General features: G+C 41.7%; 9 protein-coding genes and 2 long non-coding RNA genes across 30 annotated transcripts; 7 read left to right on the forward strand and 4 right to left on the reverse strand.

Moving 5' to 3' along the window:
- Window positions 1–329: 329 nt before the first annotated feature.
- On the forward strand, window positions 330–45,546 carry si:dkey-100n23.5 (cyclic AMP receptor-like protein A). 4 transcript variants are annotated; one of them, XM_031291939.2, is made up of 13 exons: window positions 331–519; window positions 3,786–3,838; window positions 6,056–6,110; window positions 8,360–8,416; window positions 8,517–8,577; window positions 10,944–11,031; window positions 13,869–13,958; window positions 14,431–14,469; window positions 20,033–20,111; window positions 23,114–23,161; window positions 26,771–26,853; window positions 37,686–37,833; window positions 44,343–45,546. In XM_031291939.2, exons 1-13 carry the CDS (start codon window positions 439–441, stop codon window positions 44,508–44,510), a joined length of 1,050 nt encoding a protein of 349 aa, XP_031147799.1. In that variant the 5' UTR covers window positions 331–438; the 3' UTR covers window positions 44,511–45,546. The 4 variants fall into 4 exon arrangements, with proteins under 4 accessions (XP_031147929.1, XP_031148000.1, XP_031147799.1 ...); XM_031292069.2 differs by lacking the exon at window positions 13,869–13,958 and having other exon boundaries at window positions 330–519; XM_031292224.2 differs by lacking the exon at window positions 3,786–3,838 and having other exon boundaries at window positions 362–519.
- On the reverse strand, window positions 42,894–61,166 carry LOC118495609. Its single transcript, XR_004898095.1, has 3 exons — window positions 61,156–61,166; window positions 47,718–47,722; window positions 42,894–42,956 (listed from the first exon to the last, which is right to left on the reverse strand). It is a non-coding gene; the product is annotated as an uncharacterized LOC118495609 (long non-coding RNA).
- Window positions 50,273–88,976, forward strand: bcor (BCL6 corepressor). Of its 3 annotated transcripts, none has more exons than XM_031291820.2 (14): window positions 50,273–50,344; window positions 64,641–64,722; window positions 64,985–68,155; window positions 69,641–69,697; window positions 70,169–70,328; window positions 71,360–71,701; window positions 72,810–73,094; window positions 74,539–74,852; window positions 76,067–76,351; window positions 82,882–83,048; window positions 83,529–83,674; window positions 87,191–87,268; window positions 87,410–87,563; window positions 88,592–88,922. In XM_031291820.2, exons 2-14 carry the CDS (start codon window positions 64,720–64,722, stop codon window positions 88,920–88,922), a joined length of 5,493 nt encoding a protein of 1,830 aa, XP_031147680.2. In that variant the 5' UTR covers window positions 50,273–50,344; window positions 64,641–64,719. The 3 variants fall into 3 exon arrangements, with proteins under 3 accessions (XP_031147680.2, XP_035860313.1, XP_035860314.1); XM_036004420.1 differs by lacking the exon at window positions 50,273–50,344 and adding an exon at window positions 53,945–54,818 and having other exon boundaries at window positions 88,592–88,976; XM_036004421.1 differs by lacking the exons at window positions 50,273–50,344; window positions 69,641–69,697 and adding an exon at window positions 53,945–54,818 and having other exon boundaries at window positions 88,592–88,976.
- A 4,145-nt stretch (window positions 88,977–93,121) lies between these two features.
- atp6ap2 (ATPase H+ transporting accessory protein 2) lies at window positions 93,122–99,742 on the forward strand. Its single transcript, XM_031292588.1, has 9 exons — window positions 93,122–93,265; window positions 95,342–95,472; window positions 96,044–96,172; window positions 96,288–96,383; window positions 96,496–96,633; window positions 96,972–97,025; window positions 97,119–97,268; window positions 97,366–97,485; window positions 98,851–99,742. Exons 1-9 carry the CDS (start codon window positions 93,190–93,192, stop codon window positions 99,043–99,045), a joined length of 1,089 nt encoding a protein of 362 aa, XP_031148448.1. The 5' UTR covers window positions 93,122–93,189; the 3' UTR covers window positions 99,046–99,742.
- Window positions 99,743–100,775: 1,033 nt separating this feature from the next.
- On the forward strand, window positions 100,776–103,023 carry LOC116045125. Its single transcript, XR_004103861.1, has 3 exons — window positions 100,776–100,902; window positions 101,691–101,780; window positions 102,295–103,023. It is a non-coding gene; the product is annotated as an uncharacterized LOC116045125 (long non-coding RNA).
- Window positions 103,024–107,868: 4,845 nt separating this feature from the next.
- On the forward strand, window positions 107,869–128,844 carry senp7 (SUMO specific peptidase 7). 5 transcript variants are annotated; one of them, XM_031292810.2, is made up of 24 exons: window positions 107,874–108,067; window positions 108,186–108,276; window positions 109,537–109,625; window positions 110,406–110,471; window positions 110,551–110,657; window positions 113,125–113,364; window positions 114,639–114,763; window positions 115,203–115,321; window positions 115,592–115,916; window positions 117,963–118,123; window positions 120,374–120,496; window positions 120,591–120,624; window positions 122,546–122,773; window positions 123,212–123,660; window positions 124,017–124,144; window positions 124,909–125,025; window positions 125,137–125,253; window positions 125,941–126,036; window positions 126,423–126,643; window positions 126,809–126,855; window positions 126,944–126,987; window positions 127,913–127,981; window positions 128,067–128,217; window positions 128,372–128,844. In XM_031292810.2, the coding sequence occupies exons 3-24, from the start codon at window positions 109,569–109,571 to the stop codon at window positions 128,507–128,509; spliced, it is 3,162 nt and encodes a 1,053-aa protein (XP_031148670.1). In that variant the 5' UTR covers window positions 107,874–108,067; window positions 108,186–108,276; window positions 109,537–109,568; the 3' UTR covers window positions 128,510–128,844. The 5 variants fall into 5 exon arrangements, with proteins under 5 accessions (XP_031148601.1, XP_031148834.1, XP_031148670.1 ...); XM_031292741.2 differs by lacking the exon at window positions 108,186–108,276 and having other exon boundaries at window positions 107,869–108,067; XM_036004335.1 differs by lacking the exon at window positions 110,406–110,471.
- A 3,171-nt stretch (window positions 128,845–132,015) lies between these two features.
- On the forward strand, window positions 132,016–158,643 carry impg2a (interphotoreceptor matrix proteoglycan 2a). Its single transcript, XM_031293146.2, has 22 exons — window positions 132,016–132,325; window positions 132,427–132,657; window positions 134,518–134,684; window positions 134,771–134,796; window positions 134,905–134,937; window positions 135,751–135,797; window positions 136,145–136,209; window positions 136,304–136,459; window positions 137,286–137,344; window positions 137,460–137,480; window positions 140,714–140,922; window positions 142,113–142,156; window positions 144,768–144,963; window positions 145,292–146,544; window positions 147,337–147,624; window positions 147,925–148,144; window positions 149,625–149,835; window positions 151,047–151,235; window positions 152,494–152,695; window positions 153,952–154,031; window positions 154,560–154,623; window positions 156,541–158,643. Exons 1-21 carry the CDS (start codon window positions 132,247–132,249, stop codon window positions 154,600–154,602), a joined length of 3,819 nt encoding a protein of 1,272 aa, XP_031149006.2. The 5' UTR covers window positions 132,016–132,246; the 3' UTR covers window positions 154,603–154,623; window positions 156,541–158,643.
- Window positions 158,644–195,416: 36,773 nt separating this feature from the next.
- Window positions 195,417–227,389, forward strand: LOC116045536 (target of Nesh-SH3). Of its 8 annotated transcripts, XM_036004341.1 has the most exons (25): window positions 195,417–195,795; window positions 205,475–205,654; window positions 205,748–205,816; window positions 205,929–206,061; window positions 206,646–206,833; window positions 207,527–207,570; window positions 208,419–208,467; window positions 209,896–209,961; window positions 210,144–210,221; window positions 212,021–212,278; window positions 212,315–212,483; window positions 212,526–213,454; window positions 214,006–214,083; window positions 214,480–214,668; window positions 215,478–215,542; window positions 218,364–218,436; window positions 219,398–219,523; window positions 219,905–219,994; window positions 220,148–220,357; window positions 220,939–221,044; window positions 222,226–222,305; window positions 222,909–222,938; window positions 223,060–223,218; window positions 226,042–226,164; window positions 226,251–227,389. In XM_036004341.1, exons 1-25 carry the CDS (start codon window positions 195,687–195,689, stop codon window positions 226,364–226,366), a joined length of 3,717 nt encoding a protein of 1,238 aa, XP_035860234.1. In that variant the 5' UTR covers window positions 195,417–195,686; the 3' UTR covers window positions 226,367–227,389. The 8 variants fall into 8 exon arrangements, with proteins under 8 accessions (XP_035860234.1, XP_035860233.1, XP_035860235.1 ...); XM_036004340.1 differs by having other exon boundaries at window positions 212,315–213,454; XM_036004342.1 differs by lacking the exon at window positions 218,364–218,436 and having other exon boundaries at window positions 212,315–213,454; window positions 215,478–215,543.
- Window positions 227,390–228,386: 997 nt separating this feature from the next.
- tfg (trafficking from ER to golgi regulator) lies at window positions 228,387–246,339 on the reverse strand. 4 transcript variants are annotated; one of them, XM_031293577.2, is made up of 8 exons: window positions 246,173–246,339; window positions 243,850–244,063; window positions 243,645–243,728; window positions 239,048–239,194; window positions 237,541–237,705; window positions 237,279–237,425; window positions 229,800–229,895; window positions 228,387–229,675 (listed from the first exon to the last, which is right to left on the reverse strand). In XM_031293577.2, the coding sequence occupies exons 2-8, from the start codon at window positions 244,031–244,033 to the stop codon at window positions 229,266–229,268; spliced, it is 1,233 nt and encodes a 410-aa protein (XP_031149437.1). In that variant the 5' UTR covers window positions 244,034–244,063; window positions 246,173–246,339; the 3' UTR covers window positions 228,387–229,265. The 4 variants fall into 4 exon arrangements, with proteins under 4 accessions (XP_031149437.1, XP_031149357.1, XP_035860096.1 ...); XM_031293497.2 differs by having other exon boundaries at window positions 237,541–237,708; XM_036004203.1 differs by lacking the exon at window positions 237,279–237,425.
- Window positions 246,340–246,422: 83 nt separating this feature from the next.
- On the reverse strand, window positions 246,423–248,717 carry jagn1a (jagunal homolog 1a). Its single transcript, XM_031293641.2, has 3 exons — window positions 248,609–248,717; window positions 247,693–247,793; window positions 246,423–247,604 (listed from the first exon to the last, which is right to left on the reverse strand). Exons 2-3 carry the CDS (start codon window positions 247,779–247,781, stop codon window positions 247,142–247,144), a joined length of 552 nt encoding a protein of 183 aa, XP_031149501.1. The 5' UTR covers window positions 247,782–247,793; window positions 248,609–248,717; the 3' UTR covers window positions 246,423–247,141.
- Window positions 248,718–249,450: 733 nt separating this feature from the next.
- Window positions 249,451–262,851, reverse strand: col8a1a (collagen, type VIII, alpha 1a). Its single transcript, XM_031293371.2, has 3 exons — window positions 262,724–262,851; window positions 253,531–253,828; window positions 249,451–253,307 (listed from the first exon to the last, which is right to left on the reverse strand). The coding sequence occupies exons 2-3, from the start codon at window positions 253,817–253,819 to the stop codon at window positions 251,380–251,382; spliced, it is 2,217 nt and encodes a 738-aa protein (XP_031149231.1). The 5' UTR covers window positions 253,820–253,828; window positions 262,724–262,851; the 3' UTR covers window positions 249,451–251,379.
- Window positions 262,852–269,255: the final 6,404 nt, after the last annotated feature.

The raw sequence follows: 269,255 nt of genomic DNA on the forward strand, positions 1-269,255 counted from the left end.
CAAACAAAACGAACAAAGAGATCCTCAAACATCTTTAAAAAAAATATTTTTCTCAGGTTCAGTCAATGAAATAATCTTATCATTAATCTTAGGTGAATACCAGAGGCTATCATTGAATGTCTTCCTGAGGCTTTCTGTTACTGTTTCTAATAATGAGATCCTAATTAAGTTGTAAACACAGTGATTTTTTGTGGGGTTTGACCAGCATTTCACAGGAAAGTTAGCTGATATCAGTGGTGGAAAAGGTATTCATATCCCTTACATCTAGCAAAAAACGTCCTAAACTTGTCCGTTCGATGACACTTGACTCAGCACTGTCATTGGTGCTGTATGTCCCTTTGTGCGCACGGTAGAAACCGGAAGTAGGCTACAAGCAAAAGCTCCAGCAAAACAAAAACACATTGAAGCAAAATTATCAAAAGTCATAGTGACTCAAAAATGAACAGTCAAAACCCAAAGGCAATGAGTAACGATTCACGCTGTGTATTTTTTAATACAGATTCAGAAGACTATCGATGCGTAAGTAACGTTAGGTAACGTAAGTGTAAACTCAGTATTTAGCTAAGTTTTGTTAGCTAATTAGCTAACGATAGTTGGCTACATAACGTTTCACTGTTAGCTTGCTTTTCGTTGGTAATAATGTATTCGACCTGATTGATTGATCGGTTGATAAGTTGATGTATGGAGGCCTGACACCTGCATGACTCCCAATGCTAAACTGTAACCGTAAAAGCCGTCAGTAATCTAACATTGCTAACTAGCTGCATTAATTGGCCCCATCGAATATTAACGTTATAGTGCAACTAATTAAAACAGACCGTTAAACTAATAGCTTTACTGGCTCACCTGCTAATGGAGAGCTAACATTACTCACATGGTAACAAGCTAACTAAAGCTAATAAACATTAACAGTTTTATGTATTTAGCTGTTACTCCTACTTAGCTAATGAAACAATGTTTACCACCATTGTTTTAGATTTGCGCCTCAGACATGCATGCAGAAAGAGTCTGTTTGTTATGGATAATATGAATAAAGATAAGCAGAGGGTTTCTTATCTTGAAATGATAAGTGAACCTGCTTCACCAGTTTGCTCAGTGATAGAGTAGTACATTTACTCATTTTCTTACCGAAGTGCTTGTACTTGAGTATTTCAATTGTACTGTATGCTATTTTATACCTTTATTACAATAAATGTCTGAGTGAAATGTACATATAGCATATATATATATATATATATATATATATATATATATATATATATATATATATATATATATATCTCAAAGCACATGTGCTGTAGCACTGAACAGTTTGAATGCATTTATTGTAAGTTTCTTTGGACAAAGGCATCAGCCAAATTAATATAATGTAATTGTTTGTAATGTTGTTGTATTTGATTGGGTTTTACTGTAAGCTGTTCCTATTATTTTGTTCAGACCAACAGGAGCACTGTACAACGTGCAATCCAATACAACAACACCAACCGTAGACTGGAAACTACCCAGAGGTTGACTCAACATCTCTCTGGCAAAGTTTCAAGCACAACAATTGCACATCATAACCTTCACAAATAGATTCATATTATATTGCACTGAATTTACATGTGGTTGGGGTAGTCAGTCCAAACCCTGAGGATATTGTGTAAGATGATGATAAACCTGTCAATAGGTTCCTTATATTCAGAATAACCTTGTTAGGAAGTACCCGGCTTGGATCAGTTGTAGCTTGTCGCTGAATCAAGGCTGACATATGGACAGATTAGTTTAGAAACAGTGTTGTTTCTGGTGCAGTGAATGTGTTAATGTGAGTAGGTGTAACTTTGCATGCCAGCAGCTTTTGGCTTCAGGTTATCATCCACTCTCTTGGCCTAACTAAGAATGCCGCAGTAATGCTGACTTGCCTTGAGCCCAAATCTCTCCTTTTACGACAAGCAATCGCTCATGTCTGCAAGCGATCTATCACAGGGTCACATATACTGTCTGACTAACCCAGATACAGATGGCCCGCATTGACTAAGCCAGCATCAGTTTGAGTTGGTATCACACTTTCAATGAAAACTAAGTATTCATACATTCATCCATTCCCCATAATTCTCCCATTCTGCACTATTCATGCATTCTTGTAGTCAGTTTTGTTCCCCACATCATCCTCTTTTCTTTGTCAGTTGAACAACAGATTGTCACAGATTTAAGTAATAATTTAGTGGTTTTTTTTTTTGGTCGGATAGGGAAGTATATCATGTCTATAAATCTGCGCTGTCCAAGATTAATACTATAATCTTGTGCTATTTGGGATTTTATCTTGGGATATTCAAGTCTGCTCAATGCTATTGAGTGAGTGGGCCTTAATGGGTTGTGTTATTACAGTTCTATAGTGTTTTTTAAGGCTATGTTTAGTCTATTACATAGACTAAAGTGATTAGTCGATTGTCAATCAACAGAAAAATAATCAGCAATATTTTAATAATCGATTTATCATTCAAGTAATTTTTCGAGCAAAAACAAACATTTCCTAGTTACAGCTTTTTAATTGTGAGGATTTGCTGCTTTTCTTTGTCTTATGTGATCATAAACTGAATATTTCTTAGATTTTGAGTGTCATTGACATAGGGTCATTTATCCTGACAACTGTTTGACATTTTATGGACCAGATGATTTCTCGAGAAAATAATTGGCAGATTAATCAATACTAAATAATTAGTTGCAGCTCTAATTACTTTAATCATTTGAAGTCAACAGTCACTTCTTTGTTCTTGACTTCAAGTTTATTGCTCATCCTTTTTCGGTATTACGTTGGGATATCATTCCAAGGGTAACTCATGATAATGTATTTGCCCATGAAAACCATGATACAGATGTTTGTATGACTTGCAAATCATGAGGAGGAAAATCCACACCCAAAAATAGCATAATAAACGTTTCAAAAAACAAGATCACTCATGCACTATTTAGTGCAGTTACTGCAAAAATTATTATATAAAACTTCAAACCCACTTCTATATATTTAATAAAAACAGTCATGTTTCCTGGCTTTTTTTAATAGAAATCCCTGTTTTCTGCATAGGGACACGTGACGTGATTGCAGATTGTCAGACTGATCGAAGGTAGTCGTTTGTTGTTGTGACTGCACCGAGGAAAAAGGTGTATCACGGCAGAAGTGTTGTACAGCTGATAGTGTGGACGTGTCCATCTCTATTTTGCATGCAAGACTGCTACCGGGCCCCTTCATTTTCCCTGAAGCTTTTAGGACTGACTCACACATTTCTCATTTTTTTCATTCCTTTGCTCTTGTTCTTTCCTCTCTTGTTTCTCTCAGAGTAGCTCTTCGATCAGCTTCAGCTTGAATGTTTTTCATTTCACTTAGCTGTCATTTAGCAGCCCTCTGTGTTTTATAGCATGTTTAAATGTGTCTAATGCATGTGGAGGTGATGTCCATAAACACCTTAGATGTCTAAGGTGTCAGTACATTGCAAATACTCACATTTCTAATGCGTTGGTTGCCTGAAGTGTATGCAAACTCCTTTTCATTATACTTCCTTTAATTGCACACATGCTTGCACAAAAACACACAAAAGACATGCTTGAACAAACAGCAGTCTTGTCAACCCAGTAATTTCTAAGCTTATGATTATAAAGATGGCAGTACTGTATTTGTATTGCACCTCTCAGGAGGTTTGCACAGTGCTTTACTCAAAACAAAAATATTACACAATGTAAGTAATGCATATGTCAACTATACACTTTAATACATATTTGTATAGTAATGAATTGTTTCTGATTTACAGGTGGTGATTTTAACAGTAAAACGAGCCACAGGAACATTCTCCTTAGTAGGATGGTAAATATTTCCTCAAATAATTTCTTTCTCAAATGATAAGCCTTGACCTTTATTTCACACCAGATACTGTAGTTTAACTGCTCATAGCTATAGGGATACACTGATATATATTTGAGTTATATCTACAATTGTATATGATATCGGAGTGGTGGAAGAGTTAACTGTAATATTACAGATTCCCTGTAGAGGTTTAGATCTCTAGTAGCCCTATGGAGCTGTTTTTCGATGAGTGGGTCCCCGTTTTGTTTGTGGTGGATTTAAAATACATAAAAATTGGCTTCGCAAATGTTTTATGGGGAAGGAAATGCACTTGACACGTTTGTTAGACCTCAAGGACACACTGAATGGCAACATAACTTTTGTTTGTTTACAAGAAAAGAACTGCAGGGTCCCTTTAACCTGTGCAAACTGTGACCACTGCAGTAACCCTGTAATAAATACAATCATTGGAAAGCTTGTAAAATTCACCTTTTGTTGAGGCTGTGTTGAGATATGTGGCTTTAACTTTGTGTTAATTTTAGAAGCTGTGATTTGCAGTGTTGTTCTATTGGCCACACCCTGTATGTCAGAAATGTATGTCAAATAAATGAAATATAATTCAAGTCTATATTGTACTATACTAACATTTTGTTTTATAGTACAACTAAATGATTTATTTCAAAGTTTCTCAAAGCCAGTTCCAGGGTTATGGTCTAAAGAATGACATAGCATGTACTACTAATAACTAGAGTGTTTAATAGAAACAAACAAGGGAAATTAATATGTTGGGACCCTAATCTCTTCTGGAAAAAAGCACATTTATAATTTTAAAGAAGTCATTGGAAGTTTCCCATTTGTTTCAATAGTCAGTTGTGATTTTGCCGGTGGCATCTAGTGGCATAATGATGAACTGTATCCTAACTAGGGTTGGGTACCGAAACGCGGTGCCAATAGGGTACCGGTTCCGACGTAAACGGTAGTAACGAGACCGAATAAGAACGAAAATATTGGTGCCCGACTTTTTTTTTTCAGAAGCATCGCTGCACAGGATGCTAAGTTACCGTTAGCTAGTAGCTGGATTAAACACAATGGTTAAAATGCTGACAGCTTACATTAAGCGGTGTAAAGTATGACTGTATTTCCCTGTAGAGGATTCCAACACCGGGACGTAACAAAAAAAAACAAAAAACAACACAGACGGTGCGTTTACTTGAAACTCGCCAGCCTTGTGGTGCATTTTAAGTTATTTTAAAATACCCTTTTCCCATCTTGTGCTTGTTTTTGTCGTTTACTGGTGAAATAAGTAATTTTTATAAGTTATTGTTATTACATTATTAATCAATCATTTAATTTTGACCATATGGCCTTAGCAATAAACAAGCCGATCTTTAATGTCGCCAACTGTCGTTTTGTGCTCCTTTTTTATATTTTATATTATATACATTATAAATATATAAATTTCGGTTCAGGCACTGGCACCATTTTAAAAGTATAATTTTAGCACCGGTATCGGAAAAACCCCAAACGATTGCCCAACCCTAATCCTAACATTTTAGCTTCAACTCTTAGCTGCAGTGGTTACTTTTTGGCTGGGGACTTTGCTTCTTCAAATGCTGCTAAGCAGGTCTTTAGCAGGTTTTCTGCAGGTTTCATTAGTTCAGTCGAAACAGACATTGCTTTTATGGTCAGTAATCATAGTATAAGCTAAAGAATGCATTGGCCTAGTAGTTAGAGTAAAGGTTACATTAGAGTAGGGCTGAAACTAACAATAATTTTCATAATCGATTAATCTGTCGATTATTTTCTCGATTAATCGATTAGTTGTTTGGTCTATAAAATGTCAAAAAAATGCTGAAAAATATCCCAAGATATTGTCCTCAAATGTCTTGTTTTGTCCACAACTCAAATATATTCAGTTTACTGTCACAGAGGAGTAAAGAAAATATTCACTATTAAGAAGCTGGAATCAGAGAATTTTTATAAAAAAAGGACTCAAACCGATTAATCAATTATTAAAAAAGGGCGATTAATTTAATAGTTGACAACTAATTGATTAATCAGTTAATTTTTGCAGCTCTACAATAGAGCCTGCAGGGACAAGTGTTGGAGTTGCCATGATGTATTTATGTGCAGTAAGACATATCATCGTCAGAACAGCAAATTACTGGTCCTCTTCAAATTGTTGCCCTTGCAGTTTGCAAGAAACATCTCACTGTTGTCTTTCTTCTCTCTCCACAGCATTTTCATGCTGTTTGTGATCTGGCTGCTTCGCAGGTATCACTCTTTGGCTCAGGTAAATTTCCACTACAATGTACAGTATATTTTTTATTCTTTTTTCCAATTTCTGTGTCTGCTTCGTTGCCACCAGAAATATGTTTAATTAGCCATAGCAAATCTTGGCATAATTGAACCCAATTAAAATGCAAAGATTAATCAGTTGTGGAGTTAATTGACTCGTGGTTGTTCTTTAATAATGGCGGCTGTCGTTTCTCTCTCCAAATGAGGATGTTGGCATTATACTTTATTATACTACGGTCTGACAATACACTGGATAATATTAGATGATGCTCTTTTTCTTCTACATGAATACTTTTTCTTTTATCCAAAATAATTCCAAATGTCTAAAGCAAGTCAGTGTTTGTTCATGGTGTTTGTTTGAGTGTGCAGGCTGTGTGGTGTTTTTGAAGCCAGTCCAGCAGGTCTGTCAGGTTTAGCAGCGCTCCATGTTATGCTCCTAATCTGAAGTAAATGACAGCTTAACGTGGGATATGATGGATCCTCTTACCTCTGGAACAGGTCGCGCAGAGTGGCTTCAACTCCTCCTGCTCTTCCTGCTCCTTCTTCTCTGTTCTTCTCACACCACATAAACCCTCTCCTTACCTCCATCCCCTCACAAAGGTTATCTGACAGTCAATAGTTTTTAGTGCTCTCTCTTTAGGGCTTTTTCCTGTCTCCACCTTCTCCCCCTCCTCTTTCTCTGTAGCCTTGGCAGGGTCATTGCTGGCACCAAATTAATAACGTGCGTGCCTGCCTGCCTGCGTGCATGCCCGCGTGCCTGCGTGTGCCTGCATGTTATGCCGTTATATATGTGTCACATTCCTGAGCGAGTAATTGTATGTTTTGAGCACAGAGAACTATATTTTGCAAGTGCATTACATTGCATTTTGAACAGAAATGAACACTCGCAAAACATAATTCAGTTTGAGTAAACAAAAACCTATTTCGTGCACAATAAATGTATTTGCTTGTCTTTCTCTGCTCGCAGGTAGACGCTGCTGCGCTCCGGTCATGTCTCCCTCGCTCTCAACCTCTTCTCTCTACGCGCTCAACTCTAGACACGCTCGCTCAGATTTTCACAGCGTTACAAGTGTGCCACAAAACCAACCAATCGCAGAATCAAAAGGTCAATTCTGATTGGCTTTTTGTCTCCAATTAGATCGCAAGTAGCAGGAAACGAAAATCTAGGAGGAACAGTTGTTACATTTTCATGCAATTGAACTGTAAACATTTAGGTTGGTTTGGTCAGAAATTCTACTAGCTAGCTAGGCCTTTTACTTGAAGTGTGGTTAATGTTTCAAAATTCATCCATTACTTTTAGCTAATCATTTCAACTGTTAGTTAAGTCAGTAGGCCACTGTTAGCTGTTTATTTCTACCATTGATTACTTCGCTATATGTTTAAACATATGTGTTGAGCTGTTTTAGCTGATATATTGTTTTAAATCAATCATAATTCAATTATTATTTTAATTAGTTAAGCTGCTCCACAATCTTTCCAAGTACCCACTGACTACAGCAGAGATACACCTTGCTGGGGTATCGGCAGGTGTTGCGTCAAAGACTGTTTCCCTGTAGATGTCTTTCCTGCTACTTGCAATCTAATTGTAGACGAACAGCCAATCAGAATTGACCTTTTGATTCTGCGATTGGTTGGTTTTGTGGCACACTTGTAACGCTGTGAAAATCTGAGCGAGCGTGTCTAGAGTTGAGCGCGTAGAGAGAAGAGGTTGAGAGCGAGGGAGACATGACCGGAGCGCAGCAGCGTCTACCTGCGAGCAGAGAAAGACATGCAAATACATTTATTGTGCACGAAATAGGTTTTTGTTTACTCAAACCGAATTATATTTTGCGAGTGTACATTTCTGTTCAAAATGCAATGTAATGCGCTTGCAAAATATAGTTCTCTGTGCTCAAAACATACAATTACTCGCTCAGGAATGTGACACATATATAACGCCATAACATGTGTCTGCGTCCTACCACTGCCACAGTTTGTAACCACCTCTATAGACAGTGGGCATGCATAACAACTACCCTCTACCCATTATTGTTTTGTTTCAGATAAAATACAATGAGCTCAGTTTGTGTAGAAGGAATTAAGGAGACTCTCTTCTCCATTCTGTGATATTTTCACAGGGTTGTCACCAGGGAAGTCGTTTGCCAAGCTGTCATTCACATCAGTCATCATTTGAATTTGCCCTAAATAAATATAAATGCCCTGGCAAATCCCTCTTCATGTCTTCCTCTGATTTTTACTGTACAGAAGATGATTCTCAGCCTGACTGTAGCTGCCTTCTTTGATAGCGTAGGATATGTTATGGTGAGTTACTCAAGTGCGTTTCACTAAACACCCACATAGCAGAGTTTTTTTTAGGTGCTTTGTGAAAATGTTTCCCTGTGTTGTTCTTTCTTCCACCCAGGGTGATTCACATCCAGAGGGATCGCTTTGTGACTTCCAGGCCTGCTGGCTAACTTATTTTGGTAAGACAAAACATAATTAATTATTCACTGGCGCAATTTCAAAAGAAACTTAAGAAAGCCAGCAAAGAAATGAGCAAAGGTTCAACAAAAACATCTGTTGAAGAGGTCATATATCACAGTGGAAAATAATATTACATTGTCATTTCATTTTTTTGGCATAAGAACAAAATGTGCCTTGACACTGATTTCTCCAGCTTATACACTATTATTATACACTATTTTTCACCCAGAGAATGTTAGAAATGCAACGTGGGGAGTTGTTTCTGGAGGATATATGGGCTGGAAAGTGAGATAGACGAATGCTTTTAAATAAGAAATTGTTAAACCACTGCTACTGGTCAAAAGACCACCAAACTCTTGCAGATGTATATTTAAAAAAATGCACATTGGTGTCCCCAAATCACTAGACTTCAGTATTCAGAAATGCTGATGAGTCCAGCTTTATTTAAAGCTTTATCCTTTTTTTCTTATCATATCTTACTGTATCTTCTGTTCTATTTAACAGTGGGTTATAATCATTCTTTCTTATGGGTTGACATAATGTTAATGTAGGGACTGTTTTATATGTGTAAAAGCCTATCCTCTTGTCTTTCGCCTGTGCATCCTGTCCCGGAGTTCTGGAAAAGAAAAGGGAAGGATATTTACTTGCCATTTGGATAAACACCAGTTGTCAAGGGTGGTAACGCATTGGTAAAACTTGTACATCACGTTTAGTAGTATTCACACACCCATACAATGGTGTAATACTTGGGACTCAAGCACCATGCTTGTAGTTATTGGCCCATTGCAGCAGCCATTCAGTATACCGCCCTCAAACCAGACGCCTCAGTGTTTGATCACCTTCCTCTGTACGAGGAGGTGATTTTCCTCCAATGACAGTGCAGGACTGCAGTATTTCCTTTGGGTGAATTAGGCACATCTGCAGGTTCTCAATTTGGGGGGTCGTGGGGAGGTTTCTTTGTGATTCGGACTGATGAGGAAGGATTGTGTTTACATTCAAAATCTTGGTTGCATTTGTTGCAATTATAGCTCCTTTAGCCTTGATTAGCATACGGATTCTTAGTTAGGACTGGCTGTTAATACAACACTCCACCAATCTTCATTTCCATTGGTCTCGCAGGCAGACGCACACACACACACACACACACACACACACACACACACACACACACACACTCACATACACACTCGGATACAGGGTAATGGGCAGTGAGTTAGTGCTGCAGGGTTGTTGCCTGTCATCTCGCTTTATCATTAGGATCCTTACTCTTAGGACAAACAGCTGTACATAAAGCGGGCTGACGGAGCAGGCACTTTGTTCTGTTGCGAAGCGCCGGGTCTAGTGGGAGCCTCATATCACAGCTCTGCTTTGAACTCCAACCAATAAAATTTTATGAAATGTGTTTGAAATGGAGGAAGATGGTTGAAGGGGCAGCATCAGGACAGGTAGTGAAGCTGAGCTGTGTGTGTCGAGTTAAAGCGAAGCATCGGCTGCTGTCTGGTTATGTAAGACACGTTGTGACAGTGATTTATTGAGATCATGACATAAACAGCCAGCTTCCTTCTTTCTAAGTCACTGCACACTATTCCTAAACATTGCTTGATGGTAAAAGGAGTGTGCGTTTTGTATATTTGTGTGTGCATGTGTGCAGGGTTTGTTGTGTGAAACTGAGTAAGCTGAGTGTGTGGCTGTGAGAATCCATCATTGTGACGACCGACACAGCCTGTCCTGTCAACAGAAACACACACACACACACACACACACACACACACACACACACACACACACACACACACACACACACACACACACACACACACACACACACACACACACACACACACACAAGGAAAAGGGCTGAATACGAGGGCAGAAAAGGGGAAGTGAGCTTTCTAGACTATCTTCCTTGTCTCTGTAAAGTATATACATTTTTTCCCCTCTGCTGATTTCACCTTCCTTTCCCTTTCTTCATTTCTTCTTTTCTTTTCAGTTTCTTTAGACTCGCTCTAGTCCACTCCGTTTGACACCCCCCTCCCCCCCTTCGTTTCTTCCTCTCTCGCCCCCACTCCTGCTTATCTCCCTCTGCTTTTCCACAGTTCATCATTATCTGTCTCTGAGCTCCCCCCTCTCATCCATCACCCTAATCCACAGGTTTCCCTCATATTACTGCAGAATGGGCCTTCATTTATCAAAAAGTGGAACACACTCATATGCGCGCGCGCACACACACACACACACACACACACACACACACCCACTATGATACATACGTGTGTGTTTGGACACAATTGCAGGTGCATGCTGTGTGATGGGGGAAGCTGTGTTGTAATTTGACCTTGTTGTTTATCCATGTGTGTCTCTGCAGACTGGAGTGCCTTGGCCTGGGTTTGCCTCATCACAGTGAACCTGTATCTCAACCTGGTCCGAGAAATCAGCACCAACAGATATGAGATGTGAGTCAAGGACTTAGAGCTGCAGCTAACAATTATTTCCATTATCGATTGGTTGATTTACTGATTATTTTTGTCAATATATTTTCTTTTTTCTTTTTGTCCGAAACCCTGTTATTTAATTTACAATATTTTATATCTGAGAGTAAGTAAGTCCTCACACGGAGAAGCTGGAACCAGAGAATTATAGGCGTTTAAATGACCTAAATTTTAAGTGATTTACGATCCACTAATCGATTTATTGACACATTATTTCAACTCTTCGTCCCTCGTGTGCGAGACAAACGTCTTTTTTTCTTTCTCTATGCCCGCCTCTGTATCTTCCTTTAAATGTATATTTGTCTCTTGTTTTTTGTTGTTGTGGTCATTTCCCTCTGCGTGTGTGTTTATGTGTGTGTATGTGCATGTGTTTGGTCTGCCAGAGCATGTGTCTCCCCACAGAGCATTGACAGCCCCCTCCTCCCCCTTCTTTTCTGTTCCAGCCGACACTCTAATTGAAAAGGGAGTGAGTGTCAGCCGTTAAGTGTGTGTGTGTTTCTGTGTGTGTGTGTGTGTGTGTGTGTGTGCACCCATCTTCACGCTTTGTGGCTCTGTGTTTCTGTCGCTCAAACTCCCATGTGCACTCTCCACAGTGCGAGTGTGAATTTGCGTGTGTGTTGGTGAGATCTTTTCTCATTTTCCATGACACAAATATACATTCCAAAATAAAGTATGCACTCTGTGGGTGGAAAAAAAAAAGCTTTAACAAGCAGCAGCACCTCTGTAAGTCTCTCTTGCAAGTAGATTGTTCATGGTTGTATCCTCTTAATGTGCTTAGGTGTGCACACCCCTCCTACCCATCTGTGTGTGAGGGGTTGGGCTGGTAAAGGGAGGTGCCCCCCTCCCCATGGGAGTTTCCCTGCATTGATTAGCAATAAGCCAGACGATATAATGGTGTTATAACTCAGAAGGAGACGGCTTTATGGGCGCAGGGAACGGGGCAGGCTAGGGGGCCAAAATCGGCTCGCTTCAGAGCCTTGTCAGCTGCATACCTCTCATGGGTCCAGAGGGACTAGGTGGGAGGAGTATGTGTCTGTATTTTTGCGTGGGGCTGGTCACACAGAAAAAAAAACCTGGGACTTAATAGGTTAGAGCAAAGTGAAGACAGGGCATCAGGGGGGTTGTGTATTGACTGTGCATAGATAAACTCTATGTGTTTCGGCAGGCGGGTATGGGGCTTTGCATGCATGCACAATTACCCCTCAGCCCCTTAACCCAACCTCCCACCCTCTCTCTCACACACACAGGCAGACAGACGGCACAGTGTGATGGTTTATGAATGAACAAATCGCCAGAGGAGACAGAGAACGGAGGCTAGATGATCTAAGAGTGATTGAAGTGGATGCAAGAGAGGATGGGAAGTGTGTTTGTGTGTGTGCATGTGTGTTTATGTGTGTTTGAAGGACGGATTCAGGCAAAGGGGAGAAAAAGGAGAAGTGGTGTGAGGCGGTGAGAAATGAGATTGAGCCTCGAGAGAGATTTCTATATGAGCTTGCATGTGTGTTTGTGTCTGCACGTGTGTGTGTGTGTGTGTGTGCGTGCAGGTGTGTGAAATACAGAGTGCATAGCAGTCCTGCTGTGCCTCATTAAGCCCATGTTGTGCGCAGCTCCGGACCTCGTCATCTTCCTCTCAAAGCGCTGCGAGTGTGTGGTGTATGTGCTGCAGCATGTCTGTGTGTGTGTGTGTGTGTGTGTCTGCGGGTCTGCAAGCTCTCGACATTGATTTCCTGACAAGGCGCCCCCCACCCCCCCCCCGCCTCCGTACCAATCGTCACGCCACAGACTGGCAGCTCTGATTTCACTATTTATATCTCTCCTCCCACCACCACACAGACACAGGGTAGATCTCTCTCTCTCTCTCTCTCTCTCTCTCTCTCTCTCGCGCTCTCACACTACCTCCCTTGCCTCAGTTGCTAGATTTCTTTCTCTTTTTTAGCGCATCCACCATTTCCTTTTTCTCCCTGTCTCTCTTGTTTTCTCTTTCTCTCACGCTCCCTCTTGTGTTTGATCTAAACTATCTCTCTCTCTCTCTCTCTCTCTCTCTCTCTTTCTCTGTCTCTCTCTCTCTCTCCCTCTCTCTCTGGATCCATACATTTCCTATGTCTCTTTCCCACACACTCGCACACTGCTGTTTATCAGATGAGGGTAGAGAGGGTAGATACAGTGTGCCCCAGTGAAATCAGAGTGAGAAAGTGTGTACAAGTTGAGAGGGATTAAGTCTGTGTCAGCTGTGTCGCCACCGCTCGATTGACCACACTTGAAACAAGTCAGGGCAGGACACTATTGACCGAGCGACACTGTACGCTCTATAAAGTATTGACACCCACACCGGTGCCCAAGACATGGACGCACGCACGCACACACACACACACACACACACACACACACACACACACACACACAAAGTAGTATTAGCCCCTGCAGGTTTCCTTACCACTTTCCTTTAAAAATAGACTATACGTGCAATAAATTTCAGTTAAGCCAGCTTTGACTGCAAATTTTGTCACTAGCACCTGTCGTGTGAGAATCTGCATCCTGTTTGTGTTTTCGATGCAGACATATCATCTGTAAATCATCTTTGCCATAACTAATAATAGTAATTATTATTTATATTACCATGAGTAATTGGCACTCTGGCTGTATAGGCATTTGTCTGCACCTGAAAAATGACCCCGATGTAAGTGCCAACAAAGGGATGAACTGAAGATGAAAAGAATTGATTTAGTCATAAGTTTTTTTTCTCAGGGGAAAGCTCCCTGGCCTCTGTGCTTATAATGAAATAAATGCCTGCCTTTTATCAGGTCGTACCATCTGATGGCGTGGGGGGTGCCTCTGGTCATGGCCTCTTTGCCACTGCTAAAGGGTTACTATGGACCCGCTGGAGCCTGGTGGTGAGTACTGTATAGCCAACTGTCCTGCTACAGCATAGTATGTTTGGTCAGCAAGCCACTGCAGATTTTCTGTTAAATGTATTTCCTTTTAAGGAGGGCCACAGCACTGGCCTCATTCCAGTTCCAGACAGGCTCCTTCCCTCATAAGATTTTATGTGATCAAAATTGGCAATTATCAGCAAATCTTTAAGCAGTAAAAGGCCCCTTCAGCTTCTCCAGTTCTTGTGGTGAAAGGCATTATTTGTTTGGAGGGTAGTTAAAAGGTGAGGAAGAGGCCGAGGCGAGGAGGCGGTGGAATGAGAATTGGGACAGAGCCCTAATCTCCAGGCTCGGCTCTCTCTTTCCACTCTCGGCTTATTAATAGCTACAGCTGCACAGCTTTTCCCCTACGCAGTCACACAAGTCTCTCTTCCGCTCACGCTCTCCCTTTCCTTTGTAATTCCCTCATCGCTCTCTCTCTCTCTCCCCCCAGCTGGATCACAGACGATCACGTAGCCTGGAGATTTGGGATGTAAGTAGACCCTTTCAGCGCCGGCATCAAAGCTTCCCCCACTGGGGGTGATGAGGAGGAGGAAGGGGGAAGAAAGCTGTCTCTGCGGGGAAATGTGAAGGGTTACTTGTCAGGGGAGCCTGCAGGGTTTTTTACCCCTCTTGGTGTAAGGCCAAGGTGTGTGTGTGTCTGTGTGTGTGTGTGTGTGTGTGTGTGTGTGTGTGTGTGTGTGTGTGTGTGTGTGTGTGTGTGTGTGTGTGTGGGTATGTGTGCGCACATGACGTGTGTGTGCGCACATGTGGGTGTGCCTGTGTCTGCCTCTGCCTTGTCAGATTTAGGGGAGTTGCTACACTGTGTATTTAAGTGTTTAGGACGGCTATGAAGGATTATGCCTGTCTACTGCTTTCTGCAACTGGCCCTAAGTCTGCAAGGGCTCTGCCAATCCCCCAGCACAGACGCCTAGCCACACACACACACACACACACGCGCAAATGCACACAACAACACTTTGCAATGAGCCAAGGTAATCGCGTTGCTGCTCGCAGCATCAGCAGGGAATCAATCTTTCTAAACAAATAAGCATGCACACACACAGACAGACTCACGCACACATGCAGAACAACACATAGCTATCAGCTGCGCTAAACAAGCCTGTGCCTCTTTTATCAGTGCTCCTCTGCTCCCCGGCTCTTTCTAGTTTTCCACGCTGCCGTGGCCCAGGGGGACGAGTTGCTCAGAGGATCAGGGAATCTTCATTAGCTCTAATTACATCAAACCAGACGAGAGATTAGAGGCCAAGGCAGCACCCGTCAAGGAAAAAACACATACACTCAAACACACACACCAGGCTTACAGCGTTCTGGGAAAGACGCGGGAGAGGTTTTAGTATTTAAGGTAAAAAGTGGAAAAGGTCGGAGGGGAGACATACGGGGTACAGTTAGAGAGATGGGGAATTACTCAGCAAGAGAAGAGGGGTAGCATAGCAGGACAGGAAGGAGAGAGGAGAGTGAGAGAAATAAATTGCCCTCGTCTCTGCCCACGCCCCATAGTGTGTCTTCATCAGAGTTCAGCGAAGCGGCGCAGACAGGACAGAGCAGGCGGGGGAGGCTCGGAGGAGGAGGACAGTGTGAAAGGGGATGAAAGAGGAAGGAGAATGAAAAGCAGAGGACAGCGTTTTGTGATGGAGGTGCAGAATTTCAGGGGTTGAGTCAGCAATTGGAAGCAGTCGAGCTTAGCTGAGTCACCGCTCTTAGAGATCCCCATTGGTGTGTATCATGGGCCGCAGTCAGACATGGCACAGAAAAACAGAGAAAATGCCATTCACAAATGAAAGCTTATAATTACAAAGGTGGCTCTAGGGAGGGTAAAGCCGTTCGGTTGGTCCGTCCACCACTTTAATACAGATTGAAATATCTCAACATTGATTGTATTGATTGTCATGGATTTTTGTACATACATCCATGGTCCCTGGAGAATGAATGCTAATGACTTTGTTGATCCACATTTTTGGTTTTTATTGGCATGTCTTGGCCACTATTGGATGGATTGCCACGGCATTTATTACAGATATTTATGGTGTCCAGGGGATGAATTTTAATGACTTAGTATTCAACTGACTTTTCATTTAGCGCCACCAGCAGGTCAAAATTTTCACTTATTCAGTGAAATATCTACTAAATGGATTGACACAAAATTTTGTTTAGACATTCATGGTTCCCAGAAGATGAACGACCTTTTCGGATTTATGTTTGTTTTTTCAAAGTAGAGAGATGCCAGAAAATGAGTGGAGAGAGAGAGATGGGGAATGACAATGAATTGGGGTCACACATTCATGTTCCCCACAGGGTGAATTGTAATAACTTTTTTGACTAAATACCTGCAGACCTAATGATATCAATCAGTCTCAGCTACATTGTGTTTAGTGATAATTAGCAATTTTTAGCATGCTAACACACAACTAAGACAATGAACATTGTAAACATTATACCTGCTAAACATCATTATTTCAAAATCGTCATTGTGAGCATGTTGACGTTTGTAGCATTTAGCTCAGAAGTACAGCCTCACAGAGCCACTGGCATGACTGTAGAATCTTAGTCTTGTTTCCTTTTAACTTTAACATTAGTGCATCTGGTGAGACGCACCCTACACACCCTGCTCTTCCTAGTCTTTGTGTCTCCTCCTCCCTTTCTGTGTCTCGCAGTGTCCTGTCACTGTCTGAGTGGTTAAACAGGTAGATCGTGATCTTTCACCCAGCAGTAGGATCTTGTTTGTCAAAGTTGAGCACTAACCCGCACTGCCAGTTCCCTACAGTACTCTCATCTCCTACCAAGCACATAAACTAAGGATTCTTACATCCAAGCCTCATTCTTCACTTCAGAGTGGTACTGGAGGGAGGGCCCGGCTGAGGCTGAGAGACTGAATCTTGGGCGTCTGTGATAACCTTTTTTTTCTACCAGTTTCAGGCTTCCATCCTGGCTCACTGTTGTCCTCTCAAAACCCCTCTGTGGTTATCTGTCTTTCTATCCATCCTTTCCTAGTCGATCTATATTGGCTGCAGCCTCTTTCTGCTATTCCTTTCATTCTCATTATGACCTTATCCCTCTCCCTGTCTTTTAGTCACCTAATGTTTCTTTCTTATTTCTGCTCCTTCTGGTCCTGACCCACAATCTGACGTCATCCATCCACCTTTCCATCCTCACCTCTAATCTTATCTTCACTTTTATCGTCCCCTGCCCACTCAGTCTTCTCTCTCTCTCTCGATGCCTCTATTTCATTCTCTCTCTCTCTCATTCTTTCCCTCCCGTCTCCCTCTTGCTCTCGCTCTCTCTCCGGGTAGTGCTCAGCTGTAGAGCAGAGCGGACTCTAATGGCAGATCATTATCATGCTAATTAGAGCACTTTGTAGCTGCCGCCCGTCATTCTCTCCCCCTCGCAGCCCCCCACGCTATCGTTAAAAAGCCGCCCCCCACCCCCCCTCGTTTCCCCTCTCCAACAGTCCACCCACCCCCCACCTCGTCTCTCCATCATTACCGGGACGTGCGCTGGCGTAATTGGACGCTGTTTATTCCAGAGAGCAGGTTATTAAATCACACGAGGTGACGCTTGCGCAGGTCTCCCCTGAAACGCTTTCATCATTGTCCCATGCCATTTTTTAACCTGCGTGGATGCGCAAATACAAATGCACTCACACACAGGGTATTCTTTGTATATTGATGTTCCCTACAAGGCGTGAAGTAACACGATGTGTAAAGCAGCCTTTCCCTCCCCCTGTTTCCTGCTACGCCTACCATCTCGGATTCCCCTGCCAATAAAAAGTTTAATTTGATAATGCTCAGTGAGTTATTTTTTCCACCTGCAGGCTTGGAAGACAAGTGTGGACAAAGTTAAATTAGGCCAAGGACCTACTATTTGCCTTATAGATGCTGCTAAAAGTTCAGTTTTTAGCACACATGTCAATTAATTTTCAGGCACAGTGTTGGACATTTATTCCCAATCCATTTTCTTTTGAAATCATGTGGGTCCCTGTATTTATGGGTCAGAGACAAGATTCAGTCTCTCTGTTTTGAATGTCAGTTGAACTTTTTTTTCTTCTGTGGATCACGATTAGGCCTGTGATTTCCCTTGATGTTCTTCCTCTGCTCTACCTAATATGTTTATCACGTAGGGGTATTTGGCCGGCGTCTTCCTGCCTGTGCCAGGTGCTCAGGAGGACTTGGGTGTCGCACAGCACAGTCTCGACTACTCAAGAGTTACTGAGGCTGAACAGAGACGTAGTGGCCAGGAACCTGTCTATCAAAGCAAGACAAAGGCCCGTTTCATGATTACAGGGAGAGGTTGAAACTCCTCTGAGCTTACATCACCTCCCAAGAGGTTGCATAACACAAGGCTTGCCATTCCAACGAATCCATCACCCCCGTTTTCTTTGCTTGTCTCGCTCTCTTTCATCCGCTCAGAAATACCTGACGTGTTATTCTCGCCCGAACCTCCCTTGATTGTCAACCCTTCATTCCATAGGAATGCCATGCATTTCCAGAGTTGTGACTTTGCTGGCGTTATATTTTGTTCTTTGCCTACCTCTCTCTCTACTCACATAAACTGTCTACCTCTCTCTCTACTCCCTTAAACTATGTGCAGTATGGTCCAGAGGCGCAGAGTCAGGCCTGTTCCACTCTGTGCTTTGTATGTAGAACTGTTGGGTCCTCTATGCATCAGCTATGTAGAATAATGCCGTCCAGTGTCCACCAGCGTAACAGTCTTACCTAAACATAAACACTCTTAAATGTGTGGTAGTAAGATTTTTTTTTTTAGGGAGGACATGAAATTACGAATGTTTCATGGTTAAAATAGTAGGGCTGGTCCGAATACCATTTTTTGAGCTTCGAAGCTTCGGTAGTAATGAGCATCGAATATTTGAAGCTTCGGAGAGAGGGGACTGAACATATTATTATCTCTAATAAAGGTAGGAATCTCTATCTGTCATTAACTGCCGTAGCCTATTCACAAGTCACGTTATTTTCCATGAAAATTAAGTGCACATTTTTATCACGTGTAAATGGCGGATAAAAGCAACTCGTTCTACTTACAGAACTCTCAAGCTTGATGTGCTGTTGTGGTAGGCCAGTTTCAAATTGCATATTTGACACTGCCTTTGTCTTGTCCTCACTTAATTTAAAGTTCTCCCACACAGATGAAGTCTTCGGCATTTTTGTCTTCTTTTCGCTGAATCGTGACGGTAATGACGTTCAACTCATGGGCGTTTTAACTGGGGCATGTGACGTGACAAGTCTCCTATATTTCGCAGTAGATTAATTTAGATTGATAATAACAGGTAAAAAGGATAATACATTTTGCAAACTGCGCTGTTCTGCGCTCTAGCCAGAGAATACTCCCGTTGCAGGAACACTTTAGTAGTCCAAGAAGAAGCAAATATATTTATTAAGTATAACGAGGTTGGGTTGTCCATCCTATTAAAATGGCTAGGCTATATAAGAAAATTGTAAAAGAGAGTATTATATTTCGAACATATTCAAGCATGAATGAGAACCGTTTGGAGGGGGATGCCAGGTTGTGCAAAAAAAAAAGTCATTTTCAAATCGAATACCAACCCACCGAACGAATATTCGGGTCCAGCCCTATAAAATAGAGCAGCAGGATAATTTACAGGCTGAATTACAATGATTTTCAAATCAGAACAAGCTTTTGTCCAGATACCAAATCATTTCTAACGATGGTCTTCTCAGATTGCAGTACTGCAGAAGAAATCTTGTTAGATGAGTTTCTCTCTAATCAAATTTAGACAGCCATAATATCTCAACATTGGACACCTAGTATGTTATTACGTCCTGTCAAGGTATAAATTCCATTAGGATATATGACACTCTACTTGTGAATTAGAAATTAATTAAATCCTGGGTGTTTTTCTTTTTCATTTGACATTTTCTTTTGGCCTAAAGAGTATTCCAAACCTCCTGTTGCTGCTCCTAAAACAGGACTACAAGAAGGCCAAAGAAAAACAAACAGGAATGATTTTTTAATAGCATTTGGCATTTTCTTACGACCTGCTCTTGTTTGTTCTTTTGCAGATGGTACGTGCCTCTGTTCAGCCTCATCTTCCTGATGATCTGCTGCTACGCCAGGATCATCTGCGTGGCCAATGCGAGGGTGAGTGCTCAACATGCGTGCAGTCAGCCGCGGCAGCAGCCCAACGACTAGCAATTTAGCTGAATCCAAGTGCATTGTGACCTTTTAGAAAAGTGACATTAGTGAAAGCTGACGTCTCTCAGAAAATAAGACAGGATTGCCGTTTGTGTGTCTCATATTTCTCTACATGGGAGCACTACTGTAAAGATTCTCACAAAAATAGAGGCACGAAAAATTACCCCGAAAGAACTTTCTGTGTGATATATTATTTTAGGGTTAGGAGTGGGTCTAAGGTTAAAATAGAATTAGATTTTGTGTTTTCAATCATTTAGTTTGTCATAGTTGTAGTACAGTTGCTCATTTAAAGGATACATCTGGTTTATTACAACTTGGGTCTTATTTTCATACTTTTGGGGAACAAAACACAATTGTTCAGACAATCGGACAGGTCGTAAACAAGCCAACAGTTTAGCCAGGTTGCAAGTTATTTGATTGGGAGGTAAATCTGAAAGCAAGCAGGTGAATAAATGATGAATGAATTTGAAGAAATCATCATGGCCTCTTAGCACTTGTATTTTTCACTATTTTTCAACATTTCTACAAGCTGTAATGAGCCAGAATTATTCTATAAGGCTACTAATTATTCAGATCACATAACTATTTGTGTGTAGAAAGGACATGTGCATGCATTTGTTTTAGGGGTCTTTTTTCATATACAGGGAGGCAGTAAAAAGTCAGAAACTCTTATTCAAGTATTATGCGTAGTGGCTTCAATTTATTTTGTTAAGCAAAAATGTCCACCGGTCACTTGTTCCAGCTACTCAGAAAAGTCCAATTTTTTTGTAGGTGATTTATTGGTTTACCACTTATTTGATCTCTTCTCCATGTTGGCTCGTAGCTCTGTGTGATTTTCCATTGTAAGGGTGCAGTTGGAGCCCAGAGGCAGCATTCCACACAGTTCACATAGCTTTAATTCCCCTGATCTGACAACACCACACTATGTGGCTGTACTGCCAGTGGAAAGGTGCTGGCAGTAATGTGTTACAACAACAGGTTTGTGGGTTTCGGATGTTTTTCATCAATGGAGAATCAGATTAAAGCCACATCAGACTCACAATAAATTGCCATCGTTAATGTTAGTAGCATTCTTTGTTTGGGTGGCAGAGTGAGTGATGGGGCGGTGAGACAGATTTAAAGATAGTTGGGCTGCAGACGGACGGACAGCAGGTAGCTAAAGGGAAGGGAAAGGAAAAGAGACTACACAGCTCTTTATCATGAATGTGATAAAGAGAATAAATTGAATGTAGCTGGTTTGCAACCTGCATCTCATAACTCATTCAGCTCACAGTATTCAGCTGTCCCTCCCTCAACCTCCGGTCTCGCTCTGTTTCTCTATTTTCCACCTTTCTTGTTTTCCCTCTCCCTCTCTTTTCCTTTTTCACATCTGTCTGTCTCCTTCACTCTTTCTGTGTCTCTATTTCCCCTCATTTTCCCTTTCCCCTCTTTTTCTTTCCTGTCTCTTTCCTCCTTCACTCTGCCGTTTTTCTTTCTCTATCATATTTATGAAGAGCTCAAGCCTTATCTCTTTTCAGCTGCAGGCTGTCTCACTTGAAAGAATTTTAAAAGCTTTGAAAGCAGGGTAGGTGGCGACGCATCGAGGAAAGGGATAAAGAAGAGGAGGCTGAGTGAAGAGAGGTGGGATGTTAGCTGGACAGAGAAGTTTCTCCGCTTTTCAGAGACAGACGGGGGAGAGAGAGGGAGGATTGTGCGTAAAAACGACTTCGTAGCTCATTAGTTTACCAAGTCCAAGCCAGAGTGACTGTGAGCTCATACTAACTAGAGGGATTTGGAAGCTAATGAGTCATTATCAGGCCAGACAGAGAGTTCTGAGAGTGTGGTGGTGTTTGTTTTATTGTTGTGATTTGTACATGCCCACTCCTTCCCTCTTAAGACTCGCGCCGCAACACTTAACTGTCTGAATTGCTCGACTTTCGGTGGCACGGCTTAAAAGAGATTGCAACAAAAGCTGGATACGCACACTAGAGACCTGGCCGAAGCCTAATGATATTCCATTTATTATCAGTGTTTGTTGATGTTGATGAATAGTGGTGCTCTGGAACAAGTTCAGTCTAATGACCAAATGGCTGTTTTTTTCTTTCACTGCACAAACACACCACAGTCACACAGATTTACAATGACAATCACGTCAGCGCAGAGAAACCATGGCAACATTGAGTTAATAAATTGCAGAACAGAAGAGCTGTTAGTGCATATCGTTCATGCCGCCTCTTTGTACGTGCATGTGAAGCTCACACTGGGCCTCCAGAGATTTGTCTATGATGTCTTGGGTTACATAAACCTTCTGGTTTCCTACTGCCCCCCGCCCTATCCCACCATTACTAATCCCAGTCTTCTGCATGGGTGTGTGCGTGCATGTGAGTGTGTGTGTGTGTGTGTGTGTGTTTTCCTGCGTGTGTTTTCCTGCGTGTGTCTGTTGACATTTTCCCTGCATTCCCCCGGGAGAGGAGACAGAGGAAGAGCGAAACGTATTCCCACAGTCTCTCTGGAGATCTGAGATCTGCCATGTTGCTCCACTTTTTTCTTTTTCTTCAACACTTCTTCAAAAAATGCCTTCCCTTTCTCTACAGCCTTTGCCTTTTCTTCTTCTTCTTCCTCATGTCATATATTTTGTGCACTGAAGCTGATCAGTTGTCAGTTTTTTTAGTGAGATGCTGGGAGTGGTCTTAAGTGTCTGTGGCTGTCTTCTGCCTCTAAGCTCTACCCTCTGCTGTGAATTAGGCAATTTTGCAGGGGTGAGAAAGTGGAGGGATTTTGCATTGGTGTGATAGCCAATATGATATTTTTTTCAGGTGGTCACTGCAGGCACTCACCTCTAAACTTCAGGCCACTCCTTTCTAGGAAAAAAAACAACTGATTTAAATGATCATACCACTATTCTGCTTTTATTTGGTCAAAGTAACTGCCCTGACCTTTTCTTTCTGTTTTGTGTCTTTTCTGCACAGATGCAATCATGGTTGGGAACCTTCAACCCAGAGAGAGAGAGACGAAAGGTAATGGCCTGTCTGACCATCACATTTCTCAACACACACACACACACACACACACACACACACACGTACACGCATACACACACAACGTGAGGCTTAGTGTGTGTGCAGGATTAGCTTTTGTGTTAAGGTTATGTAGATGCTGCCCCTAAGTGGCAGATGTAATTACTGCACACTGAACTGGTGTAACCCTGACGAGTGATGTGTGTGCATGAATGTGCAGTGCACACACACACACACACACACACACACACACACTGTTCATGTGGGCTAATTGCTATGTGTAGCACAGAGTGTAAATAAGTCAGCAGTGGTTTTTATCACTCTCTTCGTTTTCTCATATTCCTCTTTCCCAGTGGCTCTCCTCGTTTCCATCTGTTTTTCTGTATGCCTTTCACTTTGCGCTCTCTCTCTTTTTCTTTCCCTCTCTCTTTCATTTTCTCTCTTTTTCTTCCTCCCTCCCTCGTTCTCTCTTACTCTTGTACACCCAGCATGAATAAAGCAGCAAGCCAGGTTCATGGACATGAATATTTATGAGAGTTTATGCACGCGCTGCGATGCTTTAAAACAACAACAGCAGCCTCCCCGATTGTGCTTGCCAAGCCAGCGAGCTCTGGCTCGTGTGTGTGTGTGTGTGTGTGTGTGTGTGTGTGTGTGTGTGTGTATGTGTGTGTGGCAGGTGTAAACTAGAGAAAGCGATTCATGCTGGGTGTCTGAAGACCGCTGGCTCTGGTTATTTCCATTCACTTCTCCACATCTCCCTCCTACTGCGCCTCACATGTTCTCTGTTAGTCAGTGTGTGTGTGTGTGTGTGTGTGTGTGTGTGTGTGTGTGTGTGTGTGTGTGTGTGTGTGTGTGTGTGTGTGCCTGTGTGTGTGCCTGTGTGTGTGCCTGTGTGTGTGCCTCTGTAAGTGTGTATCTGGCTGGAGTGATGACGTACATAACTACTGTTGGCAGTTATCAGGGCCGTCAGTCACCTGGTTGTGACACATCTCTGTGTGTCTCGAGCAATATGGTCTGGTTTGTGGTCATGCACCAGTACACACACACACACACACACACACACACACACACACACACACACACACACACATATACACACACACACACACACACACACACAAAAGCACCACAAGGTCTTGCAGCAGCACAGGTCAGCGGGAGGATATTCAGAAGAGGGTGTTTAAGTCAGGCCGCGCACACACATTTGCACAACTGCACTCACAGCAGCTCAGTCCCATCGGGTAGCAACAAAGCTGGCTGAGCAAACAGTGTGCTGCTTGTTCGTTATCTTCCCAGGATGTTTGTTGACTGATCCACACAAGCTTTGCCTTGAGTCACAATGCCATGTGTCTCTGCTCGTGTTTCTGTATACGTGTGTGTGTGTGTGTGTGTGTGTGTGTGTGTGTGTGTGTGTGTGTGTGTGTGTGTGTGTGTGTGTGTGTGTGTGTGTGTGTGTGTGTGCCCGCATGCGCAACCTTGTTTCTTGGTGAGTGTTACCTTTGCATGTGTGTATCCTCATTTATGTGCCAGTGTTTACTTTTTACATGTCGCCAACATCCTTAGAAACATCCTTAGTATAAGTAAGCTATAAGGACAGTTGGGTTTGTCTCTCAAGCATGACACGGGGCTTTGTCAAAACACATATACCTCCTTTTGTAGGGATCGACTCCCCAGCTGCCAGATAGTGAGTTGCTTTGAGCCCTCAGCATTACTTCTGGCTTCTTGATAGGATGCAATTGGGTTTCAACTGTCCCTAAAAATCTTTGTTTTTGGATTTAAGAAAAACAAATTAGGCAATCAAAGTATTTGAAGGAAGAATTAAGGAAAATAATTAAAATATGGCATTTTAGTTGTCAATAATATATACATAACATAAGAATTTACTAATACGCTCTGAACCTTTTTCCTTAAAAGAATTGATACCTCACATGAGCTCATCATGGTCCCTATGATGGATATTTGTGTTAATACTGCAGCGGATGATTATAGTGTCTCATGGGAAAACATTTCTTTGGAAATTGTATTACATTTTAAATACGTTTTAGTGCTTAATGTTCACCGCAAAAAGACCTTTTTGAAAAGTCCTTGAATTGCATGTACAAGTCTGTTTGGGGAACCTGATGCTATTATTTTATGAGTAGGTTTTTCTCTGCAAGTGAGGGTGAGTGCAGTGGGTGGTGAAGGGGACGGGTTGCTCCTGATAACCATCTGTAATCTAGCGTGCGTCATTAACGTTGGGACCACTGCGTCCGCCGCACATAATTACGGTTTCATTCCCCTCTGCTTCCCGAGCAGCGAAGGGGCCTCTGACACGGGAGGACTGTGATTAAAAACACCAGGCTCCTTAGCCGCGCTCCTCCTCCTTCTTCCACTCCTCCTATTCCACATCCTGTCTCTTGCGCATTGAAATTCCTCAAATGCCTGCCTCTACACCTCACCTAAATTTTTATCTGAGATTACTGGCTCATACACCCGCAAATCTCCTTTTCCACTTAGCATCCTTCAGGCTCCCGGCTTGCCCTTTTCCTCTAACAATGACACATTCATCCCAGCACGCACACACGCGCACGCACGCACACAGACACACACACACACACACACACACACACACACACACACACACAGATGACAATAGGCAGAGCTTGACATGGCCAGTGATGTCAGAGCTTCCCATCATGATAGACATTAATAAGGCTAAGCTTAATGGTTGCCTTTGAGTTTATGCTGTAATAGACTGTTCAGTTGATCACATACAGCCAGCATACGTTACACGGTGGAAACTTGGCTCCTATATTCAATATATTCAACTTGCACGCACACACGCGCACACACACACACACACACACACACACATACATAAGATGAAATACCACCGGGGGGTTCTCGTGATTTTCATTTGAATTGTTTAAAATGCCTGCGTTAGAGCTTGCACGCCTCGGGGTCTTTCTGGTGAGTAATTAATTTCCAGCATGTGGGGGTAGAGACCAGAGCTTGTGGGCCTGCCTGCTGGCTCCAACTATGTGTGTGTTTTAGAGAGAAAGAGAGGTTTTGCGCTGCTACTGTGTCCTAGCCTAAGGGGGGAGGAGAAGAAGGAGGAGGAGGAGGAGGAGGAGGAGGGGGGGGAAAAACAGCACAGCGCAGAAAATCGATCCAGGGGCCGCGCTTCTCAGCCTCTTCCGGGCGCAGGAGTCCTTTTCTCCGGGGAATTAGATAACAGCTTGTAAAAGCTCTCCACCGCCTGGCTCTCCCCCTCCTCGACTTCTAGCTGCTGCCGCATCTCTCTGTCTTCTTGCCTTCCTGCTTTTCTGCTTGTCCACGAGATATTGAATTCATCCTGTTAACATTACGGCATAAGTATTGGCTTCCAGTTTAATTGGAATCCCCTTTTCTTCTCGTAACTGTGTATGAATATTGCGTATTATCAGCAGGTTAATATTTTATTAGGGTTTAATTGGCCTTTGTTGTTTGCCTCAGTGCACTGATCTTTCTTCCAGTTAAGACACGCGCGCGCGCGCGCACACACACACACACACACACACACACACAAGACTGTTAATGTGAGCATTCAGTCTCTCTACATGGGTCAGTAGCCAGTTTTCTCTCCTCCAGGTTTCCTTGGCTGAGGAGATCAAGCCGTTGAAGTGGTATCCTTCTGTTTACCTGCTGGTGTCCATCTTTCCCCTCATCAACAGGTAACACACACACACACACACCTGTATAGCACATAAACTCTGCGCTCCGTTGTTTTATTTGCATGTTGGCTTCACTCTGCTATCTTATCTCTTCTCAACCCGTCACCCCCTCCCTCCCTCACCCTCCTCCCCACTTTGCCTTTCCTGTCCTCCTCCCTTGCTCTCTCTTATCTGAACTCTCAGAAAGCTTCGCTCTCTCTGTAGCATCCCGAACACTAAAGGAGATTGTGTGTGTGTGTGTGTGTGTGTGTGCGTGTGTGTTAGAGGCATAGAGCTTTTTATTGGCTTTTTTAAAACCAGGGCTTCGTCGGCTGAGGGTTGGTGGAACGAGGCGGGTGGTCCAGTAAATGATAACCCCGGTGCTGTTATTACTCCTTCACTCCCTTCCTTCCTCCCTCGCTCTCTCTCTCCCTCTTTCTTTTATTTGCTACCGCTCCCTCCCTCCCCCCCCCTCCACTCGAACCCGGTGTGATTGACAGGTCAGGGTTACTAAGTGATTAGCTGCAGCGGCTCTGCTTGTCGCCACGGCAATGTAGGCGGAGACACAGGTCAATTACAGGGTCAACGTTTCAAAGGCTCCGCTTAAACACTGCCCCCCCCCCCCCCCCACCCCCCTCACCTCACCCTCTCCTCCTCCCTTCACCTCTCTATCCATTCTAGTCCCCTCCTCCTCCCTCCCGTGCCCTAACTGTCGGCTGATGAAGATGACAAACTGCATCCTGTGCAAACCCCAAATCACCCTCCTCTCCTTTCCTCCCTCTCCTCACTTCCCCCTTCCCTCCCTTAATGTCACTTTCTCTTCCTCTTTTTATGCTCAAAACATCTTTGTTATAGCCCCCTTTCATTTCCACACTCTGTCTTTCTACTTCTGTGTTTTGATGTCACCTCCCCACCACCACCTCCTTTTCCTCCACTTTTCCTCCCCTATGCCACACAAAGCCCTCTCTCTCCCCCCTTCTTTTGAGCAAACACGCTCTCGTTCGCTCAGCTCCGCTCCGCCTTTTTCCAGAGAGCGAACGAGGAGAAAACGGGAATGAATTGGTCTCTCGTCGTCGTCCTCCACCACCACCTCCTCCTCCTCCCCCGTTCAGCGGCGCTGGCTGTGTATATCTTCGGCTCCTATTAATTTGTTAGCCTCCCCTCCCTCTTCCCCCCCTTCCCCTACTCACTCACCTCCCTCCCCCTGGCTCATATCCTCCTCCGCCTCCTCCCCTCTTTCTCCATCTCTCCCTCCTTTCTTCCCTCCCCTCTGCTGAGTGCTGGAGTGTGTAAAGTGTTTGTCACGGTGCCGTGCTGATGTCGCTGTGCTCTGTCGTGCGGAAGCAGCGCACGGCAGACAGCCTCGGTGTGTGTGTGTGTGTTTCTCCACGCACGTGTGTGTGTGTAGGCGGCTGGTTTGTTTCGTGTCATGGCGAATGTGCTGTCGCTGCTTGTTGCCGCGTGTGTGCGCACTTGTTTGTCCGCCTCGACTTCAGTGTGTCTTTTTGTGCGCATTCCCGTGTGTTTGTGTATATGTGTGCGTTTTTATTTTGTGTGTACATGCCTAGCGTGTGTGTGTGTGTGTGTGTGTCTGAGTGGGGGATTATTTCTATCTGAGCTCCAAAGCCTCCTAAACAGGGCTTAGAGAGACGGCCCAGGGCAGCAGCTAAAGCCTTCGGGTAGAGCTCTTTCTCTCGCTGTCTCTCTCTCTTTTTCTCCCCCCTTTGCTCGCTCACTCTACATCCAACCCTGCTGCTCTCTCGCTCTCTCTCTGCCTTTTCTCTCTGCCCTGATCCATTGCGTTAATACACAGACACTCCCACACACAAACACACTCTTGTTTTTGGCCCTCATCTGCTACCACACACACAAACACGCACGCACTCATACACACACACACACACACACACACACACACACACACACACACAGACAGACAGTCACACGCCACACACAATTTTAATCTGTTCCAAATGCACACTGGTAAATGTGTTAATTCGACACCAGCTGTTGCGAATTGAAATGGGAAAGCGTTCCTACTTTTTCCTCGCCCGCGCTCTCACACACATGCATGAACGAGTCATTATACATAATTTTACCGCAAGTCTCTCTCTCTCTCTCTCTCTCTCCCCAATTCACTTGCCCTCATTTGGCAACACAAAAGTAGCACCAGACACTCACACCTTCGCACTTATCCCTCCTCCTTCTCCTCCTCTCTCTTTGTCCTTCTTTTCCCTCCCTCTCCGCCACTTCAGTCTCTCTCTCTCAGCTCGTTGTATGTGTGTATGTGCGTGTGGAAGCACTGCCCGGGCACGACTAGAGTTTTCACAGTCTGCTTCTCACATCGCCTCCCCTGTGTGCTTTATGGTGTGGGTGTGTGTTTGTTTACAAGGCTTGTCTAGATTCCTACTGTGCGCGCTTGTATGCCTGTTTGCATAAATAAGCCCTCTCCTCGGAACCTAGCTGCCGATTTCTGTGGCGCATCACAGCTTGATGTGCAAGTGCTCCTCTTGGACAGCCTGCTCCTTGTCTTTTACGATAACTTTTCGCTCTATTTAAACACTTCCCGTCTTTTCCCCTTTTGACACCAGGCGGTCTTTTTTCTCCTCTTCTCTAGAAGCCCTAACCTCCAAAGCAAGGCACGTGACAAAAGAGCTAGTTGCCTTCGAGCAATCAGGGTTACGTGCCCTGCAGAGGGGTGCTTTAGTATGGATGGATTGGCCCTAGCAGCGGGGCTTGAACCGGTGATGTGTCTTTAACCTTGAGTTTACCCTGTCGCTCCAGGAGGCAGCTTGCATCCTCCTAGTTATTTTTGGTTTCCCTCGATGCTGCGTGTGGGTTTTGTGGTGTGTATAGGCCTATACGTGCTTGCAGGGGATTTTTGTATGGGCTCCCTACAGCGCCTAAGTCCCCCCGCCTTTCTCTCGAGGAGATCTGATTTCCCTGCTCCAGGCAAGCAGCGAGAACAAGACGGTGTGTGCGTGCGTCTGTGTGTGCTTCAGTGCGTGTCTGTGCTTTTGTGTGTGTCTGCACTCGCCTGCACACACAACCCGGGCCAGGCAGACCTTCCCCATCTCCGTTCTGCGCTTTGAAAAACGAGGGAGGAAATCTCAGAGCAGCAGTTATTATTCATCCCTCAAAGCAAACGGGGCGGAGGAGGAGGAGGAGGGAGGGAGAGATGGAGGGAGGGAGAAAGAGAGAGCCAAACGGGAGGGATGAAGAGGGGGTAGGGGGGATACATTAACTCTTATCTCACTGTATTCGGCATTCTGCATCCCAGGATGCGCTCTTTCTCTCTCTCTCTCTCTCTCTCTCCCTCTCTCACACTCCTGCTTTCTTTTTCCTTTCTGCACTCCCTTCCTTCCGTTCCTCGCCTCTACGCCTTGCATTCAGCACTAAGGGATGTGTGTTTGTGCCTTAGTGTGTGTAGGCTGATGTGTGGTTTGTACTGTATACCCTAATATCTTTTGTGGTGTATTTTGTTTACTTGAACCATAGAGCTCCTCAGATGCTGAAATGCAGAATGCAATGTTCCAACTCTCATCTTTATTTGTCTCCAAGCCTTTTTTATTTATCTATCTCCTCACATTCAATTTACTGTGTTTACTAAAATAAGTTTTGAGCTTGATATAGCTTGCAGGTATGTGATGTTTTATATATATATATTCGGAGGCAAAACTATCATGATGATCTCTGATCTTTGCAGGAGTGATTTTCCAGGTTTCCATTATTGGGCTCCAGGGGGTCAGGATTAGCTAAATTTGAGTATAATTTTATACACTAGAATTTAGCACATTAAGAGAGCACATAGAATGACTGCTCTAATTGTGTCCTCATTACTCTGATGTTTTCTTGACTGTTATTCACACGCAGATAACAAAAATCCCTGTAAATCAAAGATGTCTGTGGTGTCAGATGTCATGCCCTTTTAACACCCTGATTGCCTGTGTGATAGCTTAGCCACACCAGGCTGTGTGGCCTAGATAATATTTGGGTGGATATTTGACCATGCCTACTGTATGTGCCCATGTGTGTGTGTACTTTTGCGTCTCAGGCAGTGATCGGTGTGTTACTGGAGATGGAGAGCCCCGTAGCCATTTGTCTCCTGTTGAGCAGCAGCAACGCGCTGCTATTCATCCCCATTTAGCGAGACAGAGAGCTGGCCTACAGGGCTGTGTGAAGTGCAAACACACACACAGGGCAGGCATCCACGCCAAGGCTGGACACACGCACACACACACACACACACGCACACACACAGAGGCTCTGGATTTAATATTGTAGTGGACACACACATGTGTGTGTATATATATATATATATATATATATATATATATATATATATATATATATATATATATATATACAAAAATATACATTTGCATGCATGTAAATCACTATGCAGACAAAAAAAATGCTCATATTTAAACACACATAGAATACAGGCACATGTACATCCCCATAAACGTGCAAACATTAACACACATGTACAGGCAAATAAAATATACAAGTCCCTATATACCTACCTATAAGCTATATAGATACATATAGTCTTATATAGACATACAAACTACATACAGGCACATACATTCATAAACATGCATATAGTATACACAAGCACATGCAAAAGCTAAAGGAGAAACTAGATAACCTGCCTCATGCATGCATGTGCACACATTCACAGGCGCATGCAAACACAAACACATACATGCATACACGCATGCACACACACACACACACACACACACACACACACACACACACACACACGCACCCTGCTCCCCCTCCCTCTGCTCTTTCAGGCACGTCTTTAAATATTCATCACTCTGGCTGCTCTGAGAGTGCCGTAAACGCTGCCTCACACTCCAGGGAATCGCTAAAGCCTACTCTATCATCTGCTCTCCCTCCCTCTCTCTCTCTTTCTCTCTTACACACACACACACACACAAGACACACACACTTCTGGCCACAGCCTCTCACAAGCATGAACTCACGTGCAACAACACTCTAAGTCACAGCCAGTGGCATCGCTGGACACACAGACACACAGCGGTACATGAATCGGGGCGCAAGGAAACACATGTCCGGCATTGGACAATGAACTGATTTTGTGCATGTGTGTGTGTATATATATGTGTGTGTGTGTTTACTGGCTGCTCCCAGCACAGAGGGTTGAGTGGTGTTGTGTTCCAGGAAACAGGATGTCTCTTTGTTTGGGTTTTATTCTGTTGGTGAATGTTAGCCGCTTCAGTCCCCAAGGTCTGTGTGTGCCTCTTTGCCTGTTACTGTATGTTTGTGTGTGTACATGCACTTACATGTTTGTATGTGTTTTTGTTTCTGCACAACATGCCTGCCTATTTGTATGTGTGCGTGTGTTTCAGAGTGTTGACAAGTAGTGTGTGCGTGTGCGTGTGTGCATGTGCATCTGTGGGTGGGTGTGAATAATGGGGAGTCATACCCATAAGTGTGACAGTAATCCCCATGTTGACCTGATGATCAAAGTAAATCATTCACATGTCCATATCCATAGAGTACACCATATTCCTGCAGATAGTTCACAAGTATTACAGCTTTATGCACATTTGAGTGGCTGATCACATGTTGTCACTGGACAATGAAAGGCCTGTCCTCTGTCTCTGCTGTCCTAAAGGCTGCCACACATGCCCAATAGACAAGTAAACAACCAACAGAACCTTGTAACCCAGTCAGTGTATCCACAGGTCAGGTTTTCTCCGGATTGAACGTCAATCATTGGGTTTAAGTTCTTTTAAAAAATGTTTAGCTATTTATAACTTTGTTCCTTAAAGTTGTTGCGAGTTAAAACTGCACACATCTGATCATGCTTTGAAGGATTTGGATTCAATAAGTGGGTTCTATTTGGTTTAAATTCGATAAAGGGTTATCGTGCCCTAAAGTATCATAAAGCATAATTAGACTTTAATGAACTCTGGCAATTTCTAGTTATTGTTTCCTAGTGTCTCTTTGTGGAAAATATTTATCTTTTTTTATTTTGGTGTTAAAATTGATATCTCTAATTGGACCTAAATTTAATTTTAGGTGCATTAAAATTGTCGTAATAACCCTAAAAGCTGGTAAGCTGTACAGTGAGTATCACCACAGGTGGTCATACTTTTTTAAATTCTACTATACTACTACTACTATATAAATCCTCCCAATACAGTGCACCATAGTAGCAGTGATTTATTCTCAGAAATGAATTATCCCTTTTAGTCAGAGCACTAGGGCCTTGTTATGGCACTGCAAAGCATGTGATTCGTCTGGAGGAAAAATAAACAAAAAAGAAGTCAGGCAGAGGAAGAAGTGCGGTCAGGATCAGGATGACTTCTCTGTCTGGCTGCCCTCCACTCTTGGAAGGGAGTTTCTGTCCAAGCAGGTCACAGTACGCTTCTCTCACAGCTCTGAGGATGTTCGGCACAACAATTAAGAGGCAGACAAAAAGGTGAACTCTGATGGAAGGAGGAGGGAAATTGATGGTTGGAAAGTGGTATAGACTGGCAGGGTGGGATATTGGAAGAGATAGGGAGAGGCAGCGGTTGAAGGCTTTTGCACAGAATCTGGAGGGTGAGAGAGAGAGAGAGAGAGACAGGTTCAAAGAGTGACTGACAGTATGATAGATGGAAGGTCTGAATAAGTGAGCAGGGCTCGGAGACGCTGTGCGAGTACTAATGATTGACTTCATGCTTACAGGTGGCAGCAGGCTTCCACTGAAAGCTAGATATGTCTACTTCTGTGTGTATTAGCGTGTAAGTGTGTTTATTGTTGTTGACCATTTGCTCCTGAGTCATACAGTATACACAATATCATCCCTGTTGTCCAACACCAGTCAGCCAACTGTGAGACTCGCTCGACTGCGCCGCACACACAAACCCCGACAAACACACACACAGCAGCTCAGCCAGGCATCGCCCGCAGCCACACTCTCCTTCCCACCACTGCCTCCCTCATTCATCTTTCATTAGCCCAGCTCACACAGGAGAAACAGCCCCCCTCATCCCCCTCATCCTCCACGCGCCTCCATCCGTCTCTTCATCTCTCCCTTCTCTCTCTATCTAACCTCCTCGCCTTTTTTCCCCCTCTCGTCTTATCTTGGTTTCTCTCGCACGTAATCTCTTTTGTTTGTCTCGCTTATGTCTTGCAATCTGTCTTTTTGAATGTCTCTCCACCACCTCTTCCTCGCTCTCTGCCTCCTCTGCTTTTTGGTCTTTTCCATTTAGCCTCACGCCTTCAGCCCTTTTCCCTCCTCTTCCTCCTCCATTGCTCTCGGCCTTCGTTCCCCTTCGCAGCCTCACTCTTGCACATTCTCACCTCTTTATCGTGTTCTCCTTTCCTCTTCCACTCTCCCTCTCTCCTTCCTGTGTGGTGCTGTTTCTCTGACACTCGTCTCGCCCCCTCCCCTCTTCCTGTCTCTCTCTCTCTTGCCTGCTCTTTCTTTCGTCCTTTCATTTCGCTCTCCGTCTCTCCCTCGATGGAGAGGAAAGGCTCTTGCCTCTAATTGCGGCTGTTCCGTTGCCATGGCGCGTGTTGCTCGGCACTGCGAGGTGCTCTCTGTGTGTGTGTGTGTGTGTGTGTGTGTGTGTGTGTGTGTGTGTGTGTGTGTGTGTGTGTGTGGTGTGTGTGTGGCAGGCAGATGATTGCTTGCTGCCAGCTCTCGTTTCCCGGACGCCGATCGCATTTCTTTGCGGCTGCAGGAAGAAAAAAAAATGAGACGCCAGGAATAGCCCCCCTTCACGCAGACCCACTCACTCTCACCGCTGCGCTGTCAGAGAAACACACAGAAACACACACAGGCAGACGCTCACACAAACACACATCGATTGCATTTCCTCTCCACCTGACATCCTCAATGCATATGACCTAAGTTATACTGTATGTACACACCTCTACGCACATGCACAGGCAGTGTTGTGTGTTTATGCATGGCCATTTGTGTCCGACTTTCTCGTGTGCATGTATGTGTGTGTGTGTGTGTGTGTGTGTGTGTGTGTGTGTGTGTGTTTCCTGTGTCTCTAAGGAGGTTGTGTGGGGACTCCTGATTTATTTCACCTTTAATGGGAAGTGAAATGAATGTGAGCAGCAGCTGGTCTGGTCCTCAGAGATACAGCAGTAGGCTAACCCAGAAAATAGGCAGCGTCGCTCTGAAATGGTCCTTACTCCGACAAGTGCCAGGACACGCCACTCTACGCTCCACTAGCTGCACTCTTTGCTTTATTTTAGGCTGCATTTAGGCATTTAGTTGACACCATTACCCAAAAAGACCAACAGCAGTTCTCATTACAGGTTGATCCGCAACCTTCACCAACCCAACTTGTGGTTTCTTCCCTGTCACAACTTTGTAAAGGGTAGTTGGAAGGTAAATGGAGACAGATTAGTAGCAAATAAACCTTGCAACCTTGTGCTGCAAAAGAGGATCAGAGAGGATTATAACCAGATTTGTGGACGAATCTCCATAATCATCTTCTGTGCTGTTCACCTGCAGTTCTCACTGGGTTTTAAAGGGGAAAAGAAATGATCATAATGATGTGCTTGCTTAGTTTGACAACGTAAAAGTGCCTCTAACCTGTAATTTCAAGGTGCAACATTTTTGACATTCACAGAAAACTTGGGCAAAAAAAACAAACATTTACCAAAACTGAAGTCATCCAAAGTCATGTCGGAATGTTTGGTCAATTCAACTATGTCGCGCGATCTGAGGGTGCACCTCATTCAGTGCAAGATTATGCATCACTTCTATTGGACTCCCTCCAGATTGTTTAGAATTGGTCTGAAAGACACACCGACTTGTTGGAAATGTAAGAGAGTGAACGGCCAATTACTTCATGTCCTATGGTCCTGTGATAAGGTCCAGGAATTTTGGTCCGGGATACATGATAACCTATGTCAGATTGCAGAGACCCAGGTTCCATTCAGCCCAAGATTATTTGTTCTGGGAGATGGGTCAGTCCTAAACAGAATAGATAAGCACCATTTTGACCTGTATGACTAACGTTACTGCCAGCCAAAGAAGAGAAGAAATCCTATACCAAAGCACAATTTCCTAAAAAAAAATGCTGTTCCAAGAGTGGAGAGCTGCAGACAGAGCGATGATAAGCTAATGCTATTAGCTTAAGTTACTCTGACACTAGACACTAGTCTATATCCACGACGTTCCACTTCCGGGATTGGGACTCTTTTCAGCCGGGTGTCCGATACCTTCCACTTTCTTTGTGTTGGAATTTCAAACTCCGATGTATTTGTGAGGACTATGGTTAACGGCTCCTCAGATCTCTGCATGGTAAATCGAGACAGCTAGCTAGACTAGCTGTTGAATCTGAGTTTTCTGTTGCACGACTGAAGCAACCGTTGAACATACACGTTCCACCAAAACAAGTTCCTTCCCGAGGCTATTTTGCAGCGGCACCGTGGCTCTGTCCGGCACTTAGCGCCGCCCATGGCGATTGTGATTGGTTTAAAGAAATGCCAATAAACCAGAGCATGTTTTTCTCCCATCACGGAATGCTGTGTGGACTCGCCAGACCTTCCTCTGCAGCGCTGTGGAAAGAGAGTGTAAGAGATAAGCATGGTGCACAATGATGTCACACTATTGGCAACACTGTTGTGAAATGAATATGGGGAGAAAAGTTCAAAACAACAGTTGTGCTGTTACCAATGATTTCAACAAAATCATTATAATTTTAGTAACTGGAGATTCTCATCCTCTGACTGTCAGTCATGAAGAGATGAGTGACTGTGGTGTCTTATGTAACTCCTTGTAACCACAATACCACAGTGTTTTTTTCTTTTCCTCAAATGGTTGGTTTTGTATCTTCCTTCCCTACGGGGCACAAGTAGCTTGGGGATGAATTTTCCGACCCCGAGGTCAACCAACACCGCTACTTAGTTCACTCTGCACACCCAACCCAGGACCACCGCACACAGGGAAAACGCTGTGAGCTGTGTGTGGTTTGATTCTCTCGCTAATAGATCAATAAAAGACATTAGCGGCAGGCTAACCCGACGAGCAGCGCTAATACAGGGTTAATCCAGGGTTAATGGCTGAGCGGCATTGTTCTCGGAGGCACCCATTAGTTTGCAGCCACACCACACAATATCAGGTTCTCCTTCTAGTCATGCCCCAGGCTCCCAGAGAGATAGGCACAGGGAGGGGAATTGAAAAGAATCGAGGATCACCCTCATGAGTCAAGATGAAAGTGAGTAACCCAGACAGATGAAACCGAATGCAAAGAAATGGGAGAGATATCGTAAGGGGGGAGGCAATGTGTAGGAAACGTGCATGGAATGAAAAAGAAGGAGAAGATTGGATGGTGAAATTGTGGTCAGGAGAAGCAGGAAACTGAGAAGAGAGAAAGGGGAGAGATGCAGAGGAAGGGAGTTGAGCACTACACTTCTCCCTGTCCTTGTAAAGTGCTGCGTGCTGTCGAGGCGGCAGCCAAGAATGTGTCAGCCCAGCCGTCTCACGCTGCCTAATGGGCTCTTAAACGCTGATATAAAGCTCACTCGCTCTTTCGCCCTCCCCTTTTCCTCTCTCTCCCCCTTTCTTTTTCTGCCTCTGCTGCTCGCTCTCATTACCTCTTGTTCTCACCCTGTCCCTCAGTCTGTCACTCACTTGTCCTCTCCCTCTCTTTCTCCCTCTTTCTGTCTATCAACCATCTCATTCTCTGTCTTTCCCCTTTTTTCCTGTTGCTGCCTCTCTACTCCTTCTGACTTCTCCTTCAGTCACTCCACCCTCACCCCTGAAGCTCTAATGCAGGTTGTCTCTATATTTACAACTTTTTTATGGATGAACTCAGTACTTCTGTTTCTCTCTCATTTTTCCCCCCCCTCTTCTCCAACAGGCTCCATAATGCCTTCTACCCACAGGATCCATCCTTCTCGCTCACTCTGTTGCACGTCCTGTCAGCACCACTCCACGGCTTGGCCAATGCCTTTGTTTTTGGTCTGGATAGGGATTGGTGGAGCCTACTGAACCCTACTGGCATGCAGGTACAGCAGCTGCACATACACATCTATAGCCCCATTCAGACATGCAAATCAGTATGTAAATGTGTTTGGAAAATAACTTATTGATCATGTCTGAATACGTCATTTTACCAAGTCATTTTTATGTAAAAGTTGCTTTGCCAATCTGACTAGGTCAGACCTGGTAACATTTCCGTAACACTTCCATTTACACTATGGAGATATTTGTTTGACAACAACACTAATAGCAAATTCACACCAAGAATATTTGCGTCGCGTCATTCACGCCTTCCCTCTTTTTGCATCTTTGCATTGATTTTGTATGTCATCGCGCTGCTGAAAACGCCTCGGTGGGAAGGCACCATAAGAGTCTACAGCCACGATTGACAGAAAATGAATTGACAACAAACTTGATAAGTAGTAATTTGTCAAGTAAAAATGCCACCCGTGTGAATATTGCTAATTTTCTAGTTTTATACGATCCGATTTATATGATCTGATTCACTATTTTCTGACAGTTTATAGAATAAGCGATTAATCGAGAATAAAGAGTTTATTGATAATAAAAAGAACTGTTAGTTGTAGCCCTAAAAATATTTCTAATGCATCTGTATTATGTAATCACTATGTAAGAAGAAAAAGGTTAAGCAACCCTAATACTTCTTATAAGTTTAAGTTAACTTTTTTATTTATTTGTTCATGTTTTTAGCCTTCTTCCGAGTACCTTGCTTCAGAATTTGTAATTAGACTACTTAACTTTCCAAATCGACTGGTTCCATCTGTCACAGGTGTTCATGAAGCACCTACTCAGGAAATATTTGTTGGGTCTGATGCCAAAAGTGTATAAAAAGTGTGTAAAAGAGTGAAATTACAAATCAACAAGACTTTCATTTTTTTTATATATATATCTTTAGCAAATCGAGCTTTTAGGGAAATGTAATGAAGACAAAATTGATGTTGATGACGTTTTTACATTTGAACCGCAAACCTCATTGGTTGCATTTCAATAAAGACCACAATCAATACAGTTTTCCACACGTTTGTCTCAATCTACAAACACACGCATGCACGCACGCACACACATATTGTCACCTACTCAGTGTCACCAACCACACTGATAACGGGTCATGAGCACAATGTGGAAGACTGGAATGTGTGGTATGACCTTCAACCCAAATGTCAATGTAGCACTGTGGTGAGTCAGGAGAGAGAGAGAGAGAGAGAGAGCGAGAGAGAGAGAGAGAGGAGTGAAATGGAATCTCAATGTGTTCGTAAATCACAGAGAAAATGCTGTTTGTGTGTGTCAGAGAGAGAAAGACAGAGAGAGAAGGTGAGAGAGAGAGAGAGAGCGAGAGAGGCGGCGGCGTGTGTGTTCATGCTCTATCGTGACTAACAGCCGGTTGTTATTCATCTTGGCATGCAGCTCCCAGCAGCCCCCACACATCAGGTGTGAGATTGGCGCGGGAGAGGAGGGGTAAGGGAGAGAAGGAGGTGAAGGGGGGGAGGGGGGGGGGCATTCCTCCCTCAACGCAACAAATCTGCACTTTCGTACCAGACACCCCCACCCCTCCTAACCATGCCTCTTCTACCTTACTCACTGGCGCTGGCGCTCTCTTTCTGTTCCTCTCGCTGTTTGCCTGTGGTGCATTTGCATGCATTTAAAGGGATTGGCTCTGATGTTTTCAAGTCTGTCTTAAAACACTTCTAATATGCCATGTGTACATTGAAGGTGTTTTCGATCCCTTCTCACCGTACTCTCCATTAAAGGATCCCACTCCTGATGTGACAACAGTGTAACAAATAGGAGACAAAATCCACAGTCCTTGTTTCTTTGAGTGTAAGAAAAATTAGTTAACATATGAATCAGTAACCTTATCATCTACGATTCTCATTCTAATTCTTACTTTTACACGTTGTTAATAACGTGTTTCTTCCCACTATATTGGCATAATGAAAAAAGGTGAAACTGTAAATTTAAGGCATCTTGAATGCAGGCAAGCACTTTAATACCTAAATAACTAATTTTGCAAGATGAAGGTGACGTATTTTATAAATAAATTGTACACCATCACTCAGAAACTAAAGTTATGCCGAATATCCACCGGCGCAACTTGAGTCGCGTTTGGTACCAAGTACTCTTCTCGATTTAGTTTTTCAGTACAGATAGTACCCCCTCAATTTAGGCGGGATTCTTAGCTTATTGTCATAGAGACGCCGCCTGAAAACTGCCGTGACATTATCTTCAACGTAACACAAATACAGTGTGTTCTCTTGCTGGATGCTTTCATCTGCAGCCAAACAGAGGATCGTCTGTACTTCTTCAATAGACCATGGCATGGTTTTTTTTGTGCTGCCATGTTTTTTTAAGTCGAGTGAAAGAAAAAAAATGTAGTCACTATTGACGGATAGCTTGGCCAGAGAATTTCTAATAAGGGGAGAAGTTCCACTCTCGTGATACTTCTGGCTTCTGAACTGGTTGCAGTTCCACTCTGGTTCCATTAGGTCACCATCCAGGTCGAGGCATCGACAACACAGCTGACAGGTTAGGCTCTCCCTGTCAATACACGTGCTAGAGAGAGGTTTGCTAATGTTTTAAAGACCACGCCGAAATATTCACTCTGACATTCTGGTTCCGCTTCGGATGCCATCAAGTGGGATCTCTGGTCGTAATCAGTCCTTCACTGACCAATCAGCATTTATTAGCAGAATGCTAGCGTGTTATGGGCAACAGTGACTCAACCTGTAAGAAATCGAAAGGACATAAGTACTCCTTCATTCAACTTTCGACCTATAATCCATGTTGAACTTGCAAAAACTGCAATCATGCGAAAGAGACAAATTTAGCCGTCTAGCTCCATAGAGTCCCATTCATTTTGCACTGAACTGCGATCACCCCCAGTGGAACTCTGGTGGAACTGCAACCAAATTTGGTACAATGGGGCTAAATACGGAGTGAACAGGCTCTCTGTAGACGGGCTCTGGCTTGGCTATTTAAAACAGCCGGTTTGTGCAGGATGTCCCGTGTTATGAAAGTAACAATTCTTTCTGACCAACCAGTGCTCTGCAGTGTTTTAACTCCACCTTTTATGGCATTTTTCCATTACATGGTACCTGTTTGCCTCGACTCTACTCGCCTTTTTTGGTTCTCCATTATGAAAAGAAGTCCCTGGTACCTGCCAACAGGTACTTTTTTTAGTGTCACCTCCGTCGAGGTTCCAAGCGAGCTGAGGCGATACCAAAAGGTGACGTGAAAACCTGCAGACTACTGATTAGTCGGAGAGAATCGTCACTAATCACTGCGTCATCATTGCTAGTCACAAACGGGGGTGTCCTGTAAAACCCGCCATTTTTAAATAGTTTAGCCAGCTGCGTTTTTTTGCTGCCTCCAGCTTCTTTTGAAACTAAATGTGTCTTCTGGCTGTGGCAACGGCCACATGCAGAGAGTCAAAAACAACACACCTTCAACGTTCTGTGTGTGTGTGTCGCGTTAGGTCACGGCAGTTTCCTGCGGCGTCGCTATGACGACCAGCCACGCTAACTGCCAGTTATGTTTCATGTTTTTTTTTGTGTGCATGTAAACTGTCTCTCTGCCTCGTATCTCTTGCTTGATCCATTCCTCTGTTGTCTTTTTCCTCTTTTCCTTGCGGTCTTTGACTCCTCCGTCTCTCTTCCTATCTCTATCTCTCTGGATGTGTGTCTGTTCCCATGCCTCCTCTGTTCCCTGTACCCTGTTACAGCATCTCTGGCATTTATCTCTTACATTATTTCTGCCGCTCTCCTTTGTGTTGCATCTCCCTCCCACCTGTGTACTCTCCCTCTCGCTCCCTCTCTCCCCCCTCTTCCACTCTTTCCTTCCCTGATATTGATCTGCATTCTAGCCACACAGCTGAACTGCCTCTGGCTCTGCAATGAGCTCACCTCTTACTTTTTCTGTGTGTATGCAGTGTGCATGCAGGAAAAAACATGTGTCTCGGTATCGCTGCAATCTTAAAGTACGTCCACACTAAGCCAGCTACTTTTGAAAATGCTGTTTATGTGAAAACAATTTGTGTCTACGTTTTACGGTTACTCTGCTGAGTCTCAGCTTTACTTTAAACATGCTGCGCTCTCTGTGATCACCTATACTGTGTTTTAAAATGGCTGAAATTCACTATTTTGTTATTTTCTTTTAGATATTTTCTGTTTCTGTAAGACAACTGAATGAGCATGAAATATGGATTTGATTGCAGGTCATAAATGTCACCTGTTAACCAGTTGGATGGCAGTTCCAAAGTCTTCTGACAAAATCAGCATTAATACAGGTTGATCACACCTTTATTGCATACTCAACTAGTTTGACATTTGAAATAAGTGACCAGAAAAAGTTAGAGGTGACAAAGAGTTGTCTTCCTAACTTAGCTGCTGTACAGTTCATGATCAGGCTTAGATCATTGTTTCACACTAAAGGTGTCCAGTATGCTCCACTCGGCTCTACTGCCCTGTTTATACATACACAAACTCAAAGTAGCAGACTCTCTGGCCCCGTTCTGACCTGGTTTTAACATCCATCCTGAGTGATCCGATCACAAGTGGACAGCTCTAGGTACAAGTGTTTTCACCTGTCAGTAGAATGTGTCTCCAAATGCGTCCTGAGTGACCACTTGTGATCGGATCTCACTTCCCCGCTCTATATGCAAATAAACACGGACATCATTTCCATTTGCATAGGCTGGTTGTGTGTGTTTATAAGTGTCAGTTGTAAAATGAAAAAAGTGCTGCCCACAGTCTGTCTGTGTGCCGACCATAGACTGTACAAGGGTGCCAACATAGGGATGTCTACTGGCGGGCGGCGGGACCTGTGCAGTAGAAAAAAGTTGTTTTTTTTTAAAAGTCTCTGTGTTCAGCTCTCAGTACTTTTGTAGCTTCTAACTGTATCTCTGTGGTTTGAAGTTTAGTTTATATTATTTTATTTTACGTTTCATGTTCGCTTAGGAGTCATCAGCAACACACGCGTTACATTTCACAGTCGCTGCATTGACCGCTCAGTTCGCCGACAGCGCTGCATACCTCTGGCAATGCTAGACAATAAATGAAGTTTTGTAGTAATATCCTACATATTCGTGAATTCAGGGACATTTTATGAAACTAAAAATAACGTTATTGTATACCTTTTCAAGGCAGCAGAGCTGCAGACAGCCAAGAGCAGGCAGCACAGAAACAATAACATCCAAAACACACGATTCACTCAGTGGTTTCTGTGACATGAGAAATATTTTGAATGAGTAGGCTACGTAGTTCCGCTCACAGCTGAGTAGGCGGTCTTTAATGTGGACACTGGACACATTCCCGTTTTCACTGCTATTAGAATGTGGACACATGCGTCTCAAACCACCTCCAAATGTGGTTTTTGAGTTTTTGGATCACTCAGGACGGATGTTAAAACAGGTTGGAACAGGGTGTCTCTTGCATGACTCAACTATTGAGTTATGCTACCCAAAACTACTTTGTAAGATGTGTTGTCCGACCATGCCAGAAGACAAAAGTTAATATTTATATTACATTCATAGTGTTGCACTAGGTTGTTTGCATGGAAAGTGACAGAAATAGATGTGTAAAGAATAAAGAATGAAAAAAGAGAGCTAGAGGTTGAAGTTCAAACCCTGGCTCCTTTCTCACCTCAGCTGACATATCATGTCGTGAAGTGGGTGTGACTGTCGGTTTCAGAAAGTGGCAGAAATGGTCGGACACAACAGCCCCCAATTTAACATCAGAAAGGTGTGGGGTCCCTTAACGGACTGAACGTAGCAGGCTCTCTCTTGATTCTCAACACCCTGGGGCTTGCAAGCGTTTTAAGCATTAAGCATGTAAATTACACTTAAAGTAGCTCTGGACAGATATTTTATCCTTTGTCTACTGTACTGGTGCACCACAAAGCTGTTCATGTTCAAGTTTTTCTTAATAAAATGCTGATAGTTTAAGTTATATGATATTGAGTGCCATTGACTGTGACAAAATGCCTTTCCTCCATTTTATTTAATTATGGTACTTTTATGTAGTTTAGTGGAGTAAAAAATGAAAGCAACTGTGCTTCAGTTTCCAGAGGGAATCAAGACAAGCATTGTCGCTCCCGCGTGTTAGAGTATATTAGCATGAAGTTGGACATTTCTTAACTTCTCCAGGTTGGCACTCCAATTTTTGCGACTTAAATGGCAGCACCAGGTTGCCATTTGGGGTAAGACGAAGGGGTAGGGGTAAGGGGAAGGGGTAAGACAGAGAAATGAGATTCAGCCTTAGTTCACAATCAGTTCAGCCTGTCTTGCCTCTGGCGTTTATGCCATTCTGTTTGAATGGTCAGCGTTTTGTGTGTGTGTGTGTGTGTGTGTGTGTGTGTGTGTGTGTAAAACAGCAATCATAGTGTGAATGGATGGCCAGAACAATGAGAAAAACATCTTCAAATTCTTGTTTTTCATCAAAACGGTTTAATGTGGACATACTCTTTACACCAGTACACACGTGTGTGTTAATTTCAAACTGTGCGTGTGTCTGTTTTCTAGCTGGCTCTGCAGTCACGGCTGTGTGACAGGACAAGGATCGGAGAGTACCACCCTGGGGCGGTGCGCTACACACAGGCTGACCTGGTCGACCTCAGCGATGACGACGACGATGACACCAACGTGCTCTTCTACTCTCCTGACATGACCCTGAAAGACCGAGGGCCCTGAGAGAGAGTTGGGGAGAGAGAGAAAGAGAGAGGGAGAAGAGCTGGAGGTCACAGCCAGAAAGAGACGCAGCGGATTAGAAACTGAGAGGGAGGAACAAGAGGTAGGGAGGGAATGGAAGGGAAGATTGGGGGGGACAGTCAGGCAGATAGAAGGCGGAGATGAGCTGTCAGGTTCCATTATTAATCCCCATCCTTTACTATTTAATATCCTAAAGACACACACACACAGACACGTACACGCACGTACACACACACACACACACACACTAGGCAGAGCTGCAGCTCCCTGCAATACTACCACGAGAGTGGAGGAAGAAAGGAGCGGCTCAAAAGATCCTCCTAATGTTAAAGGCATCTGCTGCATCCCAAAGGTCTTAAAACGATTTCCCCTCTCTGCGCTGCCTGCTTGACTCCTGCATTCTGCAGCACTTTGGCATACCACCAAAATGAAAGGGGGAAAAATACCCATAAAGAACGGCTGAAAGGCAATCATAACAAGGTGTTAGTTTAGCATTCAGAGCAATTACCTTTTCACTTCTCTACAGGGGAGGAGGTGAAAAGCAGGCCTTTTTAAAAAGCACCTTGTGTGTCAGACGTGAAAGCATCTACGCTGAGATTGATCCCAATTCTGAACAATTTTCTTCGCGATAGGGGTGAGGGGAGGTGAGGTATTGTGGAAATATAGGAGGGGTTTTTTTAAAACAGTGAAGATGACTTGGTAGGGCAAATAAGTCCTAAAGGAGTTTTTCCTTCCTCAGACAGTATTTGTTTTCTGTTTTTCTGTTTTTCCTTTTTATATGGCATTACTGTTGTTGCAATTGTCGCACAAATATTACTTTGAAAGGTTGTTTTTGTATTTTTATGAAATGCCACATTTGTTTGTTATACTGTATTTATCAATGCACTGTATATATTTAAGTGTATACTCTATTTTTGTACGTGCCTCAGACTTGAATGTGCAGTTCGGTCCAAACCTGCTGCTCTCACGTGACAGTCGAGCAGATTCAATACAAATAGCCTTATGAACAACTAAAAAACATGTAATCGGTTAACACGTGCTTTCTCTAATGGCTCTGACACACCAACCCAACGGCCGACTGTTGGCAGAAAAGGCAGTCGGACTGATCAGTCGGCTCCCCGAGGTCCAAAAAGTGCCTCGGAGCACTTGAGCATACGTTCTGCGCGTGCGAGACGTAATCCGTCTCCACAACAGCAGACGGCGCTAAAATGAAAACCGGAAATGACAAACGTGCCACGTGGGACTGGCTTCTCCAGCCGGCCATAATGGCGGCTCGTTCGGAATACGATCTCGTATTTTACGAAAATAGTTCACTGAAACGTGTTTCTGAAAACATTTTAAGTGAGAAATAGGCCATACAGTTGCTGAATCTGTCTTCATTTCAGATCGACAAAAGTCAGTTTAAAAGATTTTCATCAGATTTTGAGAGGCGTTCGTCCCGCTCATCCTGCTCGTCATGTCCGGGTTAGCACTCCACCAATCAGATTGGTCATTGAGTCCGACTGCCCGCCCTCCGATTCAACATGTCAAATCGGCCAAAATGAAGGCAGACGGCCCCCTCCGATGGACGACAGCATGGAACACGCCGAACAGACTCGAGTCACTGACCTCGCCAGACTGTCCGATGGCTGATTATTGGGTTGGTGTGTCAGGACCTTAAGGTGCCTGTCAAAACAGGTTGAAAACGAGGACACACACATGGCATAGCAACAGCCTTTGAGGGTTCATCACCTCATGGCCCTTGTCAGTCATGCTTTGAGGGGACAAAGCTATGGTGTGATCGGCAGGATAATGGAGTCGCTTTATATCCAACCTCAGCCCATTTGGTTTTTCCACACATCAAGGTGGTTTCGTCAGCTGCCTCTTTGACAAGTTGAACTAATGAACTGACACTTGACCCATTTTACCCTTGAGTAGTTGAACTTTTCTGCTGGGCGTCAATGACATTAGAGTGCAACTTTAGTTTGTAGTTCACAGAGCCCCACCACTGGATTACACACACTTGCACTGTGCCCCTCTACCCCTCTTTTGGCACTGTTACTGGTTTTACTTGACTGTGCACTCCATCAAATAAATGAGCAGGAGAGACATTTCATAACAAAGCTGAGACTGGGTGTGTTTATTTCATTTTCACATTGATGCAATCCCTCATTCCCTGGTGTCACGTCCCTGCATCCTGTGAAGTGTCCGTTGATGGTTTGTGTGCATGTGTGTGCGTTAAGACCTGGGCTGCTTACATAATGGATATTAATTATTGGTCGGACACTGCTGGCCCCTGCCGTGTCTCCAAATCTGGTTAACTGGATTTTGATTAATAAAATATGTGCGCCATGTCCTCCAGAAAACCAGACTTTTCCTACACGCACCTACACAGCTCTCCTGCAGACCCTTGAACGTATCGAGCCCCGCACCCCCTCCATATAAAGAGCCCGGGAAATAAGCGAATCTCCCTGTCACGCAAGAAGAATTATTATTCCCCCCTCATATCGTTGCATGCGCCGTAATTGGATACAATTTAACACCCGCGGCCCACGGGCATGTCGACAGGCGCACTGCCTACTATTAGCTCGCCTCGCCACCCTATCATTTGTGTGTGTGTGTGTGTGTGTGTGTGTGTGTGTGTGTGTGTGTGTGTGTGTGTCTCGCGCTTGTGCGTCTGTGTGTCTGTGTGGGGGGTTTGTGTGCGCGCGTGTGTGTGTGTGGCGCTTGTGAGTCTGTGTGGGGCATTTGTGCATGTGGCTCGAGAAACCGGAGCCATTGTTGGAGTCCGGCCATGACCTAGCTGTGACGCACAGAGAGAGGAAGAAGGAGGGAGGGAGGGAGGGAGGGAGGCGACAGCAGCAGCAGCCCAGACGCTGAAAAACAAGCTGGAGCTCTGTCACTTCGGAGCGACAGCTAGGCAGGCCCGATGGGTGTTTGCTCCTCTGCGCGGCTTCCACCGGGAGCCTCATCTGCTGTTTATTAGAGCCCCAGCTGTATTTACAGGCAGGGATGTGGTGGAGGGTATAGCCCCTCCTAAACTCTGCTCACCCGCCGCTTACAGTAAATATAAGGCTGGAGAAGGTTAATGGGGAGATTACAGCCTGCATGACTGATGTCTTAAAAGTATAAGCAATTGACTGGAAGTTCTTGTGTAGCCCTTTACATCAAATGTTTTAATTAGATAGCTCTAGGCTGTTTGTATTGAACTGGAGCTTTACAGGCCTGCAAGAATGTGTCAAATTACCCTCTTTTTTTGCCGATATGCAGACATAAAAGAGTGGCATTTGAGCAGATGCAAAACTTGAAATATTAAAGTTAATTTTATGTTCAAAACGTAAACGTAAACCTTAATATATACAGAGATCTAAGATTTAGCCCATGTGCTTCAGCCTTAAAAGTGTTATTCTATACTGTTCCTATTGTCAACAAATCCTGGGAAAGACTAAAACCATCTTCCAACTTCCCTTCTCTGTCTGTGGCACTCAGCCCATTTGTTCCTACTGAAGAAATGAATGTTTAATAACAGCTCCCAAATACAGTATATGTAGGGCCTAGTTTTATTTTTTCAAAGCTCAGTAATTTTCCAAAAAAAAAAAATGGCACTGTATAGTTAGCAAACATACTTAAACAGGAGTTATGCAGCATTAGTTGGAGACTATTTTCAGTTGTGGATTAATACACATTTGGTGCCCTATTGTATTTACGGCAGCAGGCTGGTGTATGTGCGATTGCCTCAAAATAAACTACAGTGGTCATGTTCATTGTAATGAAAAAACATCATCTTGTGTGGCTCATTGATGAGTTTTTAACATAGCATATTAGTAATAATCAGAGATGCAGCCGTTTACAGCCATACACTCTTGATTCTATTGAATGCATTTGCCATGCTCTGTGCACAAAAAAACAGATTTAGCTACTATTTTCCAAAGGACTAAACAAACACTACAAAATACAATAAACTAACTGGAATGTACAATAAATCCCATCAACCATACAAACACCGCATTTCAAATGATCAGGTAGTTTCTTCTATTGCACTGTGGCCATAAATGTAAAGACAGGTTGTAGGTGCTTCTCAGGATTTCTCACTCACCTCTTGACACTGAACTTGAATCTGTGGTTTTTTTTCTCAGAGCAGAGCTAAACAAAGCTCCTCAATGGTGCAGGAGCAGTATGTTTTTGTACATTGTACAAGTAGGTAATGTGGTTTCCAAAGACCTTTAAAGGCTTGTGATGTGAAGAAATTCCAATGGTTCCAAGGCTATAGCTTACTTGCCTGCGACCAACGTGATATGCAGTAGATTAAATGAGAAATTTCTTTTGGATATATCTTAGATGCTTCAACTGTGAGTTTCTAATATGTCTAAAAGTGGCAATATTATACTTGAGTATATGTCCCAGCTTGACAAAATCTAAATAATATCAATTTGACCATGTTTAGATGAAAATGTCACTCAGACGTCTTTTCACTAAATATTGGCTCCTGGACAGATTTTTGCCTTTTTATAAGGTAGATTCAGCCATTGCCCTACATTCAGGGTTGTAGGCAAAATTTTAGAAATATTGAACACATGGGTCCAAATTTCCCTGGCAGAACCCCCCACCCACTGAAGAGATTTTTTAACTTATCACCAACTAAACTCAGTGCAAGAGTATTAAATAAAAACACACGTTCCATATTCTGCTTATCCCAAACATGAATGTACAACATGTTTCTGCATATGAGAGCATTTCAGTAGTGTGTGAGAGCATTTCACTTGTATGTGTGTGAGGTTTCAGTATAGTATGTGAGCGTATAATTTTTCAGTAGTGTATATTAAAGCATTTCAGTAGTGTGTGAGAGCATTTCACTTGTATGTGTGTGAGGTTTCAGTATAGTATGTGAGCGTATAATTTTTCAGTAGTGTATATTAAAGCATTTCAGTAGTGTGTGTGAGAGCATTTCACTTGTATGTGTGTGAGGTAATTGTGAATAATGTCCTAGATGGCCCCTCATAGTAATTAACATTTTTTGTATTAAATTAACATTACATTTGTATTTCTTGATAATCGTCTGTTTAATGTCCTTCTTTCTCCTGCGTCCTGTCTAATAACAGCTCGGCTGCTGCCTGAGCGGTGTGCAGCAGCGAGCGGAGCTTCAAGCGCTGCGATCCGGCCCCGAAAGAGTTAAATTAATCTCTCTCTCTCTCTCTCTCTCTCTCTCTCTCTCTCTCTCTCTCTCTCTCGCTCGCTCGCTCGCTCTCTCTCTCTCTCTCGCTCGCTCTCTCTCTCGCTCTCTCTCTCTCTCGCTCGCTCTCTCTCGCTCTCTCTCTCTCTCTCTCTCTCTCTCTCTCTCTCTCTCTCTCTCTCTCTCTCTCTCTCTCTCAACACACACAGGCTGCCACCGCCCCAGATAACAGAGGGGCGCCTCTCCCCAGCCAGCCAGCCTCCGCTAATCGCAGTGGCAGGAGGGGGGAGTTGAGTGCCGGCGGCCTCTCACAGCGCTGGGCTTTTTATTGACGCTGCCTGCCTCTGTGTGTGTGTGTGTGTGTGTGTGTGTGTGTGTGTGTGGTGTGTGCAAGGCTGTGCATGCTTGTGTGTGCGTGTCAGAGCGAGAGAGCTATAAAGAGGTGGGTGTGTGTCTGTCTCCCTCGCTCTGTGTGTAAAAGTGTATGTGTGTGCGCTCCCCGCCAGCAGCGGAAAGCAGGGAGAGGCGGGTAACTGGGAGGGTGGGTGGAGAGGTTATGAGCGGAACTCGACAGAGGCCGACAGACGAGAGAGAGAGGAGGGGGGGGGGGGGGTATTTCTTGTGCTGCGCTGAGAGCCGCCACCGCTTCTCCTTCCTCTCAGATAAGGTTCGTTTGAAGGTTTTAATCTTTATTCTCTAAAAAAAAAAATAAAAGAAAAAGAAAAAACGACTGTTCAACGTTTTTGTCCGCGCGTTTGGAGGGGGGGGGTTGCCGCTTGTGATCCCCAAGGTCGGAATGAAGTGTGATTGATCGTGTTGGTTATTTTATGTCACGGGCCCACTGATTAATTGCATCGATGAATTTAGCAGCCTATTGATTAGGGTTTAATCTATATGTCCATGTCTCTCACTGCTCCAATAATCTCTCTCTCTCTCTCTCTCTCTCTCTCTCTCTCTCTCTCTCGTGAGCAGCAGTGTTTGGCTCGAAGCCACGCTCGCCCTGCCGCGCCAGGCTGTAATTATCCCCGGTGAGGCCGCGCTACGCAGCGTGGCGCGCCTGTGGGGAACCGGTTAGCCACAACACCGGTGGGGGTGCATAAATGCGCGTGCGCGCGGGGAGAAAATGGTGCTGTGCTGAAATTTCAGTAGCCGTATCAAGGCATTTTCAACCTTTAGAGCTTTGGAGATGAATTTTAGATTAGAAAATTGATTTTAAACAATGAATACGCTCACTATAAAGTCACCATTGACTATCGTGAATAGCCTACACAGTGAGTTCCCATAAACATTTTATTTGAACATTGGGTGATTTTCAGACTACCATGAACAATGCGTGGGCTAATCAGCATCATGAGTGTTTTTAAAAGTGTGTGTTCATGATTGTACGTGCGCACGTGTCTGAGCCTGTGCATGCTGATTGTTCAGGAAAGTTTGCGTGCGCGCGCGCGTGTGTGCGTGTGCGCGTGTGCGTGTGTGTGTGTTTGTGGCTGTGTGAGTTGCAGTAAGCGATCCATAACGATCTGCAGGTGGATTGTGCTGATTAGTACCGGCTGCTGTGGACTGAGCTGCGTGCAAAGAGCTTCCTGAAATCTGAGCCTGCCGACTGTGTGTGTGTGTGTGTGTGTGTGTGTGTGTGTGTGTGTGCGTGTGCGTGCGTGCGTTGGCAGTCAGCCCCTTCAAAATGTGTGTCTGTTTTGAGGACATCACGTGTATATTTGGTTAATGTGTGTGGAAGGTGTGTATGTTTGTGTGCTTATGTGAACTTGTCATGAATACTTTGTGTGTGTGTGTGTTTGTCAGGCTACCCCTTCAGTGTCTGATTGCAACAGCAGATGGTTGGATCACTGTGACCTCCCAGAGTGTGGCTCCCTCTACACCTGGGTGCACGCACGTGTGTATTTACGCTGTTTTGGTTTATACAAGACACTCACACCTATGCATGATATAGAATGACAGTTAGAGGATGGGATCACAGATTTTAAGCACGTTTTTTGTCACCATTATCTTACATGAGTGTTTTCAAAGGCACATGCTGTTCTCGGGCTGGCTTTTCAAACCACAAAGTTCACACGCAGTCGTAAAAGTGCAACCATAAAAAGGCCTGTGCTCGCTCTCCAGACCTGTGTTTTTGTGTCTCCCTTAGACTCAGCATAGGTGTTTTTTCTGTACCTACAACTGTGTGTTTTTGTGTTTGAGTGTCAGAAACTTGGTTCGCCCTGCGGTTCCTCAGAGCAATATTCATCCTAATCCAGTTTTCCAGTGAGTGATGGAGAGAGCTGTTTGCCTCTGAGTCAGAGCAGAAGGGAGAGGAAGACCCGGTGTCTTGTGTTGTGATTTCGCCGTCTTTCCAACACATATTTGACCTTTCAATGTGATTATTAGTTGTGTGTGACGTCAGTAAGAGTCAGTTTTTAACTGCTTAGGACCTGAGTATTATAGGAGTTTTCAGCATTTAGAAAGAATCATCCTGACTGACTTCTTGGTGATTTGGTAGTTTATAACGAATTAAATTGTGGCTTACAACAGAGCAGCTTCTCAGACTGCTTGGAGACAATCAGGTTGCATCTGAAAACCTCCATGCTGACAGTTCTGAAAGGGGCACATCAAATGTCTTTATGACCCATTATTTATACTAACAATCCACATCCAAAGCACTGTCACCATCCTGAAACCTGTTATGTTCTGTAACCTATTCTGTAACCTGAATCCTGTTACACTGTGCCTATACATACTGTCAGCCCCTGACAAGGTACTTGAATCAGTAAAATTAAGATCCCTAATTTAAAATATAAACCCAGCCGATAACATAGCACAGGTGTTGCCATCAACCTGCATTCAGGATTATTTTGTCAGGCAGTGCAATCATAAATAAAATAATGATTTGATTGATATCTTGGTGCAGCAGCACAGGAGTTAACACTGGCACTTGTTTGATTGGCCACCGCAGCGCCTTGTCAGGTGATTTCACTTTGCAGTCCAGCAAAATTTAAGCCGGGTTCAACTTTATGTACTTTATGTGATCATAAAGAGCAGGCAGGAGAACTGAACAGAGCTTTAACCAGCTGAGACTCAGCAGAGTAACCAGCCTGCTGTCCCACTGCTCGTTGGCTGTGACTCACAATTTTGTAGCCTTGGTTGCCTTGTGGTTTAGTGACTATGGTCATAGTGGGCTCTCCCAGTTATGAGAGGTACAGTAGAGGGTGGGGCTGATTAGAACAAACATGCCCAGCAATTCACCCTGATTTTATTCAAGTTTGAAGAAAAGCTTTAGAATCCGTTTGTCACAGAAAGTCATATGCATGATTCAGTTTTGTCCAGAGATAGCAAGTGGCGTTTTCGCTTCATCTCACAGACCCTCTTCTTCTTCTCACTTTTTTAGTGCCGGTCTCCAAACTTTTGGATGATTTGCTCTTTAAGATGAGATTTGCTTTTTAATGTGCTCATATGTGAGTGCTTTGTGTTTGTTTGTGTATGACAGTCTGGTCTAACTCCTACTTTCAACAGCTGTGGCGAACGCAGCCAGATCTTCCATTTCCAAGTCCCCCTCTCTTTTCCTACTCCTACTCTGCTTCTGTCTGTCTGCTGGCTTTTCTCTCTTCTCTCTCTCTCTCTCTCATACACACACACACACACACACACACACACACACACACACACACCTCAGGCTTGATATTCATAGCCTCCCTCCTCCTCCTTCACTTGACATGGGAGCCTTAACAGATGTGCCCCAGCCTTGAGCTGCCTCTCCCTCTCCCCCCTCTCTCCCCCTCTCTATTGCCTCGTGCTTCACAGATTTACCTTGTTGGTTTGGAAAAAAACAGAAGTGACATTTAATTTGTATTTGTACTCACGGTCTATTTTTTATACAAAAAATGAACAACAAACAATACTAAAAATTGGGAAGCTAAGGTACAAAACCAACACCAGTGATTGTACCATTATAAATAAGACCAACACCCAGTTGGTTACAGTGTACATTCTGTCGTCCACCATCACCTACACTCAATGTATAGCAAACTGTATGTCTTATATGGTAATATATATGTGTGTCTCTCTATCAACATACCTTTTGGATTTGTGCACTTTTCCTTCAAATATCTAGGCTAATTGTTTCCTTATTTTGAAAAACGTTTAAAATATTATTATTATCATATTTTGTACTTTATTTACTGCCTTATTTCTGTTGTTAAAACATCGCTTATTCCTGTTTTGGAGTTTCAGCGGAGCTTGTGTGTGTGTGCGTGCGTGTGTTTTTCTGTGTGTCTCTGTGTGTGCGTGCGCGCGCAGCCAGTGCCGTGCGCTGGAGGCTTATGGTAATTGCGGTCTCCCGACTGGCCTTCTGGGTAGAGTCTGCGCGAGTGGGAGTGGAGCGAGTCTCTCGGTCTCGGCAGCCTTCATCCATTCTGTGCGGCACTCCCCGTACAGCTCCGTGCGTCCTCGGTGCGAATCGGGGTGTTCTCTACGCTTCTCGAACAAGACGCGGGACGAAAAGCTACACGGAATAACCTTCAGCAAACCTTACGAGACACAGAATCCGTTATCGGAGAGGACATGGAGTGACGGAGAGCGGGAGAAAGGGGCTTTTTCCGAGGACGGCGTGCTCCGCTGAAACCCAACATGGCGCTGCTGCGAGGTACGGCAGAGCTGAATTAATTTCTCCGCGAGTCCGCCGACCTCGCCACCTGTATCCTGTGGCGGCCCGGGCCGCACGGCGCATTGGCTCTCCGAATGAAAGGACCTTAACGGATTTTCTTTTGTGGATTTCTCTACATCCTGACGTTTATTTTTTCTCCGCGCAGGATCTTTTTGGTGCTTTCTGGCAACACAACTGACATTTGCAGCAGCAAAAAAGTCAGCTTGAAATATAGGGTAATGGATGAGAGTTGCCTGTAGACAATAGAATAAGGACCGAGAGCTTTATATGTAAGACTTGTTTTGTTTCTTGACAAGTGGATAACCTGTTTGACACTTTTAGTAGTTTTTCTCTTTGGCCGGGATTGTGTGTCTCCAGCAGACAGGATCGTAACCGGGCTAGTCTACGTACGCACGGATCGCTGTCCCTCTAGTTAACTTGGAAAAACAGGAAAAAGGCGTGAGTTGGGGCGCACGGACGACGGCTGGAACTAGCACCAATTAACCAGGTGAGGCAATCAATGACAAATCGAAATGTATTTTATTTCACGAGTCTGGCGATGTGAAATTTCCTGCACAAGGACACAAAACGCATAGTGCTTTGTTTTTTTTCTTCTTCTAAACTGTAGTCTGCTTTCTATGCTTTTAAAAGATCCAGTGTTTTCAAAATGTGTTTTTAAATCAAAGGCTGTCTTCATAGGGTTGAATGTAAACGCGATAACCCGGTGTTGTGCGCAGAGACTGGGAGAGGATCGGCCACTTCTAAGAATAGCGCATAGGGTGGTCTTTGTGCGTTTCGGCGGGGCAGTGGCATGTGGTTGATAAATAACACACACACACACACACACTGATCACACACACACACTGATCCGACCCTGAGCTTGGCCTTTTTACAACTGTCCTGTCAACCGGAGGGAGGTGAGAAGGACGTCCCAGAGATTAGCGGACTTGAAAGTGGCGCCGTCCTTGATGGTGAATATTCAGGCTTTTCGCACTCCGTTTAGTGACGAAGTGTGTGAGAGCCTCTGGGGCGAGGGTGGGAGCGTGTGTATGTACGCGTGTGCGTGCGCGCACACGGACCTTCTGCGCTAAACAAGGTTACGGAATCCAGCCTCGCCCTGCCAAAGGAAAGCGAGCGGTGCTGCTCCGTTTATACACGGTTCAGTTGGAGGGCATCCCCTGTGTGTGTGTGTGTGTGTGTGTGTGTGTGTGTTTTGGTGTGGCAGCTGAGTGTGGGGAGGTGGGGGGGGCTTTGTTTGGACAGAGTGGACGTTGATCAGTCGCTTATCAGCCCCAGTGTTGGGGGGGGGGGAGAAGGGGCTGTGCACCGCTCACCTTTCTGTCTAGTTGATGGAAACCGCTCTGGCATCCTGCCAACACACACACACACACACACACACACACACGCGTCATGTCTTGCAGGTGTTCTCCGATATGACTTTGCGCTGCAGTACGTTGTCTTCCACTCTTGCACGCAGTCTTGCTGTGTCTAGTCTTTGCATTGCCGGGGGAATAACCTTTGCGCACGGAGCATTGATGTAGCGATAGTTAGGACTCTCTTCCCCCACAGCTACCATACGCGCTCCTCTTGTAGGGAGAACGTGTCACTCCAGACTCTAAATAGGCTATTCAAATAGTTAAAAAAGTGCATGGCACTTATTCCTGTCACTATAATTTCTTAATTGCAATTCGCATTTTAATCCACTCCACTAATTTATATGCTCTGCCATTAAATAATTCATTTTTACTTCTTCCACCGTCATCTTTCCCCTGCACCAGTTTGTGGGCGGCAGCGATCAGTAGGCTATGAACAACATCTTATAAAGTTGCTGTTTAATTGAAATTAGTGCTGCAGGGCGTGTTGGATTTGTTCCAAACTAAACCGTCTTTCCAAACAGTTCTTTAAAGCTCCTCGGTGGGCTGCGTAGCCGGTATTTCACGAACAGCAAAGCCGCATTTGTCTTAAAATGACTGTCAGTGCCACACTCCATCGCAGGAGAACGGCTCATATCGCGGGAGTTTTCCTCGTTCCGCTACGCCTGCTGCCTGTCCTGGAGCCACACAGACACTAATTAGGGGACGCTCTCTTAGCAGGATCGATGAGCCTCATATTGGCTGGCTCCAGCTCATTGACGAGCTTAGTGAGGGAAGCAGCTACTAAAAGACCACTTCAGCCCCGGCAGCCAATCCGCGCACGATATACTGTAAAGTAGAAAGTCGCTCATAACGCAGTCGGCTGACGCTCGAGCAGGTTGGGAGAGCAGGACCTCGTGTTTGGACCTTTCGAGGGAACAGAACAGGGGGATTAATTGGTAGAGGCTACTTCAGGGGGATTTGATGCAAAATAAAAGATTCATTATATTTAAATGCAACCTCAGCCCCCATAGGTACTTTGAGGTATGACTCTTGTCACTGCTTTAAGTTACATTGGATCTTGTCGTTTTTAAAGGATAAAAAACAAATAAAACCAGTGGAGATCTTGAAAAGTTGGACCACTGTTCCTAATTTGAGGATTATTAACAGTGATCCATAAAACTATATGGCTAATTATTTACCAAATTGTCAAAATAACATGTTATGCTGCCTCCACTTGTTACCTTGAGCTTAGTTTGTGTGTTCTCATGTGTATTAAGGCATGGCTTCAGGTTTGGATGGGCCTTTTTGTGCCACAATAGTGGGTTTTAATCTTGATTGGTCTTGGGACTTTCTCACAAAAAAATACAATTATGCAGCTATACCATAAGAATTATAATATTTTCTTGCCTACAGATACCTCCCCACCTTTCTTCAGCCTCTTTCTCAATAACCCATAAACTGTAAAGCAAAGAGAGCTTTGTTCATGGCTGGCTTTTTTTTTAACTGATCTTTTGGTAATAAAGCATGTTCCCCAAGAAGTGCGTTGTGGAAACGTAAAACAAATACTTCACATTTTGTGTGGGCCGAGTTTATTTATAGTGTACCCTGTCGACTGTTTTGCGCATCATTTTTCCACTGTGCGCTAAAGTCAGTGTGGGGCTGATCTGTTTTCCAGGTGTTGAAACATAGAGGGGGAGGGCTGCTTACCAGAGATTGATATGATTTCTCTCTCTCTCTCTCTCTCTCTCTCTCTCTCTCTCTCTCTTTTCATGCGAGATGATTTCACACTTCTTCCAAAAACAGTGTTTTATTGCTCAGGCCCGTTAGCTATCAAAGTGGGGGTCCAGGGTGGCCACCCAAACAAAATAGGGTTTTCATTTGGCGCTCGGCTTGTTTCCCTTTCACCTCTGTCAGCCTCGTCTCTCCACGTAAGTAACACACAATCCATATATGAATAGGTGTTTGTAACATTAAAACATCAGAGGAGCCCAGCATTTTGTGACGAAAATCCAGAGTTATTAAGAGTTTAAAAGGATCTGCATGTTGAGGGGGAAGGCGCACCTGAAGCTATCACCTGCCTCGTGCCTGCTGGGCCATATTGTCATGCTGAGTGATCTATAACAGTGGATGTGCCAGCGTGGTTTCTCCGTGGGGGGTCTGCTGCTGTGTATAGGGACAATCACACCACCTCCATTTTAAACCCATTAACTTGCTGTTTGTCCGCTTTTCTTATCTGGAATCAATAAGGAGCACGCAGGGAATATTACGCACAGAGAGCGTGTCAATAAAATCACAGGAGGAGCACTTTTGCATATTAAACCTATTCTAACGTGTTGGACAATAGACAGGGGGTAACTGTAAAAACATCAAGAGAAATGCCCGTGTTCTGTTTTATATCCAGTCGGAGACACGAGCTCTGTCTTATTGTTTTCCCTCCCTCTCTCACGCCTGGATATAAAACAACAGTCTCGTCGCTGCCGGCGCTGCACTCGCTGCTGAGGCGAGGTGCGTGTGAACAAAAGCGGAGGCACGGCAGAGAGCCGAGGAGAGATCAGTTTTCCAGGCGCTGCGCAGCTCCCGGAGGAGACGTCACGGTTTGATTGAAGCTATGCTCCGTGCTGGCCTCCCGGGACCTCGCGATGAAACGGGAGAGCTGTCTCCTCCCCCTCCCTCCCTCCCTCCCTCCCTCCCTCCCTTCCTCTCTCTCTCTCTCAGCGCTCCACAAAGCTTTTTGTTTCGACTAGGTCTGGAGCGCACGGATCACTTCCCCGCAGAGATGTGTCGGCCCCCAGTACTGTTTCGCCGGCGCAGAAGCGGTCTTTACGGAGAACCACATCTCACATTATTATCTACTCTAACAACTGTCTTGCATATTAACACTGATATTTCTGCAGCCGATTAGGCACATATATGTTAGTTTAAGCCCAGTTTTTAGAGTTCCTCTCTCGTAATGTTTGTCAATCACGTCTCCAAAAGTTGACTTGAATGGTTTTGCTGATATATGTGAGATGCAGTGACTTCATGTGATATGGATACAGGGACTGTTATTAAAATCGAAAACTCACTGATTGTATTCTAGTTTACTGACCTCGCTCTGGCCTATCGGAAGATTGATATAGCAGTGAGGCCACACCTCACCTCCCTCCTCGGAGTCTCTGCAGGCTCAGTCTTGATCAGGCCTCCTCGTCTGTTTTCGGATGTCGGTGCCTCAGGCATCTATCTATCTGACGAAATCCCACAGACGCTTGGCAGTGCAGCAGGGTGATGGCGATAGGAGTTTTTATTACAGCAACCAAAGCAAGAATGTATTATCTGCTGTCTGCATGGCACATCACTGAGTTCATGTTGGTTATGAAGCTCTTGACCTCGAGTTGGGGATCGTCACCAGGCTCCAACCACCAAATAAACACCTACAGTTATTTTAAGTAGAGAATCAATTATGTAGGCTATTTTTAAGTTATGGGATCTAGGCCTTTCCGTATCATTTTCTCATGTCACCTTAACGTGTGTCCTTTTTAAAAAAAAAATAAATAAAAAAAAAAAAAGCCAGAAATTTAGGCCATGTCAGAGGTGTGGAAGCTCGGCTTACCTGACACTGATTGGGAAACTGTTAAATCTGACACTCATTTAGCCTAATTTACGTCTTTACACACCACCAATAATTAAGCTTCCTATTTAAGCAGACTATTCATCCTATTTATAGGAGGGGGTCATATGTAGGGGGATCAGTCCTTCAGCGTCATGTGCTTTCATTAGGAACACATGAAAGCAACGGCAGCATTTCAAAGAAAAGTCAAGAAACCTCCAGTAAACGCGGGTCGACACATGCATGCGCATCCCTATTACAATCGGGTCCTTTGCTGGCATAAAGGGCCATTTAGTCCCCATTTGGCCCGGGATGAATAGAGAGTTCAGCAGCCGCCGCCTGGGCCTTAGTGACAGCGCTGGGGGGGGCGGGGGGGGGGCTCACAATGTCGCAGTTGTTGACGCCCGTGCTGCCGAGGGGGGGTTGAACCGTGAACCGACTTGCATGCGGCTGTGCAGCGCCCGGGAGGACGCAGGGGCCCCTTGTTTACAGCTCGGTCGCTAATAATGTGACAGCTGAGGAGACGCCGCTGGCTTCCTCCAGCTCTGCCCTCCAGCAGCGCGCTCTCCGCGCCTCTCTACAGCATTTATCTCCTATCTCTGTTCAAGCTACACACTTCTGTTATACCAGAAACTACACTGAGAAGCAGTAGGCTATGTCTACCTTCCATACATTGAGATGATCAATTGGACCATTTGGCACACGTCAGCCTGATTATCAATAACAATTAAAATTGGGCACGCGTTGTCTTCCGCACGCTCTCTTTAAAACACAATAATGCTGGTTGTTGATGCTGGTGAGAGTGCGAGGCCCTGAGGCTGTGTACTTAGTAGTCAGGCTGTAGTTTTGGTACGCTCTCTTGTGTTTTTTTTTTTTCCCCCAGATTTGTTCCCGCTGATTTCTATTTTGTTCACCGGCAGTGTGCACAGAATTCCTTTCGTTTTGGACGCGCGCACACACACACACACACGCACACACACAGCATCGCGGTGGTGTGTGTGTGTGTGTGTGTGTGTGTGTGTGTGTGCGTGCGCGCGCGCGGTCGCATTTAATCCCTGTTTATGCCCACCCCACCCCCGTCGCTGCGGAGATTATCCTGCGTCACACTGCATTTTTTCAGAGCTGAACGGAGCTCTGCGCTTCAGAAAGCCTGGCAAAGCTCCAGGGACAAAGAGCAAGAGGGTGCCTGCACTCGCGTTGTACAGCAAGACCCACATTCCCGGTTTCTCGTTAACACTACCAAACACAGGGGGTGTTTATGAATGATTGATGGCCCTGGGTTCTTTTTAAATGTGGATCTGCGTTTCTAGTTGGGCATTTATCAATTTGTAAAGAGAGGGGAAAAAAAAGCTGCTAGTGGTAATACAACCACATTCCCAATATCGTCCTCAGTCTCTTCCACACACACACACACACACACACACACACACACACACACACACACACACACACAATATAACTGTGTGCATGCAACCACTACGCTGCACGGGGAATAGAATAGAGAGGCCTCAGCCCTGGAGGAAATGATGAGCAGTGCCGGCGCGTATACCGTGGGTCGCAGGAAGTTCAAATAGTTGTCGTCAGAAACTGGAAACAAGAGAAAAGGGGGAGAAGCGAGTTTGTTTCGCTCCTGTCCTTGTTTGCTCTTCCTTCCAAAAAAAAAAAAAAAGCTGAAATACAGAGCTATATAAGGTTCCGCTAAAAACACCCGATGGTTTTCCGTTTAATGGTGCGAGTCGGGGCTCCGCTCCAGCAGTCTGGTGTATACATGCAGCTCCGACCGCTGCGCTCCCCCATCCCCCTGCCTGCCTGCTGCTGCTGCCGACCACTGTGATGGATTGGACGGCCGTCGGGAGTTGTTTGTTGCGCAAACTATTCTTAGCAGCGGGGATGAACGTCAACACGCTGCCTTTTCCTCCTTTCCTATCTCTCTCCTTCCCCATCTTTTCACTCATGTGACATTTTGGAAGGATTTCATCCCAGAATATTCTCAAAGCATCCGGTTTCTAGGCTACTACTATCAGACAGCACACAGGCAACACTGAAATTATAAACATGATATTTAAAATATAGGCTTAATGTCCCCTCTTTCATAGACTTCAGGGTGTGTTGTTGATGTGAATGTTACATGAACACTATTTCCAGCATCTAAAATGTGTCTATTCAAGCCTACTTTATTTAACTATAAGGCTTGTCCCCAGGTGGGGACCACCTCTCAACCTCCCAAAATTAACTTTCAGGTAAAAAAGAAACAAATGAGACTCATTAACAAATGATGCGTCCACTGCAATGTGAAAAATCATTGAGTATTGTGGAAAGTTTTCACTGAACACTGTTGATTGATGCGCCATGCACTTTAAGAAACAACTGGTCGTGAGATTACACACAGACAAGGTGCTGCAGCAACCCCCCCCCACCCCATTAACCCCCACGTGTGAGATATATTGCATTGCGTGTTTTTTTTTCCTGTCACGTTACTCCCGACCTCTTCTAGTCCCTGTTACCTTTTTGTTTTAATTATTGCGAGCAACCTCTTTCCAGAATTGTTTCCTATAATATTAAGTGTCCTGCAGTAATTTGATGTTTGTGGCAGGAAGCTTTGGGAAGGACAAATATAGTTCAGATGCAGCTTTTAACCAACAAAAGTGACTCTGTGCTGTCAGTGTAGTTATACTGATGACTAAAGAAGCCTATTTCTTTGAAGATTTTCTCATGTTTTCATATTGTTTCGCTGACAAAACCTAAATCGCTGATGTGATTTACAATGTTGTAAGGGCATTTTGAAAGTCCTGTACAAAAGTGTAACTAAGTCTAACTGTAATAATGTGGTTTTATTTGCTAAATCCTTTTAAACTCTTAATAACTACTCGGGACTGTAACAACAGTATTGTGCACCCATTTCCCTCCTTAAAGTACGCACAGAATTTATCAAAAGTATTTCCAGGCTGGTGATAGTACAGTAACCGATGGAGCACTTTCAGCCATTGTGTTTAGGCACAATTTTAACGAGTTTTTGAGTGTGTGTAGTAGTTTAGAACCTACAGAGGTCCAGGCATCCTAAGGCTGAGTTGTATTCCCGGCGGTGCATACAGGGTGCCGTCAAGTGCTTGATCCTGACCTTGAGGCCCGGTGCAGCCTCTCATCTTTTCTGGACTACCATTAATTTCATGGAAATGAGAGGTACCGTGGTTGTGCACACTACTCGGTCATCAGCACAGTGTGTGCACCTTGTGAAGTAATAATGCCAGATTGTGTCTGTGTTGTACTGATCTGTACAAAAACAAATCATTTCCTCTCTCCGTTTTCTCCCAGCTTTGTTTGTTTCCCCGTAAAAGGAACACATACAGTATGTGGGCTATGTTTATGCCAAGGACAGATATTCCATTATATTGGCAATGAAGGTTGCGTTTAGGTTAAATGGAAATGTCCATAAAGGCAGCATGTCATAGAATATCTGCGGTTGTATTAGAGGCTTATTTTGTTCATTATCATATTCGGTCTCATGGAGTGCAGACTTTTCAAAGCGTGTGAGAGAGTGAGAGTGAGTGAGAGAGAGTGAAAGAGTGAGTGAAAGAGTGAGTGAGAGAGGTGCATGTGTCACTCAAGGAAATACAGGAAATGGGACTGATGTGATTTCTCAATGGTGTGTGTAATTTGTAGAAACGCATATGCATGGCTGTACGCACACTATCAGTTTTACCCACGCACTCACATGATTTCAGTTTTGTCAGATGCGGATGTTGTTGAGGCAGGACTAGCCTCGCGGAGCCGGGGAAAGGGGAGCTGTTGGGGGATGGGAGCACTGGGGCAGGGAGGAGCCGTGCCGAGGGGCCCGCAACAGGCTGATTAATGGGCCCCAGGTCACGGCAATAAAAGTGGCGAGCCAGCGGTGAGGCTCAGAGGCATTTCTCTGCGATGATCGAGGAGCTGAGGCTCTGCCGAGCACGGCAAGGCTTTACTTTTACTATTTAAAGGCACTTTTCTCCCACCTCATTTCTGCACTAGCTCCCCTAACCTTGCCCCACTGTCTTGCAGAAATGCCGTTAAGAGTACACAAGTCAAATATATTCAAACTTAAGTATTTCCAAATCTGCAAAGTGGAAGCAATAGTTTTCACCTTTTCCCATTGTTGTTACACCTGTTTGAGGATTTTGAAATAGCCTCTTGAAATTACAGACCCCCTGTTAGTATTAAGATGCCACTTGACTCACTTTTGGAACGCTTAAGTGTTCAGTGATATCTCAATTTTGTCATTTGTACAAAATGATTTTATAAATACCAAATTTGTGCGGTTTTTCAGGAACTTTTTCTCACTGGATTGTGGTATCCTTCACTCAGTAACACAGAAGAAAAGTATTGTCCCACTTCTTAAAAAGTAGATTCCACTAAAGTGACACCAGAACATACACACAGATTGGAATGAATTGCTGTAAATTAGCTGTTTATTATTAAATTTGCCATCTCCTAAAACTTTGCGCTAATGAATAAATGATAACCATCTTCTTGTGACTTATTCTATATATCCTTAACATCAAATAACAACTGTTATGCTCCAGTGCTTTAAAGAAATTCTTAAATTTAAATGTATACAAAACATTTGCATATTAAAGAACATTTTTAGACACAAAGGGATCTTGATGTTTTTGCTTATTGTAATTTCTTTTGTGATTTAAAAAAAAAAATAAAAAATACCCCAAAGAGAACCATTTTCACTTCATTGGTCATGTTGTTCTTTTATCTTTGTACCTGTCCTCTTATGTTATTCCTTCTCAAACTGAATCTATGGTTTATTGTAAATTTTACATAGTACATAGTCTCTTTCTCGCTTCCATACTATACTATTGGCTGTGTTCGAGGGTGTGAGTGTTTGTTGATCTGTGGCTCTGTGTTGGCGGGCGGTAAATGTTCTCCCACCGAAGTGGTCTCTGATGTATAATCTTCCCTCGCTCCGCTGGCTGAGGCAGCCGAGAGAGCAGGTCAAAGAGGGCACAGAAAAACCTGTGTGTGTGTGTGTGTAACGTGACTGAATAGACACAGCCCTACAATGCAAGTCTAGCCCACAGGGTGGGGGTCAGGGGAGGAGGATTGGAGAATGGGGAGTTTCAGGGGGGTGTTGACGGATGGGAGGAGGGGAGCCCACACAGCACTTCCATCTCCACTCAGTGGAGATGTGGGTGCATGTGTGAGAGTGAAAGGAAGGCTGACTATAGCTTACAATGCTGTTATCTTTCTTTTCTTTGTACCTATGCCCTACGCCGTTTATATTTATGTTGATATATTAATTTCATTTACATGACCCAGAAATTGTGTTTTGTAACACAAAACGTGTGTGTGTGTGTGTGTGTGTGTGTGTGTGCACTGACTGCTAACTGTTTGCTCATCTCCACAGGGCAACATCTGTTCGTGATGTCGATGCTGAGACACAAACCAACCTGGAACTGAGACAAGGGAACCACATCACACAAAACATGGCAAGTCCCCTTTATCTTCCTAAGAACCGTTTACATTCATTCTTTACGTTAGTCACTATTACCTGGAAACAAAACATTTGGTCTGTTTCACTAAGGGCATGCGTGAAACTAACCAAGAACATTAAGAAATCTTTTTGTGCTTTGTTTGGCAGTAATTGTTTTTTTAGTTCATGCCTTCAATGTCATATTTTCCAATTTGTTTAAGGGATCTGATTGCTGTGATAGTCATATTTAATTCTCTGCCATCCCTTTTTTGCTTCAGGTGGATGCAAGGTTGACGCCCCTGGCAGCGATGGGGCTGGACCGAGGCACTCTGATGCATGATGGTCTTCGTCTCCATGGTGGGGTTGTATACCCAGGCATCAGGGCACTACCAGTGGATAAGAGCCGAGAGATGCCCTCCCTCACTTATAACAGGGATGGTCTCCCAGAGCTCATCTATAAGCCTGATGGCCCTCTGGACAGCCGTAAGCCTACGAATGGATACCTGGGCCTCTACAAGAGCACTCCTCCAGGTCTCCACAAGCCTGTGCTGGTTCCTGGAGCTGAAGGTCTAGGCTTGGAACGCAGAGTCGGGCCTGGAGAAAAGGCATCTGAACTGGGCTTGGCAGGTGCTGGTGGCAGCTACCTCCGCCTGCCGTGGCTCAGCCCCTACCCTGAAGCGAGCATGTATTCCTTCATGGACACATCCAAGTATGCGGCTCTAAACATGTACAAAGCCTCCTTGCTCAGCCAACCCAACCCATATCTTCCGCAGCACCTGGCCTACCCTTCTCTGTGTGCAGCCCAGGGGAGCAATGTTAACCCTGCTGCTGCTTCTGCTGCTGAGAGGCTCTACTATATGCCCCCCTATCCTCCTCCTCCTCCCATCTCTTCTCCCCTGGTTGCGCCCCCTATGAGGATTCCTGCAGTCACAGTGGCCCCCACAGCACTGGTACACTGCCAGGACAAGGGGCTTGGTGTTGCGCCTCAGTTTGCACAGCAGCTTCACCAACCTTCCCCTCATTCTCAGCACCATCAGGCTGCTATAGACAGGGACCGGTCCCCGAACAGGAGCAGCAGACCAAGCAGACCTCCCTCTAGGAAGGGCTCTAGCAGCAGCAACAACAACAACAATACCAGTAGCAATAGCACTAGTGGCACCAGCACTGGGAATAATAATAATCTGCCTACTGATTCTTCACCTCATGCATCTTCTCGCCTCCCCCAACCCCCCCCTCCTCCTGCTAACATTGAAAATTTACTTGATTTACAAAGGCCAGTTGCTAGGATAGGACACCCACCCACTTCCTCCTCCTCCACTTCTTCAATATCTTCCTCATCCTCATCCACGCAGTCCATTTCTCATCCATTCTCTGTAAGCAGCATGGCATCAGAGCAGCCCTCTCCAGCCCGGCCCAGCCCCCACAAATCTAGGCCAAGAGATGGGGCACTTGAGCACAGAAGCGTAGGGGTTGAAAGGAGACCTAGCAGGTCACCCTCCAAACCCAATTTTGAAAGACCAGCTCACCAACCCCAAGCAACCAAAGACTCAGCAGAGAAGCCCTTGGATTTGTCTGGAAGAATGCTGGAATTTGGGTTGCCCCCTAATGGATTCCCAGTTAAGATGGACACTATAGCATCAGGCCCACGTTATGGACTGCCCTCTAGCCGAGAGCTACTAAAGGAAAACCTGCCCCACTCTCCATCCTCCCACTTGCACTCTGTGGTCAGCAGCACTTCTTCAAAGGTCCCAGAGAGGCCGGAAATGATCAGCACTTTACACTCCTCCTGGGTTGTACCTAGCCCGTCTCCTTCCCGTACACAGCACACACCAGGCTTGCCCCCCTCCCCAAGGCCTAACACAGACCTGGGCCTTTCACAAGCCAAAGGCTCCTCACCCTCTGTCATCAAACATAAAGGTCTGGAGAGAGTACTCCCTCAGCAACGTAGCTCATCGTGTCCAAGGATAGGGGAGCCCAACCATAATGTTTCCTCAACTCAGCACCCCTCTCTGGTCAGCTCCAGGGCTCTTTCTCCCAAACCCAATGGGGAGTGGGTCAAACACAGCCCTAGCCATTCAGAACATCCGGGCCACCACAGAGAGGGAACAGAGAAATCCTCCCAGACCACTAAGAGAGGTGAAACGACTCCAGAGGTGTCCTCATACAAGAGGCCATGTTTAGAGAATGGTCACCCTCCTGGCCACCTTTACCTTCCTCAAAGTGACGCTTACCTGAACCACAGTTTGGCCTATGCCAATAGATACCTGCACTACCCTATCCCTGATGGCATGGCGCTACACTCCCTGCCAATTGCAGGGAAAGGCCCAGTCTACCCTCACCCAGTATTACTGGGCAGCAACAGCCTTTACCCAACCCACTTGGCAGCAAAACACCCTTTACCCTACCATAACTTGCCAGCTGGTCCAGGAGGGGAATACCTCACTTATAACTCACAGGAGATGGCCCATCCCCTGATGCAGACTCACTCAGACAAGCTGGCAGAAAGAGGAGATGCTACTTTGAAGCCCCGGGGACAGGAGAAATCCCGGGGAACTGTTGAAGAATGTGGTGGCCACAGAGATCACAACATTGGGAAAGAGATAGGCGAAGGAAGCCAAATTAAGTCTGATAGGGAAGCAGGAGCACAAGGACAAGGTGGCAATCAAAGCAGAACTCCTTCTTCCTCTGTAGCGTCCAGAGAAAAGATTGTCTGCATTGACCTTGTACACTCAGACACAGATATTGAGTCTACCCCAACAGTCCACAAACCCGCTGCTGAGGCCAGCAGCAAGGTTAACCAAAATGAATGTTGTCATAGGAACCAAAATCTGACAAAGACTGACTACGAGCCAAAACACCAACACCACCTTTCCCATCCTTATCCGATCCACTCCGGACACAGCCCCGCCCTGAAGCCCAATCACACTGATAGAAAGCCAGAAGCTCCCTTTGGGAAACCAAAGGTTCTCCAGGACAAGGGCTGTCCTGGGGTGACATCTAGCACATCCCCAACATCTCTAGGGAAGTTCGCCCAAGCAGAGGAAAGCCTGGAGGAACAGAGCCCCAACCCAGACCCTGAAGATCAAGACCAGAGCACCTTGCGCTGTGCCCGCACATCTGGGGAACGCAGCTCTGGCAAGGACAAAGGGGACAGAGACTGCAGAGCTCTTCACTTCTCTCAGCACTGCACAGATGTGGTGAAGGAGGAGAGAGTGTGTGAGGGAGAGACTGAAAAGGAAGACAGTATTGTTGACCTAGGGGAGTCTCAAGGAGAAGGGGATGAGGATGATGAAGAGGATGGCCTGACTTCATCTAAAGGCTGTCGTAGATCCAGTCTGGCCAAGAGGATCGCTAACTCCTCAGGCTACGTTGGCGACCGCTTTAAATGTGTCACCACTGAGCTGTATGCTGACTCCAGCAAGCTGAGCCGTGAACAGAGAGCCCTGCAGGTAAGGCCATTACCCCTAGTGTGTGTGTGTGTGTGTGTGTGTGTGTGTATGTATATATATATATATATATATATATATACAGTACAGGATATATTGGTGATGGGCTGAAGAAAGGGTCATTATGACCAATGTTTCTTACGTGCAGACATTTCAAACATACTTATAGTTCTAACATCCACGCAGAAATAAACCCCCAGGGGCAACTGTCTTTATTCCCTTGCTGCAATATTAAGAACTGCCTGTAGAATAAACCCTGCATGAAATTGGCATACTCCGCATTTACAACACAGTACAGAATAATATAAATGCTGTCATGCTACTGTCATGGCCATAGGCTTGACCTTCCCCTTAGTCATAGTGAGCTGGTGCAAGGCCAGTTGAGGCCTTCTATCAGGGAGGGCAGTTCAAAGGTTAACCAGGGCTGCCATCTCTGTATGTTGATTAGTGAGCAGTCAATGTAAAGGTTATTTCTGTTCGTGCGTGTTTGTGTGTCCGTACGTGCTTGTCCTTGTGTGACTGCCTTGGGGCTAAAGCATGTGTTAGTGCTGACTGTGCTATAGAGCCATATACTGTAGTTTCAGAGCATGACTGTGGCAGCCTCACAGTTCACACTGCCTTTGGCTATGCTTAACCTGAAGGTTAGGGGCAGTAAAGGGCTTGCAGTGTGGTTAAAAACCAGCAGCTACCCTTTTTGGGGTTCCTCTTAGGCTTTTTGCATGCCCCCACTTGCCAGTCGCTATCCTCCCCTAACCCTCCTCCACTTGATGGCCTATGCTGCCCTGCCTGCTTACTGTCCAAGGTCATAATTCTCCTCACCCCATTGGCTAAAAGTCCCTTTCTCCTAACCCACATCACATTCTATGAATGCACAATTACAGCGGCGTGCCTTACACTTGGCCATTATCCCCTGTCACTCAAATACACACATTGAGCTATTCATTTTAGACGTTTACCTCTGGTTCCTTTATGTGCTCAATGTTAAGCATAGAAACACGAACAAACCCGCTAATACGCTATATTATCCACTGACTCAGAGGCAGATATCTTTATACGTTGCACATGTCTGTGTATGTTGTGAACACGCCCTAGAAAACTGTGGTTTTGTCTGTGTCATGCTTGTCAATGCACAGCTGCAACACAAAGCTATCAAACGCTCTATTTCTGGACATGTAAAAAATTAGATGTCTGTTTGGAAAAAAACACAAGACCGCTAAAACTGAATTAGCTTTATCAATCATGCTTAAAATTAACATACTGTTTTGATTCTCTTTTTCAAATTTGTCATTCATGCAGTTCAGAAAGTATTTGATAGTTTTGATGCAGTGTTAATTGACCTGTTGAGTCACTTTAATTTGATTGTGTTATTTTGTGGGATTGTGGCTGCCTATTGTGTGTAAACAAACTTGGAGAAACATAACATAAATTCATTTAAAAAAAGATGAAATGATGGACAGATATATTGAGCCCCCCATTCTAATTGCTTAGATGGAAGTCATATCACGAGAGGGGAGTAATATAAGTCAACCTGCAGCTAACTGGGAGGTCAGTTCTTTACATTTCTTATCACATCTGCCTCTGATGGGCTCTGTCTCCTTTGTACTCTGTATCGCTGCACACTCCTTTTTCTCCCCACTCCCTTCTTTCCTCTCTTTCATCTCCTCTCTCTGCCTCAGGGCTTAGATGTATATGTTTCCTAGCCATGTTTATGTTTCAGGAAGGGATTTAAGCCCCAGAGCGCATGGACTCACAGTGGCTGCAGTAGTCTAATCTGTGTCTTGATGCCATGCTTGTGATTTATCTGTCTACCCTTTTGTCCTGTGTGCGTTTTGTGTGTGGGTTTAATTTCTTTGGCATTTTTCTTTGATTTTAAGATGTGATTTCTGACGCAATTTTTGCTTCTGTAGCTGTTGAGGCCAGATTGAGGCTTAGAGAGGTGTGTGTGCGACGTGGGCAGACGATGAGTGGGTTTCATGGGTTTTCTCTGCATTTGTGTGTGTGTGTGTGTGCGCACAGCGGGCAATGATGCGGTTCTCGGAGCTGGAGCTGAAGGAGAAGGAGGGCGGCGGTGTGTGTGTGTCTGCCTCGGCAGCAGGACGGGAGCTGGCAGACGGCCAGCGCAGAGAGCGAGTGCTGGAACACTGCCAACACACCACCAGGCAGGGAGAGAGGGAGGGTGAGTAACCCAGCACCACACACACACACACACACACACACACACACACACACACTCATAATACACACGCATACGCACACAGGCATCCACTCTGCAAATGAACACTCAGAAAGGAACACACAAACAATAGGTGTGCTTGCACACTCACATGCACTTGCAGCAAATGCTGAGGCAAGACCGGGTCACTCTAAAAAAAGACACACGCTTTTCCACACAAACACACGCACGCACACACACACACACACGCGCGTGTGCACTTTTACACAAGCTAGGCAGCGCAAGTGAACGAGCCAGCAGGAGAGACGGAGAGGGGGATTTTCATTTTCAAGAAGTCTTTTGTGCTTATCTGCGCATATAGACGATCGAGAGGGAGGGCAAGAGAAGGAGGGGCAGAGATTGCCTGAGTGAGAGAGTGAAAGCGGGGGGAGAGTTGGTGGGTGAAAGCGGATGGGAGAGCGCAACGGAAAGGGGGGGGGGGGTTAGTTACGTTGGCTGGGAGCCCAGCTGTGTGTTGGAGCGAGGCCGCGGCTGACGTGTGAGCCTAATTATGGCATGGAGAGAGACAGAGAGGGCGAGGGAGTCGAGGAGAGGGGGGAAGAGTCACGCTCAGTGTGAGAAGGGCGTGGTGCGGTCATGCCGTGGGGGAGGACAGAGAAGGGGGAGGGGGGCTGTCTCCATGTGCAGCGAGTGCGCAGGATGTTTTCTTGCCTCTCCTTGCTGGAAGTGCGAGCGGCTGCACTGAACCGTCAGCCCGTTGGCTCGGCTCACATCAGATTAAAAAGTCTTTACCCCATCAAAGTTTTACTGCCTGTCTTTAAAGCAGAATAAAAGCTGGCTGGTGTTTAACTGGCATTCTCCCTCTGTCAATCCCCCACCCTGTCTTACCCCCGCCCCTTGTTTTCTTGCTCTCTTTCTGTTTGTCTGTCTGGTTTGCGGTCTGTCTGTCTGCATTCTCTCTCTGTGTGTCTGCCCCCACCCCCCCACCCCCCTCCCTACCCATGTTTCCATCTGTCTGTCTTTGCTTTGCTCAGGTGTCCGGCCAGTGTACGCAAACAACAGAGTTCCAGTCCTTCAGAGGTGTGGGGGCCTGAATGAGCCTTTGTCCCCAGGGCACGGGGCTCGAGAGGGGGCCATAGGTGCCAGCCAAGGAGGGCTAAATGACGGAGCCAGGAAGGTGAAGAGGGAGTCAGAAGGAGGTCATTGTCTACCCCCCACTTTGACAGCGGCAAAAGGATACCTTGAGGAGAAGGCCAGCTCTGGCTTTGGACCCACCAGGAAACGCCAGCTCAGCCTCAAGGCTGAAAAGCAGAACACAGAGTGGGAGGAAGGAGAGAGGCTGTCCCACCCAGAGAAAAGAGCAAAGATTTCTACAGGTAAGAATTTCTTAAACATGCATCGTCACCCACAGCCACTTCCATGTTGTTCAAATCCTCTCCCACCTTCATCAGCTTTTCGTTCATCTCTCTAATTCTTCACATTCTTTCCCCTTCATCCTGTGTTATGCTGAGCACCGTCTCATCCCTTGTTCTTTAAAAATAAGTCTTTCTATTGCTTTTGTCGCTTCCTCCTTCCCAATCAATTCCACCTTAAACCCGTTCCATCACAACCCCCGCTCTTTCCCCCTTACCACTCTCTGTCCCGTCTTTCGCTCTGTGTGGCAGCCAGCTCAGAGAAGTGTTTAATCCTGCCTTTGAGCGGAGTATGAGAGAGAAGCGAGGAAGAGGGACAGCCATTCTCTCTCTCTTCTTTCAGCTCTGACGTTCCTCCGCTGCGCTTACCCACCCTCTTCAAAGCTGCTCTTTTCTTCTCTTTTCATCTCCTTTCTTTTTTCCCTCATCTGTTTGGGTTTCCTTTTTTTTTTCTGGCATGCGGGATCGCGCTTGCTCTCCCCGGCACTGGAAGACGAGTCAAATACCCGTCCCCAGTGAATTTCAAGGGGGAGAACTCTCCCTCAGCTTCTCTAGTCTTTATTGCTTTGTCTCTCCGCCCGATTCTTGACTCCTCTTTCCCTTTTACTCCTCAATCTCTGTTTCGCATCCAGCTCCCTGCCTCTCTGCATTTGTGTTAAATGTAAGGCTTAGATCGTTTTACAAGCCATAAGAATGTAGTGATTAATGGCCTTAGTTCTTTGTGCTCAGTTGTCTGCAGGTCGGTAAGTATGTACATACAATAGTGTTTTGTGCTACAGAAGATGAGAGTAGTGTCTTTTGAAAGAGTGAAAACCTTTATGTCCAAAATGTCAACTCATAGACACTTTGAATAAAAACTGTAGTTCTTTAAGCTTGCCCACAATGCATTGCTGAGTTTATCTATTGTGGTTTTCATAAACTTTGTAAGTGAGGGATGAATTTTCTTTTATCTAATCTTAATTAAAACTTGAAAACATTTCAAGGTTTTCACAGGACAATGCTTTTCTAGGCAATATACTGTAGTTGTATATTAGATATGGCAAACAATGCAAAGTCTGTTTGTTATCTGCAGATGAGCGTGAGCAGGCCAGTCCTGATGAAGATGACGACGACGAGGTTCGGAAGCTCAAGGTCTGCATCGAGCTGAAGGGACTGCGACTCAGCAAGCCCGCTGCCGGCGCAGCTTCCCCTGACGGGTCCCTAATCAAACAGGAGAGAGCATGGCCCCAGCCCCGATTAGTAGCCCCGGTCCAGAGCCTACGGGAACGCAAGATTAGGCCTGGTGAGCCAGAGGACCGAGCCGCAGCGCATAGAGCCGAGATCAACAGGAAATGGGGCTGTGAGAAGCTTCTTAATGGTAAGAATGAACCGCCAGCCGTGCAAACCGCTGCTGTAACTCAGAGTTCAGCTAGGGTAACGGAAATCTATCTTTGGCTCACGTTTCACTTTCTTGTTGAGCGGTCTGACTTTTGGGGGATTTCCCGTGATCCTTTTGGGAGGGGGCAGAGGAAATGAGGTAGAGAATACTTCCTCCTACCAGAGGAAAGGCAAGGGAATCAGAAATGGGACATGGGGACTAAAAGCTAAAGTACTTCTCCCCCCTGTGGTTTTGGGCTTTTTGTTGAGCTGGTCAACAGCAGGCTCTGTAAGAACGATGAAAGTATGAATGAGGGAAGTGGCTGGTGGAGATATGCGTGGGCAGGTGTAGTGTGACTAATGTGTGATCAATGATTTTTCTTTCTTTTTTCCCCTAAAGACCAGTCACAGGAAAAGGTGTGTGTGTGTGTGTGTGTGTGTGTGTGTGTGTGTGTGTGTGTGTGCGCGCGCGCGCGCGCGCGTGTGCGTACCAGGGCTTTCCCTTATTCAAGTGCCCAAACTGAGACAGAGGGAGTTCCAGCTGAAGAGAGAATTAAAGCGCAGGAGAGAGATTAAAGGAAGTGAATAAAGTGAGAGATTTTGGTTTCATGTTTTCTGCAGAAACCACAGGCCTTGATTGGCCACTGAATTCTTTTTATTTTTTGCTTTCACCTTTTTAGATAACATCACCCTGGCAACAGTTGTGATTTACAATGAATGTTATTCCACTGTGTGTCTGTCAGGGCTGTGGTCTTTCTTTTTTTCTTCCTTTTTTTCAGGACTCCACTAATTGGATAAAACACATTCGTCTTTGTTAGTCTCATATTCTAAAAGGTTTCCTCTGCAACAGGGATAACATTGACAGTGGCTGTATATATAGCATCAGCAAAATATATAATTTCACCTTCCTCCTCATTGGTTCTCAGCCTAGTACTGATTTAATGGACTGTTTATTTTAAAGGTTCTATTGTCACACAAATCAGACCTAGACCACATTCCTAAGTAGTTAGATATGCTTTGCAATGATCCTTAGGAGGAAATGTATTTCCATTTAGCTATTAAACAGCTTTTGATATTTTGCCTTTATAGGCATGTTTTTATTTTTTGTGTAATTATGTACCATAAGAGGCTAAAACCAGACAGTGCCACATTTGTTAAAGGATTTAACTCATAGCAGAGTCCTTGCTGCAGTAAATGAGTGGGGCACAAGAATATTGTGTGTGTGTGTGTGTGTGTGTGTGTCTGTGTAAAAAAAAAAAACAACAAAAAAAAAACATCCTGAGCGAGCAGGCATGCTGCGCTCCCAGACAGCTCTGTGCGCTCATTAATAAACCAACAGAGGGTGAGAGATGGCCTTGCAATACCTTCCCATCCTCCCCTTCCTCTGAGCTCTCACACTATCAGCCGCTCACTCTGCCTCCCTTTTCTCTCTCCTCCTTTTCCAGGAGTAGCTGCTTCTCCCCTTCCCCCCGGCCAACTGAAGGACAGAGCGCTACCGTCGGGCCCCTTCTCAGGTGACCGTGGCCTCAAGGAGCCCAGAAGGGCCCCCCCATCTCTGGCCCCAGAGCCGTCCATGGGAGCCCCCCCTCCCATCAAGCCCCGTCGCCATAGTGACACAGACAAACCCAAGGGCAAGCGGCCGTGCAAGACCAAACACACCAGTCAGAGGGAGCGAGAGCGGGAGAAAAGGAAAGAGGCCGCAGCTAACAGCCCAGGCCAGCGTTGTGTGGCTGATCAGGGAGCAGCTGAAGATGACAAGGTGAGTGCTTATAGGGTGTCTGGCCATGATACGGGAGTCTGGATGTTTGCAGCAGCGGATTCTGTTTCAGTATGCCTGTCGGCGCCTCTGATTATGCAGCTGGGAGAGGGAGGGAAGGAGAGAGGAAGAAACTATGTTTAAAATGTTTAGAGGGCTGCTCGAGCTTTGACCTCCTCGTTCCCTTATCGACTCCCTGCGGAGCGCCTGCATGCATGTGTGTTTGTCTCTGGCCTTAATTGTCGAACGTGTGTCATCGACGCTGTTTTGTGTGTAAGTGCGTGCTAAGGATGTGAGTGTCTGTGTTTGTGAGCATTCCTGACATAACAACAAAACCCTGGAGCAATTATACATCGCACTCAGTGCCGAACACAAGGCTACATATACACACACTCCCTCACTTACTCACACACGGTGAGGAATGTGGCAGCCATGGTCGAGCATATGAAGCGCCTAAGTTCAAAAGAGGGGGGAAAAAAATGAGCATGGGGAAAAATTGAGGGGGAAAAAAGGCTAGTTGTTTTCCGCCCGCACTGCTCTCCTCCCCTGCTCCTCCTCAGCCTGACAGCTGCTTCGACATGGAATTCCACTGAGAGGGCACGCACTTCACGCACACGCACACACACACACACACACACAGGCACGCGCGCACACACAGAGAGAGACAGGCAACTCCCTCTCTTGTGTGTTGCCTTCCGATGGCTCTGTTGGTTAGCGGTTTAAAAAAAAGTGGCGTGCCAACCTGCAGTGTGGGGCGTGAACAGTTGGTGTGAAAGCTGTATGCGTGTGTTTTTCTGTGATGCATATTGTGTCTTCCATACACAGTAATCATACATAAACATTAATATTGTAAATGAAGTATCCATCTATATTTTAAGCTGTATGTGGGTAGAATGGAAAGAGTTGGTGTTAAAAATAAATAAATAAGAAGAAATTGCTTTTTGAGGAGAAATTCTATCTGAAAATATGATTATTCTTTCTGGATGGATTTTGCTCTATAGTGACCACTGATGTATACTTTTACCAGTTTTGTGTTTGTGTGAGTGTGCATGCAAATTCACACAACAGCATCTGTGTGTGTGTGTGTGTGTGTGTGTGTGTGTGTGTGTGTGTGTGTGTGTCTCTGTAATCTTATCCATGTGTGCCTGTGAACGTGTGTCCCGTCTGCTATGTGACAGTGGCTGTAACACTTTCTCCCTCTTTCCCTCTCTCTTCAGCTGAGTGAGCAGCGTGGCGCTCCGAGGAAGGGAGCCGCCTCTCCTAATCATTATCCCTACTCTCCAGTCAAGCCCTGCTCCCCCGCCACACTCTGTCCGCCCTCCCTGCAGCCCCAGGCTAACAGCAGAGCTGGCAGTGTGCCACCAGAGCTGGCGGGGGTGCACAGGACCCCCCCTGCTGAGCCCCCCGCTGTTCGTCCGATCCCGCCAGAGGCTCGTCGGCTGATCGTGAACAAGAACGCCGGAGAGACTCTGCTCCAGAGAGCTGCACGGCTGGGCTACGAGGTAATAGGCTTCGCTCAAAGTCATCCTCCCTCCTTATCTCTTTCTCTCTTTACATTTTACACTTCATCCTTCCTGTCTGTGACAGCTCTTTTTTTCAAAATTGTCTTTCTCTATCTGATTCTTCTCCTGCATCTGTCCTATTCTTTCTCTTTCTAGCTTACTCTTTTGCTTTTTGCATCATTTCCTTCTATTTCACCCTTACTCACGCTTTGTTCTCGCCATACTCCATATATTTTGCTCCTCTTGCCCGCTACTCTCTTTCTCTCTCAGGTTTCCGTTCTCTCCCTCCCCCCTCTTTCCTCTCAGCACTCTTTCTCTTCCTCTCTTTGTGACTCAGATTGTCGTTGGCACCCCTCCTCCTCCTCCTCCCCGCGAGCGTGCACACTCACACGCACACTCCCCTTGCCTCCCCTCCTCTTGCCTCGCTTCGCTCTCACATCTCATTAATTTTCTGTGGGGCGAAGTGTGACACACGCAGGCGCGCACACACACACACACACACACACACACACACACACACACACACACACAAGTATGTGCGTGCGCGGACAGCATGAGGGATCGGTGGGATCATTATACGGAGACTGATGCTTGCTGCTTCTCTCTAGCATCGGGAGGTTTTTTTTCTTTCTTTGTGTGTAGCTGCCGATCGTTCGCTCCTAAAGCAGATCCTCTCATTCTCTGCACATACAAGAAAGAATGAGACTGGTATATATTTTACTGAATCTCTCAACTTCTATTGCTTTGAAAGCTTTTAATTAAAGTTGGATGGCCTGCTGTCTCGCTCTCCGTCATCCCTTGTGTTTCTATTTTGGAGCCTGAATGTTATCTCCACCCCTCTCCCCTTGTTGACAGATTTTACAAATTGATTTATTGATCCAAGTGGTTTTTATACCACTTGAGCTGAAGATTGTGCTGTTTATGTCCACCCTGTCGTGTGTGTGTGTGTGTGTGTGTGTGTGTGTGTGTGTGTGTGTGTGTGTGTGTGTGTTTTTATCACCAGCAGAGGTATCTTCACAGAACTGTAAATAGGTGTGGGTATCTTTTGTTGCTCATTAACCGGTTGCTTTATGGTTGTGTGTGTTTGTTGTACACGTTTATGATGATGAGGTGTGTGTGTGTGTGTCCTTAAATATGTGTGAGTGAGAGAGAGCAAGAGTGTGAATGAGAGGTAAGCACTGGGAGTATAATCGCGTTCTAATGGCCCTCTAATGTGCCGTGGTGACTGTGGTTAGCAGTGGCGGCGGCTGTTTTTCTCCCTCGCTCACACACACACACACACACACACACACACACACACACACACACACACACACACACGTACGTACGTACGTACGTACATGCACGTACGTACATGCACAGGGTGCAGCGCAGCAGCAGCAGGGTTCAGTCAGCCGTGCTGGAGAGAAGCTGGCTCGTCTCTCTGATTTATGCATCTCTCTCGAACGTTTTTTTCCCTCCCTCTCCTTTTTTTCGTAGCCCCTTCGCATTTTTCCCTTCCTGCGCTGTGGAGAGGGGAGGAGGGAGGAGAAAACCTGAGACTACACAAACAAGGCACTGACCGCTGCGCAAACAACACCCCCGCTTTCCCCCCTCCCTCCCCCTCCCTCTCTCTCTCTCTCTCTCTCTCTCTCTCTCTCTCTCTCTCTCTCTCTCTCTCTCTCTCAGGAAGCTCGTCTCTCACTGCCTGTGTGTGATAAGCCTGGGGCAGACCCCTGGGGCTCTCACACACACACACACACACACACACAAGGACGTGCGCAGAGAGACACATCAATTTATGCATACCTCCCCACACACACTTGCATACAAGCCTGTAGATGCGAAGAGCGCTTGTCTCACACTGGTGTTTTAGCGCTGCAAGCTCTGGGCTTATCGCACACAGGCAGAGAGATATGAGGGCCTGAGAGACGGAGGCACGCACACACACAACTCACATCCTGATCACCAGCACATACACACACGCACAGAGAAACACCAGTTATGACCCAATAAGCACATGCACAGGCATCCTGACGTGTTCTTCCAACATATGCTGCACACACCGACAACTCTCCACACTCGCTGCTGTCGCCCACACACACAGATCGGCACATGCAAATTCAGAATCACCTCACGCACGCACACACGCGCGCACACACACACACACACACACACACACACACACACACACACACACACACACACACAGCCTACATCGCCTACATCCTCACTACAAACACACACATACAGAGAAACAGCGGTTGTTACCCTGTAAACTCATACACTGGCATTCTTTTCCGTGTACAGACCTGCACATGCAGAATCACCTCATGCCCACATGTATGTAATTTAAAACACACACGCACTATTCTGTTCCCGATGCCCGGCCGACACTGTGCATATTTCATGTTCGTTTAGTTTTGCGATCCGTGCCTCTGCACATGAAAGCCCACTCTCTTTCTTCCTCCCCTCCCTCACTCCCCTTTTATTCTCTCTCTCTTCCTCCTCTGCCTCGCTCTCTGAGCATTTGAAATGGTAATGAGGAGAGATTCTGCGGATGTCTTCATCCCTCTTCCCCTCGTGCCGGGGCCCCTCAGCTCTGCCCATTGAAAGCTCAGATAAAGGTGCAATCTGTCATTAATTCTGCTCAGAAGAATCGCTTCTGATTTTCTTCTCAAATCCATGTATGATCCAAGCAAAGAGAAAAACTAGATTGCATTTAAAGTGCCCAGTCAGACCAGACATGATAGCAAAATTCTGGACCCAAAATGAAGCAGTTAGTGGATTTGCATGTAAAGTAAATCCACACTGACTTTTCAAGTTCAACTTTGGTGAACTTTGACTCGCTTCGCTGTCGCTTTGACAGTACCGAACTTTGAGGGAACAACAAATATAGGAAGTAAGCTATCATATTAGCTGTATTAACCCATTCAAAATGTTCACGTAACTCTGCTCTACCGGAGTTTTAACGACTCCACACAATAGAAATGCGTCGTGGTCTGCAGCTAGTCGAGAACAGTGGAGGAAACAAAAACATTCACTTGAATTAAACATTTTAACAGTTAGCGACCGAGCTAGCTAGCTTTCTAACTCCTTGGCGTGGTTGCAAGCCAGCTAGCTTGGCGAGCTATTTTGGCTAGCTGGAGCCATCACAGTAGTAAGCAAGCTACTGTAGTGTGTAACATGTTAGTGGTCCGTGTTGGGGAGTAACGGAATACATGTACCGGCGGTTACGTATCCAGAATACAAATTATGAGTAACTGTATTCCGTTACAATTACAGTTTAAATAGTTGGTATTTAGAATACAGTTACATTGTTGAAATCAATGGATTACATGATGATACTTCTCTGTTTCACGTGTTTATTCACTCTCTGAATAAATTAAGGTAACTCTGTGCATTTCTCAGAAGCCCCAATGTGAAAACAAAAAAATTTGCTATTTGTGTGATCACTAATAGAGGTAGAGATGGAGCCGGAACCGGCACAACAGAGCCAGGGCAGGAATGCGTTTCTATCTTGGAAATTCAAACAGAATTTCACATTAAATAATATAAACTGAAATATAACTGTGCAGTGCAACCGCTGCTTGCCAGCAACCAACCTCCTTTCAGCATCCAAATTACTCCACCTCCAAGCTGAAGAAGCATCTTAAAGTAAGTTTTATTAGTCGTCTGCTGTAGTTTTACTGGTCATCTTGCTATTTTATAGTTGACGTGCGACTTTACATTCTCCTATGTGCTGATTTATTAGCCCCAGAGCCGTTGAAAGACTGACTAGCCCCGTTTGACATGCTAGCTAACGTTAGCTAAAATTAGCTAAAATTTTTGTAGTATGCAGTCCGGGACTACAAATACAAAAATCTATCTGCTTGTTCAGGTACACATTCAGCCAGTTGGAACAGAAGAACACACCAGAATAGGCCTGTTTAGTAAGCTGTATGTGATGGCCACATTCCTACACTTATAAAATGCAATTCAATGTGGAAGTAATTCAAGTATTCAGAATACATTACTCAGATTGAGTAACGTAACGGAATACGTTACAAATTACATTTTTGGGCATGTATTCTGTAACGGAATACGTTCTGAAAGTATCCTTCCCAACACTGTTAGCGGTTAGCTTGCCAACCACAGCCCCATGAGTACGTCCCCAAGCTTTCAGCAACTTGTATTCGCGAATACATTTGAGTTAATTTTGCGATACAACGTTCTGGTATGACAACACACTTAAACAGTCAGCAACTGTTGTACCCACCCAAATTAAATGATGCTGGTTAGATCATTTGGTTTGTATGTATCTGATGAGCATTAATATGCAGAGCAGGTTATTGATTGAGACTGAGGCATTTATAGTGACCGAATATTATATATAAAAACTGGTGATTATTTTCTTTTTTGGCAGTGTGAGATTAATTTACTCTGAGATCATCGGAGGCTACATTCTCGGGCTTGCTCTGTTACCACAGCAGTCATTCAACAGCAGGCTGGCTCTTATACACACACTCTCACATCCACACAAACATCCACACACTTCACTTGTCTAGGCACGCATCGACTTTACTGCTTAAACTTTTGGTTCTTTATCGCACAGGAAAAGCCAGTCATGCATCGCCTGCATGTTATATGCATTTATACACACACACACACACACACACACACACACACACATCTGTTGTGTTTTAGGAACATACAAGGCAGTGCTGCAAGGGGTTAAATGTCTGAGTGATGCATTGATTGCAGGCGAGCGCAGGGAAGCATTCTAGAGGGGGAGATTAGAGGACGCAGGGAAAGAGCGAGAGAGAGGAGGGGGGAGTGGTGTCTAATTTTAGTGTGTGTGTGTGTGTGTGTGTGTGTGTGTGTGTGTGTGTGTGTGTGTGTGTGTGTGTGTGTGTGTGTGTATAGCCGGGGCTCTCGTGCTAAGCTCCTCGCTCTCTCCCAGCGATATTAAACATGGCTTCGGAGGTTTAGCGCTACGCCTCCTCCACAGCCACACACGCACATACTCGTCAGGGGCACAAAAATACACGTGCGAACACACACACACTTAGGCAAGCTGCATATCAACTCTCTCTACCCGTCAGTCTCTCCAACACTTGCTCTCATTCACTCACACAGACAGACACACTCATGCAGACACAAACGCACACAGAGCGAGTGGAATCCCCCAGAGGGGAGCTTCGGCACAGCGCTCCTGAATCTCTCTCCAGCAGGCAAACAGAGTGTTGGCAGCGAGCGAAAACCAGTTGGAGCGCTGTCCCGCTCCCCCACGTTTCTCTTTCTCTTTCTCACTTTTTCTTGCTCACACTTGCTCATTTCTTTTCTCTCGATCCCGCTTTTCACTTCTCCCCCTTTTCCTCATTGTCTCTCCTACACACACTTCGCACTACCACCGACTACACCCCACCCTTTCATCTCTTGTTATTATCAGCTGCAGCCCAGAGGACAGCTCTGGCAGATTTCATCAACGGATAAATTAATCTGTCATCTGTTAGGGTGTTGCCTCTCTCTTCGCCCGTTCTTCCGCCCTCTCTAGCCCTCTTCTTATCCCTCTGTCAGCCTGTTTTCTCTCTGTTGCCTGCCTTTTCCTTCCCTCTTCCTCCCTCTATGTGGAGAGAGACTGAGAGACTCTTGGACTAGACGGCAGGCTAGAATTAGCATAGAAATGGAAGTTTGGAGTCATTCCCCAGGTTCAGATGAGCAGCTTTCCTCCCCTCGGCACAGGACTGTTAGCAGGACGGAGTATGAATGTGTCTAGGTGTATAAGTCTTGCATATATATATATATATATATATATATATATATGAGATATTCAAATAGTTTGTTTATTTTTCCAATGGTCTGCAAATACTTAGCCAGTCCCACACTAAGTTGCATATCCACACATATACAAACACATACCCGCAGTGTTGAAACACAGACTTGTTTGACTCGGACAAGCCCCATATCAACACACTGCTGGACTGCTCCCTATCTCTCTATCTCCTCTCTGTTTGGTTGCAGCAGACGCTGGTCCTGTCCAATAAAAAACAGTCTGACTACTTAGTGCTGGATGCCCAACTGTCACAGCCCTAGACCAGAGGAAACGCTTCCAGCTCTTGAGCGCCTCTATCAAATCTCTTTGTTCCGCTTCCATTATGCTGTTTTCAGAGCCCAACCATCGTAACTGGCTGCCACAGTGGCGTCCCAGCCCAACCATGGCATACAGACACACATTTACACACACACTCATACGTGCACGAGCAGAATCTGGCAGGCTAAATGCAGTTGAGTCACACTTAGTTTCCTCAATGTGTTTTGGCGCCAGCTCTAGTATTATCGAGCATTTGTGTGTGAGTGTGTCTTTGTCCAGCACAGGAACACACTCAGTTCCTCCTTTCCCTAATTTCTCTCCCACAGGAACTGTAAAGGGAAGGACTGTTTGCGTATGTGTCTGCTTCGTCTCACTTGTGTGTTTGGTCTTGTATTGCTTGGGTTGTTGCCAAACATAAATTCATACACACACAATCTCACACACTAAACCCTACTCTCTCTGTGTTGGCTCTCTTTAGGAGGTGGTACTGTACTGTCTGGAGAACAGAGTATGTGAGGTGAATCACAGAGACTATGCCGGTTACTGTGCTCTCCACGAGGCATGCGCACGTGGCTGGCTCAGCATAGTCCAACACCTGCTGGATTATGGGGCCGACATCAACTGCAGTGCACAGGACGGCACCAGGTAAACAAACGCATTCAATCATATGCACACAAAATCACCAAACTTCTGCTTGTGTGAACGCGTCTTGTCCACAATGCAAACACTGATTGTGGCTTTTTTCGGCATGTTCTAATAGGGAAAGCCAGGGCTTAGTCATCAGTTAAGTCACTTGAGTTTGCGCATAGCAACATTTCTGGCATTGAGTTTATATTTGCTTGGCAAGAGCAATGATTTGAGATATTAGCTGCAGTTTTAAATGGGGAAGGCTAGGGCTTTCATCGCTGTTATTAAAATGTACAGTAGGGGGTCTGTTTTAGGAAACTGTGCACGGGTCTTAAAGCTATAGTGCGTAGTTTCTGCCGCCCCCATGAGGAATTCTAAGTAATGACAACAAAATTGTCGCCGCGTCCACATGATGCAAGCCTTCCGTGACCGTGCCCCATACAAATGTCAGTGCTGTTCCTGGTTATTGTTAAAATGAATGTACATTTGTGTGTCTAGACCGATTCACGATGCTGTGGAGAATGACCACCTGGACGTTGTGCGAGTCCTGCTGTCTTATGGTGCTGACCCCACCCTGGCCACATATTCTGGCCGTGGCCTGCTCAAGATGACCCACAGCGACAGCATGGAGCGCTTCCTCACTGGTAAGATCCCTGCTGTCTTTTCAATCTAGTCAGACACTGTTTAGTCAGGAATTTAGAAATACTGATGTCACAGTCTGTATGCTCACCCTGCCCCCCTATGGACATTTTCTAGAGAATAAATCTGTACAATTTGAGAGCACACATAACTACTGAGGACCGTTTTCCCCAATTTCAGTCATCAGGCTCATTCAGAATATGAGACTGATTTGATCAAATGAATCAAATATAATTTCCTGGTACAAAAAAGCAAGGACTGGGGGATTTAAGGACTTATTTTTAAGTCATAAATAATGTTGGTCATTAATTATCAGAGAGAGAGATGCAAAATGATTTGCCTCGAAGCTTCGTTTAATCAACGTTACCAACGTTGTATCGCTCACGGTGTTTCCGCACGGATGATTATTACTGTCGCACACCGGGCTGACGCTGCTGGCGACACATGCCATGAAGACTGACGGCGCACATTACAAAGTGAAGAAAGTGAGCATAAATAGTGAGGGACTAAGAGAAGAGACAGGCTGGAGAAAACGACAAAGTGTCCAAAGTTTGGAATCGGTTCAAACGTAATTAAAACGAAAACTCTGTACAGTGTGTCTACTGTGAAATCAAACTAGCTTACCACAATAATAGCACGACGTCAATGCTTCAGCATCTCAACAGAAAACATTGAGTCTAACTTTATCATCCATTCCACGAAGCGGACCCGACAAAAGTAAATCACAGAGTCGTATGAACGATGAAACTACACCAAACACAACCACTACCAAAAACAAAGACAAGAAAATGCGTAGTGGCGACCACAATTTGATCTAAAGAGCCGACTTGTTGACTATCCCTTCGGAAAAACAGCTGATTGTTGCGCACCACTGTGCAACTGTGTGACATTGTAGTCAAATATATAAATAAAAATAGGTTGAGTATAACTAATATTTACATATAGGCCTATATACAGAGCAGTCTCAGGTTGAAACTTGTAGTTCTGAAAGTTAAGTTGCACAATTTAAGGTAATGTATGTTTAATGTATGCCTTAGTTTGAGGTTGTTATTGCATTTCAGAAAAAGTTTTCTTTAAAAACAATGTAATATGGCACTTAACTGCACTAAATAGGTTTAGTTTTTTGAGAAATGATATTGTAAGCAATATAGGCAATAAAAATGTAGCTTTTTCCGAAAATTAAACCAAACTATTGTATATTATTGCTCTTCAATTAAACAAAAGTATTTCTTATCAAATTACTCGATTAATCAATGGAATAATCGGTAGAATACTCGATTACTAAAATAATCGATAGCTGCAGCCCTACTTGACGGTTAACGGTAAAGTAGGGGATTTGATTCGTGGGGGTATATTGGCGACGGTAATGTTATTAGTGTTGTAAGTTAGCAGTAGACTTAATTAACCCGACCCAGCTTGAGCCTGATGAAAACTGCTGTGTCTGCCCGGTTCAGCTCTGAGATTTTCTCGCATTGCAAAGCGCGGTGAAGGAATAATCTCAGAGATTACGTTATGTTCTGCCTCTGTTTAGAAGTGGCGAATGTAGGCTACAGCTCACAGCAACTTAATACTATACAGTGTCTGGCTTTTAATAATAGACACTGAAAAGCGTAGGGCCTTTTTTTCCGCCAACCTTATTCCACACAACCGTCGCGATGTTCCTTTCAGCTATCCGCTCGTGCTCCAGGAAAGTGAAGAAAAGTTAGTTTGGTATATCCAGCAATCATGTAGCTAACGTTGGAAGCAGGAGAAGAGTCAACGGTTGTAAAGTGTTCTGCATGTGGCGTCTGCGTGTGACGTGCAGGTTACCTCCCCCCTCAAACACTGACACACATACATACTTACTGATACGTCTTGCTTTATTAGATAGATGCACTAATGTTGCAGTAACTGTTTTGCAATGAGTGCAGTTGTTGAAGGTTTCCTCCCTTGTGCAGACAAAGTGGAATGCAAAAGCCAGGACATTTAAATATTAATGTGTATGTTTGACCACAAATTATAAAATCACAAATGCTAGAAAAAAGTGAATTAAAGTGAGATGAAAGGGTTTTTGGACAACAGGTACACCAAAGAGTGGATATCAAGCTGGGGCAAGATTAAATTGTTGAAAAGATCGTTACGCAACGGAGTTCCAAAATGCCCAAATCTTGACTTATTCACTGTTTGCTGTTCTTTCAATGCTCTGACCTCTGTGCAAACCTGTTGGTATGAGTCCCTCTCTGTAAATCCTCATCCTCCACCTCCTAACCGTCGCTACGAGACATGTCTGTCTCTGTCATCCCATTTCCCCTCCGGCACCCTCCCCCCTGCTCCTCTCCTCCTCCCTCGACCACCTGTTAGACAGGGAGTCTCAGCCCGCCGGGGTGCGTGCGGCTGCCTCTGAGCTCCTCTATCTGGTTACTTAGCAACGCCAACTGTGTTTGCTCAGTGTACGTGCGGAAATGGGCTTCACTCTGGCTGGAGACTCTGCTTTTGTATTCGTGCGTGTGAGCGCCTGAGTGTCTTTTCACAAGGCTGCCACGCTACGGTCTGACGTCGTCTGTATTTGGGCCGTGAAGGTTGAGAGGGCTTGTCTGAATGTTTGCAGTTAAGTCGAGACAACACGAGTTTGTGTACAGGAGGAGGAAATAAAAAGCACACACAGGCACACGCTTCCTCTGTAGCCAGCTGCTTAATATTACATGAACATCTAGCTAGTTAAAACCGATTTATCTGAGACGCACCAGAGGCTAAAAGAGACAAGACACAGGAGAAAAGATGGTAGATCAGGGTGAAAATGAACAGGTGTAAGTTCACGGTCGACAGAAGGGTGAACAGGTTTAGTGCAAAAGGGAGATTTTATATGTAGACAGCTGGAAAGATGGTGTTGAATTTTGAAAAGACCCTGGATTGATAGATCGATAGCTGCTAGATTGACAGAGCAGGGAGCGCGGGAGATCGAGCACCGTAGAAAATGAGTGGAGCGAGCGATTTCTGCCCTCCCTCCACCTGGTCCCACTCATCTGGAGGCCGTTAATCCCTCCAAACACACGCCAGACGCCTCAGCACTGGCACAAAGCCCAGCTCTGTGTGTGTGTGTGTGTGTGTGTGTGTGTGTGTGTGTGTGTGTGTGTGTGTCCAGCTCCCTCTGCTTGTTTGTTTCTCTCTGTGTGTGTGTGTGTGTGTGTGTGTGTGTGTGTGTGTGTGTGTGTGCACAGCAACTGCGTGTGGTTCTTGTTTGATTCCTGGCAGCCCTGCTCTGAACTGAGCCAGCTCAACCCAGCGGAGACAGTCACTCTCCTCCCCCGTGGTACAGCCGCTGGCCCCTGACCATCAGCACCCCCACCCCTGCTTCCACAAAACATTTGCTCTGTTTGTTTCTCTTTTCTCTCTTGACACCGCCCCTCCTCCTCTATTATTTTACTGTGCTCTTTATCCATTTTTCTGCTGTAGTTTTAAAGGGCAATTGTATTTGCCTCGTTGCCTGTCCCGGAGGCTCTAGCTCTTGAATAACAGACTTCGCTTCTTTCTTCTCTCCATAGATTATTTTGCTGACCTTCAGGGCCGCTCAGATGACGACCCGGGGCTTTATTGGGAATTCTATGGCAGCGCTGTGTGTGGTGAGTGCTCTGTGTGTTTGTTTTAGTGCTTACACAGTCTTTTTACACATCTTCAATGCCATCTAGCTTTGAGTGATACACGTCTTTTATGATAATAGAGATGCTCACTAATATTTATTCTTGTTTTTTTGTGTGTGTCAGAGTTGAGCGAGGAGGGCGGTGTCTATGACATCCTGGCCAACCCTCCGGGCCCAGAGGATGAGGATGAGGATGATAAAAGGGAGGTGTTTGAGTTTGAGTTCTCTGACCGCCCTCTGCTGCCTTGCTACAACATCCAGGTGTCCCTCTCCCAGGGGTGAGCTTTTATCTCGAGAGCAAAAGAAATGTGCCTCTCTGTCTGCCCTCATACCCAGTGATGGGAATAACAGCGTTATAAATAACGGCGTTACTTTTTTCAGTAACGGCTAATCTAATTGATTACTCTTCCCATCTTAATAACGCCGTTACCGTTACTGCCAAAAAATGCGGCGCGTTACTATAATTGAAGCTGTTTTTCAGATCAGACCAACTAGATCTCTGAGCCGAGAGGCAAAGACTTTTTTAACTGTTCTTCCTTGGTTAGTGGGCAGTGCACGAGACAAGCGCATAAATGCTGACGATTGGCTGAGGTTGAGTAAAATCTCAATTTCATAATAAGCCAATCAGAGGTAGAGTTGGGCGGGTGTTCGAAAGCATGCATAGTCAGACACACAACGAACAACACAAGCGAGTCAGTCAACAAGAGACAGGTATGGCAAGCCCAAATAATCCAAAAGTAGCCTTCTCTAAATGGAAGTATAGCCATTACTTTTCCCTCCAAGAAATTAAAGGAACGAATGTAATCGTGAAATGCACATTATGCCCTGGGCAAAAGTGCCTATCCACGTCGGTGTTAAGTAATTCAAACATCTATTGTGTTATTTGTATCAATCCACTATATAAACATAATATCTACATACATGGCATTTGATTGGAGGCTAGTCTCACTTTGTCCTACAGCAACATTAAAATAGTTTAGATTTGTGTACATTGTTTCTGTTAATAATGTATTGTATTAAGTGTCCATTTCATTATAATATTCAGATTTATCATAAATAATTGAACATGCACATGTATTTTAAGTTCCGTTAAAGAGGGGTGAAGGTGGGGTCACATTTGAGCATTTAAAAATGTACTTGAAAGTAACGCAATAGTTACTTTCTGAAGTAACTAGTTACTTTTATAATTTGTAACTAATGTAGTTACTTTTTGGAAGAAGTAACTAGTAACTGTAACTAATTACATTTTAAAAGTAACTTGCCCAACTCTGCTCATACATAAACATTGCTTGATTTCCTCTTTTAGGCCAAGAAACTGGCTGCTACTGTCCGACGTGCTTCGTCGCCTGCGGATGTCTGGTCGCGGTTTCCGACAGGCTTTCCCCCACATGGAGGTGGTGACAGTGGCAGAGGCAGAGTTTTACCGGCAGGCCTCTCTGTCGCAGCTCTTCTCCTGCCCAGAGGAGCTGGAAGGCTTCCATGCAGACAGTAAGGACCTGTTGGACCTGGTGGAAGACAGCGCTGAGCTGGCTGCTCTTCTGGGCTCCACACTGGAGTGTCTTGACGACCGCTGGGACCACCCAGGGGACAAACTGAAGGACAAAATCAAGGCTATTGGGAAGTTGGGCTCATCCTGACCCTTGTAGCCCCTAAACCCAGACCTTGATCCTTTACGACTGCAGTTTGCTTAAGAACCAACCAGGGGTTATGATGATATGCCTTAGCCTGACTCTTAGTTTGCACGCTTCGACCCTGCTCTGGACCAGCACTGTACAGATGGACTGACCTGCTGGCTGATCGGGCCGCTGAAAGTTTCCCTCCGTTAACTGAGAATCAATACATTTGTGACTCAATAGACTTAATAATGGTCTTATTTTTATAAATTAATATATGTATAAATAAATAAATATATTATATATATATATATATATATATATATATATATATATATATATATATATATATATATATATATATATATAAAATATCAAGAGATTTTTTTTTCTTTTGGATGTTGCTCACGACTCCTCTGAAAGATTTTGTATGGCAACAGAGTGTAGCCGTGTTGTCAGCGATTGGATGGAGTGTGTGAGCGCGCAGCACATTGTGCATGTGTGTAGCTGTACAGGATAGTACTGAGACTGTGCTATTGAATGTGGTATTTGTTTATAGGAAGCACATGATGTCCTGTTTTAGTCTTTTTTTCTCTTCTGACTTTAGCGCTCGCTTGAGCCTCAGGCTATTTTGTTGTATCTTTTTTTTTAATGTTCAAATTTTGCTTCCTGTTTAGTCTGTAATTTAACATGCAAAACTACAAAACAGTTTGTATAATAAAGTTTTAAGATAATGTTGATATTTACCCTTCGGCACAGAGCTTGTATATAACAGGGAGGCTACTGCAGTAAAGTAATTTTGGTGTGTTCTTTTTTGTTTTAACTTTGTAAGTAAAATATCTCATTTGTATTTATATTTTACAAAAGAAGTTGCTTTAAAATAAATATACAAACTGCAAGATGAAACATGTATTCTGCGCCTCTTTTGTCAGTTTTGAATTATTGGGCAGTGAGAACTAAAGTTTTGGCAGCTGCTCTGTCAAACTGAATCTTCTAGCCTAATTATTGTATGTAACTCCTGTATGTTGCCAAGGTGTGAACAATAACACAATACTACATTGCCATCTCTTGGAATATTTTTGTATTGTTGGTGTCGTGCAATGTATTGCTACAGCCATGAGTGAACAAATCCCCAACTCCCATTTGCTGCCCTTCTATGTTGAAAAGCTTGTGGCTTGCAGTGTCCTCTAGTGTGCAAAAGCTGTAACTGGATGGTGAACTTAATGAGTGCTCAATCATTTGTGTAGGGCATGATTTTATTTTTAAATGATACCTATTTAGTACTAAATATTTGGCACGATCACTAAAATGTTAAAATACCTACATTATTATTTAATATGACTGACCAAAAGAATAAGTTTTCGCAAGGTGGGATTAGCAGCAGGGCAAAGTGAGCCTCATGTTCACTTTGTTTCAGTATTTTGGTCAAGTACAAATTAAGTGTTGCAGTTTCCCAAACCAATCACATTTAACCCCTTTAAGTTGGTGATTATTACTGGATCTTTTGGCCCTGTGTCAAAATATAGTTTTAAAAGCATATGTCTAATGAAAGACCAAAACCCAGAATTGATCCAACTAACAAGTTCTGTCTGTGTAACCAAAGTCTGATTATATACAAAATAACTTTTTACTCTAGTTTAAGTAACATTTATTTTAAAAGATTGTCTGTGGAGGAACAAATAGGTTTTGGTTCTGAGAGCCACATACAGGGTAGGGAATCAGGAATGCATTTTTGGTTTTCTTCTTTCATGGGATAAAAAATATAGACTATCAACAGGTTTATTCAAAACCACAAACATAATTTAATACAGGAAAAACCTGGGGCCAGGTAGTATAGTCCAGTTAGGAGTACTAGTTCATATAAAGAGTGTGACTGGGTACATTCACAAAGTACAGAGAGTGGGAGGAACGTAAAGTTAGAGAGGGGCACAAGACCGGCCCAAGGCCCCTCAGTAGGCTTATCCGGCAATGTCTGCATAACATCCTGAATATGCTTTCAGTGTCTATAGATCAACGTTGTTGTTCAATCAAGCATTCAAGATCTGGACTTCAGTGGCTGTAAGGACTGTAGAGAAAAACACATGAGTCTGGGAGGCTCTGCAGAATGCATTAAATGAGTAGCTAATTGTCACCATGACGGTATGGCTGAGCTTCAACAAAACTGAAGTAAAGGAGAGCCACACAAGGCAGATATCCATAAGTATAATATAACTAAATTCCCAACTGCTTTATCTCTGCAGAGTGGATGCAAAGAGATCCCTGGCAGGCTGCCAAGAGCCAGGCCAAAATGTAGGGGGGGAGGGGGGGGGGTTAGCTAATCCACAAGTTGACAATGGAGCTTTAGAAAGGGACATGGGCAATCCAGCCCCTCGGGCCACAAATAAACCCCTGGAGAAATCCTCTGAGGTAAAGCAGACTAAAATCATCATTAGGCTCTGGGGTGATCTTAAGATTTTTTAAATGTTGAAAACAACTAAGAATGCTTGTTTTAAAGGTTTTTTTTCAGCTGATGCTATGTAAGGGCGGAGAGACGGGGAATGACATGCAGCAAAGGGCAACAGGGTGGAATTGAACCCTGGGCAGCTGCAGTAAGGACTGATCCTTTGTACATGGGGCACACACTCAACCAGGTGAGCTATCAGGGTGCCCCAATAATTTTTGTTTTATTTAGCAGCAAAGTTCAGAGAGGTTTAGGGAGTGAAGTCTAAACTGAGTTGGCCCATTTTACATATCCAGGTAAAGGTTATGGAGTGACAAGAGGCTGTCACACAGCTAATTGAGATGCTGAAAATAGTTCAGCCTGGCAGACATTAGTTTCTCAGTCCAAACACAAAAAACAATATACTAAGGCAGAAGGTGCAGGAGGGCCACACTTAACCTCAATAGTGCCTCTCTGACTAACCTCACTCTTTATTGAACAGCAGGATGTTCAGAACACAAGCCCTTTATAACCACCTATTATGGTTTTCTAAATGGATATCATATAGGTGAGGTATTGTGAGGATTACATTTCATGGTCATCATCACCTACCCTCTATTGTGAAATTTCTTTTCTCCTATAATAGTCAGTAAAATGCACCAGAATGGGAGCAAGTAGACCTAAAAATGGTTGTTTATGTGCAGCTTCATGTGGTTGTTAGTGTATGGTATGTAGATTTCTCTGCATTATTAACTTGCTGCAGACAAAACCTTTGGTGAATTAACTGATGTATGAGATTTAAAGATTTGTAGTCAATAACTACGTATTATAATATATACTAGTCTGTAAAAATGTTGATAAATCTGTGCTACTCCAGTCCACATAAACACACTATTTTCAGTCATACAGACAAAACAAAGTTTTTGTTATCAGTTGGGGATTTCTTTGTGATTGAAATGATCCGAACTAGTTTGGACTATTTCAGGGCACCAACCGAGCCGGTGCTTTTTTCTTGTAACTTTTTCCTTGTCAAAGTAGCCTACATTTGAACTGCTCCTTGACATCCTATCAGAGGAATACAAATACATAAATTTGAGAACCCTGCACTATACCATAGCAAGGGTGGTGGTCTTACAGTACAGTATTTATCTTCTCCTGTGGTTATAGTTCATTTGTATGTCTATTGTTAAGTCATAGGTCTTTTCTCTCTCATACATTTCTTTTTGGTTTGGATGTTGTATTTTTGCCATAAAAATAAGCTTATTTTGTCTGATAAGGATGGTAAATTAAAAATATTTGAGTTAAAAGATTCTGATAAAGAATGTTAATGTACTTAACTACTAAGTTACAGAGAAAAATAAAAAATGATAGTTAGTACCCTGGATGTGTAGTACTATCCATTTTTATTTTATTGACAAAATGCAATATAGGCAACAAAGATACTGGTAAACAACATTAGCACACATAGATCAAAAATAATGTATCCAAAAATATATCATGAACATAAAGTGAGAATTCTAAGGACAAATTACGTAGAGTACATATATACACAAATAAAATCATATTGAGTCAGAGGATTTGAGGAAAAAAGTTGTATAGTTTTCAAAAGCTTAATATGTTTGTGTAGTATTATAGAGTATTATCTGTTTAGAATTAGTTGGTATATTTAGTATTATCCACAGTACGTATTAGTACTGTCAAAGACTAAATATTTTATAAAGAATCAGTACCAAAGCGCTTATCTGTGAATCTGTGGTACTGTGTGTTGTGACCATAGACTGAATATAAGAAGGTTGTGACAAATATTCTCCCATCGTGCTTTGTGGTATTGTGACATCAGGTCAGCTGATCTCTGCTGCACCAAGGAGAAAGATGTCGCTGACAAGCTGGCGAAGGATGGAGGCTGTTTTCTCCGCGGCGTTTTCCCTCTGCTTCCTTGTCACAACCGGTAAGAAATGTACAACGATGGGTGGTTATGATTAACGGTTTGGGATGTGTTTTCTCACATAGCTACATATAACATAAACCGAGTCATGTAATGTTATCCACTCTGTTTGCAAATGATAACCTAGCTTGGAACATCGTTAGCATCGCCGTTTAGCTTACTGATAAAACCTTATGCTAGGTAACGTTATAATACTGCCTTACGTAAATTAATGGGAATGTGTGAGATACTATTACTATACTTGTAGTATTGGACCATTGGTTAGGCTTGAGCTTTCAACAAGCCGTTAAAAGCTGAAGATAGTACTCTTAGCTTATTGCTAACACTTAACGCATTAGCAAACTGCTTTTCCCAGGATGGCGAAGGCATGTCCCGCCCTACTCTGCCTCTGATTGGCTTACCCTGACATTCTTACCCTAACCAATCCCACTTCTCTTGCCTAAACCTAACCAACCCATCTAGAGCAGGCAATGAGTACCAGCCAATCACAACGAGAATAGAGATGGTCATGTCTTCCCAATACCTTCGCTATCCTAGGAAAAAAAAGAAATTGGCAAACTGTGAACGCTAGCAGTAAAGATGAAAATATGTAACGTTACTTTCTTGCTCGGACTGTTCACAAATTGTTCGTGGTCATGTAAAAAATGAAAGAAAATGAACATTTATTTGCTACCTCGGTACTGGTTAGTGGTTACTAATTCACGAAAGCCTGTGCTGTCATGTGAGAGGCTGTAAACTGGTAGTTCCTCTTTAACAGTCATCAGCTCTCTGTCACGAGTTTATGCCTCAATTCACGTCGCTTTAAAGTTAGTGTTTTCTTTAGTCTGGCCCGTAAAATCCAGTCAGGCTGTGACTGGTGCTTGCTGTAATGTAAAATTAACATTTTATTCATAACACTACACTGACATAAGTGACAGCTTCTCATTTAAGAGGGCCTACTTCTATTATTGCAAACAGCATATGAGGATAAAGGGGAAGAGCATTATCAGAATCAGGGTTATTGCCAAGCAGGTTTTTACATACAAGGAATTGGCCTTGGTGTTCTGGTGCATAACAATAAACAAAGTAAGAGACAGTAAAATAAAAAGCAATACTGCAAAAGTCAAGAAACAGAAAAATTATTAGAAAAATAAACAATAAAATATGGAACAATACCCAGGCCATGTCATTATAATTAATGGATATCTCTCAGTGGATGATGTTTCCCAGTGTTATTGATAAAGTTGAGTTGTCAAAAGGGTAAATAAAAATATCTTTTGTCATATGATTTCATTATGGGTATGTTAAGCTGGTTCAAGTCCCCATATGGACCAAAGTATGGTGGTGGACTGGTAGCTGGAGAGGTGCCAGTTCACCTCCTGGGCACTGCCAAGGTGCTCTTGAGCAAGGCACCGAACCCCCAACTGCTTGGGGCGCCATGGGCAGCCCCCTCACCCTGACATCTCTTCATTAGTGCATGTATAGGTACTGAGCATGTGTGTGTACAGTAATTCAGGCCTGTGTGTAATGTGTATAATAATAATAATAATAATAATAATAACAACAACACAGAGTGAAAACATTGTAATTTCCCTTGCGGGATTAATAAAGTATAAGTTGTTGTTGTTGTTGTTGTTGTTGTTGTTGTTGTTATTATTACTTTAAACCTTGAATAGCCAAAGTTCTGGGAAAATAATAGATATTAACAAAGTTTCCACAAAAGCAACGCTGTGTTCACCTCCTCTTTCAGTCATTCATTATTCCCTACATAATAAATAGTTCACTCTATGGTGAGGAGGACACAGAGGTTTCGGACACTTAATGGGTCACCATTGTATTGCGCCATCGATGGCAGGTGACGTGCTGTAATATTCACATCTATCAATGGTAAAGCTTTGCAAGTGGGATTGAAAGCAAAAAGTATTGTTCATGCCATGGACACTACTTTTTATTCCTTTCGTGAGAATTTTTGAGGGCAATATTTTACACTGAGAAATTGTGAACTTGCAATATTTTTTAGGTTGTGAAGTATTTGTACTGTTGGTTAATTCTTAATTTTCCACGTTTTACTGGGATTGACAGTTTTAATTTTTGTTACAGGTGTACATGGAGACAGTTTAACGGTGCTGCAGTCTCCAGAGTTTGTGTCCTTCCAGAAAGGAGACTGGCCTGTCTCTGGAGAGAAGATCCCTGACCTGGTGGCTTTAACCATGGGATTTTCTGTTCAAGAGGTGCTTCTTTATTTATTGAATGCTTAACAATTTTAGTACATTCTGCAAATAGGCAGCTCCCCTCAGCTTTACCAAGCTTTGAAATACCTTTTAAGCTTGTTGTTTAGCTCTCCGACCCGCAACTTTACAGTTATGGTTCACTCTCATGGCATCTGTTTTTTTTTTTTTTAGCTAAATAGCTCTAAAAAGCCCACTGTACACTACCTGCTCAGCACCAAACGGTAGACATACACAGTGAGCAACTAGCTGGTGAACATAGTGGAGCATTTAGAGCAGCTAAAGAGCCAGATGTTTCCTTCAGGAGTTGATAGAGACCTAAATCGAAGCTAAAAGAGAGTTAATGGTGGACTTTGCCAGTTAGCCAGAAACACAACTCCAAATGAATGATAATGTTTTTCCGTAACTGTAAATAAGCAACTGTTTGCTTACAAGTTCACCATATCAACTTAAAAGATGATATGTCAGTGTTGTTTTGACAACTTGCTTAAGGCGGCCAAAATAAATAGTTATAACAGGTGTAAGCTCATGATTATGTTGGCCTAGCCTTTACAACATGTGTTCATTTGTACAGGATCTGTCCTGGCCAGGCCTTCAGGCTGGTCCATTGTTCCAGCGTCCCCGGGCTAACGTACTGGTGGTGGTGAGAGGAGTTGATAGCCTGGCCCTGCCTCAGAGTGTGGCCTCCTACCCCTTGGAGAATGTGAGTTAGACTGCACTGTGGCATTATGATGTTTTGTACATCAAATAGAATATATTACTGAAGTATGCAATGTAATTTGGCTTAGTTAGTCATTGGATCTTGTTCTTCCTTGCAGCCGGTACCCTTCAACTTGGATAGTGTTGCAGAGACAGTACACTCTCTGTTTGCTGAGGACACCCCTGTAGTGCTGCAGCTGGCCCCCAGTGAAGAGGTAATGCAAATATACTGAGACTGAACAGGGCATACTCACCATCTGCGACATCACTCTTAAGAGGCTCATCTGGTTGTTTAAAAAAAGAAAATCTGTTTGTTGTCTCTCTCAGAGGTTGTATATGCTCGGCAAGGCCAATGCTGTGTTTGAGGACCTACCAGTCACCTTGCAGCAGATCCGTGCCCGTCTGTCCCAGGATGGCTCTGTGCTGGCTTCCCTGCCGCTCAACTCCCTCAGCAGAAATGCAGAGGTCAGTTTCAAACAGCAACATCGTACCCACACAAGGCTGTACTGACTTTTTAGACACAACTGCCATGTACTTTTCAAAGACAAACTACCACTCTACCTGCTACATAGGGTGTTAAAATGCATTTTCTCATGCAGTTAGCACACAGTATTCACCATATGTTGCTAGTATACTTAATCAAATATATTGCACCATCATACCTAGGATTCCTGGGAGTTGTGGAAATAAAGTGACCAGATTTACCTGATTGTTTTAGTCAACCTGAGTCCTTGAAATGTATCAAGTAGCCCACTGGAAGTCTGTTTTACCTTTCTTACCTCTTTACTGTTTCTGCTTTCTAGGCTGATTTGCTCTTCCTGTCTGAGGTCCAAGTGCTGCATGATATCACAGCTCTGGTAAGTCGTCAGGGTTTGCTGAAATCAGGCTGAAAATGAAAAAAAGTTCATGCATTGTGGCTGCAGTGTCTTTGTCTTCTTCCCTTCTTGTAGCTGCAGAGACACAGACATTTGGCGAAGGACCACTCCCCTGACCTGTACTCCTTGGAGTTGTCTGGTCTGGAGGAGCTCAGCAGGCTCTATGGCCAAGACTCTCCCCAGTACCGTGATGCCACTGCCATTCTCGCCTCTGTTCTGCAAAAAGTAAGGAGAAGGTCTTTCTAGGCCTTATTTACAGAATCTTATCAGTTTTTTTTATTTAACTTCTGTATATAATAATACTTGTCTTTTTTTATTGTAGTTTGGAGAGGATGTGTATGGTCTCTATGGCAACAGCGCTGTGGTGGAGGTTGTTACAGTTAAGACCTTTGAGGCTCCTTTGACCAGGAAGTCCCGTTCGATCCTGGAATCCAAACAGATTGTAAGCCACTTAACTGTTTGCTGAACTTCATTAAATGACATTAGATAAAAACTACAATCATTCAGGTGTTAGTTATGATTTGTTTTTGTTTTTTTAAAGATTATTTTTTTGGGTTTTTCCCTTTATTCGATAGTGACAGTGTATAGACGGGAAAGGGAGAGAGAAAGAGAGGGGTTGACACGCAGCAAAGGGCCGCAGGTCTGATTCTAACCCCGGGCCGCTGCCAAGGACTCAGCCTACATGGGGCGCACGCTCTTACTGGGTGAGCTAGAGGCTGCCCCTTAGTTATGATTTGTAACGCATTATAAATAAGTTAGCTGAATATTAGAAGCAACTCTTAAGGTCCTTGCACACTGAGTCCGAAATTTTCGGATGTTAAAAAATAAATACAGCCTCACGTTGTGGCAATCATGTTTACACACTGCCTCCAAAAATTTCATCCGTCATTTAAAAAAAAGTGTTTTGACAGGGAGAAGATGACCCTATCCAGAAATGCACCACAGAAAGACCAACCAACACCTCTCTACAACAGATTCAACATAAACTGAACATTATAACCTTAAGACTAGGTTTATTTCAGGACTGTTGTATTACAGTGTAATACAACAGTGTACCTAATGAACTGGCAACTGAGTGGATGTTTGGCTTATGTGGATATCGTGCCATATGTGTGCTTGCTTTCTTTTTCTCCTGCCTCTGTATGTAATTGGAAGTAGAGTCTTGTAAGATGAGGGCTGGGCGTCCCTTTGGTGTATAACGCTTTAGTAAAATGAATTCCCTCAGCAGACATGTCATAGCAGTAAAAGCACAGGTGAGCTAGTTTCACGGCCCTGGTATAGTATATGCTGGCTCACTGTCATGCCTTACAAGGACACTTGAAGGAACTGAGCCATTGTTAAACTTGTTGACTTGTACTTTTCCTACTTTGACAAGTCAAAATGTCTGCTGCAAAAGGAGTCTATTGCACAACTGTAGTCTCCTACTCTGAGAAGCATAATTTAAACTACAATATGGCCTGATCAAGTACAATCCGTGTCTTGAGTTGTGGTGGTGTTATCAACGGGTGAAATCTGACACTGAACCAAAAATCAAAACCCAAGTCGTTTATATTTACGGTAGGACTGCCGTTAACCCCTTGTGGGAAGTATAGTCCCAGTTTCAATCCATGCTTCTTGGTTTTTATGACTTAGGTCTGGAACCAAAGAATGCTTTGATCAGCCACTCTAGTTAAAAGGGGTAAGGGGAACAGGGGTGAGTTGGTGGGGGGTGAGTCCTAATAGTTTTGTGAATGGATCTTATTAGATGTTGCCCTCCTTGACATTTATTAACCTATGCATCTACCTTTCTGGATTTTTCATTTTGCAGAGTAACCCTGGCAGCCCTTACAACCTGGCCTACAAGTACAACTTCCACTATGCTGTGGTCTTCAACATTGTGCTGTGGCTGATGATCGCTCTGGCCCTTGCCGTCATTGTCGTCGGTTACAACCTGTGGAACATGGACCCAGGATATGACAGCATCATCTACAGGATGACTAACCAGAAGATCAGGATGGACTAAGTCCTGACTATCAACACTCCAGCTGTCCTCTTAGATCCCTCTAGTGAATGTTTGTGTTTTGTGTGAGGTGTTGTTTAGTGAAAAAAGCTTGATGGGAGGAAGGGCGTAATACTGAGTCACCTCTTGTTTACAATGCTGGCAGGATAACGGACAAAAAACATCAACATTACAGTAGTAGTTCTTAAACTTTCCTACGTAAATATATCTTCCACTGAAAAGAATTCTGACTCCCTTCAACCTCAGCTTACATCATTCCTTACAACGTTAATTTCTCACTAACTTAAGTTTCATTTGTTTCCCCTGGTGATTGCAACTATATAACTGTATTTTTTATTGTAAAGAGCTATTGTAATAATATGAAAGAAGGAGTCTGGTTCCTGTGTGAAATTGTTGTGCTTGTCTTGCTGTGTGAAACCATTTTAAGTTAAGTGAAATCTGTGTGTATATATTGAAATGCAACCGTGTAAGAGACGGCTGTACTGTAATTGTGAAAAAGATTTGTGCAGTGTTTATTCCAGGTAGGTTTCACCCTGCTTTCTATTCCAAATGGTAAATACATATTGGATTACATGAATATGTGATCATTCTGTTGGGTTGTTAGGAATGGACAAGGATAAATGAAGCTCTGTAAATTGCAATAAAATGCCTGACAATAAATGATCACACGGAGCACTCTGAATTGTGCTCACTTAAAGTAGCAGTGTTTCATTTCATTATTTGGAGCATCAGCTTGGTTTTGGAAAAAATCCTATTTGTACTCTTTCAAAATAACTTTTAACCTTTTTTTCACAACCTTTGTTTTTGCTTGTAAACCTTTACAAGTGTAGTTAGATGTCATGTTTTAGAAGCAGTTCCACCCAAGAGACATTTGCCCTCCAAACTCAAATGCTTTGATGTAAAATTAGTTAATGTTTCACAAAAAAACTGTTTTTTCACCCATTACCCATCATCTCCTGACCCCTCAGATTAATCTTGTGATTAATGCAGGGGCCTGCCCCCTAGATTGGGAACCACTGCCGTAAACTACAAAACTGTATATAGGTAGTAGTTAAAACTAGCTCTTCCTCAACCAGCTACAACAGTAAAATACATTATTCTGCAAACAAAGTGTTTTTTTTATACTTTGAGTACATTATGTTAATACTTCTGTACTTTTACTTAAGTAGGATTTTTAATGCAGGACTTTTACTTGTAATGGAGTCATTTTTAAATTGTGGTCTGAGTACTTCTTCCACTGCTGCACTTACATTCCCCCTTTTTCTTTTTTACAATAATTCAGAAAACAAAAAGTTATAAAATGTATAAGACACTGATCTGACGATGGTATATTAACTTGGAGTCCCCTGACTATCCCTGATGTCCATTTAGAGTCCTCTCCTTGATTGCAGTCTGTTTTTTTCCACTCAATTTCTAAATCCCTTTATTTGTTTAACTTGTTTTTCTTATTTTATTTCTCCTTTTTCTTACTCATATCTTCACAATGTTACACTGTTAAAGACTGTTAAAAACACAATGCAAACAGTATCACTTGTTTGTTTTCTGTTACTAGTACCAAAGTAAATTACGGACCTGTTAAATAAAGTGTTACCAAGAATTTTTTATTTTATTTTATATAATTAATAATTGATAAGGTTTCTAACCATCATGACTAATCTCAATTCTCTTTTCTATGGATAAAACTCATGTCCATCACGATATGGTATATTGTGTAACAGCTCAGCCAATCAGAATGCAGGTCGGGCTTTAAGTCCCGCCCCTCGTATTATCCGCAGTAGTATGCTTTTGCTTCAACCAACGGACGAGGTTATCTTACCTATAACAGGAAACAAGCAACCATGGTCTGACTGCTAATAAAAGGTAGGATTTGTTTATCGTTTTTGTGTGTATTAAAACCATAGACTGTATTAATACTAACAGTCTATGATTAAAACCTTAGTTGACCGCGCCCACGATGAGGAGATATTGGTGTTTACATTGTATTCCGCCGAAGGTTAGCATTACAGACTGCTATCTATCGCTTTGTTTTCCTACGTATGTTTGTTATGTGAACAGATGTAAATATAAGTAGTGGTGGAAAGTAACCAAATACATTTACCAAAGTTCTTAAGTACATTTTTGAGGTACCTGTAGGCTTACTCTATTTGAGTAATTTTATTTGATGCTACTTTATACTTCTACTTCACTTCATTTCAGAGGGAAATAGTCTATTGTAGCCTGTTTTTTTACACCACTAATTTATTCTAAAATCTTAGTTAGGCTACTAGTTACTTTCCATCCTTAAAATTAGCTCCATCTTTACCAGCTGCATCTTTAAAGTGATAGCCTACACACATAAATGCATCAATAATTACACCGAAATTAGCCCTTTTTTAAAACTTTTTTATTAAGTATACTATATTCCGATGCTAATACTATTACTATACACTACTACTACTACTACTACTCTTGTAGGTAAAATTTTCAATGCATGACTATGTAATTCTACATGTGGTGTTGCTGCTTTTATATGAACTGAGTACTTCCTTCACCTCTGAATATACAGTAGCCCTATGTGAAGACAGGTAATGTGTTCATAATGATTCTGTAAGGCATATATGCTATTATCTTATTTACAGTATATATATTTTTTTAATTTCACATTCCAGCTAGCATCTACGTGGTTAGGAGGATTCAGGCTTCCATTGCTGCAGGAGAGCAACTGGAAAAGCCCATCGTAACACCATGTAGTGCTATTGGTAAGACAATGACCGAAAGAACTTGGGAAGAGTTTAAAGACTAGTTGAAAAGAATAAACCCTGTATGAAAAATCTGAAGAATACGCAGATAACTGTTATTATGTTATGTTATTTTTGATTTGATTTGATTTATTTTGGATTTGACAGACAACATAATCCAAAGGATAACATGTTAAAGTGTGATCACTTATTTCCAACATGGTCCTTGGTGTTAGAACATTTAACACATGACAAAGACCTATTGCAGGACAAAGACAATAACATTTAACACAAATCATCCAAGGTTCAAGAGCATTCTAAAATCATAAAATCACAGATCACATAAAATAATCAGTCTACTCTAATTAAAAAGATCGGTTACTCTATTCCATAAAAATGCCTTAACCTGATGTCTAAAAGCCCCTCTGGTATTTACAATTTTGAGGGAAAGCGGCAGATTATTCCACAATGTTATACCTGTATATAAATACATGTACATGTCACTGCATCACATGGGTTTCTCTTTTCTACTTAGCTGAAACGAGAGCGGGATATGAGTTGAGAGGAAACGCCCCAGCGGCTGCACTGAGCCCTAACCCTGATGAAGGTGTCAGTGGAGCAGCAGGCTCAGGGACGTCCTCGGAGACAGCTGTGCAGAAATGTGGCTCCTGATGTTAAATATTATGCTGGACACTGGGCCTTTGGTCCCCACAATGGAAAAAATATAATTTACTTTGTATAATAACTTTGTATTTTTGCATCACAGTACAACAATACATTATCCTGGATAATTTCATGTAGCCTATATAACCTACAGAACCATCTCATTGCAATGGTCAACATTAACTTTGTCAAAACAAAAATTGTACAAACACACCCTTATTGACTACAATACAAAGAACATTTTCCACTGCTTTCCAGTGTCCATGCTGTACTCAATGGCCAATGTCCAGGTCCCAATGAAACACATTCTATTTCACAGCAGACATTTTGACTTACCATAGTTAAAAAACAGGTGCGACCAATAACAATTTCTCTTTTACATTAAGGTTTCCTGGTGAGCTACACACAGTATAATAGGCACCTGATTGTAATGGAGCCGTTTGTTATTACATTTGTTTGGTTAGTCAACATGTTCTCGGTGAGAAAGGCCTGTATTTATGTACTGCAGTGTTTGAAGGCTAACTCACCAACCTCCCTCCAGGGGCTGAGCAGGCCTGATGTTTCTGCTGCTGTATCAATAAATGAATAATACAAAAAGTTGCTACAGGGGTGATGTTCGCATATTTGCATTAGATAATTGTTATTAGGCTAATGATCAAGAAATGAAAAAACATTTCTCATGACATTTTGACTTGTTATACTAGAAAAGGCACAGCTGTAACTAAATATAGCAGGGATTAGGAACACTTAAATGGAATTCATCCATCATTAATGTTATTAATTACATCTGTGCCTTTCCTGCTCTGACTAACACATTATCTAATTGTACATTTATCCAATGTACATTGTGTGACAAATGCCTGTTTCAGCCATTGGGTGGCAGTGTTTATCACAACATCGAGCCATTCTGCAGATCAGTGCAGATCACACGGCTTGTCCACAGTGATCGTGTTCTGCAAACTTTTCTGCCTAGTTACGCTTTCTTTGTGCATATTTTGTGTATTTAAATGACAGCTCTGCAGATCAGAGTAACTTTCATTTTAAAAAGTCACAAATTTGCAGGGCTTGTAGCCTACCACACTGTGAGGTGTAATCTAAGTGTAATAAGTGTAATCTTTTTTTTCCTTTACATCATTATTTACATTGTACTACCTCACATCAGAAAAGCTCTCTCAACAAGGAACATTCAACTGTCAAAACTACTCAATCCATGACCAACACTGACAAAAAACATAGACCATAAAACTTGAAGATGACACCCCTTTGCAAACATCCACAGTACAGTTTTAGATTAAAAACCCAGCTAACAACAAATATAACAATTTAGAATTTTGTAAAATATCCAGAATTTGTTTTTTAGAATAGCAATAGAAATTCCAGACTTAACCTTGCCCATAGGGGGTCATATATGGTTTCCTGTAAAATGCCTCACCCGATTCTCCCATTGATGCCCCATATGTCCAGATCTACTGTATAATATGTGATAAAATCCAGTTTAAGATCTTAAAAATCTTATAAATCTCAAATATTAGAGGCCAAAAATTGTTTCCCGTTACATATTTCACCTGATTCAAAAACTACAGCTCCCATCCTGTCCCGTGATGGCCCACATGTGCATATCTACTGTGGAGATGTTGAGATAATTCAGCTCAAATATCAATATTCAATGTTATTTTTGTTCTTGGCACTCAAGGACACCGTACATAAGACATTTAGGCAGAACAATTGACATTAAGTGGAATAGGCTTTAAACAGATGTGTTTTGAGTTGCAATTTGAAATGGGGGAATGAATCAATGTTTCTAAGTTGGGGTGGTAATGAATTCCAGAGACGGGGAGCAGAGCGGCTGAATGCTCTGCTCCCCATGGTGGTGAGATGGGCGGAGGGGACCGACAGGTGTATGGAGGAAGAGGATCTGAGGGAGCGGGAGGGAGTGGGATGCTGGAGGAGATCAGACAAATATGGGGGGGGCGAGGTTGTGGATGGCCTTGAATGCAAACAGGAGGACTTTGAATTGGATATGGAACTGGACCGGGAGCCAGTGGAGCTGTTGGAGGACAGGAGTGATGTGGTGGATCGAGGGGGTTCGAGTTATGATGCGGGCAGCTGAATTCTGGACCAGTTGAAGTTTATGGAGGGATTTGTGAGGGAGGCCGAAGAGGAGAGAGTTACAATAATCCAGACGGTAAGTGACAAGACTGTGGACAAGGATGGCGGCAGTGTGGGGGGTAAGGGAGGGGCGGAGACGATTGATGTCTAATGGCCAAATATGGTTTACCGTTGAATGTGTCACCTGATTCATTAGGGATAGCTTCAGCGCATGATGTAGGGGGTGGATTGTCCTAATGTGGGTCACTGCCTGATATGCGGCATCTAAGCAAATGTACTGGCTTAACATGATCTGGTATGGGCCTTTTCTAGACTTCAAAATTAATGTGTGATGTACAGGGGGGGTGTAGTTTGCCATTAGGGGGCAGTGCAATACAGCAATTGTTGCAATAGTATTGTCAAAATGTTGTGGCCGATTTGAGTCAGTGGGTAGAGTAGGCGCACATATACTGAGAGGTTTATGCCTTGACGCAGAGGTACCGGGTTCGAATCCGACCTGTGACGATTTCCTGCATGTCTTCCCCCTCTTTCTCACCTAGCTGTCATGTCTGTCAAAATGTTGATTTTTGAGCTGGATTTTCTCCATAATTCCACAGTAGATACACAATTGCAGAGCCGTATATTAGAGGGAGTTTGGCCAACTCAAATCATGGGTACCATATTGGATACCATCGTCAGATGACTCTACAGTGTAACCCTATGGGGCGGATATGCTATCTTGAAATAAATTGCTTATTTTCACCATAAACAGGCATATACTGTACATGTTATTATCAACGTTTGTGAATATGTAAAAGGCCCTTACGGAAATATTCCAGTGTATATTTACCTTCTATATTGTAAATGGGCCTCTAAAAAATGCACATTGTAGTGAGTGACCACGTCAGGGGAGCAAGACAGGCCAAATACAGAAGGGCATTCAGTAACTTACTTGCGCTACCAACACACGATTTCTGTACTTCCAAAAACGTCATGACTAGCAACTGAACTGTTAACAAAGTTACTCACAGTCTTTTGACAGAATACACAATAAGACAATGATAATGCGACCGACAGCATACGGGTAAAAAGTGTTTTGGTCAGGTGTAAATCGTTGTAGGACAGGACCATAAACGTTATCACGCTAGCAATAATAACTTAGTAGTAACCAAGGCAAAGTTATGTATTAATAATAATTTGTGATCAAAATCAACATAAATGACATGCCTGCGTGGTCACAGTATATTACATCTGAGTTAGAGATGACAATTGAAGTCAGACTAGCTTAAATTCAAGTCATGACTATGGCAAGACCACAAGCGTTTCTAAGCATTTAGGTACATGGAGTGCTAGCGAAAAAGCTAACGCTAGCATTTGGCATGGCTAACTTCAAACTTCATTCATTTCTAAAGCAGTGTTAGAACTTTTTTTGGCAGCATGGTACACATTAACGATAGTATTACTATATTTGTCCTATGTAATTTGTTATCATAAGTCGAAGAGAGAAATTGACATTTACCTCACACAAAAATGAGTAGTCACTTGGCCCCCAGTTTGCTCTTTTCACCTTTAGGTCCCATACTTTTCGTTCATGGGGGAACTTGTGAAATCATTTGCCGCTTCCCTGTCTTTGATTGCAGCTAAACGCGCAACAGTTGGGCATTTAGCTTTAGCCATTGAACACATACATTTGTGGCATCCCATTCTTCAACCAGCATTTGTCGCAAGTCAGCCAACGTGGATGTGTTGGTCACTCTGGCACAAACAGCACGCCCAAGCTGATCCCACAAGTGTTCAATGGGGTTGAGGTCAGGACTGCTGGTGGAAGAATGGGATGTCATCCCACAGCAGCGTGTGACCAGGCTGGTGACCAGCATGAGGAGGAGGTGCCAGACTGTTGTGGCTGTGTATGGTTCTTTCACACGCTACTGAGGCTCCTGTTTGTGAAATGAATAAATTGTTCAATTGCCAATATGTCTTGTTTCTTCAAACTTCAATCATCCAATCCACCAAACACCAAACGAGTCAATGGTAGAATAAGCTGTTTGGCATTGGCAGAGAAGATTTGAAAAATCTTTCATGGGCGCAACCCACATACTCAGCGCTGCTGCTCATCCCACAAATGCATGTTCCTTAAAAATGGGGCACCATTTGAAAGGGAACTAAACAGGCTTTCCAACGGTATAAGATTTATTGCCAAAAAGCATTGTTACCACAGAGAAATAATCTACCAAACACAAATTTCCTTACTTTTTCTGCTAAGTTTAGTTGCTACACATAGGCCTACACAGCATGGATTTAATCAACAGAACAGGCAGCATAAGCACAATACTATGAATGAACAAGGTAAACACTAGATATCTGATAGTGGAAAATCATGGAAAGGCTGCAATGAAAGTACTGGCAATGCAGTGTCCTCATCGTATTACTAGGCTATCAGCTGTGGGAATGGATATATGCAGAGTGATAGAGTAAGCAGCGCGTTCTGCAAACAGTTGAAGTGATTAAACTGAGGCAGATGGGCCTACTCCACAGTGGATATGAGTAAATCTTGAGTGGGAATGGAAAGAATAGAACATGAGTGAAAAAAGATAAGTTCCTTTAAGTGTAGTTATTGCTTATGGTGATGAGAAATGTTATCATAAGCATCACTTGTAATGTAAAAAACAGATTTTTTGCTCAATGTTGCGATAAACACTGCCACCCAATGACCGAAACGTGCAAGTATAAGAAATAGAAAAAATAGAATTAGTTATAATAATAATAGTAATAAATCAAACATATTTACACAATAAACCTCTTTCTATAAACAGAAAAATAGAAATAGAAAAATAGAGTATATAAACACAGATATACAGATGAGTAAGGTGCAGATGAATAGAAATGAAATATTGCACAGTTGGAGGTAACACAGAGTAATAAATAATAAAGTGTAGTGCAGAATATTGTCCAGTGATGGCTCATATTGCAGAAACAGCTAGCAGTGCTACATTATGATGTTGTATTAAAGAGTCTGAATGTATTTATATAAAATATATTTTAAAATACCTTATCTTGATATAAATATAATTTGTTTGTTGATTATATTTTGTATTATTAATCTGATTATATTAGTAACAAAATGTAGATTAAATAAAAGTTACCAATACAATTTATAGTGGAGTAAATAGTTCAACAATGGCTTCCAAAACGTAGTGGAGTATAAATATACAGTGCCAGGAAATTTAAATACTCAAGTAAAATACAAGCATCTCAAAACTCTACTGTAAAAGTGCAGTAGGCTTCTTAAGTAAATTTACTTAGATAAAGGACAGTAATTGTGCGCGGGAACAATCTGTGAACTCTTTGTTCATCTCGCTCTTTTTCCTGATGCACTTCCGGTCTTCACCGGATGTTGCCAAGAAACATTGAAGCGCCTGTGAAGTACAGAATCGAGCCCAGCAAAATGTGTTCATACCACTCTGTTTGCAAGGTGTTGGTGCAAACGTCCGTGTGAAAATAGTTGTCTGCAATCTACTTATATTCTCCGTTGATATCGAGAGAAGCCCCGGTCTAGGGTAAGCTTTAGCCTTGCTACGTTTAGCCAGCATCATAGACAAGCTAGCCTTAACAAGCTAACTGTCGGCTAACGCTAGCGCTAGCAAACCAGGGATTTTCACTTTCTGTTGTGTCTAGGCACTTGGAGAAAAAACACTTTAAAAACAGAGGGTTGTTGCGGGGTCGTGCATGAAAATGACTAATAATATCAATGGCCTGTTTTAAATAGGTAAGTTGGCGTTACACGTGCTATCTATGCAACAAACATTGTAACTGTTAATTATATATTTAATAGTTTAAATACACACCGGATTTTAACATGTACATTTCGTCACTGTCAAATAAATGCAAGCACGCTGTATCCATCTACGTCATGCATACATGAAGCAACCTGTTTTTTCCAGCAACCTTTGCACTCTGATTCTTTATATTGATTATTTTCTTAATGTCAGAAAGAGCCAAGTAATAAAATAGTTAAATCCTATTTTAGTTGCTTTTTGTGAGGTAATTTAAATGCAACTGATTGTGTTTAATGGGCATATGATATCGTCTCATATCGATCGTGGCAGACTTTGTGATATCAGCAAATATTGTATCGTTGTCCAATGAATTGGATTTATATATATATTCGTATTTATATCGATGCATAGTGGTCAAATTAGAGCTAGGCAATATATCGATATTATATTGATATCATGAAATGAGACTAGCTATCGTCATAGATTTTGGCTATCGTAATATGGCATAAGTGTTGTATTTTCCTGGTTTTAAAGGCTGCATTACAGTAAAGTGATTTCATTTTCTTTCATTTTCTGAACTTACCAGACTGTTGTAACTGTTCTATTATTTGCCTTTACCCACTTAGTCATTATATCCACATTACTGATGATTATGATGATCAAAAATCTCATTGTGTAAATATTTTGTAAAAGCACCAATGGTCAACACTACAATATCGTTGCGGTATCGATATCGAGGTATTTGGTCAACAATATCGTGATATTTGATTTTCTCCATATCGCCCAGCCCTAGGTCAAATGTTTACCATGTCCAGCCTTGTTGTCCTTGTTTTAGCTGTATGTCTTTTTCTGTGTATGTCCATTGAGAGCAATGAAAAACCAGAGTCAAATTCCTTGTATGTATACACATACTTGGCCAATAAAGCTATTTCTGATTAACATCAGCTTAAAGAGACAGTCATTCTGCTTTCAGGTTACTACCCTGATTTTTTACCCTTAAGGTTTTATCTCCTGATTTGTTACTCTTGATATAATTAGTAGTACCTGTCGTTTTTGTAAATGCATGTTGGTTTAAATTACTTGATCGAGACACCTAGGTTATATGGGACCTTTTTACGTATCAAACAATTATACCTTGGTTATTGCTTAGAAAATAGTCCTTGTTTTATATTATACATGTTTAAAGTTGTACTTGCTGTGACAGAGATTGTTTATAATTTTCATATCATTTTTGAATGTGTTTCTTGCAGTTTTCTTGCTGTGCCTTACCAAATTGTGGACCATGATGGAGCGAAGAAGAGCCTTAACTATTCCATTTAATGTTGACAAGAATAACTTGGTATGTGTGAACTATGTTTTCATGACCTACATATGAGCTTTTAGTGTGCAGCATGAATTGCTTTCTCATCCTGGCAACATAATGTAGTGATGCTTGCTTTATGGTTGCCATCATAAATTGTGCTAATTTTATGTTGATCACAAGCTCATTGTGATTGTTTAATGGCTCTACCTTGTGCTTGCTTACACACAGATCTGCTCTGTGATTGCTTGATTGCTAACGTTGCTTTGCATAGTCAAAGCTGCTACTATGCTACAGTTACGGTTTCTCGGTTAATTGTGCAGCCTATAAAATGTACAGAAACTTTTGTCTGTTAAAATTGTGTAAAACCAAAGTTGATGCCTTCAAATTGCTTGTTTTGTCTGACCAACAGACAAAAACCTAACATTGTTAAATTTACCATCACACAAAGATGAAGCAAATCAGCAAATCTTTAGAATTGGAAAGCTGAAACGAGGTAATGTTAGTATTTACGCCTAATACATTACTTAAAAAGATGAATCAATCATCAAAATAGTTGCAGATGTATTACCTGTCGATCGACCAATCAATTAACTAATTAATGTTCGCTGCTTTAATACCAGTTTGGCTAAAAAGCTGCGACCACATGCCTGCATCACGTAGAAAAGTAATTTCAACATAGTGGATTACAGATCAAAGTCACAAGCTTTGCTCATTTGCACTTGCTGTTTTTGCAAATCTAAGGAAGAGTTTACATGCCTTTGGCTGATGCTTGTCTTTTCACAAAAGCATGGTAACTAACCACCTTGTGAATTTTAGATGGATAACCCACTCAAAATCTCCGTTCCATGTCTTTCATCAAAGTATGGGAAATTAGAAAGACAGGTACAGCAATATTTTTGCTCTCTGTCCATGGCTATTTTGGATTATTCTTGAGGCTCACACCGTTTCCTTGGCTTACCAGGTTTCCTGGACTACATTTGCAGATTGCAAACGCAGACATCGTGATTCACAGCATAAAAATGGTTCCATGCTGTTTGATCACAAGCATGCAACATTGGAAATGGCCAGGTAAGACTTTTTAGGCTGTTGAATGCAGTTTGAAATACCTGGTAATTTTTCTGCCTATCAGTTAAAACAAAACACAAATATGTCTTCGCTAAACTTTATTTTTTTCTTTTCAACTAAATCATTGGCTCTGCCTCGTACAGTGGCCCCCTGTCAACACCCAGAGGCAGCTTCTTCTTCTCCCAGAAAACTTCTGCTCTAACTCTGTTCTTTTAAATCAGGGCTTAAAACTTTTCTGTTTGTCACTACATTTTATTGTTTTATTTATTTATACATTTGTTTTAATCATATGTTGTATTGCAACTTTTATTCCAATGTTTGATATGCCTACTTTTGTTTAGCTTATTATTATTTTATTATTATTATTGGCAAGTTAACAGTGAAGATGCAGTCTGGAAATGTGAGGGAACGAGAGGGGTATGACAGACATGCAAAGGTCCATTGCGGTAATGTGGTATTTTAACCATTTGGCTACAGAGTCTTTTCCTTCTGTCTTTCTGTCTTATGTAAAGCACTTTGAATTGCCTTGGCTTGTTGTTGATGAAAGGTGCTATACAAATGCCCTTTCCTGTGTAGTAGGCCTGGGCGAAAAATCGATTGAATGAATTAATTCGAGTTTTTTGTCGCGGGCGATTTAAAAAATAAGTAAATCGAGTTTTTGTGTAATGGCGCATTTTTGGCTCCCCTGAGCTTCCGTAGCGTTAGTTTCACATAGCAGTATGGCAAGCGACAACAACAACAACAACATCATAGCACACATGAAACAGCAACAGCAAGCGACAACATGGCTACCGGTGAGAGTGGGAAGTTTGTTCCCAAGAAAGGAATAAAATCATCTGTTGTTTGGAACTGGTATGGGTTTGCTGCGACAGACGTGGAGCAAGAGACCCCACGCTGCAACATTTGCCTAAAGCCCATCACAGTCAAAGGCAGCAGCACCACAAACCTATTCCAACACCTGAAACAGAGACATCCAGCCGAATATGAAAAATCCCAGTCTCTCCGAGACGAACAAAACCGCAGTGACCAACAAACCTTAGCTAAAAAACAGCTAACTGTAGCCGAATCCTTTGCACAAGGCACCGCATATGACAGGAAAGATGAATCTGGTGGAGAACAATCACCGAAGCGGTCGCTTTATTATGTAGGGGGGAAAATCAGAAAAAAAATCGTAAATCGAATTAAAAAAAATAAAATCGGAGATTTTATTTTTAGGCCATATCGCCCAGCCCTACTGTGTAGTTGATTGCAGCTTTCATAAGATGGGGCTTTCACCCTGAATATTAAGTCTGAGTCTTATTAAAGTGGTTTACAGCAGTGTTCATTTTCATAAGCAGTATCAAACATTTCTGAAGCCTTTGAACATCTAAAGCAGGAATATAGGCTGCGCCTTTGGTGTTCAATGTAACAAATGAATTCCTAGTGTGTGTGTATATAGCTCAAATTGTCTTTTACACATAATACACCGCCTTCAGTTTCCTTTTAATTTGATGACTGTATGCATGTAATTTACAGGTGCTGTTTTTATTTTTATTTTGCATTTTGCATTTTAATTGGTGAGAGGTAACTTTATTTGAAAAGGCATCATCTTTCCAAATGTTTGAAACTGGGGTAAATTTATTTGTACAGTGACTGAATAACATTGCCTTTTTTGTCCAGCATATACCGCACGTGTCAACATTGTGTTATTAAGTTCATTAATACTTGCACTGTGAATTGCACACCATTTTGCCTTCTATAATACCAATGGTGGATAAAGTGATTCTTTTCACTTCTGTCTTGCTTTATTTGTTTTCAGAATCTTTAGTGTTGTCTAACTGTAAAAAAAAAAAAAAAAAAAAGAAACTCCCCTCCCACAAGAATTTAAACAGCTTTTTACACATGGCATTGCTGTTGCTGTTTAAGGTGAAGCAACTCCATCCATGCAAGTATCACGCTGTCTCCGCAGATTATACAGAAACCTGTGAAACCACGACTCCTCATTCCCACCATGTTTCATAAAAATTGGGTCTTTCAACCAGTTATTGGCTTTTCCGCCTTTAATTTTTGACAGGACAGCTAGGTGAGAAAGGGGAGAGAGGTGGAAGACATGCAGGAAATTGTTACAGGTCGGATTCGAACCCTGGACCTCTGCGTTGAGGCATAAACCTCTCAGTATATGTGCGCCTGCTCTGCCACTGATCCAACCCGGCCACAGTTATAGCCTTTTAATTTGAGAAAATATGACATATTACCTGCTTAAAGAAAACTAAAGCACCATGACTCAAGGCCAAGCTTATCATGACTGCACACATGGCTTATCTACACCCCTCCCTCTCCATCAGCTGGTATATCCAAAGTCTGACCGCTACCTACTGCGATAGTAGATGAGCTATAAGTTTGAATACCTTGAGAGGAAAATATGTTGTGGAGTCGAGAGACACTGCTCTAGGAAGGTTGCTAATAATTGCTTCTGTGTTTCATCCTGTAGGAGAAAGCCCCGCCTGATCCTGACCGATGTCCTAGAGACAGAACTGGGCAAGGCTTATATAGAAAGGATGAGAATGAGTCGAGGACGAGTGTCAAGTACACAGAGAGAGAGTGGTCGATGTAGAGAGGAACCCCTGATCTGCAGAGACATGAAGTCCAGTCAGAGGGAGGCCAGGAATGATAAAAACAAGAGTGTAACCCCTAAATGTAACCAGAAAACCACCTCCTCACCCACTCAAAGGTAGGATGTCCCTGTTAAAGGAATAGTTTAGCATTTTAGGGAATATGCTTTTTTGCTTTCCTGCTGAGAGTTGGAGGAGAACATTGATACCACTGTCTTATCTTTCTTATAAATATAAAGCTACATAAAGCAGCCAGTTAGCTTAGCATGACTGGAAACGGGGGGGAACAGCTAGCCTGGCTTTGTCCGTATGTAACAAAACTTGGCTCCTCTAAATGCCACTAATTAACAGTTTTTTTTCAAATTCGTACAAAAAGCGAAGTGTACTGTATGAACAAGTTGCAATAATGTGCCGGACTATTTCTTGGCCGGGGGCAATGACTTCCTGAAGATTTGTTGCCACAACCTTATGGACATATGAAAGTGCAACACATAACCCCACGTCTGTACTTTCCTCTCATGCTTAATCAATACCCCACTAATGGGTGAGGTGTCCCAATGTGGCAGTCAATATACTCCAGTGAAAGCTGATCACCCACTGCATTATTGAAACAGTTTCTCCCAATTCCTACTTTGGTGTTAATAACAATAAGTATGTTTTGAACGTTTTATGGTGCTAAGGACATTTACATGCATACAATCCTTTCTTTTGTAATAGAGTATGGCATTAAGGCTTTCTGGGTTCCAGGGTGTTCCACTTGTGGCTCCTGCACAGCACAGCTTTATTCCAGGGGGACTTGCAGTATCTCTGCAATAATAATAATAATAATAATAATAATAATAATAATACTACTCACATAGATGGACAGTTGCTGAGGAGAAAAGAGAATCACACCATTAAATGCCTGGTTGTAAATAATGAGACAGAAAATGGGACCCACTTGCAGAAAGAGCTGTCTCTTTGTCTTACAAATGATGTTGTACTGGTAAGAAATAAACCTAAATTGTCAGGATAATGTGGTGGTTTTTCACATAGACCTGTAATGAACAAAAATTTCCACAAAAACAGGAGGTATTCTTTATTAGGGTAATTTGTTTTTTGATAAGTTTAAGGAGAAATGACCTTTTAATGGAGTTTGGCTCCATTAATCCTTGGCTATCTCTAGATTTTCCAGGCAGAAACTTGGTGATTTTATTTGGAATTATATGACACAGAAAGATTTTGCAACTTGAGATTCTAGTTCAAATATGTGTTTCTGCATTTGTTTTGTTATGTATCTTGAATGAATACATGTATCGTGATTAGGTACGTTTTGAGAATTTAAAGTTTTACACTACTTCATGTGGCTTTGCACAACATAATCAGAACATTGTGTTAATCATTTTGTCTTCAGGTCAAGACTCAAGAGAAGGTCACAAAATGTTGATGATGGAGAGGACATAGAAGAAAGCAAAGATATCAAGGAGGTGATAATAGGAAAGGACAACGGAGACCACTTCAAATTTGCTGAAGTTGTAGGTGTGTAAACATGAAGGTATTCAGACACAGTTGCTGATGTCCTGCTGCTCTCCACATCCATTGTACTTCACTGAGTTATTCTGATGTTAGTTGTAGTTGAAGCTTTGACTTTATCACTTATGTTACGACTCGGAAAGCACCATGCTTACATTTTCCTGCTTTCCCCTGACCTTCTTTCCTATTTTCTTTTTAATATACGGGTTCTCGCAATGGGAAAGATTTATTGATACTCCCGGCCTTGCTTCCAGAGTAAATAAACAGATGCTATCCTTTATAGTTCTGTAAGATCAAACACTGCAGAATTTAATCACCTTCTCCCTTACAAACACGTCTTCTTTTCTCTTTCCTCAGAGAAGTAGTAGTAGTAGTAGTAGTAGTGGCCTGGTTGTCAGTACTGTATTTTAGCATGACAGGTTGATTGATTCTCTGTCTCATACAGATTGTGGGTTGTCTGTGAGCTGGGAGCCTGCCGAGGATACAGGAAGATGTGATGAGTTCTCCCCAGCCAGCATTAAGGATAAGTGGACTGATCCAGAAGAAGAAGTACAACACAGTGTGGTGAGTACTATACAGGGTCACAGCGATTCTTACCAAGGAGTAAACTTTTTATTTTTTCCTATAAAAGGCTTAAAACGTTAATTGACCAAATAAGTTTTAAAATGCATCGCTGTTGCAGCTCTTCTTTCAATCCTCTTTCTTGATATCAGTACTTTCCAACTCACTGCTGATCTCCAGCAGTGCAAGCATTGTGGCTCTTTCCAGACCAGAATGAGTTGTCTGATGAACTCGCACCTAAATTGAGGTCTGTATTCTGTGCTGTCTCAACAGAAGAGGAAAAGAAAGGATGCAGGTTCCCAGTGCAATGGGATAGGCAGCCCCAAACTCCACCGTGAGAGTGTGCTACGCCTCACTGGAGAAGACAGAAGAGATGGAGGACCGGCCCCTACACGTACTTGTCTGGAAGAAAGTGGAGAAGACGGAGATTTGGGGAGCCTGGATCGTACCATTGTACAGTTTGCGGTAGGAGCAGATGATCAAGCAGAAGTTCTGGTCCCAATCATCAGTCCTAATTTGGAAGCTGGAGACTTTATTGGTACTCCCAGTCTTTCATCTAGCCAGGACAACACAAACACAACCAGCCCCTCTGAACCCAGTGAGTACAAAAGCACAGCATGCCACATAATCTTCAGTTTTCAGTAGGGCATCACGATATGACTTTCAGTATTCTGCTAAAATTAGGGCTGCGCGATTATGGAAAAAATAATAATCACGAATATTTTGGTCAATATTGAAAGTTATGGTAACACTTTATGGTAAGGGTACATTCATTTTTTAATTCATGCATGAATTAATTCATGATTTGTGCATTACTTCATTCTTTTATATCTTATGAATCATCAGGAATTGACATGAGTTCATAGCCTCTCATTCATGACCTCATGCATGAACAACACATCAACTAAAGCATTAGGTAAGGTGGGTACATCATTATGCACAAGTTGTGTTCAAATCAGAATTTGATAATTCATGTAGGCCTACCCTTACCATAAAGTGTTACCAGTGTTATTCTAACCAACAACACACACACACAAATGTAATCTCATTTGATAGAGCAGATAGCTTCCCTATTGGAAACATTAATTCCTTATACAGTATTTAGAGGAGTGAATTTGCTCAAGAATCAATTTGTTGGCTGAAAGCCTACTGTGAAATTGCGCACAGATTTTTTTTATTTTGGCATTTTAGGCCTTTATTGGATAGGACAGCTTAGACATGAAAGGGGAGAGAGAGGAATCTCCCTGCTTTTGAAATGCGCGAACATTTCCACCCAGCGCTCGTCCGCTGACTTTCCAGCAGACCTGGAGGGACTGGTTAAAACAAGACAGATAAGAAGAGGCATTGCGACAATGTTGACAAATACATTGTAACGCTGGCTGCACAGATTATGCAGACGCAGATCGCTACGATTGATTGACACACACACGTTATTATTAAAATCATACACTGGATGCTTTATTAGTCTTTCTACATGGGTTTAGTTAATGATCGGGCTATAATAAGACCACGTCGGCTATGTAATCGCTACAACCGGGACACTTTTTTTGACTTTTGTCGGGACTCGGGACATGCAACTCAGAATCGGGACTGTCCCGGTCAAACTTGCGCTGAGTTTTTAAATTCCAGCAGATGATATGCACACGACTTGCCACCCTGACTGTATAGGCTGAGAGAGTTTATGGCTTCGGGAGGGGCGGATGTGCGCGTGTCATTCAGAACACAAGACAAATTAAGAGTGTTCTTGCAAAACAGAACATGGCAAAATAATCTTGCAATAATTTTCTCCATTTGTACTATTTTGGTGATCATTTGGAGTCGAAATCGAAATTCAATTAATTGCATTTCCCTAGCTAAAATACAACAACGTACTTGTTGAATTTAAAACAAATCAAAAGGAAATAATTTCCAACATTATTTTATTGAACAAATTGAACATTGAAATGAATATAAAAGATATGACATGAAAGAACGACAGTTACATTTTAAAGTGCAGTGTTCTACTGAAATTTTCTTTCAACTAACACAAAATAAATTCTCTGAGTGTCTTTTGCGATATGTCGCAGCCTTTTGCGATGTGTATATTGCACCAGTTGATATTGCAATAATGATAAAAAAACGATATATTGTGCAGCCCTAGTTTTCAGCCATGCCTTCACCTGCTAGTGCAGTCCTCTTTGTCTCCAAAGCTGAACGCTGCTACTCAGCGGTGACGTAAAACTCATCACTTGTGCTACTGTGAGCGAATGTTGCCGGACTACACCATTTTGTAAACATAGCCATACTTAGAAATAGAGTTTTATGGAGCTGATAGGCTAAATTAGCTTTGTATCAACTCATTTGACAATGGCTTGAATGTAACGGACGTTCGTGAATATAAAATAGTGCACTATAGCTTTAAATTATTCAGATAATGATATATTGGCTGATATTAATTTTTGCACATAAACTATATTTTAGCCTACCCACATGTCTTTTTTAGGATTACTACTGTCCTCTCCTTTGAAAGCCCATTACCTCTCCTTTATGCAGTGTCAATTAAGTGCATGTGTGTGCTTGTCTTTGAAAGCAGTAACTAGCATAACTTCCAAGTATAATTCACACTGGGCCTGATGTGTTGTTCTTCTTCTTGGTTGTATTTCAGTTGTGCTGTCCAGTGATGATGAGGAGAGCGGTAACGTTCCTCAGCGCTGCAGCCCAGCGGCCCAAAGACTGATCACTGTGGGAGACACAGTAATACAGGGACAATCCTCGCAGGAAGCTGTGGCCAAACGGCAAGAAGCTTCTGACATACAGGACATGCAGGTTGGCAGAATGTGTCCCTGTATTATGTTTGATACAACAGAAACGCGTTTCATAAAAGATCAAGAATGTTACTGTGTGACAACTTAGTCTTGTATTTGACCCAACAAGAGCAGAGCAGATATGGATTTTGGGATATAGTAAAAGGAAAATTGAGATTATTCTGAACTAGTTAATACTTTTTACTAGGGGTGTAATGATACACTTATTCGTATTGAACCGTTCGGTACGAGGCTTTCGATTAGGTACGCATTACAAACCGAACGATTTCGTTGGACGAATCCTATTTCATTTTTCAATTTTTCATTCAAGAGCTTAAATTGTGTGAAATATAATGTTCTCAGTGCTGCTGCACTCAACAAGGCAGCCCAAACAACCTAACGGGCAACGCTGTCTGCCCTTCCCGCTCCCAAAGAAAAACACTCTACTCCAGTCAGGCATGCTATGCTGAACTAGCTCGTTGCAATGTGGCTAGTAACGTTAATGCGACTATTACCAGACCAGAATTAGTAGATCCTCCAATAACCAGCAGGTCTGGCGTTTGGAGCCACTTTGGTTTCCCTGTAAGTTATGAGGGTGATGGCAAGAGAGTGGTGGATAAAAAAAACAACGGTATGTCGCATCTGCTACACGAGAATAGTCTACACCAGTGGGAATACTACAAACATGTCAACTAGGGGTGGTACGGTTCACAAAATCCACGGTTCGGTTCGTATCACAGTTTTTGGGTCACGGTTTTCGGTTCTGTACGGTTCTTGTTATTTTTTCTTTTAATCTTTAACACTCCAGAAATATACTTCAGCATATGATATATAGCTAAAATTAGCATATTGAATGCATGTTGCACAATACATGCACACAGTGGCAGTTCTATCTATTGTTTTATTTCCGCTGTCATAATAGGTAACATGAAATCCAAAATGTTTCCGAACCGAGCAGTTCGGATGTTTTTTCATGAACCGTACCACCCCTAATGTCAACTCATTTACGCCGACATCACCTCAGTGTGTCAATAACTGGAACTAGACGAAAACAAGAAGCAACATGCACGCTACAAACTATCCCCGCAGCATTTAAGCAGCAGTTTCCAACTGATTCAAACAGGGCAAAAGACATCACTGCAGCGATTGGTACATTTATAGCGGAGGATATGAGACCCTACTCTGTAGTGGAAAACGCAGGTTTTACGAACATGGTTAAAGTAATTGAGCCCAGTTACACTATTCCTTCACGAGCCCATTTCAGCCAGACCGTAATTCTTGCTTTTTACAAAAAAACAAAAGCCCAAATAGAGAACCAATATTCCGAAGCACCAGCTGTTGCTCTAACAGCAGACGGATGGACGTCAAGGGCTACACAAAGCTACCTGACTGTAACGTGTATATTTTTTTTATATGGAGCTGTTTTTGTTTTATATGCTGCTAAGAAGACACCCCAGAAGGTGGGTCAAGTATAGCTCTGTCTTTGTTCAAAGTAAAAAAAAGCTCATACTTTATGTTAGTTTTAATAAATTAAAAATTAGTAAAAATCAAGTAAATTTCTCTGGAATTTCTTTCTTTTTGCTGTATCGAAAGCGTACCGAACCGTGATACCACTGTCTCGTATCGAACGGAACCGTGAATTTTGTGAACCGTTACACCCCTAGTTTTTACCACTGTGGTGATTGGTTTCTCCTTGGCTGTCGAAACCTGTCAAAAATGATAAGATACATTTCTTGTGTTTATAATGCCTGCATGTTTGCAGGATAGTGCACCCCTCAAAGTTTTAAAGCTTGACTATATATAAAAAAATCATGTTGTTGAAGGATCAGTGGCAGAGGCCTGCAGTCACAAAAGCTTGAGCTAACAGGAGCTTCATATGAGCTTCATTTTACTATGAGTTCTACCTTTTAATCAGAAATATTTACATAATTTTTAGCCCCCCATTTCCGCTCATGCTTACAAGATATTATTGAGAGAGATGTTTTGATAACAAGATACCAAAAAGTCATAGCGTGCATTGCTGTCAACTGCAGCTGTCATTGATGTTACTACCGCTAGATGGCACCATAGTAAGAAAGTTTTAAATCCTACACTTGGTGGCTTCAAAATATTGAAAAAGGAAAAATAACGATATTTATGAAAATATTGGTTTAAACTGTTTTGCTTGACCTTACAGCTCCGTCTCATTGTAGTATTGGAGGTTATTGTACTGTTATGTATTACTGTTAGCCCCATTTTCTCCTAACTGTGTGTGTATGTTTGTGTGTTGCAGGTGTTGCATGTAGTTGTAGATGTTCCTGGTTCAGTGGTAGTTTCTCCCATCCCCAGTATAAACTACTCCTTCTCCACGCTGCACTGCGGAGGTTACAAAGGGAAAGCGAATGGAGACATCATGGTAACTTGTATAAACCACAAATATGTCATATTTCAGTATTCGTATCACATTTCAGGACATGAAGTGTAACACGGTTTCAACTCTTCTTTCACAGATAGCAGACCAAGAAATCATCATACCACTGACAGGTAATGATGTGAATAGATTTTTTTTTTAACTTTGGTGTCAAGTACACTGAAGTATAATCACAGTTTATGATTATACTTGAGTGTACCTAACCCTAACCCCTGGATCGTAGAACCTCCTTGTTTTGGTCATGCCGTCTGCACACCTTCTACTCCCATCTTAGTGGTCTATTTCAGATACTAAAGTGTGTGTGTGTGTGTGTGTGTGTGTGTGTGTGTGTGTGTGTGTTCCTGGATTAGCGCTCAAGGCCCTAGTGCACTTTCTCCCTCTGAGCCTGTGAAATTTCCCTTCAGGGAACTAAGGTGGTTATTCCTTGAGATTTGATCTTGGCCATGTGTGTGTAAGAAGTGTCTTTTGTTAAACAAAATAGGTTGCATATTAGTATTGGAAAACAATGTTCTGCTGTAGATACATTTTCTCGAAAGTACAAGTTTGTTTCTGAAAAACAAATCACGATTAAATAACCTTGAATGAAAGAATGCCTGATTACTTTAGCCTTGAGCTGAACCTTCAGAGAGTTCCCCAAACATTTACAGGACAATAGCCGCTTTCCGACCGGAGGGATTTTTGCAGTTCCTAGAACGTAAAATTCCTTGGACCCTTTTTTTCTCATGTTACGACTGGACCGATTTGGGGATTTTTAAGTTCCTCTTCCTGTAACTCTTTCAGCTCCTACTTTAGGGCAGGGTCTTTTCGCTGTTCCCTTTTCAGCATATGAACCTAGGTCAACGAGGGTCGGGTTTCCCCGGTACAGACAGACCCACAATGGAAAAATGTTAACAATTTTCGCCATCTTATTCATCACTAATTTCACTTCTGACAATGTTTTATGCGAGAAACCAACTGTTTAGATTTCGAATATAGGCAGTCTTGCGAAATTGATACTGAATTGACAATTTGCTTCAAAGTTTTCGGAGTTCAGAAGCTCCATGAAGTGAGGCGACAGCCAGCAGGCGCCTGCCGGGGCCGCTAGATCATCGCTCGGCCAGTCATGTTCAGAGACCCCGCTGTAAGCTGGAGGTCTCTCAGACCGGTCTCGTAAATAAGAGGCTTTTATTTCGCCGTTGACGGTTCGTTTGCTTAAATATCACAACACATGTCCATCATAAGATTAACAGGAACCTGTGGTTAACTGTCTTTTCGGAGTTAAACTCCACCTCGCCGGCTGTCTCACACACACACACACACACACACACACACACACACACACACACACACACACACACACACACACACACACACACACACACGCAGGCAGAGGCGGGGGAGAGAGATACCCATTTCTCTTTGGGAGACTTGTTTAAATTATGACAAATATGCGATATACATTAGATTTAGTATTTAGTTCATACTTTTTTTGGTGTATTTGTTTTCTGATTTTAACGTTATAAAGAACGTTGCCGTGCTTGCATCACTCCCTTACCCTTCCTATGGCCACTTGGCCAGTGCGAATGTAAATGGAAAAAACAGTTTTAGGGGAGAGTAGTTAGTAGATCTGCTTAGAAGTGGACTTTTCCTATAACTACGTTCCTGTAACTACTTGGTCAGAAAGCGACTATAGTCAGTCATGCTTTGCAATCCAACATTTTTTTGCACAACAGAATTGATATCGATATTTTTAGCAAAAAATGTGCATAGCAATGTCTGTCAATTAGTCTGACCACCACTTTGGTGCAGACTGAAATATCTGAAAGAACTATTGGATGGATTGCCATTAGGTAGGGCCACTGGAATAGCCACACAGAGGCTTAAATCTGCAGGATATTGGATTGACTTTTTTTTGCATATGGAAGTTGATATAATGCTTTTACTGCTGCTAAAACGTGAGGTGTATCCCTGTTTTTTTGTTTGTGAGGCAGTTTTCATCATTTGATACTAACACTGCGAGCTGCTAAGCTAACCTCACCACCTCTTTCTCCCCAGACGCTGATAAACAGGTGGATGTGATGTTAATCATTGAGCGTAAAGACCTGAGGAGGTACAGTGTTTGGGAGCAGCAGGAACTCGAGGACCGGGAGTTTCACCTTAGAGGCGACGAGGATCCTTTTCCCGCCGCCGTCCTTCTGTTTTGTGTGTCCGAAACTGCTGCAGCTGCTTTAGAGGGAGACCTCCTCAAGCTGTGTGTCAAACAAGATGGAACCATGAACACTGGTGAGACCACCAGAAGGCTCAGAGTACACTTCAGCCTTACTTTTTCTCAATGTTTTTTTGAAGACACGTAGCATTTAGGTTGCATTTACTTTAAATCTAATTGACTGTATTTTTATGAAAAATGATATGTTTATGAATGACAAAGATAAATGAGCTTATATTCTGATCACAGTCAAGTCAAAAAAGGCAGAAGTGTTAGTTTTAAATGGTGAATATTATTATATGACCTTTATAAATTATAGTGTGGTCTAGACCTACTCTATCTGTAAAGTGTCTCGAGATAACTCTTGTTATGATTTGATACTATAAATAAAATTTAATTGAATAGATTTCTATGTAACTTGGCAGCTTTGTTTTATTGTTTATGTCACATTATTCTCAGTGTTAATCTGCGTAGGTATATGGTAACGGTGTTATAATTTTTTTTTATTTTAATAGGCAAGGTGAGCCCCTTCATCTTGCTGACTCTGACAAATCCTGTGGAGGGAATGGAGGGGGCTTTAATGCGCTCCCTCCTGGACATTGACTGTCTCAACAGTCTGGCACATGAAGAATCCATCCATGGTGCAGGCAAAGTTAGTTATTTGGAAGGCTTCTACACTCCTGTTCTTTCTCTGGATGATAGCATAGAGCTGATTAGAAGAACTGGACTGGACACTCACCTGCTGTCTCTGCTGGGCCTGGAGAGCACTGACCCTAGACTTGACACAGACCAGGATGGTCCATATTCTGATACAGATGAAAGCACCACACCACACATCCAGCTGGAGGGTGATTCACAGAAAGAGACAGTACTCGAGCTGGAGACAGCAACAGAACAAGACACAGGGACCCAAATTAAACCAGAGGAGGATCGGCAAGAACAAGACCTTGAACATCCCTCTGAGGTAAGTTGTTAGCAAGTTGTTTTGGCTTGCGACCTTTTAAAACAAAGCCGTATCTACCTCTTGCATATGTTTACAGGTTGTGACCATTTAATTTAGAGTTCTTTGCTATATTTGAATCATTTATAGAGTCCCCAAAACTTTAAATTGTGTTTATTCACAAGAGCAAAAGCAAAAATTAGAGGAAAGTAAATAAACATAACTGTTGGCAGCAGAAACAGTTTTTTCTTCTTTCACTTCCAGTTAATCATCTTCCAACCCCTAAGGTTTATTTTGTGTCCCCTTGTGGGCATTCTAGTTGGGAACCACTTGGCAATAATAAATTATCTTGCTCCTTTGATATGAATTTCCTCCTACAGAAGAAAAAGGAGGATCCCACTCCTGTATACACACTGTGTCATCGTAGAACCAGAGGATCCTACTCCGCGTTCCTGTGTAAACCAGATTCCAGATGGACTAAATTTAAACATCATGGCCTGGCTCGCAGGCAAGTAACCTACATTATCATATATGCAGCTTCTAATGCAGCCTGGCGCAGCAGGGGTTGGCACGTGGCTTCTAAATTTGTGCAGCCAATGCAGTTCACTCTTAAAGGAACATGGCGACTTATTGGGACTTTAGCTTATTCACCATAACCCCCAGAGTTAGACAAGTCGATACACACCCTTCTCATCTCTGTGCGTGTTGTAACGCTGTCTGACGCCCCCAGCGCTAGCTAAGCCTAGCACAGATCCTGGAGGTAGCCGGTTCCAACAAGCCTACTGCTCCGAATAAGTGACAAAATAACGCCAACATGTTCCTGTTTACATGTTATGATTTGTATAGTCACAGGGTGTACAAATAACACAATACAAATAAATGCTGGGGACGTCAGACAGAGTTACAACACGCATGGAGATGAGAAGGGTGTGTATCGACTTGTCTAACTCTGGGGGTTACGGTGAATAAGCTAATGTCCTTTTAAGTTAAGTTCCTTTAAGAATACAAATACAGTATAGCGATCCAAGGTTTTCTCTCTGGATTCTGACACCTCACCTCATGGTATTTGCTGAATACAGGATAACGATGTAATACCAGTGCTCTCTTTTTCCCAAATTTAAAACTGGAAACTCTCACTGCATGGAACTCAATAAGATCATTTTAATGTGAGATAAGTAGGAGACACTAAAGTCTGTACCTTAATGTTACAAATCTATAATACTACCGTCATTGTAAACTGGCTCATTCTTCTTTTCTTCCACCTCTGCTTAGGTTGATCCAGTTTCCTCCTCCGCCATTGAAAGGAGGAATAACTGTCACAATGGAGGACCTGCAGTGCCTTGACAGCGGGCACTTTCTCAATGATGTTATCATTGATTTTTACCTCAAGTAAGTAATGTATAAAAAAAAAAAATGGCTTTCAATTGACTTTGGTTCCTCAAGGTTTGTGGAGAAGGGATCCTCTTTGAATATATGTGTGTGGATGTGTTTTTGAACCAGATACCTCCTCCAGAATGCCTCTGCTGCTGTGGCCGAGCGCACCCATGTCTTCAGCAGCTTCTTCTACAAGCAGCTGACACGGAGGGACAACGCCAGTGAAGGCGTCACCAGTGACTCGTAAGTAGTGCTGGCATAAAATGAACAAAACCAAACTTTTCTGTTGAGACTTTTATAAATTTTGTATGTAATGGTCTGCCTATGTGCTGCTTCCAGGAAATAGCCACAGCCTTGCAAGCTCGAGTCTGACAGTTGCAAAATCTTTCTTCTTCTTGTGTTTTAAGTACTGCCAAACTATCAGCCAGGTATCAAAATGGAAACGACATAACCAACGTTAACAGTATTACAGTGTTAATAATTGTTTTGCATATTAATCTAAATATGTTATTGTCCATATTTCTACTACTGTCACAATACAACATACATATGTGTTCGCGACTTTTGTGGTTATACTAAAAAAAAGAATATATAACTAGAGTCAACACAAGTCTCACTATAAATAAATTAAAACGCTCTATAGTTTCATTAGTTATCAGCTTAGTGTAGCCTTTAACTTATTTTTTTGAAAGTTAAAAGGAGAATAAATTGCTTAACTTCCACTCAGCACTGCCCATGATGCGCTCTTGGTACACAATGCTTGAGACTCGAGAATTTAAAAAACTCAAAAGTTCGGTATATTTGAAGGTCCAGACCTGGTATTTACTGGAGTGACATAAGACTTGGGACTTTTCAGCACCACTCCCAAGTGTCTACACGTATTTGTATTATCTGAAACACTGTTAAAACTTAATTTTTTTGTGCACCCAGCTGTCAGAGGCAGAGGCGGCACCAACGGGTGAAGACGTGGACACGACACGTGGACATCTTCAATAAAGACTTCCTGTTTGTGCCTGTCAATCAGGAGTGAGTTACATTTTTATACTTTTTATTGATCCCCAGTGGGAATTTACACTGTTAGTAATTTACTACACACAGGCCTGAAATACACACATGCTCAGGACCTATTTAATGCACAAATGGAGAGATGTCAGAGTGAGTGGGCTGCCAGTGCTGGACCGGCGCCCAGCGCGGTTGAGGGGGGAGGGAAGTGAACCGGCATCTCTCCAGCTACGAATACACACTCTGTACTTTGGTCCATACGGGGACTTGAACCAGCGAGTCCTCCAGTTCCCAGCCCAACTCCCTACTGACTGAGCTACTGCCACCCCCAAATACATGAAGATGTGTATTCTACAGAGGTTTTTTGTATAAATCAAATTATATATCACATTGCTTTGTTGTCTGTTTAGGGCTCATTGGTATTTAGTTGTCATCTGCTTTCCTGGATTGGACAAGCCCAAATCTGAGGCCTGGAGTGGTACAAACTCGCAAACAGGAAAGAACCATGGTGGGACAGGCGAGTTACAGGAACAAGAGGTGGCTCAAGGGTCTAAAAGCCCAAATGATGACACCGAGACACCATCCACACCACCTACATTAAACCACAGTGACAGCATGGACACAGAGACAGGTATGCTTGACTAAATGATACATGCCTTCTTTGTCAGGATCAACGAACAGCATGCAGTGGCTTTTCATTGCAATTTTCCTGTGTTTCTGGTGTACTTTTTAAAAACGTTATTAATGTTGTGATTGCAAAGCTAAAGGTGTTGGGTTGGTTTCATGTGTTTTTTAGAAAAGCCTCAAGAAGAATCCACCAAAGACCCGACACCTGGTCCAGTGGTAAGAAATGATTCTGTTATGTGCTCACTAGGAATAACAATGTTTTTTTTTTTTAACGAATTGCGTCTAATTATTACTTTGTTTGTAGAACTGCACAGAGCGGACCTTCCAGAAGAAAACTGTCAGTAAGAGGTGAGTGTGTGCCGGTACACAGTTACGTTATTCTGCTGCCTGTTATACGAGAATGAGAACTGGTGCAGTTTTTCACATGAAGCCCCCTAGAAAATCTGTCCATACTTGTTGTGTGCACGATTTCACTTTTTGTGTTAAACATTTTATGTTTTATGCCGACCCTATTGAAATATTTGATTTACTGCTGGCTTCAGTGTATCTAAAGAGCAGTCTAATGAGAAAATGTGTCAACAGTCCTGTTCTTCACACGTTTATACATCATATTAACACAATCTCTACCATTATTTAGTATAGTTATATAAACTCAAATATAAAAATAAAGCCCTTTTTTAAGATTATTTTTTGGGGCTTTTCCGCCTTTAATTGATAGGACAGCTAGGTGGGAAAGGGGAGAGAGAAGGGGAAGACAGGAATGTAGGAAATCGTCTCGGGTTGGACTCGAACCCTGGACCTCTGCGTCGAGGCATAAGCCTCTAAGTATATGTGCGCCTGCTCTACCCACTGACCCAACCCGGCCACTAAAGCCCTTTTTTAAAGCAATTCTGGTTCAGTTGGGCTTCCTATTCATTTGTATCCTATCAAACACTGGATATAAATTATATAGGTATGTCCTGCAGTAGTATGTTCACAGATACTACAAACACTGATTCAATGCAGTCCAAAAGCACGTTCACACCTACCTGTCTTGTATACATTTACTACAGTGCATTGATTGAGTTTATTGGTGTTTTTTGCTCCTTCCAGGCAGCGCTGCTCCGTTGGGGGCAAAAAAACTAGCACTAGGATTAGGCACTGGTTATGGTTAGGGTTAAAGTTAGGGTTAGGTGCCTTGGAGGCAGCAGTCGCAGAGCTGCCTGGAAGGAGCAGTTGGGAGCAAAAAACACCATAGAGCATTGATTGACAGATGTACGTCTCCTCTTTCTAGGCCGTGTATTCTTATCATGGATTCCCTCAAGCTTTCTCTTCATGAGCGGGTCTTCAAACTCTTACGGGAGTAAGTATGACACTTTGAATCCATCCGTCTGTTCATCCGCGTGTGTTTATAAATAGATGTAAGATAATGTGTATTTGTCCCTCAGGTACTTGCAGTCAGAATGGGAGGTCCGTCGTGGTTCGTCGAGGGACTTTAGTCCTGATCAGATGCAAAGCTCACACTGCCAAGTTCCCCTTCAAGACAACAGCAGCGACTGCGGCCTCTACCTGCTGCAATACGTCGAGAGTTTTTTGAAGGTAAAGAACTTGACAGCATCTCTAGGGCTCTTACCTAGTCTGCCATGTTTTAATGTAATATTGGATCAGCAACGGCTTTAATTAAATCTTTATGTTTAGATCAGTGGGATAGGCATATGTACACAATAATGGGGAATTCTGCTTCTGTTCTCAGGACCCTGTGGTGCACTTTGATCTCCCTCTACAACTACAACGTTGGTTTCCACGGCAGCAGGTGCGGAGGAAACGAGACGAAATCAGAGATCTGGTACTTAACCTTTACCGACATCAAAACCTGGATAGTAACAGATAGACAGATGAAACAGCTCTGCTGTTCAGTGCATCACATTCCTGTAACCATTATTAATCACTGCTCATACTGAGCGACAGACATTTCAGCGTGAACTGAAAATATTCCCTTTGCGTTAGATGCTGTTATCATTTTCTGCATTAACTCAAACAAAACATGTGAACCTCTGACTGTGTGTGGATCCTGGGAGGAGGCATCAGTTACTTTCAACACCAGGGTTCAACAATAAGAGTTACCCGATGGGCCCGGGGGCAAGTAAAACACCACGTCGGGCAAGTAAATATAACAACCCATTTGTCTGTTCGGGACTGGCGGCTCTCGTTAGAAGAAGAAGAAGAAGAAGAAGAAGAAGAAGAAGAAGAAGAAGAAGATGGCGGCTGCGTATAAGCTAAAGCGAAAGAGAGTGTTTCAGGCGTCATGGAAGAACGAATTTTCTCGGGTGGCAGGAGAGGACGTCGATTTTTTTATAAAAGCATTTTTTTGTATTTATTTTCTATGAAGAATCATAGAAAAATTTACAAAAGTATAACAACGTTAAGCCTCGTTTGTACAGCAAGTTGTAAAGTGTTTTTGTTGAATTTACGTGCTTTGCTGATATTTGATAGACATTTGAGGTCATATGTGACTTGGTATTTCAGTTTGTCATTGGTTTTCTAATCAAAACTGTTCTGATTCTGCAGTCTTTGCATCAGTACAGCTTTACTCGATAAACACAAGCATATTGAACAACACTTTATACGTTTCCATTCCAATTTCATTATAAAATGACATGAAGCTTCGGGAACTGGAATCCCAACATTAAGCAGCAGTTCCATCTTTTGCCCCTTATTGGATACATGGAATAAAAATTAAAAAAACTCAGTCACTCAGTGCCTCACTCAGTTATCCTGTTAGGAGACTTGACAGTCTCTACAAATCATAAGTAAACTAGGATCATTCACGCACCTCTCTTTGCAACAAAGCTGATTGTTGTATTCTACCATTTATCTGTGACACCATCTCTGTATTGCGATCATCATGAACCCTAAAATCAAATTGGGACACAGCGATGTTACCTGGTACATTAGCATGTTTAACAGTATGCTCTCAAAGGTAAAACCTAATCTACACTTAAGAGACATTGTAGTCTGTCACTACTGTTGCCTACATTCTTCTCATCGGAGATTAGTCTTTATAGTCTTTATAGTTTTCCCCCTTTGGTTCAGATGTTTATGTCTTTTAACACTTTATGATGTTTATGATGTTATGTTAGACATTGTGTTGGATAAATGTACAGGGGCTGATTCCAAAATATCTTTGGTTTCAATGGTATATTAAAACTAGTAGACCAAATTACACTTGTTATTCTGTTGTTGTGTCTTTTATTTTCTTCTGGAACCACAAACCTAGTTGCATTGAACAAACCAAGTAAATTTTCAATGAGGTATTATATGACAAATACCAACTGGACGATAGGTTTGTAACTAAAACAGGGACTGAATGTCTGTGTTGTATATCAGTTATGTATTGACGTTTTCTTTGGCTCTTGTTCTTAACCCTCTTTTTTTTTTCTATTACTGTTAATAATTATCGTATTCAACTTCTCAACTTTGTTTTTTTGGTGCCAAAAGGCTTGAAATGCCTGTACATTACAATGCCAATATAATCTGTTCAGAGGGTTACATGGTCGGCTTAGGTGTATTTACTGTCTTAGCCTGTCAGATCCCCTCACAGTTTGACTCTGAGTAATCTCCCTCCCATTCTGTATGGCAGTGTGCTGTAGCCATTCTCCGTATACAACATCTACACCCAGTTGTTAATTTTTAGGCACACTTCTCTAAAAGAAATACAGTCTAATAAATCAGTCCTGCAGTAAATCATAGAGTGCGTTAGTTTGAGCTAGGTGTACCTAATGAACTGGTGTGTATATTACAAAATGTTTATAGATAGCAATCCCTTTTCACTGCACACATTATTGTATATACTCAAGAGTTTGAAATTGTAGTATTAGATGCAGCATCATTGAAATCTCTCTAGGAAAGCAAACACTGCAGTGAAAAGCAAGAGTAGAACCACTACCATCTAGGCCTACTTGGCTCCACTGCTAGTTGTCCATGATCTCATTGTACAGGATCAAGCTGACAGTCAAACATTGGTCAGCCAACTGCTATGGCCAGGTATTTGGCCAGATGCCTGCACCATTAAGAGGACCAATCAAATTTAGCATTTTTGCTTTTGAAGCATTTTAGATACGGACATAAATATTTTATTTATACATTCTTACCCTAAAACACAGAAAGACTTATAAAACGATGTGTAACTGCACCTCAAATTTTGGTTATATTTTCTATCTCTAAAAATGTCTGCAATATCTGTCTGTCAGTCCACCACTTTTATCCAGACTACGTTCCTGGTCACCAGAAGATGATTTTGGTGATCCTTTAACTTTTTTACCTAGCACTCCCATCAGGTCAACATTTCAATTTGTCCAGTACTTTTGGTTGGGTTATGACCAAAACCTGTGAAAGTAATGACATTTGTCAGTCAGTGTATTTAGCGCTAATTAACGAATGTTAGCATGCTTAAGATGGTGAACATGGTATACATTATACCTGCTAAACACCAGTACTTTCAGTCATTGTGAGCTTGTTACTGCCATTGTCAGCTTACTTAACCTTACCTAAGCTTGTTAGCCCTTATGACTTGCTCTTTTCTTCTTTTTTTGTGTTCACATATGTAATGCAGCTTTAACTCAACTTAAAGCTAGGAAGAGGTAGATTTCCCTTTTTAAAACGGGATAAACCCCATAGGAGGAAGAGTTTGGGGTTAAAGGTCAACTCCAGAATAAGCCCACAACTCTCACTGCTGTCAATATATACAGTACATACTGAAAGGATTTCAGTTGCCGCTCTTTAGCTCAACACCTCAGCTGCTAGACCAACCTGACACATAATCACTGTATTTTTGGGTGAGGTGGGATGGGGGGATTTCTAAAAAATAACATCAATTATTTGTAAGGAGCTTCTTTCTATATTAGATCTGAGGTGATACTATTATTTAACTAGTCAGATCTTCGATTTCTTCTGTCATATGACCCTTTGCCTTTTTTATTTAGAGCAGCAGACACAGGTCCGCCATTATGATCTCCAAAGGCTGGCTGTGTTTAATGCCATTTGCCTTATTGGGTAGCAGGGTGCTTTAACAGATCAGGGGACTGTCCTTCAACTGGGGGACCAGGATTAAGTCATATTAAATTCTTGCAGAAAACGATAAAATCCCAATTTATCTCCCTGCAAGAATCAGTAAACTATAATATCTGCATGTTTTGATGCATCTCTCTGCTTGCTGTTGATTCTGTGGCCTTTGTTGCCTCCTCTCTGTCCATATATCTTCCACAGTAAGCACCCTCTCTTCCCAGTGTTGCTCCAGTAACTTCTTGGCGAGCTCTTCTAAAAGGCTTAGAGTAAACGGGATTAGAGAGCATTAAAAAATCCCCCTTTTTCCAAAAGCCATCTGCTTATCTACCTGAGCCAGGGCTGTCCTCTCAACACCGTGGGACACACCTTCCTTCAGCTAAGGAGGAAAGCAGGAAACCAGCATGTCACAGTATCGTCAAATGATTTCTGTATGTGCTTCTTTTACTTTTTATGCGTCTGGAGACTTCTGAACTATGCAAACTTGTAAGAAGCTGTTGAGAGGAAACGCATATCTACTTGATCCTTTTCCAAGTCCACGGATTTAAACACAATCACGGATTTAACATGAGCATTGTATCTTGGAGATGTGTTTTCTACTTTGTTGTATTTAGTTTTGTGGTCATATTTTTTAACATAAGGGCAGGTATGTATTATAGTTAACTTAAACTAAAACTTTTTGCATACTACTTAGCCAAAGAAGAGTCAAACATTAAGTCTTAAATGTGTTTTTTTGTGCTACCCCAGATGCAATACTGGAGGGTTCCTCTATGGGTTACCTGAGCCTGCCTTATAGTCAGCAGTCTGTGGTGTTTCCGCGGGTCATTCGTGTATCTGATGTCAAGGTATCTGATGAAGGCCATGCAATTAACTCTCGACGGAAAAGGAACATCCTTTTCCAAAGTGGAGTCAAACTCTGTGCACAAGACACCGCCCAACAAGTCGTTGCAACCCACCTAAACTACTTTCATCTCAGAGGTAAGACTGAACGTAAATCAGAGTAGATCACTGTATGCAGATGGATATTTATATTGTTGTCATTGGGTTAGATAAAGGGTGAGGAAACACAAATGGCAGGAAGTGATGTCAGCAACAACAACAGCTAACTTTTGGGATTTTGTGAGATTTTGTCCCCACTGTCCCATCCCCAAGGAATTAATTATCTAATAGACAAGAGTGTTAATCTTGCTATGTTTACAACAAGAGATCCACCTGGGGTCAAGCAGAAGAATGTAGGTAGACAACTGTTGGGACACCAGTTGCAATTAAGCCTTACCAGATTTACAACAGACTTTGGTCTACTTACAGGGTCAGTCTTTAGCCCCAACCGATGTTGCCTTGAGTGATATCACTCAAGTCATTTTATCAAATTCTGCATAGCTCCCTCTGGAACCACAAAAGACTTCATACAACTTTTTTCACATAGGCAGTGGTAATCCCAAAGACCAGTAGACTTTGATGTATGAAATTGGCGGAGTTCCCCTTTAAACCTCTGAAACCGCCCAAGTCTATGGGGTGTTTCTACTTTACTTAGAAGAAGAAGACATACTTTAATGTTGTTATTTTACACACACACACACACACACACACACACACACACACACACACACACACACAGTAACAGGACTTATACACATGCATTAAGGCGAGAAGTCAGAGCACCTTGCTCAAGGGCACGTCTGCAGTGCGCAGGAGGCAAACTGTCACCTCTCCAGCTACCAGTCCACACTTGTACAGGGACTTGCACTGCACCAAGTCCCCACAGTCTGAGCTACTGCAGCCCCAAAAGCTACTGCTGAAACATAAACATTATAAAAAAAAATATATATATATCTGTGATAAGTCAGAGTAAAAGCGACACTGTTTCTAATGAAAGACACACTGCATTTTTTTCTAAATACTTTAAGCATCACATACTAAATTTTATTCACATAGTTCTGGTGTAGCAGCAGAAACTTCAGAGGTGGATGTCTCTCATTTTTCTTTATACTAAGTACTTTTACTTTTGATACTTTAAGTTTTTATTTTGCTGTATATACTTTAATACTTAAGTACAATTATGAGTGTAGAACTTTTACTTAGGAGTATTTTTACATTGTGATATTGCTACTTTTACGTAAGTATAGAATCTAAATACTTCTTCCATCACCGTTAGATATATCTAGGGGTAAGTGAGAAAATGTGTTTTTTGTTGTTGTGAATTGACACCTCAAAAACACATGCAGTGCAGCACAGGTGGGCTGCAGCTGCGAAGCAATATATTCAAGAGAGAAAAAACATTTTGATCTGTTATTGCTTAAGAAACAGGGGTGCTGAGATCAATGTGTGATTCCTGTCAGTGAACTCCTGGGCAGCTAGACGTAGACAAAGACATTCTTGTTGGTGCCAACAGACAGTATGTGAATGTCTGTAGAAGGTGAAAAGTTGAGATTTGTTATGTAAGATAGATTTGGATTTGGAGGTGACCACTGGTCCCACAGAATGTTGATTAGGGAAGAAGACTGGAGCATATGGTTGTCCACCACCTTTGGATCAATGCCCAGTAGGCTGACTCATGTCAGGGAGTTATGTCATGAAGTTTATATGGCAATGGACACGGATTAGCTTTGGCCTCAGAACTTCCTGCTTATAATATAAAGATCTACAATTGTTTGAATGAATTAACGATGATTGTATTCCCCTTCTAATGAGCCAACAGAGTGCTCTTTGTTGCAGAGAAGAAACCTCCACAAGAATTGAATTTGAAGTGTCAACCTAACCAAAATAATTTGGAAAACACTACTATGGAACAAGTTCTGCATGCTTGTGTTTCAAAATGTTTTTCTTTGGTCTGTTTAGTGTGCCAGGAGACCATATGGGAGGCTTTCAAGATATTTTGGGACCGCCTCCCAGAGCAAGAAGAGTACCAAAGCTGGATGAGCCAATGCCAGGAGGGCACAGTCACAGCACAATATATTGGCAGCTACTTTAGCCAATCAGAGGAGCATCAGGCTCTGGTTAAAAAGGTTAGTGGCTGACTAATGTTTTAATAAAAAAGTATCTGTGAGCAGTGCAGAACATAATATCGTCTCTGCTTTGTTTCTATTTCTAGAGAATGTCACTGCCAGGTTTGAAAAGGTAAAAGAAACATATTTTCTAACTCTCCTTTTTAGTCATACATATATTGATATCATCATTATTAAGTCTGTGTTTTGTAAATGTGTCTGTTCTTCCCACTGTCTGTAGTGAGCCCACCAGGTCCTGGCAACATATCTGCAGGTAAGGTTGTCAAGGCTCTTCAGCCTTACCTGTTCATATTCCCACTCGTCAGTTACCACACATGGCTTCAGACGTCTCATGTTCATTTGTGTTTGATTTGTTTCCTATTTTGTTTTTGGTTTTAGACTTTAATGTTGACATACAGTAGGTCCTTTGTACAGTATATGTGCTTTCCCTCTTTCTTAGTTTCAAATATAACATTATTTGGTCTTTTTTATATTATTTTCAACAAATCACATGAATAAAAAGCAAAACCAACAATGAATTAATCCTGCTAACAAGTGTTCGTCTGTGTAGCCACAGTCTGATATACAGTAGCTAATGCCTTCATGTTATTGTCATTCATACCCTTAAATTGAGGTTACATATTCCTTCATCAATGCTGTTATACTGTATGTCACCCACTGCAACACTATAGATCTAGAGTTAGATTTTGGGAAATACACTTAAAAATTAATTTTCTTGCCAAGAGTTAGATACGAAGATTGATACCACTCTCAAATGTGAAAGTGGTATCAATCCTCTTATTATTGTTATAGTGTTCTAATAGTTGTAAGACAACAATTATTTCCATGACTTGAGGGCAGCTATATCAGGCTTTGGCTAAGACAATACTGCACTTATTAACAGAATAAATGAATAATTGGTTTTGTTTCGAGCATTTGTTGATTAAACAAAACAAAAATAATAATAACCGTAGCCTAATTCTTTGGATCTAACTTGTATCTCTACCTGCAGTGTGCGTCTGTATGCTTATTTCTATTATGTATAATGATTTCAGCAATGTTGAAACAATCTTCTACTGTTTCACAGCTCACCAACACCAACAGCCCCAGAATCTGTCGAAGCTCCTGAGCTAGGTCAGTGTCACTGTAAGCTGTAGGAAATCATGGTGTCTTTACTGTCATATAAACATCCTGCCGTATCTGTATCTGTGCACAAGCATTGTTGTTTCAGTTTCAGACCATTATTGTGTGTTTTCAAGTACATATTCCTACAATATTTCTAGCTTTCTATGCAAGTTAGTGAATCTTTCTGTGTTTAGTGAGTGAGCTTGGCTAGTAGGTCTAAGATTTCGAGTACTCGGGTTAGGGCTGTCTAATCCATACAGCCATCAGGAATCACATCACCTGCCGAAAGATTAAGCTCACATCCACTTGAAATAAACCAACAGTCCCTTTTTGCACACATGAACTCAACCACCCAGAAGACAAAGCAAATGGAGAGGTGGAGAAGGCAGCCACTATTGTCCCAGAGGTGGAGGAGAGTCTGGTGAGTGTACTCACAGATTGTTTACAGATTCACAATGTTTTACTAATGTGCATACTTAACTTCTATATTACTGTATCTCTTTCTCATGGTACAGCTGGACAATGACATTGCCGTACAGCCTTCCACCCCCACTGTGCTGGAGCAGGTGGTGGAGCTGAGCATCCTCCTGACCGGAGAGACGTTCAGCGACAACCTCAACGATCCTGCCAGCCTTCAGCACCAAACACTCAGCAGACAGCTTGCTGAAAAGGTTCGTCTCTGGCTCCGTCTCCTTCTGTCTGTCTCTCTTTATGACTCCCCTTAGTGCTACTGTATCTTGGCTCCAGACTGGACTCACAATATCTCCTGGTTTATGGTCTGTGATGGATGCATTGTTAGTACACTTTAACAGCAGCAGTAGTTAAACCCAAACTGTTAGACATAACTTTGTTCTGAAAATACAGTGTTATGACGTGTCTTGGGAATAGATAAAGTTTTGCACATGCACACGTATGCACAGAACTCTACCTTTGGAAACAATTTCAGTGGATTTACAGGTACTCAGAAAATTCAGTAAATTTGTTGGTGCTTTTCCCTGACCTGTTTTTTTTCTTGGTGGAGATCTACTATACACATAAAATCCCACACACTGCGAAAACACGTACTCATGTGCCTTGAACAGATTATAAGTGTGAGTAGAGCAGAGGACAGGGTAGTAAATGAATGTAGAGAAGGAGGTATTGGAGGACAAGCCAGGAGACAAAAGGCCCTGGAGACCTTTTTCTGTGTCCTCTTTTTCGGTTGGATTAAATAAACTAGGTCAGTGTATGTATGGATTTTTTTTTTTTCTTAGGGCATAGAAGCAAGGCCTTGTAGACTAATAAAAAAAGTTGACCACAGTGCAGTAGTCTCCCGAGGATAATGAACTGGGCCACACCACAAAAAACTCAAGACCTTTTAGCTGCTCTGATCAAAATTAGCCCTTTTGGAACAATAAATCTGATTTATTTTGCCAAGCAAGTTCATTGTAACCCCCATCAAAATAAGAAACCTCTGGGGGCTTGTTTATGAGGCTTGGATCATTTTTGTGCTTGCAGATAGAGGACGCTCTGGAGGGGCTTCCTGGATTTAAGAGCGTGTCTGTGCTGGACTTCAGGTCAGTCTCTCTGCTGTAGTTTAATCTTCTGAACAAAAGAACTGTCCTCACAGCATGACCAAAATTACCTCAACTTGTAACATTAACTGCATTTCTCTCTCCTTATTTTATGTAGGCCCCAGAAGGACACCGAAGGGTGAGTCACCTGTGGTAGTTTGACCTTGAATATTCTTGTATTTAAGCCCACAGATCCCTCTCAACCTTGCGTTAGCTAGATCTGTGTGAGTGTGTGTGGCGTCACTTTCATCTCCCACTGTATTTACCTGTGAGTGTGGGCACGTGTTAAGGTCTGTCACTAGTTGCCTGTGTTAATGGTCTTAGTGTGGTCACTCACATGTTAACTGGGATCAGGATGGGTCCAACCAAGTGAGCAGGTGCTCTTCTATAGAGAAGATTATCAGGGCTTTACGAATTCACCAATCAGCCTCTGGTAGAGGGGTGTAAAACAAGAGGGTTAGAGTGAAAGGTGTGTGTGTGTCAGATGTGACAGGGTTGGGTCAGATTACTTTGAAATGTAATCCATTACTGACTACAAATTACATGGCAATTTTTGTAATCAGTAACGTAATCAGTGGGATTACCCAAAACATAATAACATAATCTGATTACTTTAGGATTACTCTTAGATCACTTCAATAAATATGCACCTTAAGTAAAAGAAACCGCCACAGAATTGATCAATGAATTCTCATTTTATTTTTCTCTTTATTATTACATTACATCTAAGAAATCTTTTTGCTCTCATTAAAGCATTCCTGTGTGAACTAACAATTCACTAGCAATTGGATGATAGTGACATCTAGTGGACAAACGAATGAACTGCTTGTCAAATTAAAACAGGCTATCATAAAAAAGTTGCATGATAAAATGTAATCAGGTAATCCTCAACAATGTAACTGTAATCTGATTACACATTTTTTTATTGTAATTGGGTTGATTATAGTTACTTGATTTTTTTAATCTGATTACGTAATCCAGATTACATGTAATCCGTTGCTACCCAACCCTGGTCTCAGGGGCACGAAGGTAAAAATGAAGTTGGTGGGTAATGGTGTGACAGTTTTTCTTGCTATTGTACTACCAGTAGTGGAAGAAGTATTCAGATCCTTGACTTGAGTAAAAGTAGCAATTCAGTGTGATAAATACTCCATAACAAGTACAAATCTTGAAATAAAAGTCTGACATTTTGGGAAATACACTTCTCACCTCTGTATGGTGAATGTAAGGCTGCAGCCGGTTATCTTAGCTTAGCATAAAGACTGGAACCGGGGAATGAGTTAGCCTGGTTCTGTCCTCCTATATAGTCTTTCAATGTTGTAGCTGGTCAAGGTGGAGCCAATTTGACCAACTTTATGTATTATGGGCTTTTTTGTTTTATAGATTATGGGCAGGGGGTCTTTATATAGCACTTCATAGTTTGCATATAATGTTCCATAATTGTCAAAGCAGACAGTAAAAGGAATTTACATTGGGCAGTTTAACCTTAACAATTCGTCATATTTTATAATTAAGCACAGTGCTTAGTTACAATCCACCCCTGTATTCTACAAATAAAATAAAAAGAGATTTTAAACACACATTTCCTGCTCTTTTTGTTGTTAACCATACTTTGTATACTATATGGCCATAATTGTGCAAACATATGTACCTTAAGTACACTGAAAAACATATTTATACCTTCCCACAGTGTTAATCCTGCATGTTTTTACTAACTGCAGATCACAGGGCGCAGCAGGAGTAGAGTTCTGTCTGACTGCCTCTGTGTATGTGTGAAGCTAAAGAGGGAAAAATTGGATCTCCTTCTACATGCGGCCGAGTGCGGGCCGGCACGTGCTAAGCTGTCCGCCAGAAACCCAACAAACTAGGTCAGAGTGGAGGGCTCCCAGCAGTCAAATGAAGGATGATATATTGGATTTTTCCAGGGTCTGGAATATCTTGTGCGGTTTTCATGTTTATTATCATGATATTGATCATTCTGCTGACTTGACCGTTTTGGGGCCTATACAGTTGAGCTCCTGCATTCCAAGCAGGAGTAAATCACTCGAGTCATCAGTCATCTGTGATCGCTTAACAACTCTTTAACAGGTTGGACATTAAATCACACTAATGCCTGAGTGATTTCCATCCTCTTAGACAATATGTTATACTTTCCTATTGTAAAGGTGTGTATAATATGAACGTTAAGTAGTGTTTAGATGCTAGTTTATTGATTTCCTCACCACGTTTGGGTGAGAAAAATGAAAAAATGAAACCCTCTCCTCTCATTTGACAATCTTGGACAAGGCACTCAACTCTTTTATTGCTCTTGTGTATCTGCACAGTGGCCACAAGCAGAAGACACAGATAGAAAAAGAGTAACAAAGCTGATGTGATAAAACAGATTAGAGCAGGGGAATATGCCTGAATATCACAATATTAATAAGAATTGACATTGAAAGTTTACTCTTTACCTTGGAAACAGACAAAACGATCTCACCGCAAGGCCCTTAGTAGCTTGTGGGAAAGACAAGACATATATTTTGAAATGTACTTAATGCATATGTTTTTGCACAATTATATACCAACAGTAAATTAAAATATTTTTCTGATAATAATGGATGTCTTGATATATGATAAAAATCTTGATATACATGCAAAATATCACAAAAGTAATTGAAATTATGTTTTAATGCAATAAACTGTGTTTCACTGTTTTAGTGCTTTACATAAAAAAAAACTGTTCCCGCATATAAAAAAAACCCTTGATAACCATATTTAGTTTGAATACAATTTGCTTGGGATTGTTAATTTGGGCAGCATAATTTTGTAAACCAATAACAAAATATAATTACACTCAGTGGCCACTTTTTTTAGGTATACCTGTAAAATCTAAACAGCTCTTCCATAAACTCTACCAACCTACAAAGATAATAATGTTCCATTTTTGTTGACACCGTCAGATAGGTATTTATTTAACTATACGTTTATTATTTATTATTTGCAGTGGTGCTGGACTGGAATGTATTATATTGAGAGGTGTTATTCATGTTTTGCCCTTTCCATTTACAAAAGTGATTATAAACACATTTGCGTATAATGCAGTCCAGTAGAAAACCAACGCTAACAAGGACCTCAGTAATAAACATATAGTTGAATGAACCCCTCTCTAACAGTGTCAACAAGAACTAAACATTCTAATCTTCCTAAATGTAGAATGTGTGGAAGATATGTTGCATTGCATTAAATGCTATACAGTATGTGTACCTAATTAAGAGGCCAGGGAGTGTATATCACAATATGATTCAACTAAATACACGATAATATTGAAATATTGCCTAGCCCTGTTCAGTATGTGGGCTGGATGTAACTACTACATATTGGTGTCTTCAGGCTGGATGGCGTGGTGGCGGAATTTGCTGTCACAGTGGTGGTGGAGGGAGAAGGTGTGAGCACTGAGCAACTGGACTACCTGACCTTGCAGTCAAACCGGGTGGAGAACTCATACCGTGAGGTCATGGAGCTCCCTACGGTGGTCTACACCATCAGCGAGGTCAAAAACGTCATCACTGTAGCCCTGCATAACAACGAGCTAGAGAGTGGTGAGACGATGGCCAGTGCATGACAGCTTATATTCCCTGCACCGTAACAGAACACACATGCCACCATTATAGCTTATTTAATTGGCATGGCAGCGAAGTCGCTGGGAACACATTGGCAGAGGTAGTGCATGCAGTGCCGGGCAAACCTCCAAACATCATATCAAATAGAGACACATTAGACCCAGCACTGATATTACAACATACGCTACACCACTTGAGAAAACATTCCAGGGTTTTAATAGTCTCATCTGTTTCTTATTTGTCTGCTCTTTCTGTCAAAGAGGACAGAGACATATTTATAAGAACTTTCAGCTCAAAGTGGGCCATTTTTAATGAACAAAAAACAGAGTCATCAGTTATAGAAACTGTATTTATTCTGTGCGACACCTAAATCCCTGTCATTAAGTGGTCTGCAAAAGAGAGTTGAGCAAAACAAGATTTTTGAAATCTGAGTCCTCCTCCTGCTTTAGTTTAGTCCTTTATTTTGGATTTACACTCAGTGGATCTTACAGTTACAGTACTTTACCAGACTCATGATGGACTGTATATTAACAAAAAAGAAATTGATGCAGCAGAAGTCATAAAAGTAAAACACACACTCAAATGCTCACGTAGGGGAGATATAAAGCACTGCATCTGTTAGATTTAGCCAGTCAGTAAGTAGGTTAGCTACCTCCTACATCTGGCCAGGATCCTTCCTCAGAAATGTGAAGAAACTGAATGATGTGATAATGTCTATAGCATCTCTTTATCCTGTATGGTCTTCCCTGCTCATGTTTTGAAGACAATGTGTATCATTAGTTTACTGTGTTAGCGAGCTCCCCTGGAGATGCATGCCATCTGATGCTCACATTAAGCTCACAGCTTGGACATGTGACGTGATGGCTAAACACTCTCATATGGCTGACATATGTGGCTGGGGAACTTAAAGGCACAGCTTGGCTTTGTTTTTACTGTTTTGGTGGTGATGCAGTAATAGCCTTGGCCCCACAGCGGCTGATTGAGCACTGATTTGCAGATATTTAACCCTGAAGGTAATGCTGTCAAAATGAAAGCTGACAGTGCTGATATGGTATCAGTTAAAAGAGATTCTGCAGACTCCTGCAGACATGATTATTTTAGCTATTTTGCGCATTTGCATTTTGTGTGTCAGTATGTATTAATATTTGTTTCCCCCGCTGGTTCCAAAGTGTCTGAGGTCCCTGAGTCTGTCAACGCTGCAGACGTAGCCGCGGTGAGTTAACAAGTTACTTCCACTACTATCATGACAACAGTCTCTCTCTGGGCTATCCAGCTGATTTGAGCTCCACACAGCTCACTCACTAAACCTCACTTTTGTTTAAGGAAGCTTGATAATTTTAGTATGACTTATGTTGTGATAACCTGTAACTGGCTTGTGATGTTGTCCAGACCCACACCAGTGCAGGTAGGGGATGAGCTCACCAGCGAGGATGAAGTGAGGCTTTGAGGATTAGTTTGGCTCTTGCTATAATAATCCACTGCTATTCTGGGGCAAAAGCTACAGTGCACCACACCACAGTGAGTAAAGAGGAGAGACAGCACATATGAGTTTGTTCAGACAAGTAATACCATCTTAATTCTGTCTTTATTTGTGCTGTCTTGTGGTCGACTGTGCGCTTTGATGGTAATCAGAGTTTGGGTTTCCCTAAATGTGTCTGCTGGTTCACTTTATAGCACAGCTTGCTAAGTGATTAATTTGACTCATTATATGAGTTGGGAGAGTTTGGCAAACTTCTCATCAGTAATTGATTCACAGGCAAGAGTGCAGAGCTACTGTGACACCGAAGCACTTTGCTACCCTGGTTCTCATTTGGAGCATTCAAATTTCAGCTCTTTTTTTTTTTTTTTTTTTCAAGCGTTCTTTGAGTTGATATTAGAAGTATGTAGCCTGAAGCGTGCTACCACAATAATTGATACAGATCAGCCAATTCATGAATCAAAAGGGATCATGCATTTGTTAATTCAATTTCCATTTATATGATTCATTAATAAACTCAAAGTAACAAGGTTGCCCCCAAGGTTGACCTTTATCACCACTTCTGTTCATACTAGCTATTGAACCACTACTAATAGCAATTAGATCTAGTAGACAAATACAGGGGATTACAATTGGCAACAGAGATCATAGAATAGATATAATTTTATTCTTAAAACAATTAAACACATCCATGCCAGCACTGTTAGATCTAATCGGCCTGTTTGGTAGTATCTCCGGAATAAAATTAAAAATGAACATATTGCCTAAATTCATGTATTTATTGCAAAATATCCCTCTCGCACCACCTGCAGGAATGTTCGAGAAACTCACAGCAATCTTCAGGAAATTGATATAAAAATAAGAAATGTCCTCAAATCCGCTTATCTCTGCTGTATCTTTCATTTCATACTGTGGGGCTGAAATGTCCAAATCTTTATTGGAACTATTTAGCAACACAATTGAGAACTATAATGCTATATTTTTCTTTTGGAGATGCTCTGTCTTGGATGGACATAGAGTCAGGCTCCTTTAAGGTACCATTGCATTGGAACCTGTATTCAGCCAAGCTTAAATACTTAAGAACACATACTGCTCATCCTACAGTTCTTAATATGGTTAATGTATGGTATGAGGTAAAAGAATATATGGAAATATTGGACTCTCACAATTCAGACAAATTCACACAATGTTGTTGAAAATTCTTGTTAAATATTGTAATAGCAATGAAAAATTTATAAAAACATTGTTAAATAAATAAAATAAACTCAGTGTAAATCTGGTGCACAGCTACAGTATGCAGCGAGCTAAATACACTTCCTATAATGTTTTAGGACAGCAGATTACCTTTAAGGTTTTTACTGGAAGCAATTGTGAAACTGTGAAAACAGTAGCTAGAAGAAACTAAATATCACATGCGAAAGATCAACATTAATTAGTCCTTATGGCAAGTACAACATGGTAATTAATCAAGTAATCACACACATAAAGTCCACAAGAGTAAAACTAAAAAGAGTGAAATACATTGGCCAACAGTTATTCAACAGTCACTAAGAATGTTGCATCAGCAACACATTAGCCTCAGACAGCTAGTAGCTTATAGAGACTTAGTAGTACGCAGATCATAGAAAAACTAACCTCTACTAAATCAACAATCCCAAAACAGCAGTAATAAAAAATAGTACTTACAGATAATGCTCCAGTAAGGAGAGTAGATAAAAGATGCTTATTAGTATTTATTTGGTCACAGATTTGACAAAATAGTGGATAAAACGTCAGTTAGTCAGAGTGCACTTCTACATCACTGCGGCAGAGTAAGAAGTTAACCCACAAAAGAAAAGATTTTCAGATTATCTTAAATTGCGTTAAAGACATGTATTTGTTGTGTAATGTAATTGTTAATAGACACATTTCTTTACTGTGGGCATTCATTGAAAACGTTTACATCTACAGAACTAACTTCAAACAAATTTACATTTAGTCAGTGCACCGTGACATCACTGCTGGGTGTGGTTACACTTCTGACAAAGTAGACCGGAAAACTGCTTTTTAGGCTGTTATTAAACTATTTAAATGATGAAATAATAAAAGAAAATTATTTCACATTTTTAAATTCCATTTCCTTATTCCATTTCACAATTAATTTTGTTTTTTTGCTTTAACATTTAATTTGAGACACAATCAGTGTACCTCCTAAAAATAAATGATGTCCAACTCACAGAGCAGCAGCAGGAGCTCTGATTGGCCTGACCTTTAAACACCAAACAGCTGGCCAATCAAGGCTCCTGTTGCATGTCACACTCCAGAGTGTGCCAAAAGGTTTAGATAATAAAGCCTGTTTGTGATGCAGATTAATGCTGTTGATGAGCCACCAGAGGTCCTAATCCTAGAAGAGGACACCGAGAATGTCAACAAAGACGACGTCCTGCCTGTGCCCTCTGAAACCAACACAGTGACAAACACAGAAAATGACGTCGTTGTTCTGGAGGAGATTGCAGTTGTGTCTCCTGCTCCTGTCCTGACCACTAGATCACCTGAAGCTGGCGGTGAGTGTTTATCCTAAACATAATCATAGATTCACACATGCAATGCATCCCCCTATGTGCTTTTTCTTTTCACCTCTACATTTTCTGTTATTATTTCCCTTTTTGTGACACTTGAAGTCTTGCACTTCCTACTGCTTTATGTTTGCACTGAAATTGCTTCTCAGGAAATGGACAGATGATTTTCTGTACCTCTAAAATCTCACTATGTCGATCTTAAATTAAATGTTTTGTCTGGTTTGCCTCTGGGCTCTGGAAAAAGGTAGCCAATTTCTATAAAAAAAGACTAGCAGAGATTGAGTTGAGTTTCTTCTCGTCTTTGTTTTTCCAGGCATTGAGGAGGAGGGTCTGCTACTATGGAACACTGTGCAGACTCCTGTTGTAAAAAAAAAACCACCAGCAGAGCTCCCAGCTGAGCTTCCCTCACCTGAGCTGCCAGAGGGTGTCACACTGTCTGAACCACCGGTGGAAATCGAGGCCTCTGGTTCAGGCACAGACGACCTGGAGGTCTTGATCCAACCATCTATATCCACAGAAGAAGAAAAAGAAGTGTCTCTTGAGGAGACTGGCTCAGAAGATGGGCTGACAACACAAGACGTCACCATAAATGCAGGTGCCATCTCTGAAGCTGAAACAGAGGAAGTTGAGGTTGCGGCAGTTGGAGAAGAACCTACTACGGCACCTCTGGAAGAGGAGCATCTGGATGAAGTAGTTGTGAATGAGGCAGAGATTCCAGAGGGGCTGGAGTTCTCCACAATCGCAACTGAGACCACAGAAAAAGAAGACCTGCCTGCCCTAGTCTCACCTACTGCGGCTGTAGATGTAGCGAGTAAAGAATCAGAGCCGGAGGCAGGAGAAACAGATCTGCTTCCTGTTGGTGAAGACTTGGTGGAGGGCACAGAAGAAGAGTTCACAGATGTTCCATCTGCAGATGAGGGCATAGAAGAAGAGTTCACAGATGTTCCATCTGCAGATGAGGGCATAGAAGAAGAGTTCACAGATGTTCCATCTGCAGATGAGGGCATAGAAGAAGAGTTCACAGATGTTCCATCTGCAGATGAGGGCACAGAAGAAGAGTTCACAGATGTTCCATCTGCAGCAGATGAGGGCACAGAAGAAGAGTTCACAGATGTTCCATCTGCAGCAGATGAGGGCATAGAAGAAGAGTTCACAGATGTTCCATCTGCAGATGAGGGCACAGAAGAAGAGTTCACAGATGTTCTATCTGTGAATGAGGGCACAGAAGAAGAGTTCACAGATGTTCCATCTGCAGATGAGGAAGTTAACCCTGAACAGCCTGCGGAAGACGCTGACATTAATGTAATGTTGACCTATCCTGAGGAACCTGTATTTGAAGCGGGTGGCATGGAGGAAGCAACAGAGAGCGAGGGACAAGCTCCACCTGTAGAGGAAGAGGGCCCAGCAGCTCCAGAGATCTCAACAGTGGATCTTACAGATGATGAGATCTTACTGGTCAACATGAGGCCAGCCCAACCGACTACTCTGTCTCCAGAAAGGGAGTCGCCTTTCACCCATATCTCTGATGTTGCTCAGACTGATATCACCATCCCCTCACTGGTTGAGGTAAAACAAAAGAATTGAATTGAAAAATGTGGCAAAATATCACGAAATACACATTTTTTTGTTTTTGAAATAGAGGAATCACATCTTGCTTTTCCTTTTAATGTTTAAACTTTGAAGTGCTCATATTATGCTTTTTGGCTTTCCCCCTTTCCTTTATTGTGTTATATATCTTTTTGTGCACGTTATAGGTTTACAAAGTGAAAAAGCCCAAAGTCCATCCCAAAGGGACTTTCAGAGAAAACACTGTTTACAAACTGCTCCAAACAGCTCTATTGTAGTCCAGCCTATACTTCCGTGACGAACGTGTGTCACTTTGTAACACACGTTATAATGCTCCCCTAGCTGCTAGTGTGGCACGCCCTCATACTCTGCAACTGACTAGCTAGCAGTACTTACTGCGCATGTGCGACTCCTAACAAAGATGGAACAGAAGTGAGATGTCTCACTCTGTAGCTAAAACAGAGAGCTCAACACACAGGGTGAAAAGAGGAGCTGCAGCAATGTGCAGTACAACAAATATATGGTGTTTTGTGAAAATTAAACCACATAAACCTATTCTGGTACAACCTCTAAATACAATTATGAACCTGAAAATGAGCATAATATGAGCACTTTAAAGTTTTTTTTGTGTAAGGATACCTAAACTTGAATGATACTACAGCTAAAGTGCATATATTTCCATTTTCAAATGAGGATTTCTTTGTACAAATCTGTGGAAACAGCATCTAAGCTTTAGACAAAGTAAACGTACCCCAGTTAGAAATAGAAAGTCTCATCTTTTTTACCCCCCAGATCCAGACTGCTAACGAAGGATTGGATGATGCCACCATTGGAGATCAGGACTATGATGTGATCCATTATGGTTATGGTTTGATTAACCACACAGAGGAGGGCAGCACTAGCTTTCCGTTTGGTGTGGCACACGGCACAGACCAAGTCAATATCGCCATGCCTGTGAACCCTGGACGAGCACTGATGGTGTTCTTCAGCTTGAGGGTGACCAACATGATCTTCTCAGATGATCTCTTTAACAAGAGCTCCCCAGAATACAAAGCTTTGGAGCAACGCTTCATAGAGCTGGTAAACCTCTCACGTTTACTTTTCTTGTGGTTATCAGTAGTCCCACTGTTGTGGTGTAACATCAAACTGTACTTTTTTTTTTTTAAGATTATTTTTTGGGCTTTTCTGCCTTTAATGGACAGGACAGCTAGGTGAGAAAGGGGAGAGAGAGGGGAAGACATGTAGGAAGTCGTCACAGGTTGGACTCGAATCCTGGACCTCTGCATTGAGGCATAAACCTCTATGTACTGTATATGTGCACCTGCTCTACCAACTGAGCCAACCCGGCCACAAACTGTACATTTTTCAATCTTTTCCCAGCTCGTGCCCTACCTGCAGTCCAACCTGAGTAACTTTGAGAACCTGGAGATCCTGAACTTCAGGAACGGCAGCATTGTGGTAAACAGTCGGATGAAATTTGGCAAACCTGTGCCACAAACCGTCACCAACACTGTCTATCTGATCCTGGAGGACTTCTGTAACACAGCCTACCAGACCATGAACTTGGCCATTGATAAGTACTCACTGGATGTCGAGTCAGGTAGGTTCTCACCGATATACACTGTAGTGTTTTTATGATTGCTTTGATCAAGACAACTGTGATAGCATCAATTGTTTGAAGCTTTTATCAAATGTTTCTTAAAGGAAATATGCTTCTTTGCTTTCTTGCAGTGAGTTAGATTAGAGGATCGATGCCACTCTCATGTCTGTGCAGTAAATATGTAGCTGAAGCCAGCAGATGGTTAGCTTAGCATAAAAACTGGAAACGAGAAAACAACTAGCCTAGCTCTGTTCAAAGGAAAGAATATCTACTGACTGGCACCTGTAAAGCTCTAGAGGAAATTACTGTGCTGGGCCAAGAAATATTCCCGCACATAACTCCCTGTAAAACCGCAAATGTTTTTTTTTTGTACAAAGAAGATATACAATGTTAATATCTGTGTGATCTTAGAGGTGCTAATCGGCTGATTTTGTTACCTTTGGACTACCTTTGGACAGGGTCAGGCTAGCTTTTCCCCCTGTTTCCAGTCTGTAGGCTCTGCTAATTTAAGCTAACCAGCTCCTGGCTCCAGCTTCATATTGAAAGTGCAGATACAGTATATTCATGAGAGGGGCTTTGATTTTCTCATCTAACTCTCGGCAAGAAAGCGTATTTCCCAAAATGTTGAACTATTCCCATAATGGGTGTCATCTTTCACTGAGACAGTATTGAAAAACGTGCTTGTATGTAAAAAGGCCTGGGAAAGCAGATGTTGAATCCTTGTCGTGGCACTTCTTGATCTCAAGAGGTGATTGACACGGTCAGCTGGGTTGAGATAATCAGGGCTTCTCTGAACAGCAGCCAAGTTGACACATATCATTAACTGCACTTTGACCTACTGATAACTTTAAGTAGCTCTGCTTTTACACCTTGTGTATATTATATTGCACTATACTTACATTTTGAAAATGTGGCTCTATTATAGAACCAGCGTGTCATTTTCTGTGCTCTTTTTTTAAATTTCCTCGTGGTTATCGAACTCCAGGCTTCTGTTTAGGAGAACATCATTCAGCTTGTAATCGGCCATTCGTAATATCAGTCATTCATGCTTGTGTTTATGATCATGACTGAACTGTCATAATCTGTCTGAGTCATAGCTAGCGCACAATGCTGGATCCCAGCATGCGTTAGGGCTGCATTAAAAAGGGAGGAAGTATGGTCTATGCATGTGTCTGTATGTCTGTTTGTTTTGTTTTTATATTGAGAATCCTGTGTGTTTTAAAAGGCTATTACTTTGTTGAGTTGAGTTTGTTAATTTTGTATTTTATTTTTGGTGTTATTTAAAAGAACAGTTTGTAAAGTATGCTCATTTGCTTACTTGCAGAGAGTTGGCTAATAAGATCGATGCCACTCTCATGTCTGAGAGCTGCTTCTTACAGTTTCTCTTTATATCTAAATATATATATATATATATATATATATATATATATATATATATATATATATATAAAAGTCACACTCCTGGTACTTTCATTTCCAGGTGACAAGGCCGACCCCTGTAAGTTCCAGGCGTGTAACGAGTATGCAGAGTGTAAGGTGAACAAGTGGTCGGGGGAGGCGGAGTGTGTCTGTAATGCTGGCTACTTTAGCGTGGACAGCCTGCCCTGTCAGAGTATCTGTGAGCTGCGGTCTGATTTTTGCCTTAATGACGGCAAGTGTGACATCATCCCCGGCCAGGGAGCCATCTGCAGGTGGGTAGGGATTAGGGGAAGTGATCTGCGTGTGTGTGCGGGGAAAGAGTGTCTGAGTTTGCAGGTTTACAAGGCCAGTGCTTCATCACAGAAACAGCTTTTCAATAGTTCATGCAGGAGGCCTGATTATTATCTTCTAGATGGCTGGATGTTGATTGTGTGGAGATGAGATATTCAGTACACTCCAAACATTTGTTCCAAAGCACATTTTTTATTTGGCTTCTCATACTTAGGATGTAAAAATAGGCACTAGCCTAAAGAATTATAATCATATCATAACCAACTACACCTTAGTTGGCTACAAATAGCAATTAACTGTCTCCAAACATTTATATTGTCTGGCCAAATCAAGGTTGTTAAAAGAAAATCATGTCAACATTTTGAGTCAACATTCAAACCTTTGGCAGTTTATTATGTTAATTTAATTGTGCCCTATGGCACTAAATGTACTGTAGGTAAATGAAAACAATGAGTACCATTTGGGGAGGCATACTTACTAAGATTTATTTAATATTGTCATCCATTTTTTAGCTGCATGATCCAGGATGCATATTATAACATTTTTGTTTGGTAAAATATTGTTCATTATATTGTGTTTTATTTTCTGCTGTGTGTGTGTGTGTGTGTGTTTGTTTTTGTAAGTGTGTGTGTGTCTAAGTATGTTTGTGTATGTGTTTCCGTGTCCAAACAGACATTTGCATGAGTCAATGTGTGTAATAACATGACGTGCCAATAATTCAAATATGTGACAGAAACATATCCTCTGGCTCTGTTGAAACTGTTGTATGTGGTGCACTTTAAAATGAATGATTATGAACAGACAGAAAGGAGGATGTGTGCCAAGATGAGTGCTAACCTTTGTTTCACACCCTCTATCACATCATAAAACATGCACGCTGTCCAACCAAAAGTACTATTGCTCCATGGAGACAGGAAACAAACATTTGAAGGGTTGTTTTATTTCAAAACAAGGCATTAATGATTTAATGTCACATACAGAACATTATAATTGTTGTTATTATCTATGTCAAAACACAATACATGAATTGAGGATTTGGTCATTAATTTTTTTCTTTAATCATTCAACATATAATTAAAAACAGAAGAAAAGTGATGGGTATGTCTTTCTTCTGGAATCAGTCTGTGTTCAGTCTTTTGTTTTTGTTTCAAAGTCAAAATTAGAACTGACAAATGTTCCCTCGTCATCTCAGGTGTCGCGTCGGGGAGAATTGGTGGTACAGAGGAGAGCACTGTGAGGAGTACGTATCTGAGCCGCTGGTGGTCGGCATAGCAATTGCCTCTGTAGCTGGATTCCTATTGGTGGCCTCCGGAGTCATTTTCTTCCTCGCCAGGACATTACGGGATCAGTATGATAAGGATGAGCCAGAGGACCCCCTACGGTGAGAAAAAACACTCCATATGGCCAAAGCTTTCAACAGCCATCCACGAGTTAGATCTAGCATTTAAGCCATGCCATTCTCACTTTGTCTCTCCATAGTTTTCAGATTTAGATTTACATGTTTAGTTATCAGTGAGTGACACAGTAGTGAATACAAAAGAACATAATCGTGTCCTTAACAAACAAATCATTGTGCTGACAGAAGAAAATCCTTTCTTTTTACTTTTTAAACTCTGGAGAACCTACTTACTGTATGTTGTGTGGCCAAGCTTAGTTTAAACCTACAGAGCTACTGTATTTTAACTTTTAGTGGAGATATAAGGTGTTTCCAAAGATAAAAAATATGTCAGGCTGAATTTACAATATGTGCACAAAAATAATGCACAAGAGACCGAGAATATTTCTGTAGGATGTAAAGATGCATCCGTATGTTTGTACAAAAAACAAACATGTAGCCCTGGGTTTGAATAGATGTTAAGTTGTGGACCAAGCAGAAACAGAATATATATATGTGATGCTGACTCTCACATACATAATAATACTGTATACATCCTATATACATATAATAACCTACACCACATTGCTTAGTAAAATGAACAGTATGTGATGAATTAACAGTCAGATTCTTTTTTTTTTATCAGCAAAAGCTGTTAAGTCTATTCTTGAAAATAAACAAACCATACTTTTCTGTCTGATAATGAACAGAAACACTTCAATTTAGTGTGTTTGAAGTTTTCTCTCCTCCATGTTATCCTTTTAAGATTAAAGAAGCCTGGTTACTTTCCTGAGGGGACAGAATAAGTTGAGACATCCCATGACTGTATCCTCAGTTAGATGGCCAAAATTATCCACCGCACCATCCCTTTACTCCTTGAGGCTTACAGCAGTAGGGCCACCCTCTCTCTCTTTGCCTGGGTGTCTCTTTCCTCCTGTCCTGCTTTGATCCTTCCTTTACTTTTTCTCTTTTTTGCAGACACAGCGATACACAAAGTACCTGTTTACCATCTATCTATGTGTCTGTGTGTGTGTGACATGGTTCCCAGAGCAGCCAGTGGATATTAGTAACACTGTGTTAACCTAAGCCAGTTAACTGATCAAATATGGTGCTGATCTACTTCTAAAAAGCCTTTAACACCTAACACAATAGGCCTTCTGATAGCCTGGAAACTAAAAGGATTTATCCAAGGTTAATAAAGGTTAATCACCACTAAAGTCTTATTCACCGCAGCTCAGTTATCTTTTTATGTGTTGCTCCGCAGGCAAGCAGAGAGTATACCGTCTCTGGAGAGGGCGACCAAGTACAACCCCATGTATGAGAGTGAAGCCACTACAGGCTACAGCCACTACTACCGCCGCTATCCTGAAGCTCCCGTGTACAGCAGTGCCAGCGCTGAGGCCTCCACTGAATTCAGCAGTGAGGAGATACGACACATCTATGAGAACAGTGAACTGACCAAGGAGGTGTGTGGGTGTGTGGGTGTGTGTGTGTGTGTGTGTGTGTGTGTGTGTGTGTGTGTGTGTGTGTGTGTGTGTGTGTGTGTGCGTGCGTGTGTGTGTGCGTGCGTGTGTGTGCGTGTGTGTACGTGTGTGTGCGTGTGCGTGTGCGTGTGCGTGTGCTATCTATTGGTTGATTTAAGAGATGTCTTAGCCACATGAAGAGACTTTGTTTACTATCCAGTGAAATTTTGTCCAGCAGTCATGCTAAGTTGCTGCAGCATAAATACTGGTTAGTTATTACAGCTGTACTGTGTGATCGGGTAAATTGACATTTAAAATAGGTAATCACAGGAAAAGTTAGAGGTGACCAGTGGTGTACAGTAAGAAGTACTTAGATATGTTACTTAAGTAAAAGTACAAAAGTATTAGCATAAAAATATAAAGTATCAAAAGTAAAAGTACTCATCATGCAGAATGGGTCATCTCAGAAACATATAATACTGTATGTAATTGGAAAAACACAAGCCAGCGTTTTGGAAAAGCCCAGTTTTTGGGGGAGAAAAACAAATAGTTTAGTTTGGACAGACTTGAACCAGCCTAGTCTATATACACTGCATTCCACTTCCGGGATTGCTCCGGTGCCGCCCGAAATTCTGCCGGATGTCCCTCATTTAGGCCGGATGTCCGTTACCTTGCGCTATCTTTGGGTTGGCATTTTAAACTATGGCTATGGTTAACTGCTCCTCAGATCTCTGCATGGTAAATCAAGACAGCTAGCTAGACTATCTGTCGAATCTGAGTTTTTGTTGCATGACCAAAACAACCTTACACGTCCACCAAAACAAGTTCCTCCTCGAGGCTATTTTTGCAGAGGCGCCGTTGCTCCGTACGGCACTAGGCGCTGCCCAAACCGATTGTGATTGGTTTAAAGAAATGCCAATAATCCAGAGCACGTTTTTCTCCCATCACGGAATGCTGTGTGGACTCGCCAGGCCCTCCTCTGCAGCGCTGTGGAGGAAGGTCTGGCAATGCGAGACAAGAACCAGCCTGATACGGACGTACTCTGGGTGCCTTTTTAAAATTTCTTCATTCGTTTCACACACAAAAATCCATACTGTTGTACAGAATTTCAGGTGGGAGATGTGCCTTGCCGTTAAATAGGAAAGTCATTGGTGAGTTTAAAATGTCACGGTTTGATTGAGCCACATCCTGTTCAGTTTACTGTTTATCTGCCTCTGATGTAATGCTCCCTCTTCGACTGATACCATGTGTTTCTGCAGGAAATCCAAGACAGGATACGCATTATTGAGCTCTACGCAAAGGACCGGCAGTTTGCAGACTTTGTACGGCATCATCAAGCGTGAGTGCCTCTCTTGTTTTTCCTTTCATACTGCAATGAGATAAACACATGGACCAAACAAACCAGGGTATGAGGAAAAAGGGAAGTGAGTTTGAGATACCGTGTCTGGAGGTCCGGAGTCCGGAGTCCGGAGTCTGGTCAAGATTGTGCTGAAAAAAGGATTAGTTTGATTGTTGAGAGCTGGAGGACGACGAAGGGTTCAAGCCATGCCAAGCCAGTGTGGAAACAGATTTATCATTCTTAAATCTCCACCAATCAGGCCTGGAGCTGATACAATGAGACAGAAACCATTTGGAGACACAGACATTCCTTGTTCTGCCAGCAGTCTGGCAGTAGCAGTGTGTCTGTGTGTAAAGTGGTTTTTAAGTCGTACCTGGCTGTATATCACCGCTCTGTGTGCCATATAGAGATGCTTCATGCCATATAAACCTGAGTTAAGTTGTGGCTACTTCTTTGTGCAGTAAATAAGGTAACCAATTTACCTAGAAAGATGATATCTAATGTGTTTGTGTTTTGTATGTGCTGTAGTGTTGTGGATACCCGCAGAGAGAGCTCCTCTGCACACACATGAAACTCTCCCATGAACAACAAGGTATTTTTTCTTAATTTAAAGACTGTGTAGCAGGTTCTTAATTTCAAGAGTCCTCTCAAGATCTTTGTCAAAAATACCAGCTGACCAACAGTATGTTGGGATGAAAAGACAAACATACTTTAAGGGTACTACCGGGTATACCGCTTTATATAACCAAACCCGGCTTTTTAAGGAGGTTTTAAAGTGTTTTATTCACACCAGTGGTCCCCTTGTGCCCGTGCCCCTCGTAGCGCCCATCCTGGGCGTTGTGTTTTAACCCAAACCTAACCATTGCCTAATCCTAGTGCCTTCCAGGCAGCGCTGCCTGGAAGGCGACGTTGGGGGCTTAAAACACCAAACACCTATTTTCTAATGTTTAATTGACTGATGGGAACAACAATCTTCGACATTGGTCCAGTATTAGGCAAGATCGCTGCAGTCGGCAGCGGCGAAACAAGCTACAATGTAAGTTAATAGGGCAATTGTGCAGCTTGTATTTACGTTCCCAAAAGTGCTGGTTTTGCCATTGACAGGCTCAGATTAATATTCTATTCTATTCTATTCTATAAGTGTCTGACAACATTTTGGAAGGGATTTTTAAGGAGGTCGGCCTTTCTGTTAAAGAGTAAGATCCTTTTTTAAACATAAAAACATACACGAAATTGCATTTGCTAAAGCCACCAGACTCCATTTAAATAAACTGTAATTTTAGCATCGTAAAATACACTTCATTCAAAGTCGACAGAAACAAAATAAAACTATGAAACTTAGCATCACAAATTTTCCAACGTGAAAAAGTGGTCCAAACATTTCCAACCATCACAACTCTACTTTTGGTTGAAATAAACACGTAGTTTACCGATTTACATGTGAAAATATGTTGGCTCTATACACGCTGAAAGTATGTTTTTTTTTTAATGGAGTCTGGTAGGTTTAGCGCAAGCGACCTCTGAGCTGTTTCTGGTTAAACAGAAAGGTCTTAAAGAGGTTTTAAAAAGGTCCATCTCTGTAGGGATCCTTTCCATAATGTTGTCAGACACTTAGAATGATAATCTGAGCCATTCAGTGGCTTTTAGTGGACCAAATTGACGATGCACATTTGCCCCATAGAGTTACATTGCAGCCCGGTCTGTGGCTGCTGGTAACAGCTTTCACGGTTAATAATGGACCAATTTTAAAGATTGTTGTTCCTATCTGTCTCTTACACACAAAAACATAAATAGGGTCCAGATTGGAAAATAAAAACGAAATTACCCTACCCAAATAAACTATGTATAAGATGGAAAGAAAGTGTTTACTTTAGGCTTTGAAATAAATATTTAAACAATTAAGTTTGAATGAGGCAGCTTTCATTTTAAATTGGTTTGTATATGGCTCATGATTTACACCTAGTAAGCATGGAAATAGATTTAAAGGAATAGTTTTGGGGAAATAGACTCATTTGCTTTCTTACCAAGAGTTAGATGAGAAGATTTACACTACTGTTATGTCTGTACGTTAAATATGAAAATACAGACGGTTAGCATACCTTGGGAATTGGAATGCCTAACTGCCTGACTATGTCAAAGGGCAACAAAATCCTCCTTCCAGCACATTTAAAGTTGATTAACACATTAGATCTTGTTTTGTTTTTAGCTGTACAAAAAAAAGATTAAAACAATACATTGATTCTGTCATGGTTGGATCATTAGGAGCTCACAGCATATTGCAGCCTCATTAATCAAGATACAATAAGGCATTTCCAAGAGCTTAAGGGCAAATTAAATTAGTTAAATTACAATTCATTAATTTTAGACTTTTACAAGTAAGAAATTGTATTGGCAAAAACCTTCAAAAACATATGATAGTAGAAATGTAGTGTAGACTGTATATTCATATGTATAATACTTACAAAAAGGTGGACCTTGCATACTGACACACTTTCTTTCTGCTGCACAGAAACATGCCTCTATGTTAAGTGAAGCTCCCTGTCAAGACTCTGCACTTTCTTCATCATGGCACTCAGAATCTGGACAGTTTAAGACAGAATGTCATTCAGCACACTGCTCTTTATTTTCTGGACCAACAACCCCTCTCTGTCTCTGCGTATGTCTCTGAAGTGTTGACTGTTCTTCCTCCTTCCTTTGTGCCTTCTCTTGACTGGGTGAGCTGGTTGTAACATCAAGTGTTTACTGCTCATCTACTGGACGTCTCCCTTTTGGGGAAAACTGGACTGCATCCTATTACTTGAAATTTTCTTCACATTACTGTCTAAAGTAGTCCTTTTGTTTAGTGGAATAATCAGTTTTGTTTTGTCTTGTCATATCTGTCCATTCTTAAATGGAAGAACTTAAATCTGTGAATATGTATATATAGTGTTACTGTTAGGATGTTTGCTAGTTAAAATATACTTTTTGTCTTTACAAAGCTCAAATTTACTCTTTAGGTTTTCTCAGAGAGGCGCAGCGACAACTGCTCAAACTGCTTTAGTCAATGGTGCTATCTTGATTTAAAATGTAGTGGTCTACGATGACACATTTTTAAAATTTAAAAAGGACACCAATGGATGAACTCTGTATACAATACCGTATATTAAAGAAATAGTTCAACCATTTTTGGAAATATGCATATTCCCTTTCTAAGACTTTTATGAGAAGATCCATTGAACTCTCATATCTGTCCGTTAAATATAAAGGTACAGCCAGCAGCCGTTAGCTTAGCTTAACACAAAAGTTGGAAACAGGGGAAACAGCTAGCCTGGGAACGAAATCTGCCCATGTAAGTACGTTTATATTAAACAAACTAGATATAACATGTCAATAAGGGTAAGAGATACTGGTAGGAGGATTTAGCTATGTACACAGAAAGTGGAATCAATCTTTCCATCTGAATCTCTGCCAGAAAGCAAATAAGCGTATCTCCCAAAATGTCAAACTATTACTTTAAGGTGGCCAAATGTAATGCTTGTGTATTATTACTGTTCATCAATTTAAAAGCAGCCTTTCACAATCTGAATGCTAGTCCAGCTATTTTTGTCATGGCAGGTGATTTTTCTGCCGTTTTAACAGCTCCATGAATCAGAAGCTTTGGTGTGTATGTTTATAAATGTACAGCGTGGTAGACATGAGAAAGTGAAAACAGTGGTGATGGGAGAAAGGCAGAGAACATGAACCCTCTATAGCTCTGGGATTCAGAAATAAGTGAAAACACATCTCAGTGGAAAAATGCTCTGGGGCAAGCAGGCCAGGGATTTGATCAAATGGTCTGCTTTCAGATGTCATATGTAATGCAACTGAAAGAACAGGTAAACCAGGGAAAGCAAGCTGATAAACAACATGCACTCTTTGGAAAGACAACCTCCAGCTGTGCCTCCTGCTGAAAAAACCTCAAGGTTACCAGCAATTCTTTAAAAAAATGATCTGCCCTGTGACTACTTGTTTGGCCATGATCCTGTTCCTCAATCTGAAACCTTCTGACAGACTAATTCCAGTGTTTTCTTTGGTGTTCTCATATGTTCCTCTTTGGACTTGATCCCTCTTGTCCCCTGAATGGACCCCCACAGCTGCAGCTGATTATGATCTTTAGGTTTTTCGCTTGTTGTCGTCCAGTGTGACGTCCAAATCAGACACATAGATCATGTTTACATTACATGCTTCTCGTCCTCCGCGCTTATTTTAGAGGTCTACACAAGCGACAAACATCGGTAAAGCAGACCATTGTAACAGTGTCATGCCTTTTTCAGTCTGCATATTCAATTGTATTTGTATATGGATGCTTTTTTTAGTGTCTGCATACAGTCTTTGTCAACGTCGTCCATCTGCAACCTGGACAAACGGCCAATCATCCCATACAGTGTTCTGTCGTGTAAATAACATTGTAGATATTAGTAACAGTTGTCAGTTGTAAATCATGTGTGTCTCAAATGTTTCAATATATGAACATATTCTTTTTATACTGATAACTGTTTCACCATTTTAACAGTGTTATCATACCGTGCAGCTTTGTAAATTACTAATAACAAATTGTAACATGTACAAAATAAAGTGTTTTATATAAAATGCAGACTCTGGTCTGGGGGTAGAATGTAACTTAGTACATTTACTTAAGCACTGTACTTGATGATTTCCATTATATGGAACTTTTTACTTCTACTCAGCTGTCGGTACTATTCAGATTAAGATTTCATTTACAAAACACACAATAAACCTGTGAATAAGATGTTTCGTTATCAAATAAAAACTGACCCAACAGTAGCTCCGCCTTGACCAGCTACAACAAATTGCTGCTTACATAATAAATGGATCTTGAATAATGTAATAATGTAATAGATACATTTAATACAATGCCTTATGTGGATATTCTACAAAAAAAAGAACTTTTACTCTTGATACTTTGAGAATATTTTGCTGATAATATTTCTCTACTTTAATTAAAGAAATTGTTCGACATTTTGGGAAATATATATTGGTTCGCTTTTTTTCCGGAGAGTCAGATAAGGATATGACTTGATATCACATCAGCAGCCAGTTATGTTAGTGTAACGCTAGTTATTGTTGGCGTTAACTATTAACTCGTCGTTACTACATACAAGTATTTTCGTGACGTGGATAGAGTAAGAGCACGGAGACAGCTTCGATGGTGTAACTTGGTCCATTCTTTGACACTCTTCAAGCGTAGGACAACTCAAGACTCATAACAAAACGTGCTTCATCATCTCAACATCATATCCCTCCGCCAACCTAACTGTTACTAAATTACAGGCAGGGTACAACATGCTAGACAGCTCCCTTGTTAACTCAAGGAACATAATACACTATGACGCTACAATTAATGGAAATATGTGACTTATTTCAGTAACCCTAAAAAGGTCATCTATTAACTAAATATTCACAAAATAAATCTCATCTTACATGCTTCCCTTTCTTCAGATGAAATGTCCCAATTTCAATAAATCTCATTTTACATTATCTTAGCATAAAGAATGAACGCAGAGAGGCAAACGGCTAGCCTGGCTCTGTCGAAAGACAGCAAAGTCTGTCCACCAGCACCTCTAAAGGAAGGGGTTGTAACATCTTGTCATTGTCAAAAAAACAAACAGAGTGGGAAGAGACTTGCTCTTTCTCTTAGAGACACTGATATCTTGGCTTTTTCCACTATGCTGTTTTGCCTCTCCCGGATAATCCGAAGAGGAGATTAGCCACAGCAGGTACGGATTATAGGCCCGTCTGTGGCCATGACAGTTTCTAAAAGAGTGTATTCAGTAATCATTCTGCGTCACGCACTTTATACACATATGCCAGGGTGTGACTGTAATTCCATGCCTATGCACAAGTAAAGGACATTGTGTAAACGTGGCATTGTTCTGCTGAAACAATACAAGGATGAACATTGTGTCATTTTACTGCATGTAAAAAATTGGATGCAGCTGCTGTTTCTTTTGTTGTGTTTTAGCATGAGCATTGTTCCAGAGGTTTGGGTTATACTTGGTGTGGTTTGGTGATGTCAGCGGGTGTGTTGGTGGCCAGTAATGGCGTCATTTAATTTAATTTAATATTAGAAAATCTAAAGCACCATGGTGACAGAGCAGTAGGGTGTGTTTGCTTTAAATGGCTCAGTTTGGATCTTTCACCTGCATGAAGTCAGTGTCACTGCAGTTCATGGCAGTGGGTTTAAGAGAGAGAAGAAATCATTACTGCATGCTGACTGAAATGCTTCAGGATTATTTTGGTCGAGTAGTGAGGAACAGATGAAAAGTCCCAGTGGTGGAGGATGGTCCTGACTAGGTGGATTGATGTTTGAGAAAAGCAGCTTCAAACTTCTGCTCAAGTTGCTGCCAAGTTTCTGGGGGTGTAATTTATGATAACACAAGCGTGTGCAACCAGTTTCTGGAAAAACCCTTGTGTTCAGTTGACATTTGCGTTACTCCCTTATTGTTTGGGGGTCCCACAGACCTCACCACTGTTTGAGCCATAATAATAAACCTTTAATATATATATATACATATATATATATATTTTCTTCTGACCCTATGGCGGTTATGGGTGGGGGCCAAGAGTCAAATCTATTGATATTTTCACTCTGGAAGGCAAGAGAATCTGCACTCTCTCACTTTAGAAAAAAGTGATCGCTGTGATTTTATCAGGGCTGCAATTAACAATTATTTTAAGTTTATTATAAGTTAATTTATCAATCTGCATGTATTCACAACAGCCGCTTCAGCTGACAGGAAGTGAGGATCTGTTTTTTTAGATGTGTTTGAACCTGTGCATCCACAAGAGGGCCATGTATCTGTTTGTCTGTTTTTTTTATTTAGATTTGATCAAAAGATAGAGCAATTTGCATGACGTGTGTGTGTGTGTGTGTGAGAGACAGAAAGTGAGTGCTTATGTCTAAAGTCTAGAAATCTGTGTAGTTTGGATAGCCTCCAAGTGTGATTAGAGATGAATTGACATTTGACACTAAGTAATCACCACTCCATCATAAATAAATTACAGGATTCGGTAAGTAAACATGTCTTTTCATGTCCTCTAGCCTCTAGCTCAACAACAACAACAACATCTAATTATATTGATAAACCTCCAGAGGTGTTATGTGATATCTCAATAAGTCTGCAGCTCATTCCCCTGTTTCTGTGCAGACTCTTGTTAAGTGTCTTATAAAAGTCTGCTGATTTATGAGGAGATAAATGACAGCGTTAGCGGGAAAGCCCTCACAAGTTGGCTGCAAAACCGCGCAGAAACTATGGAGTTTGTCTTTGTGTACCTGTGCAACATGAAACCGAGTTTGTGTCCTGGGAAGCTGGTACCCTTGAATGTTATTCATTGATCTCAGCAGCTGTTTGGATAGGTTTGTCTGGAGGCACATCAGCTTTAATAGATAAGATGTTTTATTGCAAGAAGAAGAAGAAGTATGGCACATGGCAGGTCATCTTTTACTTTCCAAGGACTGATATGATCATTTTATAATCACTTTCATCTCTTTGGTATAGCATATTCTCCTCTTTCTCCCTCACACCAGCCCCTCCTCTTGTAATTTCCTTTTATATCTCATGACAATGTATTTTCTTTCTAAGCCTATGTGAACCCGTGGGACAGGAGACATTACCTGTATGTGTTTTTTATGTGGGTGTGTATCAGAGGGAGAAGAGGAGAACGAATTGGAACGAGGGAGAAAGAATCAGACAAGGCACGTGGCTGGATTACTGCTCTGTTTTCAGCCCACGTGCCTCACTAGCAATGTAATGCATGTAACGTGTGACCAGTCGTTCACTGGCTGATAGGAGTGTGCAAGTCATCATTTTCTTTTCCCAAGTCCAACTAGCCTGATAGTCTTTGCTACAGGCCCAAAACTGCCCATTATTAAACACTCATCATTTATCACAAATATTTTCCTCAGGAGACCAAAACAGAGCTTGAGGGAGACTCCATCAGGTGGCTACAAACTCCAAATGAATGCTAATGCAAATGAATGTTAAAGCTCTTCTACTAATGTTTCTCTTATCTGCTGGATGTGTAAATAGCCAAGTGTCTGTTACCTTGTTCAATTTATCTTTTACAGTACTATATTCTTTTTAACACCAAAATGCTCTGCCCCCAAGTGGCAAAAAAATCAATTGATGCAGGTTTAAAGATGTTATACAACTTTGATAAAAATCTAAATTACCTGTTTTGCAGTGAGTGAAATGCAAAGATTGTATGTGGCAGGTGTAGGGTGAATCCATTAATCAGGTGAGAACAGCTCCAGCTGTCATCCGTTTTGCAGTCAAACATAATGTCAAACGGTGTATTTCTTTGTTTTTCATTATTAAAAGGAAGAAAAAAGGAAGTAACTTGATAATTGTGTCCTAATCTGCATTTCAGTTAGAACCTTTTCTACTTTTTATTTATTTATTTATTTAGTTTTAGAGAGTATTTCTTGTAAGTTTTATTAATACTGGCCCAACAAATCATAGGGTATAGATGAGCTAAAGCCAATTCCCAGCAAAGTAGAGTATGCACTTACTCCTATTGTGCATTATATAATTCATAGGAGTAAGGAGCATAGCAGCATCCAATGCAGACCTCTGGAGATACATTTAGCATAATGGTGTGTTGATTTCAGCTTGCCCTTGCATCACCCTATTTTTCCGCCTGCTTCTACTTTTCATCCTGAAATCCCCACTAGAAGCATAATTTCAGTATTTTGGAAATTAAAAAATGATGTATTGCAGTTTGTAATCGTTAAATTCCTTTCTCTTGCTTGGCGGTCACTGCCAAGGGCTTCTCTATCTGTCACTCTAAGGCCTGGTGGTTTGTGATGTAACCTCTCTCTAAGGGTGATTTATACTGCACAGATGTTCTGGGATGAGCAGTTATCCTGTTGGGAAGTATTTTGTGTGTGTGTGTGTCTGTGTGACTGTGTGTGAGATATGTGTGTGAGAGTGTGGTGCCATTAGCTGAAATACAGAGCTGTCCAAGGTAGACTGCAGGGGAAACACTTAAGGTCCTATATGGCAATGTAATGAAATGAGCTTTTCACAGTGGTTCCCAACCTTTTCTGTCCAACGTGCCCCTATAGCCTCTTACAAATAAACTCAAGTACCCCCTCATTTACACCACCAAGGGTTCATTTGAATTGATTTTAAACTGGATGGCGATTAACACTATTAATTACTTAAATTCTTATATTATTACAATCTTTTTTTCATAGAATTGAACCGTCAATGTTTAGGCTGGTTCGATAAAGTTTGCATTTGTAATACCACTTCAAGCAGCAGAAGCAAACATTTCAAACATTTATCCATTACTAGCTTTCTATTTCAACTTTTTATCCATTACCTTTAGATATTTCACCATTTGTCCATTAGCTAACCATGTAAAGCCATTTATACATGTTTCAACTTCTCTGCTTGCTTGCTAATTAGTTTTCGCGCACTCTTGATTGCAATGGGGTGTACATGCATTGCTGTCTGAATTTTTGGCTATAGTTTTCTACTAAATCTAATTATAATTTATATTTTTTCAAACGAATTGAGCTGGACCACAAACTCTACATACCCCTGTGCCCCTGATCGGGAATCACTGCTATATCAGTTACCCTGCAGGAATTAATTTATCCTTTATCAAATTGATTGATGTAATACATTTCCATGCAGGAAGACACATTTTCAGAGTGAGGCTAAAAGTCAAAAACAGGTTTTACTGTCATCCCTCTTTAATCAGGGATAGATTCAGACCAGGTTCTTTGGCAGCAACACTAACCCGTTGGCTATTTATCAGCAAGTATCAGTTGGAAGTTTGGCACCAGTTATCTTTCTGTTTTGGTGATTGTTGTTGTGTTGTACAAACACTTGACCTACAGTATAATATACTGAGACAGTTGATGCGATGAGGCATTTGTCCCCATTGACATAAAAAAAAATGCAAAATGAATATTAGTTTTCTTTTCTTTTCCTTTTATGCTCTGTCGCTATTTTATGGGCGTAATGGAGCGTTCACTGCTTGCCATTATTTATAACTGCACTGGAACTGCTAAATCAGAGTGTGAAAAACATGATCTAAGCTGTCTTGTTCCAGACCTTCTGTCAGCCGAGACCTCAGCAGGGTGGGAACAAACAGTTCATCACAGAGAATGAATGTTGCAGGGAAACCTCTTCTGACCCGTCAACACTTCAGCTTATAGCAAGGGACAGGAATGTCTTTTTCTGGATTGGGAAGAAGTTGCTCACATAGCCACTGAGCTCACAAACTGATGTCATTCACTTTAGCTTTTAGTAACCACAGTGTTACGTAAAATAAAAGACTTCTTACTCCCTTATGATAACTAGATGCTCTCTGTTCATGAGATTATGATGATACAGTGTTAGTTTTGTGAAATCATCTGGAGATCTTTGTTGTTTTGGTTGCACAACTGCCTGCTCCATGCTGACTGTTAATGAGGAAAGACAAGACAGGATCCTGGACAAATTTAGATCAAAGTCATAAATGTCCCAACTTATTTTCTTTGGTCGGCTTTCTGTGGGGAATAACAATGCTGTACTGTACCGAATGTACCCTCACTGTGACATCACAGTGTCTAAGATGAGAAACGATTAAAGTCAAACTTGGGCTGCTGTTCACCACATTGACCCATATGTTGGGCTGGTGACTTTGGCAGCTTGGGCAAAACCATAAAAAGCTGAAGTCATAACGTCACGTCCAGGATAGCCTCTGTTCCACTAGCTTCTGTAACGTATTGCAATCTCTCATTGAGTTTTTCATTGGACTGTCTGAAAAAAATGAAGTTTCCTGGGGTTTACTTTCCATATTCCATACACGACAAATCAGCATCCACTACAGCACTTAAACCTTTGTGATTCTAACAAAAGTAAACGATTACTTTGTGAGCATACAAAAAACTACACCTCCCATGAAAATGTACAAACCAGGCACTGCAGGTACTTACATCATCATGGCTTCGTCCATATCTGTAAAAGTCAGCAATGCTCTTAAAGTCACTAACTTCTTGGCTGTAATCTCCTCTGTCTAAAACCTCGCTCATGAACTTACCTCTTTTGTCGAGCTGTGACGTTTAAACCATGGTGGTCTGGGGCTCAAATGGTGTTTGTTAACAGAAATACTGAAAAAACAACCATATTAGATTATTATTTTTATATTTATAAAATATTATATTATTTTTAATCATCCTTAAAAGCATGGCATACTGTTGACCAAGGCTCTGCTCGAAAGATGGATTTTTAGTTATTTCCTTACAAATGTCGATGGGATTTTGAATGTTACTTCTGGAACAGAACCCGTCTCTATATCACTTCAGCTCTCTATAATTTAATTAGTGTTTGTGATTGGCTACGGTTTATCATTGTACATTTTTAACCACGTGTGACTCTTGACTTGCTGGCAGGAACAGCAAGGCAGTAATTGGACGAGACAGACACTGTGTGGAAAAGGAAAACAGTCTGAGACAGTGTGCAGGTGTAGAAACCAGAGAGGACCAAAAGCCCCTCTGAGGCCCTCTGCTCATGTGGAGAGAGCAGGAGCAGCTGCAGAGTCTAATTTAAGTCTGTGAACAGAAGACAGTAGCAGAACCATCAGACTGTTCATCATTATCAAGAAGTTGAACCAAACACAAACCCTTTGAGATAATACTTGTGGTCAGCCTCCATAATTAGCTTTTACTCAACTTTCTGAAAATATTCACAGAATTTGTTATGCATGTGCAATATTACTGATTTTTCTTTGAGGGGATTTTTATTTATTGCTCTGTAATCTTGAAGCTATAATTATGCAACTAGATGTATGATATTTTAAGTGCTCAGAAAAATTGGGTTTATGTAATACCTCATTTTTGTAGTCTTTTTTTGTTGAGAAATAGTGTTGGGATGTGGCTTTCCTTTTCTTCATCAAATCTGTCAATCAGTGTTGTTTTCACATCACTTCGGAAATGTGATGTTCTAAGCCTGACCATTTTAATTTGGTGAATGGCAGTAGGTAAACTATGTATTTTATAGCAGCATTAAATAAAAGAGTAGATACAAACCAGTCCACACATCAATGATCATTTCTCTTTCCTGCATCCATCTTCGTCCGCTTATCCGGTATCGGGTCGCGGGGGTAGCAGCTCCAGCAGGGGACCCCAAACTACCCTTTCCCGAGCCACATTAACCAGCTCCGACTGGGGGATCCCGAGGCATTCCCAGGCCAGGTTGGAGATATAATCCCTCCACCTAGTCCTGGGTCTTCCCCGAGGCCTCCTCCCAGCTGGACGTGCCTGGAACACCTCCCTAGGGAGGCGCCCAGGGGGCATCCTTACCAGATGCCCGAACCACCTCAACTGGCTCCTTTCGACGCGAAGGAGCAGCGGCTCTACTCCGAGCTCCTCACGGATGACTGAGCTTCTCACCCTATCTCTAAGGGAGACGCCAGCCACCCTCCTGAGGAAACCCATTTTGGCCGCTTGTACCCTGGATCTTGTTCTTTCGGTCATGACCCAGCCTTCATGACCATAGGTGAGGGTAGGAACGAAAACTGACCGGTAGATTGAGAGCTTTGCCTTCTGGCTCAGCTCTCTTTTCGTCACAACGGTGCGATAAATTGAATGTAATACCGCACCCGCTGCGCCGATTCTCCGACCAATCTCCCGCTCCATTGTCCCCTCACTCGCGAACAAGACCCCAAGGTACTTGAACTCCTTCACTTGGGGTAAGGACTCATTCCCTACCTGGAGAAGGCACTCCATCGGTTTCCTGCTGAGAACCATGGCCTCCGATTTAGAGGTGCTGATCCTCATCCCAGCCGCTTCACACTCGGCTGCGAACCGATCCAGTGAGTGTTGGAGGTCATAGGCCGATGATGCCATCAGGACCACATCATCCGCAAAAAGCAGCGATGAGATCCCCAGCTCACCAAACTGCAACCCCTCTCCACCCCGACTACGCCTCGATATCCTGTCCATAAATACTACAAACAGGATTGGTGACAAAGCGCAGCCCTGGCGGAGGCCAACCCTCACCTGAAACGAGTCCGACTTACTGCCGAGAACCCGGACACAGCTCTCGCTTTGGTCGTACAGAGATTGGATGGCCCTGAGAAGGGACCCCCTCACCCCATACTCCCGCAGCACCTCCCACAGTATCTCCCGGGGGACCCGGTCATACGCCTTCTCCAGATCCACAAAGCACATGTAGACCGGTTGGGCATACTCCCAGGCTCCCTCCAGGATCCTTGCAAGAGTAAAGATCTGGTCCATTGTTCCACGACCAGGACGGAATCCGCATTGTTCCTCTTCAACCTGAGGTTCGACTATCGACCGAACCCTCCTTTCCAGCACCTTGGAGTAGACTTTACCGGGGAGGCTGAGAAGTGTGATACCCCTGTAATTGGCACACACCCTCTGGTCCCCCTTTTTGAAAAGGGGAACCACCACCCCGGTCTGCCACTCCTTAGGCACCGTCCCCGACTTCCACGCAATGTTGAAGAGGTGTGTCAACCGAGACAACCCCTCCACACCCAGAGCTTTAAGCATTTCTGGACGGATCTCATCAATCCCTGGGGCTTTGCCACTGTGGAGTTGTTTAACTACCTCAGCAACTTCCACCAGGGAAATTGACGACAATCCCCCATCATCCTCCAGCTCTGCCTCTACCATAGAGGGCGTATTAGTCGGATTTAGGAGTTCCTCAAAGTGCTCCTTCCACCGCCCTATTACCTCCTCAGTTGAGGTCATCAGCGTCCCATCCTTACTGTACACAGCTTGGATGGTTCCCCGCTTCCCCCTCCTGAGGTGGCGAACGGTTTTCCAGAAGCACCAGAAGACCGAAAGTCCTTCTCCATGTCTTCTCCGAACTTTTCCCACACCCGCTGCTTTGCCTCTTTCATGGCAGAGGCTGCAGCCCTTCGGGCCCTTCGGTACCTTGCAACTGCCTCCAGAGTCCTCTGGGATAACATATCCCGGAAAGACTCCTTCTTCAGTCGGACGGCTTCCCTGACCACCGGTGTCCACCACGGTGTTCGTGGGTTACCGCCCCTTGAGGCACCTAAGACCCTAAGACCACAGCTCCCCGCCGCAGCTTCAGCAATGGAAACTTTGAACATTGTCCACTCGGGTTCAATGCCCCCAGCCTCCACAGGGATGCACGAAAAGCTCCGCCGGAGGTGTGAGTTGAAAGTCTGTCGGACAGGGGCCTCCTCCAGACGTTCCCAATTCACCCGCACTACCCGTTTGGGTTTACAAGGTCTGTCCAGAGTCTTCCCCCACCCTCTGACCCAACTCACCACCAGATGGTGATCAGTTGACAGCTCTGCCCCTCTCTTCACCTGAGTGTCCAAAACATACGGCCTCAGATCAGATGAAACGATTATAAAATCGATCATTGACCTTTGGCCTAGGGTGCTCTGGTACCAAGTACACTTATGAGCGTCCCTATGTTCGAACATGGTGTTCGTTATAGACAATCCATGACTAGCACAGATGTCCAACAACAAACAACCACTCTGGTTTAGATCAGGGAGGCCGTTCCTCCCAATCACGCCTCTCCATGTGTCTCCATCATTGCCCACGTGCGCGTTGAAGTCCCCCAGCAGAACTATGGAGTCCCCCACTGGAGCCCCATACAGGACTCCATTCAAGGTCTCCAAGAAGGCCGAATACTCCGAACTCTTGTTTGGTGCATACGCACAAACAACAGTCAGTTTTCCCCCCCACAACCCGCAGGCGTAGGGAGGCGACCCTCTTGTCCACCGGGGTAAACTCCAACGTAGCGGCGCTCAGCCGGGGACTTGTGAGTATCCCCACACCCGCCCGGTGCCTCACACCCTGGGCAACTCCGGAGAAGAAAAGAGTCCAACCCCTATCCAGGAGTATGGTTCCAGAACCGAGACTGTGCGTAGAGGTAAGCCCCACCAGATCCAACTGGTAGCGCTCCACCTCCCGCACAAGTTCCGGCTCCTTCCCCCACAGAGAGGTAACGTTCCACGTCCCCAGAGCCAGCGTCTGCTTCCCGGGTCTGGTCCGTCGAGGCCCCTGACCTTCACTGCCACACATGTGGCAGCGCACCCGACCCCAGCGGTTCCTCCCACAGGTGGTGGGCCCATGGGTTGGAGAGAGAGGTGCCACGTAGCTTTTTCGGGCTGGGCCCGGCCGGGCTCCGTGGCAAACCCGGCCACCAGGCGCTCGCTGACGGGCCCTCCATCTGGGCCTGGCTCCAGACAGGGGCCCCAGGCTTCCTCCGGGCAGGGTCACATCATCTCTACCTCGTTTTTTCATAGGGTTTTTGAACCATTCTTTGTCTGTCCCCTCACCTGAGACCACTTTGCCTTGGGAGACCCTACCAGGAGCACAAAGCTCCAGACAACACAGCCCTCAGGTTCATAGGGACACACAAACCTCTCCACCACGATAAGGTGATGGTTCCCGGAGAGGCTTTCCTGCAGTATAATGTATTTGTCATTACTGTGCAGGCAGTCTCTGGTGGGTTATACATGTTTGATATACTGTAATTTTACTGTTTTTTTTTTTTTTTTTTTTAAAGAATACTAGAGAGGTGGATTTCCTGCCTTACAATCAGCCATGGGTTTCTGGTAATTTCACCACAGTATGATAATTAACTTGTGGAGACCAGAAGCTTGGACAACATAATCCATCATAGTGAAAATGAAGTCCAATTTGTTAAACCACAATACTGCAGCTTGAATTTATTTTTGTAAACTCACGCTAAACAGTGAGTAGTAAAGACAAACAATAACCAAACATGGATGTCAGGAAAAGGATAACTTGAGTTTGGTGTTTTGCATTTATAATATTGTCCTCGAATGCTAGCCTGATTGACACCAGAACCTTCTCAGTTGTGATTTGGCAATTAAATAACGTCACCATTTCATGAACTGCCATGCCTGGGCTGGACTTGCAGAGCAAATCTCAAATTTGCCGGATGTTCGTCAGGGTTTTCCCAGGCTACTCGAATGCACTTTCAAGGAAGATTTTCCAAAACATTCCTAGCTTGCAACTGTAATACCATGCATCAATGCAACTTTGGCAAACAATGAAGCCAGTCTGTGATCGATTTGTAGTGTGCTGAAATGAATGGACAACAGTGGGTGGCCTGAAGGCAGGAAGTCAATCTAAAAACCTGGATGTAATGTTCCTCCAGGATGTTTAGCTGTGTCACAACTGCTCATCCAGCTTTTGTTGAGCCGTTTATCTAACCAACTAGAGACTAGACTAAACTAAACTAGAGATGAAAGGTTGGACAACCAGCATGATATTTACTATCTTTGATAAACATATATGCCACAGATTAATATTTTACTTATAGAAAAAAAAGATGGGAATTCACATTTTGCACCAGATTATAAGAATGCGTTGCATAATAGATGAGGAGCAGACAGTTCAATTCTGTCCGTCACATCGTGCTCCTCTCTCTTCCTCTTGGGTCAAGCTGCTCTTCTGGGACCGTCCATAAAAGATCACATGAAAACGACAAGCACAGGTTACTGCAACGATGCTTGGTCACAGTTTTTACTTGATGTTTTTCATTTTTAATCTTTCCACCCTGAAAAATCCTGGAGTAAAATGTGGCATGTCTTACTTTATTTATGCTCACGAGCAGATTATTTTAAGGTGTTTGAAACTGACACATCCAAGTTAACTCAATCTGTTAATGATATATAACAGTGAGCTCTGTCAAACATGTGAGGAAAGGAATCTGATTTCCCCATTTATTCTTTGTGATATCAATATGTAGCCATAAAGGCTTTACAAAACATATAGACACCACAAATGATATCCCGAACATAACTTACATGAACAATCTTTACAGATATTTTTTCTATTGTGACTGTGTGGGAAATTTGACAGTGCAAAAATAAACTTGTCAATGCTCACTGCTGCACAAACTATGCAATGAAGACACTGTTTCTAACTGACCTCAACCCTCTTTCTTTTTACATATCATCTGACATAAATAAAAGAACTAGGCTTTTTTTTTGCTGTTTTGCCACGATTTAGATAAGAACATTACACTGTTTTGTAGGTATTAAACAAACTTGATATAAAATGTTAATGTATTAACTTCAGAAGTGCTGGTAGGTGGATTTTGTTGCCTTTGGACAGAGGCTAGCTGTTTCCCTATGTTTCAAGTCTATATTTACAGTCGAGACATGAGAGTGGTATCGACCTTCTTAACAAACTCTCAACAAGAAATAGAATATGCGTATTTTGCAAACTGTCAAAAAAGGGCGACATTTAGACTTCCATCTGATCAATGCCAATAATCTCTTCAACAGGGTGACAAAGAATTTGATGTCTCTTGGGGTGCAGATGGCGGCTGAAGAAAGAATCCCGAGAACTGATTTTGCACGACTGTTTCTGTTTCAGTCACTTGGTTTGTTTTGCTTGGCCCTTCTGTTGAGGTCTTTCTCATCATATCTGTGGTCCACAGCGATAAGGTTTTAGACACAGGGTGCTGTGAGGAGGAAATCGTGGCTTACCGACCAATCAAAAGCAAAAATTACATTCTGGGCCTTAACAGGAGAGAATGGTTTAAATCCTGTGCGATTACAATACTTCTTTTAAAGAATCTCTTGATCCACATGGCTTTTTCCTCTTCTCAGATCTCCATGTTTTGTTTTCACTCTGTCTAAACTGATTCCCCTCTTACTCTACCTCGTACTCTTGTCTTAACCTCTCCATCTACTTTATTTTCTTTACTGGCTTTAGAAATCTTAAAGGATATTGTAGCCTGGCACATTCCCAACTGTGTTTAGCTCCAATTGGATGGATGACAAAACATCTCCGACCCAACCTGATAACTTTGAGGACAGATCTGGCTTGGCCTCAAGCAATTAAAGGCATGTATCTAAACTATTCTTAACCTCTGACGATTACTCGATTTCAATTCATCTTTGTGTGTTAAGAGATTCATGGAAATGGGGAATAATGTGATCACTTCTAATCTGTGAAACTTGAAACGGTGTAATTTGTCTTGAACAGTTCGGATGATCTCACCATAGAGGCACATCATGTTTTACTTATTTGAAGGAATAGTCTTTTTTGGACAATTTTGGACATTGTTTTTGGAAATAAGGTAACAAAATCCACCTACGGAAGTGTAGAAATGACATTTGTGCTTTTACTGGGAATTATGTGTCAGACTTTCTTGGCGGGGCGCAGTGACTTCCTGGTTTGCCAGGAAACCACCAGAGACTCCAGAACATAACAAATAACTGCACATAACCCCTTGTAAAACCACAATGTGTCATTTTTACACTTTGTTTTTTGTACAGATTAAACAAACAAGATAGAAAGTGTGTATTAGTATCAGTGAGCATTAGAGACATCAGGCTCGCTACCTCCGCTATCAGGGCTTAAGACTATACTCTATTGCTGACACAGCGCTGTAGCTAGGTCTGGCAATGTGAGAAAAGACCCAGGCTAGCAGTTTCCCCCTGTTTCCAGTCCTTATGCTAAGCTATGCTAACTGGCTGCTGGCTGTAGCTTCATATCTAACGTACAGATATGGGAGATCAATCTTTTCAACTAATCTGTGTAAAAAGACTCAATCATAGAAGAAATACATGAAATTGATAATTGCTATATGGGGTGTGCACAGTAAAATCATATGCATTTGGAGTGAGCTGTGTGGTGCAAAACATGATTTTTCTGAGCTCAGCTACACTCATTTTCAATTAATTATTGGGTGCAACAGCACTTTCATGAAGCATCCATTTCTGGGATTGAGGTTTTGATAGATCAGAGGGTTCTCTGTTCTCTTCAGGAAGCGACGAGCCCCTTGGCCAACTGCTGAGCTTAGCAATGCTGATATTTCTCGGTTTCCAGCCAATAGTAAGAGTTGTTTCTGACAGACATATGGAAACCAGATGGCCTTTCACCCAAACAAGTCTTCCAAGGCTTTAACCAGTGTGTGTAATCAAGAGATTTTGGCTTACACACCAACCTGTCAACCAAAGATAAACAACCCAGTCTTGCATGTTGTATCATGCATAGTGTAACAGGATGCATCTACAGTATATGTGTGTGTGTTTGTAACTTAGACCCCTGTGTCCTTCACTCTATGATTGTTTTGGATCTTTCTCTAATGTTTGTTGACACACACTTTGGTTCACGTGTATCGTGCACCAGTGAAAGCTACCCAGACACATCCATCTACAAAATGTGAAAGAATGTGCTTGTGTGTGTGTGTGTGTGTGTGTGTGTGCATGGGTCTGGGTATGGTGTGTGCAGAGTCGGCCAGGTGGATTAAGGAATGTTATGGAAAATTAAAAAGGCCTTTGAGGGAAACGGGCCAGTCGGGGTGACTGTGGCATTTGGAAATGGGGGCAATTTTTCCAAATTATCCACCATTTGCCTGCTGGTCACCTGCTCACAATTAGACCTGGATGTCTTTGCTCTTCTCTCCTTCTATGGCCTCTGCAATAATTGTCCAGACATATGTCAAGGACTGGAATCAAAGCAATAAAGTACAGCTCGGAAATACACTTTCATGTCAATGAAGTTAACTTTTTATTGCTATTAAACATGCAGCACTTCAGAGATTATGGAAAATATATAAAACCTACATATTCATTTTGAGATCCTTCATCAGTATAATTCTCAGGCTAGTCTTAGATTCTTAAATTATACTAGTCTGATACAATCTGTGCATAAATATTAGGATGGATTTATTTACCATAATCACCAAAGTTGAAGTTAAAGTTTGAGTTAGGACCACTAAATGTCAAGTTAAAGCCATATTGCATAGATAATAATTATGAGCAACAAAAGTGGACGAAAACCTTCAAGTCGGTTTCATAGTTGTAATTCCAAGTTGGGAATTTCGACAACTTTATGACGTCAAATTGAGCTCAGAGGAAGTAACATATACGTGTACATCACATCGTGACATGTATATATATATGTAAACAATAAACTCTGTAACTGTGCTATCCAACCCATGAATGTAAACCCAAAACCGTAAGCAGGAAAAATTATTCTGTATATGAAAACCACCAACAACTTTTGAACAAGAAAAACGACTTCCAACGAAAGAGTACATACTGTAATTATTAAAAAATAAAGGATCTTTCATGTTTTTACATTTACGTTCCACTGATACATCTCCCACTTGGCAAAAAAGTGTCAACAAATTGGTGGGAAAATGGCTACATCTAAATAAAATTGATGATGATATATATATATATATATATATATATATATATATATATATATATATATGTATGTTTTTTATGTTTCACTTGTTACTGAACCTCCATGTGTGATACAGTGAAATAATGTAATTTAAGCTCAGTTTTCATGTATCTGGTGCTACTAAAAAGCTCACAGTGGAAGTAACCATTCTCTGAACTTTCTCAGAAATAACAGGTTCCTGATTTTGCTAACCCTAACCCTAACATGGCGTGAATGAAGCATGTTAATGTTGGCAGATGGTAACTGAGGGATTTGCTTGCTATCTTAGTTGTTAGAACATATATCATTTTTGAAAATGACTTAAAATTAATTAATTGATCCATCAAAAATATTTTTGGACATGTTTGGTTATTGTTACAGTCTATAGCTTTCACATTTCAATTGCTTGTTTCCCAAACTTAGTGTCTCTTTGCATTGCCATTCCCCTGATAAAAGAAATTGTGAACAAAAGATTTGTGGCTTACATTTATTCTTCTGTCAAATGTCCTATTTCACACACAGTACATTGCCCATGTGGATCTTTGTGTCTTACCTCAGTTGCTATTAGACTGGTTGAATTCAAAATCAGTTTGATTTAAGAATAACCTAAGAATTAGCCTTAATCTATCTGTTATCAAGAGCAGATAAAGTATTGCAGACTATCTTCTGGTTTGAGTTGCTTTGTTTAGCTTGTTTTATTCAGCCTTGCATGGAGCAAATATGATACAATAGATGCACATAATTCACAATATTGTGTTTCTCATTTTGATAACAATTAAAATAAGTTTTCTGAAACACAGAGCTACATTGCATGCAGTGACTTGTGCATTTCGGAATAAAACGAAGAATAAATAAATGCTACTCAAACTTATAGCTGGAAGGTTGAAGGGTTATTGGAAAGAGTCCAATACCAGAACCACAGTCTAGAGTTCAGCTCGACTGTCTGGCAAACACTCCAGCAGGTACTACCTGAGGCTGGCTGTTTCAAATCCTCTTTTCAGTAGCTGGAAACTATTTTAATGGGAAACACAGGGATGGATAATATTTAAAACAAAGAGTTGAGAGCTAGAACTTCGCTCTTCTCCAGGCCCAATTAGATGTTGGCCTGTTTCTGTCAGGAATCTTTCAACAGTTTTTTTTGGGGAATTGTAGTTTATTACACCAGCAGCACGTCTCCTCTCCACAGCAGAGAGTGTATTCAACCCCCTGAGAGAAACCAAAAAAGAGAGGACGCTTGTGTTTCATGTGACATGCCAGTCATAATACTCTGTTTGTTAATGAAGTGAGGTATTATGTAATAAACGCTCCTGGTATTGCTGGATAATGTGCTCATTTGTATCAAATTAAACGCAATCAGGCATTAACATGGTCATTACAGAGCTGGCCCTGACTGCTGCCATGGAGAATATCTCCCACATGCTGCACATGAAGTCAGGTTATCTGCAGTTCACTGAAGCCTTTTCTACTTCCATTTACTGTCGGAGCCTTTCAGGTGTGTATGCGTTCACAATTCTGCTTTTTGCTGGAAAAGGTTGTGCATGTTTAGGTGAAATTAGGGTTTGTTCCTGGAATCTCTGATGGTTTTCACTTGTTGTCCCTTCGGCTTAACAGTTATTCTTGACACTGGATGAAGTTGTCGGTGTTGTTAATGTTGACATTTTTGGAAAACAAAACCTGCAAGACAAACATACACTTGTCTCTGTGTGTGATCTTTTTACCCTGAGGAAGACCGACAAGTGGTCGTTGATATGCGTCGGTCTTGTTTTTAATTACATAGCTAATAAAGGCTTTGAAACTTTTGTGCCTTGACTTTTTCAGTATTTCATTCACTTTTTTGATGACAGGGATTACCTAACTGTGCATCTTTGGGTAACATGTCAGTTCAAAGTAGTGCTTCCTCTAATATGGATGTTGTGAATTGAATAATTTTGTTGTATAAAGATTTTTATTCAGCAGATGACTCACAAAACTTGAAGTGTCCTGGAGCGCATCAACAAGAAACATTTTCAAAGAAACCCCACTGCAAACAAATTAACGCCCAATTGTAACACAACTTGGATGATGAATTATTGTAAAGGTAGAAAAATGTTCTTTGTGATGGATTACATCTCAAGCAAATTAACTGTCTCTGTAAGTTGAATTATAATAGCAAACTGAACCCAATGACTGCCTAGAAGTTAGGAAAATCAATTAAAAAACCTTTTGGTGTGCTTTGGAAAATGGAAAGTAAAACAGCAGTTAATGGGCTAAAACCAAAACATGCAGAACCACTGAAATGTCATTAGTTTCTATGGACCACGTAATTAATATTAAGTTAAATATCACTGTCCTTAGCTCTTCGGTTACACTGCGGTTGGATAGCTCTAGGGTCTCATTTATAAAACTGTGCGTAGGAGCCTTACTATAAGTGTACGTACGCCCAAAAGCCCAAAATGGCGTACGCCAAAAAAAAGTCAGATTTATAAAACCGTGTGTACGCACATCTGTAAGCAAAGTTCCCTTTATAAATCAGAGATTACCTACAAGTGTGCGTACTTGAATCCGCCTCTTATCCCGCCCTGTACACGCCTATTTTTAACCATAAATAGTCAATGCAAAGCACCTCGTGAATGCTGATCAGTATATGAATGACACTGGCAGTTGTTAGACCGAATCATGATGACTGGCGGAGAAAAAGCAAAAAACTTCTCAGACGTTCAGGAATTGCTGCAAATTGAATTATAATTTCGGCCTGTTCTTGCACAGTGTAGGGAAACCTGATATATAATTACATGTATTAAAAATACGCCCAAAACGGCAGGCATTACGGCACTCGGGGACAGCTTCGATATACCAGACGTATATAATAAGATTTCACAGAACTATATATTATATCCAAACAAGCCTTAGTGATAAAGTTGAAGATTATATATAATATTTATTAAAAAAAATACTTATCTGTCTGACATTTCCCTCTGGAAACAGCCGGTTTCCCCCAGAGTGGCGAGGACCTGTATTTGGACCGGGATGGCACGGTTCCAGCGCGTTGCCCTACTGGACCCAATTCAATACAGAGGTCCAAGAGCTCAGCTTTAGGGAATCTAAATCGGCATATTAGCCAGTCATCGTCATGGTCCCTGAAGTCTCTTTTTTTCCTGATTCTTCCATTGGCGGAGTCCTCCTGCAGGGCCAGCAGTGCCATCAAGCAGCATTACGCACGGGTTCGCCACATTATTTGTTTACAACAATTTGTGATTGTTAACACCTTGCCAACACAGCATCAACTAGTGGTATCCCCCACCCCGAGATACAATTTGAAGATGAAAGAAAGTCTAATAGGCAAACACACTTTTCTTCATGCAGGTTTTGTCACGAACAGTATTAAAGTTAGGACCGATAATGAGGACGTTAAAGTGCCCATATTATGAAAAAATCACTTTTTCTGGGATTTGGGGTGTTATGTTGTGTCTCTGGTGCTTCCACACACATACAAACTTTGAAAAAAATCCACCCATACTGTTTAGAGTGAGATACAGTTTCTGAATGTGTCCTGCCTTCAGTCTCTGGGTGAGCTGTTCAAAATCGGCACGGCTCGTGACGTCACAAGCCGAAATGAGCAGGCTAACCGCAACCATTAGCTCGTAGCGTTAGCATGCTAACGCTAGCATGCTACCTCGTTCTCAATAGGAAAGCACTGCTACAACACACACAAGTTCACCATAATCTACAAAAGAACTACTTACATGTGCGCCCTCATTTAGAAGTCTCCCAGCTAATCCTGCCTTGTAACTGACCAAAGTTGTAGAAACAGCCTTTCTTTTACTGTCTATGGAGCTAGCTAGCTGACATGATCTACATCTGAGCTACTGGGCATGTGCAGTGCAATCAAAGATAGTACAGAAGAAGAAGAAGAAAAGAGGTCTCACTCTGTAGCTAAAACAGAGACCAGCTGAAAAGAGGATCTGCAGCAGTGAGAGAGAGCACTGCAGTACAACACGAATATGGTGTTTTTTGAAAATTAAACCATGTAAACCTATTCTGGTACAACCTTAAAATACAATTATGAACCTGAAAATGAGCATAGTATGGCTGCTTTAAGGGTAACGATTGCGCGAGAGCTTAACAGCTGTATTTCCAGACTTTGACATTTGATGATATATCCACATTTTTTTTTTTTTTTGGGGGGCTTTTCCCTTTATTGTAGTGACAGTGGATAGACACGAAAGGGGGAGAAAGACGGGGGACGACACGCAGCAAAGGGCCGCAGGTCGGAGTCAAACCCGGGCCGCTGCAGGACTCAGCCAACATGGGGCGAACGCTCCCACTGGGTGAGCCAGAGGCCGCCCCATATGCACAGTTTTAAAGACAGATATTTAGTTATTTACACTGTGTTCTGCAGTCATCTAATGCTAGGGTATTTGATGCTATCCTGTATTCCATGCAGTCAGGCTATCCCCTCCTCCTGCATGCGCTCCGTAGCGAACAATGTGACGGCGAGATAGCGCCGATTAAACATTAAGAACACATTTTTATTAAAGATTTGAGTTGGATTTTACAAGGTGTTTATGGAACAAGTATCACTAAGTACAAGCGCAAATAACACTGCTGGATTTAATCTTCATGGTAACGTGGATGATATAGAGTGAAAAAATGTGCGTGAGGCATATCAATACATGAAAATATTAATGAGTAATTGTTTTTCCCATTTACTTTCTGCAGTCTGACTTCAGTTCACCACCTCACCATCTGCGTCGCCAATTCCTATTTTGTCTCCAAAATGTGTGTATGCATGGGTCAGAGTTTGCGTGGAGGACCGCACATTCTCCCGTCAAGTTTGTTTTTTATAAATCACAACCTTTGCGTGGGAAGTGGCGCACGCACATTTTCAGCCCCGTTATAAATTAGACCCCTGATGTTTAGTCTTTCTCGTTGAAAGGTCTTTGCGGGATGGTAAAAGTCCTCACTTGGGAGTTAGCAAAGCATCTCAAAACCCAGAATGTCTGCCCTCACTGTATCATCACATTCTGTAAAGTGATTTGTTACTGCTCTTGAAGCTACAGGGTGGTGCAGATAAGTTATCATTACATGTTGAATATTTTCCAAATGCATCCAGTCTCTGTGCCTTTTTGTGGAAGCCAAATCTTCCCCAGTTTGTATCATTTGTAATCCTCCCCTGCAGAGCAGAAAATCCACTCTCCATGTGAGTCCTTGTGGATGAGAATGGAGTGTTTTTGTCATTAGTGGAGATTGAAAACATAGTAAACAGCCGCAGACCACTGGCTCATGAGTCTCTCTGTCAGTTTTAGGATATCCCTCTGCAACAATGCTGCCTCCATTAACATTTTTGCCATACTGTCTCATCATCAGCTGTCCTTTAGATTCTCTTTACATGCTGCTCATTAGGATGCAGCAGTGTTTTAACTTAAAACAATATGCAGCAGTGCCGTGCTGATTGGGGCTCATCATATCCAGACCTCAGTCTGCATCCAGTGTGTGCTGAGTGTCAGAGGGCGATTGTGAACAAATCCCACTTATCTTTGTCGTTTCAGCCATCATTCTTATTGGCAGTGGTGGAAAGTAACTACATATACTTAAGTACTACGTTGAGGTACTTGTACTTTACTTATTTACATATTTTCATTTTATGCTACTTATACTTCTACTCCACTACATTTCAGAGGCAAATATTGTAGTTTTTACTCCACTACATTTATTAGATAACTTTAGTTACTTTCCAAATTCAGATGAATGCTAGAAAATATAATAAATAAATAAATAAAACATGGAGTGCCTTGGTAGCTGAATGTTTATGGCATGCCACATAACCGCAATGTCGCCGGTCCAATTCCCAGCCAGGGACCTTTGTTGCATTCCCCCCTCTCTCTTCCCATTTCCAGTCTGCCTCTTCTCTATCAACTATCCAATAAAGGTGAAAATACCCCGGTTTAATGGTAGCATGTGGAGCATTGCCATAGTGTTTGTGGTGTTCAGAAATTTTGAATAAACTCTTTTTTGCAAAGATGGAGGTATTTTCATCCTTTTTCTTCATATATTAGGCCACCTACAAAACAAAATTTGCTTCTCTCTTTACTTTTTCTGTTTCATATTGGGCAAAGAATTTCTAACTATAGTTTTGTATGGCTTAAACAATCCTGTTCTAATGTCTCTTCTTCTGTCATTCCCTCAGTCTATCAGTTCATTCAGAATATTGTGCCAGCACAGGATGCAGTAACCAGATCTCCAACCTTTTACTGTTTGACATGAAGACTAATAGATGCAACCCTACAGAGACACCTGTTGAGAGTTATATGTATCTCCTGTGAGGTCGAACAAGGACTGCTTTGTATCCATATAGTGCCTCTTACTTCATCATCTGTCACATGTTGATATACTATGGTTCAAATCATTTTTTCATTGGAGGAACCCTTTTTTTACCTCACAGTCCAGATGGTTTAACAGATAAATTATAGAAAAATGGAAAGAAGGAGCAACAGGTTTCTCTAGAAAGTGCTGATTTTCAGGCTGCTACATCATTTACTGTAAAACTGTGGCTTTTGTTTTATGTTCAGTAAGTGTGAAATGATGGGATGTGGTGTGGGTGATTATTTTCCACAGTCCAGTGCACTGGCATCCTGTTTGCTTTCACCTACTGAGCTGGGCTGTGCTAAATATGTCCAAATCTCTGTCGGCCAGAGCCTGTCTTAGTTTGATCCCGTGGTTTATTTGTCTTAATCCCCCAGAGGAACAAAGACGAAGCTGAGACCAAAGAAGGCTTTAGAACAATCATATTACCAAGCCAGGAAAACAAACTCACTTCAATCAGAGGTCCTACTTTTCTTTCTGTCTGTCGCTGAACTTCTTAAAAAATAATTTTCCCGTCATCGAGTGACAGGCCTTAGCATGGGGCAATATGTCACTGTGATGGAAAGAAAACATTAAAAATACATTAAAACTTACACTTTGCCACCACAAGTATTCACTTCTTCATCCAAAATTCTTCCTGGGTGAGACAATAGATACTGACGTCATCTCACAGTGTTTGTTTTATTTCTGGAGACAAACGTGCAGAGTTAACTTTCACAATAACAAACGATGAAGTGCAGGTAAGGAATGAAGCGCTGTGTAGCCTACAAACACATCTAAACAATTTATCTGTCTGCTTCTGAACGCCTCCTGTGTTAGCTCCGCTGTGTGCACACTGACCCATTCTTCAGCACTCGTGTACAGTACAAGAATCTCATACGCCTGCCAATGTTTTACCATAAAACATTATTTCAGAAATGTGTCTTGAACTTAAAAACTGAATATAATGCTGGAGTTTTACTTGAAATGAAGCAGAGGTGATCGGTTTTCAGTGTGTCAGAGCCGGAAAACGACTCTAGCATAATGTGCATCTGCTATGTGATTTTAGTCATAGATGTGTTACGTAAAGTATCACTGTTTTAACTATTGTCAAGGATGCACTTTCTTCCCTGTTCGACTGATCTGTGTTTTGCATTTGGATGCTTAATGGACTAGTGGAATCATGGAGATTGAACTACGTATTGTAATGTATGATGGTTGAGCGATTAATAACACACCTCATTGAGCCTCAAGATAAGTTTGTTTTTTCATCATGCATACTTTTCCTCTTATTCACAGATCATAAATATGTTTCTACTTCAGCCTGAGTAACCTGGGTCCTGTTAAAATAATAGTTTATTCACATACTTGCCAGAAATTTGATGAAAAGATTGCAATTGATACCACTCTTACTGCATGTCTGTGTGCTAAATATCAAGCTAGAGCTAGCGGCTTAGCTACATGTATGAACACAACGCTGGCATATTCTCACCTTTTCTGTTGAACTTGCTAGCAAACATTTGCCTATTTTCCCATTAGAAGACAAGGACCAACATTAGCATTTACTTGGAGTTGTGTTTCTGGCCACCTGAGGAATGTCAGTCCAATATTCAGTCTCTTTTAGCTCTGTTTGGTTTCTTGGTGAAATAGCTGCTAAATGCTCCACTGTATACAGCTAGTTGCTAAAATTGTCTGCCTGTTTGGGGTTTTGCAGGTGGTGTGTTCAGTGAGTTTTAAGAGCTTACTGAGTACAGCTTTCTGCTGCGGCTGAAACAATGCTAACAGTGAGTGTGAAATGCATGCTGTAAAACCAAAACAATTAGCTAAAACTCGCTGTAAATCTCCATAGAGCTTCATCTACATCACATTTGTATTTCAGGATTGTTAAAACTATTGGGAGTGAAATAATGGTGCAATAAGTGTGTAAAAAGTGATGATGCAGATATCTGTGTGTTTTTGAATCGGCGAATCAGAGCCAGATTCTTACTTAATGGCTGTGGATTTGTCTAGTATCCTATCTGCTGTCAGCTCTAAGCTGCACACTTGATCCTCCCATGTAATGTGGTTATTTATCTTTCAGATGGAGGATCCATCCCGTCAAGCGCACTCACATACATGAAGTATGCATGTTTGCATAGGCACAGTGAGCGGGCGCACACACAAAGAAAGGCACACAAAATGAGAACCACATTGAGCTGTTGGTCGCTCTCTTCTGCTCTCTGAGACAAATTTAGAGTGGATGAATTATATTTGTCTCTTTTCTCTGTCCTCTAGTCGCGTTAAATCCTTCTGCTTCATCATCCATAACACTGCTGTCCCTCTAGGCTTTCCAAAAAAGAAAGATTTGCTGATTGCCACATGGCAGTTGGCAATAACACTGGCCTGTCTATCAAACATCATCATATTGTGGTTGTGGGTCTCATTTTAACAAAGGAATTACTGGTCCTGGCCTGTGGTCTTTTGTGTAGTTTTTTTACTTTTCAAAAGTCTTCAGCAAATGCAGAAAAATGCACATATGTTGCTCACCTGCTCTGTGTTGGAGTACGCAAAGTTTGAACACTGTGCAGTTGTTGAGCAACAACACAACTGTTACAGTAATCAGCAATGAGGTCATTCTCCTGCGGGGCTGCTGCGGCCTCTCCCAGTCCTTCAACGCCCTTGGTCGAACATCTCACTGGACTTTGTCACGGGTCGCCCCGTGTCTGCCAAGGAGACGGCAGAGACTTGCCTGTTTTATGTTTTTAGACTACATGGGTTGCCCAGAGGGGTACTGTCGCATCTCACACCCGTGTCTAGTATTTTTGCCTCTTCCTGGTTTATTTTAAAATGTACTCTGTCTCTTTTCAGATCGCTTAACTTACAATCTTTGTCTGCTTTCCTGCCTGTGTGATTACCTGCCCCGCACTAATGTATTTCACCTGTGTCTCCCCGCCTCCCTTATATCCCTGTATATATACCCCTCTCTCTCTCTAGCTTTAGTTGCCAGATTGTCTTGTACCTTTGTGTCAACGTTTCACCATTCTACACCTCGTGTTTCTAGTGAGTTTTTCGACCCTCGCCTGTTTGACTTCTCTAGCCGTAGTGATTTTGTACCTCTGCCTTATCTGACTTCTGTTTTTTGACCTCGCTCTTGGACCGGGATTTGGACACTGTTACCTGGTTTATAATAAACCCTCTTGTGAACTGATCCTTTGCTTTGAGTTGTGCATTTGAGTCCATACCTGGTTTAGATCTGATCTCTGTGATTTTGAAATGTATGACTTAATATTATTATCAGCAATATGTTAGAGTGATCTGCTATTTTCTAGCCTGGTTGACACCAGACCCTTCTCAGTTGTAACTGAGAGTGGGTCTGGGGAACGTTCATTCACAGCTCATTTCCAAAGGGGCGTCACCAACGGATGCCGCTCAAATGCCTCTGGGTGCAATTGGATAGTTCTTCAACCAATCAGACCAACGATCTGGGTGATGTAGCAGCGACAGCGGCATCAACGGGTTGCTGCGCTTCGGTGGCCGTTTTCGGTTTTCGGTTTTCCCAGGCTAGCTAATTTCAACACATGAAAAAGAAAGTGTGTGTGCACATATTGGATGCATAAGTGAAACTGAATGAGCCTGTGACCTCTGAGAAACTGTGAATATTTGGAAGAATATTTCCATACATCATATTTTCCACTTTGCGACAGAATGCAGAGCAGAGCTCGTTTGTCTGGCAGGAAAACCAGACTTACTGCACTACCACACAGCCTGACAGGCACATTATACATTTCCAAAAATGGAGCAGGGTCAGAAGTCAGAGGCATTCTTTCAATAAATATATCAGTATGGAGGTTATAATGTAGAAATGTGGTGATGTAATGTAATGAAGACAGGGGAGCAGGATTTCTATGGTGTGGCATGAAGTAGAGTATGAGAAGTATGAATATGTGTCTGCAACATTTTCATCCTCAAACTGCTCTGACCTGGTATGGAAGTCTGTGATTTAATAAACCACTCCATTCATGGCATCAGCAGATTGGAAAAAGTGAATGGAAAAAAATCTAAATTATTGTCTTTTTCCATACTCAAAATCACAACCAGTCCTGGTGAGGAGACTTGCACACACTTGACTGAGCTGTGAAAGACCTTCTGCTCTTGGCCGCAGCAGCAAACATTTTCCAATCGCCTGCACCTACAGGAAGAAAGAAATCCATGAGGATACAGAAAAAAGTTAATGATCTTTAAATTTTAACATGTCAGTTTCAGATTTTGGTGAGTGTTTTTCCACCTGAGTGAAGGTGATCCTTCTACAGGGAGCGTAGTGGCTATTAATCTTGTGGGTGAAAAGGAAAAAGTATTGTTTCCTTCAGTATCATCAACTGATCAGAAATTGACATTCACATAAACAGATGTGTAAGTGTGTCCTTTTTTTGTACTGTTTTCCGGATGCATGGCACATGTTGGCTGGTGGTGCTGATGATGTGTTGAAAAGCAATAAAATGAAGAAAAGGAATGACAAATCTGTGATGACAAAAGCAGAGTAAGGACAGCGTACCTGACCCATTCTCCTCTATCCTAAGCATCCTTCACAAACCAAGGGGGAAGAAAGAAGACCTGGAAAAGGGATTGTGGTTGCAAGAGGGGAATAAAAGATACCAGAGCAAGAAAACGAGGATGACACACTGATTAAAGACAAGTGAGATAGAAAGACCTTTATAATTTCTGTCATGAAGAACAGAACGTGTTTACAGTAACTGTGGAAGTATTTCAGGGGTCCAAGCTCACAGATCCAGCGGAGCTGTGGAACCCTATTGTTTTCCTAAGGATTAGGATTTTTCTTATTTTTCTGCCTCTAAAATGGTTTCTACAGCCTAAACCGTGCATGGTGGGGTGGGGCCGTTTGTCACAAGAATTTTTATTGGATAAAAATTACGCAAATTACGCACAAACAAATTTGTGTAGCTAGCCATATCTCAGCCAAAATAAATGCTATCAACGCAAAACTTTAGATTATTGTTTGCCGTGACCTTCTGGGGCTCCCCAACAACTTTTACGAAAATTGGCCACTAGGGGACGCTACAAGTACAAAAAGTTTATATCTCATGAACAGCTCATCCGATTTTTTTTTAGAAATTTAGAGGGTACCATCTAGGGCCACTCCTAAGGCCACACCTACAGTGGGGTGCTGCTTCGTAAAAGTGGGCGTGGCCTATTGGATCCAGGTTTGGATTCACCACTTACACTAATGTGAACAACTTCAAATTTACAGGGCAGATGTACAATGGTTCATGAACCTCATATACCAAAAATTACACATGTGGATCACTAGATGGCGCTATAATGACGTCAAACATGTTTTTGCCTATAACTCCGATATTACACATAGCACATTAGAAAACCTTACATCCATGTGTTCCTTGAATCAAGCTGAATCACATGATATAGGCCACAGCCATTTCCACTAAAATGTTTTTTCGCAATATCACGCAATGTGCTACAAAACACAAACATTAGCATATGTCTGCCAAATTAAATGCTATATTGGGGGGGGGTGGCGCTATAATGAATGTAGATGCATTTTGCCAATAACTCAATGCATGTAAATGGAACATTTGCAATTGCAATTTCTCTGCTGTAGTAATTGCTATCAACATGAAACTTGTGATGCTTGTTTGGCATGCTGATCTGAGGCTCTGTTCCAAATTTGGTGAAGATCGGCCATAAGGGGCCGCTATAATCAACTTAGACGCGTTTTGGCCTATAACTCAATTAATGTAAATGGGAAATTTGCAATGGCAATGTACTACAGACCTTGCGGCTCACACCTCACGATATTTCCTGCTGTTTGCCTCACCGCCGTCGCTCTTTGGGATCGCTTTAGCGTGCTCTTCAGGTCGTCGGGGCCGACTCACGCCAGGGCTGACTCATACCAGGGACGACTTGCGCCGGGGAGGCTTGGACCCCATCATAACTGCTTATAGTTCTAGTTCTATTTGAATTCAAACACACATTTATTCCTTCACGGAACATGAGTGAAGCAGGGCTGCAATCTGGTAACAAGTAAAATAAGGGAAGAAAATTGGTGCAGTGCATGTGTTGTTTACTGCCCATACATCTCAAAGTCCCCTATCTGATCAGTAAAGGGGTTGGAGGGGCTATTAGCATGCTTTGCTATCTGCGGCAGGAGGTGTTTTTCTTGCCCATTTTTAATTTGTGCATCAAAACCTCGGGGTCACAAAGGGCCACAAGCCAAAAGGTTGAAAACCTCTGGTTAAGTCTGTTGCAATGCAATTTATAGACTTGCCATCTGTTTGTATGTACAACATTAGTGATGGAAAGAAATTCAGATCCTTTAAAGTAAATGTACCAATACAACAATGTAAAAAGTCCTGGATTTAGATTCCTACTGAAGTTAAAGAAAAATGATCAGCAAAATGTACTTCATGGTTGTGAGAAGATTAATGGGAGAAAAAAAGAAGAAAACCCAAAGTTCTACAAAAAAGTTTTTCAGTTCTTTTCTTTTTAAAAAAATTGGATAATTTTACCACTTTGGAAATCAAACAGTTACTTAAATAAAACCATCTGAGAAGTTTAAAGGGGAAATCTCTTAGACATATGGAGGGGTCATAGACCAAAAAAGTTGGAAACAACCGGTTTATTGTTTAACAATGCATTGTATTTTATTTCAGCCTGTTATTTGTAAAATCTAAATCTGAAAAAGTAAAAAGTGCAATATTTCCCTCTGAAATTTAGTGAGTAGAAGTATAAAAGTAGCATAACATGGAAATACTCAAATAAAGTACAGATACCTCAAAAATGTACTTAAGTACAGTACTTGAGTGAATGGCCTTAGTTACTTTCCACCATGGGAAGAGAAGATAAAGATGAAATGAAAAGAAAATTGTCCCTGATAAAAAAAAAAAAATAATGGGTAATTTATGTGGTCGTCTTTATCTGCCACGTTTCCTCTCATCACAAAGTTACTATGACTTTATAAACAAACAAATCTCATCAGCCAAGCACATTCGGTCAAACTGGTTACACCTCAAACTTTTAAAAAACATAATTTTCACAGAGTGCACTTTATGATTCATCTGTGTTTAATGGGTTCTGGCATGATGAAACCTGGGGTTCCACTGCAACAATCTTTTCAGGGACTTCCTCGGGAGACACACCTCCTCTGGCGCCTGATATAATTTCCTGCCTCGTGTTAAGACATGTGGGATATAATCAACTGCATTGGAGGGGGGAGATGCTGGAGTATTCACACACACTTGCAAGCAGATGTGTGCACACATGCTGCAGGGACTTGCTTCTCTACTTGGAACCCAACAGTTGGTCCTCCCAACTTTAAAAGCTTATTTTAGGGTTATGACTTGTTTTTAGGTTTAAGTTCAGAATCAGGCTTAAATTGAGGTTTGGTCAGGGGTGTACTAAATGAAAGATATTTCATTTAGTACGAGCTACAAAAGTGTTTGTTTGTAAAAAGAAATTTAAGTAAGCACACATAACAAATTATAAACCCTTTTACATGCATACATTAATACACTGCATGTGTTTACAGGTGCACTACTATCCGTATCCAACAGCGAGGGTCTAAGGATAGAGGGTGTCTTATTTTGTACAAATTGTAAAGCCCTTTGAGGCATACTAGCTTGTGTACTCCAGGATATACCATGATAACGTATATGTAAATATCTTATTCAAGTTTCTGATCTCTGTCTGTCGTGTGTAAAGATGCGTCCTTGAGGTAGGTAGTAGATCATCAGCGAAACAAAGAATATGATGATAAACAATGTAACGATCTATATTGAAATGAAAGTGAAAGTCTGTATGCCAATAGCGCAAGTGAAAGCGTAACTCTGGTAACTTGGAAGTGATCTTGTTTGTCATTACTGGAATGCAACCGCCCAGTATCCTAGGAAATACACGCATATTTGAACAAATCTGCATTTCATGATGTAGCCTACATCCAGTGTCCACATGCAGGAGGTACTGTGTCCTTCATGTAGTGAGGAAGGAAGTGTGATTGTGAAGGTCGGGGTGGTGGAGGGTTGTGTAGCACATCTGAGTTTCATGCAGAACATTAGAGTTTATTTTATGAATGCTCACTTCTTTATTTGCTGTAACATGATCTTTCCCAAACCTTAAATATGTGTTTTAGTTGCTTAACCGTACCGTAGTATCATGTGCAGATATTGTAGAAAGTGAGAATTTTTTTTTTATGATACATTTTTTATTATTTTTATATTTCTTGACATACAACATACAGAACAAATAAATGCACTCGAACAAGAACCAAAACCCTCTCCCACCCCCCACCCTCTGCGGTCTCGAGGAAAACAAAACAAACCAATATACAAAAAACAAAAATCACACCTTGCCTAGTCGCTCTCCTCTAATTCTTGTGGTGTTGTGGTCATTAGGACTGATACTTGTGCTGCTGCGTTTTTCCATAGGTCTATAGTCGATGACTTGGCTTTGTTAATCCTTGCTGTAGAGAGCTCGAGCATAACTATGTCCAGGAAGTACGCCAACCACTGTTTTATACAAAGCGAGTGGGGGGGGAGCCAGCGCTGAGCTATCATTTTCTTGGTTGCGGTTGAGCTGGCAAACCAAATTTTCTTCTGTCTCCCCAGCAGGTGTAATTTAGAGTCGTTGTTAAGTAACAAAACAATCGGGTCAGTAGGAATTCGACATCCTATCACATCAGATATTATTGATGTTGTTTTATTCCAAAACTCATTCACCTGTTCACACTCCCAGACCATGTGCAGGAAAGTTCCAGTTTGTTCAGGTTGACGGAACGTGCAATAGGGAGTAGAAATGACTTTAGAGATGTATCTTTTGAGGAGTCCAATATGTCCTATGGCATATGTTGAAGTGGATCTGCTGGTGATTTGGGTTCTTGGAACAGTGGGAAATGTTGTCCCAAATTGTCTCCCAATTAATTACGTTCCCCTCAGGGCTCAGCTCTCGCTCCCATTTCTTTACTATTGGGAGTTCTCCTACGGCTACTTGCATCAGTTTAGCATAAATCCTAGACACTAATCCTCCCACAGGAGAATCAACAAGCCATTTAACGATTGGGTGCGTCTCAAGACTGTTCCCCCATGGCACTCCATAATATTTTAGGGCCGATCTTAAGCGAAGATAAAGGAAGAAGGATGTCCTAGGGACCTCAGAGCTAGCTCTCAGGTCTTCAAAACTTAACATACCTTCCTCATTGAATAGCTGGTCTAAAGTATAAATACCTCTGTCACTCCACTGGTTACAAACAAAGGGTCTGTTACAGACAAGTGTATGTTGTGCCAAATTGGGATGTTCAAATGCCACTTATTGGTGTAACGTAGTTGCTCCTCCACCTGTTTAAAGTTGGTCAATGTGTTGGTGATAATTGGGCCATAGGCTAGCATACACTTTTTTGGACACACACCTGCGAGGTTTTGATCTATTTCTCTCCATGGGATTGTAGATGAGGGGTCCATCCACACTCTGAGGGCCCGTAGCTGAAAGGCTCTGTGATATACTTTAAGGTTAGGGAGGGCCAGGCCTCCCGTGTTTGTGGTAAGTTGCAGGGTAGAGTATTTTAGCCTAGGTTGTTTATTATTCCAAATATACTGCTGAATTATGGTATCAAGTTTCTTCCAAAAATGTATTGGGGGTAAGGGGATCATTGTACTTAAGAAATTCACACAAGGAACTATGTTCATTTTAACAACAGCAATCCTGGACCGTAGCGATGCCGGCAGCACAGACCAGTTGGCCAGATCCCTTTGAACACTACTTAGTATAGTTTCATAGTTGTCCTGGACAACTCGCTGTAGCGATGCGTGAATGGTGATGCCCAAATATGTAATTTTGCTTCGGGTTGGTATTGTATCACTAATAGCTGTCACCTGTCTGTTGTTCAACAGAAGATTAGATTTATTCCAATTGATTTATTCCAAAGATCTTAAGAATTTTTGGAAGAGTCCTCAAGGTCAGATATGTCAGCAAAATATCACTGTGTATATGAGAGTGTTTCAGTAGTGTTTATGAGAGCGTTTCAGTAGCGTTTATGAGAGCGTTTCAGTATTGCGCGTGAGAGGGTTTCAGTAGCATTGAGTTATTCCAAAGATCTTAAGAATTTTTGGAAGAGTCCTCAAGGTCAGATATGCAAAATATCATCTGCAAATAACGATACTGAGTTGTTATTGGATTTAATCTGGACATTACATATTTTATTTTGCCTTATGGCCTGGGCTAACGGTTCAAGAGAGATCGCAAATAGCATGGGAAATAGCGGGCATCCCTGTCTCAAGCCCCGCGCCATGGGGAATGGCTGTGAATGCAGGCCATTGGTTGAGACTATGGCCGTGGGATTCGCATATAAAGTACACACCATGTTAATGAATTTGACTCCTAAACCAAGCCTCTCCATTACTTGCCACAAGTAGTTCCACTCTAGGCGGTCAAAAGCCTTTTCCGCGTCCAGTGATAAAACTGCTGCCGTTGTTGGAAGGTTTTTGGCTTCTTCTATTACATGGAGTAATCTGCGTATATTGTCTGCAGCGTGACGCTTTGGTATAAAACCTGATTGGTTGGGGTGGACTAGCTTCTCAATAAAATGTTCTAAGCGGAGTGCCAAGACTTTGGAATAGAACTTAATATCAGTCCCAATATCAGACCATGAGCACTCCATAGGATCTTTGCCCTTTTTGTGTATGACTGAAATTAGTGCAGTGTTGGTTTGTTGATGAAAGGTGCCCCTCTCTATGGCCGAGGCGAAAGTTTGTAAAATGATAGATCCTAGTATGTCAAAGTACTGTAGTAAAAGTTCTGATGGAATTCCATCCAACCATCCGGTGTTTTCCCTTTCTTAGCTGTTTTTAACGCTGATTTGAGTTCCTCTAACGTAATAGGTTGACCCAGTTCTTCTGCCTCCTCTGGGTCAAGAAGAGGCAGGTTCAGCTCTTTCAGGAACTTTTTTTTTTTACAACGTTCTTCCAACTCCGCAATCCTTGCCTCTCTCTTTTTCTTAAAATTTACCACAAAGGAAAAAGTGAAATCTAATAAATCCTTTAGTGGCTTGCCAAATGTACGCCGGGTCCGAAACTGAGTCAGTATTGATTGATATAAACTCCGCCAGTTTGGCTTTAAACTCTGTATCAAAAGTTGTGTTTTGGAGAAGGGAATTATTAAATTGCCACCTTCTAGATCTTTCTCTTAACATATCACAATGGAATGTGGTTATCAAACGCTACTGAAACGCTCTCATAAACGCTACTGAAACGCTCTCATAAACGCTACTGAAACGCTCTCATAAACACTACTGAAACGCTCTCATAAACGCTACTGAAACCCTCTCATAAACGCTACTGAAATGCTCTCATAAACGCTACTGAAACGCTCTCATAAACGCTACTGAAACCCTCTCACGCGCAATACTGAAACGCTCTCATAAACGCTACTGAAACGCTCTCATAAACACTACTGAAACGCTCTCATAAACGCTACTGAAACCCTCTCATAAATGCTACTGAAATGCTCTCATAAACGCTACTGAAACGCTCTCATAAACGCTACTGAAACGCTCTCATAAACACTACTGAAACGCTCTCATACACAACACTGAAATGCTCTCATAAACACTACTGAAACCCTCTCACACGCAATACTGAATCACTCTCATATACACAGCTGAAACGGGAATTCACTTTCAATGAGAATGTTTCAGTATAGTGCACAAATCTGTTTCAGTGGTGTTCATGAAAGCATTTCAGTAGTGTTTATGAGAGCATTTCAGTAAGTGTTTATGAGAGCATTTCAGTAGTGTTTATGAGAGCGTTTCAGTTTCTGTTCAACTGAAATGCCTTCCTGTTCAACTGAAATCCTCTCACATGCAATACTGAAATGCTCTCATAAACACTACTGAAACAGATTTGTGCACTATACTGAAACATTCTCATGTACACTATTGAAAGTGAATTCCCGTTTCAGTTGTGTATATGAGAGTGATTCAGTATTGCGTGTGAGAGCGTTTCAGTAGTGTTTATGAGAGCGTTTCAGTAGTGTTTATGAGAGTGTTTCAGTATTGCGTGTGAGAGCGTTTCAGTAGCGTTTATGAGAGCGTTTCAGTAGTGTTTATGAGAGCGTTTCAGTAGTGTTTATGAGAGCGTTTCAGTAGCGTTTATGAGAGCGTTTCAGTAGCGTTTATGAGAGCGTTTCAGTAGCGTTTATGAGAGCGTTTCAGTAGCGTTTATGAGAGCGTTTCAGTAGCGTTTATGAGAGCGTTTCAGTAGCGTTTATGAGAGCGTTTCAGTAGTGTTCATGAGAGCGTTTCAGTATTGCGCGTGAGAGGGTTACAGTAGCGTTTATGAGAGGGTTTCAGTAGCGTTTATGAGAGCGTTTCAGTAGCGTTTATGAGAGCGTTTCAGTAGTGTTTATGAGAGTGTTTCAGTATTGCGCGTGAGAGGGTTACAGTAGCGTTTATGAGAGGGTTTCAGTAGTGTTTATGAGAGTGTTTCAGTATTGCGCGTGAGAGGGTTACAGTAGCGTTTATGAGAGGGTTTCAGTAGCGTTTATGAGAGCGTTTCAGTAGCGTTTATGAGAGCGTTTCAGTAGTGTTTATGAGAGTGTTTCAGTATTGCGCGTGAGAGGGTTACAGTAGCGTTTATGAGAGGGTTTCAGTAGTGTTTATGAGAGTGTTTCAGTATTGCGCGTGAGAGGGTTACAGTAGCGTTTATGAGAGGGTTTCAGTAGCGTTTATGAGAGCGTTTCAGTAGCGTTTATGAGAGGGTTTCAGTAGCGTTTATGAGAGGGTTTCAGTAGCGTTTATGAGAGCGTTTCAGTAGCGTTTATGAGAGCGTTTCAGTAGCGTTCATGAGAGTGTTTCAGTAGCGTTTATGAGAGTGTTTCATTCAGTAGCGTTTATGAGAGCGTTTCAGTATTGCGCGTGAGAGGGTTTCAGTAGCGTTTATGAGAGCGTTTCAGTAGCGTTTATGAGAGCGTTTCAGTAGCGTTTATGAGAGCGTTTCAGTAGTGTTCATGAGAGTGTTTCAGTATTGCGCGTGAGAGGGTTACAGTAGCGTTTATGAGAGGGTTTCAGTAGTGTTTATGAGAGTGTTTCAGTATTGCGCGTGAGAGGGTTACAGTAGCGTTTATGAGAGGGTTTCAGTAGCGTTTATGAGAGCGTTTCAGTATCGTTTATGAGAGCGTTTCAGTAGTGTTTATGAGAGTGTTTCAGTATTGCGCGTGAGAGGGTTACAGTAGCGTTTATGAGAGGGTTTCAGTAGTGTTTATGAGAGTGTTTCAGTATTGCGCGTGAGAGGGTTACAGTAGCGTTTATGAGAGGGTTTCAGTAGCGTTTATGAGAGCGTTTCAGTAGCGTTTATGAGAGGGTTTCAGTAGCGTTTATGAGAGGGTTTCAGTAGCGTTTATGAGAGCGTTTCAGTAGCGTTTATGAGAGCGTTTCAGTAGCGTTCATGAGAGTGTTTCAGTAGCGTTTATGAGAGTGTTTCATTCAGTAGCGTTTATGAGAGCGTTTCAGTATTGCGCGTGAGAGGGTTTCAGTAGCGTTTATGAGAGCGTTTCAGTAGCGTTTATGAGAGCTTTTCACTTGTATGTGTGAGAGCTTTTCAGTAGTGTGTGCCAGCGAATAATCTTCCAGTTGTTTATGTGAGAGTGTTTCAGTAGTGTATGTAAGAGCATTTCACATATGTTTGTCAGAGGTAATTCTGAATAATGTCCCTGACGGCCCTCATACGGAGTGGTCCGTGCGTGCGTCTCGCCATCATCCACATCCAGTTCCAGACAGAAAACGCCGGCTCTGCGGCCGCAGTGAAGGTGAACTCCCTCCCTCTGTGGATCGCTCCCAGGGCGGCCGGGCAGACACACGAGTCCGAGCCGCCCCCAGCGTGTAGCTCATGCCATGTCCCTTCAAACTCCCGAAGCTGCTGGGTTGTGGATGCGATGCAGTCAGGTTGCTCCGGTTCATACACCACAATCTCCTGCATCTCAGGTTCGGCCCCGATGTGTTGCTGCGAGGCACTAATTTCCGCTAACACTCCCCTCACTGTGTCGTAGATCACCGACTCAATCATACTTAGCTACCTCTCCAAGAATCGGGTGATTATGTCCTCCACTTTGGGGATCTTGCTAACATTAGTTGTTACGTTAGCTACAGCCCCATTAGCCGCCATGCTAGCAGATTTCTCTGAACGAGTAGGTAGTTAAGGCGACAACTAGATCGTTTTTTTGTGCCTGCAGGCGTTTCACTGAGTCACCGTGATAACAAACAAAACGATTTGGCGTCGAAGAAAAAATAACAGACCTGGTTATTTAATGAAATACGGAGGTGAATGCCGGAACCCTAGTCTCTTGCAAGAATCGCAGGTGCTGGTCACGTGATCTCCCCTAGAAAATGAGAATTAAAAAAATATTGACATTTTTGTGTGGTGCACAGATGATTAGAAACCTAGATACTATCAGAATCATGTATACATGGATATTAATAATTTATAAAGTTCCATTTACTGTAAATGTCATACAATATCAAAACTGGGATCTTGAGCGCTCAGTGTCAGACAACAAAAAAAGAGACAGAGGAAGAGAGAGAGAGAGAGAGAGAGAGAGAGAGAGAGAGAGAGAGAGAGAGAGAGAATGAGAACATTGAAAAGTGTCAAAAGGCCTCTGCAGATGGAAAGTATACTGCTGGGGACACACCAGACCCAGCAGAGAAAAAAAGAACAGAAAAAAAGACTGAGGAGGGCGGGAAGCTTGGAGAAAACATTCACTCATTTTCCAGAGAAAAAGAGTGTGAGATGGAGAGCTGTGGGAGGGTAATGAGAGTGGGTGTGTCCTGCTCTGTCTGTTCCCTCCCTCCATTATAGAGAGGTATAGATGGTGCACGGGCAGCTAGAAGTCCAGTCTGGTGAGCTGCACTAGTCCTGAGAGCCACAAGCTCAGAGAAGTAGTCCAGCAATCCCAGAAACACCCAGCCCGACTCCTACAGCTACAGCACATATTAACTCAACCTGTTAGCAAAGAGTCATTCAATCAGCGAGGTGACACTAATTGACAACCTCCTATTTCTGTGTCTCATGCTGAACTGAGCTCATTCAGATCACGGCAGCTTGTTACACCTAAACTCAGAGCCGACCACAGCAGAGATGATGATTGGGATGCAGCAACACTCACACAGCTTTCTGGCCCTTTTCCTTGTGGTCTTCGTCGCTGGGATAGTTCTCTCTGGCCCCTCAACTCCCCGCAGGAGCAGAGGTAGGTAATGTTTGCATCAGTGTTAATGTCTTTCACTGAGAAATCCACATCAGGAGACACTATTGAATGCATGTACTGTATTTGTTGGTGATCATGGTCTTCTCCCTTTTGTGGGTGCCCTCCCACAGTCTAAAATCCATGCAAGTAAAAGTGAACTTTATGTGACTGTCTTTCTACGTTAGCCATTTGATGCACTGATGGCTTTTTTATGGTCTTTCTGCCAAATGCATGCTGGGATACGCTTGGAATAACAATATCTTATGTCATAGCTAGTAGGATGAGAAAGGAAGAGAAAGGGTTTCGTAACCATATTGAGACAAGCGTTCACTGCAAAGTATGTTGAGTGATGGATACACTTTGACACATATCGTTTGTGACATCATAAAGAAAATTGGGAGCTTCTGATTTGCAGAAATCCCCAAATACACACATACAGAGCAAGACGTATTCAATTAAGTAACACGTTTCAAGTGCTTATCCTTAGACATCATTCCTCCTTTTATATTGATATCTGCTTAACATACCATCATTACTAGTGACATATGTTTATCATATTTGGCTTTTAATATAGAGGAGGGAGTTAATTCCAGTTTCTGATTTTATTTTAGATCCTGTTCCAAGGTTTTGTTTAAAGAGCAATGCACCATATTTTTTTATTTTCGTCGAATTGTAAAGAAATGAACCCCATTTTTGTATTTTAATTCTATGAATGTCAATCTTATAGTTCTTAAATATATTAAATTATTCATATATTTTGTGACTTCAAGTTATTGAAGCTATTTTGTTCCTTCACTGATGCAATAAAAACAGTACATATTATACACATGGCACCTAAATAGATTCAGTAGGGGATTTGAAAGGGTTCATATTCAATAAGTGGATTTGATTCTGACTATTGAACCCTAAAACCTAAAAGGAAAACCAGCTTTCCTCTCTTCAGCCACCTTTCAGCTTTCAAAACTGCCTTGATTAGAAAGCACTGTTTTTTTACGATCCCTGTGGTTTATCCATATTTCCCTGAAATGAGCTGAGCAGATAGAGTGAAATAGGTCAGTTACTGCTCACAGGTTTTATAAAAGTGTTTCCAGGCTGGGGGTCAGAGGTTAGACTAGTAGACTACCTGATGGGATGACTTTCCTGGAAATGTGCCCACCAAGCAGATAACCTGGGAATTGTTTGTATTAATTGCCTCAGGCAAAAGTATTTTATTGTTTCTTTTTTTCCCAAACTTATTACAGCTCTTTATTATGGATTGTTATCAAACCACCTGCAAAGAGTATTTAAGATTAAACACAGACAGTGCAGTAGAAGTATCATTTCTGGCCAGAGCTAACCAAATTAGTCCAAAATGTGTTGAGATTATCACTACATCTTTGCGTCATAGAAAACATTAACAAACAAAACATAGTTTGAAGATAACCAGATACCCCCATGTGCAGTGTTTTCTTCTCCAACATTCACAAAGGAAAGACAGACTCACTTCACGTCTGATTAGGATTCTCACGACATTCTTGGAAAACAGCAAATTTCCACAAATTGTTTTCCATATTATCTCACTGCACACCTCACTGCACACACACGCACGCACACGCACACGCACACGCACACGCACACACACACACACACACACACACACACACACACTTGCATACACACTGAACTCTGTCTTTTCATCTCTGACTCTATGCTTCCCTACCATGCTCTATTTTGTGAGTTAAACTTGGGCATCCTTTGAAGACTTTTGATGGTAGTAAAAGTGATTTGAGGTGATCAGACTGAAGTCGATATAAAGAGGTAAGCACAGTGGAGAAAAGGCTGCTTGTAACTTGCTGGCTGAACTTGGCTTGCAGACAAATCTCAGTGTGCAGCTTTGGGAGCCAGATGAAAGGAAACTCTGTGTTTTTGCTTTGGGAGGAAAGTTGAATGTCTCTATCTCTGTTCTTCTTGGACCAAGGCCCTTGTTTTAGAGTGAAACATGTTATGCAACGAGGTGTGTTTTCTTTCTTATGTCATAGATACTATAGCATAAGAGGAAGCATATTTAGCTAAGAGGAGGTGATAACTCTTGCTTATCTTAATTATCCCCTGTATTTCTTTTTATTTATTTCATTATCATTATTGATTATTACTTTTAATATGTCCCCAACACAACTTTGCTACTATTGCTGTTTTATTGCTGTATTTATTGTTGTTGTTTTTTTAGTAAGTTAATTGTCGTGTGGTTTGTGGTGTATATTTTAATTTTTCATGTGATGTCTTCCTGCTGCATACAAATTGCCCTTCTGGGACAAAGAATAAAACTGAACTGAACTGAACTGAACATAAGACACACATGTCAGAATTGACAGCTCTAAGCAGTGTTAGATGATCTGTACTAACAAGGCTTTTAATTCACATTTACATGTGCTCACACTCTTTGTAATACAAGAAATTATTTGCCACCCCACATATGGCCTAGAAACTGCTGCTCAGCCAGACAAAACATGGCCACATGTCATGTATAGATTATTGAGAAGGAAATATGGAAGGAGAGAGAGATTAGAGGACCAAACCGATACATTCAAAGCACTCTAGGAAATTGAACGAGGATCAGGTTGATGGAAAGATGGTCACTGACACATATAGGACAGCAAAGATTGAGTGAAGGAAGAGAGGGATGGGATGGATGCACCACAGAGGAGGGGAAAACAGCTGTTGCTCCGTTGAATTTGACAGGTTGGATATATAGTGTGAGAGCGGAGGGGCCAGCATGGTCTCCGCTAAGGTGGGGGGAAAATGACGGAGTATGATCCAAGGCATGGCTCTCTCCTGCTGGGCTGCAAAGTAAGGCCAGAAAAAGACAGGATCAAAGACGCTCCTGCTGAATGACAGTAGACATTCAGAGGGCTGAGTAAACCCGGGCTGCAGGCTTGGGATATTCCCATTAGCGCTAATATATATGTCAGTTCAGTCATTTGTTCACCAGCTAAATTATTTCAAACCCTCTGTGCTCTGGCTGGCACAAGGCTCAGAGACATTGTCACACTTCATTGCATGACACAGATGACTGTTTCACCAAGAGGCCATAAAACATCCGTCTCTGTCTATACGGAGCTGGAAGCCAAGTTTTCTCTCCCACCTTTCCTCGTCCAGGACAAAACCTGAGAGGCTAAAATACTGTTCACTAGAGCTGCGTAAATCACTCAGGAAGGGTATATCTACAGTCATTTTAATTAATTCTATAGACATGAAAGTGTGTGATACATGGGAGTTGTATAGCAATATATATTGCACCAATATCAGAATCAGAATCAGAATCAGAAAAAGCTTTATTGCCAAGTACGTTTACACACACAAGGAATTTGTCCTGGTGCGAAAACACAGCACGTTGCCATGGTGACACCCTTGAACAGTCCAGAACCGATACGACAATCAGCAGGCAGTGGGGAAGACGGGGGAGGAACCAAGAGAGTCTCGCTTGCAGAGCCCCAACAGGGTGACTGTTTGTTCCAAGATACGGCCTTGGCAAGGCCGTTCAGGATAAGGGAGCCGAAAGATTAAATTTGTTTTGTCTACGCGAATGGCTGCTCTAATTTAAACATTCATTCTATTGTCCAACTACACACTGTTCAACTGGTCAATTTTTCTTTCCAAATCCATGACCTTCCTCATGATGGTATCCAAGTGTCATTACCATGTTGTTTTCCATCACGCGATTAATAGTTCCAGTTTGCGAACTGATCGCTTTTCCGACAGCTTCAGTCAGGCCAGGCAGCTTCCTTGGGCTTTGGACAGCTACCAAAGTTACATATTAAGTAGTATAGAGTATACCCTCATTTTGTTAGGGGTATTTACAGTCTCTAGCCCAGCTGTGATTTTCAGCTGCTCAAGACAAACTGACATGACTTTTTTGTGTTACTTCCACCCACATAAACTACCACATTCAATTATACAAAGAGCAGAAAAGTTCTTTTCCATAGCACATTTTGAAAACAAAACAAGCCTTGTAGTCTTGATCCAATGTTTTTTTCCCCTCTTTTTTTAGGCTTTCAGATATTTATAGTTCATTAGTTCGCACATCAGAATTAGTGGAAAAGTCTTAAGATGACCTCAGTGTATTTATTCTCTGAGTGTTTGCTTTAATGCAGTCCTCCTCATCTAGACCAAGAAAGGAGAGAGAGAGTGGAGCATGACAGAGCTGCCAATAGTGGAAATCTGTGGTTTGATAATCAGACAGTAAATCAGGACTCGTTGATGCCTAAACATGTTTGCACGTGCACGATGCACGTTATTTTCGAACACCAAACACATAGAAATATCAATGTTATGCTGACAACCCCATTAAAATACTCCCTTTCCCTGAGGATGATCCATCACTGCTGATGATCCAAGATAGCTGCTCTGCTGAGACAAGATTGAGTTTACAGTTTAAGGGTGTTTCTGCTTTTCAGGCCAGCAGGATTACATCCTCTGGCTATTAGTCCAAAACAGGATGAATACAACGGTGAAATGTTTATTGAATGATGTGGCATTGGTTATTGCATAATCTGACATGTTTATTGGTTGACTCCCAGTGTTTTGATGGATTTCGTACAGTAATCGTTGATGAATTGGTTATGTTCTCTGCATGAGTGTGTCAGACTGCTTATGTCATGAGTTTTAAATGATGGGATTAGTTTTCACTATGAGATTTACAGTATATTATCTTAAAGGGTAACTATCTTTCTTTTTTAACCTGGACCCTATTTTCCTATGGTTTTGTGTGTAAGTGACTGATAGGAACAACAATTGTTTGAAATTGGTCCAGTATTAAGCGTGAACGCTGTAACCGGCAGCCACAGACGGGGTGCAATGTAACCCTATGGGGCAAATGTTTAGCGTCAGTTTGGTCCACAAAAAGTGCATTTTTTTGCCACTAAATGGCTCAGATTACCATTCTAAGTGTCTGACAACATTATGGAAGGGATCCTTACAGAGATAAACCTTTTTAAAACCTCTTAGAGACCTTTCTGTTTAACCAGAAACAGCTCTGAGGTCGTTAGCGCTAAACCCACCAGACTCCATTTAAAAAAAAAACTTACTTTTAGCGTGTATAGAGCCAACATATCACATGTTTATCTGTAAACTATGTGTTTATTTCAACCAAAACTAGAGTTGTGATGGTTGGAAAAGTGGAAAGACGACCCAAAACAGCTTTTCATAGTTTTATTTTGTTTCTGTCAATTTTGAATGAAGTGAATTTTACGATGCTGAAATTACTGTTTATTTACATGGAGTCTGGTGGCTTTAGCGAATGCAATTTCGCGTGTATTTTCATGTTTAAAAAAAAAATCTTACTCTTTAACAGAAAGGTCAACCTCCTTCGAAATCCTTTCCATAATGTTGTCAGACACTTAGAATATTGACCTGAGCCTGTCAATGGCAAAACAAGCACTTTTGTGAACATAAATACAAGCTGCACAATTGCCCTATTAACTTACATTGCAGCTTGTTTTGCCGCTGCCGACTGCAGCGATCTCGCTTAATACTGGACCAATGTCAAAGATTGTTGTTCCCATCAGTCACTTAGGTACAAAAACACAGGAAAATAGGATTGAATAAAAATAGTAGTTACCCTTTAAAGACCGTGTAAGTATGTGAGTGGAAATGACATTCGTGAAGCTGTCTCCAGAATATGTCCCCATCTCTCCATGACATACAGATTAAATTATTTTAAATTTATTGTTGGATATGTCATGGCATATTTGGCATGTTTGCTGCTCTAAACATTTCCCTATGATTGGTTATGAACACAGACAGATTATGAGACAATTGGCCCCTGGGCATAGACATGTAAAAGGGGACCCGCCCCTCCGACATAAGAGCAAGACCCATAGATTGAAATAGGTTGTTTTGCATCTGTGGTAATTTTATGTCTCTTTTTGGTTGGTTTTTGTCTAAGTGTGGTTGCTTTTGTTGGGTATCGGTAGGGTACAGATTTAATTATTGGCAAATTATCAAAGATGTTTTTGTCAATATTAATAAAGATATGAATATGGTTATTAAAAACTTTATCAAATCGACAAACAATCAAAACGGGGCACCACCCTGGAAGTCAGGGACCAATAATCAAACTGTGAAACAGTCTCATTAGGTGGTTCCCTTTAAAATACCGATCTGAATTAACTTGGTTAATTTATCTGGTATATTCTAAAGGAACAAAAGGAAGGGTGAATCCAAGCAACGACCTGTTTAACCAGCTTATTACAATAAGTACACAAATAATCACAGACAACTGCTATTTAAAATATAGTAGAATTTATTAACTTCAAAATTATCAATGGCCAATCAATAATCCTTCGATCAATTAAAACCAATATACTTTTTTAACCTACAACAAAACAAAGCAAAAACAAACCAGCACGTGATGTGATCTGTGTGTGAGAGCGAGAGCGAAAGCGAAAGCGAGAGGAGGAGGGGGTGACGCAACCCGGGGTTGCTCGGCCACGCCCAGATTAGCCATTAGCTCATTGAAGCTAGGCTATGTGTTAACTGCACAAAAACTATTTAGCCTCAAGAGGGCGGTAGTGGGCTGCGTTGCAGGCTCCAGTTAGCTCTCAAACTAACGTGTTGCTGACAAAGAGGGACACACTAGCTACTTCGCTATGGGCTAGCTGTTTAGCTATATACGCACGTGCATGCGTGGGCGTGTGTGTGTTTGTGTTTAGAGAAAGAGAAATGGAGGGAAAACATACTTAAAAGAAAGAAAGCACTTGAAGATCTTGATCTCTGTGGGTTGGAAATAATCGCTCTCTCCGTTTACTCGAGATTCTAACTTAACTCGACGTTACAGCAGAATCTGAGGTTTTGTTTAACGAGAGAGAGGGTTATTTTCCCCACTCCTTTCTGCGAGCGCATAGCTGACTCCGTGGTAACAATAATCACACCCTCATCCGTTCCACGGGGATGATATGCAGTGTTTTGGCTATATCACCGCCGTAGTTGACTGACGGAGGGTAGGATTATGGCTCCACTTCTCCAGTAATTAAACTTCCCACGGCGGGGAGTAAAAGCTACAGTTCAACACAGTTTCAACACAACTTCAACAATATCGGGATCAGAGATACATTCACAGCCAAACAGATTAATAATCAAAGCGTGCAGCAATAGCACCATATTAATCAGATCACATTAATGGCAACACAAATAGCAACAATAGCAAATTACTCGTTAATAATACACCATGTTCTAATCTGACCAGAACACTATAAAGCCTCTTACTTTGAATGTGTAGTTCACTTAGTTTGTTTGGCAGATCCTCCACGATGAACAGAAAGTGATTTAAAACACGGGCCCGTGATTTAATGAAACAGAAAAGCTCCCTCCAGCAGTTGGATTCTGAGCTCTGTCAGAGTCGACTTGGAAAAACAGGGTAATTTACCCTCTGCAGATTTGGTGAGAGAAACGATCTTCTTCACCGGGACCCCCTTTTTGTAGTATCACCCAGATACTAGCTATGTAGCTCACCTCGGCCTGCGAGTTGATGCTGTTGACTTTTTGGCAGCTACTGACATGTCTCCTGTTCAGTAACGAATCACAACTTTCCAACAGAAATGTTAACAGTCACTTTAAACAGAGGCTCTGTTTCTGCCTGGTAGGCCTGTTCAGTAATCCATCCATGGTTAGTAAGGGTAAGATTATGGATTCAATTATCGTTTAGTTACATGTCTTTTGGTGTGGTTGTAAATCTTCAATGATCTAATTTATTTGACTTTGTCAGAGTCATCAGCAGAGCTGCCTTCAGGAAGAATTTGGATTCAAATAATCAATCATTATTTTTCCTCACTATTTATCCACACAAACACACACAAGATGGCTTTGCAGATTTTTTTTTTTATTCTGGAAAGCTAAATGTCAATAGTTTTCTTTTGTACTGTAGTTGATTGATTATCAGGGCTGTGAGTGGATTTGTTCCTAAAGCTTCATTCATTTTACTCTGGAAATACTGATAAGTCTAAGCGGTGTGTGAGCCAAATGGGGGTTGTAGGACCGAGCCAGTGCTTGCTTGTACTGGAGTTTAAAATGTGCTGCCAGAAGTTTCCTAATGTTTCATATGCTCTGAGCCGCTCTCCCTCTGAACCAATCTCCCTTGTGTTTTATTGGAAATATTGATGGAAGAAACAAAACAAATGCAGTTTTGATAGGAAACACATAGCTGGAAAATCCTGGGGGTATTTTTCAAATCCAGGGCTTCCCCCTCTTTCACTGTCAGTGTCTGTTTTGGCCTCTGGCAGCTGTTGGCAGTATTCGTCATGCAACGTTCCACTATTTCATTTAATGCTGAAATATGAGCCAAGGACATGCTGTGGAGAGTATCAAGTACAAGCCATAATCCAAGCAGAAAGTTCAGTGTTTTAAACCTCGAAGACTAAGACGGGTGTAGGTTTAGGCCCCCATAGATTAATTTGTGATTTTCACTGCGTAAACATGATAGAAACAGAGGATGGAATATAATTGAATTTATGAATGTGACCTTAATTCTATTTGGATTTAAAAAGGGCTTGAATTAATGTATTAAAACTTGCTTTATATGATAAAAACAGAAATACCATGTAGTAAAAAACAGGCTTTAATTAACAAAACTGTATATCTTTCTATTACCACTGTTCACCATTTACACCAATCACAGCCATTCTCACATAAAGGCGGTCCTTTTTAAATATGACTCCCTCCTCACTGATCCCTGATACACTGAAACTGCAACTCTGCTCTGTGTGTGTGTGTGTGTGTGTGTGTCTCTCTCTCTCTTTCACACATACACACACACACACACACACACACACACACACACACACACATTGACATCACTTTTTAAGAAACTGCACATCTTCTGCCAGATCTAATCAGCAGAGCCTAGGTACAGATATTTGATGAGTACAGGCATCAAAGGGTGGTTCATAATAAACCAAAGCCAACACGACCTGTTCTGAGGGCATTTCTGAGCACAGGCACATATTAAACCCACTAACACCCCTAAAAGCTTCTTATTCAGTTAGAAACCCAATAAAAAGTATTATTAGGTACTTCTTCAATTGTTGTGCTAGCTTAATAAACTCCCTATTATTAGCTTCCTCTTAGCATCAACTTACACCTTAGCAGAATTTTAACCAGCAGCAAATCTGCTTTGACTGCATGGACTCCCTGAGTGGACACCTGAAGTGATGGAGGACAGAAGTGTCATAAACTAGACGTAACTCTGTGAAGTCTTCCTCACAAACTTTTCAAAATATAAAAAGAGAGTTTTTTTTAGGGTTGTTTAAATTTCCCCATTTTTGTGCTGTATTTATTTCCTGGTTGCTGTCTGTATGGATTAAGTCTCACTTTTTGTGACATTGTTGTATTTGTGGCAGTTTATATATATTTTGAACTTAAGTTCTACAATATTAAACTCCATTTCCCATGTATACTTGCATAAAAAAGCCCAGGTGTGCTCTATTTGATGTCATTAGAAGCTCTGAGACTTCTTTTGTAAAACATTTACCATGGTGAAGGTCTATAATGACCAAAAGCTTTGTTCAATCTTAAAATACTTGCATTGGACTAAAATGTGCAGAAACCTTTACAGGTCCTTCGTGCAACTTACTGTGTCCTATATCATGTGATGTGATATTCTCAAAATCAGTGTTTAATGGAACAGTTGTGTCTTCTCCTGTCTCCCCAGTGCGACGTCAGAACATGAAAGTCCGTATCAACGCCACAGGAGACACCATCGTGATGACGTTTTTGCGTCCCAACCCTGACACCAAGCTTGAGGGTTACATCCTGGGCTACGGCAGCAGCATGTTCTCCAAACAGTTCATTCAGCTGCCTGAGAACGGACAGCCGTATGAGACTGAGTTTGGTAAGAAAGGCTGTTGATATGTCCACCTAGAAATGAGGAACAGACTGCTATTACGCACATGTGAATTGTATTTTGCTCCTCTGCTGTGTTTAGATGCTGAACCCAAGTACCTTATCGCTGTACAGCCCATCCCAACCAATGAGGTGAAAAAGCAGTGCACAGGTAATTCTTCTACAGGCATGTTATGAAAAATATTCATCATCAAGGTGACGTGGTAAAAATTTGCACTTGGGATTGAGGTGGACATGGAGGTAAAAGTATAATTTGTTCTCAGGTAAAGTGGAACTGCAGAAGCCGCTACACCTAGTCCTTGGGTCAGTGACCCCCACCTCAGTTATCTTGTCTTGGGGGACCCTTCTGAAAACTCCCTATGAAGGCAACGTCATGAATGACTGTCTAGAGGATGGGTGAGATGCACTAACACACACACATTTTTAAGAACTTAACTGTCATGCAACAGAGCAGGGGTTTTCAAAGTCTGACACTGTGGACCCCCCAGTTTTTCTTCTGTTTAATAAATTTAAAAAAAGCCATTTTGGAACAATTTCATCAAAAACAAATCCTAGTTTGCCTTTTGGAACAAATCTCTTCTTGGTTTTATGTCTATGTCTATGTATTAGTTTCACATGTGTCTTCTGAATGAAGGGATAGAAGCATGCATCAGTTATTTTGTGGGAAGAGTAGCAAATTTCTGTCATAGCATCAAAACATTGTTTCCTGATTGTGCAGTTCATGCTAGAATATACAGTGTTAAACTGCACTGGAAAACTTGAGATAGACATTTTTTTGCAAGGAGTGCATACATTTATATTTATTTTTATATGAGCATACACTAAGCTCAAACCCCTGCAGTTGTTAAGATAAGTTCTAGCATGACATTTAAGTATTTCTTGTACTAGATATTCTATCATCTGGATGTCTGAATTTTGTTAAAGATGTAGGATTTACTGTTTTATCTTCATGTTCTGTTTTTGCTCTGTCTTCGGCTCAGACACTACACAGTGCGTTATCGTGAGAGAAACAGGAAGTGGAACTACCAGACCTGCCCAACTAGCGACACGGTCATTGATAACCTGAGGCCCAACACAGTCTATGAATTTGGTGTCCAGCCCAACTCTAAGGATGGCACTGGAGTGTGGAGCAAGCCAGTCATTCACAACATCTCAGGAGGCATTGAGGGTATGTCTGATGTTGGTTTTTCATATGATATTTTCACTCACACTACAACTAAAACTATACTCTTGCTATGGCTGTTGCAAATAGGAAAAAAGTAATCCAAGTAAAGTAGATCCGTGCAGTATTTGTCACGTGGCCAGAAATAGTTTTTTGTATTTAAATATGTATCTTCAAGGAAGAAAAAGGCCAGATGCTTCTTTAACGATATGCCTCTGGCCTTCAGAATAAGTGGGAACATGTTTTTAAGCAGAATTTGTCACCAGGATTTTTTTGGACAAAATTATAGTTGAATGATGTTTAATTTAGAAAAACCTGTGTTTTGTTGTTCAATGTTACACAGCCCCTAAGAAAGTATTGCTTCATGTTGTTTCTGTTCTTTTTTAGTCTTGATAGTCTAAATATTTTGTGTATAAATCTGTTTCATCATATCATTTAGGAAACAGCTCTTTTGCTATTTTAGCAGTGTTTTCATGTGACTACATGATGGCAGCAGGAGATACTAACCAGTCTTACTAAATCAAAACCATCTTGTAGTTAACTTGTATTAAGCCACTACTGAGGAACTCTCTCATTCAATCTTCCAAGATGAAATGGGATTTGAGCAAAGCATGTGGTTTTGTTTAGTTATTTCACTTTATATTAGTTTCGATGTGATTGTTTTCCTTACTGAATTTTTATTTGTGCCATATTTTCTAGAGAAGGCCATCAGGAAAATCTTTAAACGCCCTGTCAACCCTGTGGTATGTATTGGACACACTTAATTTCTAATCTAAGCATAACCAAAGCATTATAAATAATATCATGAAGCTGTATTGTTTAAGATTTTCTTACATCAGTGTTGTATTGTAATAATATGTGAAATTAAATAAGTGTTAGTGTACTGAGACTGCATAGGTACACCTCCTCATCTCAAAATAAATACTTTTGGGAACAGGGTGTATATTTGGAACAGGCAACAGGCTTTAGAGTCCATGTTGTGCACTTTAGTGAGCTTATGCTATTCTCAGGGTTGTTTGCCTCATTAGTTTTCCATCCAACTGCTGAATGGAAACGGCACCAGTGCAGCCAGGACCGGCCAAGCCAAGAGAGCAGTCTGTAGCTAGCTAACTTCTTGGGTGGAATAAAAAACGAGATGTGAAGGAAGGATAAAGGAGGAAGCATAACAGTGTAAAAAAATGAGTTGAAAGGAGAAGGGTGGCAATGATTTACTGACAGTGGAGGGCTGATGTGTCACATGGCCCTGCCTCTACACTCGTAAAACATCACAGCTGTTGAGAATCAGCCACTTGCCCTTCCAGAGGGAAACTTCAAATAACAAGTTTCTCAGCAGGGACTTTGCCAATTTGAGATGGAGTAGATGGCCTAAGACTTATGAAACACAGACCCATTTCCACCTGGTATTAAAATCTGATCTGAGTGATCCGATCACAAGTGGACAGCCTTACGTAAGTACCAGGTGGAAATGCGGCCACAGAGAAAGAGGCAGAGAAAGAGATTGAGGTCAAATGCTATCACCTAGACTTGTTGTGATCATTACAAAGACTAATGACCAATTCTCCCCCTTGTCTTTTTGTCTTTCACCCTTCAGAAACCTTTAACGCCAGTTCCCCAATCCTTCCCCTTTCCTCCTCGTCATGGTAAGCCAATAGAGACATGTGGCTTTTGGGCTAACCCACCGAACCGTTTTTAATACAGATGCAGAATTGTTGTAAGATATGATTTATTGCTATACAGAAATGTTTTTCAGCCCTTTTCACTATCCCCTGCTTTAAGACTCATAACTGGAACATTTTTAACTAGAACCTTTGATTTATCACTTTTGCAGGACATCATCATATCCAGTCTAACTTTTTTTTATTCACAACTTTTATTTTATTTGCTGGGCACAAATTTTTTAAACTGTGCCCATAATGACGGGCTTAGCACAAAATAATATGTTCCACAAATCAAGATAAAGAGACCAATAAACACCAATCTACCAAAAAGTATGTTCATTTTTAACTATTTTTCATTAGTGATGCAACCTACTTTACCTTTGAACATGGCTATCAATCAATATTGTTTAAATAGCAATAGCTCAAATGAGTAATGTGAAATGGGTCATTTTAAGTAATCATTATCAACCGACTCTGCAGTTCCCCTTCAGCTCTACGGTTTCAGCATCTATCATCTCAGTGTTTTAGGCTCACAACTTTAACTATTATGATTTAAGCAGGATTTATGGTTCTGCAGGAGCTCTACGCAGAGCTGACGCCACAGCCGTAAGTGGCCTGAGGTTTATACTTGGGCGCTGGTGTCTGGGTCGTTCTAGCGTATCTCTTTAAGAGAATAGTAGAGCCGGCATGTGTGTATACTGGGCAGTATGGGGAGATGTGCAACGCTACGAAGCCACGGCCAAGCGGGCCAATCACAGTTGTCGCTGTCTGCGTCGCCGCAATGTGTTTTCATTTTTTGAGAGGTGCGCGTCAGGCTGCGGCGTAGGGTCTGTATCTACATGTATCTACACTTACCTATGGCGTGGATTTAACGCAGGACCATAAATTGGGCTTTACTCTAACTGTACAACTTCGGCCACAACAGGCAGCTGTTTTCAGCCAAAAAAAGCACTTAAAAATCCACTGTGTACACTACCTGCTCAGCACCAAACAGCAGACACATAAAGTTAGCAACTAGCTGGTGGAGTATTTAGCAGCTAAAGAGATATTTTTCTCAGGAGTTGGTGAAGCCCAAACAACAGAGCTAAAATGAGAATGAATAATATTCGTCTCTTTATCATATCAGCTAAGGTGATAATATGTTAATTTTGTATTTACAGCCTGTATATACACAGAACATAATATGCCAGGTTCAGATAGTCTAGGAATAAACTGATCAACATTGCACATTTTGCTGATGGGTACAATACAAAAATATAATGCAGGGGGCATTGTTTCATCCAAAACACATTTTGCTGTTGTGAAGTAGGTGCATGAACATAATTCCTACATAACTCTTTTTTTCAGGACTATGAGGACATCTTATGTGTGACTCCTTGACTTAAATCTCTCCTCCCCTGTCCTTGTCAGTTCTCCATAACAGGACCCAGGGCAGACTGCCCGTCTCCCGGAACATAGCCCCAAAGACAACTCTTGGTAATGACTTTTCTGACCTAAAGAGTTCAGAGGTCAGAAAAACCTTACCTCTGACCATTCTACCTGACTTCTCTCTCTATCCTGCTAATGGTTTACTGCACATACACCATTTTTGTACATTCTGCAGGACATATAGTAAATACATTTCTCCCGGGTCTACTAACGTACACTATATTTCTCAGCTCCCACAACAACTACTAGACAGGAATCTCTGCTGACCCCTGGACCCACCCTGCCTGTGGTCACCAAACGGCCAATCGGTAAACAGTTAATCATGGTACTTTTTGAAAAAGCTTTATGGCTCTCATTCAGGCTGTATGCAGTAATATACTTGACAGACTGTAATTGAAGAGGCTGTCAATGCTTTACACTGTCCTTTTGTAATTAGCTGCATGAGTAAGAGTAACATGCTCTGAGTGGGTGCTAGACCCTCCCTGTGGAAACTGATGGTGTCAGCTGTTTGGGTTGTAATGACTGTAAGGTAGGTGGCCTTGGCTGCATGGCAATTTAGCAGCAACAAAGCTTGCAGGGATTCTTAATGACAGTTCCTAGGTTCTGTTATGTATATCGAGTTATTTTTACAGTGATTTTCAATATATACCACAATAGGACCACAATTTTATCTTAGAACCCTATTAGGTGCTGCTCAGTCAAACAATCCATTTCAGATCATTCATATCTCAAATATACAGATTGTATTTTGTTACGTTTCTTTGGCATTTGTAAACCGTTCATTACCAACTCAATCTTGTATCAGTCCAATATACTATATATGTTAATATGTCAGTTTTTTCTTTCAGTTTATTTACAGTATAATACATTTATCACCATTTTTGTTGATGACACACCTGAGGCTTTTGCTTTCGATGCAACGCAGGCGATGGTGTGAAATCTGCATGACATAACTGCATGCACATGACATTCCTCTCTTTCCTGCAGGAATTTGTACCTTCCTTTTTTGTATTATCCTGTCCTTGTGTCCCTTTCTCCAACATATATCTTGTATTATATTTGCAAATAACCTTAATTCTTATCAATAAAGCTAGAATGTTGTCATATAAATGCTAGGTTCCAATTCAGGGCCTGGATACATCTCAATACAACCAAATAGACCTGTTCAATTTCCAAGGCTCCTTCAAATGCAGCCTGAATTTGAAAGGATGCAACTGTTATATTATTTGCAACCCCACTATCAATTTTGCACCAGTCAGTTATTCAATGTAGCATTAATTGGTTGATTTGGAGGATCCAGTCCCTGTATTGAGATGGCTATAGTTTCCGTTTCTTTTTGATATACAGAAGGCAATACCAGGAAATAATCATTTGGCCAATGTTCCCTGTTCTTGGTTGGTTGGCTAATTCAACTAAATTGGCCAACAACACCCAAAAACAGAGGTATTTTCAACATTACATGGCCGTAAAGTTGAGTAGAGGTACTAAATGCCTCAAATGCAATGTTATCTGTTGCTTTCCTGTTGTTTCTCTGTCTCTCTCTTTCTCTTATTTTCTGACTTCCTCTTTTTACCCTCTCATTCTCTTTCACTGAGGTGAACATCTGATTGAAGATTGAACAATCAATTAAGAATGGTCCATCAAAATCCCACAGCAAGCAATCAGTCAGCAACTATTAAACCCTCATGTGATATAGCCTCTTAGAGGCACAGCCAATGGATTTGGATGGTTGTCGCTGACAGGCGTCCTGGCCCTGGTAGCTGAGCCTTTCTGTAGTAACACGGCTGTTACATTTCAAATACCTCTATATGGTCGGCCTTTGAAATTGGACCCTCCTCTATCTGACGTGCCAGGTAGAAGTTATTGTGTAACCTGTGCTTTATTCCAAGATTAGCTCTATGAGTTCTCAGGCCAGTAGCTGTTGATCTAAATTTCAGCTGTTCCCTAACTGCCTTTATGTCTTGCTTTTATTATTTTCTAAACAATAAAATAACATTTTGTTATTTTAATTTGGAAAAGACTCTTTCCTACAGAATATTATATTTGAAATTTTACAGCGCAGTATTGTGGCTTCATGGCCATATTTTCTCTCTCTCACACAACCCAGGAGGAGGAGACCTTTCCAGATCTGTCTTGCCTCCTTTGATGGAGGTCCTTTTAGCTCCCAAGCCCCGTCCTCCACTACACACAACCACCATGGCGTTTGTACCAGTTCCCCATACAGATGTAAATGAACACGGAGAACATCCTCTGAGACAACATCCCCAGTCACAACCTCATTCACAACCTCAACCAAATCCCCTGCTCCAGCCCCAGTATCGGCCACCACCACAACCAAATCCCCAAAGAGAAACATATCAAATCTGGGTGCAGGCTCATCCTCAACCACAACCCCAACCAACATCCCAGCCCATACCCCAGACCCAACCACAACCCCAACTCACATCCCAACCCATACTCCAGACACAACCACAACCCCAACTCACATCCCAGCCCATACCCCAGACCCAACCACAACCCCAACTCACATCCCAACCCATACTCCAGACACAACCACAACCCCAACTCACATCCCAAACCATACTCCAGACACAACCCCAACCCCAACTCACATCCCAAACCATACTCCAGACACAACCCCAACCCAAATCCCTGCCTATACTCCAGACACAACCCCAACCAACATCACAGCCTATACTCCAGACCCAACCTCAACCCCAACCAACATCCCAGCCCCAAATCCAGACCCAACCTCAATCACAACCCCCATCATCACCAAAGCCACACCCCCAATCACAGCCTAAAACCACAACCCAGATCCAGGCTGAACCACAACCTCAAACAACACACCAGCCCAAACACCAGGCCCAACCTCAAACACATCCGCATACAAAGACCCAGCCTCCCCAGCCCACACCCATGGCACATCCTCAAACACCTCAAACAACACTACATAACATACCGCAGACCCAACAAGTACTACCAAACCTACAGCCCCAACCTCAATCACAATTTCGATCTACAACTGAGCCACAAACCCGAACACAACCTCAACCAAAGACCAACCCACAGCCTCAGCCACAACCTCCACTAAAAACCAATCTAGAGCCTCAACTAACCACCAAGCAGCAGTCTAAGGCCCAACCAACACTTAAACCAAATATCATCCTTTTCCGACCCAAGCTCAAAACACAGCCTCAACCAAAGAGTCAACCCAAGCCCCAGCAACCACCTCAAATAAAAAAGCAGCCAAAGCCTCAACGACACCCTCAACCAAAAAAACAAAAGCCCCGAACTAAGGACCAACAAGAACCTCACCCAAAGATTCAGCCGTGGCCCCAAACAAAACCTCCAACAAAGACCCAGGCCCAACCTTTATCTCATTCTCAACCCACTCCCCAACCACAACCTTCACCAAATGGCCAGACTCAATCCCCGCTTGAACCTCCTTCCAAGCCACAACCTCAACCTGGGCTTCAGTCTCAGACCAGGACCTACTCTGATCCCACCAAGGTCACCCCAAGGCAGGCAGTCTCTACGGGTAAAGACCCTTCTTTTTGCCATCAGCAATCCACACAATCAAGTATTAAGACCTGATCTAAAGTTACATTTTAAAAGGGGCATATTCATTTAAAATATTTGTATTGAGTTTTTAAGGAAAAGTTGTCAAAACCAGAAGCTGGTAATAAATTCAGCAGATTTTCAGGTAATGTTGATGAGTTGTTAAAAAAAACATATCCTTGCAATATATTTTGTATTTAGAAACTCCTCCAAACCATGATTAAATGTTCTAAATTGGTAGTGAGAGACAAAGAGACAGAGAGTCCATAGTGTATATGGACTATTACTTTGTTTTGCCAATGTACCATCTAAATTGGTCCTCCAGTCAGAGTTGACTGTCAGTCAGACAGTCTGACTACATGAAAGATTTTACTCTTCATGGATATCATGGTCACAACAAATACCCTTAATAGCTGCATTGATTTAAAACCAACAATAATCCCATTGTCCATTATCTCCATTATGCCCCCTTTAAAAGTCAAAAATATATTCATAATATCTTAGATAAATAGTGAGTTTTCTTTCATACAGCTCCTAGTCCACCAGAAGAGGGCAAGCCTCTACCAAGACCTGCCCTGGCTACAAAGAAGGCTGGTAGTTACAATCAGGGTAAACACCATGACAAGTTTGTCCCATTACCATCTCTGCTTTCGTCAAGTCACATGGAACCCAGTGCTTTCCGTTGTACTTCAAACCATTGGATGATGTCACTGCTTCCCCATTTCCATCTCCATCCTACCCCTCTACACACCCCACTCCATCATTACCCATGCCACCCTGTGTGCTTCCATTTTCAGCCCAGCACACTCACCTCACCCCTGCCCACTCACAACCAGAACAGACTGGCTGGCTTTCAATCTCATTTATGCCTCTCTGTCATTTCATTCATTGTCCACTCTTCCTTTCCACTTATGTGCTCTATCATTTATTCTATCTAGGTAAAGATGTCAAGCTGTCAGAAGTGGACCATCTCTAACCTCCCAAATTGCCTTTCTGCTCATCTAGGTACTGGCGTCATTAGACCATCCATTGCTGAAATTCCTCGTTCTCCCATTAGCTCTTCAGTTCCTCTAGCAGGAAAAAACACCACTCTGACCAGGACCCGGGTTCCTCCTCATTCCACTCGTAATAGTGGCAGACCAGTTTCTCCATCCAAGACATTCACCTCCTCTCACAGCTCCAGCACACCTGGGGGTAATGGATAACTCACTTCCCTTCCTCTTATTTCCTCTTTCCAAGTAGCTACCTCAGGTTATCCTCACCTGTCAGCACTATCTCACTCTCTCCTCTGCAGCTGTGCATCTACAGAAGAAGGAAAACAAAATGTATGGCTCTTGATTTAGCACATGATCTGTGATCGAATGCATATAATATACATTTGGATACTTGGGCCTTTCTCCTTCTCCTGCTCAATCTTCGGCTACACCTCCTCTAACAGTCCATATGTTCTCCACGCTCTTCCACATGTGCTCGGTTTGTATTTCACCGTTTTACCATGAGCAGCAGTGGCGTCTCTGGGGTCAAGATCGTTAACATGATTTACGGTCCTTCTTGCTGGCCGGGTGGGAAGTCTGGCCACAGCATTGGCCAGGACACACCACATTTTACACCAACCATGCCAAGCCAAGCACTGTGCAGACAGTACAGTCGCCACAGCCAGTCTCTTTTTCTTTCTCTCTCTGTATTTCTTCCTCTCTCAAACACACCCGCACACTCCCCAAAGAGTTATAGAAGAATAGAGTGAGAACTGTCTGAGGATAGAATTTATGTTTTTAAGTCATTGCAATTCCATTTGTATGTCCAGAACATCTGTAAAATCAGGTTAAAGACACAAACAAGTCTCCAGCTTCATTTCTTACTGACATAAGACATTAAGAAAAGTAAGAAAATAGTATGAAAGAAAGACTAGCATCTTTTCTTTCTGACTTTCCTTGTATTTGGTATTTGTTTGTCACAGTGACAACATTTATTTTTTATAACAAGCCTTTTTCTCCCTCCAACAGCCGATGGGGCGCATCATAGGGGCAATGCTCTTCCTAAACCTGTGGTGTGGTCCAGAGAGAAACCTGGTAAAGACAAACCAAGATAATCACCTTTAAGCGTTCCTCACTCTTTAACCTAAGAGGCACTGTTATGTCCCATCCCACACAGTGCTTTTGTCACAATTCTTGTCTTGTCTGTCAGTATGACGTTTTGTGTTTGGTTGTGATTTGTGTTGTCCAATAGTCCCATTAGCTTACATGTACATGACTGAGACTGAAGCCATATATAATTCTAATTTTGGCATATACATGTCCTCTCCACATTGTTTAGTCTATCGCACATATGGACCTGAAATCAGAAAACTGGTTTGAATTAGTTTGAGAACGGCTTAAACCTGCTTGTTGTGAAAGGTGAATGTGGTTTGCCCTTTTTATTTGGTCAATCACATTGTTTCCATTCTGCCAGGCAGGCTCAGTTAATTAAAGTAATTGAATCCATCTCAAGTAGTAATACAAACCATGTCTGGACCACATGTACGTATTAATAGTGATGCCCGCTCACTCCTTGTTGTTTGGAGTTGTGAAGAGAGGTTATGCTTCAGTCCCATGTCACAGCTGGTGCGTGTTATTTCTGGAAACTTTGACAGTTTCAGAGGTCTTCAGGGAGTCACATGGCTCACTGGAAGCAACTCTACAGAAACAAATAGTCATTATGCTTGCCACCCTGCACACACATCCAAGCACAAAGCTCCTAATGACTGTTTGTACCTTTTCTAAAAAGACATAACCTACATGTAGTTCACTCTTCTGGCCCCATGAAGTAAATGACACGCAACTACATATTATCGTTAATGCTTCTTATGCTACACAGTGCTCTGCAACTTTGTATTGTACATAACAGCTGGTACAGTGTTTGCTTGTGCCGTGAATTAGAGCATGTCCTTGACAGTTTTATAGAGCTCAGTTTCACATTGGCATTTCAACTGGAATTTGTTTCCAAGCTCTGCTTAGTGGACTGCAGGTGTGTAATGGACAGTGTCCATCTGAGTATGTGTTGCACAATCAACAAACCCCAGTGATGTGAGACACTGGTATGTATTTCAGTAGGAATATATTTCTGGACTTAACGTAAATCTCTGTGTTTTGATTGCATCTATTTTCACATTTTTGAAGATGAAGTTATCTGACAGAAACCAGCGCTCACACCACTGGTGCTGTTTTACATCAACAAACTGAGTCTGAGACCTCCGGCACTTTAGAGACTCAGCCTGCTGTTTGAGGGGTTTATTGTGCGACTTCAAACCAAACGCACCCACTGTAGAAAATGTAGAACGCCGACCAGGTCGTATTATATGCATTGTAGACATATTGTTGACATGTCTATCGGTGGTATCACATCTTATCACATCACATCATGTAGGCCCTGTTTTCATTTCCTGTCCAGTTAACCATGACATCACTTTTTTGAACTGGCAGTCCTTCACTTTACGTACCCCAGTCTTTTGTATTTATATATCTTGAGACTGGTATTTAAATAACTGCATCACCATAGTGATTTTCTGTATGAACATATGTTTGCCATTAGCTTTCAGTTATACCATGTGTGAGTCAGAGGCCCTTCTTGAATGTATTCTCAGTGTTAATCAGTGAGACTTGTAGGCAGATGTTGTTTCAGTTTGTCTTGATAGCCTCAACTCTTTTCTTTTGGAGATGCCAGAGATCACTGATTTATGCAGACTCTGTGAGGTCAGCTCCAAGAGACGAAACAAATCCAAAAGAAATATTTTTGAGTTGTTTTGGCCTCAACAATTTGACAATTACAGAATCTTATTGACACTACACTAATGAATCTCTGAGATAAGAAAATGGCAAATCACGAAGGGAGTGCATGCTCTGGAAATTAATCACAACAGTTAATGTCTAAGCAACTCGGATATGAAATGTGTGAAGGAAATTGCATTTGTCAAACCTCCCAGAGTTTAACTACTACCTCTAGATGGATAGGTAGATACTTTATTAATCCCAGTATAAATTACCACTGTTACAGCAGTTTAACAAAAAACCCCACAGATAATGTTTAAAAAACTGGACATTATGCTTGTTTAACAACATTAAATCATTTTACAACCCTAATGTTAAGATATCTGAGATTGACAGCTAAGCCTTATAGCTAAGGTGTTTTCATTACAAAGCCTTGTTCTTCCTTGTGATTATTTATCCAGTTCACTGAAGCCAATTCATTTCTTGCGTTCATTAACGCAGTTTAGAGTGAAACTGATCTGGTCTTCATCTCATAGCTCGGTTTGATCTTTATTGTTTTCTCCATGGTGCAGGAATGTGGTGGAAAATCTGGTGGTCAAACAGCATCAGATCCAAAGATTTTTTACAGAAGGGAGCCAAACTCATACAAAAAAGTTGTTGGACCTGCTACCTACGTGCCTGTTTAGGATTCACTAAGGGTTTTTAAATTCCTCAGTTATTCTTTTGGGGAGTTTTGGGTGAGTGGTTAAAGCACCGGTTTATAGTCTCAAGATTTTTAAACACTGACATGGTTTTCATTAGACAAAGACCATGGCGGTGCTCTGTGGCAGCACTTCACAAAGTAACTTTTCAGCATTTCACATGCAATCTGCTTGGCATTTATGTGCTTTATTGTTGCTTGTATATTATGTCTGTGTTTGTACACTCATTTTTAGATTTTTATATATTTTTTTAGCACACAGTATTACTGCGGTCTTCTGCCCTACTAAATGAATTTGAATCTATAAACTTGACATTCTTTAATCATTATTGCACTATTAAAATAACCAACAACACTTGTTTTCAATTTTGTATCTCTTCTTTTCTGCTGACCACCTGTTCTGTTTCAATGTGATTCTTAATCTGAAATGGACTCTTGTTTCCCACGTCCCTGCAGTCCTGCATACCTCTATTTCTGTCAACAAGAGACCCAACCTGGCGGGGGAATCTAGTGACCACGGTGAGGGCAACAGTGATGGCTGCACTGACCACTAAACACTGCTGCACCTTGTCCTGTATACTATACACACAACAGCAAGGCACAAGAGCCCAAGGCTTACTCGCTGTATTGAACGTGAACTTGAAACAAAATAAGCTTATTTTATTGACTTGACTTTTTTTGACATGATTTCTCAATGAGCATCACTTATTTTCCCTTTCAACCCTAAAACCTGTCCATCTTGAATTTTACATGTTGTTTTGTTGTCTGAATGAAGCTATACTCCATCTTTATAGCCTTGCTAGCGTGAAAGCACTCTTGTTTGTTTATCAGTCCCACATGAATCTGATTTATTCAGCTTTAGTTCCAGTACACATTTTTCCACTAGGCCAAGTAAGTCTCGGCTGCAATGCCTCTACACCCTTCGTTGTAGTTTGAGAACCACTGTTTAAGCTATTTTCTGCAAATAAAAAAGTGCTTACAACTCCCAAAACTTGGGAGCTTTCAAAAAAACTCCCAAAAAAGCTTTCAGTGCAACAGCATTCATCTTAACCTGATCTTAACATTACAGCTCATCTCAGCGTTCTTGTTGCTGTAGCTTTCTTGGCTTTTTTCTGGACTTTGACACTGATCTCTCTGTCCTCACATTAGTGTAGTTATGTGCACAAAGTGTGTGTGTGTGTGTGTGTGTGTGTGTGTGTGTGTGTGTGTGTGTGTGTGTGTGTGTGTATGTATATGCTTCTGCTTCTGACCATCTTTGGTCTCAGCAGATGTATTCTGGCAGATCTTTTTCCTCTTTAAAGAGCACAAGAGATATTACTCAACAAGCAATCTCTGATCTTTCAGCAGCCAGGAAAAGGCCACTGAGTTCTTCAATGAGGATGGCCAGAGCAGATGGATCACAACTGTGTATGACTATGAGTCAGATGATGAGGGTGAAGAACTGATCTCTTCTCCTCCTCTTGCTGCGCTCTGTCCTCAGATAAACCCATGGACCTGAAACAAGGAGACAAGGAGTCCATCTTGAATCCATTCCCTCTGGTCACAGCCAAGCCCAAGCAAGAGCGCAGACAGCAACAGACAACCACCTCTGCCCCGGCAGTAAACAGTATGAGTAACACAACTTTAATGTATTTTAGGAGGAAACGTATGACTCATAGTCACAACTGCTTTCATACCTGAAGGCAATTGAGTATTTCCATGAATGTGAGAAATTCAAATTGCCTACCTCCATGAATGTAAGAAAATGTGACTGAAAATGTTTTGTGACTTTGAGTCAATGATGCACTTGATAATAAGAGATATTGGTGATGCAGTGGTACAGTAGTAAGGTAGAAAGAATGAAAGGAATATTAAGAGGCAGACAAAGAGTCTGAGTGCAGGCCAAAGCAGGTGCTGGGCTGGCCGGTTGTTGAGGACAGAAAAAGCTTCCAGGGACTGCTGGCACATCAAACTAATCCCAACTCCTTTCTTCTGTTTCGCTATTCAGCAACCCGTTTTGACATAAATGAAAACTCCTCCATATTCCGGCCCTTGCCTGCGTCAGAGGTAGACATCATGGGCAAGAAGCGCTTTGTGGGTAAGACTTCTTAATGGCCGTTTTACATCTCCACTGCAGTTTTAAAAGCTTCATCACTGAAATCATCAGCTCGCTCACTCGATACTACTGCATGAATAACCAAAAGAGTGTGCATAAATGAATACCTGCCATTTTTATTGTACACGTCTACAGCTCCCCATGTGATCTACAAGACCGATAAGAAGCCAGATGAGCCATGCTCCATCACCTCCTCCCTCTCTTACTTCCCTGACGAGGAGGGAAGTGATCAGAATGTGACTGGTCCTCCCCGCATCCCTCCCTCCAACCTTACTGTGGTTACTGTGGAGGGCTGCCCGTCTTTTGTCATTCTTGACTGGCAGAAATCTGACAACGAAACCAGAGGTACGATAAATACTAATAAAATTGGCTGATATTTAAGAAAAGGGGACAGAACTGGGGGTTAAAGACTTATTCAGCTGGGGCGACCTCTAGCTCACCCAGTAAGAGCGTGCGCCCCATGTAGGCTGAGTCCTCTGCAGCGGCCCGGTTTCGAGTCCAACCTGCGGCCCTTTGCTGCGTGTCATCCCCCATCTCTCTCTCACCTTTTCTGTCTATCCACTGTCACTTTCAAATAAAGAGAAAAGCCCCCCCAAAAAAAGGCTTATTCAGCTACGCTCTCAGCTTCCCAAATGCCTTCAGTCAGTCTTTTACCCATTAGTGAAGCTAACATACATAGCATAGCATTATTATAAAGTGGTAACAGATAAATCATGTTTGGATGCTTGAGAGGCCTTTCACACCTTAACCCCAAACCTCATATCCTCAAGTTCTCACATCTCTCTCATCAAAATATCTCATCATGTTGAACTGTCAGATTTAACTGGTCACAAAGTTATGAGGTTGTGTAATTTGGAGCTGTTCATAGTTTAAATGTAAAATTTATTCAATCAAAAGCACACTGATATTCCTGCTCCTTTCATTAGAGTATGAAGTTGTATCCACCACTAAAGGACCAAATGGAGAGGAGGTGTCCGTACTGACGACCAACCAGACACACACAGCCGTGGAGAATCTTAAACCAGAGAGCAGGTATGTGACTCAGACATTATTATGTCAGACAGCTCATGTAATGTAAAAATGGGACAGGCTACCTTAACATTGTTTTCCATCAATCTTCCAGTTGGTCAGGTACTCTTACTGTGTCTAGTTTGGAAACAACCACCAGCTTACATTACCATAAGGTTTTCCATACTGTATAAACATTTTGCTTAAAGATTCCCTGTGGAGTTTTTGACCTCTAGTAGCGATATGGAGCAGTTTTCCTTTCTTTTTTCTCCAGCATCTCTGCTTTACTGGATAGTGATAGCTTAGAGAGATACAGGAAAAGGGGGATGATAGAGAGGAGATGACATACAGCAAAGGGGCCAGGCTTGAATCAAACCAGGGCAGCTATGGTAAGGACTCAGCCTTGATGCATGTGATCTACCAGGTGAGCTACCAGGGCACCCTATAGCAATTCATAATGTAATAATCTTTATATCTGCTAGTAAACATGGATGTAAACAACGCAGGTTTCAAACTTTTAAGAACAATTGGCTTTGCAAGTGTTTTATAAGGAACGAAATGCATTCATCATCTTGTTAGAACTCAAGAATACACACAATGTGTTGGGTAGTAACACTGAATGTACACATTACTTTTGTTTGTTTATAAGAAAACTCCACGAGGCACCTTTAACAAATATTGTATGCTTGAACTGCTGGCTGATTACATTAATAAGGTTCATTGTAGATCTCATCAAAAGAGGAGTTTTAAATGGCACTGAAAGTAGTGTGCTGCCTTCAAAGGTATGTTCAGATTGACTAGTAGGCCTACTTCTTATAGTAAATGATGTTTAGTTTTGCAAATACAAAATGGCCAAAGCTGAGGAAATCTGGGTGGAGAGGTTCACTGAGTTTTTAATTAAATCTCAGCATCTGGAGTCTCAAAACTCACCAGAGCCCTCCCCTAGGCTGGGTTTGCTGGCCCAACTATTGCCAGGACATCTGAATGCAGCACATGGAATAACCATCAGGTGTGTGTGTGTGTGTGTGTGTGTGTGTGTGTGTGTGTGTGTGTGTGTGTGTGTGTGTGTGTGTGACCCATTCTTAGTTGTCAAAGGCATAAAAATATTATGTGTCCTGGTTCTGGAGGTTGGGAGGAATTCAGATTGAAAACTCCTCAAAGTGTGGATTATGCCTTTTATTCTCTTTTCTTCTATTTTATTTCAGTTATGAATTCACAGTAACACCAAAGAATGAGCTGGGAACAGGACCCTCCAGTGATCCTGTGTCTTTTAGCACAGAATCAGGCAAGTTTTACAAAACATATAATCCATTAAAGTCATATAGATGAAATTCTTGATAAACCCTTATGTGTTTGCTCTGACAGAAGACACTTATTAGTTGCATGTTAATGCCACTGTATACGTTCCTAATCATCAGGCAGTGATTACCATTGCTTTGAATCTCAGAAGGTGGGCTATTAAGCAGTTGTTAGTCTAATAATTTCAACATGGCACTGGGGTCTGACTGATTAAGACTCATGGATCTTGTCAGCTCACCAGATGTCCTCCAAGGCTCATTTCTAACGGAGGCATATCATCCACCTGGACTGGAGAACTCTGAACAAAACTAAATGCGCACCAATCGTAAAGCAGCTGAAGTGCAGCCCTGGGTTGTTCAAATGTTGTGATTTTAAACTCACAATGACAACACTAAAAGTGGAATGCTCTACTTAATTGGCCTCCTGCCCAATCAAAGCCCAGCCTGTTGGAGCTGACTGGAAATACTATGCCAAATGGGCTCTGATACAAGTCTGGGTTTGTCTAGCACAATGTCTCAAGATGTATTATGACTGTGTTTATTCTAAGTTGTTTTGATGACGTTATTCATTGCAACTTTCTCTCATGTAGCGGATCCACGAGTGAGCGAACATGTTTCAGGTGAATATTATATAGTGTGTTCCAGCAAAATTAAGCTTTTTAAAATGTTTAACCTTCACTGGTTTTGGATCCTATTTATACAGATAACAAACAGTATATTAAGCCTTTTCCTTTTTCACAGGCAAAGATGCCATCTGGACTCAGTTCCCATTTAAATCCGACGACTATTCTGAATGCAATGGAAAGCAGTATGTGAAGAGAACTTGGTACCGAAAATTTGTGGGCATTCAGCTCTGCAACTCCTTGAGATACAAGATTTACCTGAGTGACTCTCTGAATGGTAATTATAAACTGAAATATTAGTGAACTAAACAGCTGCTTAGGGAACCCAGGGGCCATCAGCAAATTATAAATCACTTTCAAAAACATTGCATCTCCAAAATGTCAGCTCTGTGGGAACCTACTTGTTTTAGTTGGATAACAGTGCATACAGTATTTTGCTTTATTATAAAGGGTTAAAATTGGCCTCATCCGGAGAGGAACATGCAGTTCTTGATTTATTTTAAAGGGTTTGCTTGAACCCCAAAAATGGTCGGGGTGGTTCAGGATTAACTGCCTGTCCATTAATACATTTGCAGTTACAGTTATGTTATCTTGATAGTGCTAAGTTTGAAGATCTTGAATTCCCAGATGGCATATGAAAAATATATTGCCACAACAGTAGCAACACATATTCCAAGAGGACATTAGCTCAGGAGCCCGCCTAGCCACTAAATTAAAAACAATGTTTTTAATACAGTGTATTAACAAATAAATAAAAGGCCAAACATAAGTGATGCATCTGAAAATGGGACCAATAAAACAGGCAATAAATATGAAATTAAACTTGAAAATGATCAAAACTACAACCAATATCTTAGAAAACATGTATAACGTGACATTTTTATGACATACTATATAATGTCTTTTTATGACTTTTTTATGACTTTTCATTGCATACAATACTATGGCATGTTTTTTGAAAGTTTGACTTTTTATGACTTTTTTATGACATACTATACTATGACATTTTTATGGCATACTATACTATAATTTTTTTTAATTATATTTGTTATGGCATATTATACTATGACATTTGACACTTTGACTTTTTTAACCTTTTATGACATACTATATTATGACATTTTACGACTATTATAACATACTATACTATAGTTTATGGGGTTTTTTATAACATTATACTATGTCTTTTATGACTTTATTACACTATACTAAGGCATTTTAATGTTTTTTTTTATGAAATACATACTATGACCTTTATATATTTTCTATACTATGACTTTTTATGACATACTATGACATTTTATGATTTTCTTCATGACATACTATACTATAACATTTTTATGGTATACTATACTATGACAATTTTTATGACATTCTCATGACATACTATACTATGACATTTTATGACTTTTTGATGACATACTACACTGACTTTTTATGGCATTTGTATGGCATACTATACTTTGACATTTTCATGACATTTTCATGGCATACTATACTATGAAATCTTTTACAACATTCTCCTGACATTCTCATGACATACTATGACATTCTCATGACATACTATACTATGTCATTTTCATGACATACTATATTTTAATGACATGTTTATGACATGTTTATGGCATACTATACTATAACATTTTTTATGACATTTTCATGACATACTATGAAATTTTGATGGCATACTATACTAGTATGACTTTTTATGACATTTTGATGGCATACTATACTATGACTTTTTATGACATTTCTATGGCATACCAGAGGTGGGACAAAGTCATTGTTATGCAAGTCACAAGTAAGTCTCAAGTCTTTGCCCTCGAGTCCCGAGTCAAGTCGAGTCAAAGATGAGGCAAGTCCCGACTCGAGTCACAAGTCAAAGCCAACAAGTCTCAAGTCGAGTCCAAAGTCCTACCATTTTAGTTTCGAGTCATTTCAAGTCCTCTTACCACAGAAATAAAATTTATACAAATCATGTATGTCTGTAAGATTTGTATTTATTTAAACCTCTTTTTATACAATGACATTAATCAAATAAGGGCCCGCATGTTTTGCAAATTGCAACTCTTTTTTTGTCGACTACCTCGTAATTTTTATAGCCAAACGAAACTATCTTCGGTATCATTTTGCCAACTGGCGCGTTGTTGCTTGTGCTTCATTGGTTGTCTTGCAATGTGCCTGCTTAGATGCTGTCGAATCAAAACAACGTGGGACTACAGTGATTGGCAGGCAGCGCGCGTGCTCTCTGCATGCATACAGGTGGTGCACATTTTTTTCACAGATGCAGATAAACTGAGAGCGGCGCGGCCGTGTGAACATTTTCTTCCCCAGTTTTCATGGGAAGTAGCAAGTCTTCTCGAGTCAAAAGGTGCAAGTCCAAGTGAAGTCACGAGTCATTGATGTTAAAGTCCAAGTCGAGTTGCAAGTCTTTGTACATTTTGTCAAGTCGAGTCTGAAGTCATCAAATTCATGACTCGAGTCTGACTCGAGTCCAAGTCACATGACTCGAGTCCACACCTCTGTGGCATACTACACTATGACTTTTTATGTCATACTATATTATGACATTTTATGATTTTTTTCATGACATACATACTATGACATTTTTATGGCATACTATACTATGACATTTTTATTAATTTTTACGATATACTATACTATGACTTTTTTATGGCATAATACTATGTCATTTTTAATGATTTTGTTATGGCATTTATATGACATATTATACTATGACATTTTTATAACCTTTAATGGCATTCTAAACTATGATGAGACATTTGTACTTTGAGAAACTATGCTGTAGAGAATCGTTGCATCCTTAACTGTCATAAACGTGTTGATCCTGTTCCTGTCATTGGCAGTAATGCTTTTAAATCAACCCACAACAGCATGAGACAAAACACTGGCCACTTTTAAAAGCTTCCTAGTCACCTGGCAAGACTTAAGTGTCCTGAGAATAAAATAACTTGGACTGTCTTTTTAACTCAGCATAACCATTTTCTGACCAGTTCAATTTTGTGTCAATATGAACACTCAGATTGAAGATGGATTTTTTTTCATAGCCAGAATTTTACTTCCTCTGTATTCCATGTAGGGAAGTTTTATAACATTGGAGATCAGACGGGGCACGGTGAGGACCATTGTCAGTTTGTAGACTCCTTTCTGGATGGACGGACCGGCACCCAGATGCTTGCTGACCAGCTACCAAGCAGACCAGGTATTTTGGTTAGCTATAACCATTAACAGATCATATTAAATCTTTATTATGTAGACTCTTATCCCTCTTCTGTGTCCTTGTACCAGGGTTTTATAGAGCGATGAGACAGGAACCTGTCAACTTTGGAGAGATTGGAGGGAAGTCACATGTTACTTACGTAGGCTGGTACGAGTGTGGCACACCCATCCCTGGGAAGTGGTAAGACCCCCACAGGCCTGTCCAGGAAGGATGACTTTCTTGGTCGGGAGGAAGAAGAAGACGTCTCACTAGGCCTGAAGGGAGGTCGGCCTTTCTTTCATGTTACCATGGACACTGTACCATAGTAGACACCATGGGTCTGTCTCTTTGAACTCAGCCTATTCTCCCAGGTATGAACATGTAGGAATATTAGATGTCCCAAAATTCTATTGAGTGCATTTGTACCATTGGTCATAATTTCTCTATTTATCAAAAATGCATTCAGCGAAGGAATGCAGGGTTTTGAGTGTTGAATATGCAGTAATCACAGAGAAAATGTTGGGAAGCTGGCTCCCAAAGTGTAATAACTTGTATGATATTATTTATCAAAGGGGATTGCTATTGAATATTCTGTGTGTGCTCGGGCTTTTGAGATGAGAAAGTAAAACTCATTCACAATACTTGCATTTCACACACAAATTGTGTCATTTGTATACAGAAAGGTGCCAATCATACTTTCATTGTACATTTGGACTATGTAAAATACAAGTACACACAGACATGCAGAATTGACCTTCTGCTAGCCCTAAGGGATTATTAGCAGTTGCAGTTTGCACAGTATTAAACCTTTGTTTATATATGTATATGGTGTGAAATACAGTATGTATACCAGGGATCATATAGTTTGATACATTTCAGGTACAAGATAAAACAGCTTTTAGCCAAATTGTTGATTTATTATTAGAAAAACAAAAGCTTGACTGTTTCTATGGGGTCACTTGGAAAGATTAATGTATTTTTAATGCTTGTGCAGACTTGTCATATATTTTATAAAATAATAAAATATATATAAAAATTATAAACTGAGCTTCAATGTGGAAATGACATAATTTATGTTTTGTTTTCAAACTTACAACAAAGTGTACATAAAGCTATAAATCATTGGAGAGAAGTTGTTAGGTTTCTTCCACATCTGTCATGACTATGGTTGTTTTTGATGCACCATGTATGTTTTCAGCAATAAATCTTGTTTTTATATTTACTGATATTCATTTACATTTGACTTCAATGACTTATGTTTAAGGTAAAGTAAGACATTTTGAATTGATTTTGCGGTAATTCTCTTTTTTGCCAAGAGTCAGATGAGATGATTGATATGCACCATGGATGTACTGTATTAGATATGCACTCTCTGAAGTTACTATTAGCAGCCAGCTAACTTAGATTAGCACAAAAACAGGAAACGCAGGGAAAACAGCTAGCTATGCTGTCAACAAAATCAGTCTACCAGCTCCTCTAAAGCTCGCTAATAAACACATCTCATTTGTTTAATCTGAACAAAACCCAAAGCGTAAAAATGATAATTTCGCTATTTTTGGGGGGTTTTGTGCCAAAGCCAAACTATCGAGACCAGTTGCCAGGCAACCAGTAGGGACTCATACATATGAGCATACATACATGAGAATAGTATCAATCTCTCTCTGCATGAAAGCTAATAGACTAAGCACATTTCCCAAATGTCTGTGTTTTTGTGCTTAAATTTTGATCTGAATTGGATCAAACACATCAGGGTGAAGGATGTAATACGGACTTCAAGACCAGAGGTAGACATTAGCTAACCATAATACATTTCTAACATTGTGCCAACTGTACCAATATTACAGACTAACATCTAAAGAGAATGATTTTGGTTTGGCACAGACTAGGTGAAGAGCAATGCTAAACACACTTCTCTAAATTATTTTTAGTAAACCCTATGCACTAAATTCTTCACACTCAGTGACAGTTTGACATATAATACCAACATACTCCCATGCCACATGTCCTAGCCAACCACAACCCACAGGCAGGAAAAAAAAATGGGAATACCAGCATTACTAGAGTTTTCCAAATCTGGATGGGGGAGAAGAGAAAGAGAGAAGCCAAACTTAACAGAGACATGAACTCAGAAACCACAAAGTGAGAAAGAGTGTTAAGAGAAAGACAGCAAGACATTGCACAGGCCAAGAGCAATGCAATATCAAAACAAAAAGATAAGTCTTCAACTGGGTCTCAATCATTTATTAGGTTCAAGAAAGAAATGTTACAGTTTATACATAAACAACTAATCTCACTTGAGGGTGGAATTTGATTTATTAGTAAAAACCAGTGATAAGATAAAGAGAAAGAAAGGAATACTAAGCTTTACTGGAGATGATATAATTAGCTAAACAAAAGAAGCTTTATTTATGACACTGGGATCTACTTCTCCCATAAGCCATCACTTAGCTAGTGTTCCCAACATGGGGCAGTTTCATTGACACATCATTAATACCAACATGGTGGTGAAATTGATAAAATAAAAAATTAAAACTAAACAAACAAGACAAAAACAACAAAAGGGGTAACTTTTCATTTAGATAGTGTCTTATAAATGCATCTATACATAGTTAACTCAACACAAGCGGTTGAGATGTCTGTCATCGACATGTAAGACACAAATGCAGAATATGGATGCTGATCTCACTTGCAAAATGAAGCGTTACCATGAAAAGAACAATAAACAGTTTGTGCAACAGCCTGTTTTGGTCACCCAGGTGTGTGCATACAGACCGGTTACATGTTTATGGAAACAAGAGGGCAGAGCAGACATTGGTGATGTGACAGGAGAAGAAGGGAAAATAACACAAGGAACATACACCAGGGCCAGAGTAGAGTGGTGTGTTGAAGAGACAGCATACAAACAATAACCATCAGACAGGTGGGGTTGCTTGTTTCATATTTGGACTTGATATTTGTACGGGGTGGGGGTGGGGGGGTGGGTGGGGGGAAGGGGGGGTGCAGAGCAGTAAACCATGTTTACTGCACCCACTCCAAACAGTTGGAGCCCCACAGGGGAAGGATTTGGGATGTGTATAAGGATTAGTAACATCCGCTATCCTTTTTTACCGATACCCAGGGCCTGGCTGAGTGTAGCCCTGGCCGTAAGGGGGGCGGTTGCGAGCATATGGGTTAGCAGCTCCTGGTGGAGGGGTGACAGTGTTGCCTGGTGGCGGGGTGTATCCCGGGCGGGGTTGGTACCCTGAGCCGGGCTGGGAGCTGGGCGGCAGGCTGTAGTTGGCAGGCTGGGTGGCCTGGGATGTATAGTTTTGGGGAGGGAAGGCTGCTTGATACTGCTGGGCTCCCTGAGTTGGATGGGGCTGCTGCTGGCCACCCTGGAAACCCGGAGCTGGAGCTGGAGCCGGAGCTGGACCGGAGGCTGGAGCCTGGGAGGAGGGAGGTGCGTAGTTCTGAAACTGCTGCTGCTGTGGCTGTGGTGGGCCAGGCTGAGGGGCACCGGGCTGAGTGCTGTATCCTGCAGAGAGGGAGGAAAGGAGGGAGTCTCTTCAATTCACTCTAGAGAGGAAAGAGAATTCCCTTACTTTACAACACAGCAGCTACCTTTTTTCCTCTTAAATCCTGACCATTTTTACTCTTACCAGAGTACTGCATATTGTACTGCTGCTGCTGAGGTGGGGCACCTGGTTGCTGAGGCGGGTATCCACCTGGAGCCTGGTACTGCTGATACACCTGACCTGAAGAGACAGGGACAAGCATAATCAATACACAGATAGAACCAAACATATAAGATAGCCACTACTAATATAAACCATTATCCATTACATCTTAATCTATTAAGGTTTTTCCAGGCTACATGCAACTCAAGGTCACTCCAGAGTGGCAGTAATACATGGCAGCCTGTTTGGTAATTGCCAAATATACCAAAGGAATTTCTGCACGTAGGAAGTTACAACAATTAACAGTTGACAATAACAGATAGCTGGCAAACAACTATCCACCACAGAGCCTTCTGTATGATTGTATGTGTTTAAATTTGGAGCAGCTATTCAACTGCTACTTTTAGTGCTATTATCACAGGGAACAGATCGTGTAGAGTCTCTTCCACAGACCACCTGCTGACGTAGTTACAGTTGGGTGGAGTAAAGATTATGTATATGTCTTGTAAAGCCAGATGCATTAAAACCTTTTTAACATCTGGTTACATCTGGCTAGAATACAATCGGGTGGCATATTCATCTTGAAAGCTTCTTAGTTGCATTTACGCTTTGCTTTTTTTCTATCACATAGCTATTCAAGATGCATGAAGTTAATTAAGTGTAAATGGGGTCTCTGTATCTTCACAGAAACAGCTGTGCATCTTTCACACACAACTGCTTCAATAAAAACAGCTGCAACCACTTTGATACAAGTATTTGTTGCTAAAAAGCCCAGTACCCAGAGATATCTCTCTATGGGACGATTCAGTAGAATTGGCTCCGAGCTAGAGAACAGCATGCAGATACTCGAAAAAACATAAACACACTTAGGATGCTAAACTGAAGCTGAAATATGCATCCTCTATTGAGATACTAAGGCACTCTGTGTGTGTGTGTGTGTGTGTGTGTGTGTGTGTGTGTGTGTGTGTGTGTGTGTGTGTGTGTGTGTGTATATGTATGTGTGTGTGTGTGTGTATGTATATATATATATAAACTCAGGCCAGGAGTTGTTCTCTGCACCACCAGATACATCTATGTTTGCAGACAGTGACTTCCTGCTGCACATTTATTCACTATGACTTCACCGGTCCACTGCATCCATGCACATGTGGAGGATGGCCACCATCATCTCTACAGCTCCAGTCATCTCATGTTCCACTTATTAGCAACACTTAAATAGCATGATGAGTAATCAGGGATACCTTTCTTGACATTGATGCCGTTTTTATGTTTTAAAAACATGGAAACAATTTCTCCTTGTTATTTTACATTTGCTCATCCAAGTTTTCCATTGAATGCCTGAATGTTCAGCAGACAAGCGAATACTTGGCAAACTAATGTTCTCCCTTAATAAGGCCTAAATTTTACTCCCAAATCTCCTGCCTGGCATATAAATTTGGGTAACGACACATGAAAAGCAAAGCGCAAGAGAAGGCATAATAAAATAGGGCCGCCCCAGGGTTCACTGGTTTTTCAAGCGCTGGTAAAACTGGTGCTGATTTTCCACTCATTTGGGAGGGCTGACATGACACTTTACAATTCTTGAGAGTCTGAACAAAGCAAAGCTAAAGAGACTCCTATGAAATGCTGTACTGTCAGAGAACCTCAATGCACTCCTTCTTAATAACTCCCTCTTTTTCATATCCAATAATTTAACATTCAAAGTAGCACATACATTACAAAAACAATTATTGTACTAAAAACAACTGACTTTGAAGCTGAGGCTCAATTAACCAGCAGTCAGAAAACAAGTCATATTACTTTGCATTGGTCTTGGAGACACTTGACAACTAAATGTTTAGCTAGAAACAGGGTACCTCTTTAGTGTCTTTTTATAAGCATTGAAGTGATGTGGCAACCATCTGTTATCTCACTGACAGCACCTTTAACATGAACACCATGGTCTTTATTGTGTGACAAGGCATGTGTGTTAAATTGGCTTCTTCTCCTGTTCTCCTCGGCCTGTAATTCATCATGAGTGTTATGTAAGAGTATGAAAGGATGCATGGTTGTTAGACCCCTTTGGCTGGGGAGTTCATTTAACTCCAGTGTAGCCAAGAGGTCAACTATGAGCCTGCTGAGTGCCCACGGGACAAACGACTAGGGTCTCACTGAAGACAGAGCCGCAATGCTTCAGAAGAAAAACCCCAAGTTGGGAAAATTATGTTTATTAGAACAATTAAGCATTTGGCTGTAGTTCTGCTGACCTTTAAACATGCCTCAAAAAGGAGTCTTGAGAACAATAAACATTTCACACCAAACACACTTCTGCCCATCTGATAAAGAGCCTTATGCAAATGTCCTCAGCCGTTGATACATACACATGTTTAGAGTTTCTGCCTTTCTTGCACACATATTGCCAAGGGTATATCAACATATGACAGACAACAGGATGAAATCTTTACCATCTGCTTATGGATCTTGTTAGCAACATTCTTATGATAACAAGTAACCTAAGCTTGCATTGAAAGTGAGCTTAAGGCTAGCTTTAAAAGGCCACACATGCTCAGTTGGCATCCAATCTCAGTGTATTTGCTTTTATAAATTCTTGTGCATCGACTGGTTGTTCTAATTTGCCTTGAGGCTGTTACACTGACAGCCAGAGACAGGAATAATGTGAGGACAGGGTCGAGTTGGAGATGAGGATCGGCAGGATCTAGTTTAATGTCTTTGTGTGCCAACCATCTGCAGCCTTGGAAGTAAGAAAAGAGATGAAGAAGAGAAACTGTGAGGAGAAAACAAACAATTCGTTGCTACGCTAGGCTTGGAGATGTATCTATCAACTTGTTACAAGATTACAAGATGGTATCTAGCAAGAGCTGCCAATGTATATAATAACAATACTTAACTGATCTCTGTGGGGAAATTATCTCTTTACTTGGTACTAGTTAAAAGATAATTGTTACTAGTTTTCTAGAATTATTCGAGTAACTCAAATAATTCGATTACTAAAAAACCTCGATGCAAAATGATTTGCCTCGAAGCTTTGTTTAATCAATGTTACCAACGTATCGCTCACGGTGTTTCCGCACGGATGATTATTACTGTCGCACACCGGGCTGACGCTGCTGGCGACACATGCCATGAAGACTGACGGCGCACATTACAAAATGAAGAGCGTAAATAGTGAGGGACTAAGAGAAGAGACAGGCTGGAGAAAACGACAGAAAGTGTCCAAAGTTTGGAATCGGTTCAAACGTAATTAAAACGAAAACTGTACAGTGTGTGTACTGTGAAATCGAACTAGCTTACCACAATAAAATCACGACGTCAATGCTTCAGCATCTCAACAGAAAACATTGAGTCTAACTTTATCATCCATTCCACGAAGCGGACCCGACAAAAGTAAATCACAGAGTCGTATGAACGATGAAACAAAAACAAAGACAAGAAAATGCGTAGTGGCGACGACAATTTGATCTAAAGAGCCGACTTGTTGACTATCCCTTCGGAAAAACAGCTGATTGTTGCGCGCACCTCTCTCTCTCGCTCGCTCTTCACGGAGAAACAGCTGATCAACGATCTACTAGCATAAGTGTAACAGAACTGTGTGACATTGTAATCAAATATATAAATAAAAATAGGTTGAGTATAACTAATATTTACATATAGGCCTATATACAGAGCAGTCTCAGGTTGAAACTTGTAGTTCTGAAAGTTAAGTTGCACAATTTAAGGTAATGTATGTTTAATGTATGCCTTAGTTTGAGGTTGTTATTGCATTTCAGAAAAAGTTTTCTTTAAAAACAATGTAATATGGCACTTAACTGCACTAAATAGGTTTAGTTTTTTTTTTTTTTTTTTGAGAGATGATGTAAACAATGTAGGCACTATATAAATTATAATATACTTATATTTATAATATTATAATATTATTATTGCTCTTCAATAAAACAAAAGTATTTTTTTATCCGATTACTCAATTAATCGAAGGAATAATCGGTAGAATACTCGATTACTAAAATAATCGATAGCTGCAGCCCTACTTGGTACAGAAAGATTCCCTGGAGCTGGTACAAAGGCTTGCTCAACTTAAGCAGGGTTAACGCCTGCTCACACAGGGGCTTAAGTTTAATAATGGGCGGTCAGCCTTTTTAATACCACACATCTAGTAGCCTTGAAATAACACCTGTCTTGTCCAAATGTGTTTGTTTGAACTTATATTAAACTGGATGTAATTTAACATTAATTATATAAAAAGGGGATATTGTTCCAATAACTTTTTCATACAGGACAGTGATCCTGGCATTCTCGGTGTTTACGCCTGCTCTCTTTTTTCGGTAGGATATATATATATATACACATTATTTTTCCACATCCAAAAGTTCTGGTATAAAAAGATTGCGTTGAAAGCTTAAATTATTGATATGGTATGAAAGACTGGGAACAACTCCTGAAATCAGCCCGATCGGTTCAGGACATCTCTACTTTTAGCCTTATTACTTTTAGTGATTTATTTCAACTTCTCGTCCTGCTTCTGCTTCACACACTCTAATCGCATCACATTGTGTTACTGTTAAGACCTTACAACTGACTCAAGGTTTTTGCTGAGCTATTCCACAATCTTTCCACATACCATCTGGCACAGACATGATGATGAGAATAATAAAGAAGCAAGAGAAAAATACATGTGATGAATATGATGCACACAACCATCACAGATCAAGAGAGATATAGTATAAGCAACTTAAAACTATTGCTCAACAATAACAATTCCACAAAAATATGCCTCCGTGATAGCATCCCTGCATTAACACATCTATTTAAGTCTTGAAAACCAGTCAGAACCACACATCAGATCAGCAAGAACAAGTTACTCATTAGAAAATCTGTTGTTTCTCCTACTAAGCAGCTTGCTGTTGAGCTGGCTAACTCAGTGAATGAATAAGTCTTCATCTGGAGCAACTAATAGAGCCCTACGGATAGGCCCTGCATCGCCAACCAGGCCAAACCACAAACCACCAGTTAAATGGAAGTAGTCATACCACGTGTGCAGAGAATCTGTGTTGCAGGTGTGGTCAGGAGTCAGCAGTGCGATTGCTCTGAGAACGAGTTATGGCTCTCACAGGGTGCAACGAAAAGGCATCTTCTTTGCTCCAATGATCTCCTCATTTAGCGAGGCCAAACCACAAACTGAAAATAATCTGATCCACTAACAGCAACATGGCAAACAATAAAATATGCTTCATTTCTATGGCTGCACCTGCCTGGGCCTTTCTTCACAACAACAGGAGAAACAAGCCACAGAATTCCCTCATGTTAGGTAAGATACTTGGATAAAAGGAAATGGACATGCAAGATTGGCACAGAAGACCATTTCCCAGAATGTTATTGTGATGAGAAAATTAAGTAAAATATGTTGTTTGTTTTTGCCAACATACTGCCTGATCCTTTGTTCATTTATCTTCATCCAGGCCTTAGGTTTGGGTCCAACATGTCCATGTTAAAGATCGCACACCGGGGTGAGCTATGATATAGTCTCTGCTGAGTAAGATAAACCCTAAATCCATGGATACTCCTGTTTACGGAGCGATTAAGATTCCACAGCGGTGAGAGTCATCATTTCTCATTCAATGAAACTTCTGCTTCAACAGCAGAATGGATCTGATTCCCTAAAACAAGGAACAAGCATTTGCTTAAAGTACATGCAGTCAATTTAGTTTCATTCAGTTCAGTCAGTTTGCTCTTCTCATAGGATAACATTCTTCACTCTATTAACATTTCACCTAATCGAATAGCTGGCAGGGCATAAGTGATCCAATCACTTACCTGGAAAACAGTTTTAAAACAGCAACGTTAATACAGCATGTCGGAGGAATACAGCGTCTCCTGCAGCGGGGCGTCAGAGGGACTGCAGCGTTGGCTAACGTTAGCTTCCTGTCTCATCTGGGGTCTGATAAACAGTAAATGATGCTATTTTTCAATAAACTGTAGCTGTCATATTTCACGGGACCCACGTGAGTGCGGATTTCATGTCGCGGCTTTCGTCGCTGTTTGTCACTTTGCCTAAGATTGAGTAAAGTAGTACTGTTGTTTATTTGGTTGCCATGACTTCGCGAGTGATGGCGTCCTGTCACTGTTCCGGTTGCTCACCCTAAGGGGAGAGAGAGCGGATGACAGTTCGCTTGAGTTCAGTAGAGCAGACGGCTCTGCAGAGTCATGTAATTACGACTTTTGGCGGTGCACAGTGTACATAGCGGAAAACCTGTTGTGCGTCTGCCCTATTTCTGATACCGTGGCGGCCCACCACGGTAGAATCAACAGAGGAAACACTGTGTCTGTAATCCAATGGGAAATAAAAAGAAGGTAAGTGGAATTTGATCAACAGAGCTAACTAAAAAATGGTAGTGTAACAGGGTCTGGTGCATTATTTGATCTTCTCTGTCTGTCATAGAAATACTAAATTACACTTGAACGAGTAATTGATTTCAGAGTGGACACAGTCAAGCAAGGCATGAAATTACATCTTGCAAACAGGACTACACTGACTGTGGCAGTGGCTGCACATGTTCTTGGAGTAAATCCTTTAGTCAGTTATGAAGAAAGGAAAGGCCGTCGTTTTGCATAACAGGCCTGCCGTGTATGCCCTGTACCGTATGCATGACCATGGTCGAGACAGGACTAAGCACATATAAACAACATAATACAAACTGCAGTTTGTAGTGTCTATAATTTAGATATATTTGAAGGGTTTTTACTGTGGTACTGTGTGTGTGGACCTGGACCCTGAGACGATGCACAGCTTTTTGGGGGATTGTCTCTTCCGTTTTACTTTTTGTATTTTGGTATTGCTTCTATGTATTTTTTGCTCCTCCGACTAATTTATTTCCTTCTTTGGATAATAAAGTTAAATTTGATTACATTTTTGATTTATTCTACACAAATCTGCACATTAAAAAAAATATTATAACCCTGACTAATTTATGAATTATGGCAACAACTTGAGATGAGAGAAACATATTTGTCTGGGTGGTGGGCTGTTATATCTACTGCAAGAATCAATACTATAATGCAGAATGTTTTAAAGATTAATTATTTGGCCTGTAAATCAAATCTTACTCTAAAACCAACCATCAGATGTAATTTTACCTTAGGTGTATAAGATCCTAGGCAAGAACTACTCAAAAAGAAAAAAGCCTGGATAAGTAGTTTAGGCAAACACATTTAACCTTGCTCAACAGGGGGTGATATTTTTTATGAGGCTACATTGGTGTTGATGTTGGAAAAACATCCCATATAACAGCACCACTGTAAAAGTAAATGTAATCGCTTAACCATCCATACTCCCTGTGGTAATTATGATATGACACAACCCTGCCTCATGTGTCTGCTTGTGTGTACATTATTCTGTATTAAATATGGCTTATGTGCATTTGGGAAATTTCTTGGGAGACACAGTAGCTGTGTGTGCATGTGTCTCACCATCCATGCCAGCTGGGGGTCCCTGCTGTACTCCTGCATAGGGAGCCTGTGGTTGGGGGGGCACCACTGGCTGAGGGGCTGCAGACGAGGAGGAGGCAATGCTGTCAGGGGTTCCTGAGCGCTCCTCTGGTGCAACCGCTGGGGGAGCTACTCACAGGCACAGAGGAGATATGAATTCTTTACTTAACAGCTACACACTGAAACATATAAAATAAAAACAAAAAGCGTTTTCTATTTTTTACAGTTGGATAGGACGCAATACCTGGGGCCTGGTCCTCGCTCAGGCCAAAAGCGGAGATGACATTCTTGCTGACCTCATCCTGGTTTTTTAACGGGTCGAAGGCTGACATGCTGGCTGCACTGACTGGAGTTGCATGTTTCACTGTGTGGTCTGCTGCCAAAACTTTGCCTTCACGTCCATCCACTGCTTCTAGAAACACAGCCACAAAAATGTTTAAAAACCGGTAGAGACAAAGACAAAATTTGGCAATAATGCAATGCATGTATGCAACATTTTGCCCTCTCAGCATGGTGCCAGATAGCAAACTACAGGTCACCCCCGTTTACTTCATTCTTTGATTCCAGCCAAATCACATATGAATATGTACTTTTTCAGGAGAGTACAGAATTAAAAAGTTACAGCTAACAGAGAATAATAAATACGTTTTAATACAGCAGCCTCCTACCACACTGTAACAGGACAACACGTTCCTCACATAAATGCTTTGATCACAGTTATGATGACAAGGAAAGGGTGTATTTCTGTTTAAGATGTGTGTATGTGTGTGAGTGACCACAATCAAACTGGACTGAACCAGTATGTATGCAGTTTATAACTAAAACTACAAATGTAGTGTATAATGCCAGAAAAATCTTTATATGAAAACAAGTTATTACAACAATGACTGAACCTTATAAATTGCCTGAGTTTGGTGCCAGTATCCATGTGGGATATAGATCTTACGATTTTGGCAGTGAGCATGTGGAATATATACAAGTGGTATTTGTTAATGAGGCCGTGCGATCCCCCATCATTGGGATTAAGAGACCTAACAGGCAAGATTTGTTATCTTAAAAACAAAAACAAAACCCAAAGAAAAATCAAACCACCTGGATTGTGTGTGTGTGTGTGTGTGTGTGTGTGTGTGTGTGTGTGTGTTTGTGTATACACATATGGCATTAACTACTAGGGCAGAATGTTTCTTGTGGATCCAACATGTTTGTCTATAATATTTATATACATGTAAGAGTTGTTGATTTTCAACTTAAAATCTTAGTTTCACAAGTATGTGTCTGTTTTTCATTAATAGGCAGTTCCTATGTTACAACAATTCAAAGAGCAGTTGTGCACATACAAAAGGAAAGACTGCAAATGACTCAAGAAAATGCAAAATGTACATATTATTATGGCATTATAATCCCGGCAGACATTGGCTTTTTAAGACTGATACTGAGATCGATATTTGACAGTTTAAAAAATCTGACAATGATATATCTGCATAACATAAACAAACAAACATTTTCTTCGTGACCAGCAGGACATTTACAGCTGAAAAATCAACTTGTCAGTGCTCTCTGGTGGACAACTATGAAAATGTGACAATGTTTCTAAATTACCTTAAAACTTTGTTCTGTACTGCAATTCATTGTTACATACAGGCTAACATATACACACTGATACTGCTATGTCTGCAATAAGCTAATATCGGCTGATTTGTCGGTCTAGCTCTAACATGTATGTGGATGTGCATGTGTGTGGGAGTGCTTACCACTGTATGGTGCTGTAGCAGCCAGACCAGGCTCTGTGGGGGGCTCCAAGCTATCCAGGAGGTTGTTGACTTTATTCCTGAGCTCAATGAGCTCCCTGCGCAGGTATTTCACCTGACTAGACTCCAAAGGCCGTGGCTGACCATTCACTGCAGGTAACAAGAGATGAAGAGAGTGGACATAAGGGAGTAAATTAATCAAATTGTTGTTGTTAGATCTCAAGCAGGGTGATTAATAGAATTTGACTCCTGATTCTGTTCGATTCTGACCTGCGGCCCTTTGCTGCATAACCATTCTCTCTCTATCTCTCTCCCCTTACCTGTCTTCAGCTGTCTTATCTTATGAAGCCCTAAAATGCCCAAAGAATAATCTTTAAAAACAAATATGTAAAGCTGTGTCATCAGCACAACTATTACACATTAAAATCTGCTAATGTAAAATAAACAATAATTCTGCAGCTCATTAGATTATAAATGATGACCTGTCCCAATTCTGTTGGCTCCACACTCTGAATACCTAGGATTACAGAGATCATCTATCACATGGTTGAATCCACAAAGCCAGTTACAATAGCAGCCAGGCTGACAGAGGGACTGAGAGCTTCATCATCACCAGCTAACAATAGAGCTGTGGAATGCTGAGCAAAACGGCGCTGGTTTTCCGTGCTTACGGTACTTAATGAAATAAAATTAAAACTTAGGTGCATTATTACAATGTCAATGTACAGGAAACGGGACAAAGGTCTTCACAATCTTCGACCGTATGTGACGCACTACACAAGACACTTTACCTTCTTTAAACCCTCATTTCCCCACTACTAATTGACTGAGGAGTGAAATTTCCATTGAAAAAGAATGAATGTGAGAATGGAGATCGCCGGACATTCCATTCTCACACAAGTTTCTCTGTTTGAGTGGATAATGTTGAACAGAGAGGCACGGGGTCACGAGGCACTATGCTGAGACACAGGCTGCCACGAGATTCCAGCTACTCTCGCTCCTTTTGAGGTCACGACATGCAATGACGTGACAGGACTCATGCCCCGTTTACACAAATATGCTCGCGGGTGAAAACGACAAAATATTTTATCAGATGCACCTTTCGTTTAGACGGCAACAGCATTTTTGGAGCTTAAAAACGCAAAAAAGTGAAACCACCCTCCAGAGTGGAAATCTTAAAAACGCTCCACCGTCACGTTCCCATCTAAAGGGTAAAAATGCACTGTGCGAATGTGTGCGTGAGTGTGTAGCGTGCGCGTGTGTGTATGTGTGTGTGTGTGTGTGTGTCTGCCTCGTTTGTTGTTCGCTTCACGCTACTAGGGAGAGGAGAGGAGGAGAGGGAGACAAGTAGAAGGAAGGTTCTACGCAGGCGCGCAGACTTGGTGGATTGCATTTCACACACTTTTGCGTCACCATATGCACACAGATTTCCCCCCTATAACGGTCGTCTAAACGCGGAATAAAAAGTGAGAACGCAACGCCACTTTTGCGTTTTCTCTGTAGATCGTTTCCGTCTAAACATAGCAAAAATAGAAACATAGAAAATTAAAACCTTACAGCTCCCTGGCTAATTATAGCAGCATCAGTAGGACTGACTGACTTGGATCACAGCACAGGAAACATCATGTTATCATTACAGATCCACGAGCAGAGTTTCTAACTTTGTGTGAGCCATTTTGAGTTTCAAATCTTGATAAGATTATTAGATGTAACATGCACATCCATGGTGTGCTCTGGTTTTAAGTATGTTTTTTTTCAACAGCTGATAGCAATATTCTGTAGACTCCATATCTTTCTAAATATCTAAGTTTAACTTTTATTTAGGCCTATATTCCCATACAACAACTTTATTTCCTGGCAGGAAGGAACACAGTTTGGACTATACAACAGCCAAACACTGGGATATAGTTCTGACTTTAAATGAATAACATTTACAGGAAATAGAATTCATGAAATTAAAAACACATGTAATGTAGAAATGGCCTGCCAGGAAACATACTCAGGGAAAACATCAAGTTGTTTTTTGACATATTTTTTGACGTATATATGGCCTTAAATGAGCATGTATTGAAAATATTTGATTGAAAGAAAACTGTCCCAGATGGCATGTCTGATCAGTACGTATCAATGTCAGCTGGGATCTGCTCCAGCCCCCTGCGACCCTTCAAAGAATAAACGGCGGGTGTAGCTAACGGATGGATGGAATATATTTCACCATTATTTAAGCATTTTTATCTGCCTTCTTCATGCCCACAAATTCTGTAAGTTACTATAACCTAATCCATTTAGCAGTTCTTTTTTTCACAAAATGCATTATTAGAGCATATAGAGAAATCACATTAGAGCTATATATATATATATATATATATATATATAGTTTGTTAATGTCCAGTTTCTATCAATGTTTAGTAACCAGCCCTGACAGAGAACATCATTTACCCATAAAGCTGCATGTACATTTCCTGTATATGCCATGTAGTTACTGGGGTCGCCTTGTTTTTAAGTATTTCTATTCAAGCAATGATCAAAACCATACTCTTGGTCTAGTATTTATCGGTTAATACTTTCAACACAACTTTATGCAACGTATTGTTACCAGAGATGGGGACTCAAGTCTGAGACTCGGATTCGAGTCACACTTAAGTTGCACAAACAGCTGACTTCAGACTTGACTCAGACTCGACCCAAAAGACTTCAGACTTGACTCGGACTCGAGCTTCGAGACTCGTCAAAAACCTGTTTTCATGCAATTATTGTTTTTTAAATCTAAATTTATTCATGTATTTCTATTTTCTTTTATTGGCGCATATAAGTTGGGGAAACGTATGACGAGCTGCATGTCCCCTGCCCTTTGCCATAATGTGCAACGTAACGCATGCGTTATGTCTTATGCGCGCGCACTCCCATATAAAAAAATGCATTGACAATGCCGGAGTTGTGCCTTTTATCATAAGTTTTGCTTTCAATAACTTGGTAAACAGTGGCAGTAAGCTAACAGCTACATACAAGGTGTGTGGCACCAAGATAAATGATGCCAGATCAACAACGTCGAACTTCATCAGGTATCTCAAAACGCACCCAGATAGGTCAGTCACTTGCTAATGTGAAAGAGACGTTACATTCAGCATATATCGTCAAAGGTAACAAGCTAACTATCGCAAAGTGTTGTGCTAATACTGGGAACAGGAAAATTGTATCTTTATAGTTAGTAGTCGCTGAGGCTAAGAAATCCATGGCGCACAGGAGGCGGGACGCACGGCTCCATCTCCCCAGGAACAAACGCTGTGTTGGGTGGGGAAACTCATGTGATGCGTAATTGATCCCTTGGATGATTTGTAGGCTATTAAGTGAACAAGGTGTACCCGGTCCACCAAACACTGGGCCGTCTTGACTGTCTTAATTCTGCACGTTTCTGTTGCTGTAGTCCTATTTACTAATTCATTATTTCATCCATGCGTGGCGCAGTGGATCCGTGCGCACTGTCACCTGCCGTGGAGACGCTGGCCTCACTAACCTCTCCTCATCGGAGTTGGATCTCCCTTGCGCTGGACTCAGTTTCACTGAGCGTACTAACACTTAGAAAATAAATAAATTGCATTAGATCAGTGAGTTCAAACTGCTTATTGTGCGTAATTTGGACTGAGATGCATGTTGTTCTGTAACTGGTGTGGCGCTGCCACTATTCTCTTGATTTCCACTTCAACATTAGACATTTTTTTGAGTGAAAGAGATGTTACATTTAGCATATATCGTCACAGGTAACAAGCTAACCATCGCAAAGTGTTGTGCTAATGCTGGGAACAGGCACATTGTATCTTTATAGTTGTGTCCATATGATGTGACAGACTTAGGTTCATATTTCACCAGCTCCAAGGGCTAGAGGGATGTGTTAAGTAGACCCCATAAAGTTATCCCACAACTGATTTTGATACTGTACTGTATGGATGGTAGCTACAGGACATTACAATAACAATAGGGTGTAAACAATACAGTGTTAGGGACAGATCAGATGACCTGAGACTTGACTTGAACTTGCCCCTCAAAGACTTGAGACTTCACTTGGACTCAAGCTCAAAGACTTGAGACTCGACTTGGGACTTCCAAAAAATGACTTGTGAACATCTCTGATTGTTACTAGAAAAAAGAAACAGGCCTCAATCTGACATATTAGGGTGAGGCTAACTGGTTGCTTGGTTAATGTTATTAATGTTTATATGACCTACTAGATAACTGTGGGCTGGTACACATTTAAGATAAAGATTACAAATCAGTATAACTGGCACAGAAGGCTTTTACATCCATCAACTGCCTGTCACTTTGTTTGCTGAACCAGCACTAAATGCATTGAAATTCCACCCCAAATTAGTCAGAAGGGAGTGTAGACAACTTCCATTCGGACAGAGAACAGCTGAGGTTTGTTGTGTGAAACTGCCCTCCAGTGACTGGTTGTTGTAACAGCTGATGTGAAACATTTGGGTCTACAGTTTATCATTGTGATGACGCTATCACATGAATTAGACATCTACTGGCTTGAAGTTTGGATTCCTCAAAGCAAGATTCTATGAAGGGGCAACAGAAAGGAAATTATTTAATATCTTACCAAACAAAGTCAGTTTGAGTATTCTACTGCACTGGATGGCGAAGGAGAGGTCAGAGCTGTCAAAGATGGTGATGAGATCATCATCTAAAAAAAGGGAAAAAAGAGAGACCAAATGATTCACTATAAGCAAAATTATCTCTACCAATGAAAAGATAAGATAGCTAAGATACCAAATTAGGGACAACAAGCCCATGTCCTGACTCACCTTCATCCTTGTATTTGATGGCAACCTCGTCATTACTCTGCAGCTTTCCCCTGAAGACACGCTGCATCATCAGCACTAGCTCGTCATAAGTAATGTCTTCGTTATGAATCGGGATGCGTCTGATGTCGTCGCCCAACTGGGCTTTGATGATCAGCTTCCCACTCAGGTCCAGCTGGCCGTTCATGGTGCCGTCCGACCTCTTCTGCTCCCACCACTTAACAGGGTCAGAAGAGAGGTAGATTTAAATATAATCAACAAGTCTGTTGTTCTAGCTTTCCTTCTCTTTTTTCAGTGCTAATTGGAGCCTATACTATGACTTTGATCATATGTTAATTATTACAGAAGAAAAGTTATCATTCATAAAGATTCAAGATTCAATACTGAGTTGCTAAGAATTTGGTAAAGTGTGCTCGTTACATAAAAACAGAAGACATTCATAGCAGGATAGTTAATACACATGAAAACACATAGACATTACTAATATTTGATTTAATAGTCTCTCTCAATCTTTAACAATGAAGCTATCTCCCTGCAGGGTAATGGTGCGTTTTCTAAAGTCTATTTATAACGATTATAATCTAGGGTAATTCAATCATGCCTATGCAGTAACAGTATCACTCAGTTTGACTGGAATATAGGGTCTAAGGGTCAAACATCACCCTGTGAGGTGGCAAAGACAACTCTAAGATATCACAGACTTTGAACCAAAATATCAACCAGTTTGATAAGATAATCAAAGCTTTCAACTATGTTTGGATCTTTTAGAAAAATATGTGATCATTTGTATAATAGCATACCTACATCTGCAGTTACTTACATCTTATATACATTCAGTTAAGTTAGTCTCAACAGTATATGATAAATTACTGTTGGAGCAGTTAGATTAGCTATGGCATGACCTGCTTTTGTTCTAGGCTGGACATTAAACAACTAAATTTATTTTTTCCAGAAATGCTACAGCCATATGAAAGCCAATTTCCACCAATGTAAGGGAAAAAAAGATAATTACAACGAGTAACCATTTCAAAATAATGAGTTAGTATCTCAAAATAATGACTTAGTATTTAAAGTAACAAGATAGTATCTCAATAATGAGAAACTTTCTCAAAATAAAGACTTAGTATATTTTAAAATAAGGTCATCATTTTTGAGATATTAACTCATTATTTTGAGGTTACTAAAATTTTTAGATACTGAGTTATTATGTTGGGATACTGAGTCATTATTTTGATATGCTAAGTCGTTGGTATGAGATACTAAGTCGTTATTTTGAGATACTGAGTCAATATTTTCAGTTACTAAGTAATTGTTTTGAGATACTAAGTCATTGTATTTACATACTAAGTCATTATTTTGAGAAAGTTTCTCATTTTGAGATACTAAGTCATTGTATTTACATACTAAGTCATTACTTTGAGAAAGTTTCTCATTTTGAGATACTAAGTCATTGTTTTTTGAGATACTAAGTCCTTATTTCGAGATACTATCTAATTTTTTAGAGACGGTTTCTCATTATGACAGGATCTGAAATGGGTTTCCATAGCTTTGACTGTCCTAGCCAGATGAATAATTGGCTGGATGCTAGGGATTGTGTGGTAGCTAACGTTTAGCATTCACATTTATATGTGAAATAAGGACAACAACAAACTGATATTCTACCGATATCAACTATACCAAATGTTTGGTGAAAGGTTTGGTACATGGGAATTACACGTTTAAAATGTCATTAAAGTGTAGCTAACGATGAGTGTAAAAGACGCTCAATCGCACAGTCATCTGTCAATGGCCCATAAACAGCTAACGTTGAGTTAGCTGGTAACTGCTAGGCCGTTTCATCCTTGCCCTGTCAACGGTGACACTATTAACTATGAATGTGAAGTTAAAAGCAATAATATAGTTAATCTCCCATTGTATAATTCCATGATTTGCAATAAAGTAACTCGCCTTAATTTCACTTTAAAGCAATCGGTCGGCTAAAAGCGGTTTCCTGTGTAACAACTTGTAACAGCTAACGTTACCTTTAATTGGTTTTCAGAGCTTACGTTAGGTAAAACAGCATATTTTTAACACCGTAATGTATTAACTTCGCCTTCCTTAACATCAGAAAAGAATGGTATCAGTTCTTTTTGTAAATAACTTCCAAAGAATCAGTGTCGACACCTGTTTGGGCGAGCTAGCGTAGCGTTAGCTCCCTGCGTAGCGAACGTAACATTAGTAGTTGCTAGCTAGAAAGATAACCACTCAAACAGTGAGATGACAGAAACTGTTGTGTGGTTAATAAATCATTATATACCTGGACCCAAAACGAAGGAAAGTATTTTACCTCAATCAGACGACTTGACCACGCTGTTTCACAGGTTTTCCCAAACCGTGAAAATAAAATCTGTTAGCTAGCTTAGCTAGACCCGGGTGCCAGCATCAGGAAGTGTCCTCCGAGACTGTCAACGTCAACCAGTACGTGGCATTCATTGTGCGCAGCCGCAGACCATCACAAAGTGCGTGGTATGGTTGTGACCATAGGTTGTGACTGACTCACCTAATTGCAAAGATGACCAAACATCAAATGCAACAAGTTGAAGAGCATTCATTTGATTTTTATTTGGTTTACAGTGCATTATTTTATTCATGTACACAGGCGTAATGAGCTGGCTTCTGATGCTGAATGAGAATACTTGAAAACATAACAATACAGGCAGATATGTTGAAAACCACCTTTCTTTGTAATGGCTTAAATGCATTCTGAAAAAAAAAATTGTGAGAGGTAAAGACTTAATGAAGGAGACAGCATCAGCACATCTGCAGCAAAGGTAAACCTAGTTCAATAAATACAGTAGTGATTTCTAAGCAAAATGTATATGTTAGAACAGTTCATGCCTTCACTGCTGTACTTTTATAAACACCTCTACATCTCTATTTTTTGGAGAGATGGCAATGATGTCTTCGTCTTAAATTACGTACTTCTCTGTTTGGAGAAAAACTGCATTCTACACCCAGTGATGAAGAGGGAACAAGATGACTGTAATGCAATGCAATGTTAATGGCTGTTGCTTTGATGCCACTCCTGATTGTGTGTGCCAGACACTTTAAATAAATAATGATTTAAAAAAAAATCCAGGTTCCTGCATAAATTGTACATCTCACTCTGTTTTATATCTGTGTCAGAGAACACTTGGTATTTAAGGTATGAGTGACATGATGATGACTGAACAAATAGACATCGATAAGATGCATTACCTATATATAAATTAAGATAAAAACACAGTTTTGCCCAGTCACAGGTTTCTTCACTCCATTATTTCTTCTTCTTCTCCTGAGTGCCGTCAAACCATGAGTCTAACAGCTTCTTCATGTAATATAACTGCCAGGCGTGCACTTGAACAGCAACCACCATGATCAGGTACATAACTGTCACAGCAGAGAAGCCAAAAATGAAGCGGTAAGCCTTTCCATGGCGGTAGAGCTGCTGCGCTACAGGAAACATCTCCATTCCACCATAAATCAGAGGTGCCACAGAGAACAGCCCTGCGCTGATCATGGATATGACCAGGTAACTGATATTGTTCTTCGGAAGTGACAAGCCACTGCAGAGCAGAGGGAGGAGGCTGAGCAGGTAGGGATACTCCCACTGGTACGGCATGGACACTGTGTCGTGTGACACCAGGTCGAAGTGGCTGACAGTCACCTGTGCAGCCACCAGCAGCCAGAGGAGAAGGTGGACCAGGTTTAACTTCCGCACCTCTGACTTCAGGGCAGCACTGTAAAACAGAAAACAGATATTGTCGATATTCAGAGACAACATTCATATTCAATGACCAATATCAGAAACAGATCAAAGTTACTTGCCACATTTGGTAATGCGGGGCCACCCTCTCTCTGTGTTTGAAGTCACTTCCATTGGTACCAGCAGCTCTGAGACCAACGCGTGATGTCATATTGCGGGAATACTACTAACACACAAAACAAATCCTATTTCAGAAGCCAAAACTTGACAGAACAAGGGCTACAAGCCTACTAGTACGTACTATTTTATTGATTTATTCATTTGGTCTATAATATGTTCGGAAATAGTGAAAAATGCCTCTTACAATTTCCTAAACCCTAAATGTGATGTCTCTTTAAATGGCTTGTTTGGCAGCAGTCCGAAGCCAAAACATATTCAAGACATTCAAATATGTTTAATTTACTATCACATAAGGCAGAGAAAAGCAGCAAATCCTCACAACTGGAAACTGGAATTGTGTAATATTTGGGCTTTTTGCTTGAAAATGACATTTAATCAATTATCAAAATAGTTGCCAATTTCTTTCTTTTGATCGACTAATTGATAAACTAACTGTTTGTTTTAGCTCTAGACAAAACATTTGACACTTCCAGCCTGCTTATATATCGCAATATAAGAATAGACCCAAGGGACAGGTGAAAAAACACATAAACGATGCTATCAGAGGGGAGAGAAAATCAAGTAAATAAGAACATGAAATCAACCATAATAAACCACACCGTTGTCTAATTCTGTTACCAAGGTGCTAACAACTCTTTAAATTGAAAATGACAAATTTAATGCGGATTAGGTGGGCTGTTGTAATGATTTGAAGCAGGCTAGCGCGTCAGCTGCTGTTGCTAGCTAACCTAATTCAGCATTAACGTTAACTAAAAACAGATATAGTTACGTACGTAGTTGGAGCTGGCGTCGTATTATTATTTGCAATTACAATAGAGCGTGACAACATGTGAAATTACGATAGCTACCAATGCTTACCGCTGCGTATTTCCGTAACGTTTGGCTGAGCTCCTTGTTTGAATCTGTAACGTTACTAACAAAAGATGTGACAGATGTTGCAAAGCGCTCTGCGCATGCGCACAGTCTGAGGCGTCGACTGAAAGACCTCCCACCGCAGCATCAGCATCTCTCCCTAGTCCCCAAGCTATTTGAACTGGAAGTGACACCTTTATAATGTCAGTTGATATTGTGGTGCATTTTTTGTCTTTGTCATTAAACTTGATTTGCAAAAAATATGGCTTTCCAGGTATAAAAAATGTGTTATTACCCTATGAATGATAACACGATTATCATGATGATGACCTCTAACATCCATGGAACAAAGTTACCAACCAAACAGGTGTATTATGAAATATATCATAGAGCCAACGTTTTAAAGGTAGCAAACAGAGCATCTAGTGTCTTGCATGTTACATTGTCCTGTACCTTAATGTAACTCATGTCCTAATGTTGCTGGTATCCAGTTCTCTTATTTTAGTAATTACTTTAGTAAGTAAGTATTTGCTGTGCATCCCTCTGTGAGAGAAATGTGTTGTGTGTGTGTGTGTGTGTGTGTGTGTGTGTGTGCGTGTGTGTGTGGAGAATGTGTTTTGTGTTGAGGGTAAGTTGGAAAAAAGGGTCAGTATTTGTATCATGCTCCTTCATCCTTGATATTTTTAAGTAACTGTCCTTTCCAACTGTTTCTCGTGAATTATCTCCCACAGTGAATTGTCCACACAGTTTCCAGTTTATATACAGTACTTCAGTTAAATGGGTTTGTTTTTCTTTCTGTGAGTTTAGAAATAAAAATGTCAACAACAGTTACTTTTAATTAAACAATTTTTATTTAGAAAAAAACAAGGACAATAATAACAAATGTGAAACATTAAAACGTAACATCTTTGGTTGCAATGACAATATTAGCACCATGGTTAAAAGGAGAACTATACATTTATTTTCCTTTAAAAGTTATGCTAGTCATGCTTTATGTCCTTGTCATTGCATGTAGATGCAGATAAAACAATAAATTATTGACATAACTGTTGTTATGAATTGCTGCAACATTCAATACTTGCTTTGAGTCAATTATAATACATTTTTATTTTGTATTCCCTGTAAACCTGGCAGCAAGACATACTTAATGTAGCTCACCAAGGATGCTGTGGAACTCAATTTGGTTTTCTCACTTTAAACAAATCATACCAGAGGGACTGGATAACAACCAGGTCCCTCTGTTAAAGTGTTTCATTTCAAAATAACTCATTTGTTTTTCAAATATGACATCCTCTAATGAATAATAATACTGCCATTACAACTAAAATGGATAAGACTTACAAAACAGTTACAGAATATAGTCGGTTGAATTTTAAATTAAAAAGAGTAAGTAAGAATACATTTTATTTTAATTTATTTCTAAAATGATTTTGCTTTGAAATGAAGCTAAATGCAGAGTCATTAGATCAAATCCCCAGAGAGATTTGTTTGACTGGAACAATGCTTAATTCCTGTTGTTGTGAGTATTATATTGTAGTTTCAACTGTACAACCGCACATGTTCACAGGCAGAGTCACTGCTTTCTGTTAGTGACACAGAGATGCTGTAGTGTGGACTTTTTGTATATTGTGGTGTCATGTTTAATATAGTGTATGGAGTGGTTTTCATAGTTCAGGGCAAAATAGTGTTTTTTTGACCTTTGCATTTTTGTAAAAAAGAAAATCTTAAATCCCATAAACATATAAGCAAACATTAAAACATGAAATTAATATTACATTCTTACTTTTTTAATCTCACTCATGGGAGCAATTGTCCGTAAGCAACATATATCATGCATGTGATTATTTAATTTTGACCCTCGAATTTTTCTGCACCTATAAGTGAGCATATTAATTGCTATTAATAGTTCACAACCAATAGCAGTTGTCCCTTGTATTTGTAAGGCCTTTATACACCTGAAGTAAAAGTCATTTAGGTTGCTCCCACATTGTATTTTACAAATGTAATTCTTTTTTAAATCCCATTGGGACCTTGAAAGATTTATCCAATAAAAATCTGAATTAGAAAAGCAGTTACACAACCAGAAATGTGTTTACCTTTAAAACATGTACAAACTGTTGTAATGCAAACATGTCAATGCTGTTGTCAATCTCAAGAGGTCATATTACATGGTTGCCATTATCAATAGAGAGACAAAACTGTATTTATAGAAATGTATGCATGCAAAAATATAAATTTACTACCCAAATGAATATGCCGTCATGATTTCTACTGTATTTCACATTCTTCACCACATGGGGTAGCTGCCAGTTTTGAAGAGGTGCAGGAACAAAATGTTGCTTTGTGTAACCAGAATTTTATGGTTTGTTTTATCTTCTTTTGCATACACTTCCCATGTTCCCTTCATAGGTTTGTACAAATTGCACTCTTATGGGTTTTTGGCACTCTTCTGTATGAAAATACATCTGCAGCCACCTGAGGTCTTCTTTGAATGCCTTTTTTATACATTCTTTTATATGTTCCAAGCTGTAAAAGAAAACATCTTTGCTCTCCCAATTATAAGGCTATAAAGCTATACAGTATAAAAGCTGCTGTACATACAGACCGTCATACTTCCAATTTTTCCTCTCATCTCTGCTGACAAGATCAATCATTTTGTTGACTTTACAATAAAAAGACTGCTCAGTCTAAGGTGGTTTATGATCACGTTTTTTTATGCAAAAATATGCTCGCACTTTGTTCTCACTGAAGCTTCTCTCTTACTGCAGTGTGTGGCTTTACATCGGATATAACAAATAACCAGAAAAGGAGGAGTGCACATACTGTCCAGCATAAAGTCCTGCGGCCTGATCTGACGGCAGCTGAATATACACAGTGTCCCCAGGTTGTAGAGGTAGTACTGCACTCCCTGATGCTTGATCTAGGAAACCCTTTTTGTATTCATCATATGTATACATTACTGGCTCATTGTTCCTCATCAAAGCCACCCACACATTAGCTCCTTTGCAATGAACGTGGTAGGCAAAGTAATAAATGCCAGGCATGTCACAGGTGAAGATACCTGTCTCGGGGTTGTAGTTTTGGCGACCATTATACAAGAGCTTGTCAAAAACAACTGGAGTGCCCACAGGGGGAAAGGGAGTTGTTACTACAGCTGTAAATGCTGGCATCTCCAACCCACTGGCACCCATTACTTCAGCCCCATTGCCTCCATACTTGCCCTTCTTACCATAACTACCAGCCTTAACACCATCTACTCCAGGGCCCATCACAGAGAGCACTCCAGCCATGTCATCAGACAGACCAGGTGGACCTGGTGGTCCAGGAAGGCCAGGCTGCCCTGGTTGACCAGGGGGTCCTGATGGGCCCTCTTTCCCTGGGGGTCCTATGGGACCAGGAAGACCTAGATTTCCCTCACCTGCAATGCCTGGTTGACCAGGTAGTCCTCTATCTCCTTTTGTCCCTGGAAGACCAGGAGGTCCGATTGGTCCTGCTGTGCCATCCATTCCAGGGATTCCTTTAGGACCTTGAGGTCCCACTTCACCAGGTAATCCACCTTGTCCTTTTGGCCCAGGAAGTCCCGTAGAACCAGGTATACCAGGTAGACCTTTATGCCCACTGTCTCCTTTGGCACCACTTGGTCCTGGTGGACCTCTCGGTCCTGGCTCTCCATTCTCTCCAGGCAGACCATCCTTACCAGGTATCCCAGAGGGACCAGGTTCACCCTGTGCTCCGTCAAGCCCTTTAGGTCCTCCTTCTCCACAGTCTCCTTTAGGACCAGGTGCACCTAAACCTCCTGGGGTTCCCATAGGGCCTGGAGGACCTGATGGACCATTTGATCCAGGGGGTCCAAGCATACCAGGTAGTCCTCCGTGGCCCTTATCTCCTTTTGGTCCTGGAAGTCCAGGTGACCCACCCATACCTTTATCACCCTTTGGTCCTGGGAGTCCTGGCTTACCAAATCCAGGAAGCCCTGGCTTTCCTGGCAAACCTGGCGGTCCTGGATGACCTTTCCCACCTGGCATGCCTGGTTGTCCTGGCAGGCCATTTTGACCTGGCTTTCCTTGACCAGGTAGACCTGGTGGGCCAGGCTGTCCTCCTTCACCCGGTGGCCCAGCTGGTCCTAGCTCTCCAGGATGTCCTTTCTCTCCTGGTGGTCCTTGTGGCCCTGGTGCCCCATTCAAGCCAGGTTTTCCAAAACCAGGCATCCCTCTTGGGCCAGCAGGTCCTGGGGACCCTGGGAGCCCTTTGTGACCAGGTTGTCCTGGCTGACCCATCCCTTTGTCTCCTTTTGGCCCCGGTAATCCTGGTAGTCCCGGCAGACCTTTGTGACCTGGCTCTCCTTTGGGCCCTGGTTGGCCTGGAAATCCCTGCACCCCTGGTTTACCTATTCCTGGTAGCCCAGGTGGTCCTGGGGGACCCTGAGTCCCTGGCTGCCCAGCTGGCCCTTCTTCACCCCTAGGGCCCATTTCTCCTTGTGGTCCATTCTCACCATTTCCTCCTGGCTTGCCTGCCAGTCCTGGTAAACCTGGGTTTCCCACTCCAGGCCCTCCTGGTGGACCTGGAGGTCCGGGTCGTCCCACAGGTCCAGGCTGTCCATTACCTGGAGGTCCAGGAGGTCCTGCAGGTCCCTCTGGTCCAGGTGGCCCAGCTGGGCCTCGGTCTCCTTGAGGAATTCCCTCAGCACCACTAGGGATAGTCTGACCTGTGAGGAATGAGAAAAATATTCAACCAGAAATTAAGACACACAAATGCACATATATTTGACACTCAATTGGTTGTAAAAATACTTACCCATTAATATTTATTCTCTAGCACTTTGAGAAACTAACAAATAACTAACTACATGCCATAAAGAAACATTGTGCCCTTGTCGTGTTTTAGCAGGTATTGTCACATGTGTTCATTTGACATGTTGACTTTCTCACCTTTGTCTTGGCCACCATTATAGCTACCCCCTTTACGAGCATTTTCTTTGCCCTTGTGCATGGGCATCTGGGGTAGCTCCTTCCTGTAGTGGGGATACTGCATATAGGGCACCTCTTTGCCAAGGTATGGTTGTTGGGGAAAGCTTTCTTTGCCCATGTGTTGGATGTGCTGCATCGGCTGGTATGGCTGAGGGTGTTGCTTGTGTCCATAGTATGCCCCAGCACTCACGTAAGTAAGTACTGCAAGCTGTAGCAGTGTCAGGAAGAAGGGGACAGGAAGGGGAGGCATGGCCAAGGCCTGTATGGAAGGTAGAGAAGACAAGATATGAGGGAGTAGTCTGTTTTTAAAATCCAGTACATTAGTAAGTAGATCAAACATTGGTATGGAAGCAGTTTAGCATTTCTGAACCTTCAAATGTATAAAACAACTGGACAACCTAATTTTCAAAATGCAGTGGGAGGTCATGCTCTGTCTCCCTCTGTTAGATATACATTGGAACTACACAATGGTCTGCTGAACTGTATATATATATATATATATATATATATATATATATATATATATATATATATATATATATATATATATATATATATATATATATCTTTTTGTCAGATGCACTTACAGTGTGTGAGTGTATGTAATCGTGTCATAGGCAGACAACAATGAGAAAATTGTCTATTTCTTTTTCTGCTCAACTTTGAAATAAATGTGCTGGCTAAGTGTAGGCACCTTGCAATTTTATTGTCTTTGACATTTAGCTAAGTTTCAATATCACTGTTTCAACTGTTTCAGTCTAATTTATTTTTGGGCTTAACTATGCAGACCTTTCCTGTATATTTCTACTAAGGAGAAGTTGAAAAATCATGTGTGCCCGGATATAAATAACCCTATTATTAACCCTATAGAACTTTAGAAAGCTGTCTTCTCAGGAATAACCCCATCAGTGTTAGTAAGATCATTCTTGTCGTTCCTGCATTTCTGCAACATATTCACTCAGGCATTTGACTCAGAAAAGAAATCCCAAAAGAACAAAAAAAAATCATTAATGACAAAGCATTAAGTGAGAAGATGACTCAGGAAGGATTAGTATGACAAGGAGTATTTAGCAAGACATATCTAAAGACACCTACACGTGCCCGTCAGAAGTACCCCCCCCCCCCCCCCACCCCCACCCTTTCTGCTATAAATTGTCAGTAACAGAGCGAGGCAAGTGGGGTTTTCTATGGCACTACAGTCCATTAATAACTCAGTATAAGCTGCTTCTCTGAGTGTCGACTCATTTTATTCAGTCATTCTTTACAAGCGCCATTTCCATCCCAGTCTACTCATCTCCTGCCACACTCATTTTATTGCAGCCAGCTCTGTAGTTTACATCCATTCACATCCTAAACCACATCCTTAGTGTCTACTTCATCACTGGCTCTTTGGATCTTTTCCGCTCTTTGACCTTTTCTCAGTCGACTGGTGGTTTTGACATGGCCATGCCACTGTCTCCCCCGATGAGAGCAGGCCTTTGAAAGAACGACCCACCTTGTTTCCACGGCGACAGAAGCCAGACATGCTAAAGAGTGCAGAGGAATGCCGCTGAGTTTTTCCCAACAAGAACTGGGACCTATTTTTGCCTGCTGGGAGGAAGCTGTGGTCTGTTTCCAGTATCCTGATCAACAATGTGAGGTCTATAGATAATACACAGAAGTGCTGGAAATGGACAAGAATAAAGTTGATCTCTGAGTGTAAGTTGTGACAACCTGAGCATCAAACCTTTTCTATTATCTGTGTTTAGGTTCCCAAGCTGCTCAAATGGACACTATGTGAGACAAAAGTTATTAATAAAGATATATAGATTACAGAAATATACAGTCTAATGAGAGAAAGAGAAAGCTAAGAATGTATTTATTAAGAGAGATCCAACAGATTGGAGCGCACTGGAGCACATTGGAACACATTGGAGCGCACGTTGTGGGGTTAGAAGAAAGATGTGCATTGAAGCTGAGACATTTGTCAGGTTAAAATATTCAGAAACACTTTTTCCAACAAATACTCAGAGCCAAGAAATCCATCAAAAGCGTTTCAAGAGCCTTAAATGTTTTGAGATATTGTAAAAAAGATGCAAACTTCCACCCACTGTCTAATGACATGCCAGACACAGTCACTCCTCCCTCATTAGGCAATTTAAAAAAAAAAAAAGCCTTAAACATTATACAAATATTTCATTTAAATGTGATTAACTAATAATGGCACAGAATAATAGCCTGCAGTAGTTGCATTTTCATTAAAGATCACCTCATGAATACTTAAAAGTCTTCACTGAGTTTTCCGTTTAGAGAAATTAGATTGCAAAAGTGTTGACTATGTTTTCTCTAATTTGCATAAAAACATATTCACAGAATTTACAGAAAATATAAATGACAAAAATGTAATGTCATGACAGTATGAATATGTTTTTGGACTGAATATTTTGTCTTTATCTAACTAGAGAGAAGACAAGGTCAAGGATATCAGTGATGTATAATGTATGTATCTCTCTCTCTCTCTCTCTCTCTTTCTATATATATTTTATATATATATATACATTCCTGAGAGGCAGTAAAACTGTCCTATTTATTTTCTTATATATATAAGAAAATAATAAGAAATAATATATATATATATATATATATATATATATATATGGTTTAAGAAAATAAATAGGACAGTTTTACTGCCTCTCAGGAATGTCCCAGCACATTGGGACGTGTGTGTGTGTGTGTGTGTGTGTGTGTGTGTGTGTGTGTGCATAGGTGTTTTAAAGGGTTGGAAATATTCTGACAAAACTTGTGACCACAGATCACAACGAGGGTCTGTTCAGTGTCACATAGCAACACCATGACATTGTCATGGCGACTGCAGAGTGATGGAAACACCTCCTGTCTTTACCTGGTGTGCTTTTCTCCAACACATTATTCTACATAAGTGTTGCCTCCAGAGTAACTTGTTCACACACTCGGGCCACTTTCAGACATCTGAAACAAACATTAACCAATACGTGTCCATGTTTTAACTGCAGGGTGTAGTTATAACAAAGTGACTATAAAGAATTATTATACCAACTAACTTTATTTTAAAACGCTATTGACATCCCAACAGATTTCAGACATGAAGTCACATATGAATGTGGCACAGCTGTGAAATCATGATGGTGCGAGTAAGGTGTTGTTAGCTGTTTCTCCCATTTGTGAGATTTACAGTTTAATTTTCCACATGTTGGTATAAAACAATCCTGCTCCCTCAATGATGACTCTCTGACAAGCAGTCATTCTTAACAGTGAATACACATTAACAGCAACCATGTTTTATTTTCTTAAATGTCCCCCCTGTGTCATTTAGTGCACAATCTCTCCATACTGGTTTGTCATGAGGCAGGAAAAGACACACATGCACACATAGTGGAATAAATTGTAGACAAAAGAAAATGTGCAATGGACACATCATTGTGCAATTATGGATCACAACTGGAATAATCTTTAAAAACAACAGTTTCTGAATAGTAATCAGGCATGTATGTCATGTAATCAGGTGACCTTCCCTAGATTAATGGTACATTTCTTATCATTTCTATTGTCTACTAATTGCCTGTTTTGTATAATCACAATTTATATTTTTATAGCACAATATAAGAGTCTACAGCCATGCTATGTGAGCCTGTGTCACTTTGAGCTAAATGCAAACGTCAGAATGCTAACATGTTCAAAAAGACAATTTTAATATGCTGATGCTAAGTTATAATGTTTACCATTGTCACTAAGCAAACCATACCAGAAACCTGATCCATTTTGACCTATCCCCTGACCAATGGGCTATCCTGACCCTAACCATTCAATGTCAATGCCTAACCTCAACCATCTACGCACCTGCATAGATTGGATCGGGTTTCCGGTACAGATCAGGCAGCCACAAACATGTTCACCATCTTAGTTTGTTAGTAGTTAGTGTGCTAACATCTGCTAAACATAAACAACAGCTGAGGCTGATAGGAATGCCATTAGTTTTGCTGATAGTTATGAACAAAAGTGTTGGACAAATTAACATTTTGACCTGATGATGGCGCTAGAGGAAAAGGATTAATTCTGTGGACCATGACTGTCAGTACAAACTTTTAATGGCAATCCATCCAAAAGTTAATGAGTAATTCATCCAGCCTCTAGCACGGCAAAAAACAACCTATTTACAACTAATGCAAATTTGCTCAGGCTTTATTACTGTATGTCACTATATAAAATAACAACCATAGTGAAATAGTAAAAAGTCTGCAAAATTATTAATTTACTTTTTTCACACTTGCACATCCATCACCTTCAGTGAGTTTTGTCACTCAAAATTAAACCAACACATTAACCATAAGAGAACAGCTCAGGGAGACAAGGAGGTACAAATATCTGTGGTCCGAACCGTAATTTTTCAACATCTGCTGCCAAAATCATGTGTAGCTGGTCATACACCACTGAGCTCTCAGCATGTACTGCCCAGCCCAGACAGTCTAAAAAATAAGCAAACCTCAATGTAGTTTACATTGTATGTAATGTGTGTGCATGTGTGCACCTCTGTTTCCCCAACTACTTCCAGATGTCCATCTTTTTTGACATTTTACATAAACGAAACAGTAAATTGTCCGTCAGGTGTGCGATGTGAGAGCACTCATGGGCATCATGTCTCTGTAAGATGTTGTTTTTGCTGAGTCAACCTTCGCCCAGCGGAAGCTGAGGTGTAGGCTACTGCAGTTTATACATGCTGCGATCTCCAGAATCTCATTAAAACCGCAGCAGCTGTTCAACCCCTTGAACAAATGTGTAAGAAAAAATAAGGCTATCAAAACTACAGTATGTGAAAATGAATCTCCCTCTCTACTTCTGATTTACCATTACATGCTTGGAAGGAACTGAACAGAATTTACATTAGGAAGCCTGAAACATGATGGAGGAATGCATTTTCTTGTGGGCTCATTGCAAAATGTCAAACTTTAAATCTGTTAAAAACTGTATTAGTGTTCAAGAAAGTTATTGAAGCAAGTTAAAATGCTTTGAAAGTACCTGTTTATTATTGAGCAATGTTCTTTGTAACACCAGCACTACCATTAAACTAAATAATAAGGATGCCATTATAATGTGAAGGTATAACCAATGACTGTATATAAGATTGTGGGGATTATGGGTATGAAGTAACTCTAAATACACTACAGGTCTGTGTTACACCGAACTCTAAAGTGTGATGCAATTAATATAAAAGCTAGACAATTCTTTGTAGGGTGGTGTAGTTTGCATCGTATACATCAACACCCAACAATGATGGACAGGAACAAAAGAATACATAACATCAATCCATGAATCATCATTCATGGAAACACACCTGTCTCTGGTGTCCTGGATTTATATTGCTCATGCACACATGCACAAAATTCTGCACTTATACAGAGTGCTCAGTGACAGATCTCAGCTGATGGGATGGGACGGCCAACATTCTTTTTCAAAAGCCCTTTTTAATCTCTCCTCTCTCCTCTGCATTGGAAATATCATCTCAGTGTCTCCTATCCTCATGTCTCCAGACACATCTGTCTATTCTCTCTCCTCTGTCAGATACAGACATCTCTCTTCTCACTGTCTCCTTTTCTTCCTGTGTCTCTGTGTGAACAGCGCAATGCCTGTTCTCACCGTCTTAACCCTCTGCATCATTTCTGTCTGTTTGCCCTCGCTGGCCCTTTTTCTCCCTTTAGAAACATCTCAGTTCAGTGACCTAAAGCCACTCGGTGACCTTGCAGACTGCGGTGGAGGACTGTGTGTCTCTTTAAACCACCTTGCTAACAGTGCAAGGACAGACAGTACAGAAAAGTCCAATGGTAAAAAGATGTGAGGGGTCAAATAGTAATGATCACATTCTGGACAAAGATTTAACAATATGTTAGGTGTTAAACACCTCTGACATGATCACATATATGTAGTTACTTTGCTTGTGCTTTACGTTTGCATATGCAGAAAGGAAGCATTACATTTAACACTTAACCTATCCACTTATTCGGCCAAATTAGAGTTTCTCCTTCTGCAGCCTGACCAAAAGCTAGTGTTTAAATCCCACTGAACATGTTTGGCAAACCACTCTGCCTTCCTCCCTGCACCACAAGCCATTTACAAATGTATACTTAAGCCAGCAGTACCCTTGCACTCAAACTTAGTAAGTGCACTGACGTTGTGGTTTCTCAGTGAAAGGGGAAAAACATTTGCAGCTCCTTGGCTCCCTAAACACAGCATTTATCACAAAGCACACCTCGTAAAATTAACACCTCTTTAAGTCACGCTGCAAACGTCCATGTTCAAACAAAACGCGTACACAAACCAGAGGAATACAGCTACTCCACACACACATTGCCACAGCTGTGCAGCTAAAAGAGCAAAGTGTTTACTTCTGTCCCTATCCTTTACTCTACCATTATTCTTGCTTTTCATTGGGTCCTTTTGTCCGCTTTGTCCGGTGCATTCCTCAACATTGCAAAATATTTACAGGAGGGTACAATGTTGTATGTGCAAACAGACAAATAGAAGCATGCACCTTATTTGAAAAGGTTACTTATCATGCACAGGACCAGCTATGTTTAAGGGTCACGTCTTCTGTAACACTTTTCACACACTAAGGTCACTGCAGGGGCCATACATTGATTTTATACTATGATTCAATGCTATGATCAAAGAAGTAAGAAAGAAGGGTGAGAAAGAGAGAAACTTTATGTGAAACCTTAATTATCTTAATTAGGTGAGGAACACTTAAACCCATTAGAAACATGTTTTATAGTTTTATTTGCACTCAATAGAATGTGTATTTTACTTGAGGTCCCTGCACATCATGCACAAAAATCAGTTCAGCAAAGACAAAACTACACATTCATAATCAAACAAGAGAAAAAAGACCAGATCTGCATCCTAACACAGAGCCAAAAAAACATTTGATTGTATCTTTCTGAGACCGGCAGGTCTGTGTGGATGATACATGTTCACATAATCACACAATCCCATTCCCAAATGGATCCAAAATAAATTAAAAAAAAACGCTGTAGCATCGTACTAACAGGCCTACGGTGAAATGTGTCCTTGATCAGGTTCAACTCAAGCCTTCAAATATATTCCTCATTTTCTACACTCCTTCTGAATATTTCATTATCAGGAGGAATTCTGAATATATAAATATGAATAAATATATTTCATAGTTTAGCAGGTGAATCATTTAATAGTCGCTGTGACTGACAAGGCACCAAATCGATGAGTAATGTGAAAGTATTACAAAGCAAATCAGGCCAGAGATACAGAGCTGCTCAGAGCCACAGACGGTGTTTGCTCTGCAGTCTCTTCTCACCAAACTGCTGCCCTTATCCCCATCACATACATCTGACAGTTTGGCTTCAGTTAAACACACACACACACACACACACACACACACACACACACACACACACACACACACACACACACACACACACACACACACACACAACACATTTCTCTCACAGAGGGATGCACAGCAAATACTTCAGCTCTCTGGAGCCCAGAAGAAAACAGACTCTAGGGATGCAGCAGCCTGGGAAAGACCACGTTAGCTTAGGAGATGTTTTGCCTGCTTCTCTGCAGGATCATGATGAGCAGAAATGATGCTAACTCAATAGCTTAAGGCCATATTCATGAGGCCTTTCAGTTTCCAAGCAACCCAAAACAGCTATCACTGACATTTAATTTCTGTCACTCAGAGAAAAAAACTTTTCAAAATGATTTTGGACTTAAATAATTATGATAAACATTCATTAATATTTATATGTTGTGCTATATTTAACATTCATGGTGATGTATTTAAACTTCTGTTTAAAGCTTTAAAGCGTAACTCTCACCAAAATGCAACCTAGGGTCTTTTTGTGAATGTACCCGAGTCAAACTTTCGTTTAAAAGCATAATTAGGACGGAAACGCCACTTAAGATTTACCGTATTCTCGTTTTCGGTCAAATGGCCTTTTGAATGGGAGAGCTAGGGGCACTACTATGATAGCATCAATATCACTATTTTTAAAACACTAAGAAGGCTTGACACAACATGAAACTTAGCTTGAAGTATCACCAGGGGCTCTACACATGAACTCGAGCATTGAGAACATTGTTTGTGTATACAGAGTTTACTAAAAAGAGAGGTTTTAACAACTCACTTTAGCAGTTGGTTTTTCCGCTCACCGCCATCTTGCCAGTCAAAAAGAGTCAATCTCTGAATGCAACGTAACTGGGAGGAGAGTAAAGATGGAAAGCTCCTAAAGCTTAGTTCCATATAAATGCACGGATAATTAGTTGTTTTGTCGTTAGTGAAAAACAATATTGACCTTGTAGTTGAAAAAGGAGCCTGATATAAGAATGACATTTCCTCCTATGGAGTCCGTTCATTCGCATTCGGAGATCGACACTTTTTGACTGACAAGATGGCGGCGAGCAGAAAAACCAACTGCTTAAGTAAGTTGGTCAAAACCTTTCTTTTTAGTAAACTCTGTGTACACAAACAATGTTCTCAATGCTCGAGTTCATGTGTAGACCCCCTGGTGATACTTCGAGCAAAGTTTCATGTTGTGTCGAGCCTTCTTAGTGTTTTAAAAATAGTGATTTTGATGCTATCATAGTAGTGCCCCTAGAACTCCCATTCAAAAGGCCATTTGACTGAAAATACAGTCAATCTTAAAAGTGGCACTTCCATCCTAATTATGCTTTTAAACGAAAGTTTGACTCGGATACATTCACAAAAAGACCCTAGGTTGCATTTTGGCGAGAGTTATGCTTTAATAAGAGCTGAAGTTGAAGACATTGAAAGGAAACATCACATTTTAAAAGAAAGAAAGAAGATATTTACACACATTACACACAATATTAACACAATACAGTATTTTCACCATGCATTCCTGCTAAATTACAATGAAAGCAAGCTTTAAGTTAACTAATTAGAAGATGTATTGGATGCATAGCATGTAGTAGAACAACAATGGAACTCACAGAATGCACAAACACTTCATCAAAGGCAATAAAACAATATTAATGCAGATGCACAAGATAAAACTTGTATTAATGACACAAATAAACTGCTGATGGAGCTTCAAATCAAGCGCATATGAAACACAGGATATAGTGAGAATAGGACAGTGCTTACCTTTGTGAGTGGACGTTTATGGGGAAATAATCACTGCAGTCAGACTAACAGACAGTATAGCAGGCAGACAGACAACCACACAGAGGGAACCCTGGGATATGTGCTCATAACAGACGTACACCTTGTGGACACAGCTTATATCTGCTGGAGGGTGGAGCCACTCGGGTGGGTGGGTGGCAGAGAGAGGGAGGAAGGGAGGGAGGGGTGGAGACTTGACTGAGAGAAAATATAACCTCCCAAAAAGTTATGCCATAATTTATAGTGGCAAAACATGATCACATCCCCCCGCTAAGCGCCCACAGTGAATGACAATGATGAACAAGAATGTTTCCGTCATTAATGTTGTGATCTACGGGCCACTGTATGCCGTAAAAAGTAATTCATTATTTTTGTGTATGAGCCGAGACACACTGGAGCTGGTTGTTAAAAATCACCTGTCCTGGCACACAACAACAGCCAAGGATGCGCACACGCACACACACACACACACACACACACACACACACACACACACACACACGCAGTTCCAAATCAAATAAATAAAACAGATTGTTTTGCTGTAATTACTGTAAAACTCAGATTTAGTATTAAAAATATGTATTAAACTGGAGAAACATGATGCTTTTCTGAAGTTAGACATGTAAACAGTATAATGTATTCAGAGAAGGTGCCAATTTGAACAACTGCAGAGTTAGTTTGTTGGCTATACATTAATGCATCAATAGTGTTACTTTTGAGTACATTTACTTCTGATATTTCTGTTATATTACTTAAGTAAAATTGGAATTTGGGTCTGTAACTAAAAATAATACATTTTATTTTCAATTGTGATTACTGTAAATAAAGTATTTGAAAATATCTTACATTACTGTGTTTAAATACACTCAAACGTATAAGTATATTTTTTTCTTTTAACAATTTGAGCTTTTATATGAAAAATAACATCCTTGCGTTTACCCCTGTAAAAGCAAGAGTGTGAAAGATTTAGTCAGCATGAAACGTGGTAAGCATTCTGATGATGGACTAAAAATACTCTTTTCCTTAGAGGGTCTTTGTTGGTCGTGTGATGACAGACACTTTCCAGGGCAGGTTTGACACCTGTCTACAACAACCTAGCAACTCTGACGTGTCCAGCCACTAACTATTATACAGTATGTACATACAGAACGCCCTGCATACTGTAACCTCAGCTATGTTTTCTCTTTTATTTGCGTCAATCACTGTGTTCCTTGCTCTCATGATTTTAGATACAGAACAGAGGCCAGCAGTGTGTCCTGTGCGTGTGTATGAGGGATAGTGGGTGCATGCGGTTCCAAAGTGACACAGTGGTGTAAAAGGGTGGATGCCCAGTTGCATCTCCAACAGCCAAGTGTCAGCTTAGTCAGCTTAGAGCTCGGCGTGACTCTGTAGCTGAGGACTGTCAGTATTTTGTGATGAGATGATGATGTTCTCAGTCGTCTCAAAAAATTTTGTTTCTATGTTGAGTGTGTGTAACACAGTAAGAAACATTTGTCCATTTTTTGTATTGTCTTGTATCAGTGTGCTTTAAAAGCAATTCATCAATAAGCCTTCTTTGTGTTAGCTTCATTTGTACAATGTTTGTATATCTAATGTAACCTTGAGATCTAATACTATAATGCAGTTTATCTCTGGGGAGCATAGCTTGTAATGGTTCCCCACCCACCCACTTAAACACAGAACTCATATAAATGCAATAAATGCACCACACACACCCACAGGCACACACTTAGAGTTATGGTGTGAAAGGTACACGATAGCCAGCGGGTAATGAGTTGTGTGTGTTTGCCCTCGTGCTTCAATTCTCTTCCTGTTCCATTAATGAAGCCTCAATAGGCCTCACAACTGCCTCTCACCATCCGGCCTGCATCTGTTGTACTGTATGCCGCTGCATGTGAAAGTAGACCCTGTGTACTGACTCAGTATACTGTCTGTAAAACCCAACTCAGCAGTTCCCCTCAACTCCACGCAGCATTAGCACCTCTCAGGTCATTGCTTTGGTTTTACGGAAACTTTACTATTACTTACTTACTTTTACTACTATTTTGGTTCGGTCTCACAACTCTTATTAGCTTTATTTCCAGTTGCAGCAGGTAGCTGTTTTCAGAGAAAAAGCTCTGATAATTGTACCCTACCTGTCCAGCACCAAACAGCAGCCAGATAAAGTTAGCAACTAGCTGGTGAACAAAGTTAAACATTTAGCAGCATTTCCCTCAGGAGTTGGTGGATTAATAAATTAATTTTGCTCCATGCCTGCTGGATTTTAGAAATGGTTTGCTAAGTACAAAATTACCATGTATAAACCACAAATGTGAATAAAATAAGGACATTTTTCCTAACAGTGGGCACAAATAACCCAAAATCCACACACAAACACACCACATCACCCACATATTTTTGTGTGCACTTACCCAAACACAGAATTGCACGCAGTATATACGAGTGTTTTCCCACCAGCTGGCACGCCTCCTCTGTGCCCTGAGAAAGTTTATGATGCTTATTATGCATGACATTGTCCAGAGCCCCTCGATGAGAGTTACACTAGGTATTTGTGTTTTTGCCCAAACGTTCCCGTGGAGCACCACTTAGAGGCTGAACGAAAACATTAATTTGGTCGTACTACAAATACTTCTTATTAATTGTCAAAACAAGTAGATGGCAGACATGGTGGCATTTAGACAGATGACATAGTATGCATGTCAGTGTTTGGAAATGTGCTTAACAGATGTATTTTTAACTTAGAGAGCAATCTGTGTCCACTCTGTCATTTATTACTGTCTATCTCTTGCTCTTAGTCTCCAACTTTCACAGATCTTTTTCGGTGACCTCCACTCTCTGCATTGTAAATGCATGCATATGGTGTCCAAAGGTACAGCAACTCACCGTCTCTGCTTCAGGGCATCATGGCAACTGTAGATGCATCTTTCTTTATATTTGCTCAGCTGTGAGTTTACATTTTACAGTCATAAAGCAGAGACAATCATCCCATCGCCACAGTAACTCACTGTTAAGAATCTGTTTTTTTTTACAGTTTAAGAGTTGCTAACCCATAGTCCCTGTCACATATTCAGATGAGTTTATGGCATCTGAGTTTGTAAGGCTGCTGCATTCCTTACTCCTCCTCTCTTCACCATGAGGCAATCTTGGAATTTGCAGTGCAAACAGGAGTAAACATCTGAAAGTGTCCATGTCACCTCATCCGCAGGGACAGAGAGCTGTGGAATTTAGACCTGCCAGAAAGCACCCAAAATTACAAGCGATCTATTGAACAATCAGTGTCACCAACATGAGAATGACAGGCTATATACTACCTACCTTGTCAGCAATGGAACCAGTGCTCTTTTTTTTTTTTTTTTTAAAGAACGTCCCCATACTGCATAATTACCTAAATATAGTAGAAAATATTTATGTCCCTCTTGCCAGATTCTGATCTCACACTGAGTTAATATTTACCTCTTCATGATGTCACCCACAGGCATCCAGCTGGGGTACAACAAGTAAATCAGGATTATACCTACAAGGCTTTTCAGCAAGTGTGTGATCAGCTTCTTTCATTTTAGACTTTTACTATTTTGAACTTTTGCCCCAGTGCCCAGAACAGTGAACCTTGACCTTACTTCTCTGACCCAATGGTCACACTGAACTAACCCAATACGTGAACAATTGAGGGTAGTAAACCAAGGAACTCCAAACTATGTCAAGAATAACATATATAGGCCTACTGCACAAATCATACTTTCATGGAAACAGCACATGAAATAATAAATCTCACATAAAAATGTTTGCCATGCTAGTGCAAAGTTGGTCTGACGGTCCACCACTGTGGTCCAGACTGAAATATTGCAACAACTGTTAGATGGATTGCCATGAAATTAGTTTCAGACATTCGTGGTGCCCAGAAAAATGAATTCAAATTACTTTCTTCTTTTTTCTCCTTTATCGCCAACAGCAGGTCAAAATTTTAATTCCCATCAGCCTCAGGTGTACTGTGTGTTTAGTGCTTTATTAGAAACATTAGCCTTTAGCATTTAGCTCAGTAAAGTACAGCCTGACAGAGCTACTTTTTTATTTTTAATAATCGTACAGCACTGGGAAAAATGTTTTACTTGTTTTAAGATGACTTGACAAGTAAGCAAACCTGCTAGATATTTTTTTTCCTGAGTCATTTTGTTATTAATGTTAATAGCACCCAAATACCACATAGCATAGTAGTTGATCATTGATCACACTATTGTCATATTCACAGATGGGTTATTCCCTGAAAATAAATGGTTGTTTTGTCTATACTATTTGATATCTCTTTCAAAATATCCACAATAGTGGCCGGGTTAGCTCAGTGGGTGGAGCAGGCACACATATATAGAGGTTTACTCCTCGACGCAGCGGCCGCGGGTTCGACTCCGACCTGTGGCCCTTTGCTGCATGTCATTCCCCTTCTCTCTCCCCTTTCACGTCTTCATCTGTCCTGTGGAATTAAAGGCCTAAAATGCCCAAAAAATAATCTTAAAAAAAAAATATCCACAATACTGCATATTCAGGCAGTAAAACATTATCCTTGCATGGCTACATAGCTGGCTTGCTAACATATTTACTGTAAGTTGCCTTTAAGGTAGTTCAGTCCTGCCCTCTTCATCATAGGTTATGATGACCTGTCGCAGCCTTCAGCCCACACCTGCTACACTCAGGGTGGGTACTTCTCGTTCCTTGCCCCCTACCATGGGTCTAGCAATAAATCACAGGGTTTAAGAGTCCCCTGTGTCACTTCAAAAATCCCCCTCTCACCACCAACAAGGCCAGAGGTTTGTTATTCAGTTTTTTAAGAAAACAAGCTTGTTGCTCACGCAGTGGGACTCCCAGGACTTGCACCACCACCTCCCTCTCTCACAGATGTCCGCCCCGTGGAACAAATGTGCACTGTGGGGTTTAAGATGTGAGGCGTTCCAATGAGGTCAAAGTCCCACAACCTTTACTTTATCTCAAAATTGTCGTCCATCTGTCATATGTACAGTATTTATATCTACTACAAAATTTGGGTTGAGGACAACACAAACTGCTTGATCGCATATTTTGGCTAATTCTCTCCCAAAGTGGAACTAAATGTGTACTGTATCCCTCACCGGAGGCTCACATGGTTCAGGCCCAACCACCATGACTGGTCACTATGACCCCAAACACCACAGTCTCCACTCAGTCTACTTAGGGAGTTTGTTTAATGGTACAAGCAACACAAACCCTCTGGCCTCATGTATTCACCCTACTGTACATATATCTGTGCTTCTAGGTGAGTCGTGGGCTTATTTAGCTTTGCAAGTTTGCTGTGAATGTACAGGCAGACCCCACACTCCCCCGCTCACAGCTGGCCTGTACTAAGACAAGTCTTCACACAGCAGTGTTGCAGCAAAGCCCCCATACATGCACATAGGCGTACACATGCACAACACTCTCTTCAATAGTCTTTTCATTCCACACATTACAAAACACATATACACAGCACCCAACCCAAAATCCTTTGCCTCAATCAATAGGCTGTAACATTCCTGTCTCTCACCCGGGGCTGTCCAACGATGACATCACTCTACTGAGAGAGACGGGCTTCCCATTTACAAGGTATGAGGTGGCTTGGTGGATCAAGTCGGATTTATAAGGCTCTCTTCTCTCATGGGTTCATATAAAAACAGCATTTTATCCTAATTAAATATTTTACAGGATATCAAAAACAAACAATGAATTTGTCAGATGTTTCTGAAAGGAATGTGCATTTGTCTAAAGGGGACTGTAAGCATGTTGTATTTTATAGAAATGGTTCACATTTTGGGAAATACACGTATTTGTTTTCTCTGAGATTTTTTCCATGCTGACTTTACGAAGCATCTACAACTGTCTTGAGTTGCATGATGATGTCGTAAACATGGCATACATCTTATCCTTCCATCAATTGATATCAATGGTAAAAAAAACTAAATAAGCATATTCCCAAAATGTTGAACTATTCCTTTAATATGTTTCTGTTGCTTTGACCCCTATGCAAGGGTTTTATTATTGGAGGAAATCTTTATGGGAAAGTCACACCTGCTGGATAATCCAAAACACCCTACAGTCACACATATACTCCCTCATCACACTATGGTATTACCAGCTCATTCCTATACATCTGCATCCACAATGTGGCAAACAGAAAGAATCTTACGAGTGATATACTGTGAGACATGTCAGAGGGAGGGAGACAGTCTGTAGACGCTGTACATTCACGTTTGATTTACTTGTCAGATTTTAGGTGCGTGGGAGAAATAAATGAACATATTTGCTGCTGTAGAGGAGGGTACGGGGAAATAAAGTGGCATAGAACAAGTTCCTGTCCACTGATTATCTTATCATCAGTCCTTCTCTCCTGTGGTGTTTAATGTGGTGTAATTAACTACTTTCAGGATTGTCTAATACTTTAGATTACAGCCTGTTTGTTCACTCACGTGACCACTGACATTGGAAAAATGTGCATTTAATACTGTAAATCAGA

This window comes from Sander lucioperca, chromosome 8, assembly GCF_008315115.2.
Source record: "Sander lucioperca isolate FBNREF2018 chromosome 8, SLUC_FBN_1.2, whole genome shotgun sequence".
Classification (NCBI taxonomy): domain Eukaryota; kingdom Metazoa; phylum Chordata; class Actinopteri; order Perciformes; family Percidae; genus Sander; species Sander lucioperca.

What these genes read in the sequence shown, in the direction of transcription:
- si:dkey-100n23.5 (XM_031291939.2), top strand. Translation starts at nt 439, where the DNA reads ATGAACAGTCAAAACCCAAAGGCAATGAGTAACGATTCACGCTGTGTA. An exon ending in ATTCAGAAGACTATCGATGC is followed by an intron (nt 520 to 3,785) that starts GTAAGTAACGTT and finishes TCTGATTTACAG; the next exon opens with GTGGTGATTTTAACAGTAAA. An exon ending in GGTATCACTCTTTGGCTCAG is followed by an intron (nt 6,111 to 8,359) that starts GTAAATTTCCAC and finishes TTTACTGTACAG; the next exon opens with AAGATGATTCTCAGCCTGAC.
- bcor (XM_031291820.2), top strand. An exon ending in CAGGCAGGGAGAGAGGGAGG is followed by an intron (nt 70,329 to 71,359) that starts GTGAGTAACCCA and finishes TGCTTTGCTCAG; the next exon opens with GTGTCCGGCCAGTGTACGCA. An exon ending in CATGGAGCGCTTCCTCACTG is followed by an intron (nt 83,675 to 87,190) that starts GTAAGATCCCTG and finishes TTCTCTCCATAG; the next exon opens with ATTATTTTGCTGACCTTCAG.
- atp6ap2 (XM_031292588.1), top strand. Translation starts at nt 93,190, where the DNA reads ATGTCGCTGACAAGCTGGCGAAGGATGGAGGCTGTTTTCTCCGCGGCG. An exon ending in AGCTGGCCCCCAGTGAAGAG is followed by an intron (nt 96,384 to 96,495) that starts GTAATGCAAATA and finishes TGTCTCTCTCAG; the next exon opens with AGGTTGTATATGCTCGGCAA. An exon ending in CCCTCAGCAGAAATGCAGAG is followed by an intron (nt 96,634 to 96,971) that starts GTCAGTTTCAAA and finishes TCTGCTTTCTAG; the next exon opens with GCTGATTTGCTCTTCCTGTC.
- senp7 (XM_031292741.2), top strand. Translation starts at nt 109,569, where the DNA reads ATGATGGAGCGAAGAAGAGCCTTAACTATTCCATTTAATGTTGACAAG. An exon ending in CTGACATACAGGACATGCAG is followed by an intron (nt 118,124 to 120,373) that starts GTTGGCAGAATG and finishes TGTGTGTTGCAG; the next exon opens with GTGTTGCATGTAGTTGTAGA. An exon ending in ACGTCGAGAGTTTTTTGAAG is followed by an intron (nt 128,218 to 128,371) that starts GTAAAGAACTTG and finishes TTCTGTTCTCAG; the next exon opens with GACCCTGTGGTGCACTTTGA.
- impg2a (XM_031293146.2), top strand. Translation starts at nt 132,247, where the DNA reads ATGAGCATTGTATCTTGGAGATGTGTTTTCTACTTTGTTGTATTTAGT. An exon ending in GTGTCTGTGCTGGACTTCAG is followed by an intron (nt 137,345 to 137,459) that starts GTCAGTCTCTCT and finishes TATTTTATGTAG; the next exon opens with GCCCCAGAAGGACACCGAAG. An exon ending in CTCACTGGATGTCGAGTCAG is followed by an intron (nt 148,145 to 149,624) that starts GTAGGTTCTCAC and finishes TTTCATTTCCAG; the next exon opens with GTGACAAGGCCGACCCCTGT.
- LOC116045536 (XM_036004340.1), top strand. Translation starts at nt 195,687, where the DNA reads ATGATGATTGGGATGCAGCAACACTCACACAGCTTTCTGGCCCTTTTC. An exon ending in GGTGAAAAAGCAGTGCACAG is followed by an intron (nt 205,817 to 205,928) that starts GTAATTCTTCTA and finishes ATTTGTTCTCAG; the next exon opens with GTAAAGTGGAACTGCAGAAG. An exon ending in CATCTCAGGAGGCATTGAGG is followed by an intron (nt 206,834 to 207,526) that starts GTATGTCTGATG and finishes CATATTTTCTAG; the next exon opens with AGAAGGCCATCAGGAAAATC.
- tfg (XM_031293497.2), bottom strand. Translation starts at nt 244,033, where the DNA reads ATGAACGGCCAGCTGGACCTGAGTGGGAAGCTGATCATCAAAGCCCAG. An exon ending in ACCCCCAGCTGGCATGGATG is followed by an intron (nt 229,896 to 237,278) that starts GTGAGACACATG and finishes CTGTCTCTTCAG; the next exon opens with GTCAGGTGTATCAGCAGTAC. An exon ending in GTACAATATGCAGTACTCTG is followed by an intron (nt 229,676 to 229,799) that starts GTAAGAGTAAAA and finishes CCCTCTCTGCAG; the next exon opens with GATACAGCACTCAGCCCGGT.
- jagn1a (XM_031293641.2), bottom strand. Translation starts at nt 247,781, where the DNA reads ATGACATCACGCGTTGGTCTCAGAGCTGCTGGTACCAATGGAAGTGAC. An exon ending in GCCCCGCATTACCAAATGTG is followed by an intron (nt 247,605 to 247,692) that starts GCAAGTAACTTT and finishes TCTGTTTTACAG; the next exon opens with TGCTGCCCTGAAGTCAGAGG.
- col8a1a (XM_031293371.2), bottom strand. Translation starts at nt 253,819, where the DNA reads ATGCCTCCCCTTCCTGTCCCCTTCTTCCTGACACTGCTACAGCTTGCA. An exon ending in TAATGGTGGCCAAGACAAAG is followed by an intron (nt 253,308 to 253,530) that starts GTGAGAAAGTCA and finishes CATTCCTCACAG; the next exon opens with GTCAGACTATCCCTAGTGGT.